This window comes from Leucoraja erinacea, chromosome 5 (genome assembly GCF_028641065.1).
Source record: "Leucoraja erinacea ecotype New England chromosome 5, Leri_hhj_1, whole genome shotgun sequence".
Taxonomy (NCBI): Eukaryota; Metazoa; Chordata; class Chondrichthyes; order Rajiformes; family Rajidae; genus Leucoraja; species Leucoraja erinaceus.
In genome coordinates, this window is record NC_073381.1 from 33,767,368 (window position 1) to 34,055,725 (window position 288,358).

The 288,358-nt window shown below is 42.3% G+C and overlaps 1 protein-coding gene across 5 annotated transcripts; it reads right to left on the reverse strand.

The window, feature by feature from the left end:
• Window positions 1-19,584: 19,584 nt before the first annotated feature.
• On the reverse strand, window positions 19,585-199,228 carry LOC129697109 (CYFIP-related Rac1 interactor A). Of its 5 annotated transcripts, none has more exons than XM_055635336.1 (14): window positions 198,961-199,228; window positions 93,046-93,099; window positions 72,594-72,691; window positions 67,708-67,806; window positions 39,174-39,252; window positions 36,341-36,462; window positions 35,740-35,845; window positions 34,726-34,862; window positions 34,561-34,638; window positions 34,353-34,469; window positions 28,280-28,359; window positions 27,399-27,525; window positions 24,995-25,065; window positions 19,585-22,683 (listed from the first exon to the last, which is right to left on the reverse strand). In XM_055635336.1, the coding sequence occupies exons 5-14, from the start codon at window positions 39,241-39,243 to the stop codon at window positions 22,614-22,616; spliced, it is 978 nt and encodes a 325-aa protein (XP_055491311.1). In that variant the 5' UTR covers window positions 39,244-39,252; window positions 67,708-67,806; window positions 72,594-72,691; window positions 93,046-93,099; window positions 198,961-199,228; the 3' UTR covers window positions 19,585-22,613. The 5 variants fall into 5 exon arrangements, with proteins under 5 accessions (XP_055491311.1, XP_055491310.1, XP_055491312.1 ...); XM_055635335.1 differs by having other exon boundaries at window positions 72,605-72,691; window positions 198,961-199,227; XM_055635337.1 differs by lacking the exon at window positions 39,174-39,252 and having other exon boundaries at window positions 72,605-72,691; window positions 198,961-199,227.
• Window positions 199,229-288,358: the final 89,130 nt, after the last annotated feature.

Genomic DNA, 288,358 nt, shown 5'->3' on the forward strand with positions numbered 1-288,358 from the left:
TAGTGCTTTGGTATAAAGAAGTAATGCTATTAGTGCAATAGGTGTCAGCCTCATTTGACCCAAGCTTGATGATAATTTTTCTCATATTCACATGATCCTTGACATATGTCACTTGGCATGCATGGTCAGGTGGCTGAGCACTAATTCATGAATTTCAATGGACTTTGGAACCTGATCAGCTTTTGAACCTCACTCTTTTGATCATATACAGACGTGAAGAAAATCATCAGCTCATCTTCCACAAATTATATCTCTACTGGTGGAAGAATACAGTGCCCAGAGATTTACGAGAATGTTGTCAGGACTTGTGTCGCTGAGCTATAGGGAGAAGTTCGGCAGGCTAGGGTTCTATTCCTTGGATGGCAGGAGGATGAGGGGTGATCTTATAGAAGTGTAAAAAATCATGAGGGAAATTGATAAGGTAAAACTATAGTCTTTTACCCAGGGTAGGGGGAATCAAAAATTAGAGGAACCTAAGGGGCAACTTTTCTATTCAGAGGGTTGCAGATATATAGAATGAGCTGCCAGAGGTAGTTGAGGATGTTACAATAACATTTTAAAAATACTTGGACAGGTACATGGAGAGCAGGCACGTGCCATGAGTAATTACTCAGGGTAGGCAGTCAGTCATCTTTTAAAAATCTTAAAAAGCGCGCAGGCGCAGATTGGTCTCCTCTCCGGTAGGCAGTCGACTTTTATAAAGTAATTTGTCTTCAAAAGCCTTATCTCTTAATAAAATATTTTGAAACATATAGCGCAAAGAAATTTACTTACCATATTATTTGTACACAAACTTAAGATAATAACAATCCATGTTTGAAAAACCCGCCAAGAAAACAGGCGGACAATGAACACATGTGCAGCACACGTGCACGCAGTCCACGGTGCAAAGGCAGAATTTCAGCTGCCTTAATTGTCCGTTATAAGTGAAGGCTTGAAGCAGCGTCCACGGAACGCGAGTTCCAGTTTCGCGTATGACGTACTGCGGATGAAAGGCATGGGAGATTTATGCCTACCTAAGATATCGATGAAATCATGAACATAATAACCATTTAATAAATTATGCATGTTATTTTGTGCATTAAGTTGCTAATAGTAAATGAATTGGAAATCTTTACTATTCATATTTAATAATTACTTTTTTATAATTTTAGTCAGGGTTGGCACTGCCTACCTTACCTACCCTGACGGCATGTGCCTAATGGAGAGGAAAGGTTTAGAGGGATAGAGACTAAATGCGGGCATATAGGACTAGCTTAGATGCAGCGTCTTGGTTGACATGGATGAATTGGGCAGAAGAGTCTATTTTCATGTTCTGGCTCTATGGTGACACAAGGAACTGCAGATGCTGGAATCTTGAGCAAAACAAAAGGTGCTGGAAGAACTCAGCGGGTCAGGAGGCATATATGGAGGGGATGAACAGATGATGTTTCGGGTTGGGACCCCGTCTGAAGAAGAGCCCTGATCTGAAATGTTGCCACTCCATTTCCCTCCATGGATGCTGCCTGGCCTGTTGAGTTCCTCCTGCACTCTGTGTTTTGCCCATATCATGATTGGGTATCAATTAATCAAGTGTTAAGAGTCAAGAGTGTTTTATTGTCAAATGTCCTAGATAGAACAATGAAATCCCTACATGCTGCAGCACAACAGAATATGTAAACATAGTACACTGTAAATAATCTAATAAATGTGAAGAAAAAAAGTTCAGTGTGTATACATACTCACAAATATACATATGTATGAAGAAGGGTCTCGACCCAAAACGTCGCCCATTCCTTCTCTCCAGAGATGCTGCCTCACCCGCTGAGTCACTCCAGCATTTTGTGTCAACCTTTGATTTAAACCGGCATCTGCATTCTTTCTTACACGCTTTATACACACACACACTCATATATATATACACACAAAAAAAACAAATAATAGGAGTGCAATAATAATGTCTATAAGTTCAGAGCTCATTTGAGGTTGTAGTGTATAATAGCCTGATGACGGTATGGAAGAAGCTGTTCCTGAACCTGGATGTTAGTTTTCAGGTTCCTGTACCTTCTTCCCGATGGCAGGCTTGAATTGAGTGTATGGCCAGGATGGTGTGGGTCTCTGATGATGCTGGCTGCCTTTTTAAGGCAGCATATCCGATAAATTCCTTTGATGGTGGGGAGGTCAGAGTCGGTAATGGTCTGGGCAGTGTTCACACCTTTTTGCAGTCTTTTTCGCTCCTAGGCATTCAAGTTGCCGAACCATGCCATGATGCAACCAGTCGATATGCTCTCTATTGTACACCTGTAGAAGTTCATGAGAATCCTCTCTGACATATCGAATCTCTGTAATCGTCTCAGGAAGTAGAGGCGTTAATCTGCTTTATTTATAATTGTATTAGTGTGCTGGGTCCAGGAAAGATCTTTGGAAATATGGACGCCCAGGAATGTGAAGTTTGAAGGATTGTGGGACCTTGTCCTTCCTCTTCCAAAGTCCACAATCAGTTAATTTGTTTTACTGATATTGAGAGCCAGGGTGTTGTGCTAGCACCATTTGGTCAATCAGTGGTCGATCTCACTTCTATACTCTGACTCAAAGTTCACTTCAAGTTCAAGTTACATTTATTATCACATGCACAAATTGGTACAATGAGATTTGAGTAACCATACAGCCATACGAATAAAAGGAACACAATACACGATAGAATTTAACATGAACATACCCGCACAGCAGAATCTATGTTTTCCACTGTGAGGGTTCAGTCATCTTCCTCTATAACCATCACCATCTGTAATTCGTCCAACAACGGTGGTGTCGTCGGCGAACTTGAAGATGGAGTTCATACTGTGTGCGGCTACACAGTCATGAGTAGAGAGTAGAGCAGGGGGCTGAGCATGCAGTCTTGAGGTGCTCCCGTACTGATTGTTAATGAGGAAGAAGTATTTCTGCTAATTTGAACAGACTGTGGTCTGTGGATGAGGAAGTCGAGGATCTAATTATAGACGGATGCGCAGAGACCCTGAGCTTGGTAACCAGCTTTCCCCCTCCCCCATTTTTTTGTATCAAAAATAATTTATTTAATTACGAACACGATACAAAAACCAACAAAACCAAAACCGTGGTAACACACCCACCACCATAGTACAAAATTACCAAATTATCTAAATTTTCAAACACCTATGTTACAATCCTTACAAATATACTAAATAACTACAATACAACTATGTCTCTCTCTATCACCACCGAGGTGCGGACATACCCCCGGGAAAGGGGCATGCATCTGGCTCGGGCAAAGCCATCTTCCGCCTGGCACAGACTCGTGGATGGCCAGCTTGGCCAGGCCTAGGAACAACCCAACTAGGACATCTTCGGTCCTGTCTACTCCCTAGATCCCGTCACCAGTCGTTCGGTCGCTGACAGCAGAGCCGCTCCTCCTCCTACGGACCCTAGGTGGAGTGGCGGTGCACCTTGCCCTCCTGACCCTGGCTACAAGGGACGCTCTACTGGTCCCTCTACCCTCAACAGGAACAACGCTGCTCTTGGTCTTGGCATCCTTCTCCAGGGTCGTCCAAGAAGGACCTGAGCTGACGCCGGTCGTTCCCCTTCACCCCCTTGCCCTTCCCTCTCCTTTTGAGGATGAGGTTCAGCGAGCTGGTGAGCCCGTGTAAGTTTGGCCACCGGTGGGAGGCCCGTCTGGGCCGATGTTGGGCTCCTTCAGTGGCCTGGATGAATGCGCGGATTTCTTCCACTGGAATGATTGGAGTGGCATCTGGGGGAGCGAGAACATCCATTGACTCGTTGTCCGAGGTGTCCCCTTCCGCCCGCTCACTGCAGATGGAGTCACCATCTCCATATCCAGACACACCCTTAGTTCTCGAGTCTCCTGCCACACCCTGTGCACGGTTGCTTCTGCCCCACCCACTGGTCTCTCCTCCACCTTGGTCCCAACCCTGGGGCCAGTGGCAGAGGGGACTTCCCTCTCCCAGTTAGGCCCAGTGTGGACACTGGTGCACCAGACTTAGGGAGCCCCTCTGGAGCCAGGTCCTGAGGGAGAGACGGCTGGTTTCACCTACCCCCTCCCCGCCTACAGTCTCTACCTTCAGAGGCATGCTCTATGCCTCGTCCTGGGTGGGTTGCTCCAGGGCTTCCACAGATGCATGATGCAGGACTCCCTCCCCAACAGGAATCTCTCCCTGCTCCATAACACCCGAGTGGTCCCCATCGCCACCCTCCCCAGAATCCCCTCCAGAACATGGAACCGGGGACCGAACCAGAAGTCGGGAGTCTTCCTCCACCACAGTATTCCCCTCCCCCCTGGAGGACTCCCGTCTGTCCCCCTTCCACTCCTCCGTAAAGATATTCCTCCTACTCTCTTTCGATGGGGAGGAGCTCACAGATTCTGGGGTCGCCTGAGCAATCTTCGTCTGCAGCACCCCGTCCTCCCGCCCGATCCCCTCCACCCTCGGTTGGAATATGGGGATTGCAGACTTCCTAACGGTATGGGTGGAATGTTCTTGTCTCCGGGGGTATTGTTCCCCATGTGTTTCATCTTCTTAGCCACCTTGCCCCCATTCTTTTGACCCTCCCCACCCCCACCCACGCTCTGCGCAACCCCAGGCTACCCTGACTCAACTACAGGGGGGGGTGGGACCCGTCAACTACCCCCTCCCGGTCCAGCAACATCGTCAGCTGGCGCCGGAGGGAAAGAACGTGCCGCAGCTCCTTCCTGCTGAACCCCTGGGATATCGGGGTAGTGTCCGTGGGAACCTTCCCCAGGGTGTTAAGGTGGGGAAGGAGGACTTGATTTGTAATGCAGGGCGGGACATTGGACAGGATCACCCACTGTGCAGTGGTCACCAATGGCTCGACCTGCAGGAATGTCCCGCCCCCCCCCACTGAGATCCCTTTATGCACGACCATGTTCACCCCCTCAACGGACTCGAGGAAGAACACGGCCTTCCCATACATCCTGCCTATGTACAGGATGCCTGTGGGCCTTTCTGCCATGGCCACCGAACAGTCCTCCATGTTCATCTGTGGGGGGCAAGTAGCACCTTATCCCATGCTCGAAAGGCAGGTTCCTCATGAGGAACCGGGCCCCAAGAGGAACAACTGAGACAGCTGAAGCAGTCGCCTTTGCATAGCTCCCCGAAGGTTCTGCTCCCCCAGAACACTGACTCTGCATGGTATCAGGTGCAACAATTTAAGCAAAGCACTTAAACCAAGTGCAGACATGCACAGACAGTCCAAATGGCATGAGGCCAAGACCACACATAAAAATCAAATGGAACATTTGGAGGGAGGCAAGTAGTGTTGCCTCAAATGTCGATGATTGCGGCCCTTCGTCACCACCTCTATGCCCGGCTATCTCGGTTCTCCTGTGTTCCCTGGCGAGCTGCTGACCTTCTCAGACAATCCCAGCTGGTCTTCGCTGCTCCTGCAGCAACAAAAGGGAATTACCTGCAGTCATTGTTGTTGGAAGCCGCATATCTCCGGCGATCTTGCCGAGAGATTGGAGGCTTCGTCAGCTCCAGGTTCCAAGGCCGCAGAAAGTCGAGACGGTGCAGAAATCTTCCCAAGCCGCACGAAAGCCAGACCGGTCCAGGCAGTAATGACGAGGCAGTAATGGAGGGAAGGGGAGGTCCGTAACGACTGTGGCAAATTCATTCAGGTCCATTGCCGAGTCCTTGAACATTGCCCAGTCTACTGACTCCAAGCAATCCCGTTGTTGTTCCTCTGCCACCCCAGACCAGCTCTGCAGTTTTCACCTGTGGGGGTGCTCTCTTCAGTTGCCGCCTGTATGCAGGAAGCAGCAGCACCGTTGCATGGTCGGATTTCCCAAGGTGAGGGCGAAGGATGGAGCGATAGGCATCTCTGATAATCGTATAGCTGTGGTCAAGGGTGTTTAATCCTCTGGTGCTGCAGGAGACATGTTGGTGGTAGTTTGGGTGATCTTTTTTCTTTTTGTACAAAACATTAAATTTGAATGCATATACTGTGTAAATGATACACATTTATATAATTTTCCAACTGAGAGTGGAAATTTCTCAGTTGCTACTTATTCACTCGTAATGCTGTTGTTAAGATGCATTTGGGAACTATTTTTCTGTGCTGGAGAAATACGAAACATACGTGAAGCACAAAGAGGAAATAATATAACTTATATACTTAGTTTAGAACAATGAGAGGTCAGCTAAAAAAAGTTTACCTTCACATTTACCATAAATTCCTTTCCCTCTTTTGAGAAGAAAAGGTCACATAAAGTTTCATGGGATTTTTAAAATTAATTAAACATATTCCAAAACTCATTTTTTAATTATGGGTTAATAATAGCAAAAAAACTCATACTGAAATTTTGGAAAAATACAACTATACCAACGCTCAAAATGTGGATCATAAATATGTTGGACACAGCACACCTGGAAGAAATGAGACTCCTAATAGATAAACAAGACCAATTCTTAACGAGTTGGTCTCCGTTTATTGATTTCTTGGATTCATGTGGTGCAACTATCGTAAAAAGCTATTGTTTCAGGTCTGGGTGAAAGATGATCAACAATATAAAAACTCACCTCCTATCGTCTATTTGTTAATCTCTCTCCTGCTCTCTCTTCTTTCTTTTCCTCACTATCTTTCTTGTTTTATACACACTACACGTTTTTCTACTATCTCTTTCTTTCTTATTTCTCTCTTTAAAAAAAAAAAAAAATAAAGTTGTACAGAGAATGTATCATGTTGCCATATATTTGGCACCTGAAAAAAGGTACTACTGTATTGTACTTATTTCTAATAAATTAAAAAAATAAAAATAAATAAATAATTATGAATTGAGTTTGGCTTAGGTGGCGAGGATAACATGGCTAAATTTGTAAGATGCAAAATACTTCTTTGGTGATGATAATGCAAAGTGCTGGAGAATCTCAGTCAGGCATCATCTGTGGATGGAATGGATAGGTGATGTTTCGCGTTTCGGTTTGGGACTTCAGATAAGATGAAGCAAAACTTAAGCCTGTCATCATATTCTTTATTGATGTACATAAAGACATTTAAATACTTATTTCAGGGTCTCGAATGATTTGTTAAAGTGTCAAGGTGGGTGCCAAAAAAACTTACCAGAACGGCACAGTGGCACAGTAGTCTAGTTGGCGCCTCACAGTGCCAGAGACCCGGGTTCGATCCCGACTACAGGTGCTGCCTATATGGAGTTTGTATTGTCGCCCCGTGACCTTGTAAATTTTCTCCGAGTGCTCCGGTTTCCTGCCACATTCCAAAGATGTACAGGTTTGTAGATTAAATGGCTTTGGTAAAGATTGTAAATGGTCCATAGTGTGTAGAATAGTGCTAGTGTATGCGGTGATCACTGGTGTGCGCAGACTCAGTGAGCTGAAGGGTCTGTTTCTCTCTATAAACTATTAAGGTGTGAGGGAATTCAATCATGTGGAAAGATATAAAATGCTCAGAATGACAACTATCGTTCAAAATTATTGGAAGTGTTGCTGAAAGTAAATGAGAGGAAATTGCTTTCGCTGTTAAAAAGATTGGCAACTGGGGAACACAAATTTGAGGTATTTGGCACAATAACCAGGATGGTTATGGGTGATGAACAAAACTGGAAGAGACTTGTACAGGACATTATTATCCTTTTAACCTGCTATGCAAAGTGGGTATAAACCCAAAATGCTGAATGAACTCAGTGGGTCAGACAACATTTGTGGAGGGATTAGATATGCAATAGTTGGAGTTGGGATTCTCCTTGATCCAGTGACCTCCAGCAAGTTGCGTTTTACTCAAATTTCCAGCATCTGCAGTTTGTTGTATCTCCAAGCAGAGTAGGTTGTTGTAAACAGGACTGCAATGTCTGAGAGGACAAAATGAAATAACAATAACAAAAAGGATCTGGGTGAACACTAGGAAAAATATGCAGGGCTATGGAGATAGAGCAAGGAAAAGGATGAGTCAAATTATTAGATTAGATTCTATAATTCAACAAACTGTACAGCAGGAATGCCTCATGTTACTTTAGTTTAGTTTAGAGACAATGCTTGGAAACAAGGTCTACGGCCCACACAGCCATGCCAGCCATTGATCACCCATACATTAGTTCTGTCCCACACGCTAGGCTCAATTTACAGAAATCAATTAACCTAACCTATAAACCAGCACTCCTTGGGAATGCGGGAGAAAACTGAAGCACCCGGAGGAAACCCAAGTGGTCACAGGGAGAAGATACAAACTCCATACATACAGTACCCATTGTTAGGATTGGAACGGGGTCTCTGATGCTGGAAGGCAAATGTCAACATCAATGCTGATTTTACCGTCTCGCCCTAGTGAATGTTAGAAATTCACAAATTTGTCACAGAAACAACTCACCTCAACAACTTTTATGTGAAGTAGCCATTGACAATTTCAGGGAAACTATTGAGTCAGATCAAATGTGGTGTTAATGACATATTGGAAAAGAATATCAACTATTCGTCAGTCTGAAGAAGGATCCCCACGCAAAACATCACCTACCTATTGGGTCTATCTTAACTGCCCATTTACTCCGTTTTCAGAGTGCAAAATAGAAATCAAACTTTAAAAAAAGTCTTGGTTTATGTATATCAAATGACAGGATGAGAATTTGAAAAGCTCAAGTAAAATGATCCACAATTTTGATCCTTTTTTCTTTCAGCTTGTGGACATCCTGCAAGAGGCATTATCACACCCAGAACATACCAAGGCTGGTGTTTAGAATTTGAAAACTGTCACTTTAGGTGGACAGGACAAGATTGTTTTCATGAGATTTGGGCCAACTCAGCTGATGGAAATATTGCCCCATTACTCTGTCTGGATTACTGTCTAACAATGTTGGACTGTGGAAAAAAAAAAACTTCAAAGGGAACAAAGCATATTATATTTGCAGAAGACTCAGTTTCAATTAACAAACTGACACCTTAAAAATGCCCAACATGTGTTCTCAGTAACTACAGAATGGATGGTGTAAAAAAAACCTTAAAAATTGCCGTAGGAGAGAATTCCTTGCTGATTATATTGCAAGAATTTTTTTTTAAAAGGACATATGAAACAGTTTAGTCAACTTACCTTGAGGCTCAAAACAACATCTGTGAGACAGCCTAAATTCTTAAGGTTTCCATTCTTTTGCACAGCGAAATTCGAACCCAGTGATTCTCCAGCACAAAAGTGTAAAGCAATTTCAATTTTTTTTATCTTGTGAATATTGTCAATTTAGTAAGATGCAAATAAAAAAAACGCGCACAATGGCAAGACTGCCACGTTGTTAACTGATGTTGGAAACTGGTCAAAGGTAACATCTGCTGGCGTTTCACTGCTTGCTGTACCATTGTTTTCTAGTCTGGTTTGCCAGCACGTTATTGGTATAAATGTAAAGTAAAATGAACAAAATATGGTCTTACCACAAACTATCAGTCACCTACAACGCCACCTAATTTTGGAAGGGAATCAGATTATCTTGTAATGTGTGATCAATGCCATGCTTGATCCTTCTCAGTGGCTTCTCTACAATTGTTAAACCCTACTTCTCCACCTTGACTCACATTCTGACAAAATGTGTAGGAAGGAACTGCAGAAGCTGGTTTACGCCAAAGATAGACACAAAAAGCTGTAGTAACTCAGCGGGTCAGGCAGCATCTCTGGTGAAAAGGCGTAGGTAATGTTTCGGGTCGCGACCCTTCTTCAGACCGATAGTCAGGGGAGAGGGAAACTAGACATATGAAAAGGTACAAAGAACAAATCAAAGGTATGTAAAGAACAAATCAAAGCCAGCAACGATACACATTCAGACACCATGTATTAAAATACTATTGACAGCAAACATATATTTTCAACTGGAAGCAGACTATAATGGGTCGAAACTGTGCCATTACATGCAGCATTGAACTTATTGCTGAAGTATGATGAACAGAAAAAAACCAATGCGTAATCCTCACGAGACTGGCATCGTTGCCCATTACAAAGAGAGAGCAGTGGTGGTCAAGGAAATTACACCAATGTGTAGGGCCAGATTGTTTAAATCTACCAGCAAGAGTTCAGGAGAGTTGGAAAAACTGAATAAAATGTTGACTAAAATGCTCTCTATTTCAAAGTGCTGCAGTAACATCGGGTCTGGCAACATCTCTGGAGAATATGGATCGATGATGTATCTGGTCAGTAAACATCACTTATCCATGCATCTGAAAGGGGGTACCGAACCAAAAAGTTACCTATCCATCTTCTAGAGATGCTGCACGACCTGCTAGTTACTCCAGCACTGTGTGTCTCTTTTTGTAAATCAGCATGTACAGTTCCTTCTACCTCATATGCTTCCTGACTGTTGCTTCCATTTAGAATGTTATATAAGTTCTAAACAGAGGTGGGAGAAGGATAGTGTGGTCTACTGATGCCTTACTGAATAAGAAAGCGATCTATCTCAATGTAAGCAAAATGTTTCTCATACACAGCATATATCAGTACTGATAATAACCTATAAATAGCTTGTCATGTAAAGAGAACGAAACTACTGCCGCTGTACCAGATTACAGTACTGATAGCTGTATGTAAATAGATCTGAGTGTAAGAATGTCTCGCATTCTAGTTATCATCAACACAGGGTGTAACATTAGGTTTGTGAGATGCATCAATAAACACTCAAGCAAATGGTTGTGAAGCCTTGTGTGCAGCTTCAGTTGTCATCTATAAGGTATTCAATCAAATGTTATGATTGGATACCATGCATTCCAGGATAATACTTGCTGGAAAACTGTGGATTTAGTTTGCTCAAATGAAATGCAGGAACAAACAAAAATCAACTTCCACTTAATTTGGTCATAAAATAATATCAGCCTAGAAACATAAAATCTGTTTTATATTGTTTCCATCAATAAGGCAAATTATGTACCATGATAAATTATAGGCACTAAATCATATATATTCCTACACTTTGTTTATGAGTATTATTATGTATTTAGCCACTGTAATATATATTAGAGAGAACTCAAGGATGCCCAGTGATGTGGACTTTGGGACGTAAACAAAAGGAATCTCGACTAAATTAATTTTCTCCAAATGAAGGTTATGGATCCTACAAGATCTGGGTCAGACTGCAACTGGGAATGCTGAGGTGTCTATCCCACAGAGCACCAGTTTTGTTTTGAAATGCCATCGGCCCTGTTAACAAGCCAATTGCCTTTGGAATATTACGTCAGTGCCTATGAGGGGTAAATCCAGGGCAGCCATGTGTTATTGAACTAGAAAAAGTGTAAACAAGATTTAGAAGAATGTTGTAGAACTGAAGAAGGGTCTTGACCTGAAACATCACCCATTCCTTCTCTCCAAAGATGCTGCCTGTCCCGCTGAGTTAATCCAGCATTTTGTGTTATTTATAAGGATGTTACTTGGTCTGGGGGATTTGAGGTGTCAGGCTAGTTTGTTTTTCCCCCTGAAACATAAGAGACTGAGGGGTAAAGAGGTTCATACATTCATGAGGGACATAGATGAAGTAAATAGCCAAAGGGTAGGGAGGTCTAAAACTAGAGGGCAAAGGTTTGAGGTGAATGGGACCTTGTGAGGCAACTTTTCACAGAGAGTGGTGCATATATGGTATGAGCTGTCAGAAAGTGGAAATTACATTTAAAAGACACGTGTTGAACAGTAACAGTTGGGAGGGATATGGGCCAGATGCAGGCCAGTGTGACTAGCTCAGTCAGCCAATTTGGTTGGCATGGACAAGTTGGGCCAATGGGCCTGTTTCCATGCTGAATAGCTCCACAACACTAATTAATTCAGACCAAGGACAACATGTAGGTGATTTCTAAAAGAACAGCACCCTAGCAGTGGAGGATCATGAAACCACAGCATCTATTACATGAGCTCCAGCCTGCAACACATCCAGCAATGTCAATGAAAATAAAAGGGAGACGGCAAGGTTTAAACATCTAGATTCAGGTGTCCTCCCAAATTCCCAAGGTATGCAGGTTTGTAGATTAATTGGTTTCTGTAAATTGTCATGAGTATGTAGGACAGAACTAATGCATGGGCGATCACTGGTTGGCGTGGACTCAGTGGGATCAAGGGCATGTTCCACGCTGTATCAAATTAAACTAAACTAAGCTACATGGTCTGAAGACAGATTTTGACCTGAAACGTCACCCATTCCTTCTCTTCAGAGATACTCCCTGTCCTGCCGAGTTACTCCAGCTTTTTGTGTCTATCTAAGCTACATGAAAGGCTGGGATATAGTTCAACGTCTCAAAGCATGAATAAGATCGCACCTGGAGAATTGTGTGGAGTCCTCGTTGCCACACTATTGGAGGGATGTGATTGGGCTGGAAAAAATGTAGATAAGATTCACCAGCAAGAAGCATGGAACATTATAGTTATGAGACTTCTTAGGCTGGATTTAGGCTGTTTTTCTGAGGAGTAAAGATGGCTGCGAGAGTACTCAGTACTGGGGAATAGTTGAGGTGAACAATATATATACTTTTCTCCAAGTTGGGGGAGTCTAAGGCAGGAAGGGTGGATTTAAGAGTTGGAGATAGAGGATTTGGAGGAGACCTGAAGAAGTGGTGGAGGAAGATAGCCTCACAACTTTTAAGAAGCATCAATATAAGTACTTGTTTAAGGAAGAACTGCAGATGCTGGAAAAATCGAAGGTAGGCAAACATGCTGGAGAAACTCAGAGGGTGAGGCAGCATCTATGGAGCGAAGGAATAGGTGACGTTTCGAGTCGAGACCCTAAGATAAGTACTTGAATTACCAAGGCGTAGAAGGCTACATATCTAATGTGAGTAAATGGGATTAGTGTATAGATGCAGTGGGCAGCATGCACATGGTAGGTTGAAGAGCATGTTTTTGTGTTGTTTGACTATTTATACTGATTTTCTGTAATACCACACCAACTTTCAAACTATAGGATCCTGATTGTCAAATGATATTTTTGGCATACATGTCTGGCAAATTCATAGTTTTTGAAGAGTTTTAGCCTCAAAGAATATTAAGATGCTGAAAAAACAGTGACTTTGTAAAATCAAAGTGAAACCTGCATTTTCTGTGATCCTCTTGGTAGCCTAGTGGGAAGTGGCATTTTGAAGAAGTTAAAGTGGCTTCGATCTTTTGGTAGCGTATTAGCTCATTTGGTTGTTCTGTATTAGCAGTTGCAATGAATTTCAATTTTGATGGATGCATTTCCACCTTCTCCCATCTGATTTGTTGTTCAATTTCCAGCCATTCAATAAGCTACGATGTCAATGTGAAACAAGAACAAGCACTCCATTCATTTGCAGCAATGTTATTGCCAAACTACTGTAAATCACTAAATAACCATTGATTTTTCTCTGCGTGAAGTAATTTAGTCAATCAATTGACAGTGGTCATAACAATAAATGTGGGCACTTTTCATTTCCAGTTTATTGATAACAGATTAATAATACAAGCATAACATTTATCACCAATTTTAGTGGTTATTAATAATGCTATATATTTTTTTAAATCTCAGCATTTTAAAAACAACAGGTGAATGTGATTTTGCTTATTCTGCAATGGCAAGCTTCAGATGTGACCAACTGAATTCAATTCCTTCCTTCCTCTAATCTATATTATTATTAAAGCCAGGATGTTTAGGCATTAAAAAATCTCTGAAATAGATAGGCAAATAGGCATAATAAAATTACAAAAAAGGCATTTATTTCCACCACCAAAATATGGTTAAAAATGATAACATAAATATTCTACATTAAAAGGCCAAAGTTGCCTGTTTGCACATAATTACTAGCATTTTTATCAAATTATCTGGTGTTAAACTATGCCGTCTGTCAGACAGAATATGCTTCAGTTGTGAAAAACTTCTTCCTACCCCAGCTGAGGTCACTGGTGCATTCCCGAAACAAGCTACACTCTATATTTATGTCGCTAACTTGTGCATTACAACTACCTTTGAGAACTTTAGCTATGTTTTGTATTTCTTCAAGATTTTTGTTAACTAAAATCACTCTCTCACATTTTCCTTGTATGTCTTTACCTACATCGCCAGGAACTTTACGAATATCGTCAGTTACTTTGTTGAAAACCTGCATGTTATTCACTAACGTTTCGCCACGTTTCTCAAGGGAAGTGATAGCTTGTGGGAAGTTTGCAAAATTGAAAGCAATAAACACAAGATCGCGGTGGAGGGACTTTTTTTGCATGATTTCACTGACGATCCTGACTGTAGCAGATTCTTCTTCGTCAAAACAGTTGCCGATTTCTTTTATCTTTTCAACATTTGCAGCAAACTAGAGTACAGCAGAGAGCCATGTACCCCACCTAGTCAAAACGGGCTGAGGAGGTAGCGGAATCGCGGGTGCCATTTCCTTGAACAGCTACACATGTGATGGTGCTTTGAGGAAGATTTTCTTGACATTGGAAACTAGGCGATCGACATTTGGAAACAAGCTACATATGTGATTGGCAATTCTATGAAGGCCTTGAGCTAAGCATGTCAAATGCAACATTTTGGGGAATAAAACTTTAAGAGCACGAGCAGCTTTTTTCATGTACAGAGTTGCATCAGTCACAAACAGAGAACATTCTCATGTTTTATACCTTCTGGCCAAAGTACAGCAAGTGAAGATGTAAACAACTGAGTAATAGTTGAGCTATTTGACCTCCAATATTTTCGGTCAACAAATACTCCTTTGATGGTTGACCTGCCTCCAGTTTACCGATGACCACATTGGCAACATATCTCCCCACATCATCGGTTATCTTGTCTATTGAGATTGATATTTTGTTGCATGCAACTTCATCTCTAATTTTCTGCACAACAATGTTGAAGTTGCTGTCAACATTATTTTTCAATAATGATGACTCGCTTGGTATATGTTCCTCTGTGTATTTCTCTAAAAAACCTCTGAGATTTGTTTTCCAATTTCCACAGTGGAATTCCAGCATCAATGAATGCCTTGCACAGATCACTCGAAAACTCAGATTTGCGACTGGAGCCATCAGTAAATGTAGTGAAGAGACAAGCTTGGGTATTTCGCTTGGGTAGTCTACACCCCAGCTGTATCACCATTGACTTCTCTAATTTTAGATAGCCCTTATCTTCTCCCTCCTCCCCCTTCCCAGCTCTCCTTCTAGTCCTACTGTCTCTGCCTCTTTCTTTCTTTTTCCTGCCCCCCCACCAACATCAGTCTGAAGGGTCTCGATCCAAAACGTCGCCAATTCCTTCGCTCCATAGATGCTGCCTCACTCGCTGAGTTTCTCCAGCATTTTTTGTCCACCTTCGATTTTTTCAGCATCTGCAGTTCCTTCTTAAATAGATCTTGGAGAAGCCTGAATCAGTGGGCAGCGGCATGAATGAATTAACAACCGACGGTAGCCCCCCCCGGTGGTGGAAATTTTCTTGTAACATGTTAATAATAACATTAATATTAACGTGTTAACATAGAAAACGTCATTGTAATCATGGTACAACTAGAGAAAATAGCACAACCTTTTAGCAAAAAAAGACTGATTTAGGCACTCGATCATGAAAAAGGCATAATCTTGGTGAAATCATCAAAAAAGGCATGAAAAGGCACATGGCATTTATGGCAAAATCCTGGCTAACTATTATTATTATTATTATCATCATATTACTAAAACTCTCATCTTGTTTGTTTGCAGGTTTGTGTTTGTACCTTTATTCGCGCAAAAACAGTATACGATAGCGCTACAATTATTGGCCCACCTTACTCACCATTGTCCTGTGATGTAAATAAAACAAGTTTTGTTGAGATTGATGGTATATTTTAAAAGTTATTAACGTTTAAAACTTAAACAAAACAGCGACCTCAACCGCGCATGCGCAGTTGGGGGAGGGTTCCCGTGCACGTTTTTACTGGCATCACAAAGGGCATCCTACACAGATGGGGCCTTTCCAGAATTTCATTTCATATTGCCATCTTTTTTTCTCCCTCATCACAGCGGCGAACCAACTTCTTCACGGGTAAGTTTCCTTCTATTTTAATTTCTGCCGCCCCGGCCCCGGGTTCCCTGCCTTAAGCCCTCCCCATTCCTCCCCCACTCCCCCTGCCTCAAGCCCCCCACCTCCCCCCCCAACAGCCCTCACCTCAAGTCCTCCCCCGGCTCAGGCCTGCAGCCTCCAAAAGTCACTGACTGACTTTCAGTTATTTTAAAATGCCACACCTGTGGTGCCCGCCCGGAGCAGCAGCCCCTGGACCCCGCACCAGCTCGAACCACAGCCCAGGGCCCTGAGCTGGACAAAGACATGGACACAATAAGGAATCGGCCCGGAGCCGCGCACCTCCTTCCCCCTCTCGCAGCTCCAGACCGGAATATTGCGTTGGGGAACGAAGCTCAACAGGTCCCACTTGTGGTAGGGAGGGGCGAGGGGTTATGGACAATGTTAACAAAGACAGGACTCCCCGTCCAATGAGAGATTTGTAACATTGTTGTAAGGAGAGGGACGGAGTGGGGTATGATACGAGGAGAGGAATGTTGTTTAATAGAGGGAGGGGGGGGGGTAGGGAGGGGAGAGGAGTTACGGAAGAAGTGAGTGACTGAGGACATGGGAAAGCAGAGGGAAGGAGAGGTGAAGGAGAGAGTGGGGACGGGGAGGAGGAGAGAGGAAAGAGGGAGGGTGAAGAGGGGGAGGGAGTGCTGGGGGATGAGGGGAAATGAGCTGCGCCTGTGCAGTTGGGGGCTATCAGTACTTGGTAGAATATTGCGTTGGGGAACGGGTGAGTGGTGGAATATTGCGTTGTAGGAGCGGGGCCCAACGGGTCCCACTTGGTCTAGTAATAACTAAAAATCAGCGATGAGCATTAAAGCATCACATTTCAAAGGCAAACAATAGATTTCATAATATGCACTGATAAAACTTTACTATTATGCCCATTAGGACAAAAAAAATCTTAACAAGTGCACTTTTATCAAAAATCCGGTGATTTAATGATTCAGCAGGAGCGCCAATTCCAATTTAACTGAATGACGCACCACCCCTTCTCCTCTATAATGTTAAAAAGCCAAATAGCTCCTTCAAAATTATATAAAATCAAGGATCACACCTATTACACAAAATAGTTGAAAGAATGTAACCTACAAATTCTAATTATCTGCAGAAACTGCTCACTTAGCATCCTCACCTCTGAAACTGCTGCTTCCCAATTAATTATTCAATCACTAGTTGCGACTTATTTTTTGGCACAGCGAAGATTTTGCAAAGATACATCTGAATTATTTAACTGAAATGTGATTACATCTAATTATTCAGGAAGTGAGATTTTCAAAAGTGGCACCTGAAAGTAAATGAACACCATTAACATTTAAAAAAAGATTCAAGCATGTTAACAAATACATTGAGAGTAACTATCAAAGTTTTAAAACATTCTGACATTCTATATCGCAATATTATTTTGGTGCTTCTTTACAGCGGATGCGAGGTTAATAAGAGTTCAACAACTACCAAACTTCTCTATTCCAAGAAGTGCATGTATATTCAATTCACAGGTTGCTGTGTGGAAATTCTACTTGAGTCTGGGAGCTGTTTATTGTCATTTTTTCAGTGGCACTATTGTAGTCATTAATCAAAACTAAAGCACAAGATAACACATATTTCTGATGATCTTTTGGGACAAAAGTTCTTAAAAGCAGCGTATGTACATAGGAAATCAGAGCAGGAACAGGCCAATACACTTAGTCTCTTCATCTAAACATAAGTTAATAATTGAGGTTCTAGCGCTGATTCTTGTTGCATCCCACTTGTTGCAGCTTGCCTTTGAATCCTTTAGCGCTCTCGTGTGGCCAATCCTCTCTCCACGTTAATGTACTACCTATATATCATGGATATTGCCTGCAGCATGGGCCCTAATAACAGCATTGCAACAAAGGCCAACGTTGATTCATACAAGCAGTGCACATTAACGTCCAAAGGAATGACAGCATGACTAGCATTGTAGAATTGGTAAAGGAAAAAGATCCAGTGCTCAAATATGCAAACTGGACTTTTATAATGGCTGCAGACAGATCTCCACCTGCTGTTCTTTGTTTTAACAATGGAAGGTATCTTCAGTGTGAACCATTAAAGGACTCATCTCCTTAAGGACTATGCAGTGGTCAATCAATCACTGTCATAGATGAATGCATCTAATAGAGGTAGAGTGGTGAGCAAAATAACAATTGGGAATTTTTTCCTTGATTACTCAGTACTTCACCCAGAGAGTTGTGAATTTGTGGAATTCCCTGCCACAGAGGGCAGTGGAGGCCAAGTCACTGGATGGATTTAAGAGAGTTAGATAGAGCTCTAGGGGAAAGTAGAATCAAGGGATATGGGGAGAAGGCAGGCACGGGTTATTGATTGGGAACGATCAGCCGTGATCACAATGAATGGCGGTGCTGGCTCGAAGGGCCGAATGGCCTCCTCCTGCACCTATTTTCTATGTTTCTATATCCACGGAGGGCATTGGGGGAGTCTGGTAAGGCGGCAGATATTAGGAGTAAGGCCATGTCAGGCTGCACCTCAACTATATAGTAGTAGTATACCACCACTCCATTCTGCATAATTTTAGTTCTATCTCCAGATGTTAGTGAGGGGTATTTTGCAGTGCAAGTGGTCTTCATCAGATCCAAATCTGGTCCCTTCATTATGTTCAAAATGAATGTTAAGATTGCATACCAGTTATTCATCCTTTCCTACTTGTTCATTTTTGTATCAATCACAAATTTTAAGTTTTAGTTTTAAAGATACAGAGTGGAAACAGACCCGCCGACCAATGATCCCCATACACTAGCACTATCCTACACGCGAAGGGACAATTTATAATCTTTACTGAAACCAATTAACCTACAAACATGTATGTCCTTGGAGTGTGGGAGAAAACCGGAGCACCCAGAGAAAGCCCACAAGGTCACAGGGTGGAACATACAAACAACGTAAAACTCCATACAGGCAACACTCATAGGCAGGTCTCTGGTGTTCTACTGCTGTGCCACCGTGCTGCCATTGTTTAAACAGGTAGAACAATGCCTGGTTTTTAGTGCGGAAAACCTAAACTATATCAGTATTGTCCCGCACTCCTTCTTGTGGGTTCAATTTCCGACTGCTCAGGTAAGGGACCTACTGCCTGCTTCAGGCAAACAATGTAAATGTTTGGCAACTTCCAGCGTGTTGACAAGCAGTGGGTTGTCAATGTGCTGATGTGGGTTCCCTGCCGCTGTTCAGATGTGTATCACTGTTTACACAAATTAACCATCATTCTGCACATTTTACATCTTAAAATTAATGCAACAATGAGCAATTTCTATTCTTATACAAAGCTCCAAATTTAGCTCAATTCGTATTCATCCACATTTGCCACAAATATATTCTTTGCCTTTCATTCGGTTATTGTTCATTTCAAGCATTCCTGTTTTACATTGTAGATTCGCAAGTAATTGAAAATCTCTCAGATTACAACTGGGATTGGTCACCAGCAAACAAACTTTCTTTAGTCACACACTGAATCTTTAGTTGATTCAGAATACAAATACACTAAATAATTATATTTTCACCACACTTACACACTGTATAAAACAAAGCAAATAGTTAGCTTCAACTAGAATATATAATTGCAAAAGTAAAAAATAAAATCTATGGGTAGATATATTTTTTAATGCAGTTAGTCAAAGCAGTATTTCAAAGGTCAGTTCAATTCTGAATTATCAGATATCATGCCCAATATTGAAGTTTAAAAGCAGAATCTTCAATTAAGTGGTTCTTATACCAATGCTGCTTTAAGCAAGAACAATAGTAGTACTGACAAACCAAATGACTTTTCATTATTTTTTAATCTGTTTTAAATTAGAATTCAAAATACAGATCAATATACAATGTCTCACAAACAATATCAAAGCTTTTATTACTCTTATTAAACTGCAACAATAAATCATAGAGGAATAAAATAGCAAATCTCACGTAGAATGAACACTGTTTTAGTACTATGGAATTGAAATGTCTTGCCACCATTCAACAAGCCTAGCTTCAGCCTAATAGCCCAAGTTTATACATATTTTAAAGTGACTGTAACACTCATTTAAGGAATGTGTTTAGGCCACATTTTCATTTTTTTCGGTGCATTCAACATATCATTAAGGGATTTGCACAAAAACTCCTCAGGAACAAATTTAATGCTATAACGCACTGATCGTAAACGCACAATGGATGCTGAATTTCTAACTGTGCAATTTTATGAATGGCTGGACCACTAAAGTTTGTATTAATCTTATTTGGCTACTACTGGAATTGGAACTATACCAGCTTACAGGTAAAACATAGGTATGCCTAAAAAGGGACTCGCATAAATACGACTTCACGATAAAACCTGCATCAATGTACTTCTATGACACAATATCCTTAGCCTTTTTTACATTGTTTTCTGCAGTAGCAGATTAACAGCTCAAACTAGTTTAAAGTGTTAAACCAAAGCAAAATTTGGCCATTTTGTCATTAAATTCTGTCAGCTATTTATACAAGTGTTTACTTGTACCAGAGTATTCATATAATTCTTACACAGGTGGCAAACACTAACTGTAAGGACTGGAATTACTAATCTACCAATGTTGGTTGAGTAAACACTATGCCATTATACTCTCAACAATAAGTCTTTATGGGCAGGGAGATAAGTAAACATTTCATAGATTTGCAATTCAGTACTATACTTGTGTTTTTAAAGAAATATACACCTTTAAAGTCACAATTCTAAACTAAATCCAACAAAATATACACTTTGAAAGTTACCCTATTTGTAATGGAAAGGTTTCAAATGCAAATGCTATTTTTCACAATATTAGAACTTGAATATTCAAGTCCTCAATTCTCAATTAACAAAAAATCAGATCTGTGAGCTTGGCCTATGCTTTAAAGACATATTTAGAAGGACGAGGGATCAATGAGTTTGAATAAGACATTGTCTATATCAAGCACACAATATATGCTTGCAGTGGGGTATTTGTAGAAGCCCCCAACTGTTTTTAGCAGCTCATTTTGATAACTTGCCACCTTTAAGAAATAGAGCCAGTTTAAGTGACCAAATAGGCAGCCTTAGAAATCCTCACCATCATTTAAATCCAAATAAGTATAGATATACTTTAAAAAAAATGGTATACCTGTGGTATAAATAGAAAAAAAACATTGGCACACATGTATCAGAATTGGCATCTTCACACTTAATGCTGATCATTCTTGACTTCATTAACTATGACTTATCTACTCTGACTTATTAATGGAAACAATTACTACCAGATGGATTGTTGTGACATATCCTGTATTTGTGGGGCAGAGGTATGATAAACTTTGTTACAGTTCTTTTTTTTTAAATTGCATTTTTGTATGTGCACTTCATTCATAGAATGCAACACGTGAACTTTTATTGCTTGTATAAAAAAATACATTGAAATAGAAATATAGGCTTGTATCTGTGAAGGAATTAAAGAAATAGACCTTTGTTCGAAAGACCTATATCATTATAATTAAAGATATTTGTTCTTCCTTCCCTATATTTTGATCCTTCCTTCATTAGCTGCTATTCAGGAGATGTTACTGTTTATTCCAGAATTTTCTTTTAAATCCTTCAACCATTAAAGTTAAATATTTTGCAATGTAATACTATTTTATAGAGCAAAACTTGGTCAGATGATTGATTGATCAGTGCCTGGTGTTTACTAGTGTGCGGTATTTATCAGTGTGTAGTTCATATTTGGCAAAAAACTGAAATTACATTCATCCATGAGTACATAACTTTGTGACGTGGTTGTTGGGTGCTTATTAAATAAATTTATTTTTTTGTATGCGTTTTGCATTAACCTTTCTTTTACCTGAAAGTGCACATAATGGGGAATGCACAATTTAACACGTATAATGCCCATTAAGTCTTCACCAGACTTACAATTTCATTAATTCCTTGTGCAGTTCTGAAAATAAAATAATCTATTCTACTTTAAAGGTCTGATTTCTGATGGCAAGCTCAAAAGTGATGTAGTTAAAATGTTATAGCATTTCAATATTATGGCCTTACTGTTCTGAGATTTTAAAAAAGTATAGATAATCTAAGGTGTAAATGGTAATTCTTAAATTCTATGCTATCGGGCATTGAGAGAGAGTTGTTATCTCAAAGCCCCAAAGAATCTTCCCAACATGAAAGGTGCATTTGACGATGACCAAATTTCAACGATTCCTTCAAACTACAGCCGATTGGAAGTGAAAGACAATTCAAGAAATCTGCCAACTTGTGAGTGGGGTTTGTTTTACAATAAGAATTGCTTCCCTGAATGCAAAGACACCAAGATGCTAGCAAATTTACAATGACATTTGCAGGTGTACCAGGACTTACAGTTTTATATAGATTCTTACTGGAGCAATACAGCATTGTATATCAATTCTGGCAAAAAACAAACTGCACTTTGCAACATCAAATATAAGGCTGCAGGTATGCTTCATATGCTATGTAAAAATAAAAAAGCCATTCATCAGTTCTATTATAAAGGTCTTTTTTTCATACGTTAAATGATGAAGGGAATGGTTATGGTAAATAAGACAAATAAGTATTAACACCAACTTGTATTAAATTATGTAAACATGTACATCTTCTGAGGTCAGGACAGGGATCCTCTTGCCCAAGGAGTTACTGAACCTGAAGCATGGTTCGAATCTGTTTAGATGCCGACTCGTCATTCAGGTGTCTTGTGGTGTACCTGTGAAACAGAAATATGTTTGTACCTTTGAATAAAATGACTGTCTAGTTTGCCAAGATTTGCAGTTGTTACTTCTCTGAACATTCTTACATATCTTTGTGATGGAGTCAAAAATAATATTTATTTTTAAATGTAACTCTACTTTTAATAATATTAAATAACTGTTAATAATATTGACTATTCGTCAAATATTAGCCCACAGTAGTGCAAATGTGCATTGGATTTTTCTTTAATCTGCTTAGATTGTGGCGGCTTAATTTTCATCTTTGCCAGTTTTTCCACGTGCAAGAGAATTTTAAAAAACAATCTATAAAAACCTCCTCTGACAGTTAGATCTTGGATATAAATGCATACACAAGATAAAAAATTCTAATTATATGTACCTTGAAGAGTTTGGGCAATTCTCTACTAAAACCAGATGGTTTGGAGTTGGCCAACATGTCTTGAACTGGACTGATTGCACCTCCTTCCAGCTTTGTGTGAGGCTGATGAAGAAACAGGCAGCCAACTGCTGCTGGATGAGGGCTAGTGAGATGGCTCTCTTGCTTTTGATTTTTATTGAAAGCATCGGTGATTGTTTCTCCCACATGTGTGAACATGCCAGGAGACAAGAAACATGAAGGGCAAAGCCTGTGAGATAAGGCAACCTCAGGAGGAGCAGGTGCATTGTCTTTAGGTTCAACAAGATACCCTGGCTACCAGGCTAACGTTGAAAGGCAAACTCACCCTCCCCATCTACTTCCTCGGTCTGCAATCAGTCAGTGGCATGGATCTCACTTACAGGATCCCATGAGCTATTTTCTTCTGTAACTCAAGGGAAATCTCTCTAGGTATTTCCTGAGGTCTGCACAACATTCCCACTCTTCCCCATCTCCTGCCAACCTTCCTGCTCAAAATACACCTCCCGGCTAAAATCCAAGCAATGCCGACATAATTGGTTGCACAAACGATTTTCAACTTTTACTTCTTTGAAGATGTGGAATATTTTTCCCTGCAGAAGTACATTCTCAATAAATAAACCTTTGGCATTTCATAATGTTATCAAATTCTCAGTTTTTCTTCTCGGCTTCAAGTCAAGATCGGGTATCTGGACTATGAACACCTTAAATATGTCTTTGATTTTATTCAATCCAGTTCTAATATGCACAGAACACAACACAAGTCTATTTATTCATATGGATGGAATACCACAGGAACATTGTTTAGGAAAATGATAGTGCATAATGCAGGGCAGTGAAGCAGTGAGATCAGGCTATAGAGCAAGAATAGTAGGAGCATTCTCTAGCTGCTCCTGCCATACCCTTGGATTGCCACCACACTTTAACACACCTTTGTTCTATAGACCTCTATAAACCTCTCAACGAACAAAAAGTAATCTTATTAAATATCCTCATCTGTCAATTGCCCCTCATCTCACTTTGCCAAAAATAGGATAGAGCAAGCAAAGGAAGGCTGCTACATTGGAGCTAGGAATTTTTCAATGTGCTTCACAGGTAATCCTTGCCCTGGGAGAATTTACAGTAGAAAGTTATTTCATTTTCATGAGAAAATAATGTTACGCAAATGACTAAGCGCTCACTATGCACTTCGTGGACAAACCCCAATAAAGTCCATAAACTTTGCACTTTAATACCTCAATGGTTGTCCACTGCTTTTATCAATGAACAGCAGAGGCCTTATCTGAACTTTTCAGACGAGTTCAAGCCGTGGTAATGTAACTACTTGTTTGAGCTAAATATCTCATAGCAAATACCAACTCTGACCTTTTAAACCTCTCAAGTATCAAGACATCTGTGTGATATTTATTGGTTCTCTGATAATGGCATTCCTTTTTAAATTGAAAGGAGCTCCTTAAAATAACCCCACCAAGATACCCAAGGTGCAAAGTTAAGTCAGCATTTCTAACCATGGAAATTCTGCAAGACTAGCCATCTGAAACAGTGTTCAGTCACAATACAACAAGCTAGAAAACCTCTTGACTGATTTTAAATAAGTGCTCAAAGCCAAGTTCAGTTACAAAAAGAGATTTCTACTATGTGCAATATTTTGGACTGAACACTTTGCTTATAAGTAGACTTGAGACCTATAGTGTGAACATTGTAGGGAATTTTCCATATGTTGGAAAAATAGAGGCTTGGGGTAGGAAATAGTATTGAGCTGATTGGGTGCTAGAAAGAAGCTGTGAAGCGACCAAAGATAACCAAACTACACGCGTGTCAGCAAGAAATTATATGTGCAAGCCATGAAGTGGATTATGTGCAAAACATTTTGAGATCATCCTAAATTAATTTGGTGTTTAAATACATCCTACCTGAGTGCATTCAGAAGACCTTCCACATTGTTTGGTGGCTGATCTTTCAAAACCTTTATACATCCTTTCATCTGAAATGGAATAAAAGCAATAAAGGATGACGTGGATTATGCTACAGTTTACAGATTAGGTTATTGTCATATATATCAAGTGCAATGAAATTCCTTGATGACATGAAGCTCGCAGTATAAACTACACGGAATCACAATACCCTCGGCATCGTCTGGATTTTCACTTAATAAAAAATAAAATCTACAAGAAAGCCTTGCTATAAATTTGGTAGATCATCATTCAAGTTCTGGACCAGAAATCTATTGGCAAATGGTGCCTTATGGACATATAATATTGGATGGCTCAATGACACTAACACGATAAATAACTGCTAAACTGCAGAAATGTCTGGAAAAACACAGAGAATTGCCTCATAAGGTCTACATCCACTTTTAATGAATGAAATTAATTAATTAGATCTCTGGTTCAGAGTTTTGTTGCCGATTATATGAGTGGGACACACAATTACAGTGTGACAGACCAACAAATGTTTGGTTCACGGGCATGCCAATAGCACAGTAGCACAAAAGGTCTGAATGGAGGAAATACGGTCAGGTCTGGGGGATTGTAAGCATCAGGTTCAGCAATGGTAGCAGGGGGTCAGTTAAATGGGTAAGCAGGGCTTTGTGGTGGTGGTGGTGGCTGGCTGGGGCATGGTTACTGGTTTGGAAATGAGATAGGGCAGGATGGTCATTGGCTGGATTACGTTGATGCGTGGCGACATAGTTTGAGAATTCAGAGCTGGGAGGAGGAAGGGTGCAATGGAAGACCCAAAAGAGAGGATGTAAAGTATTAACACAAGTGTATCTATTCTAGATTCATAAAGTGCAGGAGTAACTCAGCTGGTCAGGCAGCATCTCTGGAGAAAACGATGGGTGATGTTTCGGGTCGGGACCCTTCTTCAGCCGCCTCTTTCTGCACCCATACCTACTTTAACTGGGTTCCCAATATCAGCCTGTGATCTTCTCAGAGGGGCATTCCTGCAAGGTGCATAGAAGGAGACTTGGTAGGCAAGTTTGGAGCCTGCCTCTGCAGGAGTGACCTGGGACAGCATGCATTATTCAAACATGCATGGTGCCGCCAACCTTCATAACTTCTTTTTTAATACAAAAGACATTAATTGAGTAGTGCACAATAACATGCTCCTACCTGATCCGATTTCTCTGCAACACTTATTCTCCTCCCCCACCCACCAAAAAACAATCCAGGTGTCAGCTGTCCCACCAAAGCACCCTTTCAGATCATATTTCTTTAATATCGAACGCACCACAGGTGTTACTGCATAGTTAGAAGTTGATGCTTGTACCGTTGGCTCATCTTCAAACACCATTTATTTTGATTCACCTTTTTTATACAATCCACAATGAAGTCTACTGCAACATGATATAGTGCAGCCCAGCACTAGTGTTGATTTAGAAAAAAGAACATTAAGAACTAAATTAAAGAAAGAGATAGCATCTTATCCTAAAATAAATTTGGCTGCCATTGATTTGTTCCATGGATCTGAAAGTCCTGTTTCCAGGATTCTGGCAATCTTGAAATGGCTTTCCTAGCAGGCAACATAAAAATAAGAAAATTGCATTGTCCCAACTCGTCAAAATAACACCATTATTGTAACAGGAAAGGTTTCTATCCAGTTTACAAAATATGAACACTCCTTTTTGTTTTGTTTTCGATCCCGATAAGACTTGTAAAAATTGTAAAGCAAATCAGTGAGTTGCATAATACAAGGAAGCTCTGCAAGCCCACAATGTCACTGGGTGAACATTCTTCTAGAATGTCCTCCATTTTTATACGAACCACTGAGTTTTGGATCAATGTCAGATGCTGGAAGTGATCAGGGGTGACAGAATGTAACACAGAAATTTGGTAAATATGCTGAAACCAATCAAAATTATTAGTTACTGTGAACCTGACAGGTTGCAAACCATATTTTCCAATTTGCTATATTAACTGGAAGCAAAGGCTACTGCAGGTGTTATGTAAAAATCAATACAATATCAGTGTGCAGGAAGAAACTGCAAATGTTGGTTTAAACCCAAGATAGACACCAAACGCTGGAGTAACTCAGCGGGTCAGACAGCACCTCTGCAGAAAAGGAATAGGTGACGATCATTAAACACCCTTCTTTGGTCCGAAGAAGTGTCTCGAACCGAAACATCAACTATTCCTTTTCTCCTGAGATGCTGTCTGACCCATTGAGTTACTCCAGATTTTTGTGCCTATATACAGAATATTAGTGTGTATTTTAAGATTTAAAAATATGATATAATCTTGTGCAGCATTCCTACTTCTTCTAGTCAGTCGGCAGAACAATAGTCCAGATTATTTTCCCCTACATGTATTTCCTTACATCAATTTTTGATGTCTTTGCAAACGCTCCCACAGGATGCACATGATCGTAAAGTATGATGACGCCCACCATAACTCTCATACAGAACAGCAGAGTTTCATCATTAGTGAATCGGCTCTTGTACTCCCTAGGCAAAAAAATAATGAAAACAGAACTTTAAACTGCTATTAAAAATGCTTAAAAAATTTTAAATAATAAATTGCATTATGGCATTTCTCTATTATTATCAATACAATTGAATTACTGGTAGTTGTTCAATTACATTTCTTTGGTCTTCTAACTTGGGACTAGAATCAGCAATCTTTCACTGATCACGGTTAAGTCCCCAGGACTCCCTACCTAACAGCACAAGGAGGAGTTGCAACGTAAGGACTGCAGCAGTTCAAGATGATGGCTCTCTGTCTAGAGTTCCTTACTCCCATGTGACTTGCCCTTCACTCTAACAGGGACATGCATACCTTGCAAGTGCTTGTCCAATACCATCAAGTTGGCCTTGTCCCCAATTTAGAACTTTAACTTATGGACCGCATCTGTCCTTTTCCACAGATATTTTAAAACTACTGGAACTGTGGTCATTAGCTGCAAAGTGTCTGCCCACTGAAATCTCAATTATTTGCCCATCAATTCAGTCTACCGAACAAACGCATCTAAAAAGGAAAAACATCTAACTGCACCTCAGTTCCCTTTACAAGACCACTTCAGGTAGAGATAAAAAACGATGTCAGTAGAGACTGATATTTCCATAGATTTTCTAATCGAGACAGGTACAGGCTGTGTATTCAATAGGTCTCAAATGTAGTTATTAAATGATCCATTATTATTATTAACAGATGGCACAATTCATGAATATAAAATACTAACAACCTCAAGATCATACTTACGGTGTTTCGAGCATGACTTTGCATATGCTCGCCATAGTGCTTAAACAGTCAGTTGTATTTTCAATGGGCAGAGTCTTGTTCTGAAATACATAAGAACAATTATATTTCAAGGCATATCCACAACCCTGAGTATTGTGCAACGTTGTAAGAATGACCTTTCAGGATTATGCTCCCTCTAACAAGTATGGTGTTGGATTATTATAAATGACATGTAAACCAGTAAACAGTCAAACTGAATCATAATTTGCTATCCACCAATTTTCCAATTATTTATTTTGATCCACAAAAGTGTAGCTTTGTCTGGTCGACTATACAAGTGCACATATTGAGCAGCTAAACCACAAATTCTTAATAATTTTCAATGCTAATACCAATATCTTAATTAATTAAATTATATAGATCATTTTGTTCACAGTTTTAATTTTTGGGCTATAAATTTTGTTTAAATATATTTATTTCTCTTTCCAATAAAGACAGGCGCATAATTAAACTTGTAAGGGAGAGTTATGGCCCTGTCCCACTGTACGAGCTCATTCAAACTCGTGGAAGCATGTAGAATGTACATAGCGGGTACGTCGGAGCTCAGGACTTCTCTTAGCAGCTCGTAACTCTAACGGCAGGTACTCGGGAAACGTGGTAAGGTCGGGAAGACTCGTGAAGATTTTTTCAACATGTTGAAACATGTCCACAAGAGCCCTGAGTACCAAGGAGCGGCCATTATCGTAAATCTCCGAGCAAATCAGGGCAAACTCGGGAGAACTCATGAATGAATTTGTGCAGTGGGACAGGGCCATTAAGAGTAGGAGTATGTGACAGCACCTCTGGGAATGAGATGTGAAAGCTGAGATTGGTTCAGGAATTGGATTGCAGTGGCATGTTTGGGCATCCAAATTTTTCAAGTTCCTGCATCTTCTCCCAGATGTAGAAGAGCGAATAGGGCACGGCCATGACGCTAGGCATCCTTGACAATGCTTCTAGCTTTCCTGATGCAATGTACAGTGAAGGAGAAAGCAAGTGATGAGCCTATGATGGATTGGCCTGTGTTCTTCACTCTCTGCAAGTTTAGGCGGTCAAGAACATTCGCCCATCAGGTTGAGATGTATCCCGACAGAATACTTTCTACAGCGTATCTGTAGACGTTCAAGAGAATCCTCGTGGATATGCCGAATCTTCGCAGATGCCAATACACAGATGTGCTTTCTTGATCGTGACATCAGTGTGGAGGGACCAGGTTTGATTGCTGATGATTTAGATGCCAAGGAACCTGAAGCTGTTGACCATCTCTACAGGATGTTAGGGTTGTGTTCAACCCCTCGCTTCCTTTGGTCAACAACCAAATAATTTGTCTGACTGATGTTAAGGGCTAGATTATTATCTTGACACCAAGTTCCTGATCTCTTTCCCATACAGTATTTCATCATTTTTGAAGATCTGACTAACAACAAAGATTGAGTTGGCATTGTTCTTGGCTACAGTCACAGGAATACAGGGAGGAGAGCAAGGGACTGAGCACACAACTCCACGGGGACCAGTGTTCAACGTCACGGCAGAGGAATTGCTCTGACCATTTCTAACCAACTGAGGTCTGCCAATCAAGAGGTGAGTTTTAGATATAGGCCCAATGCCAAGATCCAGATCGGCAAGGTGGCGCAGCGGTAGAGTTGCTGACTCACAGCGCTAGAAACCCGGGTTCGATCCTGACTACGAGTGCCTGACTGGATGGAGTTTGTACGTTCTCCCCGTGACCTACATGGGTTTTCTCCGGATTCCTCCCACACTCCAAAGACATACAGGGTTGTGGGTTAATTGGCTTCGGTAAAGTTGTAAATTGTCTCTAGTGTGTGAAGGATAGTGCTGGTATGCAGGGATTGCTGGTCGGCGCAGACTCGGAGGGCCGAAGGGCCTATTTCTGCACTGTATCTTCAAAAAACAAAAACTAAAGTTTAGGGATCAATTTATTTGGAATTATGTTGTTTAAGGCGAGCTGTGGTCAAAAGGTAGCATCCTGACGTGGGTGCTCATTTGTCAAGGTGATCCATGGCTGCATGTAGTGCGTCTTTCATAGATCTATTTTTCCTGTATGCAGACTGCAGGCGGCTACATTATCTGGAAGACTGGTGTAGATGTGTTGACACATCTAATCCTTCAAATCACCTAATTGGGGTCAATGTTAAATCAACTGAGAAAGATCATGTTATTTTTTGGGGGGGGACTGGAATGATGGAGGTTTCCTTGAAGCAGTTTGGGACAGAAGACTTGGGAAGTAAGAGGTTGAAGATGTTGGCAATGACTCTGGCCAGTTAATTGGAGCATGATTTCCATGACTCCATCCAGGGCCTCCCACCAGGGTTGCTTCATGGAGTTTACCCTCGTGAATGCAGATCTGACATGTCTGACAGACTGATTCCTGGGATGGCAGGACTTTCACATGAAGAAAGACTGGATAGACTCGGCTTGTACTCGCTAGAATTTAGAAGATTGAGAGGGGATCTCATAGAAACTTACCAAATTCTTAAGGGGTTGGACAGGCCAGATGCAGGATAATTGTTCCCGATGCTGGGGTAGTCCAGAACAAGGGCTCACAGTTTAAGGATAAGGGGGTAGTCTTTTAGGACCGAGATGAGAATTTTTTTGTTCACACAGAGAGTGGTGAGTCTGTGGAATTCTCTGCCACAAAAAGCAGTTGAGGCCAGTTCATTGGCTATATTTAAGAGGGAGTTAGATGTGGCCCTTGTGGCTAAAGGGATCAGGGGGTATGGAGAGAAGGCAGGTATGGGATACCGAGTTGGATCATATTGAATGGCGGTGCAGGCTCGAAGGGCTGAATGGCCCACTCCTGCACCTATTTTCTATGTTTCTATGTCACTAAGTATGGGATAGAGCCAGCAAGGATGGTATCATGTTCCAAGGTGGAGCCTTGTTTGCCTGTTCAAAACAGGTGCAAAAAGACATTAAGCTCATATAGCAGAGATGCGTTGTTGCCAGAGATTAGCCCCAAACTTCGGCTTATGAGGATATTCAAGCCTTGCCACAGTCACCTGGCAGCCATTTGATTAAGTTGACCCTCCAGTTTGTTTTCATAAGGAATAGGATTAGAATTAAGCCATTCGGCCCATCAAGTCTACTCCACCATTCTATGGCTGATCTATCTCTCCCTCCTAACCAATCTCCTGCCTTCTCCCCATAACCTCTGACACCTGTACTAATCAAGAATCTATCTGTCTCTGCCTTAAAAATATCCACTGACGGCCTCCACAGTCTTCTGTGGCAAAGAATTCCACAGATTCACCACCCTCTGACTAAAGAAATCTCTCCTCAGCTTTCTAAAAGAAAGTCTTTGATTCTGAAGGACTTAGTATTTAATCCTTTGAAGGACTCGTGATGTTCTTGATGACCTTGTGTAGATCATACTTGCAATGCAGAAGCATGTCTGAAAATGGGGATTACTTGATCATACAAACCTTTTGGCAGTGCCCAATGCAGTATTTACATGCATCATTTTAAACTTATTTTTATATAGGGAGAGAGAAAATGCACACATTAATAACTCATTAGTTACTTCATTAATAATTTTGAATGTTTAAGTACATTTGATGGCCCCGACTTTACAGTTCCAGTTAAAGAATGCTGCTCTGTTTAATAGTTTCATTTCTCCACAGACTTTGTGGGCTTCTGTTCTCGTGATTTGCGGCAATTAAGAATGCAAACAAGAAAACCACTTTCAACAATGGATTTAAGTCTGTGGGAACAGGCATGAAATGTCAAGCTTACTCAATGAATCAGCATGAAAGTCAAAATCAGGAACAAAGTTACTGGCATTAAATACATAAAAAAATATGAATATGACAAAGAGCAAGATAAAAATAGAAAATGTTTATAATAGTAAATGTATTGATAATTACATGTTTGCCTTAAATTCTATAAGACATAAAGTACCATTGTGTAAAATGTACATTTTCAGCAGCAGTGGTGTTGCCTGGCAATAGTTAAAGACTTCATACATTGGTAAGCATACACTTAAGACGGGAATATTCAAGTCCCAAATTGTTCTTCCTGGTTTAAGCCGTCAGTTAGCTACATACCATCATTGTAACAGCTGGGTCTCTCTTGAGATATTGGTAAAGTGAAGCCATCCATTAGCAGGGAAACAGGGAGGGTAACATCCAGATTTATACATTTAACTAAAACATAAACTGTTGTTAAAACTCAGTGGGTCGGGCAGCATCTGTTGAATGAATGGATAGGTAACCTTTTGGGTCAGACCCCTTCTTCAGACTTAACTGGCCATGTGTGGAAGGAGGAAGTTGACAGATTGATTTACTGCTCAGTAGTGGTGAATGTGCAACCATTATTGTTCAAGTTCAAGTTGAATGCAGAACCTAGCGGAGCAAGAGTCTTTCCTAAACTGGATTTGTCTCACGCTTACGCCCAACTCAATGTCGATAAGGAAAGTCAGCAGCACTTGACTATCAACACACATAAGGGCTTGTATTCATATACAAAGCTGCCCTATGGTGTGAAATCAAATATTACAAGGCATCCCGCACTGTGTGTGCAACCAGGATGACTTACTGATATTCACAGAAGGCATGGTAGAACATTTGGAAATCCTCGAGCAAGTTCCCACACGACTGAACTGCCACAATGTTAAACTGCGTCAAAGTAAATGTGCATTTGCACAGTCAGAGGTGGTCTACCGTGGACTCAAAGTAGACGCCAACGGACTTCGCCCTTTGAAGGCGAAAGTTGAAGCAATAGTGAATGCTCCAAAACCCAACAATGTGTCAGAGCTACGATCATTCCTTGGGATGGTGCAGTTCTATGCACGATTCCTTCCAGATTTAGCAACTGTGCTAAAGCCACTTCATCATCTGCTACAAAAAGATGTGAAATGGACGTGGGGAAAGGAACAGCAACGTGCATTTGACATCTGCAAGGAAAACTTGACAAGTGACAAACTTCTTGTTCACTATGATACGACACGCGAGATGAAACTTGCTTGTGATGCTTCAAGTTATGGTGTAGGTGCAGTGATCTCCCATGTAATGAATGACAGACAGGAAAAGCCTATTGCTTTTGCATCCCACACCCCGTCATCGAGTGAACGCAAGTATGTGCAGATAGAAAAGGAAGCACTCAGCATCATGTTCGGAATCAAGAAATTCCACCAGTTTCTTCTCGGCAGACCATTCACCCTAGTGACTGATCACAAACCACTACTAGTGATACTTGGTCCCAAGTCAGCTCTACCTTCCATGGCGGCATCAATGATGCAGCACTGGGCAATTTTACAGTCCCAGTATGACTACAAGGTGGAGTACAGAAGCTCCAAGTGCAACCCAGTTGCAGATGCATTGTCCCTGTTGCCCCATAAGAACTCTGATGTGGGAAGTGAGAACTCAATCTACACACTGCAAGTTGTAGATGGAGACTTTCTAGTGACTGCAACAGAAATTGCAGCAGAAACAAAGAAAGACAATGTGCTGAAGTGGATTTATGAACAGACATTGAACAGATGGACTGAAATCGATAGTAGATTGAACTCAGTTCTGAACTCAGAGCTGAAGCCTTTCCATAATCGACGCCATGAATTATCATGTGAGCAGGGATGCATTAAGTGGGGTTACAGACTGGTTGTACCAGAGCCTTTGAGAAACAAAATTATGAACGAACTTCATGCCAAACATCCTGGCATGGTACATTTAAGACATACTTAAAATAAATAAAAACAGAGAAGGGACTCGGCAGACTGTTGGCGAGGCAGCCATTACGAGCGCCACCCGGAAGCCACCCGTTCATTCAAAGTCCAGGCTCACCTTCCTCCTGCCCCCTCAGCATTGCAGATTTAACTTGGGCAAAGTAGACAAATTAAGGTATTCTCAATCTCTGCTTGCTGGCAACTCAGCATTTTATCTGCAACTTTTATTGTTTCAGGACTTCTTTAAAATCCCAAGTCTGAGGATGGCAATTCAACTTTGTTTTTCCATGTTTAAACAAGGTACTATTACAATTCTGACTAAGATTATCATTAGTAAATCACAACATAACGCAGAAACTAATTTAGCTTTTATACCTCTGATACAAACTTGGTTGTGGCATCACTTAGTGTTTTTAGCATTGGGGTTGCTTCCGCATAAAATAAAGACATTCTGTTGGCCATTTCATTGTTTACTTCATTCTCAGAATCGAACTGTGGAATAAAGCAAGAACATCAATTAAACTTAAAGCCCCAAAATCGAATTGGCTGATTACATAATGTCCAATAAAATACTTCCACTCACATGCATATTGTTAATTCTGTTACGACTAATTGTGCGTCTGTAGTAACTAAAGTCATTCTGGATGGCTGGATTTTTCATCTAGGGCAGAAACAAAATGAGGTTCCATATCTGCATTGTGTTTTATTTTAAAAAAATACCCGTTTGAGTTTCTCAATGTTTCCTGACCTTGAGTTCATCAAAGCGGAGAGTAAAATGTAGAATCTCTGCAAATTGTTTGGCTAGAGCCTGCTCCCTTTCCAGATGCTGAGTTGGTGTGTAGGGTGGAAATGTCAAAGTCTCCAAAAGGCTTTGTAATGCTTTTTCTATATTGGAAATATCACAAAAAAAGCAAACAGATTTCAAGTATGCATTAACTACTAACTAACACGACCCCAAATTAAAATTAAATGACCTTCAGGAATTGTAATGTAAAGAAAACACAAATTATCAATATCTCCTCATGGGTAAACTAAGTATCAAGAAGAGCTACACGAACACCAGCTCGTGGTCTGAGTTCACCAAAGCAGCATTAAATCAGGTGCACCTTCGTGCAGAACATCTAATTTTTGTTACAACCTTTCCTGCTTTCAGGAACAAGTCTTGCACAATCCAACACTGTGATAGTTGACAGTCAGCTTGTAGAGAGGAATGGTGAGGTTTGCCTGAAAACCTGTGCCAATTTCTCCTTTGTCACTGCAGGTATCTGGTACAGAGGAGTATAGATGTGGTGGGCAAGAGGGCCTGCCTGTGTGCTGTATGGCTCCAAGATAGATTTCTGACAGAAGTTTGGGTATATCTAATCTCACCAGTGTTAGTTGGTATGGTCTACAAGGCACCATTCTAAGCAGAAGGAAACAAAGTGATGGAGTAAATCAATGGGCAGGTGGCATCTCTGGGGAACATGGATAGGTAATGGTTCAGGTTGCTGCGACCAGAAGGGACCTGACCCGAAATGACACCTATCCATGTTCTTCAGAGATGCTCTCTGACTCGTTGAGTTACTCCAGCACTTTTATCCGGTGTCCTTTTGTGTAAACCAGCGTCTGCAGTTCCTTGTTTCTGCCAGCTTTTATTATTGAAGGCATCTGCAATGTAAATGTGAGATTCTAGGTAACATCCGAAAAACAAGGGAGCAAAGCAGGGGTTCTCCCCTCTCCTAACTGATATAGAGATGGAAAAAAAAAACAAACAAATGTTTACCCAATCTCATGGAGAATTCATAGAACCTCTTAAGTCTCCCAACCAGTGGACATACTGAATTCCATGCTCTGTCCTGCAGCTGATCATCGCCTGAGTTTTGAATTGCCTGGGGAGATAAAAAATCACACAGCACCACAGGGATACACCCACTTTACACATTTTTATTTTTAAGTTCCATTTAAAATTTCAAATAAAATTCAAGATGCGATCCTAATAATTCCTATAATTCATTATAAAGTATTTGACTAAACCTTAAACGCCTGAAATGACCATTGTTACTTTAATATATGTGAACACCTTCCAAGAGAAGTATATTACTGACACATAATTCCAATCACTTTGCTCAGTGGACAGATGGAAACAGTTTAATTAATAAGAAACTGCAAAGAAGAGTATTTTTAATGTTTTTAAAATAGATCATGAAAGTTTGCAAGTTCCCAAATAAAACCAGCTTCATTCTAAAAGGTTTCTGCAGAAATACAATCCTAATCAGTAAGCGAATGAAGGATCTAATCTTTGCAAACTCAAAAAAAAAAAAATCATTTGTATTAGCACCCTTAGAGTTAAATCACCACTTTATAAATCAATGTTGCTGGCATACATCTCTTATTTCTTGCCCAGCCCCTTTATAAGCCTGTAGCTCGGTTAGAATGCTCTCAGAATCCTGCAGCACTGCATTCACTTGGTTCCAAATCTCTCTCTCTCCATCCGTGGGCTGTGCATCTATATATGACAAAGATTGACCGTCAAATAAAGCATGTTTTGTAGCATGTTAAAATCAAGACTCAAATACATATATTACAAATCTAATTGAGATTTCAGTAAGAATGCTTCAGTAATTTTTGAATTAAATTTGTGCTCAACTATGAATGAATTCAATAAAAGGGAATGCCCAAGTAGCCTGTATTATGCAAGGTTGTTATCAAAATTGATACACTTCCAATGTTTGCATTTGGATAACAAATGTAAACTGGTCTCCGGAGATTATGTAAAATTTTCAGTAGATCTATATTAATACTTATATCTACACTTATTGATTACCACTCAGCACCATCAAAATCGGAAACAGGTGTTGATGGACGCTTGACCTTTCATATTTTAATTCAATAGATGAATAAATCCTCCTGGTCTGGATTATTGACACATTTGTTCAGTGAAATAACACCAATAAATTAAAACCACATTTTGTCACAAGAACCTGTAGATGCTTGTGACAAAATCACAGTTTGTCCACAGTAACTCACAGCATAGAGCCTGGAAGAAGAAAAGACCACTGCAGTAATTCAGCTGGGCAGGCAGCATCTGTGGAGGCAGAGGGATGGTCGGGATATTTGGGTTGGGATCCTGGCTTCAAGACTGCTGAGCCTCTGAGTTTCTCTAGCAGTTTATATTTTTGCACTGTATCAAAGATATCCAATTCACTAATGCTATGAACTAATGCTTGATTATCAATCACCCTGTCAAGGCTTCAGGGCTGTGTCGATTTATATCTTAAACCCAGTTTATTTTTGTTAATTTGTACAATTTTTAAGCTAATTTTAGGTCAAGATCATTAGAAATCCATTGCAACTCAGCAGATATTAGCAATGATATTTATTGAATAATTAAATGCTAACTTGACAAAGTTTGAAAGAATTTGTACTAAGCCAATCAAAATAAGGCCAAAAAAGTGTCCTGCCAATATCGAAACTGTTTCCTAATTTTGCCAGTCATTCCAGGGGCATGCAAGGAACTAAGTACAGCCATCACTAATTAAACAATCTTTATATTTGCTTTAGTCTGTTATAATCCAATTAACCATTATCCAGTTGATGAATTTCATTGACTTGTGAATGCATACGATAATTCTTACCATTAAAATCTTCACACTAAACCAAAATGACCACAACATTCATAAAAGGTAGACAATAATGCTGGGGAAACTCAGCGGGTGAGGCAGCATCTATGGAGCGAAGGAATAGGTGACCTTTCAGGTTGAGGCCCTTCTTCAGAATTCATCAACATTCATAAATGTCATTGCTGGATTATTAACCATAACTAACTTCCATATAAACCATATAAACATATAACAATTACAGCACGGAAACAGGCCATCTCGACCCTTCTAGTCCGTGCCGAACACGTATTCTCCCCTAGTCCCATATACCTGCGCTCAGACCATAACCCTCCATTCCTTTCCCGTCCATATAACTATCCAATTTATTTTTAAATGATAAAACGAACCTGCCTCCACCACCTTCACTGGAAGCTCATTCCACACAGCCACCACTCTCTGAGTAAAGAGGTCCCCCTCATGTTACCCCTAAACTTCTGTCCCTTAATTCTCAAGTCATGTCCCCTTGTTTGAATCTTCCCTACTCTCAGTGGAAAAAGCTTATCCACATCAACTCTGTCTATCCATCTCATCATTTTAAATACCTCTATCAAGTCCCCCCTTAACCTTCTGCACTCCAAAGAATAAAGCCCTAACTTGTTCAACCTTTCTCTGTAACTTAGTTCCACTTAGAAAAGGAACCTAATTATGTCTAAATATGTCAAAATTACTGTTGATTGCACATTCAATGGTTAATAAAGTAAAACCCATCAACTGTTCCTAATCACACATTAAATCATTGGACAAACCACTGTTTATTTTCAAAAAAGCATTTTAATTGAAAAGAAGCCCAATTCCAAGTTTTTAGTTTGGTAGTTTAGTAAAACTAAGTTAAATTAAATTCCTCGCACATCAGTCGCATCGATCGATACAAAACTTGGCATTTTGAATGTAGACACAAAATGCTGGAGTAACTCAGCGGGACAGGCAGCATCTCTGGAGCGGAGGAATGGGTGACGTTTCGAGTCGAGACCCTGGCAATTTCTTTCTTTAAAATTACAAATAATTACAAATAATATTGTTTCCACGAGAAAATATATGTAGGAAAGGTTCAATGTTATGAACACCAACATCATAGTAGTTCTTCTCACACCCCAGTGTCTGCAGAATAGTTTAATTAAAAAGCCGAGCAAGAGACCATTCGTATTTTCAAAAACTGGGGAAAAAAATGGCCCCTGATCAAACTCTATGCAAGGGAGTTTAAAATAGCGGAGTCAGGGGATATGGGGAGAAGGCAGGAATGGGGTACTGATTGGGGATGATCAGCCATGATCACATTAAATGGCCGTGCTGGCTTGAAGGGCCGAATGGCCTACTCCTGCACCTATTGTCTATTGTGAGTTTCTAGAAAATTCCCCATTTGCTTTCTGAAAGAGAAGCGAAGAGAAAGATGCGGTGAATATTAAAGGGTTTTGATAGGAAATATACCATCAGCTTTGTTATGTTGTGAGAAGTGATCGATTTCAAGAAGTGCTTTGTCCCTTAACATTTTGTGCAACGCATTTATTGTGAGAACTGAAACTAGGCTCAGAGCACAGTGATATGTGGCAGTACAACTTACTTTCAAAATCCAGGAAAAAATGCGGATAGTTTTCAATCTCCCTGGATAGGACCTTAAGCAGATTACCCATCCCAGCAACCTGATTAAAATGGAACAAATATTTTAAAACATTAAATGATGTTGGTCAATTAATACTGCTTTAAATTAATTATATTTAGAAATTAGAATATAGTAAAAATAAAACATTTGTTAAAACACAGAAATTAAAATTTGATACCAGCAGCTTTCAATGACCAGGTTTTATAGCACACAGTTCCCATAACATTTCCACAACTAACTCCAATTATATCACAATAATACTTTATTAGCCAAGAATGTTTTGCAACATACAAGGAATTTCATTTGCCAAGTCAGCATACAAGTAAAAAGCAATGGAACACACATTTTTTTTTAAACATAAACATCTATCACCAGAGACTCCTCCACATTCCTCTACGTGATGGAAGGCAAAAAAAAAATCAATCTCTTCCCTTTGCTCTCCCGCGGTCGGGGACCTCGAGCCCTCCATTGACAAGATGATCTTGACTCCCGTAGCCGGCGGCAGGCCCTCTGCGTTGAGTCCTGCATCTGCACCTGCATCAGGGGGATGTCAGCTCCCCCGCCGCGCCGGACAATCGAACCTCGCGTCGGGTCTGGTCGAACCTTTCCGCGACATTGGAGCTCCCGATGTAAAGACTGTAGCGGTTGGAGTGATCCCAGGTAAGGGATCGGCTCCGATGTAAGTCCACGCCTCGCGGTGGGGCCCAAGGCCAGTGCGAGGAGGCCTCCAGGTCCATCGATAGTAGGCTGCAGAGCGACTGGAGAATGCAATCCAAAAATGAAAATCCATCTCCGGCAATGTAAGAAACTGAAAAAAAAGTTCCGCCAACGGGGCTGCAAATCATACGGAGCCCCTGGCAGTATGCCCCATCTACATAATTAAAAGTCTCATCTTCACCACTTCCTGTCTGCGCTATATATTGATTTTAGAAAAAACGCGACCCTGTATCACTGTGATTTTTGATCATCTTACTCACAGTCCTCCTCCGTGAACCAGTCCCAAGGATTTTTCCCACCGATGAAAAATAAAAAAGTTATGAATGTTTAAAAAACCTTGAGATTAGCTGTCATCTCACCTGTCAATAACCGCGATGAAGGTAATGCCCCTTCCGGGGAGGGCAGGACTATAAAACCCCGGATGCCTGGACGTGTCAGTGACTCTGCAAGATCGCGAGGGAAAGGCCACAACTGTCATTCTAAGCTGTGAATCAACTAAACTGTGAGTCTGCAATGTACTTGCAATAAATGATTTGTTAGCCCTTAATGACAATGCCATGAGTTGTTTGGCCTGCTGCCCTGCCTGTGCTTGAAAGTGCAATGCTTAATTGGAAATTAAATGACAATGCCATGAGTTGTTTGGCCTGCTGCCCTGCCTGTGCTTGAAACTGCAATGCTTTATCAGGTCCGACTGTGTTTGGAAGGAATAAATAATTTATTAAGTCCGACTGCGTTTGGAAGGAATAAATGCTTTATTAGGTCCGACTGCGTTTGGAAGGAATAAATGCTTTATTAGCATGACTTCCGCTTAGTGGTCGCGCTGATTGCGTAATTTCCGGTGAGTACAGAGGTCGCGCTGATTGTGTAATTTCCGGTAAGTGCAGAGGCCATGCTGATTGTGGAAGTGTTGCTGACTGCGGAAGCCCCACAGTGGGGCTTTTCAACATTCAAAAAAAGTTTGAAACCTTTCTTCAGACCCAACACATTGTCTGTCCATTCCCTCCACTGATGCTGCCTGACCCGCCAAGTTCTTCTTGCATGTGTTTTTGCTCAAGATTCCAGCATCTGCAGTTCCTTGTGCGTTATAATTTGGAATCAATGCTTGACATAGAAAGTGCAAGTGAATGCATACCAAGCAATTCATTTTTAATTAAATTCATTGTATGCAAATACCAATCTCGAAAATGTGGGAAACTAAACCAGATTATAGAAACAAAATTTGGTTCTAAATCAAAGTCCTAATTATAATCACTACGACATATAGAATCTTACATTTTTTGTGGTTAGAATATCATGGGCATCATGCTTTAATACTCATCTATAGTCACTGTTGTGAAGTAGGAAATGGTGCACATTCCACAAACAGCAATGAGATAAAGATGGGCAACTTGCTGTAAGAAGAATAAATATCTAGGAAGGAACTGCAGATGCTGGTTTAAAGCGAAGATAGACACAAAAAGCTGGATTAACCCAGCGGATCAGACAACATCTCTGGAGAAAAGGAATAGGTGACTTTTTGGGTCGAAACCCTTCTTCAGGTCTTCTCAACCAGAAACGTAACCTATTCCTTTTCTCCAGTGATGCTGTCTGACCTGCTGAGATACTCCAGTTTTTTGTGTCTAAAGATAGATATCTGCAGCTTATTTGGGTAATTCGTTGAAGAAGTGCAGTGAGATATTTTACATCAACCTGAGAGGACAGTTGAGCATTTAACATCTCAATTGGATGATGATACCTCTGGAAATGCAGCATATCCACAGCAGTGCTCTGAAAATAACTACATGAGCTAAATCCCTTTAACCACGCTGGATTTCATACTTTTACTTTATTTATTTTAGACCACAATCCTAATGATTCTGCATCTCTGCCTGTAAAATTATGCTTTGCAGTCACTTTGTGCCTTAATATTCCTCACTCTCCCCACCACTACTCACAAAATCCTTCAAATTGATTTTGATGAATAATGAGTTTAAGATGGTAGGTAAGCCTGGACAGGTCAAAAACTATAATGGGCAGCACATATTTATAGGTTAAGAAGGACATATTTCTTCCATACTTCCAAAGCTAACCCGGGGAAGAGTTTAAGATTCAAAAAAGGAAGAATACTTGTCACCATGAGATGAGGTCAGACATAAGTTGGATGTCTCTTTCAAATTGTCCTTTCCACCATTTTTAACATCCTAACTGAGATCAAAACGGAGCAATATTGTGGCAGTAAGCTTAGGCTGAAACAGAATTTAATAAAAAGGCGCAGCAAATGAATGATACAAAACTGTAATTTATGACTGAATTTTATCCACTCCCTAGACAACTGCCATCACATTCCTTAGAAGGAATTGTGTTATCCTCGGTTCAATGTGTATTACTGGGTTTTATTAAGCGAGGTTGATGGTATCATTCTGCCAAATCAAGACTGCATTTTGCGAATAATTCAGTATTTCCTGCAGACAGAGATCCCATCAGTAAAGGGAAAACATGCAGCATTCGCCTATTCCCCGCAGACAACTCTGGGGAATTTTTTATTTTTATATTTTTTTTTTAAATGGCTATAATGAAAGGTTGATGTCGAAAATGCAAATTGCTCTCTTCTGGGCCAGCTTTGATTGTCAGTGCAATATGGCCAAGTTGCTAAATATCTGTGATAAGTTTAACATTCAGCACAAATATCTTAATTAGCTGTGATTTTAGTAAAAGTCCATGATTTTGCGATAGGCTTCTCACCCTTCTTGGAGGATAATAAAGTATTGCAGGTTACCCCTTCTCTGAAGGCAAAAGACATTACCCATGTTTGGTTGGGTGATCATGGTCGTTAAACTGTATAAATGCAAGGATCCATAACTCAGGTTACCTATAGAAGAAAGATGGGTAGCTTCCTATTTCCACTTTTCCACTCTGCATTACTTTGATGTATCATGTAATGAACATGAAGCATCTGTGAATTATGGAAATTAATAACCTCCCCTCAGCCAGTCAGGTCAAAGCCAAAAGATGTAGACTGTGAAAACTTTTATCCTGGCTGCACACATCAATGTTTTACTGTACTACTCATGCCCTTTTCATTTGCGACTCAGTACCAATTTCTGTTTTACATTGCTCCAATTAAGTTTTATTTATGCCTAATATTTAAAGCTCGGTGGATTTACCTGGCTCTGCATTAAACATAAGCGTCATCCTTTTTTTTGGCTGTGGCTTGCAGCCAGAATTTTCTCGTCAGTGAGCCAAGTGAAAATGGGGAAAAAAAACATAAAGAGGAGGAAAGAGTAAATCCTGGGAATCTGCATTAAAGAGCCTTAAACTGTTTCATCTTTGCTTTAGTTAGTTCTGGGGCCACTCTGCAAAGCCTCAGTTCTGGTCTAGTCCCAGTAGCCCTAGAAGCATTAGTGGTTGCTGCAAGGCAGGAGTCAGGAATCATTCGTATTCCATGTCAGACAGACCACGCGCATCTCTCTCCCCTGCAATGCATCAGAGAATACTTGGGTTTTTTGACAAGCCAATTTTTCTGTAGGCAAGACATGGTAAAAGGATAAATAACATTTGGAGAAATGAGCAAAAATTGTTCACCAAAAAATAATTCAGTTCACATGATAAGTTAATTTGAGAGCTGACAAAAATTCTAAGCGAATTGGCTGGGCTGCAAGGTAATGTACATCTCATGAAAAATGTGGTAATTAGGTCACCAACTGCAGATGCTGCAAGTCTAAAAAAATCTGGAAATAGATGGAAATCAGGAGGTCAGGATATGTGTGGGAACAGAAACAACATGAATGTTTCAGGTTAAAGACCCTCTAATAAATCACAACCGGGGTGAGAATGGGGATAATCGTCCTACTACCCTGTTCCAGCTTCCGTCTCTTTCTTCCCCCCTGAAACCGATTCAGGCCATCTCATAACAATTGCCAATGAACTAAATCCTTTTCCAAAATAACCATAGTTAGGCTATCAAGGAATATGGCTGTTACATCATGCATAGCAATAAAGTAATGACTTCTTGTAGTATTAGCTTCAGGATAAAATTGTCTTGGAGAAGGCCCTTGCTTTTTTTGTTTATGGGCATGGGATGTTTTAGAGTACACTGGATATGGTCTCCTTTCATTGATTCATTACAAGGATAGTATGGTGCAACACAACTTGGGAATTAAACCGATTTACAGACAGGGTGATGGGTGTGGTGAGAAATGAAGCCGGTATATCAACATGTTTTGGTCTTTTTTAAAATTATTTTTCGTTTGTCTTCTTATTTTTTTTAAAGTTTTTACTTATTCACTCTGTGACTACGCTCTTCGGTAGTTTAGGGGTTTACACATTCACTATCACTTTCACTTTCTCTCTTTCTTGCTCTTTCTCTATTTTTATATTTCATTTTTGTCAAATTTTAAATGAAGATGTACAATAAATGTATTTTGTCATATGCCGTGGTTTATACTACTGTACACTGCTTCTAATAAAAATATTAATTAAAAAAAAGAGTACACGGGACTACCTGTGGACCCATTGGACGCCAGAGATTCCCGTTGTGACACAAGTCAAGTACAACCCGTTCAGTTATTTCAAATTCCGTCAACTACACACACGCGGATATCGGGCCTGGCAACCCTCCACCAACTGCACAGGCGCGCAAGTTCACAGCAAAAGGTAAATTAATGTTTATAAAGGGGATTACTTTGGGGTTTATAAAGGGGATTACAAAACCTGATACTGCACATCGCAGGTGAATGGTAAGGCGCTATTGTGTACCATTTTTACTGTATTTCGGGAACATACATACACACATATATACAAGATAAGACTTTTGGCTAGAAACTAGACCAAGTGGGACCCATTGGGTCCCTGTCACACGGGAGGCCTGGTCCCCCAAAGCAACCCGTTCATCCAATGCAATATTTGACCACTCGCCCATAGCCCCCACGGGAGGCCTGGTTCCCAAATGCAACCCATTCTCGAAGGCAATATTCCAAGACTCACCCGTTCCATCAACGCTATATTCCACCACTCACCCATAGCCCCCAACTGTGCAGGGGCTGCTCATTTCCCCTTATTCACCCTCCATAATATTAAACTTTTAAAAAAAATGCAATTGCACTTGCTATGGCTGGCAGGACTCAGTGTCCTGGGATTGCAACATTGTAGCGGGCAGGGCTATAATCCCATTGTGATGTCATAGCTGTAACTGCCAGTGCAGAGGGAAAACATTTTTCAAAAATTGGGATTTTTGGAAAGTTAAAAATGTGAATAACATGTAAAATATAAATCAATCTGAATAAAACTTGATACACCACACCATACGACAATGGTGAGTAAGGTGGTCCAAAAATTGTGTACCTTTTTGACGTAGTTCAGGCCATGAAAAGCACGTGCACAAACAAACACGTAAACTCACTTTAGTTTTAGGAATATATATATATTTAGATAGATTGGAGGGCAGAAAAGTTAACAGTGTACTGAAGTAATGGTCTACACTATACATTATTGCTTTTGGAACAGTGATTTAACCCAGAACTCCAATCCAAAAGAAAGGCTTGTACTGCTGAGCCATGGCTGTTGAGTTCACTTGTGCAAAGGCAAACGTTTCTCCAGTTTTCGCCTCGAGTTCATCAATCAGGAAACATCAATGCAAGCAAACGAGCTGAAGCACGAAACGCATCTTCAAAAGGATCATTTGAAACATGCATTGACAAAATCAAGACAAAGTTTATTGAATTCTCTGATTTGTTTCCATTGAGGCTGTTAACGTCTGACTACAAAATGAATCCCCAGGGTAAAGGAGAGAGGGGATTACCAGTGTTGAGCTATATTAACTGATGAAAGAGAAGGGATGATTTGTTTTGTTGGTTTTTTTTTAAAGGAGTAATTCCACTAACTCCTTTACTCTCATGAAACAAAGTAACTCAGTCAGTTTGTTTTCCCATTGCATGCAGGTTTATAATTCCCATTTCTTTTGTACACATTTTAATACAAAACAGCCAGTCATCTACTGAGCAAATTACAAATGTTGTAAGACAAAGTTTATAGATATGCAGGTTGCATAGTAACACGGTTTCCATGGACAACAAGATTCCAGTCATTACCCTTCACTGCCATCATTGTGCTTAGACACATTTACCAAGTGGAGTTTACCATCCGTCCAAGATCATTTCTAAATGCATCAACTGATTTTCAGGATCATCAAAAAGATCTCTATTTATAATAAAACTCAGTGATTAGACAACTAATACATGTTTACAGCTAATTCAGCAGGATCAATAGTCTACAACTGCAAATTGGAAGTCAGACTTATTTGTGCACAAAAGTGGTTTAAATCGCAGTAGATCACAATAGCAATTACTTCCGTGTGCACCTGGGCCAATGTTAAATTGTTCCCGACACTTGCTAGTGTCAGTCTGTCATGATAACCCAGCGTCACAGTGCAGCAAATGACGTTGTGTGTTGCGGTCACACACAATTTCTCCGCTGTTAACAGCAATCTGAGCTCTATGGAGAAACCTATAACCTTTGCTGCTGACTCACAGGATGCGCAGGGTTCAAGAACAAGGTGTATTTAAAGAGTCCTGTCAACCCAAGCGCTCAGCATCTCTCAAGCTCACTTTGAAATGGAGCAAAGTTCACTCATCACAGGCATTGTTGAGATCACTTCAAAAGTGTAGTCGGCTATCAATTGATCAGCTCGCAGCTCACAGATGCTAATTCTAACAGCAGAGGAAGCATAAATACAATTATCCATTAATTTCCATTAATTTCAGGTAGTTGAACATTGACCTCTAATTTCAGATAGTCCCTGCTTTCTCCTCCCCTTCTCAGCTTTCCCTCAGCCCACTTTCTCCGCCTCTTCCTTTCTTCTTCCCGCCCCCCCCTTCCCCCCACCCTCACATTAGTCTGAAGTGTCTCGATCCGAAATGTTACCTATTTCCATAGGTACTGCCTCACCTGCTGAGTTTCTCCAGCATTTTTGTCTAATACAATTATCCATGATGCACAATGGACGAAATAGCACAATGAATTCATTAAACATGTTATTTTTTCTAAAAAGTGGTTGATTGCTTGGTAATACTTTGAGTCACATATAATCAGGTTTTCAGGTATTGACAAATATCCTACCCAGCAAAGCATTGTCGGTGTCTCTGCCGATCAGCACCGTGCAGTGCTCTGGCTCTACAGGCACAGCAGGTCACCAGCACCTTGCCCAACTTCCTGAATGAAAGTGAAAAGACACATTCTACAGCAGCTACTTCTCACTGGTACTTTCACCACATCACTGCCATGGTTCAGTTCAAAAAAGTCTACAACCTATCCAAGAGTTGCAGTGTTATCTTCTTGAATTAATGGTTTTCATCAGACATATTTACCCCGCGTCTCATAATAAATATTTTACTTTAACTTTAGAGATACAGCTCACAGTGCCTCAGCCATGATCATATTGAATGGCGGTGCAGGCTCGAAAGGCCAAATGGCCTACTCCTGCACCTATTTTCTATGTTTCTATGTTTCAATGGCAAGGCCAGCAGCATAATCAAGGAAGTCCACCCTGGACACTCCCTCTTCTCCCTTTTCCCATCAGGCAAAAGGTACAGAAGTGTGAAAATGCACACCTCCAAATTTAGGGACAGTTTTTTCCCCAGCTCTTATCAGGCAACTGAATCATCCCACCGCAACCAGCGAGCAGTCCTGAGCTATTATCTACCTCATCAGTGACCCTCAGAATATTTCGGACTTTGCTGGCTCTACCGTGCACTAAACGTTATTCCCTTATCATGTATCTATACACTGTAAATAACTCGATTGTAATCATGTATTGTTTTTCCGCTGTCTGGATAGCAAGCATTTTGTATTTATCTTCGGTATAAATCAGCATCTGCAGATCCTCCTCACACAGGATTTTTCATTAATTTGGAACCATTATTTCGGAACTAAGTTCACTAGGTCAAGGAAATGGTACGACTAGTTTTGAACAGATGTGTTCCGAATCCATAGAAGTATTAACACTACTTGATTAACTAAAATCATCAAAGGGGCTTAAACTTACACAAATTATTTGATGCCCATGCTTTGTCTTTCCGCAATTCAACAAGTCAAATCAAAAAAGGGAATAGATTCCATTGTCAGCTTGCTTAAGGATATCTGACCAAAGTGCAAGATTAGGTGAAGAGATAAGTCTTCAAATTATTGTGCAGGAATGCAGTTAGAGGATTACTGTATTCCAATTTAACAGCTTCAGAGTTACCTCTACTGTGTAAAGCCATTTCAACACCTTGATAATAAAAGACTGCACATTAATAAACAAAAGGCCTTCCAGATTTACTGTGGTGAATGCTAACCCGTGCTAAGATATGGTTACACAGAGCTGGCACCCTCTCTCACTTCATCCATGGCTATGCTCCAGGTGAAACAAAGGCTTACAAGGCTATAGCGTTTTCTTTACAGTGTTTAACTGATAATAAAATAAATGCCTCTAATAAAAGAAATACCTACTTAGTTTTTTTCCCCAAAACCCTTGTGATGGAAACATGTTTTTTTGGTCAGCCATGTGTGTTGCTTTCAGAAGAAAAAAAATGACCAGGGTAAATAGTGAAGAAAGTTAGAACAGGAAAAGCATACAAGTTAGTGGGCACTGATTCATTGTCCTCACCAATTTAGGTGCAATTTATTAAGTGCACCAAACGCTGGCTGATTCATTTGCCAGATTTTTTTTACATACCGAACTACAGCAAACAATAATAACTAACAATAATAAGGAACAAGTACCAGATCTAAAAATTAATAAAGATTCAAGTCCTATTATAAAGTATTATTATATGGTTATTATAAAGTATTATTAGAAGTTTATTGAACCTCCAACATCTCCAGTGAACAGCTTCCTCCAGCATGGTTATCAACTCACTCAACCTACACTGATCATTTTACAATAATCCCTAAATTCTGCTGCTCACCTACACACACTTGGGACGAATATAGTCGCCAATTAATTAATCAACCCGCTTGTGTTTGTGGAAGTTGGAGGCAACTGAAGCAGCTGGTAGAAAGGCATGCGGTCACAGAGAAACTGTACAAACTCCACAAAGCACCAGGGGTCAGGATCAAACCCGGGTCTCTGTGATATAAGGCAGCATTTCAAAGAGTGGCACTGTTGTACTGCCCAGTCCTACAGTTTCCCATAAACATGGAAACAGCATCGCTAGCAAGTGAGGCCAGTTAGTCGTGACAACTCCAAGCTTTGTTTTGCTTGCAACTACAATTCTCCAGCCCTGTCACACTCTATTATAGTCTGTGGCTTATTTTGTGATAACATAACCCAATGCTTGAGTAATCGCACCTCACTAAACTACACTTCATTTCTGTATGGACACATTGCGGCCTTTCCAACTCACTATCAAATGTATTGACTTCAAGCAAGTCATTGTCTGTATCGGAATTGGCCACTTCTCTTCACATTGTGTTTTTGATTTTTTGTATTTGGACTGAATTCTGTCTTTAATTTGTGTTTCTGTGACGTCTTTATTATTTATTTTATTCTGATTATATGTTTTTTATTCCTGTTAATCTTTGTAAGGTGTCCTTGAGATGTCTGAAAGGCGCCCAAAAAATAAAATGTATTATTATTATTACTTCTGAACTAAGTCAACGGTCGGTCTGTGTTACTGGCACATTTTCTCTCTCTACATTAACGCACACCAACCTGCTGTCCCCTGGCTCTGCTATTTATGAAACCCGTTTATCATGGACCCGTTTCTTGGAGGACTCCTACAACTTATTCCCCATGACCCTGGCCTCACCCCGTCATTGACATTTCCTTTGCCCTGCCTTCATCTTCCCGCCACATTAAAATAACTATTTCCCCCTCTATTTAGCTATTTTACTGTGTCTTTGACCTGAAGCATTAACTGTTTCTCTTTCCACCGATGCTGCCTGACTCGCTGAATGTTCCCAGCATTTTTTAGTTTCAGTTCATTTGCTTTTCACCCAATGGATCAATTTTTCCTGTTTGCTTCTATATTCACATATATCTTACTGTTGGTTCTGCCATGATCGGCCCCCCAAGACGAAAGAGAGTTTCCACGTAGCTACTGTAACAGCTGCTTCAACAGTCAGCATGCAATGTGCTCAACAAAGCTTGATTTCAAATTCAAAACAGCAAGTTGAACTTAGCTGGAATTGTGCATGAACTGTAACCAATGAGATAGACAAAACCTTTCAACTTTAAACAGTGGGTATTCAAGTAGAATAACACCATTTCCAAACTTTAGACATTAAAACATGTAATTACTAAAATGGCAGGCCATTTAAACAGAAGTTAATGGGGCTCGTACAAGAACAGATTTAGTTTCAAAAGCCTCACTGTTACCAGTGTAGGTCGCACTGCCAAGGACATAAAACCAAATCAAGACTTGAAAATAGATATTGAGCTGGCGTGTTTTAGTTGCGACTCAGTAGACTCCTGCCGTAGTCCTCCTCAGTAGACTCACATTTCAGACATTTGTTCACAATTGCAACTGCTTGTTCCAGGACGCTTGCCGTTGATCAAGCTGTTCAGTTAACACACACACTGTCAAACAGTGCCACCTGCTGGATGTCATCCGCACAGCTCCCCCGGCATTCAGCTGTTCCACAACAGTCCACTACTCTGAGCTTCATTCTACGCCAAATCCACGCCCTCAACAAACAGCTCATCACCTAGCTGGACTCTAGTAAGAATCACCAGCTTGCCTGCTTCCACCGACACTCCTCCACTTGACTATCGCAATACTCTGAAACAAAGACAGCTTTCCATATTCACACAGCCCATTGCAACCTCTGCAGCAGAATCAGTAGGTGGAAACTTGTGTGCCTCAGAAACAACTTCCTCCCCTCTGTTATCATGCTTTGGAATGGTCCTTATATAAACTGAGGTATGGTCTGATTGACTTCTTGCCCATGTGTGACATTGGACTTTGTCTATGAAACTGATGTGCTACAATGCTGAGATCTATATTTTACACTCTGAATCTTTCCCTTTATAACCATATAATAACCATATAACAATTACAGCACGGAAACAAGTTATATAGGCCCTTCTAGTCCGTGCTGAACACTTACCCCCACCTAGTCCCATCTACCTGCACTCAGACCATAACCCTCCATTCCTTTCTCATCCATATACCTATCCAATTTATTTTTAAATGATAAAATCGAACCTGCCTCCACCACTTCCACTGGAAGGTCATTCTACACAGCTACCACTCTCTGAGTAAAGAAGTTCCCCCCTCATGTTACCCCTAAACTTTTGTCCCTTCATTCTCAAATCATGTCCTCTTGTTTGAATCTTCCCTACTCTCAATGGGAAAAGCTTATCCACGTCAACTCTGTCTATCCCTTTCATAATTAAAAAAACCTCTAACAAGTCCCCCCTTAGCCTTCTGCACTCCAAAGAACAAAGACCTAACTTGTTCAACCTTTCTCTGTAACTTAGGTGCTGAAACCCAGGCAACATTCTAGTAAATCTCCTCAGTACTCTCTCTATTTTGTTGACATCTTTCCTATAATTTGGCGACCAAAATTGTACACCATACTCCAGAATTGGCCTCACCAATGCCTTGTACAATTTTAATATTACATCCCAACTTCTATACTCAATGCTCTGATTTATAAAGGCCAGCACGCCAAAAGCTTTCTTTACCATCCTATCTACATGAGATTCCACCTTCAGGGAACTATGCAGTTATTCCTAGATCCCTCTGTTCAACTGCATTCCTCAATTCGCTACCATTTACCATGTACGTCCTATTTTGATTTGTCCTGCCAAGATGTAGCACCTCACACTTACCAGCATTAACTCCATCTGCCATCTTTCAGCCCACTCTTCCAAATGGCCTAAATCTCTCTGTAAACTTAAAAAATCTACTTCATTATCCACAACACCACCTATCTTAGTATGATCTGCATACTTACTAATCCAATTTACCACGCCATCATCCAGATCATTGATGTATATGACAAACAACAGTGGACGCAACACAGATCCCCGAGGCGCCCCACTAGTCACCGGCTTCCAACCTGACAAACAGTTATCCACCATTACACTCTGGTATCTCCCATTCAGCCACTGTTGAATCCATCTTGCTACTCCACTATTAATACCTAACAATTGAACCGTCTTAGCCAACCTTCCATGTGGAACCTTGTCAAAGGCCTTACTGAAGTCCATATAGACAACATTCACCTCTTTACCCTCATCAATTTCCCTAGTAACCTCTTCAAAAAATTCAAGAAGATTAGTCAAACATGACCTTCCAGGCACAAATCCATGATGACTGTTCCTAATCAGGCCCTGTTTATCCAGATGATTATATATATTATCTCTAAGTATCCTTTCCATTAATTTGCCCAGCACTGACGTCAAACTAACAGGTCTATAATTGCTAGGTTTACTCTTAGAACCCTTTTTAAACAATGGAACAACATGCGCAGTACGCCAATCCTCTGGCACCATTCCCATTTATGGCATTTGAAATATTTCTGTCATAGCCCCTGCTATTTCTACACTAACGTCCCTCAATGTCCTAGGGAATATCCTGTCAAGACCTGGAGACTTATCCACTTTTATATTTTTCAAAAGTGTCAGTACTTCCTCTTCTTTGATCCTCATAGTTTCCATAGCTATTCTTGTTTCCCTTACCTCACATAATTCAATATCCTTCTCCTTGGTGAATACCGAAGAAAATAAATTGTTCAATATCCCCCCCATCTCTTTTGGCTCTGCAGATAGCTATCCACTCTGACTCTCTAATGGACCAATTATATCCCTTGTTAACCATTTGCTATTAATATAGCTGTAGAAACCCTTTGGATTTACTTTCACCTTACTTGCCAAAGCAAACTCATATCTTCTTTTAGCTTTTCTAATTTATTTCTTTAGATTCTTTTTACATTCTTTATACTCCTCAAGCACCTCATTTACTCCATGCTGCCTATAATTATTGTAGATCTCTCTCTTTTTCCGAACCAAGTGTCCAATTGCCCTTGAAAACCATGGCTCTTTCCAATTTTTACCCTTCCCTTTCAACCGAACAGGGACATAAAGATTCTGTACTCTTAAAATTTCACCTTTAAATGTCCTCCCTTTCTCTTCTACATCCTTCCCATAAAACAAAATGTCCCAATTCACTTATTTTAAATCCTTTCACATCTCCTCAAAGTTAGCCTTTCTCCAATCAAAAATCTCAACACTTGGTCCAGTAGGTCACCTTCTTGGTCACCTTCTCCATAATTATATTGAAACTAATGGTATTGTGATCACTGGACCAACACATACCTCTGCCACCTGACCCGTCTCATTTCCTAACAGGAGGTCCAGCACTGCCCCTGCTCTAGTAGGTACCTCTATGAATTGCTGCAAAAAACTATCCTGCACACATTGTACAAACTCCAAACCATCCAGCCCTTTTACAGAGTGTGTTTCCCATGTGTGGAAAATTGAAATCTCCCACAATCACTACCTTGTGCTTACTACTAATATCTGCTATCTCCTTACAAATTTGCTCTTCCAATTCTCGCTTCCCATTAGGTGGTCTATAATACACCCCTATAAGTGTTGCTACAGCTTTCCCATTTCTCAGTTTCACCCAAATAACCTCCCTAGACGACCCCTCTAATCTATCCTGCCAAAGCACTGCTGTAATATCTTTCCTGAAAAGCAATGCAACACCTCCACCTCATGCCCCTCCAATTCTATCACATCTGAAGCAACAAAATCCAGGAATATTTAGTTTCCAATCACAGCCCTCCTGCAACCATGTTTCACTGATCGCCACAACATCATACTTCCAGGTGTCAATCCAGGCTCTAAGCTCATCCACCTTTCTTACAATGCTCCAACACATTTAAGAAACCCACCACCTCTTCTTCTGTTTATTATCTTTTTCTTCTTTCTCCCCTACATGTTGGGTCTGAGTGCTTCCCTTCTCTGCCTCCTGCCTCACACTGTCTACTAGCTTTCTCTATTTGAGTCCCTCCCCCCAACCGTTCTAGTTTAAAGTCTCCCCAGTAGCCTTTGCAAATCTCCCCGCCAGGATATTGGTCCCCCTCGGGTTCAAGTGCAACCCGTCCTTTTTGTACAGGTCACACCTTCCCCAAAAGAGGTCCCAATGATCCAGAAACTTGAATCCCTGCCCTCTGCACAGTCCTTCAGCCACGCATTTATCCTCCACCTCACTCCATTCCCATTCTCACTGTCGCGTAGCACAGGCAGTAAACTTGAGATTGTTACTTTATCTAATGTGCTCGCGTATGATTGTATTTATGCACAGTCTATCTGATCTGTTTGGAGAGCATGTAAAACAAAGCTTTTCATTGTACCTGGACACGCGACAATAATAAACCTAACACATGAAGCAATGGACAGGGTTCGTGGCGACCAATGCACGTTGGGAAAAATCTGATTCAGAAATTCATGAGGTTCGATGACTTGTTCTCATACAGGAAGATGCTTCAGAAGTGCTTCATGTTGAAAGAAAGGGATGCAGTGCATGACAAACACTCGGAAAAGTAGACACAAATAGAGTCCAGACAAGGGAATATGAAGGCACATTCAAAGATACCACATTAAAAAATATATATTTTGGGGCAGCAGCAAACAAGGAATCAATGAGCAGGTGCCAAGAATAAGATGAGGCAACAATGGCCCTCACATTTTTTATTGAGCATGAGCACAACTCAAGTTGGAAACAAACAACCCCACCTTAAGAGTTACCATTTCAGTCACAAAGTGCAAGCGATGTCTTTACCCAACATTTCTTCCTTATAGACACAAAATGCTGGTATAACTCAGCGGGTCAGGCAACATCCATGGAGAAAAGGAGTAGGTGACGTTTCAGGTCGGAACCCTTCTTAAAACCTTGAAGATAATTTGATCTTCCTAGAAGGAAGGAAGCTCTTCCTTGAGGCTAATTTGCAGTGTGGCTTTCTTGAAGGGAGACATGGAAATTTAAAGACAGTTTGAAATCATTGCAAACAGATATCGAGGTGCTTCTCAGTGTGATTAGCTGCCTGGGATATAGAGGACTGCCATTTTAATTCTCTGTTCCCTTCTTCCCCTAGATCCCCATCTCACACTGACCTCAAGATCCTCCACCAACTTGGCTTTTGACTTCCTGGAGCTGGCAATTAGCTCTGCAATTCCAAGTAATAGTCCTCTTTTTTTTGTCATTTTACTCCTCCTCTAATCCATCCTTCATTTAAAGAAGTACGGATGAGGAACAAGCCCTTGGGCCTACAATGTCCGTGCCAACCCTCCCTTTGGAACTCCCGTCCGCACTCGAGTACCCCCCCCCCCCCCCCCCCGCGGGTGTCCAGAGAGGTCGGCATCAAAGATCCTCCTCTATAGGGTCTTTGGTCGGCAGTCAGACAGGCCAGCGCAGAAAAACAGCGCTAAACCCAGCTAACTCTGCCTGTCCCGCCAGGTGAGCTTACAACCCTCCTGGACTTGCGGGAAATATGGCCAGCGTGGAGAAGCAGCGCTGGTGTCCCGTCGGTCCAGGCAGGGCTGTAGTTAACCCAGCGAGACAGGCACATTGGAGCTGCATTTAGCGCTGGATTGAGCCTCCGAATCCTCGCACGTGTGTGTGTGCGCATGCGCTCGTGGCCGCTAAAAAAATTGTGTCCCCCGTCCCCTCCATGTTTTGATACCGAGTTCCACTCTTGGAACTACGCCTATGACAATGGAGCTATACACAGCTCCAATGCCATCTTTAAATTCATCGACGATACCACCGTTGCTGGATAAATAATTGGTAATGACAAGTCAGAGTACAGGAGTGGGATTGATAATTTGATTGAGCGATGCCAGGACCACAATCTTGCTCTCAGCATTAGCAAGACCAAATAAATTATTGTTGATTTCAAGATGGAAAAGTCAAGTGTCCATGAACCAGCCTTTATTGGTGGGTTGGCAATGGAGAAAGTCGATAGTTTCAAGTTCCTGGGTGTGGATGTCTCTGAACATCTGTTGTGGGTCCAGCATATTGATGCAATCACCAAGAAAGCATATTGCCTCTACTCCTACATTACCACATCAAACTTCTACACATATATGGTAAAGAGCACACTGACTTATTGTCACATAGCCTTGTTCAGTAACTCTAAAAACCAATAATGAAAGCTACAGAGAATAAACAATGCCGTTGCCCATCAGGGGTAATGATCTCCCCACCATCGATGGGATCTCTTGGAAGAACTACCTCAGAAAAACAAATATAAGGAAAGACCCACAAGAGGCTGGCCACACTCATAACTTGTTGCTCTCATCGGGAAGGTGGTACAAGAGCCTGAGAACCATTAGCTCCTGGTTCAAGAATAGCATCTCCCCATCAAGTCTTGAAACTACTCTCCACAACCCTAACCAAAGTCCTACCTCATGACCAAACTACTATGGATTTTGTACACGGTTGCACCAAGTATTTTAGCTTGCACTATTATGGTCTTGTTACCTAGTATAATTGATAAATTACTGCTTCATTGTTTATTATACATTTATTTGTTTTGTTGTGTTGATGTGCCAGTAAATAAGAATTTTACAGTTAAACACTCTTGACCTGTTCAAGTACAAAACATAAAATAAAAACCTACAGGAATATTGGTCTTTATCTCAGGAGGCTGCAATACAAGGGATGAACATTATATTGCAGCTGCATATAATTTGTTTGGACTTCACTTGGAGTACAATGTTCTGTAGTGCACACCATGTTTCAGTATGAAGACATCACTTAGAAAGGGTTCAGCACATTCACCACAGCAAAACTGGTGCTAAAAGGGTTAAATCCTGAACGCACAGATTACATAAGCTAGGGTTATTTTCTTGAATGTGCAGTTTAACTGACAGGTTTACAATGACTGAATAATGGCAGCGGGGGCACGTAGAAGTTATTTTCCTTGTACATCTTCATACAATGGGAGGTGAAATCTGTACTATCTCTCCTCTCTTGCATCCACCCACTGCAACACTCACCCACACTCACACCCAATAACTGCTGAGGGAGATCTACTGCAAAAAGTTATCAATATATCTTTTGTGAAGTAATATTATTAAGGATTACAAATAGTACAGTGTTACAGAATCAAAGCAGGTACATAAACCCAAATTACATCAGTTGTTTTCTAATTTAATGGCAGCACAGACCAAGCAACTATTTATATTCTATGTTCCCACATTTCATTTAAATGAAAGTCAATTTCACAGTTCCGTTTTAGCATCTTGAGATACTGCATGTAATAAGCAGCGGGAATTATCCATCCTCTTACTGTCTGACATAAATAAGCCTATGGCAGGTATTGATGTATAAAAGAAAGGTAATGCCTGATGTTGTTAAATTAAAGACAGGCAGACACACGGCTCAAATCTTCCATTATTATATGCGGCAAATTTACTGAAAGCTGCGAGAGCTCATGTAAAGCTATGGCACAGGGTAAGGACGGATCATTTCCTTATTTCAACACAAAATCTTTTGCAGAAAACCTTTTCAAAACATTTTCATTGATAATTCTCAGACTGAACAGATTTCAATCAGTCTTTTTTTTGAAAGGTGAAATAATTTAGAAGGTATGATCACAATTTTTTAGATAACTGATGTTATGACTATTATAGGAATCAGTACTTTCCATGCAATAATTTTAATGCTGTTGTCAAGTTACCTGGCACATCAGGTTTGTACTGACAAATTCACTTAAAATAATAATGCATTCTTTATAATGCTTTTAAATTTAAGTGGTCGTGACACAGATAGTGTTAGAACAAAGACTGCATTTATCAGGACATTGAACTTGTACAATGATCATATTACCTTGGTCTCTGATTTTCAATGTCAGCCTTTTTCTGGGAATACACATCCTTTAAGTTGATAGGATTTTCCTTCTGTATAATTAACACTAGGTATCACCTCACTAGTATATGATTAGTATCATGTTACAATATTTTTATTTTGCCAAGTTTTCTTTTGCAATGTCAATGCTGCTTTCTTTTCCTGCAGTTCCCCAGGAAAGTTGTTGGAGTTCCTCTATAAAGGAAGCTTTAGGAACACATATTCTAATTCAAACTTGGAACTCCTGATCAAAAATGAAAGGACAGTAAAATGCTCTAAATAATGGCAGGCTAAGATACAAGTTAGTCACAGCCCAACCCCCAAAAAAATCTGGTCTAGTGGCATTTAGTGGGAAATATTGTATCTTACTTTTACATTCTAAATCCATTATGTATGTACATTTGCAGACAATCAGCAACATCTTTACACTGTTTAACTTTTAAACTGTTTTCCCTAATGCTGCCTACCGCAAACCAGCAGATCTTGAAGTTATTTTACTCAATCTACAGTAAGGGACCACGGAGAAATCACTATAACTTCCCTTTCATTCAATGGGTGACTGAATACTGTTACTTGGGTATCTTATCACATGCACAGAATGTTACTAATGAAGCATTCAGAAAATATGTTGATGCAGAGATATATAGGTGTGTGTGGGGACTATTGTTGATGTTTATCTTTTCCCTCATTGTGTTGCTATCACACAACATTACATTTCTCAGCCAACAAGCTGTGATATCTTCATTTGTCATATTTGACTATAAAAAAAGATACCATGTGCTGGGGTATCTCAGCGGGTCAGGGAACATCTCCGATTGGCTGAGTTATTTCAGCACTTTGTCTTTTTTTAAATATATAAACTGGCATCAGCAGTTCCTTGTTTCTCCAAATTTACTCTAAGCTTTGTTTATTTTATTTTCAATAGTGAAATGGTAAAACAAGAAACTGATAGATCAGAATTCTAAACGTTTTACTATGAGTGTAATGAACAAAAATACAAAACTAGCTACATTTTCTGTAACAAAGTAGTGGTTTTGAAAACTGTTTATTTCACATCAACACTGAAAACTAAAGCCGATTAAGCTCCACCTCATAATTTGACATTGAAATAGTTTGACCCAAGTATCAACAGAATAAACTGCTTGATTGGATTGAGGGTCACAGACGGCCCTCAAAGTGAGCTTCTAATCAAGTAACTTGACGAATAAATAAAAGATTGGTAGAGCTGCAGGCATAGTAGGTCCAGGCTTATTATGGAAACATGTCAGGGATGATTGAACAGTCAAGAAGAGAAAGCAAAGGTCAACTTGTTCACAGTATGATACAAAAGGCACATAACTCAACAATTTATTTTCAACTACGAACAGATAAAAACTGGATGTGGAAATGGAGAGGGTGAATTACCTTCAAAATAACTTCTGTTAACTTGTTAACTGTTTCTTACAAAACAAAGTAAAAATAAACAATAAACAACTCTTGACCTATAGCAATTAGGCAATTCAGAGTAATCATAAAGTAATAAAAAAGACCATTCAATATCAAATCCCATGCTCAGTGGGCAGGTCAGGAGGGTAGCACATTGCACTTAAATAAATCTTTGATTAATGGAGTGGAACCTTCACATTTTCAATCGTTTTTTTCTTCACAGATGCTTCAAGGCCATTGACTGGCCTGCCTTAAAACCACGACCAACCCTGCTCTTTGGACCGCTGCCAAATGCTCGCTACAGCTTGCTAATGAAGACATATACTCGCTTCTTTGCCTCCTGCAAGAAACAGCTCAACTCCATTTTGCAGCTCCCTGCCCAAGCAGCTCCCAATGATAACCAAGTGCAGCAGGCCTTCTAGCACCCAATATTGGATGGCAAGCAAACAGTTGTTACGACAAGTCTACCACTGAGCGACAGACTTTGAAATCAGGCAATTACTTACCGGTATACCTTATAGTGATGATTACCACTCTTCAGGAAGAAAGGCAATTAATTCAATGCAGGGTGCATTCCAAATGCACCCAAACCTGATGCAAGGTCTGGACCCGGAATGCTAACCAAACATTTGCCTCCACAGATGCTGTCTGACCCACTGAGTTCCTCCAGTAGTTTGTTGTTTGCATCCAGTTTCTACGACATTGTTTAGCGCAGAGAAGCAGCGCTAAACCCAGCTCAACTGTGCCTGTCCCACTGGGTTAACCTACAGCCCTGCCTGGACTTACGGGAAATATGTCATCAGTCCAGGCATGACCAGGTGAGACAGCATTTAGCGCTGGATTGAGCCTCCGATGCCTCGCGTGTGAGTGTGCGCATGCGTGCGCGGCCGCCAAGATATTGTGTCCCCCGGTGCCCTCCATATTTTGATTGCGATTTCCGTGCCTGACAGGTGTTGTCCGAGGAGCCCTGACCTTCCTTCCAACCTCCTCTGCCCCTTCCTCTCTCTCTCTCTCTCTCTAGATACGCCCCCCTCCAGCCCCCTTATCCTGAGACCCTTCCTCTCCATCCCGCACTGATCCCCATTCCTGCCTCTATTCAGTACTCACTGACATCCCGTGTCCTCCCCTCCTCACCTACTACCCCCCCTCCCCCATCTATTCATCCTGCACTGATCTCCCTATCCACCTCGCATTGATTCTCCTGCCACTCCCCATCAATCCTACACTGGTCCCCCAATTCATCCTGCACTGCTCTGCCCCTTCATCCTGCACTGCTCCCCCATCCATCCTGCACAGATCCCCACTCCCCTGCACAGATCCCCCCTCCCATTCAACCCCAGTTATCCCCCGCGCTCTCCCCTCACAATTTTACCTACTCCAACCAACACGCACTAATTCCCCTGCCTCAATCCTGTCATTCCGCACCGATTGCCTTCTCAACCCCTCCCCACACCCCACTGCCGTCTATCCATCTTGCACTGATTCACACACACCCCCTTCCTCCACCGACCCTATTATGCTGGAAATGTCTTCAGAGCGAACATTGTCTAGGGTTGATAACGGAATGCAATCAAATGTGTTTTAATTCCCAATGTTATTATTTGTTTTAATCCATAAAGATGGATTAATTAAATTGTGAACACGTGAAACATTAAAACCGCAGTGTTCGATTGTCACTGCTACTGTTGACACGTTATTACAGAATTCATTTTAACGGCAAATCAATGCTCTTAATATGGAGTATCAGTACTGTAGTTATTTAATGAGCAACATTCAAAACTATACGTTGGATTTATCCAGGTTTTACTTCTACAGTCAGTCATATAGATCACAAATTTGTTCAGGAGATATTTCAGTTGAAATTTTAACGTTAATTCTGAAGTGAGAATGATGGAAAAAGCGTTTATCAACAATTTTTTTTTAATTTGTCGCGTACAAACTGGGTATCTTCATTGCTGTTCACAACACATACATCTAATCAGAATGTCCGGTAATGTGGCGTCTTGACACCTTTAAATATATTACCAAAAGAACATTTGCTGCATTTATGTCCTTTGGCCATCTCTTGTTAGTTAGTGTAATGTTTAACCTGCCAGATGGGTATAGTCAGTTTTAACAGCTATTATCATAAAATGCCTTTAGCAAATTCCTTGCAACCTGTATATTTTGTTGTGGATAAATTATGTGGGAAGCGAGAGTGTTTCTGTACCAATAGCAATAACGACCCATGCTATGGCCATGTCATGATAATTTTCGGTCCTTCACAGAAAACATGCTTGCATCATTCTGTAGTGTGCATGGTTAAGCATATATGTTACCATGGTTCAGGATTTATTGACACAAGTTGATCATACACTGAATAATCCAACCACATTTTTGTTTGGAAGTGGAAAGAAATAATAAAAATTGCATTAATTGCAATGTGTAAAAAGAGTTGAGATACTGTATTATAAATTTGCTGCATGTCATTGTGGGATATATCATGTCTTGATTGGTGAATATGTTTAGTTTGCGACTTCATTTGAAGCAGAAGTAATATGTGAATGTTTCATTGAGCATAATTCCGACTGGTAACTACGCACTTCGTCCGAGCACATTATCGCACGCGTCATGCAAGCCATCTTAAATGACCACCTAAACTGTCATTTGGCAACCTAAAAAGCTGCCACGGTTGCCCGGCTGGCAACAGGGAAAAAAAACTTAAGCGAGAGCCCTGTACACGTGACAATAAAAGACCTTTGAAACTTTTAACACTGTTAGTTGTCAGAATTTCTCATCCCACGTTATTGTTGCTGGGGAAATGTTCTTATAAGATGTGCCATACCTTGCAACAGACTGTAAACCAAAGTCCCTTCCAAACCCACTTTCTCGGGATGAGCGTAAGATGGTTTTTTGATGCACAGATGTCAATTTTCCTCAGTTAACAGCAACTGATGAAAAACATCCAATGTTTTTTTTTATTTGCTGTTTGTATTATTAGTGAAGAGGAAGGGACAAGCACACAGCAAAATCCAGTAGACCATGATTTTAAAAAAACAGATCCTCTGGATCAAATCATTTGAATTCCATGATTTTAACGGGAGAATGCAATAGCACTGCAGATGCTCAAGATAATCACGGTTCCTTTGATCTAGAAACAGTTCCCTTAGATTGGACATTTATGCATATGACAGGTCCTCCCCAGCTTACAAACATCCGACATGTACACCCAGTAAATAGGAACAAGCATTTAGATGCAGCAGAATTAGTTCAAGTTCAAGTTCAAGTGAGTTTATTGTCATGTGTCCCTGTATAGGAAAATGAAATTCTTGCTTTGCTTAAGCACACAGAAAATAGTATTACAGTAATCTTCTGCCTAAAGGAAGCACGGTTTGTAACTGCATTTCCGTCTTGGGTTACGAACAGTTTATGGGAATGGAGCCTCGCAGTCACCTGTGGAGGATTTATACTCTGCTTTTTAATAACGAGTGAGTGAGAAAATAAATCCTTGGAATATTTAGCAGCAGTTTAACATCTATCACCAGAAATTATTAGAGATTTCCATCTCCAAGGAGAGTTAAACCTTATTTTTTGTTAATTGATAGGAAGCAAGCACAATTTGTAAACAGCGAGTAGGTTAATCTGTTTGAAGAAGTACATGAAATAATTGCGAAGAAATGTGGAGAAATGCCAGAGAATGAATTTGATAATGCTTGCCATTGGCATATTATTTTTTGTTGATTTAACTATTGTACCGACTGGTCAACAAGATTAGAGTTAATATATTGATCAATAATAGACAATAGACAATAGCTGCACGAGTAGGCCATTCGGCCCTTCGAGCCAGCACCACCATTCACTGTGATCACGCTGATCATCCACAATCAGTACCCCGTTCCTGCCTCCCCATATCCCTTGACTCCGCTATCTTTAAGAGCTCCATCTAACTCTCTCTTGAAAGCATCCAGAGAATCAGCCTCCACTGCCTTCAAGGGCAGAGAATTCCACAGATTCACAACTCTCTGGGTGAAAAAGTTTTTCCTCATCTCGGTTCAAAATAGCCTACCCTGTATTCTTAAACTGTGGCCCCTGGTTCTGGACTCCCCCAACATCGGGAACATGTTTCCTGCCTCTAGCGTGTCCAATCCCTTAATAATCTTATATGTTTCAATATATTGAACTGAAATGGTTATCAGACAAAAGAAAAGAATAAGAATAATTAGTTTTTCTCAGGCTGACAGACTGTGACAAGTGGATAACACTGGGATCAGTGCTTATGTCCCAGCTAATCACAATCTAAATCATTGATTTCACTCACGGGACAAAATGTTGTATTTCATATCTTGTTGATTACACAAAACTGATTGGGAATAAATGTAGGGAGCAGATGTAGAGAAGATTCAAGGGGTACAGGCAAACCTGCTGGAGGGCAAGACCATTTGCAGGCACAGCGTATTTTAGAAAATATATGGTTAGTCGTTTCTCTGTGTAACCAAAATGCACAACATTTGTTAAATGGTAAGAGATGGCATGGTGTTGATGTTCAAACTCCCCGAACTTCACAACTCCCTGAAGGTTAGCATGCAGTGAGTGGGAAGACAAAATGTATTGCCTCTATTATTAGAAGATCTGATTAAAGCTATCTTAGTGAAATTGTATCGGGTTTATGAAATCATGCACAGAGCATTGTATACAGTTTTAGTCTCCTTCTCCAAAAGTGGAAGTGCAGCAAAGATTCACAAGAATCTCTTGTTCCAGAGATATCAGGTTTCGCAAGTTATGAGAAGAGATAAAGTAGACTGGGCAAGCATTCTCTGAGGTTTAAAAATATGAGAGGTGATCACATTGAAACTTACAAAATTATTACAGGATAAGAATGATTGGTTGGATGCAGTTGTTTGCCCTGTTACGGGGTCTGGAAGCAGAGGCTAAGGTCTCAGAATATGTGATAGGATGGGGATAAGGAGGTGAATCGTTGAAATTCTCAATGTTTAAAGAGCAGTAAAGATTCAGGCAACAAGTTCAACCAAAGCATAGATTGGTTGATTTTGGCAGATTATGTGAATCATAGGATATCTGAATGGCAAAGGCAAGAACGTTGATGTAAAGATCAGGACCAGATAACCTACTCCAGCTACTATCTCTCTGTTTCTTATGACGTGATTGGAAATTAGCTGAGTGCCAGGAGTCACAAAGAAGGGATAGGCTGCAGACACACAATCTGTCAGCAAAAGCCTCATGGCATTTTAATAATTCAAAGTATTTGGATTGGGAGTAGGGGATAGAGTAAAGACTCTATCCCCTACGCCCAATTCCTCCATCTACACCACATCTGCGCCCAGGACGAGGTTTTTCATACCAGGGCATTGGACATGTCCTCATTCTTTAGGGAACAGGGGTTCCCCTCTTCCATTATAGATGAGGCTCTCACGCAGGAGATGCAACACCTGTTTCTTTACCTCTCCCCTCGACTCCATCCAAGGTCCCAAACAGTCTTTCCAGGTGAGGCAGAGGTTTACTTGTATCTCCTTCAACCTCATCTACTGCATCCGCTGTTCCATGTGTCAACTTCTCTACATCGGCGAGACCAAGCGCAAGCTCGGCGACCGTTTCGCTGAACACCTCCGCTCAGTCCATCTTAACCAAGCTGATCTTCCAGTAGCCCAGCACTTCAACTTCCCCTCCCATTCCCAATCTGACCTTTCTCTCCTAGGCCTCCTCCATTGCCAGAGTGAGGCCCAGTGCAAATTGGAGGAACAGCACCTCATATTTCGCTTGGGTAGTTTACACTCCAGCGGTAAGAACGTTGACCTCAAACTTCAGGTAGCCCTTGCTCTCTCTCTTCATCCCTCCCCCCCCCACCTTTCCACTTCTCCTACTAGTCCCACTGTCTCCGCATACATTCTTTGTTTGTCCTGCCCCCTCCCCTGACATCAGTCTGACGAAGGGTCTCGACCCAAAAACATTGCCAATTCCTTCTCTCCTTAGATGCTGCCTCACCCGTTGAGTTTCTCCAGCATTTTTTTGTCTACGTTTACCAGCATCTGCAGTTCTTTCTTAAACATATTCTCAATTGAAATTAGATACCATAAATTATATCAGCAATCTTATGGGAACAGAATGACACAGATAGTCACTAGCTGAGAGAAAGATATTGTATGTTTATTAATAGGTGCAGGAATAGTTTTAAATATAGAGCAACATTACCAAGAGGAAATAGGCCTCTCTGGAATTGGCTAAATTTAGGTCATTTGATTTCTTGAACACTTCAGAGAAAGTTGATCTTGCTTTATTATCTCATTACTTTATCCTATTTCGCAACTCTAGGGAAATAAAAGGATATGGGCATTTGGCTGGAAAAGTTGTCATTACATGGCTGATTAGAATTTATCGGCCTGATGGGAAAACAGGTTCAATGGACCTTATAACATGCTCTTGTACCTCCGAAATTTGAAAATACAGAACACTTATTTTTGCATTCAATGGTGAAAAAAGTGACACTTTTCCCAGTTTTTGAATATAATGGTATAATTTAACCTTTGAAAAGAAGAATCTGCCATGTATTCTTGATTTTTAATGAAATAAATTGCAAATTTTAAAAAATTCATATGATTTGCAACTAAATGCAAGGTTAAATTGCAGTCATCTCAGTTATATACTCTCTGCTAGCACGTGTCCTGTTTAAGTGCTAGGAGCTCAAAAGTTTTAACTCTCCTCTATCCACAGAAACTAGGGGACCTATTTTATAATGACAGCTGCAATAGCGATTGGATTAAAGGAAGAAGCTGACTAGCTTAGAACAGTTGTAAAATGCATGGCAGATGCACCGTTTCACTCAGACTGTAATGGGCCTGTCCCACTTACTCAACTTTTTTGGCGACTGCCGGCATCCGTCATAGGTCATTGCAGCTCGCTGAAAATGTTCAACATGTTGAAAATCCAGCGGTGACCAGAACAAGGTATGACCTGCAACCACCTATGACAGGTACTGGCAGTCACCGAAAAAGTTGCGTAAGTGGGACCGGCCCACAAGTCGTTCATTGTGCTGGATCACACCAATGGCAAAGAAAAGGAGGCTTGTGGCAGCAGGAGAGGCATGACAACTTAATAGAGGACTACAGTTTACTATTCCATTTAGTTACAAATATCCATGCATTTTTCACATAATGTTATGTTAAACACTTTGCACTTCATTTCATTAAAAAATAATAATAGACTACTTATACAAATGGTATAAAAAGTAACATTCTACAACACAATGTTACAATCAATTTGGAAGCTAATAAGTAGTTGGGAAGTTAAACAAGGGCAGGATATACACAGCGAAGAGCAGGGCCCTGGGGAGTCTTACTCAACAGGGGAACATGGATGACAAGTATAGTTCCCTGAAATTGGGAACACTGGCAGACACGGCAGTGAGGCAGGTTTGCCTTCATTGACTGAGGCATCGGGTATAAGAGTCAGGATGACTTGTTTCAGTTGTACGAAGAAACGTTGGTTAAACTACACTTGGAGTATTATGTGCAGTTCTGGTCACCATACTATATATAACAAGAATATGATTAAGCTAGCGGGAGAGCAGAAAAGTTTCACAAGCATGTTGCCCAGATTGAAGAGCTTGAATTAGGAGAGATTGGACAAGATGGGCCTGTTTTCCTTGAAATGGAGGTGGCCAAGAGGTGACATACAAGAAGCATATGTAGGCTAGATAGCTAGTGTCTATTTTCCATGATAGGGGTGTCTAAACTTGGAGGGGGAAGTTTTAAGATGAGAGGGAGGATGTTTAAAGGGGAGTAAATTGGTCACACAAAGGGTAGTCGGTATCTGGAATGAGAGAGGAGGTGGCGCAGACAGGAACTAACAGCATTTAAGAGACATCTGGACACGTACTTGAATGAGTGATACATAGAAGATATGGAATTAATACAGGAAAGTGGTATTAGCATAGGAAGGAATGATGGTCAGCATAGGCAGTGAACTGAAGGGCCTGTTTCTATGCTGTATAACTCCTGGACTCGAAATAGCACACAATAAACACCAACTTTGAAATGGGTTTAAGGCTTGAATACAATCCAGGATAATTCTCACACTTGACTCCTGAAATTTACAATGTTGGAATGTTAAATATATTTGTATTCTGTAATTCACTCTGCTTCTCGTCCCCTCCTAATAGCATTAGAATTGTAAACAACTTTTTTTCCCAATTAGAGCACATAATTGAGAAAATCATTACATCTGGCAGGTTGAGAGATAATGCAAAGTGGCTACACCATCAATGATTTAAGGTTGTCTTCGAACATGAAGCAAACATTTCTATTTGGTTTGATGGAATGTTAAGCTTGAGAATAAAGACTAACTTGGCATTTTGGCAAATTTACAAAATAATATGATACATCACAAATAGATTTTCAGAAATGTTTTAATAAAGAGTAGCTTATTTTTATTTTCAACAAGGCAGCACCCCTGAGCATACAAAATAGAATGCAAGTTTGCAGCACTAGTGACAGTATTACATTGAATTTCTGATATATCATTATGATCATTCATTTACTTACCCGAAGCTGGTCACAGCAATAGCGGTGACAGAATGGGTAAAACTTCTTTGGTTGCTGAACTTCAGTGAAATGGGTCCGTGGATAGAAAGATAACAGGAACTAAGAGAAAAAATAAGCAGAACAATTCAAGTAAAGTGTACAATTTGTGTGAAATGTCATGGAAAATAGTACATTTTAAAAATTGGTGTGCTGAAAGAAACATCAATTTTAGCTGCAACAGGTTCTGTGTAAAATAAGTGATTCACATTCAACTTGATCTCCAAAATGTTTCTGCAACAGGCTGTGGTACCAGACTTGACTACCAGAGGTCAGTATAGATTTGTGTATTAGTTCTTGGTTAACAATGTCTGATATTTTTCTGGAGGACTTTTACTAAGAGAACAGTCAATTCATTTTGAGAATTTTACCAAGCACGCAATTTAATAGAAAATACATTACCAAGCACGCAATTTAATAGAAAATACATATAAATTACACATCTTTTACACATCCAGCATTTTGTGTCCATCTTCAGTGCAAACCAGCATCTGCAGTTCCATCCTACACATACTTTTGCATCTTAATATCTTGGAAAATGTGATCTGTTCAGAAATCATTTTGCATACACACATTAACTGGATTTTAAACTAATCTCCAGAGTTGTTCTATTGGTAAAGAGAAATCAGTTTGATATACAGTTGCAATTTTTTCACCATCAGTATACAGAAGTAATGATGGGTGCTTGACTAGGGGTTCCAATTGATTACTGGATTAATAGCTAAAGATACAGAGATCAACTTTTCAGGGTATTAGCATCATATACTTAATCCTGAACTGGTCTCAGGTTTCCAGAGTTGAAGTTGAAACAAAAATTGCTTCAACTCCAGCTCCAGGTTTCTGAAAATCTTGAAATGAATACATATTGCCCTCATGTGAGGGCATGTGAGTAAAACACACTGAAGCACAAACCAAAGTCCTAGTTGTGCAAAGGTTACTTTTCAATACAGAAGAGCAACTTCCTCTAAAGCAAAATGGGAATTCAGGAACAGGGGCAAGTGGATAAAATTGGCAGGAAATAACACAGTGTACATAACTGTGGAAATTTTAAATTTCCAATCAAAACATTCACAGTATAAAATAAGGCAGATTTCAAGTCAAGTCAAGAGTTTATTGTCATGTGTCCCAGATAGGACAATGAAATTCTTGCTTTGCTGCAGCACAACAGAATATTGTAGGCATAAATACAGAACAGATCAGTCCATATACCATAATATATATATATACACACCTAAATAAAGAGATAAAGTGCAATATGCTGTTGTGGTTCAGAGTTTGTTTGAAGTTGTGTTTAATAGTCTGATGACTGTGGGGAAGCAGCTGTTCCTGAACCTGGATGTTCCAGATTTCAGGCTGCTGTAACTTCTACCTGATGGCAGCAGAGAGATGAGTGGGTAGCCAGGATGGTGTAGGTCCTTGATGATGTTGGCAGCCTTTTTGAGGCAGTGACTGCGATAGATCCACTCGATGGTAGGGAGGTCAGAGCCGATGATGGACAGGGCAGTGTTTACAACTTTTTGCAGCCTTTTCCACTCCTGGACGCTCAAGTTGCTGAACCAAGCCACGATGCAACCGGTCGGCATGCTCTCCACTGTGCACCTGTAGAGGTTCGAGAGAGTCCTCCTTGACATACCGACTCTCCATAATCCTCTCAGGAAGTAGAGGCGCTGATGTGCTTTCTTTATAAATGCATCAGTGTTCTGGGACCAGGAGAGATCTTTGGAAATATGCACGCCCAGGAATTTAACCATATAACCATATAACAATTACAGCACGGAAACAGGCCATCTCGGCCCTACAAGTCCGTGCCGAACAATTTTTTTTTTCCCCTTAGTCCCACCTGCCTGCACTCATACCATAACCCTCCATTCCCTTCTCATCCATATGCCTATCCAATTTATTTTTAAATGATACCAATGAACCTGCCTCCACCACTTCCACTGGAAGCTCATTCCACACCGCTACCACTCTCTGAGTAAAGAAGTTCCCCCTCATATTACCCCTAAACTTCTGTCCCTTAATTCTGAAGTCATGTCCTCTTGTTTGAATCTTCCCTATTCTCAAAGGGAAAAGCTTGTCCACATCAACTCTGTCTATCCCTCTCATCATTTTAAAGACCTCTATCAGGTCCCCCCTTAACCTTCTGCGCTCCAGAGAATAAAGACCTAACTTATTCAACCTATCTCTCGGTAACTTAGTTGTTGAAACCCAGGCAACCCAGAATTTGAAGTTCTTGGCCCTTTCCACTATCGACCTGTTGATATAAACGGGACTGTGGGTCCCCATCCTACCCCTTCCAAAGTCCACAATCAGTTCCTTGGTTTTGCTGGTGTTGAGAGCCAGGTTATTGTGCTGGCACCATTTGGTCAATCGGTCGATCTCACTTCTATACTCTGACTCGTCCCCATCAGTGATACGTCCCACAACGCAGAGACCCAGATCTGAGAGCTTGGTAACCAGCTTGGAGGGGATGATGGTATTAATTGCCGAGCTGTAGTCAATGAATAACAGCCTGACATATGAGTTTTTGTTGTCCAAGTGGTCCGGAGCAGAGTAGAAAGCCAGTGAGATTGCATCTGTTGTGGCGCTAAGCAAACTGCAGTGGGTCCAGGTTTTGGTCGAGGTACGAGTTGATTTGTGCCATGATCAGCCTCTCAAAGCACTTCATCACCACAGACATTAGTGCCACTGGTCGATAGTCATGAGGCACGTCACCTTGCTATTCTTGGGCACCGGTATTAAATGCAGGTTTTTTGAAGCAGGTGGGAACCTCAGACCTCAGAAGTGAGAGGTTGAAAATGTCCATAAACACTCCAGCCAGTTGGCCCGCACAGGTTTTTTAAACACGCCCGGGTATCAGGTCCAGGCGCTTTCCGAGGGTTCACCCCTCTGAAGGATCTTCTGAGGTCGGCCTCCGTGACTGTGACCGAAATACCATCACAGCGAATAGGGGCTCAGGAAGGCACTGAGCATATGGAGAGGCTGAATAATAATGCAATTACCAAGAAAACAAGAAATAAATTGCTTATTACAGAAAATAAAATAAGGGATGATAGGCAAAGGGACAGCAAAGGAAGGAAATGTTTTTTTAGAATTTTTTTCAAATGAGTGTAGCATTTAAAATCATCAAATGACAAACAATTGGTCCATTCAACACAATTATGTTGATTCTTCAATTAGAGCCAAAACATTCTAATCTCAATTCTGCAATTCCTTTCACATCTCTTCTTTTAAAAACTCTAGCCAATTTTCTCTTAGGTAGCTTCGTGGCCTCCTTGTTAATCCCTATTTGTGTAAAACTTTTCTACCACAATTTCCTGGGTTTTACTGGTAAATATGCTGAGCCCAAACAGTCTTGATATGGTCTGTCAGACCATCACAATGCAGAAGGGTCTCGTCCCGAAACGTCACCCATTCCTTCTCTCCACAGATGTTGCCTGTCCCGCTGAGTTACTCCCGTTTTTGTGTCTCTCACCACAATGTATTATTGCTTGCACTCTGAAGTTTTAGAAACCCATCATTTGGCCTCTTTTAACATTCTCTTTTCATTAGAAAAAATCCTGAGTCTTCTCTCATAACTACAACTTAAACATTTGTGATGTGTCTCCATCCTTTTCATAGGTCAGTTATAAATATGTATAATCCATAATTTTAGCCATCTAAAGTAAAGTAGAGACTAGCCATGCTAAATAGTGCAATGATCAAAGACCAATCATAGTCTTCAAAAGGATTCTTAGTTGCCTGCTGAAGAGGAGGAAACTTTAAAAAAAATTGTTTGATGAAAGCTTATGTAAACTGATGTTGCATCCGGTCATACAAGGACGATTGTACACTATAGGACAAATTGCTTGGTTCCATTTTCTGCTAACATACAATGTGAATGTTTCCCACTTCAATGCCTGCAGTTCAGATGTAGTTGCAGTACCCATGCAACAAGAAAGAACGTGTGCTGTTTGTACAGAATAAACACACACATCAACTGTGCTTTGCAAGCATTCTTCTTTGTAAATTCACACCTAAGAATCCTTTGAGAATAGGGAAGATTCAAACAAGAGGACATGACTTCAGAATTAAGGGACAGAAGTTTAAGGGTAATATGAGGGGGAACTTCTTTACTCAGAGAGTGGTAGCGGTGTGGAATGAGCTTCCAGTGGAAGTGGTGGAGGCAGGTTCATTGGTATCATTTAAAAATAAATTGGATAGGCATATGGATGAGAAGGGAATGGAGGGTTATGGTACGAGTGCAGGCAGGTGGGACTAAGGGGAAAAAAAAATTTGTTCGGCACGGACTTGTAGGGCCGAGATGGCCTGTTTCCGTGCTGTAATTGTTATATGGTTATATGTTATATGGTTATAAGAGATGTTGAATAATTGTCCAGCTCCCTCCACAAATAAAATTAAACATTGTAGAAAACAGATGCTTTACTGAAAGAAATTATGTTTGTGCATCACAGACTGCCGAATGTGCAAATTAGTGGCATTCGCAGAAAGACAATCCTTGGAACAAAAGCGAAGCCTTTTAAAAACAAAATCTCTTTTCGACGGTTTAAACGTGCGTATTTACTCAGCCATCAATTGAGATAATAGTTGGAGATAACAGTCGGGATTCACAAATGGGTAAGCAGGTGGCAAGGGTATCATAGCCTGCTGCACACATATTCGAGTGCAAGATCGGGGGCGAGTTGGTAATTATGTACATAGCATGCCAGATAGGCATCTGTCGTTCCACGCAACAGAGTATCCTGTAAAATCATGCTTCAGATACAGATATCCAGTGTGGCCAGGTGGAAAACAGTAAGATCCAAATGCAGCTTTACACTAACAGCTTACACACACACAAAAAAACATACATTTCACCTACCCTCCCACAGCTCTGGAGAAAGCAGCTTCTTTCTGTTACCCAGTTATGTCGTGCTGCTTTAGTGCATCAGAACCTCACAGTGGTGTCCTATTAATACAATCGAAAATAAAGTGCTGTTAGACACGGGTAAACAATGTTCTCAAATTCTGCAAAACAAAATCCTTTGGTTATACAAGATTCCAACCACTCTTCATGTAACAACAAAAACTGATACTTTTGTCAGTGTCATTTAATGAATTGGGCTATTTAATTTATACTCTAACCATCAAGTAGAGACTCGATTCCTCTCCTTGGCAATACTCTGAAACGGAACCAGATCTTATGCAACCACTGTGTCATATTTGAACCAAATAGCTTGTTAACTCAAATCCATGCCACAAGCTTCCATCTTTTTAAAATCAAGGCCAATGTGATTCCCTTGGTTAAAACAGAAGGTGGAGAACTATAGGCCAGTTAGTTTAACATGTAAGATGCTAGAGTCAACAATCAATGAGGTAATAACCAATAATATAGGAGAGTTGAATATGGTCAAACCTAGTCGACATGGGTTTGTGAAATCTGACAAATTTGCTACAATTTGTTGAGGATACGACAGGGACAGTGATATAGAGCGGTACCTGTAGGTGCAGCGTATTTAGGTTTCCATAAGGTATATGACAAGTTGATAGCTAAATATTTAAAAGATAGAAAAATTTAGGGTAATGGGGAATTGGCATCAGAGGAGGCTGGCATATATCGGCCATTATCGTATTTAATGGCAGAGAGAGGCCTGCTCCTGAGATCCTCATCCATGCCTTTGCTACTTCAAGACTTGTCTATCTTACACACTCCTCGTAGCCTCCCATGCTCCTTTCAGCCTACAGTTGAGGTAATCCAAAACTTTGTTGCCTTCACGCTAGTCTTTTTTCCAGAAATGCACTCTGTTTACTCAGCATCCTTCTGTTTTCCAACCTACAATGGTTTCTGGTTAAGCATGGCCGTGTTTAAAAATGCATACCAATAACTTTAAATTACAGAGCTGGTCGGGGGGGGGGGGGGGGGGGGGGGGGAGGAACAACTCCAGAACTGTTTGGAGTCTGTAGACTGGGAAATGTTCAAGAACTCGGCAACGGACTTGAACGAATACGCCACAGTCGTTACAGACTTCATTAAGAAATGTGTGGAGGACTGCATCCCCATCAAAACCTTCCGAGTGTTTCCCAATCAGAAACCTTGGATGAACTTTGGGATCCGCACTCTTCTGAAGACCAGACACCGGGCATTCATGTCCGATGATACAGTGGTCTACAAGAAGTCCAGATACGACCTTGGTAAGGCCATCAAAAAGGCTAAAAGGGACTTCTGCTCCAAGCTGGTGGATGAGACAGATGTTCGGCAGCTGTGGCGGGGCCTGAATGCAATCACCTCCTACAAGGCGAAACCAGGAGGCAGCTCGAATGTCTGCGAAACATCACTCCCTGATGAGCTCAATGCGTTTTACGCACGCTTTGATAGGGAGAATACAGATGTGCCTTCCCGAGCCCCCATTCGCTGTGACAGTATCTCAGTCTCAGTCACAGAGGCCGACATCAGGAAATTCTTTAGAGGGGTGAACCCCCGAAAAGCACCTGGACCTGATGTTATACCTGGTCGTGTTCTAAAAACCTGTGCGGAACAACTGGCTGGAGATTTTACGGACATTTTCAACCTGTCACTTCTGAGGTCTGAGGTTCCCACCTGCTTCAAAAGGGCATCAATTATTCCAGTGCCCAAGAATAGTAAGGTGACATGCCTCAATGACTATCGACCAGTGGCACTAACGCCTGTGGTGATGAAGTACTTTGAGAGGTTGATCATGGCGAAAATCAACTCCTACCTCGACAAAAACCTGGACCCACTGCAGTTTGCTTACTGCCACAACAGATCAACGGTGGATGCAATCTCGCTGGCCCTCCACTCCGCTCTGGACCACTTGGACAACAAAAACTCATATGTCAAGCTGTCATTGATTACAGCTCGGCATTTAACACTATCATCCCCTCCAAGCTGGTTACCAAACTCGCAGAACTGGGTCTCTGCGCATCTCTCTGCAATTGGATCCTCAACTTCCTCATCCACAGATCACAGTCTGTTCGTATTGGTGGAAATGTGTCAGACACAAAAAAGCTCTTCAGCGCCTCTACTTCCCGAGAAGATTACGGAGAGTCGGATTGTCAAGGAAGACTCTCTCTAACTTCTACAGGTGCACAGTCGTGAGCATACTGACCGGTTGCATCGTGGCTTGGTTCGGCAACTTGAGTGCCCTGGAGAGGAAGAGACTACAAAAAGTTGTAAACACTGCCCAGTCCATCATCGGCTCTGACCTTCCTTCCATCGAGGGGATGTATCGAAGTCGCTGCCTCAAAAAGGCTGGCAGTATCATCAAAGACCCACACCATCCTGGCCGTACACTCATCTCCCTGCTACCTTCAGGTAGAAGGTACAGGAGCCTGAAGACTGCAACGACCAGGTTCAGGAATAGCTACTTCCCCACAGCCACCAGGCTATTAAACCTGGATCGGACAAAACTCTGAACATTAATAACCCATTATCTGTCTTTTTGCACTTTATCAGTTTATTTATTCATGTGTTTTGTAGTCAATGCCTATTATGTTCTGTGTGCTGAAGCAAAGCAAGAGTTTCATTGTCCTATCAGGGACACATGACAATAAACGTGAACTTGAACTAAATCCTTCCATGATTCCCCATTTCTGTACTCCTCTTCAATCTAATAATCCTCCTTGACACTCCTTGAATTATGGCCTCTTGCTAATCTTTGAATTATTTCTCTGCATGATCAATTGTTGAGGTTTCAGTTGCCATATTTCTAACCTCCAGGACATTTCTGTCTTTATTTGTGCATTTTCCTTACTTTTCTCTTTGACTAGACCTTTGGCCATCCTGCTTAATATCCTATGTACACATCTCAAAGAACTGTCATCATGCAGCAAACCTTAACAATAAGACAGCACTAGTTGATGACAAATAAGTTAAGCCATGCCATTCAAATACTAATTTACTATTAGCCGAGTAGTGATTATCACTCTAGGTATAAATGAGACCAAAAACAATTAGCTAAGCTTAGTTTTATGAATGTCCATTGAAGGAATAAATGGCATTTTCCCTTATTTATTCAAACTGGCAGCAGATGTTAAATTTGTTATTTTCTGCCATGAAAAGTAGTCTGTCCTTCGCTCCACCTGTCCAAAGTGGCTGTTTGCAATTAGAAAATGCCTCTAAATCTTTAATTATGTTGTTATGCACAACATAGGAACAGCACAAATGTTAATTTCCAGCTCTTTTATCAGACCCAGTTTTGGCAACGGTGAACCAACTATTTAATTATTTTAAGTATTGAATAAAATTGCTCCTCATTACACAATTTTCATTAGTTTGAGGTTAAGGGCTCAGTGTTTTGCATGCAGGTCATCTGTAAACCTTTCTTAATGAATGTCTAATTGTAGATGTATTTGACATATCAAAAGCCTCTCCAGTATTAAGAGGGCAGAGCTCATTACTGCCCTCATTTCCAGCCCAGCTGGAAAATGTTTTTTGAGACATTTGTAATCCACCTGAACTTTTTAAAATAGACCAAAATATCCAATGCCAAATGTAAGTACTACAAGGAGGCACACAAGACTGTCAAGGCTGGAATCTGAAAAAAGAGAGAGCTGCTGGAAGATCTCAGTGGGTCAGGCAACATCTGTAGAAAGAAATGGACAGTCAACATTATGGGTCTTGCCCTTCACCTGAACACACTTCGCCTATCTGTCCCATAGAGATCCACCAGCAGCTCTCCGTGTATTCAACATTCAACATGCCCATTTATTCCAGAAATCAAGTTGCCATCACAGTCAGTCCATATTAGCTTCAAATAAGTTTACCTGGGGCAGCTATACCAAAATTAAATCCTCTGAATTCAAATTTTTGGTGGGAAAAAAATGCAATTATGCTGTTGTACCTCTGAGTTGTCATGCACAAAATGGACAATAAAGCAGATGCTGATTTCCAGTGGTTTCATCAGACCCATTCCTCCAAACCTTAACAAACATGCTAACTGTTACTTTAGTATACCCATCATATGCAGAGGTCTACCTGCAGAAAGCTAGTAAGACTGACAAAAAATAGTTTTCTCAATATTTGTACACTCTGGAGTTCAGAAGGATGAGAGGATATCTCATTGAAACATATAAGATTATTAAGGGCTTGGACACGCTAGAGGCAGGAAACATGTTCCCGATGTTGGCGGAGTCCAGAACCAGGGGCCACAGTTTAAGAATAAGGAGTAAACCATTTAGAACGGAGATGAGGAAACACTTTTTTTCACAGAGAGTGGTGAGTCTGTGGAATTCTCTGCCTCAGAGGGCAGCGGAGGCAGGTTCTGTGGATGCTTTCAAGAGAGAGCTAGATAGGGCTCTTAAAAATAGCGGAGTCAGGGGATATGGGGAGAAGGCAGGAACGGGGTACTGATTGGGGATGATCTGCCATGATCACATTGAATGGCGGTGCTGGCTCGAAGGGCCAAATGGCCTACTCCTGCATCTATTGTCTATTGTCAACTTAGACTGTCATCCTGACATGGATCATCAAAGATTTTCCTCCTACACTGAATCTAACATGCCACTCTCCAAGGAGAAACACCAACATTGCCCACCAACATATGACAAGAGTGGTGCTATTAATTAATGACTCTAGCCAAATTATACCTTACCAAGGTTGAACCCCAGTTCTCCATCTCACACCTCTCTTTGAACTGTCATTTCCCCCTAGAATATTAGATCATCGTTTCCCAGGCCGACCTTTGGAGATCTTCCCTCCACAGCTTCTAACGTCTGTCCCCATAATGTCCCTATGTATGATCACTTTAACCTTCAAAGTGGTTAGACATACTTGGGTTGTGCTACAGTTGTACAAGATATTGGTGAAGCCACTTTAGAGTACAGCGTTCAGTATTGGTCATCCTGTTATAGATAAGATGTTGCGAAGCTGGCAAGAGAAGATTTACGAGGATATTGCCAGGACTCGAGGGCCTGAGTTTAAGGGAGCGGTTGAGCAGGCTGGGACTTTATTCCTTAGAGGACGAGGGAAGATCTTATAGAGATGTATAAGATGAGAGGAATAGATAGGATAAGTGCACAGAGTCTTTTACTCAGAGTAGGGGAAATTGACAACCAGAGAACATGGATTTAAGGTGGAGAAGATTTAAAAGGAAGCTAATGAGCAACTTTTTTAAAAAACATAGATGGTGGTAGATATATGGAACAGCTGCCAGAGGAAGTAGTTGGCAGGTACTATCACATTTAAAACACATTTGGGCAGATATATGAATAGGATGACCAGAGTCTCTTGCCCAGTGTAGGGGAATCGAGGACCAGAGGTTCAAGGTGAAGGGGAAAAGATTTAATAGGAATCTGAGGGGCAACTTTTTCACACAAAGGGTGGTGGATGTATGGAACAAGCTGCCAGAGGAGGTAGCTGAGGCTCGGACTATCCCAATAGTTTAAGAAACAGTTAGACAGATACATGGATAGGATAGGTTTGGAGGGATATGGACCAAGCGTAGGCAAGTGAGACCAGTGTACTGTAGCTGGGACATTGTTGGCTGGTGTGGGCAAGTTGGGCCGAAGGGTCTGTTTCCACACTGTATCACTCTATGACAGGTTTAGAGGAATATGGGACAAATGCAGGCAGATGGCACCAGTCTTGATGGGACATGTTGGTTGGCTTCAGCAGAATGGGCCGAAGGGACCTCTTCCACATCGTAGGACTTTATAACTTTAGAAAGGGTAGAAGCCAGAACCTTTGGCCCCAGGTTGCAAATTTCAAGGAGTAGAGGCATTTATGGTGAGAGGGACAAAGTTCAAAGGAGGTACGTTTTTTTTTAAACACACCAAGCGATTGGTACGTAGAACACTCTGCTCGGTGTGGTGGTGGAGGCAGATATACGGCCGTGGTATTTAAGAGGCTTTCAGATGGGCACATGGATAAGCAGAGAATGGAGGGATATGGATCACATGCAGGCAAAGGAGATCAGTTTAACTTGGCATTATGTTCGCAGGGTCTGTTCCTGTGCTGTACTGTGCTATGTTGCGTAAATCATTGACACGCCACTCACTTTAAAGTATTTCAGCATTCAGACTTCCCTAAACTTTAAGCATTGCTCTCAGTATTGGCACACACCCATTGGTTTAAAACTGTTAATACCATACATCTGTCTAAACAGCTGACATATGTCTGTTCAGATTCCTAACTAAATCAATGTTTCAGTCATGAAATCTCAAATCTGTGGTCAATTAGTCTATCAAACCTTGTTAAATCAGGACCTTTAACCAAGAATTTGCTGCATTGGGTTTTGCTATGCATTTAAATCAAGCACATAACCAAACCAAGTTACGATATTCTTATTCTGACTTACTCAGCTCAGTTGTAACCTAATATAACAGTTCATGTAAATGATACACATTGCAGTACCAACAAAACTAAAAAGTTTTTTTTCTGCAGCATTTTATGCTGCGTCCTGAAATATGTTTCTATTCTGAAATAGAATAGTTTGGTCCATAAGTTAATCTTCAAATATGTTTTAAGAAATGGTTCATCAGCATACTTGGTAGCATGCTACAAATTTCTGCATGGCTATTTATTTTCGTCTTTGGGAGTCCTTTGAGATTAAAGATGACTCTGTCCAATCTGGTTCTCTGAGCCACCGTGTGAAAGAGGAAATTGCAAATTCTTCCAGAGAAGGAGCACTTGATAAACAAAAAGGTGGGTGAAGATCGAGGTGATGCACTCCTTCCACAGATATGTACAACCTTGCGCACTGTACAATTTATAGTTGTCTGTGGATTAGAATTATCCAATAGGCCACAGTTCTGAATTTGAATTGCAGATTTAGAGAATGTCTTATTTAAGGAAAGATACCAATTTCAGATAGGCATTAAATATCACAATGAGGCCAGGTTACAGTTATAGTCTGTAAAAATCTAATAGCATAGTTGGAATTCACAGCAATCTTTTCGTTTAATGGCAAAAATTAACATAAATACTGGAAAAAAGATGATTCAATATTCATTCATAAATCAAGTAATACTTTGTAACATAATTCCTAATACAAATGCATATCGGATATTACTTTGATAAATCATTAGCATGTAACAGTTGGCAGAGAATACCGCTAAATATCAGGCACGGATCACATCAGCAATTTTTGCTGCAGTAATATGTTACTGTGCTAATATAATTACACAATGATGTATTTGTCATCGCTGTCCAAAATCCTTATCATGAAATGCAAGAAAATGTTTTAAATGGAAATTATAGAATGTTAGCAATGGAGATCTTTGATAAATAAAATTATCTCTGGACATTAACAAACTTTTAATATCTGTTCAATTTTAAGTGAGTTTATCTTAGCCTAAAAAAAGATTTCATTCTCTTCAGATCTTCAAATCATGTGTTGCTTACCAAGGAACAATAATTTGATTTGTGTCCTGGATGGCAAAGGGTTGCATTGTAACTTTTCCATTTCTGTGACCGGAGACTAAATTTGACTTGGCTCAAGGAATTTAAGTACATTTCTCATACTGATAGTTGAAAAGACCTTTGTGTTCAGATGGTGAAGGCAGTGATCACCAGAGAGATCAAGATCAGTAAGTTCACAGATCACGCTAAGATTTGTGTTGCTGTTGACAGTGTAGAGGGTAATCTTAGGCTGCAGAGAGAGTGGATGTGTTGGTGAAATAGACTGAAAAATGGTAGGAGGAGTTTAATCCAGACAAATGTGAAATGATTTACTTGTTGGTACTTTTAACCTAGGATTACACCATGATTGTAAGGTCCAAGGAAGTATTGAGGAACAGAGTGTCTTTCCATGTGCAAGCTCACAGATCACGAAGATTTGTGTTGTGGTTGACATATTCGTAGAGGGTAATCCTCAAGGAGAGTGGAAGAAGGGTGAAATAAGACTGAAACAGTTAAGGGGTAATCTTAGGCTGCAGGAGTGTTTCTGATGGTAGCCAGACAAATGTGAAATGATTTACTTGTTGGTACTTTTAACCTAGGATTACACCATGATTGTAAGGTCCAAGGAAGTATTGAGGAACAGAGTGTCTTTCATGTGCAAGCTCAAAGATCCTAAGAAGGTGGCAGGGCAGTTAAATATTGTGGTTAAGGCAGCATATTCGAAACAGGCCTTCAAGGCATTGAGTCCAAAAACAAGGAAGTTATGCTCCTACTTTATATATCACTGATCTGTGCTCAGCTACAGTACCGTGTGCAATTCTGGTCACTACACCGCAGGAAGGATGTCAAATCAAGTGTCAAGAGTGTCAGACTGGAACAAGGAAATGTCTTACTTGCTGCAGTTTTGCAGGCACATTAATGCTCAATACAGAAAAATAAATGTACAATGTGCAAGAATAATAAATAAATTATCAGTTAGTCACTGAATCATACAGCACGAAAACCGGCTCTTCGACTTAACCCGTCCATGCCGACATAGACACCTCACCTAAGCTAGTCCCATTTGCCTGTACTATGCCCATATTCCTCTAACTGTTGTTTTCTACCTGCCTCACCTACTTCCTCTTGCCACTCACTCAATTTACCAACCACCTTGTGTGAAAAAATTGCCCCAGGGTTCCTTTTAAATGTTTCCCCTTTCACCATAAACTTATGCCCTCCAGTTCCCAAACCCCCTATCCTTGGGAAAAATAAAAAACATTCTCAATCTGAAACACTAACTGCTTCTTTCTCAACAAATACTGCCTCAAATGTAATACGGACTGTTCTCAAGACATCTCCATTAACCTTAAGTTCTCCAGATTCCATGTCTTTCCTTGCAGTAAAAAACTAGGAGAAATATTCATAGTGGACCTTGTCCATGTCATTGCTCCAAGCATAGATGACCACTCTGGTTTCTGGTAGCAGTAAGATGAAAATCTGGTCAGAATGACATGCATCTTTGATGATATTAGCTGCTTCTTGAGGTAGTGCTTACAGTAAATCCCTTAAATGGTAGGTAGTTCAATATCTATAGTGGGCCTGGCACCGTCCACTGTTTACTGCGGCCCCCTTTGTATTTGGACGTTCAAGTAACTGAACCAGGCCATGATGCAACCAGTATGCTCTCCACCATACACCTGTAGATGTTCAATTGAGCACTAAGCTTCATGGTGAACCTGTTCAAACTTCTGTGGACATAGGAGAGTGATGGCTCTGGAAATTCATTAGGACATTACCTGAGATGAGCATTTCAGTTATGAGGAGAGAAGGGAGAGAGGCCAGGTCCGTTTTTCCTGAAGTGGAGGTGGTTGAGCAGACATAATTGAAGTATTATGAGGTATAGAAAGGGTAGACTACAGGAAACCTTTCTCCTTCTCAGAGGTTAATAAAACAAGAGGAGAGATTTAAAGGGATCAGATTTAGAGGGGGACAATTTTCCTACTGGGAGTAGGGTTCAAGCTGAGCTAGTTTTGTTTTCAAGGAAGTGTTAGACTTAGCTCTTAGGGCTAAAGAAATCAAGGGATATGGGGAAAAGTAGGAACAGGGTACTGACTTGGGATGATCAGCCATGATCATATTGAATATTGAAAGGCTGAATGGCCTACTCCTGCACCTATTTTCTATGTTTCTATGTAACTATGCTACCTGAGAGTTCTGGAAGGAGAGTCGCTGATAGCCTTTAACTCTTTGGACGAGAACTTAAACCGCATGGACCAAGAACTGGAAATTGAGATCAATGCAGATGGGTTCTCATTGGTTAGAGAGCTGAATGGCCTGTTTCCAGGCCATTTGAGGAGCACTGAGCTTGCTAATGTCAGAAGGATTCCTGTTGAGATGTTAGTGAGCTTACCGAGGTAGATAATTGAGTTTGGTTAAAATTATCGCTCTTAGAAATGCGTGCAACAAAGGTAAAACAGTTATAATGGGTGACTTCAATCTACATATAGATTGGGTGAATCAAATTGGCAACGGTGCTGAGGAATAGGATTTCTTGGAATGTATGCGGGATAGTTTTCTAAACCAACATGTAGAGGAACCAACGAGAGAGCAGGCTATTCTAGACTGGGTATTGAGTAATGTGGAAGGGTTAGTTAGCAGTCTTGTTGTGCGTGGCCCCTTGGGCAAGAGTGACCATAATATGGTTGAGTTCTTCATTAGGATGGAGAGTGACATCGTTAATTCAGAAACAAGGGTCCTGAACTTAAAGAAAGGTAACTTTGAGGGTATGAGACGTGAATTGGCCAAGATAGACTGGCGATTGATTCTTAATGGGTTGACGGTGGATATGCAATGGAAGGCATTTAAAGACTACATGGATGAACTACAACAATTGTTCATCCCAGTTTGGCAAAAAAATTAATCAGGGAAGGTAGGGCATCCGTGGATAACAAGGGAAATCAGGAATAGTATCAAAACAAAAGATGAAGCATACAAATTAGCCAGAAAAAGCAGCCTACCAGAGGACTGGGAGAAATTCAGAGACCAGCAGAGGACGACAAAGGGCTTAATTAGGAAAGGGAAAATAGATTATGAAAGGAAACTGCAGGGAACATAAAAACTGACTGCAAAAGCTTTTATAGATATGTGAAGAGAAAAAGATTAGTTAAAACAAATGTAGGTCCCTTGCAATCAGAAACGGGTGAATTGATCATGGGGAACAAGGACATGGCAGACCAATTGAATAACTACTTTGGTTCTGTCTTCACTAAGGAAGACATAAATAATCTGCCGGAAATAGCAGGGGACCGGGGGTCAAATGAGATGGAGGAACTGAGTGAAATCCAGGTTAGCCGGGAAGTGGTGTTAGGTAAATTGAATGGATTAAAGGCCAATAAATCCCCAGGGCCAGATAGGCTGCATCCCAGAGTACTTAAGGAAGTAGCCCCAGAAATAGTGGATGCATTAGTGATAATTTTTCAAAACTCTTTAGATTCTGGAGTAGTTCCTGAGAATTGGAGGGTAGCTAATGTAACACCACTTTTTAAAAAGGGAGGGAGAGAGAAAACAGGGAATTACAGACCAGTTAGTCTAACATCGGTAGTGGGGAAACTGCTAGAATCAGTTATTAAAGATGGGATAGCAGCACATTTGGAAAGTGGTGAAATCATTGGACAAAGTCAGCATGGATTTATGAAGGGTAAATTATGTCTGACGAATCTTGTAGAATTTTTCTAGGATGTAACTAGTAGAGTGGATAAGGGAAAACCAGTGGATGTGTTATATCTGGACTTTCAGAAGGCTTTTGACAAGGTCCCACATAAGAGATTAGTATACAAACTTAAAGCACATGGTATTGGGGGTTCAGTATTGATGTGGATAGAGAACTGGCTGGCAGACAGGAAGCAAAGAGTAGTAGTAAACGGGTCCTTTCCACAATGGCAGGCAGTGACTAGTGGGGTACCGCAAGGCTCAGTGCTGGGACCCCAGCTATTTACGATATATATTAATGATTTGGACGAGGGAATTGAATGCAACATCTCCAAGTTTGCAGGTGACACGAAGCTGGGGGGCAGTGTTAGCTGTGAGGAGGATGCTAGGAGGCTGCAAGGTGACTTGGATAGGCTGGGTGAGTGGGCAAATGCATGGCAGATGCAGTATAATGTGGATAAAGGTGAGGTTATCCACTTTGGTGTTAAAAACAGGAAAGTAGATTATTATCTGAATGGTGGCCGATTAGGAAAGGGGGAGATGCAACGAGACCTGGGTGTCATGGTACACCAGTCATTAAAAGTAGGCATGCAGGTGCAGCAGGCAGTGAAGAAGGCGAATGGTATGTTAGCATTCATAGCAAAAGGATTTGAGTGTAGGAGCAGGGAGGTTCTACTGCAGTTGTGCAGGGTCTTGGTGAGACCACACGGAGTATTGTGTACAGTTTTGGTCTCCTAATCTGAGGAAAGACATTCTTGCCATAGAGGGAGTACAGAGAAGGTTCACCAGACTGATTTCTGGGATGTCAGGACTTTCATATGAAGAAAGACTGGATAGGCTTGGTTTGTACTCGCTAGAATTTAGAAGATTGAGGGGGGATCTTATAGAAACTTACAAAATTCTTAAGGGGTTGGACAGGCTAGATGCAGGAAGATTGTTCCCGATGTTGGGGAAGTCCAGAACAAGGGGTCACAGTTTAAGACTAAGGGGGAAATCTTTTAGGACCGAAATGAGGAAAACATTTTTCACACAGAGAGTGGTGAATCTCTGGAATTCTCTCCCGCAGAAGGTAGTTGAGGCCAGTTCATTGACTATATTTAAAAGGGAGTTAGATGTGGCCCTTGTGGCCAAAGGGATCAGGGGGTATGGAGAGAAGGCAGGTACAGGATACCGAGTTGGATGATCAGCCATGATCATATTGAATGGCGGTGCAGGCTCGAAGGGCCGAATGGCCTACTCCTGCACCTATTTTCTATGTTTCTATGTAAGATGTGGCCAGTGGTGGGATCCCGTTGGTAGACAAAGCTGGAGAAAATCAGTGGGTGAGGCAGCATCTATGGAACGAAGGAATAGGCAACGCTTCTGGTCGAGACCCTTCTTCAGACTGATGTCGGGAGTGGTGGTGGGCGGGAAAAAGAAAGGAAGAGGCGGAGACAGTAGGCTGTGGGAGAGCTGGGAATGGGAGGGGAAGGAGGGAGAAAGCAAGGACTACCTGAAATTGGAAAACCCAATGTTCATACCGCTGGGGTGTAAACTACCCAAGCAAAATATGAGGTGCTGTTCCTCCAATTTGCGGTGGGCCTCACTCTAGCCATGGAGGAGGCCCAGGACAGAAAGGTCAGATTCGGAATGGGAGGGGGAGTTGAAGTGCTGAGCCACCGGGAGATCAGGCTGGCTATTGCGAACTGAGTGGTGTTGTGCGAAGCGATCGCCAAGCCTGCACTTGAGCTCACTGAGGTTGATCATACGCTGAATAACCCAACAGCATTTTTGCAACGTGTAAAAAGAGTTGAGATGCTGTATTACAATTTTACTGCATGTTATTGTAGTATATATCATGTCTTGATTGGTGAATATGTTTAGTTTGCGACTTTATTTGAAGCAGAAATAATATGTGAATGCTTCGTTGACCATAATTCCCACTGGCAACCTAAAAAGCTGCCGAGGTTGCCCGGCTGGCAACAGGGAAAAAAAGTTAAGTGAGAGTCCTGATGGGGAATACAATATTAAGGAAAAAACAGAATAGAAACAAATAAAATGCTAGGCTTTTCTTAATGCAGCTCACAAACAGTTATGATCCCTCTTCACTGAACTGGTGTACATTTTCAGTTTATGGGCTGGATTTTCTGGTTATGGGGCTCCACTGGAGACTCTATAGCAATATAGATGTGAACCGTATGCTGATTTTTTTTGTTGGTGCAATGTGCTTGATCTAGTTCTGGGATGATGGAAGTGAAAAAATAATTTGCTGACATCCTTCAGCTTAATGAATGCATGCACAGGCACGCATGAGAGAACGACATTACTTCCATTTGCTGTCCAGATACTCAGCTGGAATTGTGTTGCGATCTATTTATGAATGTATCAACGGTTAAACATTTACAGCACTTTTTAACCGCCCATTATGTTGCTGATCAAGTTGAGCAGCAGGCTGTGAACTGCGGCGAAACTGCTCTCGTTTTGTTTACCACAGAAGCAGTAGCCGCATATTGTAAAATAAAACAAAGAATTAATGACCGATGGACCCTGCTTGTGCCAGACCATGTGTTTCTCACATAAGGATTGCACAATAGGAATCCCTTTCCACAGCTTAAGAGCCAAAATAATTGAGATAACTACCCAGAAAAGCAGAGACATGTGAGAGCAATCAATTGTCTCAAGCCGATGGTAACTATTAGACATTTGCACGTTTAGAGGACAATTAATATTTCCCAAAGATAATACTCCTTTTCAGATTAAATTCTGTTTAATCTACTTTCCAATAATTAAGGAAAATGAAGGTCATGTGTGGATTTACTGTCAGAATCCATCCCAGAGATTTTCAAGCGCTTCTAATCTTCCAAGGATTTATATAGATTGAGACACAGAGTACATTGGCGTAGAACCAATCTTTTGTCTTCTGTGGGTAATCTTAAAACAGAGCAACACAAAACATATTCAATTTCACCCAGAGTTTAACTTGTGCAATTCCATTTCTCCCTTTCCCAGCTGTGCATTTATTTTGGCACATCATCTGGCCAACTGCTATCCAGAGATTGAAAAGATATACAAAACTGCAGGTGCTGAAAATCAGACATGAAAAATGTTCTCAATCTGAAACAGTAACTCTCCTTTTCTCTCCACGGATATTGCCTGACCAGGCTAGTGTTCCCAGCATCTCTGCTCTCCAGAGCTCCTTTCTGTTTGTCTCCATCCACTATACACTTGGCAATTAACCCAACATAGTTTAATTGCGTTTGAAATGCACTCCTCACTTTGCCATCAGTAGACGCCTTTAAAAAATAAAAAATCCAACTCGATCGCTTCATGCGGGTATGTGGTTGTTTGATTGGTTTGCTGTGTTAATTTGTGTAGGTGAACACCGTGACTGTTTAACATATCGACCGCATCAGTTCAAGGTGATTCACTTCCATCTTCGAGGACAGCAACAAGTAAACATGGCACTGACTTATGCAGTATGACCTAAAGGAGATTGTAAACAAATATAGAGGCAAAAACTATTCAATCCTTATGTGCTTTATTGATGCTTCCAAAGCCTTTGACGGTATTGAACAATCTCTATAGCCGACGAAAAATGTCAGATGGAATTTTCGCACTGTGTACACATTGTATATATTTATTACTTGTACACGGGCCACAGAGTGGCACAGGTGGGGGACAGGTTTGGTGAAATTTGACAAATGTAAAAATATTGTACTGGAAAAATTTGTATAGTCTCCGAAAATATCGGATGAATTTTGTTTGTTCGAATGGTTCATGAATTGTATATATTTATCAATTGAATAAACTCTATTTTGAAATTTAAAAAAAAAAAAAAAGTGTTAATCACAGAAAGCTGTTTGGTAAAATGAGTCAAAGAGGGGTGCCTGAATACATTGTTAGAATTCTGGCCTACTGGTATGCCCACCAGACTATGCAAATAAAATGGGGCAATAGGGTCTCAACCCCATTTGGGGTTAGCAATGGTGTTAGACAAGGGGGAATTTTGTCCCCAGTCCTTTTTAATCTATATATTGATGATCTGTCTAAACAATTGAAAGCCTGTAACACAGGCTGCGTGATTGGTAATATTTTAGTGAACCATATTATGTATGCAGATGATCTTGTGGTCTTTAGTCCATCTAGTATTGGTCTCCAGCAGCTCCTTACTATATGTTCTGTGTATGGTGTGGAACATGACATTAAATATAATGCTAGTAAGAGTGGTGCTATGATCTGTAGAACCAAAGAGGATAAATGTCTAAAATTTCCTGATTTTAAATTGTCTGACAACAATCTTAGTGTCTGTAATAAGGTAAAATATCTAGGGCATATTATTACAGAACAAATGACAGATGATGAGGATATTTATAGGCAACGACGCATGCTGTATGTACAGGCGAATATTCACTTGCATAAATTTGGTGCGTGCAGATGTGGTGAAGATGTCGCTATTTAGAGCATACGGCACACCACTCTACACTGCGCACCTGTGATCGAACTATGGAAAGACAAGTTTGCAGAGACTAAAGGTAGCATATAACAATGCCATGAGAACACTGCTAAAGAAACCTAGATGGTGTAGTGCCAGTAATATGTTTGTGGCTACAGGAGTCAGTACTTTAGAAACTTTCCAAAGACATCACATATATAAATTCTTTTGCAGGATAAATGACTCTAAAAATGTAATTATTGTGGTGTCAAACATAGGGGTTAGCACTACATGCTACGAATCCCAGCTGTGGAGACACTGGTATCGTTGTCTCGTTGTAGGACATTGATCATTCTTTTAATCTGGATTTTTAACTTGTATTGTGTTTTTTTTTTTAAATATATATAATTTATGATGCTTTTATAAGTGATATACTAAGATTTTATATGTACTTTATGATATTTAATATGGAATGCATTTTTTTTAATGTAATGTTGCCCCTTGTCTGGACCTCGAGTCCGTAATAAAGTTTATTATTATTATTATTATCATTAATGAATAAATAAGGTTCATGCACACTATAAGTGTTATACTCCAAATTATTACAGTGATCCAGTGAGTCAGGAGTGGTTCCAGATGATGGGAAAATTGCCAATATTACCCCGTTGCACAAGAAGGGAGCAATGCAGAATAGTAGGAACTATAGTCCAGTTAGTCTGACTTGGTAAGATTTTAGAGTCCACTAGACCAAGTGCAGACCCGTTGGGTCTACTCCCCCAATGCAAGATTCCACCACTGACTCATTCCCCCAACGCAATATTGCACCACTCATGCATAGCACCCAACTGCACAGGAGATTGTTGGCTCATTTCAAAGCCCTCTTGAATGATGCTGTTCCTCCTCGGCTGTTTAAGGAGGTGTTTAACACTGTAGGACCATCTGTTATCGCTGTCGTTAATAGCCAGTTTGTCCGCGGGTGTTGTTCCTGCACTTTTTAAACTCCCCTGATTAAGAAAACCTGCTCTTGACCCTGCAGTTCTTGGGAATTGCAGGCAAGTTGCCTTGTTCCAAACTGCCTTTTTATGCAAAAGTCCACTGGGGAGAGATCGCCAGGATCGTGCACAGGCAATTGATGGCTTTTTGGGGAGGAACATGACGTTTGGAGGTTTTCCAGTCCGGTTTTAAGTCCCGGCACAGCACAGAATCGGCCCTTTTGAGGGTTTTTATGATATTTTTTTGGCTACTGATCAAGGTGACTGTGTTGTCCTCGTGCTTTTAGATTTGTCAGCTGCCTTGACACAGTGGATCATGAAATTTTGATCTCACCGTTGGAGCAGTGGTGGGGTATCAGGGGCATAGCACTGGAGTGGTTCAGGTCGTACTTGGCTGATCGAACTTTTTGTGTCAGCCTTGGGGACTCTGTATCCTCCTCTGCTCCTCTGTCGTGTGGGGTCCCACAGGGCTCAGTTCTTGGCCCTCTCCTCTTTTCACTCTATTTGCTCCCACTCGGTTCCATCCTTAGGAAGCACGGGATTATTCCATTTTATGCTGATGAGTCAGCTTTATGTGCCTCTGGGAAAGGGGGTGTACACTCTGTTGCCTCTTGCTTGAGTGTCTCAGTGACGTAAAGGCCTGGATGTCAGAACTTTTTAAAATTTAATGATGACAAGACAGAGGTAATGATCTTTGGTGGCACCTCTGGGGCCCCCCCTGTTGATCTAGGCTCTTTGTCTGCATATCTCAAACCTAACATCACGAACCTGGGTGGTGACTGTCCAGGTAAGGGCTGTTGTTAAATCTGGTTTTTTCCATCTGAGGCAGCTGGCAAAAATAAAGCCGATTTTGTCAAGAAGCACTTTGAGACGGTAATCCATGCCTTTGTTACCACCCGGCTGGATTACTGCAATGCACTTTATGGGGGTTAGTCGGTCCTCCATTTTTCTCCAGATGGTACAGAATGCAATGTTGCCCCTCTGTCAGGACACGAAAGCATCCGTTTCTCTCATAAAGCCTCTCTCCACTGGCTGCCTATTCATTATAGGATTCGTTTAAAATAATGAATTTTAAATAAGGTCTCAAGTCCTACTATAAGAGTTCTTCACCCTCCAAACGCCCTCCCGCTTCTACAGTGATCCAGTGAGTCAGGAGTGGTTCCAGATTGAGGGAAAAATTGCCAATATTACCCGGAGAAGGGAGCAATGCAGAATAGTAGGAAGATAGTCCAGTTAGTCCGACTTCGGTGGGTGGTAAGATGGGAGTCCACTAGACCAAGTGCAGACCCGTTGGGTCTACTCCCCCCAAGATTCCTCCAGGTCGATGCAAGACTGTCCACCACTGAGAAATCACTCTGAAGACATATCTATTCTCCTGGCCTTTGTAGACCAGTGAGGTGTCGAATTGTTTAATTTGCGCAATGCGTGGTTGCACTTGTGTCATGCTAGCAATTTATGCGCCAACTTCTGCACAGGAGCACTTTGGTCAGCTTTTCTCCTCTTCCCCCAGCATTATCCTCCTCCCCTTCAACTCTTTCAGGATAAATCCGTAAAAATGTAATTAGGGGGGGACAGGGGGTTAGTAGAGCTAGGGAGCTGTGGTGGTATCGTTGGGGGATCAGGTAAACTAGAATAATATATAGAATAAATAGGTGCAGGAGTAGGCCATTTGGCCCTTCGAGACTGCACCGCCATAAAGTCAATATTTATGATCATGGCTGCATCATATAAGTGTTAACTCCAAAATTCCTATCCAGTACCTGCCTTCTCTCCATGATGACCTGAAAACCTTTAGCCACAAGGGCCACATAGTAGGAACTAACTCCCTTTTAAGATAGAGCCAAGACCAAGTGCAGAACTGGCCTCAATGCTACCTTCTTTGGCCAAGAGAGGGAGATGGGGGGCGGAGCGGCTCAGGGGGGGGTCCCCCAGCACAGAGGGGGGGGGCAGAGAGAGGGGGAGGGGGGGTAGAGAGGGAGAGAGATGGGGGTAAACATAGGAAAATAGGTGCAGGAGGGAGACTGCACCGGGGGGGGCTGATCATCCAACTCAGTAGAGGGGGGGGGGGCAGAGAGGGAGAGGGGGCAGAGAGGGAGGGGGCAGAGAGAGAGGGTAGCAGAGAGGGGGCGGGGAGGGGGGGGGGGAGCAGAAAGGGAGGGGGCAGAGAGGGGGGGGGAGGATAGGGAGAGGGGGCAGAGAGGGGAGAGGGTGAGGGGAGAGGGGGATGAGGAGGGGGAGGGAGAGGGTAGGAGGAGGGGGAGGGGGGAGAGGGGGGAGGGGGCAGAGGGAGAAGAGGGAGGGGGTAGAGGGGGAGAGAGAGGGGGGGGGGGTAGAGAGGGGAAAGAGGGGGGAGAGAGGGAGAGGAGAGAGGGGGTAGAGGGAGGGGAAGAGGGGGGTAGAGAGGGAGAAGAGGGGGCGAAATAGGGGTAGAGAGGGAGAGGGAAGGGGAGGGGGAGAAAGAGGGGTAGAGGAAGGAGGGGTAGGAGGGGAAGTGGGTAGAGAGAGGGAGGGAAGGGGGTAGAGAGGGAGGGGGGAGGGGGGTAGAGGGGAGGGGGGGTAGAGAGGATAGGGGGAGAGGGGGAATCTCCTAGGGAGGGTGCATCTCCCTCCTCCACCCCCTCCCCATCTCCCTCCTTCCCCCCCCCCCCCCCCCCCCATCTCCTTCTACCACCCCACTCCCTACCCCATCCTCCTCATTTCCCTCATCCTTCTCCCCTCACTCCCATTCCCTGCCCAGGGACCTACCCAGGTTGTAGAGCAGTACCAGGTCTCGACCCGGCCCTGTCTGTAGACCCAAGCTAGTCCTTGGTTCCAGCGGCAGCCTCCAGCCGTCAGCTCGGCCACCACCTGGGCTCCAGTGCAGGTTCCAACTTCACTGTCCCTGACCCTGGACCAAGGCTCGCCTTGGTTCCACCAGTGTCTTCTTTATTGGTCACGGCCCCATCCCAAGCCCCGGGCTCGGCTCTCACTCCAGCTCCAGGCTAGGCCCCAGCCCAGGCCTAGTCGCCGGGCTCGGCCCGCGGCAGCAGCCTCCCCACCAGGCAGCCGGCAGCCGTCGCCACTCCTCGTTCAACGCGAGTGCTGGAGTGCCTCTCCATCCCGGAGAGGATGTTTCCACTAGTGGGAGAGTCTAGGACTAAAGGTCATAGGCTCTTAATTAAAGGACATTACTTTAGCAAGATGAGGAGGAATTTCTTTAGAGGGTGGTGAATCTGTGTAATTCTTTGCCACAGTAGACTGTAGGGGCAAAGTCAGTGGATATATTTAAGGCAGAAATAGATAGATTCTTGATTAGTAGGGGTGTCAGAGGTTATGAGGAGAAGGTAGGAAAATGGGGTTAGGAGGGAGAGATAGATCAGCCATGATTGAATGGCGGAGTAGACTTGATGGGCTGAATGGTCTAATTCTGCTCCTATCACTTTTGACCTTCCAATCCTTTCCACAATGTAGTTAAAAGCTAAAATGTTATGGTTAAGTTTCTTTGAATATATAGTATTATTCTCCAAAGTAACACAGCATCCCAGATTCCACAATATCATAACTTAATTTTTGGGCATACATGAAATAAAAATACTTACACTTTTACAAATGAAAAACACATTTTTCTCTGGCCAGTTGTTCAAAATTATGAAATCAGCAGTACTACTATTGAGAAACTAGCCACCTTTCAAAAACAGAAGCTTGGGTATAGTTTCAGATCAATGAAGGAAAGATAGATGAGCAGTTTGCACAAATGAAAATTCAACTCTCAGGCACAGATTCCTCAACCAGCTGATCATTTACTTCATAATCAGCAAAACATCAGTAAAATTTTAAAAAAACTTTCATCCTGTTGCAGAAAATAATGACAATATCTACAAAATAAATTCTACCTTTTAACTTCAATACGAAGGATTTCAGAAGAAACAGCAAAATCTGGATGAAATCTGCAAAGAGAAAGACAAATTATTAACAACCACATTTAAACTGCTGTTGAGAAAGTTTTCAACTGCAATATGTGTCTTTTAAAGGCATCTCACAGGAAATTGTATTATGCTGCAATTTACACAGGGTAAAATGCATCCATGGTGTGCCTCCGAGATCAACGCTGGGCCTATTGCTGATCATCAGATATATCAATGATTTGGCTGAGAATGTGCAAGACATGATTAGTAAATTTGCAGATGACACTAAAATAGACGGTATCGTAGACAGCAGCTGAGCAAGTGGGCCAAGAAATGGCAAATGGAATTTAATTCTGATAAGTGTGAGGTGTGGGATTTTGGGACGCCGAACCAGAGCAGGACGTTCTGTGAATGGTAGTGCCCTGCTGTTGTTGTAGGGCAGTGGGATAGAGGAGTACAAGTTCATGACTCTCGAAAAGTGGTGTCGCAGGCAGAGGGGGTGACGATGGCTTGGCCTTCAATAGTCAAGGAATTGAGTAGAGAAGCTGGGATATGTTACAGTTGCTTAACACGATGGTGAAGCCACATTTGGAGTATTGTGTTCAGTTTTGGTCACCCTATTTTAAGAAAGGGTGAATAACGTGAAAAGAGTCGAGAGAAGATTTACGAGGATGTTGCTCAGACTCGAGAGCCTGAGTGATAGGGAGAGGTGGGCAAGCTAGGACTTTATTCCTGTGATATTACAGAGGTGCATAAAATCATGCGAGGAATAGATATGGTGAATGCATTATTTGGAGAGGAATCAAGAACAAGGGGGCACATGTTTAAGGAGAAAGGGGAATGATTTAATATAAACCTGAGGGGCAACTTTCTCCAGAGACTGGTGGGTATTTGGAAAGAGCTACCAGAGAAAGTAGTTGAGGAACCTACATTAATAACATTTAATAGACATTTGGACAGCTACACAGGCAGAAAAGGTTTAGAGGGATATAGGGCAAATGCAAATTCCTTAGATGGGACAGCTTGGTCAGTATGGATGAGTTGGGCCAAAGAATACAGATGTATTTAAAAGAAGAAACAGCAGTTCCAAAATCAATGGCACCTTACACAGATGAAGTGGAGAAGTCTGCCTGAAGAACTCGCTGCTCGATGTACTAATTACAGCCACATCCCAAAGGACAATTCATTCATTACTTTCATCTAATACAATCTGTACCTAATTGCACACTGAAGCCAAACCACTTTTACGAGCAATACATAATTTAAAGGACTTCTTCGCAAGGATGCATTCCAAATTAAGTGCAACATGCAAAATGTTAGGATGGTTTAGGTTTCTTATTGTCACATGTACTGAGGCACAGAGAAGAACTTTGTTTTGTATGCTATCCACTCTCATCAGATAATTACCGGTAGATAATAGATAAATCAAGTCAAACTCAAGTAGACCAGATTGAAGATACAGAGTGCAGAATTTTGTTCTCAGCAATGTAGCGCATCAGTTCCATAGACATATCCAATGTCCACAAAGAGGTTGAAGTGAATCGGACAGTACCCTAGCTAATGGAAAGATTGCTCAGAAGCCTGTAAGAGGCTCTTCCCCGAGTCTGGTGGTGCACACTTTAAAAAAATACCCAAGGTCTGACTACTTCCAAACAAATACATTTCCTCTGCCCTCGGCTATAAATCCAGTCAAGCCCAATCATGCCTGCACTATACATGCACACTTCCAAGGAGGAGAGGCTGAGTAGCCAGCAGAATTCAATCACTGCATAATGAATCCCCTCCACGTCCCGGGATCACAAAATTAACTGCCTCACTGGTGCAGCTGAGCTCCTTAAAGTCAATGAATGCACCCCGCCACCTTCCTGATCTGTCAGGCTGATACTGCAAAATGTCATACATTTCCTGAGCCATCAATCACCACTGACCTCTGCTTCCCGCAATCCTTCCTTCAAATGGAAAGCGCGTTATTCAGACTTAAAGGAGGTAAAAATGTGCTGTTCCTCTTGGGCCAGAATTGGGAGCATGATCACTCATGATTCACATGAATGTCTTGGACTGAAGCTTAGGTAGTGGTGTATCAAAATTTGCTGATGATACCAAACTGGGAGAATAATTAAACCCCGAGGAAGAATGTGACATTAGAACATTCACCACCTGGGAGGTTACAAAGAGCTTTACCAGATAAATCTGCGGTGATACAAATTGGTTAGTAACACAGGAACAAATCGAATGTATAATTTTTTTTAAATGGATGGAAAAGCAAACGAGGTTGGAGTACTGGTGATCGATTCATTAGAAATAATGATGAAAGTCTGCAAAGCATTGAAAAATGCTAACAAAGCACTGGGATTTATTTCCACTGAAATGGAGCTCGGAATTATGCAATGGAGACGATGACATACTGCACTTTAAAGTACAATGAAGGAATTCCAACTTATCGAACATGCAACTGCGACAACACGCAGAAGACGTAAAGACATTTTTTGAGAGCCGTACCAAATCTGAGAACACAGCTGACAGAAAACATTGAAAGCTGCAGAATTACTGAATCATAATGGTCCCAGTTTTGATCCGTGGAACACCACACTTCACCTTCTTTCAGTCTGAATAACCCTTTCCAGTTGTCCTCTTCCACCCATATACCCCCCCAGGCATTCAATTGTACTCCTCCTCTTCTCTCCTTTTCTGACACCCTTTTGTCTGCTTTTCATCTCTAGCCTTCATCTAAACATCTGCCAACCCCACCACCTGCCTCACTTGTATTCCCTTTCACTTGCCAGGCTTTGTTCCCTCGCACTTTTCCGCTTTCTTTCCAGCATCTGCAATCAGTCTAAAGGGTCTTGATCCAAAATGTCACCTAACCATTCCTTCTGGAATTGCTGCCTGACCCACTGATTTCCTTCAGCACTTAAAAAAATTCCCGTCTGAAGAAGGGTTTCGGCCCGAAACGTTGCCTATTTCCTTCGCTCCATAGATGCTGCTGCACCCGCTGAGTTTCTCCAGCTTTTCTGTGTAACCTTAATGTTTTACACGTTGGTTTCTTTTTTACCTTTATCCTCAGTTAGTCCACCAATCTTCCCCATCGCCCATATCAACAAAATTTGACAGGCTTTACCCTGCCCTCACCCCTCTTTTCCAGTTTCTCCCCCCTACTCCAATCACTCTGAAGAAGGCTCCCAACTTGAAACATGGCTCGAAGGGCCAAATGGCATACTCCTGCACCTATTTTCTATGTTTCTATGATCTGGAGTTTATTCTCACTGTATTTCCAGTGCAATTCACCCCAAATTGGCAAAGCCAAATCAAGTTTCTCCAGTTAAGAAACATCACACAAGAAGACTACCATGCCAACAGTATGTCCATACTGCCATGTGGGTTGCACTAACTATGCATCTGTAAATCTCTGGAGAACCCTTTCAGATTAAGATTGTGTTGGTGTAAAGCCATCAGTAAGCAGCATAGATCTTGATTTACTTAGAAACTCAGTATTGTGCACCAATATAACCAATACAGCAAAACACTGATAACCATTATCTGACTATTCGGAAATCCCAACGGTTCAGCATCTGGCTGATCGGATGTTGATTCCAGTGCACCCTTCCCGCTCACCGGGATCACAGTTACCAAGCTCTCATTCCACCATGAACATAACATTGACAAAAATTGAAAATTTGAAAGTCATTGAAATAAGTGTTGAAATATTAATGGAAGTAACATCCAATAGTCTGGAAAGTTTGCCTTCCTCGCACCACCCAGATCCTGAGTGTACAGGTTATTGGAATTTTACTAAATGATCTTATATTATTTTTTTTTAAAGTAATTTGTAGTTTTGCTAAAAATTGGATTACTGGCTGGTATCAGACAAGATTAATTGCCAATGATTATTATGATGATAAATCTATTTCAGCTGCATTAATAGAACAGATACAGCTTAGCACTGCAATATATTAAAGAACATATTAATGCAATAAATTAGTTTGTAAACAAATTATAGTGTTCAGATTTAGTTGGAGAAATCCAATTGAGTTCAACTGGAAAATATGAGCAAAATAAGTTGCTTCACAAAACTAATTGCAATCTGCACCAAAAGTAGTAATTTTGCACAAAGGAGAAACACCTGGTCAAGCTCTCTGCAGAACTTTAGTCTGTCCTAAGAATGTAAATGCATTTAAACTTTGTTGTTCTGCCTTAGTTTATCGCCCTTCTCCACAAAGATTTTCCTTCATCAAATACATTTTGGATGAACCCCGTTTCTGATAGTCATACAGCACGGAAACAGACCCTTCGATCCAGCTTGCCCATGGTTTCCCATCCACACTGGTCCCGCGTGCCTGCCTTTGGCCCATATCGTTCTCAACCTTTCCTATCCATGTACCTGTCAAAAATGTATTTTAAATGTTGTTATAGTTTCTGTCTCAACGACCTCCTCCAGCGGCTCATGCCATATAGCCCCCACACTATACGTGAAAACGCTGCCCCTTCGATTCCTATTAAACCTTCCCCTCTTACATTAAACCAATGCTATCTGGTTCTTGATTCCATACTTTGGATAAAAGACTGTATCTGCCCTATCTATTCCCCTCATGATCTTTTACATCTCTGAGATTACCTCACATCTTCCTACGCTCCAAGAAACATAGTCCCTGTCCAACCTCTCCCTCTGGCAACATCCTTGTAAAACTCCTCAGCACTCTTTCCAGGGTAACATCTGTCCCATAGCAGGGTGACCAAAGCTGAACACAATACTCCAACTGCAGCCTCACCAGCACCTTGTACAACTGAGGGTAGTGAATCTGTGGAATTATTTGAAACAGATGGCTGTGGAGGCCGTCAATTAATATTTTTAAAGCAGAGATAGATAGATTCTTGATCAGTACAGGTGTCAGGGGTTATGGGGAGAAGGCAGGAGAATGGGGTTGAGAGAGAGATAGATTAAATGGCGGAGCAGACTTGATGGGCCAAATGGCCTAATTCTGCTCCTATTACTTATGGCCTTATGAACATAACATCATGTTTAGAGATGCAATAAGGAAACGGTTCCTTCGGCCCACCGAGTTCACACTGACCATCGATCACCCATTCATACTAGTTCTATGTCATTCAACTTTCTCATCTACTCTCTGCACTAGGGGCAATTTACAGAGGCCAATTAACCTACAAACCCACATATCTTTGGGACGTGATAGGAAACCAATCACCTGGAGAAAATCTACGCAATCACAGGGAGAATGTGCAAATTCCACACACAGCACCTGTGGTCAGGATCGAACTTGGACCTCTCACGCTGTGAGACAGCAGCTTTACCAGCTGCGCCACTGTGCTGCCCTTTACCAGACTGATTCCTGGGATGTCAGGACTGTCATGAAGAAAGACTGGATAGACTTGGTTTATACTCTCTAGAATTTAGGAGATTGAGAGGGGATCTTATAGAAACTTACAAAATTCTTAAGGGGTTGGACAGGCTAGATGCAGGAAGATTGTTCCCGATGTTAGGGAAGTCCAGGACAAGGGGTCACAGCTTAAGGATAAGGTGGAAATCCTTTAAAACCGAGATGAGAAGAACTTTTTTCACAATGAGTGGTGAATCTCTGGAACTCTCTGCCACAGAGGGTAGTTGAGGCCAGTTCATTGGCTATATTTAAGAGGGAGTTAGATGTGGCCCTTGTGGCTAAGGGGACCAGAGGGTATGGAGAGAAGGCAGGTACGGGATACTGAGTTGGATGATCAGCCATGATCATATTGAATGGCGGTGCAGGCTCGAAGGGCCGAATGGCCTACTCCTGCACCTAATTTCTATGTTTCTATGTTTCATGACATTCACTTCATATTCTAGAGTATAGGAACAAAGATTTGCAGATGCTGGTTTACAAAAGAAGAGAAGCGAAGTGCTGGAGTAATTCAGTGAGTCAGGCTGCATCTTTGGGGAACATGGATAGGTGACGTCTTGGGTTGGGACTCCTCTTCAGACATTCATATTCTAGTTCATTGCAGTGCAATTACTTTAGTGTTCTGGTCTTTCAAAAGCAGTCCCTACTGGCCACCCTTGTTTCTCCTGCCTGATCCACTGAGTATTCCTTCCCCGATGTGGCACGCTCATCTTCCAGGCTAAAAGTATGCAATGAAAAATAAGTTTATAATCTCTGCTTAAAGATGCTGTTGTGCACGCACAACATTAAGACGATGGATAGTGTATTTAACCGTTGTATATTTGAGCAGTTAACCACTGTGAAGAAAGTTAATATCTTCTTAAACAAAGGAACAGCTCAATTTTTAAGTGAATTGATTCTTTTTTCAGTATTAAACTCACGATAAAATATAGTGAAAGATCAACTGAAGGAATCTGCCATTTGCAAAGTTATTATTTCATACTCGTTTGATGGTTGGTCTGTAGGACCTTGGCGTGCCACTTGTTAAAATCACTCATTCCAATGTGTAAAGCACTGACGTGGTTGCTTAGTGCAACAAAGTTTTCAAAAGAATCTGATCTCTGCGCATTCCTTCAGCTCTCATGTGAAGAGGAAACAGAAGGTACATCTCTTCGACCCATTTTATTTTATGGCCAATGGAACTAAAATGTTACAGACCCCATTAATTAAAAACTGAAGTTTGGACATTGCAACACACAACGCAAAATGGAAGAAATGCAAAACTGGGAAAATTACAACAAAGAGATTAATATTTTTTATAAGTGAAGGGAAGGGGAAAATTGGGCTCAAGGACTTGCAATAACAAAGGAGAGAGTTATAAACTGACAGTATCCCTAATCTGCAGATAAGAGCTCAACAATTGATAAAACATAGCATTAGCAGTTGGTATTTCACTGAATTTTTATGGCTTGCATCCAACTTTAGCAATGAGTAGAAAGCTTCACATAGACCATCAATATCTCAGGCATTATGTTTTTCATTTACAACATTGGATTTTTCTCTTCCCTTCTGTAAACAATCAGTGTGGTGTAGGGGAGAGGATTTCTTAATGCGTATTTAAATAAATGAAATTAATTAGGGAGCACAAAGTCATCAAACTCCGCCCATGATGCTGATGTAAGAATGTGTCTGGAGTATAACAGTAGGTAATGGTTCATTTATTAATAATCAGGGATCCTCTTCGCAGTACATTTACACAATGCACACATTCAGAACTTGCATTGCGTGTAGGCGCCTAATCCAACATGGAATAGCTGTCAGTGCAGAAATCCTGGAAACAATTAGAAATGGGGGATAAAACTAAGATGCAAAATAGATTGTTGGCAAACTCCTGAAAATATTACCAAAAAACTCAAAATGATAAAGTAACAACAGGCAGCATCTCTGGAGAACATGGATTGGACACGTTTCTGGTTGGGGCCCTTCTTCAGACTGAGAAAATGTTAGCATATTTCCAGAGAAACTACTTCATCCTATTAAATTGTGCATTACTGCCACTCGAGTTCTGAGCATTCAGGTTTAGATGAAGAGGCCAACATGAAATCCACAACTCTGCTGCAACTGGGCAGGAAATCCAAGTGATGATGGCATAGGAGATAACGTACTCTTTGCCCTGTTTTTGGTGGGCTTTGGTGTGTTCCTCAAGAGGCACGTGGTCCTCAGGGTCATCCCAGATTGACTTCTCACAGACTAGTCATTCCCACGTCAAAGACATTACCTGTTATCTTACAAAGAGGCTCTGTAACAGGATAGCGGTTGCAGGCTCCTGGTATATCATGAATTTTGTGTGGGGATTTAGAGGTGATCTTTAAACACTTCTCCTCAGAGAGCTGCCGAGACACCAAAGGCACCGGCAAATTTCATCATTGATGTCCATCTTCACTTAAGATGCCTGGCTAAATAATGGAAGAGGTTCACCCTCTGTGGAGTGTTGTTATGGACTTTAAGCATTGGCAAGAAGTGTTTTGCAGTATGTGCAGGTTGGTAGGAAACATTTTGCGTTGGGGATTTTTAATATAAGATCTATTCTCTCATACATTTCAGCGAGCGTTAATTATTCTGAATATACATATAGTATAGTTTACATACTGCAGCTCGATGGAGTGGAGATGACAGGTTGAATAGTGGGAGGTGGAATATTGCGAGATGAACAATTGAGAAGAGAATTGATTAGAGCTATGATGCAGATTTACTTAATGCCAGTGTGCATTAAGATTAATGAACACTGGTGGATCCAGCGCAAAATTCACCTTTGCTTCAAAAACGACTGTCACCCACAGGACGGCATGGTGGTGCAGTGGTAGAGTTGCTGCTGAACAGTGCCAGAGATCCAGGTTTGATGTAGACCATGGGTGCTATCTGAACGGAATGTGTACGTTCTCCCCGTGATCTGCGTGGGTTTTCCGCGGATGTTCCGGATTCCTTCCGCACTCAAAAGATGTACAGATTTGTAGGTTTTTTATAAATGTAAATTCAAAGTGTAGTTTGCTATGCTGGTCGCAAGCTTCAAGGGAGTTTCCGCATGTATCTTTAAATGCAATTTCGTTGTCTCTGTACTGTTAGATTGCTAGTTGCCACAATGCGCTGTTCTCTAAACAATTAACTTAATGAAACTCTATAGGTGCAGAATCTAAAAATTATTGGTATGCAGCAGCAGAAATTAGGTCATAGTAAGTCAAAGAGAAGAAAATAAAAAAGAACACAACATTTAAGGCATTGTATTTGCCAAGCTGTTATGAAGAACAACATTTCATGGGCCCTCTTGAATACCTGGTATATAATAATAAAACTTTATTGTCACTAGTAAGAGTAAAGTGCTGATATTACTACTAGTGACAAAAAATTATTAACGTAAGAGAGTAAGCATAAAATAAAAATATTGAAGAGAAAGGCTCAGTATTCTAGATTGAATTCATTACTTTTACGTTATGCAGTGTGAAACATGACAATTAATGACATGATTGCTTGATGTTACTCTCCCAAAGGACAATGCCCATAGAGCTAGATATAACAAATATTAGCCACACAATATAATGAATGAGAGGTACTAACCTGAAATGTGTTATATACAATCATCCCTAGCCTGTTAGCATAGTACTTTCATTTACAAATTGTATAACCTTTACTTCACAAAAGCATGGAAGGTTTTTCCAATTCAACCCACTTCTGATGGCTCAAGATTTCAATTTCAAGCAAATCTTGCAGCAATGCTCTTGTTAAATATTTATTGTATGTCATAGTTAGAGCATGGCAACCGGCCCTTAGACCCATTCATGTAGACAAATATGCCCCATTTAAGCTAATCCAATTTGCAGCATACCCCTCTAAACCTTTCTTATACATGTACCTGTTCAAATGTATTTTAAATATTGCTATTGTACTTCTCTCAACTGCTTCCTCCAGTAGCTCTTCAATACACACCACCCGCTGTAAAAACAGTTGCCCTTCAGGTTCCTTTTAATTATTTCCTCTTACCTTAAATTTACTTGTTTTTGATTCCCTCTCCTTGAGAAAAAGACTGTATACATTCATCTAATCTATAAACCTCTATTTTATGCATCTCTAAAAGGTCACCCTTTGGTCTCCGACCTTCCAAAAAATGACATCCTAGCTGTTCCAATCTCTCCCTGTCTTCTTTCCCTGGCATAATTCTAGTAACTCTTCTTTGGCACTCATTCCAAATGGTGTATTTCCTAAAACAAGCTAACTAAACCTTTACACAATACTTAAAGTGCAACTTCACCAATGTCCTACAACTGTCAATTCAAATAATATCTTAACACCCATACTCACCCCCCTGACTGACGAAGGCCAACATGCCAAATGCCTTCTTCACTACCCTGTCTTCTTGTGACTGCATTTTCAGGGAACTAAGTATTGCATTACTAGTTCCTTTTTCTACAACACTCCCCAGGGCACTGTGTTTCACTGTGAAAGTCCTACCTGATTTGTCTTCCCAAAATTCAACACCTCACACTTAATTGAATTGAATGTCATTTGCCATTCATCAGCCCACTTACCCAGCTAATCAAAGTCCTGCTGTAATAGTTGATAACTTGCCAAATTGGTAGAGGAAAATAGAAAAGGTGCTAATTTACTCTAATCACTCGTCATTTTTCTCTAATGACGAGTGATTGAAAAGTGCTAGCGTTCAGAGGGACTAAAAATAAATATAATGTTTCAAGCAAATGGCAAAAGGTATGTCATCCTTAAATGCATAAGGATGTGAGTATAAGCCAGGTGTACTCACATTTATACGTGAGTAAAAGCATGGTGATTCCACCTGTAAAATTGGCTGCGTTTTGGGGGAATTTGGATGTTCCCTATGCACTTGGATAGGGAATCATTGCATATGGTTTCCCTATCGAAGAAAGGGCATACTCTCAATGTATAAAATGCAGACCAGGCTTCTGCCTAGGCATAGTATTGTGAGACAAGATTAAACACAGCCGGTACTTGAGTTTAGAAGAGTGAGAGCTGACGCCATTGAAATGTCCAATTCTTTCTCTTTTACAAGTATTAATATGTTAGATGAATTCTGAAGTTTCACTAGAGCATCCAGTCTTAAAATAACTCAGAACTGAAATAAAAATTTTTGACAGCAAAAGATACAACAACCTACCAGTCCTGAAACATTGTGTGGCATTTCCCTCCACAGATGCTGCCTGATGTGCTGAGTTCCTCCAGAAGTTGTATTTTACTGCAGTCTTGTCTCTCTAATAATTTTCTTTACATTGGAGACTGATGAATCTTTTGACTTCTCAGCGCAAGAAGGCTGTGAAGGCTCAGTTGCTAAATCTAATCAAGGAAGAGACCAATAGATTTTTGGATATTAAGGACAAGCTAGTTGAGCAGAAACTGTGTTCTATGTTTCTAAATACGGCCCTAAGATAGAAGATCAACCAGGATTGCACTGAGTGGCAGACCAGGCATGGCCTACTCCTGCATTTACTTCTTATGACCTAGTACTTTGTGTAGAGCAGACACGATTTAAGAAAAGTTGGAATTATTCACAGGCTAAGGAACCAAATAAAATACAATCAATACAGTTATGGCGAGTCAATCGATAAATCACCATCTCTCCGGAATGTAACACTACAATGCTGCAAACTATATTCTGCATTATGACGTTTTCTCTTTCCACTAGTAGTTGGTTTGATTGTACTCGTGAATAGTATAATCTGATTTAATTGAAAAACACGGAAACAAAAGCTTTTCACTGTATATACAAGATAGATACAAGATACAATTTATTTGTCATTTGGACCCCTTGAGGTCCAAACGAAATGACGTTTCTGCAGCCATACATTACAAACAAATAGACCCAAGACACAACATAATTTACATAAACATCCATCACATTGCTGTGATGGAAGGCCAAACAAACTTATCTCTCCACTGCACTCCCCCCCCCCACCCCCGATGTCAGAGTCAAAGTCAAAGCCCCCGGCTGGCAATGGCGATTGTCCCGCGGCCATTAAAGCCACGCCGGGTGATGCAAGGTCGCACACCGGGTTCTTGATGTTAGAGCCCCCGGCGTGCGCTCGCAGAGTCCCGCGTCCATTCCAAGCCGCGCGGGGCGGTGCTGTAAGGCCCCGCTCCAGGAGCTCTTCGACCCCGCAACTCGGGCGGGAGAAGTTGCCGTTGCGGGAGCCCTGAAAAGCGGTCTCCCTCCAGGGACCAGCGGGCTCCCGGTGCCGCCGTCCGCCAGACCCGCAGTTGCAGCCTCCGAATCTCCGGAGGTCGGGCCGCAGCAGCGCTCCACCACCGCTCCACCCACTCTGGACTCGGCCAGCTCCGCGACGGTGAGGTGAGTAGTCGGCACCAGAGCCCCCGGTCTTCCTGTTGGAGGCCGCTCCTCGTTGCAGCCCCAACGACAACGGAGACCCGACAAAGAAAAGGTCGGGTCTCCCGTGCAGGGAGAGATTAAAAGTTACCCCCTCCCTCCCTCCCTCCCACCCCACCCCCACCCCCACACCCCAACAAAAAATAACAAAAACTACATAAAAACAGACAAAAAATAATAAAAACGCAGACGGGCTGCAGAGGCCGCTGCTGACGAGAGTCGCGCCGCCTACCGTTTTGACTTTACGTGACAATGATAAAACCAAACAATATCTAAAAGTTCAACAGCGGCTTCAACTATTTCCTTAGCTGTTTGTACTGCATCATAGTATAATGTATCCGACGTCACAGTTTATTTCTTCTTATATTATTTATCTGGGGCTCCAGTTAATTGGAAGCAACTCAATGCTTCAAACCTTCTGGAGACATTTTTATGACATCCCACTTGAAAAACTCTGGAAGGGACAGCCTTGGTTACTACATGGCCCAATGCCACAAAAAGACATAAAACTTGCATAATTATTTGGTCCTAAAACAAATTTCCTTATTAGTAATTATATTACATGACTAACATAAGATTTCTTACCATATTTATCACAAAACGCATGTGGCTTCAATGAAAACCGAATGACTGAAAAGCACACATTCCCACAAAAGGAGAAAACTGTATCTCGAAACTGAAGCGTTTGGTAGTTCCAGCATTATCAATTTCAGGAAAATTACTGCAGTTAAAAAAGTGCTGTATGCAGAATAATTCTACCGTAGTTATTTGGGTCACCAAGGTGACACATTTCAGAACTGCAGCATTTTACCTTAAAATAGATCGGTGACGCGGATTGAGTTTCTCAGATGCTAAAGACTGCGGAAATCATTTACTTTCACAACAAACTCTAATGCACACACATTTCCAGATCTCTCATTCTTGATTTTCTAAAGGAAGCTCCTTGCTTTTTATTGATGTACTCTTCTTAAGATTAAAAGAAAGCCGGTTATCCCCCAAATAGACACACATTTTTAATCTAGAGACATTATTGAGTGGTCAAATTTTAACTTGAAGAAAATCTGAGAATTTACCTCAAAAATCATCGTTCAACCAAGCACGCGTTTAATGACAACATTCTTGGTCAATGTTCCATCCTTCAGGAAAACGTTGACATTTTCCTTCATCTTTCCTCAGCTAAGAGCCACATATAGTTGTCCATGCTGAAATACCGGTTTCTCAAGGTATATCAATGCTTTCTCCATGGTTTGTCCTTGCGCTTTATGGATCGTCATAGCAAAACTTGACTGAATGGGGAATTGGGTCCGCTGAAGGGGAATGTCTTTGCCTTCTGTTAAATTGAACGTTATCCTAGGAATGAGAACAATGTCATCTTTGAATGCCCCCATGTTGATTCTTGCAACTATCAGATTATTGTGTAGCTCTTCCACAATCATCCTCGTTCCATTGCATAGCTTTGGGGGTTCCACGTCTCTCATTAACATTGGAGATCCTTTTTTCAACTCCAATTTGTGTGGTGGTAATCTCAAGTGAATCGAGGAATTCTGTTGGGAAGCGAGTAGCATTAGTTCCCTCAGTGACAGCATTTAAAGAAAAGTATTCTCTAATGATTCCAGGTAAGCGTGTGATACAAGTCGAATTGTTCCTTCTCATCGTATGGTTGTGCGGAACCAAGATACAATTGTCGGATAATAATTCTGCAGGATTGAAATGAATACAATCCTCCAGTGTTTTTGCTGACATGGCCTACTGTTGCGGTGGCCCTTCAGCTGCCAATCCCCACCGGCTTCAGGAGGGGGCCGATGGGGAGCATCCTGCAGCTGGGGACAAGAACGGCTTCAGGCGGAGGACGGTGGGGGAAGCGTTCTGTCGAGAAATTTACTTTTCTTGGGCTATACCTGAAGCTGGGGACGGGGTGGGGGCTTCAGGTGGGGGCCGGAGGGAGCGTTCTGTAGCCAGGGGAGGGGGACAGCTTCAGGCAGGGGGCGGCGGGGAGGGGGGAGCGTTGCCATGGCCTACTGCAGCCGTGGCCTGCCGCTGAGGGGGGTGTGCCAGGGGAAGGGGATGGGGTGTTTGGGGCCGGGCTGCTGTGCCTAAACAGAGCCCGGCCCCGCCGGAGCCCGGCCCTCTCAATCCCCCCCACTCTCACTCCTCACTTCCCCAGCATCTCGAGGTTGCAGAAGTTGCAGTCGCAGTCGTCCAGGCTCCGCACATTGGGCCGGCTTCTGGACTCACTCACGGCTTCTGAACACACTTACTGACTCACGGTTCCTGGACTCACTCACTGACTCAGGGCTTCTGGACTCACCACTCACGGCTTCTGGACTCACTTCTCACTGACTCACGGCTTCTGGACTCACTACTCATTGACTCACGGCTTCTGGACTCACTACTCACGGCTTCTGGACTCACTACTCACTGACTCACGGCTTCTGGACTCACTATTCATTGACTCACGGCTTCTGGACTCACTACTCGCTGACTCACGACTTCTGGACTCACTACTTAACGATGTTACAAAACTTACCTTCATCGGCGCTGCAGTTCTGGCACTGGCCATGTGCGCGACTTTGGCGCCTTTGAGGGGGGAGGCGGGATTAAAATGCCGTTTTCTCCTGCCTGTCGGAGTCGGATTTCCTCATGTAGTGTCTTACCTTTTTGTGCTGCATTGGCAAGTCAAATTTCACGACACCATTTGGTGTATGTGATAATAAATGTCTTTGTATCCTTTGTATATTTGTATACGAAATATCAGTTTTAGTCCCATGTATTGATTATATTGAGTGGATGTTTCTAGATTAATTTATGGGAATTAAACATCAAATTCCTTCCACCAGGCATACGAATTCATGACAGTGAGATTTAACAATCATGTTATATTGTGAATTCTTGTGTGAATGGGATTGGTTTGTTATTTGGATACTCAGGCTATTTTAAAAATATATCCTTTTCTTAAGAAATGGAATCTACAGGACATTCTTAATGGGAAAGTAGTGGGCAGAAAGGCATGTCATGCGTGGTTTGAAGAGCAAAAACTTGTAGTTTACAATGCCAAAATTGAAAAGTTGAGGAAAAACAAGGTGTACAGAGTTGCTTATTGCTTACAATCTGAGGAGTATAATGATGCTACTGATTATGATATGCCAATGTACCAGCTAGCAACTGATCTTCTCCATAAAGACTTGGTCTATTGCTAGAAATTGTAATTTATTTACCTATCTGTTACGGACTTACAGCATATAATACAATAATATTAAAGTTCTGATCTTGAGAATATCACATTTTTGAATTTTCAAGGCAGTCTGGGTGTTTATTACTATTTCCGTCACAACAGCCAATTTTGTAATTGACTACAATTAGGTAATTAACTAATTATATGCTTTAATTTCAGGTCATCCAAGTAAAATGTTTTATATTTGTTTCAGAATGCTTCAATCTATAATAACTGAAAATTTCATTCAGTTCTCTTAATTTTTAAGAAAGTTATGGGCATATGACTGTCCTCGATCACAGCTTTTGTGTCAAGTCAATGCAAAAGCAATAGGGAACAAGATGCTAATTTCCGAGTATAAAAATGGCCATAACTTTTTTTAATACTGAAGATATGAAAGTGAATTAGGTGTCAAATTAAACTTCTTTTTATGCTTTATCTGATGGGATAAATTGTAGTCTTGATTTTTAAAATCACAAAATTTTGTAACATTGCTGCACTACTCACTGACTCACAGCTTCTGGACTCACTACTCACGGCATCTGGGCTCGCTACTCACTGCTTCTGGACTCACTACTCATTGACTCAGGGCTTCTGGATTCATTACTCACTGACACAGCTTCTGGACTCGCTGACACGACTTCTGGACTCACTATTGACTGACTCACGGCTTCTGAACTCACTACTCTGATTCACGGCTTCCAGACTTACTACTCACTGACTCCTGGCTTCTGGTCTCACTACTCACTGACTCCCGGCTTCTGGATTCACTACTCACGGCTTCTGGACTCAGCCCGACCTCCGGGGCTTTATTCTCCTCGCCCGGTGATTGACAGTGGGTGCCGGAAGGGGCGATGCCTTACTGGCGACAGACAGGAGAGAAGACCAATCTGCTGATCTTACGATTTTTAAACCTTCATAACTTTTGTAATATTCCACCGAACGGAACAAAACTTGATGCGCTTGGAGCACAGGAGAACGGTGAGCAAGGTGGCTAAAAATAGTTGCGCTATCATATTTGCGCAAATTTTAAAACAATGCAAACCGGAAGAGGTCAAGATGAGAGTTTTAGTTAAGTATAGATAGATAAGGTATTGGGATAGTAAATGGTTCCAAAAATTATTTTAATCTTGCTGCAATCGGACGGTTTCAGGTGGACTCGAGACTCCGAGGGTTGCTAGGTGGTACTAGTCATAGAGTGCTAAAGTGATGAGTGGAAACAGGCCCTTCAGCCCAACTTGCCCACACCCGGCAACATTTCCCAGCTACATTAGTCCCACCTGCCCGTGTATGGTCCATATCCCTCCAAACCTGTCCTATCCATGTACTACTTTCAGCTTGTGACAGGTTCAACCTGCGTGAGGCAAGACAGCAAAATAAAACGCCTCGTATATTAGAAACACAGAAAATAGGTGCAGAAGGAGGCCATCTGGCCCTTCGAGCCTGCACCACCATTCATTATAATCATGGCTGATCATTAGAACCAGGATGTTTAGGCACTAGCAAACACTGATATAGGCAGGCAAAAAGGCATAATAAAATTACAAAAGGCATTTATTGACAAAAGGCATAAAAAGCCATTTATTTCCACCACCAAAATATGGTTAAAAATGATAATATAATGGTATACTTCATTAAATGACCAAAGTTGCCTGGTTACACAAAATTACTAGCATTTTTTTTTCAAATCTGGTGTTCAACTATGCCGTCTGTCAGACAGAACATGCTTCAGTTGTGAAAAACTTCTACTTCAGCTGAGGTCACTGGTGCATATCCGAAACAAGCTACAGACTTATATTCATGTCAATATCTTGTGCATTACAACTGCCTTTGAGAACTTTAGCTATGTTTTCTATTTCTTCAAGATCTTTGTTAGCTAAAATCGCTCTCACATTTTCCTTGTATGTCTTTACCTACATCGCCAGGAACTTTACGAATATCATCAGTTACTTTGTTGAAAACCTGCAAGTTATTCACTAATGTTTCTCCAGGGAAGTGATGGCTTGTGGGAAGTTTGCATAATTGGAAGCAATAAACACGAGATCGTGGTGGATGGACTTTTTCTGCATGATTTCATTGACGATCCTGACAGCAGTAGATTCTTCTTCTTCAAAACTGTTGACGATTTATTTTATCTTTTCAAAATTTGCAGCGCAGTTGAGTACAGCAGAGATTCATGTACCCTACCTAGTCAAAACGGGCTGAGGAGGTAGCGGAATCTTGGGTGTCATTTCCTTGAACAACTGCACACGTGTTGGTGCTTTGAGGAAGATTTTCTTGACATTGGAAACTAGGCGATCGACATTTGGAAACAGGCTACATATGTGATTGGCAATTTTATGAAGTCCTTGAGCTATGCATGTCAAATGCAACATTTTGGGGAATAAAACGTTGTCACAAACAAGAACATTCTTGTGTTTTATACCTTCTAGCCAAAGTACAGCAAGTGAACATGTAAACAACTGAGCAATAGTTGAGCTGTTTGACTTCTCCAATACTTTGAATGTCAACAAATACTCCTTTGATTGTTGACCTGCCTCCAGTATATCGATGACCATATTGGCAACATATCTCCCACAGCATCGGCTGTCTCGTCTATTGAGATCCATATTTTGTTGCATGCTACTTCATCTCTAATTTTCTGCACAACAATGTTGAAGTTGCTGTCAACATAATTTTCCTGTAATGATGACTTGCTTATTATATGTTCCTCTGTGTATTTCTCTAAAAAACCTCTGAGAGATTTGTTTTCCAATTTCCACAGTGGAATTCCAGCATCAATGAATGCCTTCCACAGATCAATCCAACTTAGATTTGAGACTGAAGCCAGCAGTACATGGAGTGAGGAGACAACCTTGGGTAGTCCACACCCCAGCAGTATCAACATTGACTTCTATAATTTTAGATAGCCCTTGTCTTCTCCCTCCTCCCCATCCTCAGCTCTCCTCCTAGTCCTTCTGTCTCCGACTCTTCCTTTCTTTTTACCGCCCCGTCCCCCCACATCACTCTGAAGAAGTGACTCGACCCGAAACGTCACCTATTCCTTTTCTCCATAGATGCTGCCTCACCCGCTGAGTTTCTCCAGCATTTTTTTGTCTACCTTCAATTTTTCCAGCATCTGCAGTTCTTTCTTAAATAGATCTTGGAGAAGACTGAACCAGCAGGCAGCGGCACGAACGAATGAATGACCAACGATGGCACCCCCGGTTTCGCCCCGGTGGTGGAAGTTTTCTTGTAAGTTATACCAAGTTAACATGTTAATAATAACATTAATATTAACGTGTTAACATAGGAAATGTCATTGTAATCACGGTACAACTAGTGGAAATAGCAGAACCTTTTAGCATATCAGCAAAAAAAGGCTGATTTAGGTACTCGATCGTGAAAAAGCCATTATCCTGGTGAAATCATCAAAAAGGCATGAAAACGCTTTTATGGCATTTATGGCAAAATCCTGGCTATGGTGATCATCCACAATCAGTAACCCGTGCCCGCCTTCTTCCCACATCCCTTTAATCCACTAGCCCCTAGAGCTCTAACTGACTCTTTTAAATTCATCCAGTGAATTGGCCTCTACTGATACAAGATACAAGATACATTTAATTGTCATTTGGACCCCTTGAGGTCCAAACGAAATGCCGTTTCTGCAGCCATACATTACAAACAAATAGACCCAAGACACAACAACACAACATAATTTACATAAACATCCATCACATCATTGTGATGGAAGGCCAAAAACACTTATCTCTCCACTGCACTCTCCCCCCCCCCCCGATGTCAGAGTAAGAGTCAAAGGCCCCGGCTGGCGATGGCGAGTGTCCCGCGGCCATTAAAGCCACGCCGGGTGGTGCGAGGGCGCACACCGGGTCTTGCTGTTAGAGCCCCCGGCGTGCGCTCGCAGAGTCCCGCGGCCATTCCAAGCCCGCGCGGGGCAGTGATATTAGGCCCCGCTCCAGGAGCTCTTCAACCCCGCAACTTGGGCGGGAGAAGTCGCCGTTGCAGGAGCCCTGAAAAGCGGTCTCCCTCCAGGGAGCCGCAGGCTCCCGGTGCCGCCGTCCACAGACCTGCCGTTGGAGCCTCCGACTCTCCGGTAGCAGCAGCAGCAGCAGCAGCATCAGCGCTCCTCCACCGCTCCACCCGCTCCGGACTCGGCCAGCCCCGCGACGGCGACGGTGAGTCGTAGCACCAGAGTCCCCGGCTTCTTACTGTTGGAGGCCGCTCCTCGTTGCGGCCCCAACGAAACGGAAACGGAAACCGACGAGAAAAAGGTCGGGTCTCCAGTGCAGGGAGAGATTTAAAAAGTTTCCCCCCCCTCCCACCACACCCCCATACATTAAAACACAAATACTGCCTTCTGTGGCAGAGAATTCCACAAATTCACAACTCTTGAGTGAAAAAGTTTTTTCTCATCTCAGTTTTAAACAGCCTCCCCTTTATTCTTAGACTGTGGCCCCTGGTTCTGGGCTCCGCCATCATTGGGAAAAAAATTCCTGCATCTAGCTTGTCCAGTCCTTTTATAAATTTCCATAAGATCCCTCTCATCCTTCTAAATTCCAGTGAAAACAAGCCCACTCTTTCTAATCTTTCCTTTTAAGATGCAGTCCCACCATCCTGGGGATTAACTTCAAGAACCTACGTTGCACCGCCTCAATAGCAAGGATGTCCTTCCTCAAATTAGGAGACCAACACTGCAAACAATACTCCAGTTGTGGTCTCACCAGGACCATGTACAACTGCAGAAGGACCTCTTTACTCCTATACTCAAATCCTCTCGTTATGTTTACTTTCAGTGACTGGTGTACAAGGACACCCAGGTCTCGTTGCATTTCCCTTTTTCCTAATCTGACACCAATGAGATAATAATCTACCTCCTTGTTCTTGCCGTCAAAGTGGATAACCTCACATTTATCTACATTATACTGCATCTGCCCACTAACTTAACCTGTCCAAGTCACCCTGCAACCTCCTAGCATCCTCTTCGCAGTTCACACTGCCACCCACCTTTGTATCATCTACAAATTTGATCGGTTACTTTTAATCCCATCATCTAAATCATTAATATATATTGTAAATAGTTGCGGCCCCAGCACTGAGCCTTGCGGCACTCCATTCGCCACTGCCTGCCATACTGACAGGGGCCCTTTTATTCCTACTCTTTGTTTCCTGTCTGCCAACCAATTTTCTATCCAATACCATGTGTTCTAATTTTGCCCACTAACCTCCTGTGTGGGACCTTATCAAAGGCTTTCTGAAAATCCAGATACACTACATCCACTGGCTCTCCTTCATCCATTTTACTTGTCACATCCTCAAACCATTCCAGAAGATTGGTCAAGCAGGATTTCCCCTTCATAAATCCAAGCTGACTTGGACCAATCCTTTTACTGCTATCCAAATGTGCCGTTATTACTTCTTAAATAATTGACTCCAGCATCTTCCCCACCACCAATGTCAGGCTAACTGGCCTATAATTTCCTGTTTTCTCTCTTGCTCCTTTCTTGAAAAGTGGGATTGCATTAGCTATCCTCCAATCCACAGGAACTGATCCTGAATCTATAGAACATTGGAAAACGATCACCAATGCGTCCACAATTTCTAGAGCCACCTCCTTGAATACCCTGGGATGCAGACCATCAGGCCCTGGGGAATTATCAGCCTTCAGTCCCATCAGTTTAACCAATACTATTTCTCGCCTAATGCAACTTTCTTTCAGTTCCTCTGCCTCCCTAGATCCCTCTGTCCCCCAGTACATCTGGGCGAATGTTTGGGGCTTCCTTAGTGAAGATAGAACCAAAGTACCTGTTCAATTCTTCTGCCATTTCCTTGTTCCCCATAATAATCTGACCTGTTTTCTGCCTTCAAGGGACCCACATTTGTCTTTACTAATCTTTTTCTCTTAACATACCATATTACCACCGACACTTGCTAATCCGACAAGTTCTGCCATCTCAAGCTTTTCCAGGCTTGCTATATAAGTTATAGTGATAGTTGATGTCTCTTTATGTAGTGATGAAACCAAAGAGATGATATTCACGGGATGCATAACATAGTACTGCTAAAGGGCCGAGCTGCCAAAGGAAACGGTGGGTACAATTACAATATTTAAAAGACATTTAGAAAGGTTTAGAAGGACGTGGACCAGAGACAGGCAAGTGGGACTAGCTCGGTTAGACAACTTGGTTGACATGGATGAGTTGGGTCGAAATGCCTGTTTCTGCACTCTATGACCTTCTATACAAGAGCAGAGGTCTCGTCACAAGATAATCGCGTGGCCTTTACCAGACATTCAAATCTACCTCCTGCTTGAAGGCTTCCCCAGCATTTTGCCCTTGTCCGTGCCTCCTCACTTCCCATTTCACCAGATTCCTTACTATTGCTGCTCAATTGTAGCTATGACAGTGCCGCCCACCAACCTCGGAAAACCTGTACCCTTTATGGTAAGAATCCCACCACATTTGATATTGATTTCCTTTGTACACCAAGCTATCAGAGTCATTCAACATGGGGAAGTGGCCCTTCAGCCAACCGAGTCTGTGCTGATCATTAAGCACCCTCTTACACTGATCATATACTGATTTCATTTTATTCTCCCCACATTCCCAATAACCCCTCCTCTGACACTCACCTACACACAAGGGATAATTTAGTGACTAATTAACCCACCAACCCATTTTGGAATGTGGAAGTAAAGCAGATCCCACACGGTCTAGAGGGTGAACATGCAAACTCCAGGCAGCCAGCAGACATCAGGATCGAACCTGGATCGCTGGAGCTGTTAGGCAGCAGCTCAACCTACTTTGGCACTTTGTCGCCTCTCAGAGGGAAGACTTCTCACAGACAGCAAACAAGTTAATTTTCAACCAATTTTAAGATTTTTATTTTACAGAGAAATAAAGATTGGGAGATTCACAATAAACCAAAATAAGCCAAATTGGCAAGCTGTACAAAATCACAACATTTTAAAATATTTATCGGAGGAACTGCACTGTGGACACAAATTAGCTTTTCAGGGTAGAAATGATGTTCACCATTAATTGTGGCTTACTATTGCATTTAGAAAGTCAAATTGCATTTCATTAAACAAGACATAACGTTTTCAAACTCACAAATGATGGAAGTTCCCACAAACTCGGCAATTCCAAAATCTAATTGGAGGATTTTAATCAGCATAGGAGCAGGACATTGTACCAGCAACTTCTGAATTTCCTGATATAACTGAATGTTCCATTCCACAAGTTTTAAATCACTTTTACACTGCGAAGAAGCCAATCATTTGCCATCACTGCAATTGTAAAACCAGGGCCCACATTTCAGCCACTACCTCCCTTGTCTGCAGGACTACCCCACCCCCTGCCCCACCCATCCATTCTTTTGAACACAACCTTCCACAACTAATAGTCCCCTAAAATCATCCTTCTCGGATTCTTCTTCCACCTCCATTTCTTTCCCTAATCACTGCCGGTTCGGCCATATTTTCTTTTCCCCTCCATGGTCCACATTAAATATAAAATATAATTTGCAACACCACTCATATCTGCAGTCGATTTCTTTTCAAATCATATATTGGATTATCCACATTGGCAATACATTCCAAATATGAATGCTTCAACAAACTGTATATCATAAAGGGAAGTTAAATTGAACAAGGAGTCATCCATCTCAATCCATCTCCGAGATAGCTGAGATTACAATCACTCCTTTAATTGCAGCCCTGTGCCTTGGCACGCTTCAAGTCACTCAATAAGGAGTGTAGCTGCGGATAAAGTCATTTTCATTCCTATTATACTGCTGTGAATCATTGGCAATAAATGTAAGGACCAAGGTTCCTGTTCCTGATTGTTAACCAGTGATCCCTAGTGCAAGAACGCATATGCGGACAGAATTATTTTCTGCTCCGATGTCCTCCCTGAGGTGTACAGCCCATCAACACTCAACGTCAGGGAAAACATTAGAAGAATGGAACTTGAGCACTGTACTGGTGAGCCTCGATGAATTTGTAACCAAGTAAAGAGCTGATGTCCACAGTTCAAACAGAGATGACATTTGATGAGATATTATTCATTCCTCAGCATATTGCGCAGAATCAGAGCTACAGAAAACAGTTATAGTTGACAGGAATGGGGCTCTTGAGATGTACAATAAACAACAATGGTGTCTTCAAGTACATCACACTGTCAAACACAAAATGCAAGATAACAAAACGGCAGCTGTTTATATTATAGAGGTCTCAATTACTCGCGTCTATGCTTCCCTTCCATTCATATTTCCTTGCAATGGAGAGGGAGGCCATTCAGCCCATTGAATATTTTTTTGTTTACAGAGTAATCCCATTCCCCAGCTCTTGTTACCTGGACCCACATCTTCGAGATTCCACATCCCACCGACACCAGGGACAAGTCGGTGTGCAGTGAACCCGTGTGGGAGGAACTGAAAAACATCTGGGAGGAATATACGAATATACACTCAAGCACCATGGATCAGGATTGAAGCTGGTTCACTGGAGTGTGAGGCGCCAGCTCTGCTAACTGCATCACAGATCAGAAAACTTCCTATTCAGAGCTCTTATCTTCAAAATCCAATCATCATCTATTGCCATCAGTGGTTTCAGTAGTTTTTTATGTAATTGTGCTTCATTTGCAAGGAAGGAGGTCAGTTTATCACATTATAATTTCACTATCAAATGGGGCTAATTTAATTACAATCAAATTTTCCAGGAATGCTTGGAATGCAATTTTAAAAGGATTATTATTATTATTTAACCCCAGGATGGTAATGATCCATGAATGATTACAAAAAAAGACAATTGCTTTCATATAGCACTATTCATATCAGGACAACCGAAAGTGCTTTACAATTCAATTAATCACTTTTAGAAATGTAGTTACTGCTGCAAAGTGGGAAATGTAACAAGCAATTTTTTTAAATGTATAGCAACCTCCCACAGACACATTGCAAAAATGATCACCTTTCTTGCAGGGTTGAGGAAGACCAAAGCAAGGTGACAGGTTCCTGCAGGTGTAGGCAGGTGTCAGCTGACAAACAAATAATGTTACTAAAGAGCCGCAACAGATGCACTGTAAAATATGTCTATTTGTACAAGAACACTTAGGAAAGAAGCTTAGGAAAACAGTGCACTACCTACTTAGAAATAAATACACAGGCATGTACACTGTAATAAAAACACGCTTCAGAATGGGATTTATAAACACAGATGGAAAATAAAATCTCTTCTTGTAGGCTTCGGCTTGCTTATTAAAAAATTATACATTGTACATTAAGGGAAAATATGAGACGTATTTGGTCTGTGGGCAGTCGTCTGGTAGTCACGAGAGATCTGGAAATATTAATATTAAAAAAAATTGTACAGCAGCAATCAACATTGCAAAGGCACGAGGAGAAAATAAGTACCTGGCATGGCTGGAAATAAATGAGACCAGAGTATTAGATGCTCGTTTAACTCAAATCTATCAAAAAATACCAACTTCTTCCAAAATAAGCAGCATTACATATTTCAATGAACTAACAAAATATTATTACGTACTCGCTATGAGATGGCAAATTACACAATACTAATCAATATAATAGAACAATATTTTATTTTAGATGTGCAGTTTCAGTTACTCCTTATAAAGTCCTTAAAGGATATTAATATATTGGAACTGACAAGAGCAAATAGTTATTAAATGGTCCATATGTCCCTCTGACTGACTCAGACTCCAAGCACAATGACCAAATTTTACATATACAAGCACATCAATTCATTGCGTAGGAAATAATTACAGATGCCAGTTTTTATCAAAGATAGACACAACGTGCTGGAGCAACTCAGTGGGTCAGGCCGCATCTCTGGAGAAAAGAAGCAGGTGGCGTTTTGGATCGGAATGTTCCTCCTGCTCCACAACCATGTTTTAATCTGGACTCACTACTACAGCCATGCAAGTCTGAAGCAGGGTTCAGACCAGAAATGTCACCTGTTCCTTTTCTCCAGAGATGCGATCTCACCTCAATTCATTATTTGCTAAGAAGCATTAGCTTAGTCCCGAAGTTGAGCAAACAAATGTTCAAAGGAGCTGGCAGATGCTTCCATAGGTTCCTCCCTGCAACTGATCAGACATCCAGTACAATACCCCTGTAGAAGGAAAGCAAGGAGCTCTACTTGCTTGTCCCTCTTTGGTCTGAAGTGAACCAACAATACGTAACTAAAACAGACTCACATATATATAGTCTCAGTTCAGTTTAGTTTTTTGACACATTTTTAGTTTTTAAACACGTACAGTGAAAAGGTTTTGCTGTGTGCCAACCAGCCAGCAGAAAGACAATACATGATTGCAATCAAGCCATTTACAGTGTATAGATCAGGGGTGTCAAACTAATTAAGTCATGGGCCGGATTGAGCAGAATGCGACATCATGCGGGCCAGGTCAGTTGTGCCTGCGCGTGCTCCCACAGCTTCCGTTGCCTTCGTTTTTTCAACCTGCTCTCATGTGTCTCAGTCTGCCAATATTTAAGAGAGAGTTAGATCGAGCTCTAGGGACTAGTGGAGTCAAGGGATATGGGGAGAAGGCAGGCACGGGCTATTGATAGGGAACGATCAGCCATGATCACAATGAATGGCGGTGCTGGCTCGAAGGGTCGAATGGCCTCCTCCTGCACCTATTTTCTATGTTTCTATATTTCTATGATATGGGCTTCAAATTTACAGCAACGTTCCAATCGATCACATTCCAGAAACACCCACTCGCAAGATTATTAAAATTCTCTTTTTTTTGGACAATCATGTCATAAGAGCATCTAAATCGTCTATATTTTGTGTTATTGTCTATCCATAATCAATATTTTAACACTAAATATCCACAGCAGTTTTAGTCACATGTATTGTGCAAAAAAGAATAATTTTGATTATATTGAGAGTGGATGTTTCTAGATTAATTTATGGGAATTATACATTAAATTCCTTCCATTTGGCATATGTTCATGACAATGAGATTTAAAAATCATGTTATATTGTGAATTATTTTTCTGAATGGGATCAGTTTGTTATTTGGATACTTAGGCTATTTTAAATGTTTTGCCTTTTAAGAAATGGACAGATGTTTAGATCTAGTAATTGAATTTAGATGAATTTAATTGATTAGATGAATTTAATTGATTTGATGAATATGAATTTTTTGTTGGGTATTTACTATTTGTTTTAGCGTTTAACTTTATCATTTCTACCTTTTTTCTAAAACTGCAAATAATAACTTGTTTCTGTTAATGCTGTTCAGTGTTTTTTTTCCTTTACATTTTAAACAGATGTCTCCGAAGAAGAAATGCAAAATTGTCAATCCAAATGCGCAGCAAAAGAGACTGATTTAGACAGCATTCACAGAGATTATCCAAATTTGGACTACTCCAAATGTGATGATCTACAGGGCATTCTTAATGGGAAAGTAGTTGGCAGAAAGGCATGTCATGCGTGGCTTGAAGAGCAAAAACCTGCAGTTTACAATGCCAAAATTGAAAAGTTGAGGAAAAACAAGGTGTACAGAGTTGCTTATTGGTTACAATCTGAGGAGTATGATGATGCTACTGATTATGATATGCCAATGTACCAGCTAGCAACTGATCTTCTCCATAAGGACTTGGTCTATTGCTAGAAATTGTAATTTATTTACTAGAAATTGTAATTTATTTACCTATCTGTTACAGACTTACAGCATATAATACAATAATACTAAAGTTCTGATCTTGAGAAAATCACATTTTTGAATTTTCAAGGCAGTCTGGGTGTTTATTACTACAGGTGCACAACCTTTTATCCGAAAGCCTTGGGACCAGACACTTTTCGTAATTCGGAATTTTTCGGCTTTCGGATTGGAAGATTTTTAGCGTAGATTTTAACAGCTGGCTCAGTGGTAGAGTGCTCAGCTCATATCCACAAGGTCGCGAATTTACGCCTCGATCCTGGCAGTTACTCGATCGCGAGTTTGAGTCTTCAATGTAGTTTTTTCTTGCAGAATAGGAGAGAATAGGGAGGGTTAGGCTGGGATCATTCTCTGCGAGATAATCTTAGTGCGGGAGACAAGTGTAGGAGAGGTGTACTGACTGTGTGGGCAGAACTTTGGAAGTGATTGCCCACCATTCTCAAAAGCCGCTGTGTCTCCCTGACCCTCCAACTCCAGAGGAATCCGCTCCCCGATGGGCCGCTACGGCGACAAGTGGCAGTTCGCCCACAGCCCGAGCTGCGCCACCCCAAGAACAAGACGTACCTTGCACACCATCAGCTTCTGCCCCTACGGGGAGCGTGTTTCTCTGGAGTTGGAGCGGGGCTGGGCTGGAGTTGCTGATCTGGGATCTCCGTGCTTGCAGTGGGCCTGGGGGTCGGTATCCCCGATGAGGGGGCGCAGCTCGGGCTGTGGGCGAACTGGCACTTGTCGCCGTAGCGGCCCATCGGGGAGCGGCTTCTGGTGCTCCTGACGTCTCCGGCCACCCCCCTCTGTACAGGAGCTGAGATTGGGAACTGTACCGCCCCTTGCACGTGAGCAGGAGAGCGGGGTTGTTTGCAGTTGCAGAGGGAGGGGGCAAGGGCAGTACAGTTCCCAGTCTCAGCTCCTGTCCAGGGGGGTGGCCGGAGACGTCAGGACCAACAGGATCCCACTCCCCGATGGGCCGCTACAGCGACAAATGTGGCAGTTCGCCCACAGCCCGAGTTGCGCCCCCTCATCTGCAACCCGGGTTCCTCTGGAGTTGGAACGGGGCTGGGCTAGAGTTGCTGCTGGCGGTGAGTCTCTGGAATCGCCGTGCTTGCAGTCGGTGTCCCGTTGGTCCTGACATCTCCGGCCACCCCCCTGGACAGGAGCTGAGACTGTGAACTGTACCGCCCTTGCCTCCTCCCTCTGCAACTGCAAACAACCCCACTCTCCTGCTCACCTGCAAGGGCGGTACAGTTCCCAGTCTCAGCTCCTGTACAGGGGGGTGGCCGGAGACGTCACAGCCCGAGCTGCACCCCCTCATCTGCAACCCCAATAACAAGACGTACCTTGCTCACCATCAGCTTTTGGCCCTACGGGAAGCGTGTTCCTCTGGAGTTGGAACGGGGCTGGGCTGCTGCTGGCTGTGGGTCTCTGGGATCTCCGTGCTTGCGGTGGGCCTGGGGGCTGGTGTCCCATTGGTCCTGACGTCTCCGGTGACTGGCACTGACCTGTTGACATCGCCGACGTGAAGACAGTGCAAAGCCCCCGCGCCGGTGCAATGGGCGGGGAACTGGAGAGGGGAGGGAAGGGGTCACACACATGGCCGGGAAGCAGAGTGGTGTAGGTGGGGTGAAACTGAAGGGAGCGACAATCTGCTGCTGCCTGCCCGCTGAGTTAAAGCGTTCCCACGCAAGACTCACGATACACTGTGTATCGTGAGTCTACCGTGGGAACTTTTTAACTCAGCTGGCAGGCAGCAGCAGATTGTCAATTATTAACCCTCCCACGCAATATACCCTCGCCTCTTTTATGAATGGGGATTTAGTTCCACTTTCTTCGAGGACCGTCCGGAGGTTCCGCTGTCACCTCTGCGGGCCGCCGTCGGTGAACGTCTTCAAGGACCTTTTTTCAAGGACTGAAAAAATGTCCGCTATTCGGAGCTTTTCGTTATTTGGATCTTCGGATAAAAGGTTGTGCACCTGTATTGCTGTCACAACGGTCAATTTTGTAATTAGCTACAATTAGGTAACTAACTAATTATATGCTTTGATTTCAGGTCATCCAAGATGTTTTATATTTGTTTCAGAATGCTTCAATCTATAATAACTGAAAATTTCATTCAGTTCTCTTAATTTTTAAGAAAGTTATGGACTTTTGACTGTCCTCGATCACAGCTTTTTTGTTAAGTCAATGGAAAAGCAATAGGGAACAAGATGATAATTTCCGGGTATGAAAATTACTTTTTTTTTGTCCATAACCATTTCAATGCTGAAGATATGAAAGTGAATTAGCTGTCAAATTAAAGTTATTTTTATGCTTTATCTGAAGGGACAAATTACAGGCTTGATTTTTTTCATCTCAAAATTTTGTAACATTCCTACATAATAAATGGTCGTGGATATACTTTTTTTTCCCCCAAATCATCCAGTGGGCTGGATTGGACCCCTTTGCAGGCCGCTTGCGGCCTGCAAAGGGGTAGTATGATGTCCCTTGGTATGATAAAGGAATATACAGCACTTTCACATACATTGAACAACTTTGATCAGCAGTAACCTACTTTTGAACTCGCTAAAGCTGAATTTTCGTGTCTGACAGACTGCCTTTTTAAATATTTGCATTTGTATAAACAAACCCTCAGCCTGTTAACGGACTATTTTTAATAAGCCACATCTGGTTTGGTGCAGTTCCAGCTGTGTGCACTCGCACACTTGCTTCACACGAGGCACATTTCAGTAGGACTCCCACACAACTATTGCTTCCGAGTCAGAAATCTGCGGATTCAAACTGCATCGAGACTCAAGGACGTAATCTAGCGTGACATTTCAGCTCAGAAGTGACAGAGTGCCATAATGCCTTGATAAAGATTTCATGTGATATTTGAAGAACAGAATTAACCTTGCAAACTCAGTCAACAATGCTGCCTCAACCAATTGCCATCAGAAACCTTGAAACTGGACATTTTTGTTCATTGTTGCTTATAGGATTTGCAAAACATTTCACAACTGAACAAAGGTCTAGCTGTAAAATAGTTAATGGTAAGCTTTCTTTTAGTTTAGTTTAGAGATACAGCGTGGAAACAGGCCCTTTGCCCCACCAAGTCTGCGCCGACCAACGATCCCCGGTCCTATACACACCAGGGACGATTTCCAATTATGCCAAGCCAATTAACATACAAACTACACGTTTTTGGAGTGAGGAAGGGAACAGGAGATTCCAGCAAAACCCACACAGGTCACAGGGAGAAGGCTCAAACGCCATAGTGACAGCACCCATAGTCAGGATCGAACCAGGGCCTCTGGTGCTTTAAGGCAGCAGCTTTAACGCAGCTGCACCATTGTGCCGTCCCAAATTGATAAGTGTAAAAAGATGCTAGTTCAATTCTAGCCTCTGAGAACAACTTGAACTGGTGCAAATAAGCCACAATGCTATTTAAGGTAGATTATAAATATACACGAGAGTGAAACTAATAAATAGTTTGGGTCAGTGATGTCAAGAACGTGTTCTAGACCCAAAATCCTAAATGAAACAAATCTAGTGGTGTTGATGCTTGTGGCACCCTAATAATTATTGATAGCCAATCCCCAATCCAATATATTACCCCTAACACCATGCAACCTTCTCATGCTGCTCTGAAATGGCATTTTAATGAAGACCTTCTGGAAATCCAAATACTTTACATCTAATGGCTCCCCTTTCTTCAACCACTCCATTTATTACATCCTCAACCTCCAGCAAATCTGCCAGACAAGATTGTTCATAAAACCATGTTTACGCTGCTTAATTGTCATAATTTTCTGAATGTTGCACCAGTAGATCCTGGCATTTTCCCCCATGAGAGGTTAGGCTGAACAATGTATGTTTTTCCCTTTTTGTGAGAAGTGGCATTAAATTCAAGTTTAGAATCTGCAGATTTGGAAATCTGTAGCTTTGATCGTATTCGATTGAGAATATATGTATGCTGTATTGTAAACTTGCAGTTTTCTGGGCAAGGGATCGTTCACAGGATAACCAAGGGAGTGTAATACACATCCGTATAGGCTATCTATGGGTGCAATTTAAAACCGTATTAATTGAATTTGTTACCTTTTTGTTGCATTTATGAAGATGAAACACATTATTCCCTCTCACCCTTCGGATATCAGGCCAGATTATGGTTTAATTCACTGGAAGGCATTCTCTGTGTGAAACTCAATGTGTTCTTTGTGGATTAGCTTACATGTGGTCATAATAAGATGACTGTTTCTACAAAGCAATACAAGATTTTACTGGCTCAAGCAGACAAGAGACATGATTAGGTGCAGATGTGCAACACTGGTTTTACTACATCAGTTCAACTCACCAGAGTTTATTCAGAGCTCTACAACACAGACTCATTGGCCCACCTTGCCCATGCCAACAAAGTTGGCATACTGAGTAAATTCCATTTGCCTGTATTTGGCTCATAACCCTTTAAACCCTTCCTAGTCATTTCTGTCCAAAAATCCTTTAAAAGTCAAAATTGTATCTGCTACTATCGCCTTCTCTAGCAGCTCATTTCAGATACTGACTACCTTCCGAGTGAAAATGTTGCCTGCAGTCCCTCTTCAGTCCTTCCCCTCTCATCATAATCCTATGCCCTCTAGTTTTAGAGTTCTTTCCCCTGGGAAAAAGACTGTGTGTATGTGTTCATTTTATTCATGTTCCTCACGATCTTGTACACTTTAATAAGGTCACACCACTGCCTCCTACGCGCCAATGAAAAATGCCTCAGCCTATCCAACCTCTCCCCAAGCTCAAACGCACAGACCCAGTTAAAATCATGATGAATCTTTTGTGCACTCCTAATTAAACAACATCCTCTCTGTATCTGGGCAACCAGAACAGCACACAGTACCAAGTGTGGTCTCTCCAACAACTTGTATAGCTGCATTAAGATGACCCCAACATTTGTACTCAATATCCTTCCCAAAGAAGGTAAGCAGGCCAATGGCCTTCTTCACCATATTGTCCACTTTCAGAGAACTATGCACCAGTACTCCCAGATCTCTCTGGTCTGCAACACACTCTACCATTTATTGTGTAAGTTCTGCCCCGATTTGGCATACCAAAGTGTGATGCCTCACACTTGGCCCACCTTCCCAATTGATCAAGATCCTATTGTAAATTTAGGCACCATTCTTCACTGTCCACTAGACCTCCAATTTTGGTGTAATCTGCAAATGTATTAACAATGTTAACCACATTGTCATCCAAATTAAACAAACAACATGGACCCAGCACCAATCCCTGTGGTACCCCACTGGTTATTGGTTTCACATCAGGAAAAAACCTTCACAGCTATCCTTTGACTCTTTCCTCCAAGCCAATTTTGAGTCCAATTGGATAGTTCACCTGTGATTCTGTATGCTCTAACCTTCCTGCCCAGTCTCTTAGTCTTCGACTTAAACCTGAACATCCTCAAGCTCCAAAACAAGGTCGAACATCAACATGTACCATCGTGATGATTTATGTACTTTACAAATGGACCTCAAACTAGTCAATAAAAATATTTTTGGCAGAAAAAGTCTACTATTCAAAGTCTATAACAATACAATTGTTTTCAAACATTTCCTATGAACATGACTGAGCATTTAAATGCTATTCTTGTTCCCCTCAGACACTTTTTTTGTGTAGGAAAGAACTGCAGTTGCTGGTTTAAATCAATATGGCAGTAACTCAGCAGGACAGGCAGCATCTCTCGAGAGAAGGAATGGGTGACATTTCGAGTCGAGCCCTTTCTTCAGACTGATGTCAGGGGAGTTGGCGTGACAGCTTACACCTCAGCAGTATGAACATTGACCTCTCTAACTTCAAGTAGCCATTGCTTTCCCTCTCTCTCCATCCCCTCCCCCTTCCCACTTCTCTCACTAGTCTTACTGTCTTCTACATTCTAACTCTGTCCCGCCCACTCCCCTGGCATCAGTCTGAAGAAGGGTCTCGACCCAAAACGCCACCCATTCCTTCTCTCCAGAGTGCTGCCTCTCAGCTTCTCGCTGAGTTACTGCAGCATCTTATGTCTATCTACACTTTTTGAGTGGCTGCTGCTTGCCACCTTTCTCCCTTACTCCACTTTTACACAAGGCAACATGAAACTCAAGAGTAAAAACTTATTTGCAGGCTTATTTGGCAAAATGTTGTAGATTTCTCCAATGGTGCTTCAAATGCCAGTATTCCTTTCAAAAATCTCCCTAAATTGTTTTACCCTTTTTAGAAATATAACATGGAAACAGGCCCTTCGGCTCATCAAGTCCATGCTGACCATCGGTCACCCGTCCACAGTAGTTCTATGCTATCCCACTCTCTCATCAATTCCCTACACATTTGGAGCAATTAACCTACAAACAAACCTTCACGGGATGTGGGAGGAAACCAGAGCACCAGGAAGAAACCCCCGTGGTCACAGGAGAATGTGCAAACTCCATGCAAACGGCACCTGAGGTCAGGATCAAACCCGGGTCTCTGGCGCTGTGAGGCAGCAGCTCTAACCACTGTGCTGCCTTGGTAAATATTATTTTAAACATCAAATACATTTTATCCACTTCACAGTTTCCATGAGGTTTAATTTGAAATTGTGGGAAGTACTTGTTCAAATTTCCAGAATGGTGTCCGAGAGAAGAGTCTCCCCATCAGAAATGCAAGGTTGAAATGTTTCCTTGTGGTACAATTAATTCTTGCAAGCATGTGTAAACACATTAAATTTGTCAAATTCTCCCATACAAGTAACATTGCATGAGGTGGAGTGTGGTGTAAAGCAGAGAAAAGCAGAGGGGTGGAAGAGGATTTTGAACTACATTATCAATTGGCGTGATTTGCAGCAAACTCAACATAAATTACATAGCGAGGGCCCTTATGCAGAACTATCAACATCAGAAACAAAGGACAGCAATGAACACATCAAATGAAAGCAACAAATTGAATAATTGTCATGGTCAGATAGATGCAAAAATTTGTTTATATCAGTAATTGATGTTAGAAATATATATAGGAAAGAACTGTAGATGCCGGCTTAAATCGAAGGTAGGCACAAAATGCTGGAGTATCTCAGCGGGACAGGCAGCATCTCTGGAGAGAAAGAATGTGTGACGTTTCGGGTCGAGATCCTTCTTCAGTCTGAAGAAGGGTCTCGACCCAAAAAGTCACCCATTCCTTCTCTCCAGAGATGCTGCCTGTCCTGCTGAGTTACTGCAGCATTTTGTGTCTACCAGCAAGTGTATATATAGTTTGTACAATTGTTAAAATCATGCTGTCAAAATTCACAAAGCTCAGGGAATAGTCAGAAATTTGCAACAGATTTTAAAAAACACACCTTTGATCAGAGCTTTTCTCATGCTGCCAAAAGTACAGAAACAACATTTCAAAGCAATAAGAGCAAAGACTTTCATCTCCTACATCCAGCAGTTGGATCAAAGCCGAGTTCTCCAGTGGGATGGTTCTTCTCAAACTGACCAAAGACAAGATATTTAATGAGATGTAATCAGCTTCTTGAGAATTGAGGATGTCTTTAATTACTTCTCTGCAGACTGAAAGGAAGTTAAAAAAATAAACATCTGGCCTATACCTTGTGAATGAATTTTCCTTGTTTTACTGTCGATACCAGTATCATCACCCCACTAGAATAGCTCCCCCCCCCCCCCCCCCCCCCCCCCCCCCCCCCCCCCCCCCCCCCCCCACCCCCCCCCCCCCCCCCCCCCCCCCCCCCCCCCCCCCCCCCCCCCCACTGGTTAGCTCAGGACTTTATTATCACTCCCTGAACCAGAAAGGGAAGGCACACAGGGTCTGAAGAAGGGTCTCAACCCGAAACGTCACCCATTCCTTCTCTCCAGAGATGCTGCCTTTCCCGATGAGTTACTCCAGCATTTTGTGTCTATCTTCGTGGTATAGAAAGCTGGTTCAGTAAGGTACCGTTGAACTTTATTGAAAATTGTAATATCAAGATGGTCAAGCTGGAGCAGGGCAGTAGGCACTGTGGTGAAGTGTGAACAGAACTTGGTACAAGTTAGGACTTGACGTGCAGAGTATTAGATGGCGTACTAAGTGTAGTGTTCTTGATATGGTTGTTAAAGGCTTTACTTTATGGGGGCAGAAGGAAAATGGACCAGATGAAATGGTCAACCTGTAGGTAACAATTTGGGCAATTGGTCAGCATGGATTGGTTGGGCCACAGGGCGTGTTTCCATGCTGCAGGACTCTATTCCTCTACAACAAAATATGAATGGAAGGATCTTACAGTAGATTAAGCAAATTATGGCTGATGAGATGATGCAATAATGTCGATGGCATATTGGAACAGATAATATGATTTGAAAGGACAAAATATTACAACCCAAGATATTTAAGCACTTCCATGCCTTGTCCTCAAAAATGAATCATGCCTGATGTTTAATTTTAAAAATGCTCTACTGTAAAGCATCAGGAATGAAACCAAATGAAGACCCAATCAGCACCATGCGCTCCATTTTCCTGTAACTTTCCATAATGGTAGTTTGTACATCAAGCTTCAATTTACGTTGCACAGGGGTTGGCATTCCACTACAACTGATTCCAGTAGGTGCACATCTATACACTACATATCCTACACACTAAGTCAGTCTGAAGAATGGTCTCGACCTGAAACGTCACCCATACCTTCTCTCCTGAGATGCTGCCTGTCCCGCTGAGTTACTCCAGCATTTTGTGTCTACCTACACACTCACATGTGCCCGGTCCAATTTTGGGATTGGATTCTCTGAGAAATGATTTCCAATGAGACTCACTATTGGTAAAATAACTTTTTGATTGAATGGCACTAAACTAAACAGCGTTGTGCATTCCAATTTCTAGGCACCTACTTCAGATACATTACTAATCGCTGATCTTTCAATCTAGTTGATTATTAAGGAAACCCATTTAAAAAATCTACAGAGTCAATAGAAGTGAGCACAAAAGGTCTCTGTGGATCTCTGTCCTCTGTGGAGCACGCAAGACCATTACAATAGTCACCAAACTGGAGCAGAAGATAAAAGACAACATTTCATAGCCTCAGACTTCATCTGAAAGAGGTCCACAACCCTGCTGCCACAGAATGAAATATGATAGCCTAAAAAGGAAAATCTGATCTGCAAAGTCAAATCTCTGGGGGGTTCGGACATGAAGTTGGTTGCCATGGTATTTAATTTTCGACAAGTGTTGCTCTGTCATAAAGAGCGAAAATAAAAGGAAAATGTAATAAATGCTTTATTAATATAAATTGCAAACATTTAAAAGGGAATAAAAGATCAACAGGGCATCAATTCTGCAAAATATATATATTTTTTATATTCTTTAAAACTCATAATTTTTCAAAGCTGCAACCCAAATTGGAACCTTGGCTTTCTCATGTTTGACAACGACTTTATGCATCCAAGCTGATTCATGTTACACTTGACTGTGTAAAATGCCGATAGTAATAAAATACATGACAGATATTGACTAGAAATCTACTTGCATTTACGACTGGATAATTTTCTGTGATTATTATCAAGTATTTACAAGGAACAGAGACCTTTTCTACTTTGATAATATTCAAAAAAAGTCAACACATGCACAATGCAGCAAAAACAAAAGTACTGGACATGGTTAAGAGATCCCATAACTGAAAGGATTAGATCAGATATTTGCCAACTTCCCACATATATCTGAAGAAGGGTCTCGACCAGAAACAACACTCATTCCCTCTCTCCAGAGATGCTCCCTGTCCCGCTATGTTATTCCAGCCTTTTGAGTCTATCTTTGTTTTAAACCAGCATCTGCAATTCTTTCCTACACATTCAGTCAAAACGTATGGTGGACAAACTGTTGAATGGAAAGAAGTGGGATGATGATATGTTAGAGGGGTCAGCATGAGTACTATTGACAAGACTGAAATATTCACAACCATCAGACATGGGCTGATGTGGCGGACAACATTTATAGAACTAACTAAAAAGCCAACAATGAGCATTTCCATCAAGGGAGAGTCTAACCACCCATCATTGCCAGTCATTGGTATTATAATGACTGTTTCATCACTGGGGAATCACATTGACCACAATCTGAACTGGATCAGTCACACCATTGTGGCTACAAGAGTGGTTTACCTTTCCGGTGGCAAGCGACTCACTTTCTGACACCATGAAACCATTCTATAATCAATAAGGCATATCAAGAGCATGATGGAAAACTCTCCACTGGATGAATGCAACACCAATATTTGAGCACCTCAACACTCCCCATGACAATGCACACATCCATCACCCTAAATAACTGCAATCACTAAACGCGACCAATGACAAATATAGAATTTCTTCTGAATTTTACCACAATGTAAAGGGCATGCAGTGTGGAAAATACTTTGCACAGAAATTATAATAGAGATATGTGCTATTTAGTCAAAGGATCTATGTTGATGCTTAACCAACACTGAAGTTACAATCCCAATACCAAACTATTTTGCTTTCAAGCATCTCTAACATATCTGTACATATCATTATATCCACATCATTTCTCTTGAGTACAGTTTGTTTTAAACAGTTTGTCATAAAGGAAGTGCAGAATGTCATTTTTGAGTAAAATTAACCACTTTGTTATGTTGCAGCTAATTCTGCCATTTGTGACCCATTAATGATTACATAGAGAGTGATTTAGGCCATTTGGAAAAATGGGCTGAAAGATGGCAGATGGAGTTTAATGCTGATAAATGTGAGGTGCTACACCTTGGCAGGACAAATCAAAATAGGACGTACATGGTAAATGGTAGGGAATTGAAGAATACAGTTGAACAGAGGGATCTGGGAATAACCGTGCATAGTTCCTTGAAGGTGGAATCTCATATAGATAGGGTGGTAAAGAAAGCTTTTGGTATGCTAGCCTTTATATATCAGAGCATTGAGTATAGAAGCTGGGATGTAATGTTAAAATTGTACAAGGCATTGGTGAGACCATATCTGGAGTATGGTGTACAATTTTGGTCGCGAAATTATAGGAAGGATGTCAACAAAATAGAGAGAGTACAGAGGAGATTTACTAGAATGTTGCCTGGGTTTCAACAGCTAAGTTACAGAGATAGGTTGAATAAGTTAGGTCTTTATTCTCTGGAGCGCAGAAGGTTAAGGGGGGACTTGATAGAGGTCTTTAAAATGATGAGAGGGAAAGACAGAGTTGATGTGGACAAGCTTTTCCCTTTGAGAATAGGGAAGATTCAAACAAGAGGACATGACTTCAGAATTAAGGGACAGAAGTTTAGGGGTAAAATGAGGGGGAACTTCTTTACTCGGAGAGTGGTAGCGGTGTGGAATGAGCTTCCAGTGGAAGTGGTGGAGGCGGGTTCGTTGGTATCATTTAAAAATAAATTGGATAGGCATATGGATGAGAAGGGAATGGAGGGTTATGGTATGAGTGCAGGCAGGTGGGACTAAGGGAAAAAAAGTTGTTCGGCATGGACTTGTAGGGCCGAGATGGCCTGTTTCCGTGCTGTAATTTTATATGGTTATTATATGGTTAGATGATTCTTGCACTTCCCAAACCAGCAGTGCGAAGGTATGTGGGAGGTGGTTCAAAATTTGATTTGGATTATTCAGAGTCCTGGATACATTCCGCACCTCCACTGGATTTAACCCAGCATATCTGGCACATGCAAGACTACAATGCATGGTAAGAAAATTTGGATTAAGAATTATTCAAATATTTTAGCCAAATACAAAACAGTAGCACTCGGCATCTGTCATATATTTCAATGTAATTAATCCATTCTAATCCACCCACAATGCCTCACATTTAAAGTAATCTATCAAGAAACCTCTTATGCTGCTTAACAGTGAAGTTAATTTGAATTTCATGAGTTGGCATCTGCAAGATGTAGTCTTCAGCAGTAATCATCCTTTCCAATATAACAGCTATTACTGCCATGGATATTAAAGTATCAACTCCCAAGCTGTCTTGTTTTATTATGGCGAATATAATGAAGATGTAGAGACCTTTTATCATACTTAAATCACCACTTAGTTTTATTTACAGCTTCAATACTCATTACTCTTGGATGGAAAATTACCTTTGCCATTCAAATTATTAAAATTTTAACTCATTAAATTAAAAATTTTATAGGCAGAAATGTTGCCAGGAAAGTTGACACCATCATCCGTTTTACAGTAGGTCAATTCCCCCAGACTAACAAATGGATGACAACGCAAGCTAGGACTATTCATTTTTATTTTGTTTGGGTGGGACTGCTTACAATTTATGGTTTAATGCAATAGAAAGTAGTATCTGAAACGAGGGATCAGATATCTGGCAGATTAACAAATCCTAAACTTGTCCTCAAGGATTCATGATTAATTTCACTCAGATTAATGAACCTCAGCCTCTCCCCATCTCTCATTTTTCTCCCTCTCTCTCATTCCCCTGTGACCACCAAAATTAAAATTTGAAATGAATTTGGCTTGCCTCATGTTGTAGGGTCGAGACCCCAGCTATAAAATTGCCCCTAATTTGGTAATTACGTAGCAATCTCACCTGTCAATTCACAAGAATAGCTGATATAACAAAGGCTGTTCTGTTAACGTATCGTCATTGAGCTTGATGCGAGACAAAGCAGAGCCGTGCAGTTAGTCCATCTTGTCCTATAATTGAAGTCACTACATTTGCTGTGGTTTCCAACTCTAATATCAATATATCATGCATTGTAGTTGGCAAAGATTCCCTTTCACTTTAGTGCAATTTTACCTCCATGGTTCTAAGAATTCATCTCAATCACCCTTTCGATCACATTTTCTCTCAGTGGTGTTGAGGCTCCTGGTGGGCAATGAATCAGATTCATTGATGTCAATCCAACTTTTCCTTTGGTTCACTGTTAATTTTCTCTTTCATGCGCGGGTGGACTCTTTTGCAGAATTACCAAAAATGCACTCTGCCCACGTCATTAAGGTGCACAGCCAGCAGAGATTCTCTTGGGTGACATTCCATGATGTCTAATGGCTGGAGAGTACAAGATTGAGTGGAGGCCGAGATGCATGTTGGAACATTAATATCACACAAGCTGTTATCACAAATTTAGTTGTCCTCTGGGACAAATCACGGTTCCTATCCTCTCCAGTATGAATTATAGGAAATAGTTAATATTCAGCACTGGGCTGTTAAAACGGAACAAAACGTTTGCTTGGTGTAATGAGGTGATTTTTGACTTTGAAATATCAGAGGCTATTTAGACCAGGTATATTTACTGATGTCTTTTGTTATCCCTTTTAACTGTTTCTATGCTGTAATGTTCTAATTTATCAGGACGACTATTAATCGGGCTATACATCAAAACATTCACTTTGCACAAAAAGTTGGGGGGGTTTTTTCCAATTCCGGGCGGACGTTTAATGGCAGCACAGTGACTGGTATGGTAGAGCTACTGCATCACTGCGCCAGAGACCTGGGTTCAATCCTGCACTTGGGTGCCGTCTTTGTGAAGTTAGCATGTTCTCCCTGTGACCACGTGGGTTTCCTTCGGCTGCTCCTATTTCCTGCCACATCGTAAAGACGTGCGAGTTTGTAGGTTAATTGATCCTGTAAATTACTCCTAGTGCGTAGGGAGTGGATGAGTAAGTGGGCTAACATTGAACTGGTGTGAACAAGTGATCGATGTTTGGAGTGGACTCGCTGGGCCAATAGGGCTGTTTCCATGCTGTATCTCTGAAAAATAAAGGTGGGCTTGCTGACAAAATATCAACAGGGAGAACTAGGCGACAGCCCAAATTGTAACATGATTAATTCTGCTGCATGGTGCCAAATCATCTCACTGTTCCAGGATCATCCTGGAATCTAGAATAATCCCTTCTACTGTTCACAATGTAGACACAAGGAATTGCAAGTACTGGAGTGACTCTGCAGATCAGGCAGCTTCGGTGGAGAAACTGGATAGACAACATTACGGGTTGTGGCACTTCTTCAGACTAATTGTAGTAGGGAGGAGAAAGCTGGAAAAGAGTGGGGTGGGTCAAACCCTGGCAAGTGCTATGTGGATAGGTGATGGCAAATGGGTGGACAAAGGTCAAAGATCTAAAGGAGACAAAAGGGTGTCATATCAGGAGGGTTGTGAAATGTAAAAGCAGAGGGAGATTCCTCTAGTTTGCATGCACCCTCACTCTGGCTATGCAGGAGGCCCAGTCAGAAAGATCAGCATGGAAATGGGAAGGAGAATTAAACTGGTTAGCAATCCGAGAGATCGAGCAGGCCGAGGGAGACCAAGCACGTCTTCGGCAAAACACTTGCTTAATCTATGCTTGGTCTCACCAATATAAAGGATGCCAAATCAGGACCATCGAATGCAGTAGAGGAGGTGCAGGTGAACCTCTGTCTCACCAGGAAGGGCCGCTGGGGTTCGATGGAGGCAAGGAAGGTGGCGTAGAGACAGGTGTCGCAGTTACAGGGGAATGTATCTGGGGAGGGGGTGGTTTGGGTGGGAAGGGATGAGTGAACCAAGAACTTGCAGTGGGAGTGATCTCTACGGAAAGTGGAAGGGATGTGAAGATGTGACTGGGGATGGGATCGCATTGAAGGTGGTGAAAATGTCAGAGATGACGATGTGTTGGATGTGAAGACTGGTGGGGTGAAACGCAAGGATCAGAGAAACTCTATCCATATTCTGTCTAGGGAGAGGGGGAGCGAGAGGAGAACTGCAGGATACAAAGGAGAAAGAGGACATCCGAGACATAAACGTGGTTTCGACCTGCTGTTGTGGATGGATCCCTCACCTGTATCACCTCTGCGTCCTGCTGTTCTACTCTCACGAGGTTTCAGACAAACATCCATTCCCGCCACCACTAGTACACAATTCTGCAGTTACATATCTGGAGTACTCCAACTGTACTTGTCAAACCCATGATCTCGGCTACCAAGAACATGACTGAAAGCTTGGCTCACAACAGACAACAGTCTTACATTGCAGGTGTTACATTGGAGGAACTGGTGCTGGTTTCAACCAAAGACAGACACAAAAGGTTGGAGTAACTCAGCGGGCTAGCAGCATCTCTGAGATGCTGCCTGACCTGCTGAGTAATGGGACTGTTCCAATTACCCGACTTTTTCGGCGACTGCCGGTACCCATCATCGGTCGTTCCAGGTCGCCGAAAATTTTCACGTCGCTGGGTGAAATCTGTATGCTCGTGAGTAGTCGCCCAAAGAGTCGTACCTTGTTCTGGTTGCCGATGGATTTTTAACATGTTTAACAAAGGATAAAGTTAGAATACCATTGATGGTTTTTAATAGCTACAATTAGAATTTGGCTGCAAGTTAACTAAGAGAGATCATAATACCAAATAATACCAAAATAAAACAAGATTAAAACAACTAAATTGGTTGCCCCAACCAGCACAAAAATGGTATGTTAATGCAGGGATAGTGAACATAATCTGAGATCACAAGAAGTCCCACAATGTATTTTGAGAAATGGAAAAACTTTAGCTAGATGAATGGGAAAGTTACAATACAGTGCATCGCAACACAAATAGATCAAGATGCTACCACTTCCTGGCTCACGATGCAGTCTGTGACTCGCAAAATAAAGACCTTCTCACACATAGCATGAAGTACAAAATAAATCGGCTTACCCTTCATGCACCCTCACTGCCACACCAAAACAAATTAAAAAAGCTGTATTCTGCAAAATCTGGAAGCTCTGTCAGGTTTTTTTTATCAAAGCCCACTTTAAATGAATAAAACAATGATTCATTTCAGCTGACCTTTTTCACATTGTGTCCTAAAGGTATTAAATAAACTGGGACATCAGCTGTGGCAGCAAACACAACTAGTCCCAATACATACCGGGCGGGGTGTGGCAGCCTAGGTCGAGAGGATCGAGAGGCTTTGCCACCATGATGTGAACCGTGGAAACTCTAATTTTTTGCCCAGCTTGATTAATTATACTGGCATATTATTCCCCAATCTGAGGAAATCCGAGGAGCCAGTCCTGAGGGTTCAGTGTCACACTGCATGGTGTACATACTGATTGATGCATCTTTCCAAATGTATGCTGATTCCATATTCTGTGCTGCACCAGCAATTCATACTGAGCAAAGCACTTCAAAATCCCAATTCACACAGGTGTCTGATAGTTAGCCCAAAGCATGATGATGTGCCTTTAAAACAGAATCCTCCCTGTCTCTTGTCCCAGTTACTTGCTTGCACTACTAATGAACATAAATATTCAAGCATTGGGCACTATATACCCCAATATGTATGGATGTCATGTCATGCTTTGTCTTGCAGGGTTCCTACATAACTAGAAGTACAAGATTTAAAAGGATTTTACATTTTCTAATATTTCATTCTCATTTCTGTTATTTAGAGGTCTGTTATAGAGCATTTAACAATTGCAGTGCGCTAAGTGTCCAGCTGGTGCTAAAATATTTGACAACCAGTCATGTTTATTTTCTGCTTTAGATAACAGCAATGCCTGGCTTTTATAAGCACGATTCCATTATTCCAAAGGATTCAGCAGCACTAGAACAAAATCAGTTAGAGAAATAACACAGTTGCTAATATATTATCTAAGAAACAAAACCACAATCCATAAAAGATCCATTTGTGAGCAGGATTTGTCAAAATATGTTTTCCTGACTTTTGTCATTCACATAGATCACTAGTGACAGAGGGAAAACAAAATGATGACAGAAACAAAAGACTTGCATGTATATTGTGCCTTTCACCAACTTAGGATACCTCAAAACCTTTTTACAAGTAATATAACATTATTGAAGTGCTGTCACTATAGCAATGTGAGAAACCCATCAGTCAGTTTGTGCATAAGCAGCTCCTCGTTCAGATATTGCTTTGGTAATTTTGAGGATCGCTTGTTGATCTTCTTTTACTTCATTGTGATCTTTTATTTCCATTAAAAGTACAAAGGCAACTTCTGCTTAATATCTCATGCAAAGGAGATACCTCAGATAGCAACACACTTTCAGAATAGTACTTGGATGTTGGTAGAGCAGGCGAGCAGGGCACAGAGCACAGAGAACTGTTGCAAGAAGCAGTGGATGGAGTGCAGGTACCTGAAATCCTGGTTAGGCCCAAACTGGGAGGCCTAGAACCAGAGATGGAAGCCACAAGGCACAAGATGGCTACCATGAGGGGCATGTTTATCTTTGCACAGCAAATTTGAACACAACTTTCCGACTCCGTTGCAAACTGAGGCATGGCTGACATTAGTAAATTTGCTGATGACACAGAGGTTAGTGGTGTTGTGGATAGCGGGAAACGGTATCTCAGTCTATCGTAGGTTGTAGATCAGATTGAAAGTTGGGCAGAGTGTTGGCAGATGCAGTTTAATCACGACAAGTCAAAGGTAATGTGATTTAGTAAGTCAAACAGGGGTAGGACATATACAGTAAATTGTAGGGCACAAGGAAAGTTGACGAATGGAGGGACCTGGCATTTCAAGTCCATAGTTTCCTGAAAGTGATAATAAGAGTAGATGAGGTGGTGAAGAAGGCGTATGGCATGTTTGCTTCATGGGTAAACGGTTCATGCCATTCTGGTCACCAAAGGAAGGATGTGGTTATGTTACAGAGTGCAGAGGAGGGTCATCAAAAAGTTGCCTGGATTGGAGGAGTTCAGATTGGATAGGCTGAGCAGGTTTACCCTGGAGTGAAGGTCGTAGAGGGATGATCTCATCGAAGTATAGAAGATGATGTTGGGTAGTTATGGATAATCAGAATCTCCCCCCCCCCATAGTAGGAGTATCAAAAACAAGAGGAAATAGATTTAAGGTGAGAGGAAGGAGTTGAAAGGGAATTTGGGGTAATTATTGTTTTTTTATATACAAAGTAAGTGGGTGATATCTGGCACTTGCTGCTGGAGGTGGTCATAAGATAAGTGATAAGAGCAGAATTAGGCTATTTGGCCCTGTCTACTTTGCCATTCAATCATAGCTGATCTATCTCTCCCTCCTAACCCCATTCTCCCGCCTTCTCCCCATAACTTCTGACACCCATATTAATCAAGAAGGTGGTGGTGAAGCCAAATACAATTACTAAGTTTTCAGAGACATTTGGATAGGCACTTAAATAGACGAGGCATAACAGGTGTTAGTGCGAGTAATGGGATTAGTGTAGATGAACAACAAGGTTGGTATGGACGGTGAACAGGGCTCGAAATTAACAGTTGCCCGGGTGCCACTGACCACTCAAAGTGCCGCCGGGCAACCTAAACGCCGAGTCATTTTGCCCGGCTTGGCAACTTGGTTTATAGCGAAGATATACCGTGGGAAAGATGCTAAATGTGGCGTGTCGGAGGGTCGGAGCGAATGACACAGCCCCGCACAGCAGCAGCTCCATCTCCTCCTCCTCCCGCACCCCGCCCGGCCTGATAACACTATAGGATCTTTGCTGTTAGCGGCCGCTGCTGCTCTCCGCCAACGGCGCTTTCTAAACAAACCCTTGGAGGAGGGAGGTGTTGGTCAGAGGCGGAAGTTGGGGGGGAGGGGGGGTGGGGGCTGAGGATAGAGCGCGGTGATTGGAGGAGGGAGACGTGCCAAAACACTCTCGGCAGCCCTGTCACTATAGGATCTTTGGCCAGGACCGATCCCAGTCTCCGGCGTTGCAATTGCTGCCGAACCACCACTAGACCATCCCCGTCCCCACCCTAGAGCACCCCCCCCCACACCCGAGGGTGGCCAGAGACGTCGGGAGTGAGACGGGCGCAGGCCCTCAGGCCCACAGCCAGCGCAGGGAAGCAGCGCTGCTCAACTCTGCCTGTCCCTGTCTGGATTGAGATAGGGCTGTAGGCAAGACAGGCTTTGTTGAGCTGCATTTAGTGCTGGATTGAGCTAAAATTACCGTTCACGGGGCCTCCGAAGCCTCGCGTGTGAGTGTGCGCATGCGCGTTCGCGGCCGCCAAGATATTCTGTCCCCCGGTCTCCTCCATATTTTCATAGTGATTTGAGCAATGATGCCAGTGTTGTCCGAGGAGCGCTGACCTTCCTTCCCACCTCCTCAGTCCCTTCCTCTCTCTCTTGTACGCCTCCTCCTCTCCCCTTATCCTGAGACCCCTCCTCTCCATCCCGCACTGATCACCATTTCTGCCTCTATTCAGTCCTCACTGACATCTACCTGTGCTCCCCTCCTCATCTACCCCATCTATTCATCCTGCACTGATCTCCCTATCCACCTCGCATTGATTCTCTTGCCACTTACCAATCAATCCTACACTGGTCCCCCAATTCATCCGGTACTGACCCCTCTACCCATTCATCCTGTACTGACCCCTCTTCCCATCCATCTTGCCTGCTCCGCCCCTTCATCCTGCACTGCGCCTCCCTTCCATCCTGCACAGATCCCCCCCATTCAACCCACTGTCATCCCCCGCGTTCTCCCCTCACTATTTTACCTACTCCAACCAACACGCACTTATTCCCTGCCTCAATCCATCCATTCCGCACCGATTGCCTTCTCAAACCCCCCCCAACCCTATTGTGCTGGAAATGTCTTCAGAGCGAACATTGACTATGTTTGATCACGGAATGCAATCAAATAGGTTTTAATTCCCAATGTTATTTGTTTTAATCCATAAAGATGGATTAATTAAATTGTGAACACGTGAAACATTAAAACCGCAGTGTTCGATTGTCACTGCTACCGTTGACACGTTATTACAGAATTCATTTTAAGGGCAAATCAATGCTCTTAATATGGAGTATCAGTACTGTAGTTATTTAATGAGCGACATTCACAACTATACGTTGGATTTAACCAGGTTTTACTTCTACAGTCGATCATATACATCACAAATTTGGTCAGGAGATATTTCAGTTGAACTTTTAACGTTAATTCTGAAGTGGGAATGATAGAAAAAGTGTTTAACAACATTTTTTTTTAAATTTGGTCCTTACAAACTGGGTATCTTCATTGCTGTTCACAACACATACATCTAATTTGGATGTCCGGTAATGTGGCATCTTGACACCTTTAAATATATTACCAAAAGAACATTTGCTGCATTTATGTCTTTTGGCCATCTCTTGTTAGTTGTGCAATGTTTACCCTGTCAGATGGGTATAGTCAGTTTTCTCAACTATAATCATAAAATGCCTTTAGAAAATTCCTTGCAACCTGTATATTTTGTTGTGGATAAATTATGTGGGAAGCGTTTCTGTACCAATAGCAATAACGACCCATGCTATGGCCATGTCATGATATTTTCTGTCCTTCACAGAAAACATGCTTGCATCAATCTGTAGTGTGCATCGTTAAGCATATATGTTACCATGGTCCACGATTTATTGACACAAGTTGATCATACACTGAATAATCCAACCACATTTTTGTTTGGAAGTGGAAAGAAATAATAAAAATTGTATTCATTGCAATGTGTAACAAGAGTTGAGATACTGTATTATAATTTTGCTGCATGTCATTGTGGTATATATCATGTCTTGATTGGTGCATATGTTTAGTTTGTGACTTTATTTGAAGCAGAAATAACATGTGAATGCTTCATTGAGCATAATTCCGACTGGTACATTATTCAGAGCACATTATCGCACGCGTCATGCAAGCCGTCTTAAACGACCACCTAAACTGTCATTTGACAACCTAAAAAGTTGCCAAGGTTGCCCGGCTGACAACAGGGGAAATAAAAGTTAAGCGAGAGCCCTGGTGAACCATAGGGGCCATTTCTGTGGTGTACAACACTAGAAGTTTATAATACTTACGAGCTCCATGTGTAACCTTACTTTAAAATTGTCAATCTCTGCAAATAATTAACAATTATTTGAAGTGATTCATTAAAAAGTTAATCACCAGCACAATGCTTTTGTTAAAGAAAGTTAATTTAATCAAACCTTATAAGACTGTAATTGTAATCTTGTGGGCAGTGGGAAGACCTAAAAAAAAAAACTCCCTTCAAATAACAAGTGTTCTCTATGTAATTTTCAATCAGGTGCCAATTCGAGCATCAGAGCAGTGCTGCAATGTTATGACTTGCTCAGCTGATTGGAGAAGTCTGATAGACACAAATTAGGAAGGAAAATAAAAATCTAATGTTTTAATAGTCAATTCATTGTTTCCACATTGGCCACTTCAGAAAAACTGTAACATATGTTTATGAAGGAACAGAATAAAAGTGATACCAGCTATATATTAACTATAGGGGGTGTGCACGTAAGGTCACGGGGTCATGTGGCTTGACGCATGGAGCTGCTCAATCCATCTGGAGGACATCCGTAACTTCCGGCATATGTTATTAATGCAAGAAATGCGTCCTTTCCTACCTGTTAAAAACCACCAAAATGTTAAATATTTGTGCTGTAAAAAATTGTGGAAGTCAGGGTAAGCGTGAGAGACATGTGCCCAACTTCAGAATTCCAAAAGTGAAGCAAAATGAAGGTCAAGAGAAGCGAGAGCGAGGGAGCTGCTAAAGGGACAACAACAGCTAAAATTGTGCTTGGGAAACATTGCGTTTGCTCACTGCATTTCATCAACAGTAAGGCATTATTTGCGGTTTTTCTCGATTCCTTTGGTATCTAAAAAGTCTCAGAAGTGATAGATCTGGCTGTAAATTTTGCTTCAGAGGCGTTTTCTTTTTGTATGTAAAAACCCACTTGAGAACCATGGGCAATTTTAAAATTTTACAGCCTGGTTTATCACTTCTGAAACTTTTTAGATGACAAAGGAAACAAGAAAAAACACAAATAATACCCGATGATGAAATGCAGTGAGCAAACGGCCAATGTTCGCCAAGCACTTTGCTGTTGTCGTCCCTTCAGCTCTCGTTTCTATCTACCGTCATTTCTCTTCACTTTTGGATTTCTGAAGTCTCTCACGCTTATCCCGATTTCCATAATTATTTAGAGCGCAAAAATTGACAATTTTGGCGGGTTTTAACGGGCCCGCTACGCTGGAAACAATGGTAAGTGCCTACCTACAGTTCATCGCGTGTACTCCAGTTGGCGTAGCGTAGCAACAGTACGGGTCATGGGTCGTGACCCGGCTGCCGTGAAACCTCCCTATAAGTGTACATCCTGAAGGATGCCATCAGAATTCTTGCATTACGATGAAAAATGTCAATAACTGTACTGGCGTGATCAACCCAAATGCCTACCAAATAGTAGGCCCAATTCTGGCTCAAGTTGCATCTTTGCAATTGAATATTTTTTGCTTTTTTCTGACACATTTCTTGGGTGGCAACAGACTGATTATAATGGTCATCAATTCATTTTGAAATTTCATTCATTCACAGTATCCTTTGATATTTTCCAATTAGACACATATTTAGGATTTAACGTCAAGGTTTTCCTCAAGTGTGCTGAGAACATCAAGTACCGAAACCTCAATTTTTCCTCTGTCATATCTACTTCTGAGCACTAGCTTAGAGCAATTAAGGTGGCACAGGGGCGCAGCAGTAGAGTTGTTGCCTTACAGCGACAGAGACCCTGGTTCGATCCTGACTACAGCTACCGTCTACAGAATTTGTACATTATCCCTGTCACCACATGGCTTTCCTCCCACACTTTAAATAAGTACAGGTTTGTAGGTTAATTGGCTTCGGTAAAATTGTAAATTATCCCTCGTGTGTACAATAGTGCCAGGGTGATCACTGTGGTGGGCGAAAGTTCAATTTCCCCTCTGTATCTCTAAAGTCTTAAGCTCGACAGGCAGCAGTTCCCCTCCTTCAATTCCAATTCAGATCTAAAGAAGGGCCCTGACTCAAGATGTGTCATCTTATCACTTTCTCCAGAGATGCTGTCTCACCTGCTGAGTTAATATAGTACATCTTTTTTTTAGTAAATCAGCATCTGCAGTTCCTTGTATCCCCATTCTTCTACTGATGGGCTTTCTAGTAAGAACAGCAAAAAGGTGGGACAGTTAGTAAGTCTGCAGACGGCACAAAATTCGATGGTATAGTCAAGTGGACTGTGAAGAAGACTATCTAAGATTACAATGGGATCTTGATCAATTGGGCCAGTGGGCCGAGGAATGCCAGTTGGAGTTTAAATTCAAATTAATGCAGGATGCTGGCAAGAAAAACCAAGGCAGGACTTGCTGAGTAAATAATTGGGCACTGGGAAGTGTTGAAGAACAGAGACACCTCAGGGTGCAGGTACATAAATCCATGAAAGCAGTGACACGGGTAAATAAATTGATGAAGATGACATCTGGCACGCTTTCCCTCATCGTTAGAGTAATTAGTAAAGAAGTTGGAACGTGATGTTACAACTGTCTAAGAAGTCGCTATAGTCTTATTTGTAGTACTGTAAAGGGACGCATAAAGGAAGCATTTAACCAATTATTCACCAATTATCTCACAATTATCTCAGTAGGTCATTGTACCTCTTTCTCACCAAGCCAAGCTTCACCAACTGCTCCAAAATTCTGATATCAATGTTACGAATGTCAGGACCAAGTACCAGAGAGAAGTGACAGATTCCTGGCGAAAGGCAGGATATCTAACATACCTTTAAAGTCAACTTGGAGTCCTACTCCAAAGGCAACTTCAAGATATAAAGGATATTACAGAATCATCCGACTATATTTCTGAGCACTTCTGGCCATCGATAGTACAACCTACAGTTTAAATATTCAGAAACCCTTAGCAACAATAATAGATTTACCATACAAGGACTGAGTTATAGGGAAACTGCCATAGCGGCTAATCATTTCCTTTTCGGCAGACTGAATTAAGGTTTGTGCATTTGCACCTATTTCCAAAAATAGTTAAAATACATTTTAAAAATAAATCCTTTTCAAATACCTGCTGAAATACAAGTTTCCATGACAACCCACTGGAGTGAAATATACTCTACGTGTGCTGTGTGGGTGTGGAAGCGGGGGGCATGAGGGGGCTGAGAAAGGAAGAGGCCTTTCAATTTGTCAGCTGAAAGCTTTCTTAAAAAATATTACCAACCATGAATACTCTAATGAGGCATTCTATCGAGGACATTTTACACAACGTATGGATGTAAAGCATGCATACCATTAATTGCTTGCTATTCGTGTCATTCTGTTGTGTTGATATTATTCTGTATTTCAATATACGCCTCCTGTATATCAACCATTTAAATGCCAACTCTGCTCGACATTACCTGCACAATTCTGGCTCATCTTCGTACTTTCCTTGGAGTACTCCATTCAATTACAACATAAAGCGGTTTGCTGATAACATCCCCAAAATAGCGAAACTAAATGTTGAACAGTTTAGTTTATTGTCATGTGTACTGAGGTACAGTTAAAAGCTTTAGTTGTGTGCTATCAGCCAATGGAAAGACAATACATGATTACAATCGAGCAATTTACAGTGTGCAGATACATGGTAAGGAAATAACATTTAGTGCAAGCTAAAACCAGCAAAGTCCGATGAAGGATAGTCCAAGGGTCTCCAATTAGGTTGATAGTAGTCCACACTGCTCTCTGGTTGTCGTAGGATGATTCAGTTGCCTGATAACAGCTGAGAAGAAATTGTCTCTGAATCTGGAGGTGTGCGTTTCAACACTTTAATACCATTTGCCTGATGGGGGAGGGGAGAAGAGGGAGGAAATGCCAACTGAATTACTCAAGTAATCACCATTAAAGGAATGGAGTTCTCCTGAAATATGGCGTTTAAAAATAAAATTCTACCTTGCATTAAAAAAAAATGTAACATTTACAGAGACTCAAACCCATGGAAAGATCACCTACAATTTCCCAATTCAGTAAAAACACAGTGACTTCTCAACCTAAATCTTACTTCTGCCTTTGGAAAATGACATTTAAAAAAATCATAATTTAACTACCTCAGTAAAAGTAACATACATCATGCAAAATATTACCCTCCACGTGACTGTGTAATGTTATATTCTGTTTGTTCTTAGACTCAAACTAGCTCAATGAATACCACCTCAGCACAATAATGATTATAATGCCCCCAACCAAATGGGAACATTGACATTGCCGGCTTGCTGGGCATTGAACATACAAACAGACGATGCTGCATACTGGGGTGGAGCAGCTACTGTCCTCTCGTACTCCCTGCATTCAACACAATGCCTGATCTACCCCAGGACTACTCCTTTTCTCTGCCAGCTCCAAAGATATCAGAAGACTAAACAGTAATGCTTAAGCAGAATTCTTTGGATAAGATGACAAGGTCATGTAGCAACTGTGTTCCAAAGCGCCAGTAATGTTTTATAACCCAGCAAGCACGTATGCAGGCAGCTTGGCTACATCAAGCTAATCCTAGATCACAAGGTCCCGAAGGTCATGTTGCATCCTGGACTTAAACGAGCGAGAGCAAGGGCATAATCCTTTGTGGATATTGGGAAAGAAATAAAGAATCTTGCAAGTTTGCCGTTAAGGCACAAGGCTGAGATATTCATGGTAATAAACTATTGCACGAAACATTGCTTGCTAATTTTAAAATGCAGTGAGATTAGCAATGTTTAGTTTCTATCTAGAAAGTTATAGAATAATATAGCGCTGAAACATGCCCTTTGGCCCAATTCGCCTATGCTAATCAAGATGCCCATCTAAACTATTCCCATCTGTCCACATTTGGCCCATATACAGTGCCCTCCACAATGTTTGGGACAAAGACTCATCATTTATTGCTGCCTGATGACTATTGGCTACTAATTGTCACTGATTTGTTATAGTCATAAAGTGTGGCAACTGGCCCTTCGGCCCGACTTGTCACACCGACCAACATGTCCCATCTACACTGGTCCCACTTGCCTGCCTTTGTTAATGTAACTATAGTTCAAGTAGTGCCTTCACTGCAAGGCAGCTAGACTCACTCTCTGCGCGTAAATTTTGAATCTTCGTTAATGTTAAATATGACAAAGTGCCTGGTTTTCGATCCTTTAGAGATGGACCAGCTGGAGAGGCCAGTATTATTACACGAGCAAAGAAGAATTGAATAAAATTCAATTGACCCCTCCGCAACAGTTAAATCTGCATTCCCTTCAATAAACCCTTCCTTCCACCCATTCATTTCTCTGCATTTCTCCACAGACATCTATACAATACACCAGAAACAACATTTAGTCTGCCCACATTTGTTCATCTGATACTTTCAGCTACAGTGCCCTCCATAATGTTTGGGACAAAGACCTGTCATTTATTTATTTGCCTCTGTACTCCACAATTTAAAATTTGTAATAGAAAAAAAAAAAAATCACATGTGGTTAAAGTGCACATTGTCAGATTTTAATAAGGGGATTTGTATACATTTCAGGTTTCACCATGTATAATTACAGCAATGCCATGCGATGACTGCTTGAAGTCTGCGATTCATGGACATCACCAGTTGCTGGGTATACAAAAATGCTGGAGAAACTCAGCGGGTGCAGCAGCATCTATGGAGCGAAAGAAATAGGCAACGTTTCGGCCCTCAATAGGCCCCAATCACGGGTGAACTGAGGAAGAGGACTGAACTTTGGTGCCTTCACTCACAGTGGGAAACGTTGATTCCGCTGTGGGGGGGGGGGTGTTTATGTTTTATGGTAAATTCTAAAGTATTATGTTTATTTTATTTGTATGCTGCATGGTAACATTATCAAAACGTATATGTATGAGGGGCCATATGAAGTTTATTCATGAATTACATATTCATGACTAAATGTGGCAGTGTTTTTAATGTTACATTTTTGGTGTCCAAATTGGTGATAAAACGATGAAGATGTGTCTGTCATGACTTTCGGTCATGAAGTTATCTAATTTATATCAGTTATTTATAAGGTTTTACATGATGGGTAGATTTTTGTTAAGAACAGTGTATTGGTGTAAAAAACTGAACAATAATTTTGTTCCTCAAAATCTCTCCAATATTGTAAAAAGACACATATGCAAGAAAATACTAAACATGACTACTTGCATTTACATGACATTGCTGTGTCCCAAACATTATGGTGCCCTGAAATGGGGGTACTATGTAGAAACACTGCTGTAATCTCTACTTGGTGAAACCTAAATGTATAAAAATGGCCTTTATTAAAATCTGACAATGTGCACTTGAACCACGTGTGATTTTTTTCTATTACAAATCTCAAATTGTGTACAGAGGCAAATAAATAAATGACAGGTCTTTGTCCCAAACATTATGGAGGGCACTGTACCTCTAGACCCTTACTATTCATGCAGCTGCCTTTTAAATGTTATATTGTACCTACCTTCCTCTGCCAGTTCGTTCTGTGTATACAGCACCCTCTGTGTGAAGAAGTTGCCTCTCAGGTCCCTTTACAGGCTGCTAATACAGAAACCTCCCCGTGGTGCAGCCAGGTAAACACTGAATGGTATAATCTGATATTATTACCACCAGTAGGCCAATATCTGTATATTTACCCAAGCAATCTACTAGATGACAATGCCGAAGCGCCACAGACACTCGCCCTCCTCGGGGCCTGCACTGTCAATCGCCTCAATCAATATTGAAGGCTTCTCCAGATGCAAGGCAGACATACTAGCGACAGCGGGCAAACGCTTCGACATAGTGTGCATGCAGGAAACCCACATCGGCCCTACACAGCACCGACCAGCCATCCCTGGAATGAAGCTGGTGGCCGAGATCCGACACAGACAGTATGGGTCAGCTGTATTCAGCAGACCAAACCTCGCGATCGAAGAGGTCTGCACCCACACCACCAAAGGGCAAATGGAAACCATCACAGTTGCCCTCCCAAACATCTCTGTCACGTCAGTGTATAAACCCCCCCAAAGTCCGTTCCTCCACTCTGAACTGCCAGACAGATGCAAGAGGAAATACCACATTAGCATTGGGGACTTCAATGCCCATAGCTCATCGTGGGGCTATGAAGTGAACAATCAAGATGGAGATGAAGTCAAAACCTGGCTCGAGTCGAAACACCTGACCCTGATCCATGACGCCAAACTGCCAAAATCTTTCCACAGTGCCAGATGGAAACGAGGATATAACCCAGACCTTGTTTGTGTGAGCAGCGAACTATCATCCAGAGCTGTGAAAGAGGTCCTGGACCCTATCCCCCCATACGCAACACCGGCCAATCACCATAACCATCCGATCCGCTCTCCAAGCAACAACCGTCCCCTTCCGCAGAAGGTTCAATCTGAGGAAGGCTGACTGGCTGTCATTCCAATAGGAGATCGAAGACTCCATCCCCAGTATTCCATCACACCCCAACAATTATACCATGTTCACAGAACTGCTGAAAAGGTCAGCCAGGCGACATATACCAAGAGGATGCCAGACCGAGTACATCCCCGGGCTGTCGGAAACATCCAGCGATCTACTGAAAGCCTACCACAGGGCATATCACGAGGACCCTTTCTCCTCCACCACCATGGAACTCGGAGATATCCTGTTGAACACAGTCGGGGAGGACCGAAGGCAAGTCTGGAAGGAGTTGATAGAAAACACCAACATGACCAATAACAGCAGGAAGTCATGGGCCACAATCCGCCGCCTCGGTGAAGACCATACCACACCGCCCACGCTCACAACAGTCACAGCAAACTCAGTTGCAGCACAGCTGGTGGCAAACGGTCGTAGCCAAAATCGGCACAGACCCACAGGAGAATACCGCCGGACAGCGGTAACAGACCGCCTACAACCAGCCAGCGCCCTCACCAAGCCCTTCGACCTAGAAGAACTCGAAGCTGCAATGAGCATGCTGAAACCTGGGAAAGCAGCAGGAATCGATGATGTACTGACGGAAATGATACAGCACCTTGGACCTAAAGCAAAGACCTGGTTCCTAGCAATGCTGAACTCATGCATGGCACAGAAAACAACCCCACCTGTATGGAGAAAGGCCAAGACTGTCGCAATTCCCAAACCTGGAAAGGACCCATCATCCCCAAAGAGCTACAGACCCATTTCCCTCCTCTGCATCACCTACAAGCTCTACGAGAGGTTACTTCTCCAACGCCTTATGCCACTTATAAACTCCAAGCTTACTAAAGATCAAGCTGGCTTCTGCCCTGGCCGCTCCTGTGCCGAGCAGCTACTGAACCTCACCCAAAACATTGAGGACGGTTTTGAGTGCAAACTCATCACCGGAGCAGCTTTCATAGATCTCACTGCTGCCTACGACACTGTCCAGCACCGCACCATGATCAGGAAACTGTTTGACATGACTGGTGACCTCGACCTGTGCCAAGTCATCAAAAGCCGTCTCAACAACAGGCGCTTCTTCGTCCAACTAAACGACAAGAAGAGCAAATGGAAAGCCCAAAGGAATGGCCTACCACAAGGCAGCGTACTGGCCCCCCTCCTCTTCAACATCTACACCAACGACCAACCACTTCCCCCACAATGCCGCCGCTTCATCTATGCTGATGACCTCTGCATCACCACCCAACAGGAGAACTTCCAGAAGATCGAGTGTGTCCCGGAAAGCGCCCTCCAAGAGATGACAACCTACTACAATAACAACCACCTGAAACCCAACCCATCAAAAACCCAACTATGCAGCTTCCATCTTAAAAATCGAGATGCAGGAAAACAACTGAGCGTCTCATGGGATGGCCACAAACTCTCCAACCACATCCACCCCGTGTACCTCGGAGTCACACTCGACAGGACACTCTCTTTCAAAACCCACCATCAGAACACCGAAGCCAAGGTCAACACTCGCAACAACATCCTGCGCAAACTGGTAAACTCAAAGTGGGGCGCTGATCCACCAACCACCCGTCCAACTGCCCTAGCCCTGTACTTCTCCACAGCTGAATACGCGTGCTCAAACTGGAGCCGCTCCCACCACACCAAACTGGTTGACACAGCCCTCAACAACACCTGCCGCATTATCACGGGATGCATAAAGACAACGCCAGTCCCGTGCCTCTATGCCCTAGCTGGTAATGCCCCCTACCCCATATCAGACGATCCATCGTCACCCAAGACGAGCGGAGAGCACAGGAGACCGATACCAGGCACCCCCTGCATGGACACACAGCACCTCCACCCCGACTGAAATCTAGAGCCAGTTTCTTGCAGACAGTCCCACCTCTCCAGACAACCAAAGAAACAGCAAGGACCAACATCTGGAAAGATGAATGGAACCAGCTCAACACACGAGCCCACGACTGGATGGAGAGAGGAATCACTCCGACTGAATGCCTCGCCAGCGGGCACGACCTCCCATGGCCAACCTGGAAGACCCTCAACAGATTACGAGTGGAGCAGGGGAGGTGCAAAGCACTTATGAAAGCATGGAACTACCAGGCAGAAGACACATGCAGCTGTGGAGCAGTACAGACAATGTCCTTCCTACTGGAGTGTGACGACACCCCCCAGTGCAGCCCCCAGGACCTGGCTGAACCGACCCGACCAGCTGTGACCTGCGCCAGATACTGGCAGAACGACATCTGAGATTGCAACGGACTCGAAGAAGAAGGTCCCTTTTAAATCTTTCCCCTCTCACCTTAAGCTTATGCCCCCCCCCCGGTTCTTAATTCACTTCTCTGGAGTCCTGTTAACATGCACAAAAATCTTCTTTATACTCTTTCCAGGTCAATGATGTCTTTCATGGTTATGCCCGTCCCACTTAGGAAACCTGAACGGAAATCTCTGGAGACCTTGCGCCCCACCCAAGGATTCCGCGAGGTTCCCGGAGGTTTTGGTCACTCTCCCCTAATGGTCAAAAGTGGTTTCCGCGTAGTCAAGGCTTCTTCTATGTTCCTGCGATTATTTCAACAAAACCAAAACCAACCTCGATTAAAAATTGGTTTCCATTTGGTCAAAGCCAGTGGAATGGGGTTGCTATTTACTCACAGACAGTCGAAGGCCATCTCCTTCACTGACTGGCCATTTTGATTGGCTCATTGGAGTTTTCAGCAAAGATCCTGTACGATCTTTGGTTTTCAGGACCTAGAAGATTCGCCGGAAGGTAAAATGCCCACTAACTTTATTATACTTCTTAAAACTGTCTCCACTCCTTCTCTCTCCCCTTTTCTCACCTGCGCCCAGGGCACCACCGTTCATTGTGAAGGACCTACCTTGCTTTGACTCCCCAAAACACAACACCTCACACTTACCCCTCAGGTCATAGAAGGTCATTTGCCATTCTTCTGCCCACTTACCCAGTTGATCAAGCTCCCACTGCAATTGGTGATAACCTTTTTTACTTTCTATGAAACCACCCATTTTGGAGTCATCTGCAAACTGACTAACCATGCCTTGTATAGTCTTATCCAAATTTTTATATAAATAACTAACAGCAAATGAGCCCAAAACTGATCCCTGTGACACATCACTAGCCACAGGCTTCTTGTCTGAAAAACAATCTTTCACCATGATTCTCTGCTTACCATCAAGATAGTTATATATCCCATTAGCTGGCTCGTGCTGGATCCCATATGATCAGACCTTCTAGAGCTTACAATACAGGACCTCAGTAAAGGCAATGCTTAAGTCCATATGAACAATATGCATCATGCTGCCCTCATCAATACTCTTGACTGCCTCTTCAAAAGAAAAACTAAAAGATTTGTGAGATATTCATATTTGAAGACATGTAGTAGACATTGGAGAAGTTGGCTTGTCTAAGAATATATAACAGTTAAAAAAAGTATCTATTTAGTCTAATATTGTACGGCAAAAGTGGACACATTACAGTGAGTAATTGGAGCACTTGCTTCAATGCCTACAATTGCAGTTGTTTTGAGAACACTCGGATCGTACTACTTTATTTATTTTATTATTTCTTCTCATCGCTTATTTCTATAAATAGCAATAAAGTAGAATAAAGAGGAACTAGAAATGAAAACAGAAGCTTGCTTAGTTCAGGTTTTCCCTTCAGCATCTGAGGCAGCAAATCCTGGATATTCCCCGGCAGCAGTGGAACAGCTGACACTGCCTTGCTCACATCTGCTTTCAGTATTCATCAGATTCCACTGGCACGGCATTTAATAAGGTGGGAAATAAATCTGAGACACAGCAATCATATTTGTAATGAAGACTGTTTTCAAATGTTCCAACTCAAGGGTCCGTTAAAGGCAACATTTGAAGGAAACAGCTACTCCCTCTACTCAATCCCAGCAGCACATCAGAAACAACCCTGCTTTTCAATCTAGCCGAAGCTAAAGGCAACATTTAATTCGGACCATTCTTCTGTTGTTAAAACCAACAAACTGAAACACCATACCAATGAACCTTATCTGCTCTAGGAGACATTTTTGCATGTACGTTTTGCCGCGATGTCAAATTTCAAACATTAGGCACAATGACTTTGCAAATATAAGTATTTAATCTTTAATTTTTCAAGATGTAGGATATAATTTGAACAAAGCTGAATTAAAACTGTCAGCTATCACCACTACCGGCAAGCTCTGCAGAATGGACAGTGTTTGGCCTTTGTGCCAAAATGAAAATTTAATTTCAAAATAAATTAAAATGGTAATGTATAGGAGGTCGTCCAGTCTCTGACACTACTATCATTGTTTGACTGATCTCCAAAACAACTCAAGTATTGAATGTTTGTGAATTCTCCCAGAGTTAACAAACTAAGCTCGTGCCAGTCAATAGTGGGCCTTATTATTAAGCTGATGTCATGCACATTCCTTGTTACCAAGATAATGGGATCACAAAGGCTACTTCAACACATCTGCCTGAGTGGGGAGGATACACAATCTCCCCAAAACATCCAACATAAGGTGCCCACTTCTTGTGTTGAATGATGTACATTGCCCTTTCACTATTAATGTCACTTCCCATATTTTAAAACTAGAAGCATCTACGCTTGTTACGCAAACTACAAGCATCTATGCATCTAAGCTCAGATTTCATTCAATAACAAGGTGTAGGAACTACCTGCTAACCACTGGATTATCTTTCTCGAAACATTTCAGAAACACAAGACCACCTGTCCAAAAATGTGAAACTGCAAGGATTTAATGTCCATGAAGCCCACTTGTTAATGCAAGAGCTGGACAAAGTTCAAGCAGTGGGAGGATGATGAATTGACATCTTTCTTTGTGAGCTATGTAGTCTAATCCCTCCGTTCACTCACCATATTCTTCAAACTTCCCACTTTTATCCCCTCTCTCCCAGTAGCACGGCGAACGCATTTTTTTCAAACTGTCTGATTCTCCGCCACACAAGCCTTGAATTTTCCTTCTACATAGATCCTGAATGTTGATCCACAAGTTGCCCTTTCACAAATTTAAAAAATAAAATAAAACAGCAAGATGTGTTTGCTCAGTAATTTAGAGTTACAGTGCAGAAACTGGCCCTTCAGCCCACCGAGACCGCACCGAGCAGCAATCCCCGTACACTAGCACTATCCTACACACTGGGGGCAATTTCACAATTTTACCGGACAATTGACCTATAAACTTGTACGTCTTGGGAATGTGGGTTGAAACCGGATCACCCGGAGAAAACCCACGTGGTCATGTGGAGAACGTACCAACTCCGTACAGACAGCACACGTGGTCATGATCGAACCGGGGTCTCTGGGGCTATAAGGCAGCAACTCTACCAATGCACCACCATGCCGTCCTCTTATTCCTCTTTAAAGTTCTGGCCCTCCCTTCTCACTCAGGCCCCCACCACAGCAGAAAGCAGGCTGACTTCCCTTCAGTCAATCTACAGATGGGCACCATCTCACAGTAACACTCACAGCTGTCAATAACAAATACATCTTGACGCTTGCATAATGTATGCCAAAATACTCAAGCTTAATATAATCTGTGATGTTACCATTTGTAGTTAATAAATTTGAAATAACCCATAGCCTTTTCAAATGGCCTTTTTAAGTTTTGAAAGATGCCAGTCAATTCAGAACAGATTATCAGAGTTCATTCAGTACATTAAAAATGTGTATTCAGTACATTAAAAAAAATAACATGAAGGAAAACGGCATATCTTGCTTCCAATTTACTGTTCTGTCATTTACCATGAACGGTCCCACGGTCTCTGTTCATTTAGCAAATGATTAAAACACAAGCTCATAGCTGCAGCTTCTACTTTATTAATAAACACAACTAAAATATTTATAATCACAAATGCAGCGAAGAGCAAAATGTAAATCCTGCAATACAGACCCTGGGAGTACTGAATATAACAAACCAGTAGAGTGCATGGTCTTTTGCGTGGTTCATGCAAAAGGAATCAGGATATACTGCACAAAAAACTGCAATGATACGTTAGAGATGGTATTAAACTGCAGTGTTACAGAGATTATCTTTTGTGCCCATCTGCTCCGTTTACTACTATAATCAAACTAATCTTACCATTCCTCCACTTAAGAAGGGTCTCGACCCGAAATGTCACCTATTCCTTCGCTCCACAGATGCTGCCCCACCCGCTGAGTTTCTCCAGCATTGGCTGATCTATCTCTCCCTCCTAACGCCATTCTCCTGCCTTCTCCCCATAACCTCTAACACCTGTACTAATCAAGAATCTATCTATCTCTGCCTTAACAATATCCACTGACTTCGCCTCTACAGCCTTCTGTGGCAAAGAATTCCACAGATTCACCACCGTTTGGCTGAAGAAAATTCTCTTCTCTTATCACTCGTTTCTTTGATCAATCAACTCCATCCCATACCCTTGGTTCTTGACCCTTCCACCAGTCTGCAACAGTATCTCGGACATTGTCATAACTTAGCAGGCCTCAATGCTTGGATCGAGGGTGATACTGAGGGGGGTGCCACATGTTTATTTGACACAGTACTGGTTACGACAAGCCGGTGCTCCAAGCAATGTGTCAAGAGGACGCCTCTAATAGATTTGTCTTCCCTTCATGGTTATCGGATTTGCTTTGGAGTTGATGATGAATCAACTTCCCAGAATGGCCCTGCCACTTTGAATGCACAGCCTTTTTCCCAGGGTAGCAGAATCAAAATCTCGAATGCATAGGTTTAAGAAAGAAGTCAAAGATATAATAGGAATCTGAGGGGCACCTTTTTCCACATAGAGGATGGTGGGTATGTGGAATGACATACTAGAGGAAGTAGTTGAGGCAGGTGCAATAACTACATTTAAAGGACACTGTACCAAGTGTGGACCCGTTGGGTCCCTTTCCCCCAACGCAATATTTCACCAAACTGCGCATGTGCAGCTGACGGACCCGCACTGTGCAGGCGTGACTGCCGCATTCAAGGTTGTGCCGTTGACGGCAGAAATTAAGTTAATATTAATAAAGTGAAGAGAGGACCCATGGAGGCGTTTGTAAAATGGAAGGAAACTTAGCCGTGGAGCCATTGGGTCCCCGTTGTGAGGCCAGGCAAGTACAGATGCCAGAGATCCCCATTGTGACACACACAGGAACCCTCCCCCAACTGCGCAGGAATGACCGGCAAATGGGGACGCTGCTTTAAGTAAATGTAAGTTTTAAATGTCAATAACTTGTAAAATATAACATCAATCTGAACAAATCTTGGCTAATGCACACCACAGGACAATGGTGATTAAGGTGGGCCAAAATTGTTGCGCTATCGTGTACCGTTTTGGCAGAGTTTCGGGAACACACGGCATGGCAAGTGGAAAAGTGATTTTTAAAAGATTAAAAACCGGTCCAATCGGCGGGTGGAAGTTGCCCCCTGCAACTTTTTTTAAATTTCTCTCAATATTTACACCGATTCATCCCATAATTTACCACTCACCTATAGGACTCACCTATACACGAGGCGATGTTCAGTCAAAATGGCGACCCCGGCTCGGCAACCATCCCCCAACTGTGCAGGCATGGCTGACGGGTCCTTTTTGCAATGTATCCTGTAGTTGCATTGTCTACATTTATTCATTACAAATTTCCTTGTCCATAATTGTAATAGAAATTGTCTTGGTGAAATCTCAAAACTTCAGGGTGAATTGGTTCTTTACAGTAGGTTACATTATTCAGATGTTGCCACTGAAAGTTGATTGTCCTGTGGCAAGATGCCAAAAATGGTCATGGGATCAAATCGGTTTTAATTATTTGGGTTGAGAGTTAAATCGGGTTCAGAACACTGTGGAGGACACCCCGATTCTTCAGATGATGCCATAGAACTTGAAAATTTAAAGGACCTGTCCCACTTGGGCATTATTTGAGCGTCATTTACGCGACATCATTTACGTGTCACGACGCAACAATATTAACGCTTCACGCGCATGGCGTGCATTACGTGCGCATGGCGCGTGATGAGACGTGGTGGCGCAGGCAGTGATGCGCGGTCGCGCACCTGCGTGACGCGCAAATGACGCCCAAGTGGGACAGGCCCTTTGGTGTCTGAGTTTAATGTTGCAACCAAAAGACATTCCCTTTGACAGAATAGTGCTTTTTATGATGTTTAAGAGTCTGCCTAAAATAAGTGCTCAGCGTGTGAAATGTGGCTAGAGTTTGCAACCATCTTACTCTGAATGAATTGTAACCACTTGCAACTTGTCATGCTGTGGTTACAGCATCAGTGATGTTGAGGCACCAGATGTGAATCCTGTAAACTATATTTCCTAATTTCCAGTTAGTAGTTATTTTTTGTTTTCAATCAATCAGATTACTGAAATCTAAATGAGGTCTGTGAGAAGTCCAACTTCAGCCTAGCAGCTCATCAGCAAAATGGTTCCTTGTACAACTTTTGGAAACTTCAGAGATTGAAGATTTTTCAGTTCATAGGTCACTGTGTGTTAAAATATGTGACTGAAGAGAGGAACCGATGGCTGTGGGCTAGTTTTGTTGGCTGACGGGTCCCCGTTGTGACACCAGAGATCACCATTGTGACGCGAGTCAAAATGGCAATTTCAAGATGGCGGCAGGCCAACAGCGCAGGCGCAGCTGACGATTTCAAAACGGCGGCGGGCCCGGCAACCTCCAATTGCGCACACGCTGGTAGTGAGCCCCGCAACCCTCCCCAACTACACAGGCACGGATCTGGTGGCCATCTTACCGTTGTGATGCAAGATGAACATGCAAGTATTAGACCAACGGCATAGGCGCAGACCGATTGAGGTTTCAAGATGGCGGCAGGCCAACTGCACAGGCGCCGATGCAGCGGCCATCTTACCGTTGTGATGTGTTGCGTTCCCATTGTGACGTCGAACATGGCTGACAGACAGTGCAATTGAAAAAGTGTTTTTTTTTTAAAGATTAAAATGTCAATAACTTAATAAAAGGCGATTAGATAATCAGCAAATGCCCCAACTGCGCATGCGCGGATACCGGGTCCATTGCGCACGTGCGGGGAGACTGCTTCATTCTGCATCACCGAGAGCAATCTTTTTTTTCCAATTGGCATGACGCGGCTGAACCATTTGAATGGAGTCCCCCCCCCCCCCCCCCCCTCAACTGCGCAAGCGTGGCTGGCAAGTGGGGGCGCTGTTTTAATTTAATTTAAGTTTAAAATGCCAATAACTTGAAACATATACCATCAATCTGAACGAAACTTGGCTAAGGCACATCACAGGACAATGGTGAGTAAGGTGGGCCTAAAATTGTAGCTCTATCGTGTACTGTTTTTGCAGAGTTTCGGGAACACACACGCTTATGTACAAACAAACAAGATGAGAGTTTTAGTAATACATATAACTTTGGACAGGTACATAGACAGAAAAGGTCGAGGGGGATGTGGACCACGCATGCGAATTGGACTAGTCGAGATGGGGCATCTTGGTCGGCATGGATGAATTTGGCCACGGGGCTTGTTTCTGTGCTGCATGGCTCTATAAGTATGACAATTGACAATTAATATACAATTATGGATTATACACCAGGCTGCAGTATCAGTTAGTCTAATAATTCCTACCAATCTTCAGTTTCATATACCCTTTACTCCAAAGCTCTGATCACCACATTCTAATTCCAAGCCAAGTCCGATATTTAATGGTCAGGCATCAGAAACGTATTTTCCTGTATTCTCCTGCTTTCTGCCCAACAGGCAAATTGTGACAGCATTTTCCGGTGCTTTCTGTGCCTGCGATCTCTGCCCTTGCCAGGTCTTCGTGAATGGGGAGACATGACAGGATCAGGCTGCTCCTCTGCCAGTGGTTTTGTGATAGTGCCGATCAGCTACAGCACTCACCCCATGCTTCAGTGTCAGTACCCTGCAGTGTGGAAGGCAGGGACCTGCCAGAGGTCAATCACAGCAACATCTGATCTCCTGGTTCACTACTCAGCTTATTGAATCCAGGGGCTACACAAACACCTCATGCTGAGGGGAGAGTCATTGCAGAGATGGCTGGCATGAGGTACATGACCTTAACCATTTGAATGGAGTCATCTCCTGGTTCGCTGCTCAGCTCATCGAGTCCAGGGGCTGAACAAATACCTCAGGCTTAGGGGTGTTGAGTCATTCCTGAGATAGTTGGCATGAGGAGCGCGACTTTAACCACTCGAGTGGAGTCGCCAACTGCGCAAGAGTTTTGCTTTCTCTCTTTTTATTTAAATTCAGAGTTACACAGTGTGGTAACAGGCCCTTCGGCTCAACTTGCCCCCACCTATCAACGTGCCCCATCTACACGAATTTCACCTGCCTGCGTTTGGTCCATATCTCTCTAAACCTGTCCTGTCCATGCACATATCTGAATGTTTCTTAAACATTGCGATAGTACATACCCCATAGGACATTGTAAGTGCGCAGGGATCGCTGGTCGGTTTACCCCTCAGCCATTAATTTTTAGGGTCGGGGCTCGCGACTTCGGGGATCAGTGCGGCTCACGGACTCAGCCCGGCTCCGGGGCTTTATTCTCCTCGCCCCAGTGACTAACAGGGGGTGCCGAAAGGGACGTTGCCGTCCCACCGACTGACAGGAGAGAAGACCAATCTGCTGATCTTACGATTTTTAAAACTTAATGACCTGTAATATTCCACCGATCGGAACAAAACTTGGTGCGCTTGCAGCACAAGAGAACGGTGAGTAAGATGGCGAAAAATCATAGCGCTATCGGGTACCGTTTTTGCGCAAATGTAAAAACGCAAACCGGAAGGGGTGGCGGTGCTGGCTCAAAGGGCCGAATTACCTACTCCTACACCTATTGTCTATTGTCTCGGACAAGATGAGAGTTTTATTTAAGTATAGATTTACAATCAGTCTGGTGTCCTTGAACAAGATTCAAGATTCAATAGAGTTTATTGTCATGTGTCCCTGATAGGACAATGAAATTCTTGCTTTGCTTCAGCACAACAGACCATAGTAGGCATTACGACAGAACAGATCAGTGTGTCCATATACCATTATATAAATATATACACACATGAATAAATAAACTGATAAAGTGCAAATAACAGATAATGGGTATTAATGTTCAGAGATTTGTCAGAGCCAAGTTTAATAGCCTGATGGCCGTGGGGAAGTAGCTATTCCTGAACCTGGTTGTTGCAGTCTTCAGGCTCCTGTACCTTCTACCTGAAGGTAGCTTGGACATGAGTGTGTGGCCAGGATGGTGTGGGCCCTTGATGATACTGCCAGCCTTTGAGGCAGCGACTGCGATAGATCCCCTCGATGCAAGGGAGTTCAGCACCGATGATGGACTGGGCAGTGTTTACTACTTTTTGTAGTCTTTTCCTCTCCAGGGCGCTCAAGTTGCCGAACCAAGCCACGATGCAACCGGTCAGCATGCTCTCTACTGTGCACCTATAGATGTTGGAGAGAGTTCTCCTTGACAAACCGACTCTCTGTAATCTTCTCAGGAAGTAGAGGCGCTGATGTGCTTTCTTAATAATTGCATCAGTGTTTTCAGACAGGGAAAGCTCTTCAGAGAAGTGCACACCCAGGAATTTGAAGCTCTTGACCCTTTCAACCATCGACCCGTTGATATAAACGGGACTGTGGGTCCCCATCCTACTCCTTCCACAATCAGTTTCTTGGTTTTGCTGGCACCATATGGACAGTCGCTCGATCTCTCTTCTATACTCTGACTCATCCCCATCAGTGATATGTCCCACAACAGTGGTGTCTTCAGCGAACTTGATGATGGAGTTCGCACTATGACCGACTACGCAGTAATAAGTATAGAGCGAGTACAGCAGGGGGCTGAGCACGCAGCCTTGAGGTGCTCCCGTGCTGATTGTTATTGAGGCTGACACATTTCCACCAATACGAACAGGCTGTGGTCTGTGAATGAGGAAGTCGAGGATCCAATTGCAGAGGGATGTGCAGAGACCCAGTTCTGCGAGTTTGGTAACCAGCTCGGAGGGGATGATTGTGTTACATGCCGAGCTGTAATCAATGAATAACAGCCTGGCATTGGAGTTTTTGTTGTCCAAGTGGTCCAGAGCGGAGTGGAGGGCCAGCAAGATCGCATCCACCATTAATCTGCTGTGGCGGTAAGCGAACTGCAGTGGGTCCAGGTTTTTGTCGAGGTACGAGTTGATTTGCTCCATGACCAACCTCTCAGAGCACTTCATCACCACAGGCGTTAGTGCCACTGGTCGATAGTCATTAAGGCACGTCACCTTACTCTTCTTGGGCACTGGTATAATTGATGCCCATTTAAAGCAGGTATTACAGCAGTATGTTATCCATGGGGTGGTTCCAAGGGTGGGACCTCCGCATCCCACCCAAGGCCAGGTCATCACGAACAGCATGACCACAATAATCATGTCCCAATCACAACAGAATAGGAATTTGGCCCAATAAGGATCCCAATGGCAAGGATTCAAGACACGGGCTCTGAACGAGAACTTCCAACTTCACTTTTGCTTTGATATGCTTTAAATAGACGTGACATTCCTAGGGAGAAGACAATGAGAATCACTGGTGGGAACCAAGCATCATGCTCGTGGTATAGATGCAAAATGTTTGTGTAACGCAGCGGGTCAGGCAGCATCTCTGGAGAAAATGGACAAGTGACATTTCTTCAGACCTTACCCAAAACATCACTTATCCATGTTCTCCAGAGATGCTGCCTGATCTGCTGAGTTATTCCAGCATCTTTGGCATAAACCAGCATCTGTAGTTCCTTAGGTACACAAAAATGCTGGAGAAACTCAGCGGGTTCAACGTTCATGCCTCCGCTCAGTCCGCAATAACCTACCTGAACTCCCGGTGGCTCAGCACTTCAACTCTCCCTCCCATTCCCAATCCGACCTCTCTGTCCTGGGTCTCCTCCATTGCCAGAGTGAGCAACACCGGAAATTGGAGGAACAGCACCTCATATTCCGCCTGGGTTGCTTGGGTCCGGATGGCATGAACGTTGAATTCTCCCAGTTTTGCTAGCCCTTGCTGTCTCCTCCCCTTCCTCAACCCTCGAGCTGTCTCCTCCCCTCGGGCTCCTCCTCCTCCCTTTTTCCTTCCTTCTCCCCCACACCAGTCTGAAGAAGGGTTTCGGCCCGAAACGTCACCCATTTCCTTCGCCCCATAGATGCTGCTGCACCCGCTGAGTTTCTCCAGCATTTTTGTGTACCTTCGATCTTCCAGCATCTGCAGTTCGTTCTTGAAAACTGTGTAGTTCCTTTATATTACATCATGCTTGTGGAACAGTCTGTACCTGGGCTACTGTACCAAGTGTGCTATTTTGCTACAATCTGCTCCACTTCAGCTCCGATTGTTTTCTTTAGTGACCTCTTTCATCATCTACCTTCTGCAACTACTGAAAAGTTGCAAATGTATTTTATTCGTTGACTGCTCCTCCTATTCTCACATCAACCATCCTCAGATTCCCACTTAAGCACTTTACAAGACATTTGATTTAGTTTGTATTTAGTTTGGGAAGAGCATCTGTCACTGTTCTGTACATTTTAGTGGAAATGTTTACACAGAACGAGATCAGGAGCTCTATCGCTCAGTCCGAGAAGGGTTCCGACCCAAAACATCACCCATTCTTTTTCTCCAGAGATGCTGCTTGTCCCGCTGAGTTACTCCAGCATTGGTTTGTCTATCTTTGAGATCATGGTCAAAATGTGTAGGAAGGAACTGCTCCAGAGATGCTGCCTGGCCCACTGAGCTACTCCAGCATTTTGTGTCTATCATCAGGATCATAATGCTGTGCAGTAATCTCACAATTAAACAGACCACACATGGAGAATGAATTTTCATTAGGCAGGGAAGAATACTTACGAGGAAATAAATACAGATACAGATGCTTGGAGTTTGTGACATTCGCCCTGTAACCACCTGTGTTTCTGCTGTGCGCATCTCCTCCAGCTGCTTTGGTTTCCTCCCGCATCTCAACGACCTACGGATTTTTTTAGGTTAATCGACCACTAATTTGCCCCTGGTGTGTACAGAGTAGATGAGAAAGTGGGATAACAGAACTGGTGTGAATGGGCGATCGATCGTTGGCGTGGACTCAGTGGGACAAAGGACCTGTTTCCATGTTGTATCTCTAAACTAAACTCGACTAGGAACATTCTGAACATAGAAAAATGGAACTCTGGAACGGGTCCTTCTGCCAACAATGTCCAAACACGATGCTGGGTTAAACAAATCACCTCTGTCTGCACGTGATCCATATCCCTCCTGTGTCCGCATGTCCATGTGCCTATCCAAAAACTTTCTAAAAACCATTATCATATATGCCTGCACCACCAACCCCACAGCGCTTCCAGGCACCTACTACTCTTGTAAAAGACCTGCCCCACATTCCCTTTAAGCTTAGCCCAACTCATCGCTCCTAAAGTACAGGTGTTTCAACATTGATGTGCTATTTGTTCCCTCTGCTCCCGATTCTCTTTCAAAGCAACTTCCCCTTCGAACTCTGACAGAGGAAAGTAATGAAGTATAACTAACCGCACACCAATATCGGGCTTGATAACAAAATTAAAGCCCATGCTGTTAAAAGGGCTGTGAAAGCATGATAGAAACCTGAACAAACCTGGTGCAAAATGATGGTGAACATGGCACATTTTAGTGAGAACATGGAAGAGAAGCAATGTATACTAAAAGGAAGAACATTAAAAGGGAGGGGAGCAGGGGGGGGGGGGGGGGGGGGGGGGGGGGGGGGGACAGACAGAGAGAGAGCAATTGTCCTTACAGAACAGACATTAGTGTTTGAATAGATGGAGGAAGCAAATTCAATCAGGTCAAGTATTTAACTAATTCCTCTTTCGATTTTAAAAAAGTGCTCTGGGAGAGCAAGATCACAGGACTGAGATGAATTAAAACAGCCAGCAAGGCATGGTGGGCTTTCGGTATCAGTCCGTGCTTCTATATTTATTTAAAACCCGTGTAAACCAGCGCAATTAATCAGAACGTAGACAAAAAAGCTGTAGAAACTCAGCAGGTGAGGCAGCATCTATGGAGCAAAGGAATAGGCGACGTTTCGGGTCGAGACCCTTCTTCAGGCTCACTTGTTAATCAGAACAGTTTTCCATTGTTTTTCCTGAAGCAGGAATAATCCTCATCGTACACATTTCAAACCTGTTATACAAGTCCCAAAGCATGTACAGACTTGATAATTTATCCAAAATACTAAATATTAGTTTGAACAAAAAACACATTTGTTTTAGACACAACAGTGCTGGTCATTTTGAGGCGAAGAGCTCCTGGGAATCATGACTTCACATTCAAAACAACCAAATAAGATGGGGGAGTACATATTTTGGCTTGATCTTTAAACAAGACTGGTGCATCCATGCTACACCCAGAGCAAGAGGCAACATTTTAAAATTAAAACATAAATTACAGATGGTTTACATTAGTCATAGAGTTGGACCAGTGGACTATTCACCAAAGGAATGGTCTTTGCTGGAGTAACTCAGCGGATCAGGCAGCATCTTTGGAGAACGTGAATAAGTGATGTTTTTGGTCGGGACCCTTCTTCAAACTTAAAGGGGGTGGGGGGTTGAGAGAAGAGAAAGAAAGCTGGAAGAGAGGAGAGGCAGGACAAAACATTCAATAGGTGGACACAAGCGAGAGGGGTTTCTCCGGTGGGCGGCGCGGCTCTGGCCAGCAGCGGCCTCTGCAGTCTGTCCGCGTTTTTTTATTTTCTGTCTGTGTTTTAATGTAGTTTTTGTTTTTTTTTGTTGGGGTGTGCGTGTGGGGGGTGGGGGTGGGGTGGGAAACTTTTTAAATCTCTCCCTGCACTGGAGACCCGACCTTTTCTCTTCGGTTTCCGTTGTCGTTGGGGCCGCAACGAGGAGCGGCCTACAACAGGAAGAAGCCGGGGACTCTGGTGCTACAACTCACCGTCGCCGTCGCGGGGCTGGCCGAGTCCGGAGCGGGTGGAGCGGTGGGAGGAGCGCTGCTGCTGCTGCGGCCCGACCGGAGAGTCGGAGGCTCCAACGACAGGTCTGTGGACGGTGGCACCGGGAGCCCGCGGGTCCCTGGAGGGAGACCGCTTTTCAGGGCTCTCGCAACGGCGACTTCCCCCCGCCCGAGTTGCGGGGTTGAAGAGCTCCTGGAGCGGGGCCTACATCACTGCCCCGCGCGGCTTGGAATGGCCGCGGGACTCTGCGAGCGCATGCCGGGGGCTCTAACACCAAGACCCGGTGTGCGACCTCGCACCACCCGGCGTGGCTTTAATGGCCGCGGGTCAATCGCCATCGCCAGCCGGGGGCTTTGACTTTGACATCGGGAGGGGGGAGAGTGCAGTGGAGAAATAAGTTTATTTGGCCTTCCATCACAGCGATTTGATGGATGTTTATGTAAATTATGTTGCGTCTTGGGTCTATGTGTTTGTATGTATGGCTGCCGAAACGGCATTTCGTTTGGACCTCAAGGGGTCCAAATGACAATAAATGTATCTTATCTTATCTTATCTTTCTAATGGGCAGATGATTGGGAGAAAGGCCAGAGATTAAAGCAGGAGGTGAGAGACATACTGATTGAAGAGTTGCAATCTTTCCCACACCAATCACTATACTTATCATAACCTTCTATGCCTTGGTGATTCAAGTGTTTAGTTTAGAGATAGTGTGGAAACAGTCCCTTCAGAGCAACAAGTCCGCACCAACCAATGATCACTTGTACACCAGTTCCCAGTTTTACATCTTACATAAAAAGGAAGATTAGACTTTTTTGCCTTTCATCACAGTGAGGAATGTAGGGAATCTGCTGTGGTGGATGTTTATGTTAACTTTTATGTAGTTGTGTGGCTTGTTGCTTTATGGCTGTAAGGCAATATGAATATCACTGTACCTTAATTGGTACATGTGACAATAAAAGTCATTTGAAACCTTTGAAACGCATTAGGGGCAATTTACAGAAGCCAATGAACCTACTAACCTGCACGTTTTTGAGATGTGGGAGGAAACCGGAGCACCCGGAGAAAATCCACCCAGGTGGAAAACGGACAAACTTTGTACAAACAACACCCGTAGTCAGGATCGAACCCAGGTCTCTGACGCTGTCAGGTAGCAACTCTACCGCTACGCCACCGAGCTTATCTAGATGATTATCTAGACGTTTCTTCAATGTAATGAGTGTGTCGGCTTCACCTCCTTCTTGGGCAACTAACAAATTCAAATGCAAAATGGGGCAGTTATTAACTCCAGCTTCCAATTCAAGGATCGTCTCACACTGTTACAAATGTTGAATCCAGAGCTCCCATCTTAATGTGTAAAATACAACAAAAGCAAAAATGCATTGTACCAAAATCACAATAGCTAAATATTGCAAAGAAACTCAGTAAGGTTAGTCACAAAATACTGGAGGAACTCAGCGGGACAGGGAGCATCTCTGGAGAGAAGGAATGGGTGACGTTTCAGATCGAGACCCTTCTTCAGACTGATGTTAGGGGAGGGGGTGGGACAGGGATAGAATGTAGTCGGAGACAGTAAGACTGGTGGGAGAACTGGGAATGGGATGGCGAGATGGGGAAAGCAAGGGCTATTTAAAGTTAGCGGTCAATGTTCATACCACTGGAGTGTAAGCTGCCCAAGCAAAATATGGGGTGCTGTTCCTCCAATATGGACTGGTCCTCACTCTGACAATGGACAAGGCCCAGGACAGAAAGGTCAGATTGGGAATGGGAGGGGGAGTTAAAGTGCTGAGCCACCGGGAGATCAGGCAGGGTACAGCAGACTGAGCGGTGGTGTTCAGCAAAACGATCGCTCAGCCAGCGCTTGGTCTCGCCGATGTACAGAATTTGACACCTAGAACATCGGATGAGGTTGCAGGAGGTGCAAGTGAACCTCTGCCTCACCTGAAAAGACTCTTGGGTTCCTTGTATGGAGTCGGGGGGGGTGTAGGTAAAGGGACGGGCGTTCCACTTACTGCAGTTGCAGGGGAAAGTATCTGGGGAGGGGGTGGTTTGAGTGGGAAGGGAAGAGTTGACCAGGGAGTTGCGAAGGGAACGGTCTCTGCGGAAAGCAGAAAGCGGTGGAGCTGGGAAGATGTGGCCAGTAGTGGGATCCCGTTGGAGGTGGCGAAAGTGTTGGAAGATTATATGCTGTATGCGATGACAGGTGGGGTGGAAGGTGAGGACAAGGGGGGTTCTGTCCCTATTACGTCTGGGGGGGAGGGGGAGCAAGAGCCGAGCTGCGGGATATCGAGGAGATCCTAGTGAAAGCCTCATCTATAATAGAAGAGGGGAATCCCCGTTTTCCAAAGAATGAGGATCTCATCAACGTTCTTTAGGATCAACGGAGATGTCCACATTCGTCAGGATCATCGGAGATGTTCTCATTCTTTAGGAAACGGGGGTTTCCTTCTTCTATTATAGATGAGGCTCTCACTAGGGTTTCCTCGATATCCTATAGCTCCACTCTTGCTCCACCTCCCACCCCATTCGCAACAAGGACAGAGTCCCTCTTGTCCTCAGCATCTCTGGATTGAGGGAATGGGTGACATCTTTAGACTTGACCCAAAATGTCAACCATTCCTTCTATCCAGAGATGTTGCATGCTGAGTTATTCCAGCATTGTGTCTATCTTTGGGGTAAACCAGCATTTGCAGTTCTTTCCTACACATCATGTTCGTTGTGGGCCGAAGGGCCTGTTCCTGTGCTGTACTGCTCTAACATTCTTATTGCATATACAAGACTGCCGTTTTCACATCCATGCTAAGTGGTTTTAGTTACAGATCAATTCCAAGGTAATAAGAGAACAATGACAACTTGTACTTAAGTGGCTTTAAGAGTGAATGTCCCAGCGCACTTCTTGGAGGAGCACCAGATAAGTTGGGGGGGTGATGTCAGAAAGCACAAGCATAACACGGGGTTTGAGTTAGCTGATGGTGAATTAAAAAGATGGCTCAGAGCAGTACAGAGAGCTGGACAGAGAACACTCTGGAAAGAGTACCGTCAAGGAAGTGGTGTCCATGTTTTGACACGCTGCAGTGAGAATTCAAAATAACACAAGAAGAACTAAATTGTCACCATTTGGCAGTTAAAACCATTAATCATTATTGGAAAACAAGTGCTGACTAGAAAATGGCCCTGAATTTGTCAGCCATTGCGTTAGCAATGATACCCAGCAGCAGTAGGTTCACACTCTGTGTACTACTGCTTACTACCTTTATTACTATTTCATAATACAAAGGCACTTGTCTGAAGGCGATGATTATAGGCCTCGGAAAGCTTTCTGTTGCTTTACAGTTGCAACAAAAGATGTGGTTGCTAAGCACTGCCTTTGGTTAACCCCTAGAGCTAGTTTACCCTCTGAGGTAGTTTTTATACATAGCACAGCACTGCTGCTCAGACACTCACAGATCGTTTAGTCCAACAATTGTTTTGATCGACAATTTTAAACAATATTAGAATCTATCAACCTGTTTCAAACAGGATATTTACGGCTCTTGCCCAAGAAAGCTAAAACTCTTGATTCAAGGACAAGCAGAAGCTGGAATCTTGAATAAAACAAAGCGCTGGAGTAACTCAGTGGGTCAGGCAGCAACTATGGAGGGAATGGATAGGTAACGCTTCAGGTTGAGACTTCTTCAGACAAAAATATTTTTGTTTTAAAACACTACCCATTTTAAACATACTTCTCACTGTACAGCAATTAAACAGTAATTGAGGAATAGGAGTCATATATAATATTTTTCCTTCACAATGTTTCTGTAACCTCAAATGATTTTCTCAATTATTATACAGATCACATTCAACAAGTCAAATCGTATCTTTGAATTGCAGACATTTTTTTTTATTGTTGAAACTGTCCATGGTATGAAATGACCCAAGTCAACATCTGACATGGAGACACAAGAAATCACTGTTGTGTGATGAATAAATACTGCTCCAGATGCGTAGTTAACTAGTGTCACAGAGCATACAGGGTGGAGAGTCAAATAAAATTCAATTAAAGGCAGTTCAAATGATGTAGATTGTAGGTCTGGACAGCACTCTAGTTAGCGAGAGGACAGTTCAGTTTCCTGGTAACAATTAGGAAGAAACTGTCCCCAAATCTGGAGATGTGCGTTTTCAAACATCTGTACCTTTTGCCAGGTGGGAGAGAGGAGAGGAGGGAGTGGTCGAGGTGAGACTGGTCCTTGATTATGCTGGTGGCCTTTCCAAGGCAGCATGAAGTATAGAAGGAGTGAGTGGGAGGTTGGTTTGTGTTATGGTCTGGGAAATGGATAATGGTAATGGAGAATTATCCACTAAATACCAATCATTCAATTATTTTCTCACTGAAATGTTCATTTGGCATTAGCCCACCAGACAGTAAAGGGAATTCATCAGAAACACAGGAATTATGATAGGCAGCCACTGCAGTGAGGATGTGAGTCAGAGGTTGAAAAGATCAAATGTACTGTAAACCCTCGTTACATGCTTCTGGCTGCGGTGGCGACTTTAAATCTTGACCGCCGGCCTGCGGCCTACAACAACTTAAAGCCGCGGTCTCCGGTGAGGAAGAGCCGATCCTGGACTGACTCTGGACTCTGGTCCTGTCCACGGGGGGGAAATGGAGGAGGACTGGCCAAATTTTGTGCCTTCCACCACAGTGATGAATGCTGTGGTGGATGTTTGTGTTACAGTTTTATTGTGGTTGTGTGTTCTTTATTATTGTACTGCTGCTGACAACCCAAATTTCCACCGACCCTGGTTGTGTGGCAATAAATTATATCTAAATTATATCTATATCTACTGCACGGACCACGGGGGTGGGGGGAAATGGTGTCGTTAGTGCCTATAATCCGCTATAACAGAGTACACTTTATCATTGTATGTAATTGAAACAAAGAGCTACAGATGATAGTTAATACACAGTAGCATCTCTGGAGAACATGCATTGGTGATGTCGGAACCCTTCTTCAGACTAATTCAGCCTGCTGAGCTACTCCAGCATTTGTGTCGATTTGCCATAAAAATAGGCGCTGATGCCACTGATCCACACCGGCGAGCCCTCCTTCACCGGTTGAAGCGGCTGTTGTTGTGGCTCACCTCGCAGCCCCCAACAGGATGCGCTTGGTCACAGTGGAGCTCCTTCACCTCTCACCAGCTGCCCTTCTTCCTGTCAGCCGTCGCTTTGTCCGCTCCCTGCTCCCAAGGTGGAGAATGTCAGTGTGCTGTTTGGGTGGAAGAGGTTGGGGCGGGGTACAGGCCTGGTGGTCAGGAGGAGAAGGAGAAGGAGGAGAGGATTGGGAGGGGGCAGGGAACTAGCCGAGTGGTCAAAGCAATGACAGAAAGAAGCGGTAGCTGGTGGGAGGAGAGGGAGCCCACGGTGATTGAGTGTGTCCTGTTAGTGGCAGCAGCCCGAGGAAAGCGCTGTACCCAAGGGCTACCGTGTCAACCGGACTGTCCTACGAGTGTAGAGCACTCTGGTGCAACTTGCGAGCTAGGGTGGCGTAGGCAGGTTCGGCCACTGTAACCAAAATTTACTGTAAAAGGGTCTGTTAAAACGAGGGTTTACTGTATTTTGTTTCTGTCTGAAATGGCAAGGTGGTGATCAGGGCTGATGATGAAGGGTTTCGACCCGAAACATCACCCATTCCTTCTCTCCAGAGATGCTGAGTTACTCCAGCATTTTGGGTTTACCCGATTATGATGACTTCAGTCTTCACATTTTTAGATGGAAGAATTGATAACACATGCCAAGCTGTGCATTGGGTAAACAATCTATTAGCACAGAGGAACAGGAGGGTTGAGGGATATGGTGGACAGCCAGAAATTATTGCATTCAGAGCACACATTTAAGTTGATATTCTGACAGTGTAGTTCAACATTATGCAAATGAGGTACAACAGAAGGCCAAGGATAGTACCTTGGAACCCAGGGCTAATAGCACCAGATTAAAAGTATAGGAAGGAACTCCAGATGCCGTTTTAAACCGAAAAAGGGTCTCGACTCAAAACGTCACACATTCCTTCTCTCCAAAGATGCTGCCTGTCCCGCTGAGTTACTCCAGCTTTTTGTGTCTATCAACAGATTAAAAGACAGCGATGGAAAGATTCTGGGTGCAGTTAAAGATGGCAAGCTTGGGTCCCGACCCAAAAGTCACCCCATCCTTTATCTCCAGAGATGCTGCCTGACCCGCTGAATCACTCGAGTACCTTATATTTGCTTGAATAAAGAGAATATAGCACAGAACTGGACAATAACAGAAAAGTGCTGATAATTTAATAGGAATTAATGCTGCAGGGTGGTCAAAGAGCGTAACAATGGGCAGTGCATCAGAGCTGCAAAAAAACATTAATCAATATTCAGCAAAATAACTTTTTGCTGCAAACACATTATACGCTTATCATCAGGTTCACCGAATACCCATTACAATCTCATCACAATAGTTATTGATTCGGGTTTAAATACAGCATGCAAACATGCCCTTCAGTCCAGTAAGTATTAATTGTTGCATGTCCATGCTAAAAAATTAAAAACTCCAAATAATTTTACAAAAGGCATCCTTCATTCACCAGTCCATTTTATATTAATCAATCCATCAAATTTGGGCAGCACAGTGGTGCAGCAGCAGAGCTATTGCTCTACCGCACCAGAGACCCGGCTTCAATCCTGACTACTTGTGCTTGTCTGTACGGAGTTTGTGCTTTCTTCTCGTGGCCTGCATGGGTTCTCTCAGAGATCTTCGGTTTCCTCCCACACTCTAGACGTACAGGTTTGTAGGCTAATTGGCTTGGTATGAATGTAAAATTGTCCCTAGTGTGTGTAAGATAGTGTTAATGTGTGGGGATCACTGGACGGTGTGCATTCAGTGGGGTGAAGGGCCTGTTTCCGCACTGTATCTCTAAACTAATAATAAACTAAGCAAAATAATGCTGCAGTACAACGCTGATCAAACACTACAGAAGTGAAGATTGCACTTTGCTGCCAAAAACTGTTACCCAACAAAAACAATTAAATATCGGGGGTGGCATTATGTTTACGTTGAATGTTACTTAGAATTACACCTTTTTTGGTTGCAGCTTGGCTGCGGTTATTTGGCTAGCTATTCAGATGAACAAACACAATACAGAATTAGAGGAGCAATTCAATCGATTTATAGTGGCTTATCAGCAGCCACATCTATATGCAAGATTTAACATAGAAAACTGCCTCAAGGAAATTCAGAGAAATAATCAGAAAATAATGTTTTGAGAGAGAGAAAGCTGAAAATGTGAGATCTGGGGTAGGGATTCCAATGTATGGAAACTTTAGCGGCTAAAGTTTTGAATCCTGATCATGGGTCAAATAGGAGGGTGGAATGCACAACGGGCTCTGAACATAAAGTAGTCATTGGGTTTTGAAACTGTCCTGGGTGAAGCTGTTGAGAAAGGAGCCAGGATACATCATCCTGGACTGCAGAGACAGGTGAATTGGGTCAAAGTAAGGTGAGGGGGTACAATTTGGAGGTTGATGGATGGGCATACAAGAAAATGTTCAAGGCAATTTCAACCTTACTGTATGTCTGCAGCAATTAAGCTGACAAGTAAATTTGCTTGGTTTCTTCATGTGCTTCAGTCCCCCTGTGTCTACTTCACAATTAAATTAGATCACGGCTGATCTATTTTTATCTCTTATCTACCCGGCATTGCTCTTTATCCCTATCGCTCTCTAACCTTGCTGATTGAAATCCGTGCCAGATTTGAAGTTTTCATTTGGGACAAAGTCACAGCGGATTCACCCAGAGCAAAGTGGAAGAGGGGGAGGTAGGAAGGAGGGAGTGTGTCAGTTTACAGGAGCTCCGCATTTCCACTTACTCCATAGGAGTTCTCCGATATCATCTCCCCAGCTTTAACATTTAAGGCCCTGCGCCCAACCCTTCCCTCTCACTACCCTGTCCACCCACCCCCCACCACCTCACCCCACCCTCTAGTTTCTCTCGCCAAAATTCTCTCCATGAAACCTCTCAAATCCTTTAATCATCTTAAAGACCTCAATTACACAATTTTGTAATCTCCTGTCTTCTATGCCATCTGTTCTATGGCCCAAATATGCTAATGAACCTGCCCTTCATTCTTAACAAGTTTTGGCAAGACTCCAAGTGGCTCCAAGCAGCGCTCAGCACAGGTGTGGCCTTTCCATCCATCTGCCTCAGCAACCTTGGAGGGAAAGAGCACTGTTTTTTTTTATATTAGCCTTTTTTTTTTTTAATTACCCTTTGTACACAATTCATATGTTATAGGAGCATAATTGGCCATTCGGCCCATCATGTCTACTCCACCATTCTATCATGGCCGATCGATCTTTCTCTCTTAACCCAATTCTCCTGCTTTCTCCCCATAACCCATATCTGCTAATCTTTGGTGTCTTCGGCATCCAGTTCCCTAAATCTCTTTGGACTTTGTAGCTTCACAACAGTGCTAATCGTTTGGGGAATACTTTGGTTGTTCTATCCACATTTCTGGCATTTAGTTATCAAACATGATAAACAGATCATTCAACAAAGTCAATTATGACTAGTGTGAAAAGCTGTACATCCCTGGTGACTTTGGACAGGAGTAGGAGGGGGACCCACAGCCCCGTTTATATCAATGGGTCGATGGTTTAAAGGGTCAAGAGCTTCAAATTCCTGGGCATGCACATCTCTGAAGATCTTTCCTGGTCCGAGAACACTAATGCAATTATCAAGAAAGCTCATCAGCGCCTCTACTTCCTGGGAAGATTACGGAGAGTCGGTTTGACAAGGAGGACTCTAACTTCTACAGGTGCACAGTAGAGAGCATGCTGACCCGTTGCATCGTGGCTTGGTTCGGCAATTTGAGCGCCCTGGAGAGGAAAAGACTACAAAAAGTAGTAAACACTGCCCAGTCCATCATCGGCTCTGACCTTCCTTCCATCGATGGGATTTATCGCAGTCGCTGCCTCAAAAAGGCTGGCAGTATCATCAAAGACCCACACCATCCTGGCCACACACTCATCTCCCTGCTACCTTCAGGTAGAAGGTACAGGAGCCTGAAGACTGCAACAACCAGGTTCAGGAATAGCTACTTCCCCACAGCCATCAGGCTATTAAACCTGGCTCGGACAAAACTCTGATTATTAATAATCCATTATCTGTTATTTGCACTTTATCAGTTTATTTATTCATGTGTGTATATATTTATATAATGGTATATGGACACACTGATCTGTTTTGTAGTAAATGCCTACTATGTCCTGGGTGCTGAAGCAAAGCAAGAATTTCATTGTCCTATCAGGGACACATGACAATAAACTCACTTGAACTTGAACATTACTGATCACGGTATGCCAATTTCAGTATATCTATGCTCTGCCTCCCTTTCTCCTAATCAATTCCCAACCAAAGCCAATAAACTAACTCCAATCCCATGTGGAAGTCACAAGACTTAAATCGGAGACGATGCCTTGCCTGGGATCGCTCCAAACGCAGCGTGCGGTCTTTGCATCGGGAGAGGCCGTAGATGTCGGGAGCTCCAATGTCATTGAAGGTTCGACCGGCCCCGGCACGGGGTTCGATCGGCGCGGGGGAGCTGACATCACCCCGATGCAGGAGCAGATCACCTTGACAAGGAGGGCACGCTGCTGGCTACGGGAGTCAAAATCATCACGTCAACGGAGGGCTCGAGGCCACCGACCGCGGGAGAACAAAGAGAAGTACGTTTTGCAACATACGAGGAATTTCATTTGCCAAGTCAGTCATACAAATAAAAAGCAACGGAACACACAAAACACATTAACATAAACGTTCCATCACAGTGAGGAATCTGGAGGAATCACTGTGATGGATGTTTATGTTAAAATGTGCTTTGTGTGTTCCATTGCTTTTTATTTGTATGACTGACTTGGCAAATGAGATTCCTCGTATGTTGCAAAACATACTTGGCTAATAAAGTATTATTGTGATTGTGATTAAAAAGAAACAGGTGCTTCTTTACGTTTCAGGTCAGGGACCCTTCATCAGAACTGTATTTAAGGTACAAGATCTCAGGGAAAGTGCAGGCAGAAACAACAGTCTCACCGGACCATCCTGCTCATGGATCAGGAGGTAGAAGCGAGTTGTGAGAAGCAAATGGGATCAGTGATTGTACACACAAGGAACTGCAGATACTGGATCATTAAATTCTACAATTTCAGGTAACATACCACCCATTCTTTTTTATCTCTCCCCCCACCACTTTCCTGACCCAAGTGAATATCCATTCACGCACAATGACATCTGAAAGGCACCTGAAAACGGATGATTTGTTTCTGCGAGGTAGTGGTCAGGCAGAACATATCACCACCACTCATGTTGGCTGGTTCGATAACTATATCAGGTTTAATGAGTGAAGTGTTGGAGTTCAGCAGGCAGTGGAACAGAACGAATGAGGGGAACTGGCATGTTAACTGCTTCTCTTGCCCCAGGTGCTGCCTGACCTGCTGAGTTTATCCAGCATTTTCTGTTTTTATTTCCAAATCTGTGTGTCCCATTTAAGTTAAAAGTCTTGTATTCAAATCAAAGCCTATCAAAAGTCTTTAAGGATCACTCAATAATACTACACACTCTCATGTTGCTCATTTCCTGGAATAATTCAGCTGGATCGGTGATGTAATTTCCTGACACATTTTGATCAAAATAAACTTTCTGGAGAACAAAAAAACCCACATCACAGCACCAACCATTGATGTTTACGATTTGAAATTAAGTAGTAATTTTGGCAAGAAAATCCACGTAATGACAGTCCTGTAGAAACACTTTTAAGTTCTGTAAACCGCAAGTTAGGAATGACAGAACTGTTGTGTATGTTTAGCCGACTGCAACTTATAGCTATGATCTAACAGTGAAGAGGAGGCGCTCCCTGTGGATTAACAGGGCTCAACTTCTTGTCTCAATAATAGAACCAAGAGTTCAGCTAGTTTTCGGAACGGACTATCTGCCTCGGTAATGTCCATCAGGAAAGAGAATCTGCTGCCCTTTCCCAATCTGGCCTACCTCCAACGTGGACCACTCACACTTCCTCTTAAATTCAAGGCAATTCCAATAAATTCCATATTCACATCCTACAAATTAAAGCTTCAAAATCTACAACTTCAAAAATTAAAAATTAAATCTAAAAATAACCAGAATGTACTGTATTCATTAGTCTACAGATGCAGACTGTAACAGAAGATTACATGTGGCCTTACGCTTAGAGGCGGTCAGGATTTTCCTCAGTGAAGGCTACCTAAAATGAGTTAAGCCCTTGTCCCACTTCCCCCGAGTTACTCACAAATTCTCCCGAGTTTTCCCCTTGATTCAAACTCGGAGAATGTCCGTAGCGAGTCCGTAGGAGGCCGTAGATATTTTGTAGCGGCTCGTTTTGCCAGCCGTAGGTACTCGGGGCATCAGGTAAATCGGGACGTTTTTTCAACATGTTGAAAAATGTCCACGAGTAAATAAAATAGCCCCGAGTACCTGCGAATGGCTGGCATCTCCGAGTTTGAATCAAGGGGACAACTCGGGAGAATTTGTGAGTAACTCGGGGAAATGGAACATGGGCTTTATTTGGCGAGGGCTCCAAACGTGGCCTTCCTTCCATCGGTGAGACCAAGCGTAGACGAGGTGACCGTTTCACAGAACATCTGCGTCCAATCTGCCCAGGACTGCGGAATCTCCTGTCAGCTAGATATTTTAATTCCCATCCTGATCTTTCTGTTCTGTGTTGTCTTGTCCGACTCCACCTCCTATCCAGCTTTCTCCTCCATACTATAATCAGTCTGAAAAAGAGTTCTAAGATGAAACATTGTTTGTCCATTCCCACCACAGATGGTGACACAAGAAACTATAGATGTTGATTTACAAAAAAAGGCAAACTGCTGGAGTAACTCAGGTTAGGCAGCACCCGCGGAGAACATGGATACGTGACATTTCAAGTCGGCACCATTCTTCAGACTGGTGGTGATGGGGGGGGGGGGAAGGGAAGGGGGAGCGGGAAAGCTGGAAGAGTGATGAAAATCTGTGAATACAGGTTGAAAATGAGGGGGAAGATTTAATATGAACCCGAGGGGTAACTTTTTTCACACAGAGGGTGGTGGGTATATAGAACGAGCTGCCACAGGAAGTGGTTTAGGCAGGTGACAACAAGAACATTAAATATACATTTGGATAGGTACATGGATAGATAAAGTTGAGAAGGATATGGGCCAACCGTTTCTAGTTTAGATGGGCATCTTGATGGTCATGGACATGTTTAGATAAAGAGTCTGTTTCTGCATTGTATGACTAAGGGAGCGAGCATTTGCAGTCTCTACATTGTGAGCACACAGAGACAAAGTGGGCAGAACAGTCAAAGCAGTGCACAATTAACACCCCGCCCAGTCATTTTAGCACCTGCCCTTTATGCAGCAGAGTCTGTGGAACACACTGGCCCCATCCGCCACCTCAGAACCCACAGGAATGAGCAACAAGTTATCCAGACCCTGGAGGGCCTTGAAGAAACAATTAGAAACACTCACATCACCAAAGTCAACCAGATGAACACTAAGCTATTATTGCATGAATAGTCAGAATAATACTGTCATTCAATAATTCAACTTCAATTTGCCTAAATTTGCTCTGAAGAGAGAAAAAGATTGTTTACTAAATGTTAACAGACAAGCGACATATTAAATGAAACGATACAAGCCAAGGCGCTTTCTGACTGATCTGTTTCTTGTACATAGCAATACTCCCCATTGTTCACACCACCACCACCACCACAAAAGGCACCACCCATTTTCAGATGTTAATGGCCTGTTCATTGCAAGCATTTGCTATTTTTATTTCCAAATATGCCTCTCTCAGATTCCACAGACCAATTAACAAATCAAACACCAGAGCACCATCACTGGTATCTATTTTGGGCAATTTTCAAAATAAATTCTATACTTTGGTATCAGAAGGAATGGAAAACTTACCAATAAAATTACTTAATGAACACATTTTTTGTTTCTCTAAAGTGTGAGAGATTGTTGATCATATTTTAGCTAGAGCAAACATTTAGCTAGTTTGAACATTATTATCTTGGCTTTAAGAAAAAATATTGCTTTTCAAATAATTTGGAATATCATGGAACCTACAGGTGGGACAGGTGGTGTTTGGCCGAGCAAGGGGGAGGGGGTTAGATAGATTGTAAGATGGTGTGTTTCTTCTACTATTTGCGCTTGGCTTCTATGTGCTGCAAACACATGGATCTCTAAAACCCCCCCAAATGCTCCTTCAACATTTTGAATGATCACGAGTCAAAGATTCCAGTCAGTTGGGTTATTTGAGAACATCGTGATTCACTTCCTTTGTCCATCTGGCAGAATCTTGCGTGAGAGATTTCAGAATAGAGCACCTGTTTGGGGAGTCTGGTATTGAATGGACACAAGAAATGGCCCCTCCTTTCAACCATTGGAGTGTAATAGGCACCTCAACACTGGGAATGCTATCCGAAGAGAGTTCACTGACATTGGTTTACACATCTTGCCAATGAATTGTGAAGACTGCACAAAGGCAGCATCGATCTCATCATTCTAATTAAGATCACACTTAGACTGCTGTCCAGAACCAGATGCAATACGAGGACATATTTCTGTAAGCAGACAAATCCGAGAAGAGTGCTGCATGATACTGATATTACTCAAATGAGACTCAAAACATTTTGCAGAGTCGAGAGGAGGCCAAACGTTGCAGTTGGTTTTGCTCCCTGCATTTCTCTTGGAGTTTTCACATGTTGCAGATCACATCCTTTATGACTAGATTGGCAAATATGCATTGCAATTCAAGGAGCACTGGGTAAGGACACTGGAAGAAGGACCCTGGTGATGATATTCCTGATAGCACTGCAGACACACACCTCTACAATTATCAGAGTCAGTTTTGCCTTTCTTCAACGGTCACAATTATGACTTTCTTAAAGCTCTCTGCCATATCATTCTCTCCCCAGAAATAAGAGACAAACTTGTGGCTGACATTTTTCTGCTGCCAAGCTTTGGAACTTGAGCAGGGATATCGTCTGCTGCCAGGGGACTGCGGTTTTACAGCTAGCACATGACCCCAGCGACCTTGACTATCAGGGCTGATGCTGGAGCTGGACCTGATAGTTTATTGTGAAACCATGTCAAGGGCGGTCACAGCAAGAAGTTCTTCAGAGCATGCTGCGTTAATAAATGCCCTTTGTTTTCCCTCTCAGTGGGAGTATTTCCTTGGGTGTTTGGTGCTTGAATGATCTTGCCGGCACAGATGAATCTTTACTTGTAATAGGTTTCAGTGAATCACTTGACCTCTTGTATTCATGTTCTATGGGTCACGAGTTCTCTGTTGGACCTTAGGTTTTGGTGGCTGCAGAGACCTGTTCCTTTTCCTTTGAGGCATGTTGGACTTTCCAAATCATGAACGCCTTCCATTTGCAGTTAAACAGTTCGTAGGTCTCCTAGTCTTTCTCAAACTAGTACATATCTTCTCTGATTGAGGTGCTAAGAATCTCTACTGACACCAATTATGGTGGATGTCAGTGCAGTCAAAATACTGTTGGTACTCTAGCTACAGCTGGGGGACAACAGGATGTCTGCAAGCACTATTTGAAAAATAGGTGTCTATTTAGACTTCTTACAAAGTGTACTGCGTGTCATTATATAGCATGCAGTCTATTGTAGATAATACAATAGGTTAAAGTGCAATACCTGGCATGGCACAGATGAGAATGTAGACTAACAGGTGTCGACGCCTAGCCCCAAGGTTGGGATTTCCCTGTACATGTGCATCTTGTATATGTCCCTCTGGCAAAATATGATGTTAATTAGTACAAGACCTTGCTCCAAGCATTTTGTCAGGAAGAAGCCTTCACTAGAGTTAGTTGCCCCTTTTCTTTCTTTGCCAATCATGCCTTCTCAGACAATTGGATTTTTCCAAGCCTAGCATTAAAAACTTCCCACAATCTCTCTGCAATACAGGTCATTTGCTTCTCTAGAGTAGAAGTTCTCTTGAAACATCCATAGCTTCTGGATTATGACATTTGTACATATGCTCATGCGTGTTGAAGTGCCTCATTCCCGAGTCTCACCTGTTGAAGACAGTGTTCCTCTTCTAGACTGCCATTCCAAAAGGAGCACTCTCCACCTTATTCCCCACGCTGGACATCACATGACCATTGTAGATGGTGATGTCAAGGTTAAAGTGTGCAGGTTTTCACCCTATGATAGCAGAGTGATGTTCACGTCTGTCGCTGTTGTGCAATCTGTAAAATTATTGACATTCCAGGTCCCAAGCTTCAAGCTGAGGAGTAGAGGTTGCCCATCAGCAATATCCTTCAACATGGCCGGCATGGTGGCACAGTCGTAGAGTTGCTGCCTTACAACTCCAGAGACCTGGATTCGATCCCGACTATGGGTGCTATCTGTACAGAATTTGCACGTTCTCCCTGTGGTCGCGTGGGATTTCTCTGGGTACTCTGGCTTCCTCCCACACTCCAAATACGTGTGGGTTTGTAGGTTAATTGGCTTCCGTAAATTGTCCCAGGTGTGTAGGATAGAACTAGTGTATGCGGTAATTGTTGGTCAGCGCAGACTCAGTCAGTCGAAGGGCTCATTTCCACATTGTATCTCAAAACTAAACGTGATGTCACTACAGATTTGGCAAAATATGTGGTTGACCCACTGGCAGGGGAGAGTCTACTTTATGAGTATTAGCACACCACACACACAGGCACAAGGTTCAAGAACGGATGCCCTTGCATCCTGCCTCATATTTGCTTCCCCCACCCCCCCCCCCCCCCCCCCCCCCCCCTCCCTCCACAATGCCCATGACATTCCTTAGCACCCCCTAACACACCATAATCTTTTTTACCTTTGATCCCCTAGTCCCAGCTTTTCTTCTCCTTCTGAACTCCCATCTGCCCCTCAACTCCTCCCACCCTTCCCAGGCCCTCTCGCTCCAACCCTAACACCCACCCAAAGAAGAAAAACAAAACTCTTTGTCTAGTTATTATCAGATGCTTTTTTTGAGGGACATTTTTTTGTTGGCAAATTATCTGCTGCATTTCCTACATTACAATGGCAACTTGACAGGCTACAGTGCACATTAGGACTTGAGATAATGAAATGAGCTTTTAAATGTTTAACTCTTTTGGCCTTTTCTTCAAAGCTGGAATATTTTTATTTTTATAATGCAAACAATTTTCCAAATTTGTATAATTTATCTAAATGATACTTTCACCTCAAAAGCATCAAAATCTGTATTCCAACTACAAAGCACCTTTGTTTTTTTTAAACTAGTGAGAATACAGGCCATCTTTCAGTCATCAGACAAGGAAGTAACACATATATACCCATAACAGGCTAGGGTAGCTAGCTCAGGCAAAGGCACTGTGAAAGAAGAAACGCCAAAACACAAAGAATATAATCAAACACTTTCATTACATAAAGGAAATCAGTCAAGGAACTGACACGGGTTCAGATTTAACATTTCCTTTTTATTTGAAAAATAAAGTTCAGTACATATGTGTTGACAACTGCTGAATCGTTACCAAATGAATCCAAATCAGAAAGGAAACGGACAGTAATACTTGGACCGAATGCAAGCTTGCAGAGAAACTAGCCATCACCCTCTAAGCTGCCTTCATACTAAAGCCCAGCCCATAACAGTGGAAAAAATCCAGCATTTACCAGAGTGCTCACATCAAAACAAATTTGCAAACAGACTACAGACGCCTGAAGCCACTCACACTGTGGCTGCCTTTCAAGTACACCAGGCCTTGAAACTTGGGGGACAAAAACACCTTTTCCAGTCTTTAAATGTTCCCAGGAAAAACTGGAGCATAGCCTTGTACCCATTTACAAGAGCTTATTTATTGGTCATTTACGATTTCACTGCACAAACATAACATTGAAAGATCAGTGCCAATTCAGCTAAAATGTTTTAAGTACAGACTATAAAACCCTTTTCGTTAGTCCAGTTACTTAACCAGAATCTTACCATGTCCCTATTGTCCCAACTACCTTCATCAGACCCAGGACTCAATTATGCCTCCATCTACCTATTATGTTGATAGCGAGCAACTTTCCCCAATATGCCACTGACTAGACATTTTTCTCAATGCTAAACAAAATATTCCTGTCATTCATTATATTGCCTGGAGCCTTTCCAGGAGATTCTTACAAAGAAGCTTACAGTAAAATGGAGAAAGCCCAATGGCAAAGCACAGGCGAGATCTGCGTGACCACAGAAAGCAAGTGTGCCGTTCTTGATCCAGTCATATCAAAGACACACCCATGACCAACAAGACTATGAAATTGGAGATGCTAACTGGAGTCCACATCAAATCAGGTACTGAAAGCTGGTGTGGAGAAAGGGGGAAATACAAAGTTAAGCAACTGAGATAAAAGAAAGGAGCAACAAAAGCAAAATTAATTAAAGTACATAATTTTTGTAAATCTCCGATAATTAAATGTTAAAAAAAAACCTGACATTTCATTTATAGAAATTTCAAGACCAATGTTATTCGGCACTAATGCTTACAGTACTGCTGCAAATGTACAGAGACTGAAATTGACATACATTTTCTGGCAAATTCAGTCCATATGTCTGAGCCAAAGACAGCAATTTTACACAGTTCAATTATGTCAAACGGTCAGTCAAAAGTTGGTATACATGATGGTATTCTAGAGGGCTTTTTGGGAAGCAAGCCATCTCAGATAATGATAACCTGTTTTCCAGAGTCAATTGTGCAAGTCTGGGAGACCCGCATCCACGTGAATAACTTTGCAGAGAAGCAGAATTAACGCTTCGGGTGAATAATTTCTACTGACACATCTGCACCACGCTATCCACAGCTGCACTACTCACTTGCTACAAACAATTTCTTGCCACTTCATGCAGTTCACCTCGATTCTCCACATCCCCGAATATTAGCCATGCCACTTCCCCTCCTCGTGCGGGTAGCATTACAACGTTAATTCAAATCAAGGCCTTTCTTCTACTTTCTCAAGCGCTCTAATTGAGCCCACAATTTCAAAACAAGCACATACAGAAATGCAAGTCAGTTATAAATTTAGTTTTCAACTATTCATGTAATACTTCCTGCAATTCTGACAGTTGCAATGTTATACTACAGAATAAAATAGTTCAAAAAAATACAGCAACCTTTCACTTTCCTGTCTAATAAAATATTGTTTCCACACCACTACCAACTCAGTTGTAAACCAGCTCATCAAACAATGCAGACCTGGCCATCTTTTGATTTCCACCAGGCATGAATGCCAAAATACTACAATTATCAATATTAATAAGACTGAAGTTTGCATTCCATTTTGTAAAATGTGATGCCCCACCCATTTGAAACACTGCATACAATTGATACAATCAGATAAAACTTTATTCATCCCCGGAGGGAAATTGGTCTGCCGACAGTCACAACACACAAGCTACACAAAAACTTGAAATTAAAAGTGAAAACAAAAAAAGACAAACGACTGTTGGCTGGCTGCCGTGTGCACAGCGCCTTCACCAGAACAAATACAGACTGATCCCCTGGGCAGAGGATTCTGAACTAGAGTGCCTCCTCCCCCATACCGGGTCCCCCTTTGTTCTATCACCATGCCGCAAGGCGCCCCCCCACGCCCGGTCTCCATTGTCTTCCCCGCCTCTCCCCACGCTCATCGACCGCGAGGCCCCACCGATGCCCACGCTACCACCACCAAGACCCCACTGCAACTGAGGCCCACGCTGCCTCCACTGAGTCTCCCATCACCGCCACCCCTGAGGCTCCTTTAGCCCAGTGAGGCCTCGCCGTCCGGCTTCACCACATCCCGGTCTTCGACAGTGCAGTTGTTCGGCGGGTGGATCGAGCACCCGTGGCTCCCCAGGACACTCCCGCCACGCACGCACCTCCCCAACACTCCCACCACGCATGCGGCTCCTCGGGATAATCTTACCACAAAATATCATAATATAATTATGGAAGCCTTCCGTCACATTTTAGCCAACCCATCAATCACGGATGCCCAATTCTCTGATAATCCTGCGCTTAGTCTACTTTTTTGTTTATTAGCACAGGACTGGTGAGCTGGATGCTCTCAGCTAATGGACAAATGGCAGAGTAAAACTGGCAGAGTAAAAAGAGCAGGCATCCACTCCTTTTTGGGTAGGTCACCGGCCATCCAAGACACTCTGGTCAGACCCACTATTTGGACATAGTCTAAAAATAACTAAGAATTGTAAAAAATAAATAAAAATTAAAAAAAAGTCATTAAGGTAATACCAAATAATTAAAAATAATAAAATGAGTGGATCAAATCCTTCTGTCCAATGGGTCAATAATCCTTGTTAAGTTGCTACTCACGTGCCTGGACTATCCTTTATCGGACTTTGCTGGCGTAACCTTGCACTAAACGTTATTCCCTTATCATCTATCGATACACTGTAATGGCTCGATTGTATTCGTGTATTGTTTTTCCGTTGACGGGATAGCAGGCGACAAAAGCCTTTCGCTGTACCTTGGTACTTGTGACAATAAATTAAACTGTACTGAACTGGCGAGATGCTGAGAGCCAGGTGTAAAGTTTCACTTTCTCGCCCTCAATGAGTCACTACTGCACTGCCAGACCAAAGCACATATGGAAGTCCAAAACGTGCGGGGATACCGACAGCTGATCACTGTGTTTCCTACCAGGATTGTTGATCGTCAGTCAAAGTGATCTTGCCCAATGGTACTTAAAAGATGCCAAAACCCACTGCTTCGCTATCCTGTGTAGAAGTGCAATTTTTCATACTGGTAACAATTTGAGAGAATGTTTCTGAAGTCAGCCCTAAATTTGAAGTTGGATTTTTGTGCAGGGAGACAGAAAGCAGGAAATGTTAGGTTAGTTAGTTAGCCTGGGGAGTGAGAAAATATTGAAGTTCATTATTAAGGAAGCAGCAGCAGCAGCAGGGAATTGAAATAATCAATCACAATATGCTAAAGTGAAGTCAACGTGGTTTGATAAAAGGAAAATGGTGTTTGACAAACATATTTGTTCATTGAGGATACAATAAGCAGGGTTGGTAAAGGGGAAGCAGCAGATAAATAGCAATTGCATTTCCCTAAAGCATTTATAAAAAGCACCAAATAAAAAGTATTGGGTTAATACATTAGCACGTTTAATGGGCAAGCCAACCAACAGAAAACAGAGGGTCAGGATAAATGAGTAATTTTCAGTCTGACAAGCTGTAACTAATGGGATACCACAGGGACCAAAGCTGGGGCCTCAACTACTTACAACCTACATTAACGTTATGCATGGAAGGACTGCGTGCATTGTTGTCAAAATTTCCTGACAAGTTGTGAGGAAGCAAAAGGGACATAGGCTGCTTGAGCAAAAATTGGCAGCTGGTGTACAATATGGGGAAGTTTGAAGTTATTCACTTTGGTAGAGAGAATAGAAAAGCAACAATATTTTTTAAATGGAGAACCTGGAGCACATGGCAGTGCAGCGATATCCAAGTGCTCTCATACACTGACTAGAAAGTTAAGGGCCTGTCCCACTGTACGAGGTAATTCAAGAGTTCTCCTGAGTTCTCCCCTGATGCGAGCTTGTGTAATGTACGTAGCGGGTACGTAGGATCTCGTGGATGTCACGTAGCGGCACATACGAGTAACGGTAGGTACTCGGGAAATCCGGTAAACTCGTGACATTTTTTCAACACTGAAAAATGTCCACGAGTAAAAAAAAATACTTGTGATGAAAAAATGTTTTACTTTTTACTCGTACGAGCCCCTGCGTACCCGCTACGTACATTACACGTGCTCGAATCAGGGGAGAACTCGGGAGAACTCTTGAATTACCTCGTACAGTGGGTCAGGCCCTTTAACATGCAGGTACAGCCAGTAATTATGAAGGCAAATGGAATGTGAACAAGATGCTCATTTAATGCAGAGAACCTTTTAATGATAAAGGTACAATTAAGAGTTTTGCAGAATGCATTTGGGATAGCAGTTTTTCTAAGAAGTTGGGATAGCAGTTTTTCTAAGAAGTCTGAGCAACTAGACAGACCATCTTTTCCATTTGCAATCATGCGAACTGCTTTTTAATAGCCTGGGCAAATTAACCTTAAATTTACAAAGGAATCAATTTAAATATTTGACAGTGTTGAAGGAAAATGAATTGGTCTGATATTGTCCACAGCTGCTTCACTGATCTTCACATTCACATTAGGCAGGAAATGGTGTTGGGAAGACTGATGGGAATGAAGGCTGATAAATCCCCAGGGCCTGATGGTCTGCATCCCAGGGTACTTAAGGAAAAGTATAAAAGATGAGATAGCCGAACGTTTGGATAGCAGTAACAGGATCGGTCCGAGTCAGCATGGATTTGCGAAGGGGAAATCATGCTTGACTAATCTACTGGAATTTTTTGAAGATGTAACTAGGAAAATGGGCAAGGGAGAGCCAGTGCATGTAGTATACCTGGACTTTCAGAAAGCATTTGATAAGGTCCCACATAGGAGATTAGTGGGCAAAATTAGGGCACATAGTATTGGGCATAGAGTGCTGACATGGATAGAGAAGTGGTTGGCAGACAGGAAACAAAGAGTAGGGATTAACGGGTCCCTTTCAGAATGTCTGGCAGTGACTGATGGGGTACCGCAAGGCTCAGTGCTGGGACTGCAGCTATTTACAATATACATCAATGATTTGGATGGATGAAGGGATTCAAAGTAACATTAGCAAATTTGCAGATGACACAAAGCTGGGTGTGAACTGTGAGGAGGATGCAATGAGAATGCAGGGTGACTTGGACAGGTTGGGGGAGTGGGCAGATGCATGGCAGATTAAGTTTAATGTGGATAAATGTGAAGTTATCCACTTTGGTAGCAAAAACAGGAAGGCAGATTACTATCTAAATGGCGTCAAGTTGGGAAAAGGGGAAGTACAACGGGATCTGGGGGTCCTTGTACATCAGTCTGAATTATGTAACTATGAAAGTAAGCATGCAGGTACAGCAGGCAGTGAAGAAAGCGAATGGCATGTTGGCCTTTATAACAAGAAGAATCGAATATAGGAGCAAAGAGGTCCTTCTGCAGTTGTACAGAGCCCTAGTGAGACCACACCTGCAGTATTGTGTGCAGTTTTGGTCCCCTAATTTGAGGAATGACATTCTTGCTATTGAGGGAGTGCAGCATAGGTTTACACGGTTAATTCCCGGGATGGCTGGACTGTCATATGCTGTGAGAATGGAGCAGCTGGGCTTGTGCACTCTGGAGTTTAGAAGGATGAGAAGGAATCTCATTGAAACATATGATTGTTAAGGGTCTGGACACGCTAGAGGCAGGAAACATGTTCACAATGTTGGGAGAGTCCAAAACCATGGGCCACAGTTTAAGAATAAGGAGTAAGCCATTTAGAACGGAGACGAGGAAACACTTTTTCTCACAGAGAGTGGCGAGTCTGTGGAATTCTCTGCTTCAGAGGGCGGTGGAGGCAGGTTCTCTGGATGCTTTCAAGAGAGAGCTAGACAGGGCTCTTAAAAATAGCGGAGTCAAGGGATATCAGGAGAAGACAGGAACGTGGTACTGATTGGGGATGATCAGCCATGATCACATTGAATGGCGGTGCTGGCTCGAAGGGCCGAATGGCCTACTCCTGCACCTATTGTCTATTGGCTCTAGAAATCGTGGACGCATTGGTGATCATTTTCCAATGTTCTATAGATTCTGGATCAGTTCCTGTGGATTATAGGGTAGCTAACGTTATCCCACTTTTTAAGAAAGGAGGGAGAGAAAACAGGGAATTATAGACCAGTTAGCCTGACATCAGTGGTGGGGAAGATGCTGGAGTCAATTATAAAAGATGAAATAGCAGCACATTTGGGTAGCAGTAACAGGATCGGTCTGAGTCAGCATGGATTTACGAAAGGGAAATCATGCTCGACTAATCTTCTGGAATTTATACTTCATAATGGCATCAATGTCTCAAACAAAAAAAATAACAACACTGAAAAAAATGTTCATTCGCAGAGGGAAAAAAAAGAATGCCAAAGGAAAATGCAGTAGATGCAGGCAACAGAAAATATAAACCAGTGTTGAAAAAACATTGTGGAGAGAAAAACATTTTACATTTCAGGTTGACCTCTCTATTAACATAATGCAACCAAATAGAAAGTTAAAATATATCAAACATATGTAATAGGTGTACATACGTCCCGCCAATATATTCCATATTTGATTGTTTTTTGACTCATAGATATAATGGAGTCTATAGGTCAGAACAAGCTATATTAAAGTTCTTCACCCACGCCATTCTTGTAGATTGGCTGCCTTGCCTAATGGTGGCATCGTGCAAATTTTCTATTAAACAAAAGTACAGAAATATCTTCGATGAACTTCAAAATTGGACAAAAGTGAGTGCAATAGGTTGAACTATTCTTCTGCCATTGTGATTACAATTTCTCGGGACTGTCCACTTGCAAAATAAGCGATAGTCTTCAATAGAGAAAAAAAAATTACAAAGCAAGGTCTACGCACAAGAAACATATTTTGTTTTAACAGTACATACAGATATTTATAGTCAAATTAAAAGAGGCAAATGCTGGAGGCCAAGACCTTCCACTTGCAAGCCCCTTGTTGCTCCACTCAACAATACCAGACCTTCACCCACCAACACTTCACCCATGATGTTCTAATGTGGAAGGTCTGCACCTCCAATATACACTAGTGTTAGACATAATTACAGCCACACACACGGTACTGTGTTCTAGTTATGGTGGCAATAGACCCATGCCCACCAGTATTGTCCCTGTTATACAGATGCCCATTAGTCATGTAACCTATTGTTACACAATAATACACCAGTGCCCCAATTTGAATATAGCTATGGACTTGGGTTCACAAGTAATGTACCCCAGTGTCAGTGCAACATAGTGACAGAACCTTGACCACCAGTACTGTAGTTGTGTTATATATTGATAGACCAATGCCAACAAGTACTCCACCTAATGTTGTGCAGCGATAGACCCATGCCTATCAGCACTGGATGCCAGTTTTGAGCAGTGCACCATAGTGTACTCAAGTGATCGTGACAGAACATTGACAACCAAGACAGTACCCTAATGTTGAACAAAGATAGACCCATGCCCATCAGTACTGTAGCATACTATTATAGCCCAGCAGTATTGTACTCTGGTATTATGCAGTGACAGACCAGTACTCAACCCCAGTGTTATGCAGTGATCACTAGTTCTGTACCATAGTATTAAACAGTGAGAGACCCAGGCCTGTTAGTACTGTATCCTAGTATTATAGATAGACCCCTGCAAATGAGTACTGTACCCTTGTCATACAGCGATAGACCCATGACGACCATCTAATGTGGTACAGACATTGACACATGCCCAGTGCAGTGTAAAACAGTGGTAGAGCTGTGCCCATCAGTAGTGTACTCATTGTACAGTGATGGTCACATATCCACCAGAACTATCTATCTATCTATAGATAGATACATAGATAGATATATCTATATTTATATATATAGCTTATTGCTCTTCAGTGAGAGACTTGGGCCCATGAGTGTAGCCCAGTGTCAGCCAGTGATAAACCTGTGCCCACCAGTATTGTACCCATGATCGATCTGCGCCCATCAGTGAAGTACCCCAGTGTCACACAGTAAAAGACCAAATCGCACTAGTACTGTATCCTAATGTTATATAGCAGTAGACCCTTGCCTACCTTGTATACAGTGATAAACCCATGTCTGCCTGTACCATACTCCAGTCTTATACAAAGACAGACCTATGCCCACCAGTACTGTAACCCAATCATATACATATATCAGACCCATCTTCACCACCACTACACCTTAATGTTACATGGCGTCAGAACTATTTCAGTACTGTACTTCATCTAATACAGCAATAGGCCTGTGCCCGTCAGTGCTGCACCCCAGTCTTGTACAGAGATAGTCCTGTACTGGATTTGTACCCGTGTTATATAATGATAGACCTACACCCACCAGTACTGAACCCTGGTATTTTAATGATAGATGCATGCCCATCAGCTCAGTGCCCCTATGTTACACAGTGATAGACCTGTGCTGACCAGCTCTGTACCCCATTGTTTCAATGCTAGATTTGTGCACACTACCACTATATCCATTATTAAATGACACACCTGTGCCCACCAGCACCGTTCCCCTGTGATAGTGTCAGACCTGTGGCCACTTGTTCTACACCCTAGTGTTTCACTGATAGACCCATACCCACTAGTACTATGTCCATCATCAAATGACACACCTGTGCCCACCAGCACCGTTCCCCTGTGATAGTGTCAGACCTGTGCCCACTGTTTCTGCACCCTAGTGTTTCAGCTATATACCCTTTTCCAGAAGAACTATATCCGTTATCAAATGACAGACCTGTGTTCACCAGCGCTGTACCCCAATGTTATTCTGTGATTGACCCATGTGTTACTGTGGTCCAAGTGCTATAGCACACAATAAATTGACAGTTCTGTACCCACCAATACAGCACCATCTTTCTGCAGTAGTTCTATACACATAGCTCAGTATACCTGGGTCTGGAACTGGATAAACACCTACATATTTATGCAAGATCAGACATTTGAACCATATTCAACATGGTCCCTGGTCCTCGACACTATGAGTTCAAACATAGGGACTGGTGTTAGGTGCATGCCAGGGTTGGGGCAGATGCGGGGGGGGGGGGGGGGGGGGGGGGGGGGGGGGGGGGGGTGGACAGTCGATCGTGCCTCGTGTTACAGCTGCTGCCTCCGCAGTGCTCCTCCTCGTCCCAGCACTTCCTCTATTGATGTTGTAAGCTGCTTCGTTAAATGAGTTGGGTCTCTCTCAGGAATTCCCCTGGATTGATGGCTAACCCACAGCAAGAACATCTGGTGTGGTGAACAGCCAGTCCAGACAGAAGGGGTTGCACGCACCCACCCCCAGACCGGTTGTGGCCAGATCTAGCTTTTCACTCCAAGTACAGTCAGGACAAAATTAACAGCCAGGCTCAGAGATTATGATGTGTTTCAAGGCCATTTTATTAGACGCATTCTTAATACGAATGACTACCAAACTACGGCATTGTAATTTCAAGGATAATTAGTGATCATTCACAAATGCCGACCTTGCCAGCAAGGCTCAAATTTCAAAATATGAATTTTCAAAGTTGAAAGTACCACTAATTAACAAACATGCAACATGGAAAATTCAATGATACTTGAACAAGTTACACGTAGCATGTTAATAACACTGGAAACATTCAGCTTGAGCAACAAGGGCAAACACAAATGTCTTAGATGGTTCAAAATGTTAATGCAATGATCTGCCAAACCATAAAATCCTTGTAAGACCCCCAAGACGATCTCTGGTTGTGCCAAGTTAATTGAACCTAGTTGGTGGAGCAATCATGGCTATACAATTCCACCATCTCAGAAATTGAGGGAAAGATCAAATTCAGCAACCTTTGCTGCAGGTTACAGAAATGGAAGTTGAATTCAGAAAGGTTTGTAGTTATCTGTGATGCAGGGCTCGAAATTAGCGGTTGCCCGGGTGCCACTGACCACCCAAAGTGCTGCCGGGCAACCTAAACGCCGACTCATTTTGCCCAGCTTGGCACGCAGATTCTGGTTTATACGGAAGATAGTCACAAAAAACTGGAGTAACTCAGCAGGTCAGGCAGCATATCTGGAGAAAAGGAACGTGACGTTTTGTCTCGGCGACGGCTGTAATGCGTGGGAAAGATGCAAAGTGTGGCGTGACGGAGGGTTGCAGCGAATGACGGGCAGCGTCAGCAACGGCAGGTCCATCTCCTCCTCCTCCCTCCGCCCCCCCCCCCCCCCCCCAACCGCCATCTATCCATCCTGCACTGATTCACATCCCCCTCCCGACCCTATTGTGCTAGAAATGTCTTCAGAGCCAACATTGACTATGTTTGATAACGGAATGCAATCAAATATGTTTTAATTCCCAATGTTATTATTTGTTTTAATCCACAAAGATGGATTAATTAAATTGTGAACACGTGGCAGCAGCCTCTACGTACAGCCTGTCTGTTATTTCTATCTTTTATTTTTATTTTTAGTTAGTCCAAAGTCTGTTTTAGGGGGAAACTTTAACTTTTCTATGTGGGGGAGGGGGGCAGGGTAAGGGGGGAACCGTTTCCCAGTCTCTTCCTGGCTGGGACGCGACTATTTCTCCGAGTCGCGTCCTCGCCCCCCCCCCCACCTCACGGCCTACCAGCTGGATCGGAGCGGCCTTTCCTGCCGGGGACCGGGAACCGGACCAGGGCTGCTACAGCGGCGGCGCAGCGCTGGAGTCACCGCGGAGCGGGCGATGCCTACCTGGGTTGCCGTTTGGAGCTCCGGAGCGTTGGGCCATTGCTCCAACATCGTGGAGCTCTGGTGCGGAGAGCTTCCAATGCGGGCGGCGCTGAACAACATTGTGGAGTCCTGGGGCGCCTTGTAGAGGGTCTCCAGCAGCAGTCTCCACCCGGCGCGGCCTGCAAACTTTGGAAGCCGCCGACTCCGGTAGGAGGGGGCCGACTCTGGTGTCCACGCCGCTGAGGACGTCCCGCAGCCCCGACGTCGAACTTACAACACCCCGGCGAGCGGTCCTGAACATCGGGCCGCCCGTAGTGGCAACTGCGGAAGGCACGGGGAGGCCCTGACCACGGGGAACAATGGAGGAAGAGACTGACTTTGGTGCCTTCCCACACAGTGGGAAACTTTGATTCTGCTGTGTGGGGATGTTTTATGTCAAACCCTATAGTGTGTTGTGTCCCTTTTTTTTAAATTGCATGGGAATTTCATTTCACTGTGCCATCTGGCACATGTGATGAATAAATCTATCTTGTATCTTATTACAGAATTCATTTTAACGGCAAATCAATGCTCTTAATATGGAGTATCAGTACAGGTGCACAACCTTTTATCCGAAAGCCTTGGGACCAGACACTTGTCGGATTTCCGAATGGAAGATTTTTAGCGTAGATTAGGTAGGTAGCGCGGGCGGCTGGAGTCTGGAGCCGCTGCCTCCTCCCCGGAGACCGGGGAATCATTGTAAATTATTGCATAAATGTTAGTCAGTTAGTTTGGAGGAATTTTATGTGGGGGGTGAAGGGGGAAACTTTAATTCTTAGTCCCCTACCTGGTCGGAGAGGCGGGGAGCGGGCAATGCCTTACCGGGTCGCCGTGCAGCAAGCTCCGCAGCGCTGTGGCTGCCAACTCCCAGCTGGGGCTGCGGGCAGCGCCGGTTGGAGCTCCGACCCCGGCAACTCTACTCCTGGCTGTGCGGCGCACCAAAACCAGCACCGCCCGGCCCGCAGCCCCAGCTCCGTGATGTTGGGAGTCGGCGGCGTCGCAGCGCTGGGATACCAGCGGGGAGCGGGCTATGCCTTACCGGGTCGCCGTGCGGTAAGCTCCGGAGCGCTGTGGCCGCCAACACACAACATCACGGAGCTGGGGCTGCGGGCTTCCGGCCGCGCTGGATTTGGAGCGCCGCGCAGCCAGGAGTAGAGTTGCCGGGGTCGGAGCTCCAACCGGCGCCGCCCGCGGCCGGACGCCCGCAGCCCCAGCTGGGAGTTGGCGGCCACAGCGCTGCGGAGCTTACTGCACGGCGTCCTGGTAAGGCATTGACCGCTCCCCGCCTCTCCGACCAGATAGGGGACTAAGAATTAAAGTTTCCCCCTTCACCCCCCCCCCCCCCCCCCCCCCATCACATAAAAGCCCTCGAAAATAACTGACTAACATTTAAGCAATGATTTACAGATGTTTAAGTGTCTCCCCAATCTCCGGGGAGAGGCAGCCGCTACAGTAATACAGACCTGGGTTGACCATGGGTCGTTTCGGGTCAAGTTTGGCGCCAAACGCGAGCTTTGGTGTGCAGACGACATCCTGGTAAAAATCAAAGATCTTTGGTAAAAATGGCCGGTTTTCGGAGTTTTTCGGTTTGCGGAACTCCGGATAAAAGGTTGTGCACCTGTACTGTTATTTTGATGAGCAACATTCACAACTACACGTTGGATTTATCCAGATTTTACCTCTACGGTCGGTCATATACATCACAAATTTAGTCAGGAGATATTTCAGTTGAAATTTTAACGTTAATTCTGGTGGGAATGATTGAAAAAGCATTTATCAACAATTTTTTTTTAATTTGGTGCTTACAAACTGGGTATCTTCATTGCTGTTCACAACACATACATCTAATCTGAATGTCCAGTAATGTGGCGTCTTGACACCTTTAAATATATTACCAAAAGAATATTTGCCGCATTTATGTCCTTTGGCCATTTCTTGTTAGTTACTGTAATGTTTAACCTGTCAGATGGGTAGTCAGTTTTAACAGCTATTATCATAAAATGCCTTGCAACCTGTATATCTTGTTGTGGATAAATTATGTGGGAAGCGAGAGTGTTTCTGTACCAATAGCAATAACGACACATGCTATGGCCATGTCATGGTAATTTTCAGTCCTTCACAGAAAACATGCTTCCATCATCAGCAAAATTATAATACAGTATCTCAACTCTTTTTTACATATTGCAATTAATGCAATTTCTATTATTTCTTTCCACTTTCAAACAAAAACGTGGTTGGATTATTCAGCGTATGATCAACGTGTCAATAAATCTGCAGTGTGCGTATGTTACCATGGTCCAAGATTTATTGACACAAGTTGATCATACGCTGAATAATCCAACCACTTTTTTGTTTGAAAGTGGAAAGAAATAATAGAAATTGCATTAATTGCAGTGTGTAAAAAAGAGTTGAGATACTGTATTATAATTTTGCTGCATGTCATTGTGGTATATATCATGTCTTGATTGGTGAATTTGTTTAGTTTGCGACTTCATTTGAAGCAGAAATAATATGTGAATGTTTCATTGAGCATAATTCCGACTGGTAACTACGCATTTCGTCCGAGCAGATTATCGCACACGTCATGCAAGTCATCTTAAAAGATCACCTAAACTGTCATTTGGCAACCTAAAAAGCTGCAAAGGTTGCCCGGGCTGGCAACAGGGGAAAAAAGTTAAGCGAGAGCCCTGTGATGACCTTCGCAGTCAAGTAGACAGTCCTCACATCGGAACAAAGACAACTTGAAAGGTGTTCAAGGCACTATACACAATATAAGACATTAAGGGATTGATACCTTCAATGCATGACCAAAACCAAGCATAAATAAACAGCCAGTTAATAAGTTGTAGGAGCAGAAGTAGACAATTCGACCCATCAGTTTCTACTCCACCATTCAATCACAGCTTATTTATCTCTCCCTCTCAACTCCATTGCCCCGCCTTTTCCCCATAACCCCCGACACCCGTACCAATCAAGAATCTATCTATCTTTGCCTTAAAAATATACATTGATTTGGCCTCCATAGCTTTCTGTAACAATGAATTCCAAACTCATCTCACTCCGACTAAAGAAATTCCTCCTCATCTCCTTCCTAAAGGTACGTCCTTTCATTCTGAGGCTATGGTCTCTGGTCCGAGACTCTCCCTCTAGTGGAAACGTCCTTGCCACATCCACTCTATCCAGGCCTTTCACCATTCGGTAAGTTTCAACGAGGTCCCCCCTCATTCTTCTAAACTGTAGTGAGTACAGGCCCAGTGCAGTTAAACGCTTATCATATGTTAACCCAATCATCCCTGGGATCATTCTCATAAACCTCCTCTGGGCTCTCTCCAATGCCAGCACATCCTTCCTCAGATATAAACTTCCATATAATGAACAGCGAGAACAGAATGAAATTATCAAAACTGGAAAATGACCAAACATAAAGAAGGAAATAATGTTAACTTGCACTGCTAGCTCAAAACTAAAAATAAAGTTTCAAACAAAATAAGGAGAGCAAAGGGAAAGGAAAAATGTAATGGAAATGCTGACTTTTATTTATATCATTCCACACATGAAGCTCACATACTGATGATTATGGAGCATTTTATGTTCTTTATTTCAGGTTTCCAGTATCAACTTTCTGAGATTAGGATATTTCATGTTCACAGCATTATAATCCAGAGGAAATGCTGGATAATGTATTAAACGCTCTGCCACCAGCTTTTTAAGAGACTAGATTTTAACAACTGATCAGTCATGATCAGTTGTTAAAAGGACATTCTTGCCATAGAGTGAGTACAGAGAAGGTTCACCAGACTGATTCCTGGGGTGTCAGGACTTTCATATGAAGAAAGACTGGATAGACTCAGTTTGTGCTCGCTAGAATTTAGAAGATTGAGGGGGGATCTTATAGAAACGTACAAAATTCTTAAGGGGTTGGACAGGCTAGATGCAGGAAGATTGTTCCCGATGTTGGGGAAGTCCAGAACAAGGGGTCATAGTTTAAGGATAAGGGGGAAATCTTTTAGGACCGAGATGAGGAAAACATTTTTCACACAGAGAGTGGTGAATCTCTGGAACTCTCTGCCACAGAAGGTAGTTGAGGCCAGTTCATTGGCTATATTTAAGAGGGAGTTAGATGTGGCCCTTGTGGCTAAAGGGATCAGGGGGTATGGAGAGAAGGCAGGTACAGGATACCGAGTTGGATGATCAGCCATGATCATATTGAATGGCGGTGCAGGCTCGAAGGGCCGAATGGCCCACTCCTGCACCTATTTTCTATGTTTCTATGATCACATTGAATGGCGGTGCAGGCTCGAAGGGCCGAATGGCCCACTCCTGCACCTATTTTCTATGTTTCTATGATCACATTGAATGGCGGTGCTGGCTCGAAGGGCCAAAACTCCTGCACCGATTGTCTATTGATCAGTAGATTCTTGAAATGAAAGATTATGTGGAACATGATGCTTCCTAACATGGGATAGTTTTATAAAATCTTATATCAAGAACCAAGTATCAAGGTTGACTCAAGGTAGATTGGGATATTATGTACATTACCTGATTTACTACTGAGGGGCAAAGGAAATCCTTTATTCCACCAACACTCATTCAATTATGAATCCAGTACTGTGAACTTGGACTGTGGTAGGAATTGGTTCAAAGCATTAAAACTTCATCCTCAGTTTTTCTTTACATATCTACTCAGACCCCAGGATATGCCTGAACTTTTTTAAATCAATTACTTTTATTCAAACACTTACTTGATCTGGGAAGATAGAGACAGTAAGCTGACACCGTTTGTGGTTCGAGCGGATGGTTCGATAATGAGAGAAATGAGTTACGCAGCAATGTGGAATAAGTTAAATAATATGAATTTTAGTTTAAGAAAATCACTAAAAACATGTAAAATTCCAGAATAGCTTCAAAAATTATCAGTGCAGTTGATAATTTCTCTAACCTGCTTCATTGTTTCCACTATCCATATGAACACAATGGCAACATGCATTGTACTGCGGCTTGGAAACTAATGTTACGGCAAAAAGAAAGATGTTTGAATTAACTTCCGGCTCACTGACTGACGATGCAGTCGAGATAAATAGTCACCATGAGGCAAATATCTGCTGGAAATGTGTCAAAATGAAAATATGAAGGTCATTTTTCTCTTAAAATTTTAACGTGTTACAGACTTCACAGAATATTTATTAACAACATGAACTGGTCCAATCCATTCACTTTAATACATTTCCTGAAATTAAATATGTAATCCAAAACTACCACTATAAAAATGAACCATACAATTAGCACGCACTGCATACTTCAACAACATAATCTGGTTTAAACGCATGTCCATTGCTTACATAATATATACTTTTCAGTGCAGGGACAGAGGATTTAATATCCTATCACCAGCAAATAGGATGTTGTAGAATCAAGCAGCAAGCTCAGATTTACTGCACCTGAAAGATATTTTTTTTTTTTGGTGTATTATTACATAAGTTAATTATTCAAGTTAAACTTTAAATATTGCAGCACTGTATGTTGATGTATATGCCAACATTTTAATTATTTTAACAAGTAATAAAAAAGATGTAAGATGCTGGACATTTTTACGAGTATAATACAAACAAGAAAATCCACATATATTTATAGGAAGCAATTTCTCATGTATCTCACATTGATGTCATTATAAGAACCCAACCGAACTAGGAGTGATGGTTTATCTCCATGAATCATTAGTACGCAAATAATATTTTCAGCTAAACAAACAAAGCTCCCAATATGTACCAAGAAACTACAACAACAACAACGTTTATTTACATAATGTATTTGTGGTTAGATAGACCAAAGCATATCACAGGGGTATCATTAAACAAAACTTGACACCTACACACATAATTGGTCAATGAATGAGACATATTTACTCCATACACACAAGGGACTGTTTACAGTTCAACCAAGCAACAGATCTACACATTTTTGGGATGTGGAAGAACACCTAGAGGAAACCTATGCAGTCACAGGGAGAAGGTGAAAACTCCATACAGACAGCACCGGAGGTCAGGATCAAACCCAGGTCTCTGGCACTGTGAGGCAGCAACTCTACTAGCTACACCACTATGTCACCCATCTTCTCCATCTTAAAAGATGGAGAATTAGGTTACCTTGCTGGACCATGTTACCGAGAGATTTTTTTTTTAAAAACAAGGAATTAAAGCAGTTCATAAAAAAAGCTTTAAGCAGTCAGTGGGAGTTGGTGTAAAATCGGATTGAGACGGCTGAGTAGAAGATTAAAGTTAAAACAATATTACAAAAATAGTCTACAGATAACCAACAGGTTGAGGTATATAATCTTGGTACATGAATTACATGACATGACCAAGTGATAATTCGGTCATCTGCTTCTTGGTCAACCTTATTCTCGATGGCTTTCATTCAGTACAGTAGAGAGTGCAGGGATCATGAAAATTACTGATGAGCTAGCACAATGTATTTTGCATAAATGTTAAAGGCCAACATTTAAAAAATAATGGAAAGGGAATTAAAGAAAAAAAAGATTTAGACATACAGATAATAATAGATGGGTTTGACATTATGCGTCAGTTAGATTGCAGGAATGTCCACAGCTTAAATATGGATAAATGAATAAAGATAAAATAAGCTAAAATGTATTTGAAGTGTTCACGTAATAAAAGTTGATATGCGATGGGGTAATTTACAAGAGTTACAATAAGAGATTTCAGTAAACATTTGGACGCAGCAATTGAATAAATGAAAGTGTTGTCAAGGCAGCGTTCTTTCACAATACCAAATTAGTATTAAATCTACATAGATATTAGTGGAAATCTATGAACAATGCATTAAAAACTAAACACTGAAATAAACTTTTAGTAAGGGTGGATGGCTTACAACAGACTACTATCTGTGGAAATACAACAGCTGAAACCTGCAATTAACCAAAATGGAAATGCCATCTCCACCTCCTCTCCTCACCAAGTAACTGAATATTTTTGCTTGCAATTACATTTCCATGCGTAGCTCGGTAACACTGACCAAAACGCAATTATAACTTCTCCACAGAACTGAAGATCCTATGTATATACCCACGGGCTCAATAACATCACAATTATTTGGCAATCAAGGCAATTCCAATCAGATTACAGTCAAATATATCTGCAAATTTCCTCAAATGATAACATCTGCAAAGCAATGGCAAGTGTTTCAACGCAACTATATTTGCCCAGATATTTGAGCCATCAGTAGCCCATTTGCAGATCCGTTTATTGTAATGTCACTGCAGGATCCGTGTACCCATAAAACAACACTGGAAACCAGCTTTGATCTATTCTGCTCATCTTCAGGCAACAAGAAATGCCACTGTGGCAAACCAAGATCAACACACTGCCATCTCTCTCTCTCTCTGCCAAGATCTACAGCATCGCCAGTGTCTTGCAGACCATAACTGCGCCCTGAATTAAATCACACTGCGCCCTGAATTAAATCACACTGTTCGGATTTCAAACCCAGAAGAAATGGGCAGAAGTTAATGTTATGTAAACTTAGGTAAAGGCTCGAGTCATGGGAGGGGGTGGGGAAAAAAGGGTGCATAATACCACGCAGCTACACTGGGTAACTGGCACGAAGCCATCTCTTCTTCTGCAAGCCAAAAAGCCTACTTAATGTACTTTCCCCGGAGTAATTTCTGCAATAAATTTTCCGCCAGCGAGCCTCAAAAAAAAAGCGGCTTACACCGGTTCTTCACACACAAACACAACGCCTTATAATCACCACTTTCATTCCCACTCCAGGGATGGAGCAGAGGAATAGGGAGAGACGAGAGGGAAACCCCTTACCTGCATCTGTTGTATTTCTCCCTGAAGTCTCCGGTGGAATCCAGAGGTGTGCCGTGCACTTAGTCGGCTATATGTTGGCGTGCCCCATGCATTAGTTTCCCTCGGGGGGGGTGGCGGCGGTGACGGCTAACGGTGCAGCGCTCCAGCTCCGGCTCCGGCTCAGCTCCCAAGTCGCTAAAACACCACAAGCTGAAGCTGTGCGCGAACCCGCTCCCGGGACCCGCCTCGCCTTGCCTTGCCCGCGCCGCTGATTGACAGCCCGGAGCGGTCCCGGGAACTGTAGTCCAATGGCAATGTGCAAAGCGAGTCCGAAACTACACCCCTCCCTCCCCGCTCTCCCTCCCCTTACTTCAGGAGGCGTAGTGAGGGATGCACCAAACAGTGCCCCTCCTCCCCTCGCCTTTTTCCTGGTTTTCGGATGTTCCGCTGCAACCCACTAGGTCAGAAACTAGACATGTTAAAAGGCAACACTGACATTTTGTGGAAGTGTTTTTCATTTTGCAAAGTGCAAAGATCCTGCTCAGGGTAACTGCCCAACAAGGGCTGACTCATTGGCAGCACCATCTTGTGGCAACAGCCTGCACGAGCAGTAATGACATTTCTTCAGGATGATTTAGGTTCGCAGTATTTATTGTTCTCAATCTGCATTTAATTGGCTTATGAATAATACTAAGACTGTCGTTTAAAAAAAAAGACGAACAAATCAAACATTTCCGATTAAATGACACAGAGCTGAAATTTTAGCGTAATCATTTTGCAATCTGCAGCTGCGGTCCTGCTGAATGTTTACAGCATTTTATTTTTTATACTTATCTCCTGCATTGTTTTTTTTTTAACAAGTTAAACACTTCTCCACCGAAGATACAGTATAAGAAACCCCTTTTACTCAAAATGGGATTGCTATTGTAAACTTTATGTATTACCGCTGCAGGGTTGAAACAATAAATACAGTACACGTGCATAAAATACAATCAATATTGTTAAGCAAAGTGCTAATCTCAAGCAAAAGAAAAATCGCTGAATTATATCAAAGCAGTTTAAACATTATCTTCTTTACAGAGTAATACTATTACCTGTATCTCTGATTTGTACCTTAGTTTCATACACCCACTCCGAAGCGAATAGAGTTTTAATTATCAAATGCCCCATATGTGCAATGTACTGGAGCCACATTAATCATCTCTCTGGTACATAGCTGTGGGTTTCATCCCTGATGCTGAAGCTGATTAGAGCAGTACATCTGGGTCGGCTTTGCTCTATGTATCCTGGACTAGACCGTAGACCTGATTCCATTTTAGCTTTGTTCTATTTGATGTGTCTTTTAGTTCTGCCTTCATGCCTATCCTTCCAGCTAGTCTGGCTGTAATTTGTTGATGAAATAAGGTAATAGTTGCAGGTTTCTGTCTCTGCTTTCTGGTGATTGCAGTTTCAAATCAAATATTATTTTCTGCTTGCTGGAATTCAGTTGCATCTTAACTTGTTCAGAACTTTTTGTAGATGTTTAAATCTCCTGTGATAATACAGAATACTTTGTGCAAATTTGTCAATTCAAAAACCATTATCTCGGCCATTGTTTTTATTGAATTAGTTTATGAGCTTTGGCATTCCACCAAAATAACTTTTCATCTGTATAAAAAGATGAGTGCTCTGTGATATCTCTATCTATCTATCTTTCTTCTATCTTCTTCTATCTATCTACACATACACACACACACAAATATATATATATATACACACACACACACACACACATATATATATATATATATATATATATATATATATATACACACACATATATATATACACACATACACACACATATATATACACACACACACACATATATATATATACACACACACATATATATATATATATATATATATATATATATATATATATATATACACATTATACATGCATACATAAATATACATTACTAAAACTCTGATCTTGTTATCTTCCGGTTTGTGCGGTCTTTCTATTTGCACAAAAACGGTTTGAGATAGCGCTATGATTATTCGCCAGTTCACTCACCATTCTCCTATGCTGCGATTCCACCATGTTTCATTCCGATTGGTTGAATGTCATAAAAGTTAGCGAGGTTTAAAAAAATCTTTAAAACCGCGCGGATTAGTCTCTTCCCCTGTCACTCACCGGGATGGTCCGCCCCTTCCTGCGCGATCACGTCTTTACTGGAGCTGAGGATGGCTGGCGGAGCTTTTCAACCGAACAATTTTCGGAGGGACCCGAAGCAGCCCAACGCCGGAGACTCCTCCGCCAGGATCAGAGTCCCCGCTTTGTTTAAGAAGGAACTACAGATGCTGGAAAATTGAAGGTAGACAAAAATACTGGAGAAACTCAGCGGGTGCAGCAGCATCTATGGAGCAAAGGAAATAGGCAACGTTTCGGGCTGAAACCCTTCTTCAGACTCTGAAGAAAGGTTTTGGCCCGAAACGTAGCCTATTTCCTTTGCTTCGATTTTCCAGCATCTGCAGTTCCTTCTTAAACAAAGCGGAGATTCTGATCCTGGCGGAGGAGAACGACCAGCGAACTGCGCCCGCTGTGAGTCCCCATCGCACCGCCAATTCCAGCCACTACCCCTCTGGTCCCCCTCGATGTCTCCTCCGCCCTCCCCCGTGGCACCCCCCTATCTCCCATGGCTCTTACCCCGTCTTCTCCGAGCTCACCCCCCTCCCCCCCCAGCCCACACACCACCTCTCCCCCCCCATAATTCCCCCCCACCCCCCCCCCCCCCACATCCCCCCTCCCCCCACACACCCTCCTCCCTGCCACACATCCCCATCCGACACACTCCCCCCCCACGATTTCCCTCCCATCCTACACCTCCCCGTCCACACACACCCCTCCTAGCCCACAGCCCTCCTCCCCTCGCACCCAACAGCCCTCCTCCCCTCCCACCCCACACCCCTCTCCCCGCCACACATCCCACTTCCCTCCCCTCTCACATGAAGAGGTGGGGGAGGGAGTGCTCGGGGATGAGGGGAAATGAGCCGCACCTGCGCAGTTAGGGGCTATGGGCGAGTTGTGGAATATTGCGTTGGGGGATGGTTTGCATTGGGGGAACAGGCGAGTGGTGGAATATTGCGTTGGGGAATGTGTTGCGTTGGGGGACCAGGCCTCCCGTGTGACTGGGACCCATCAGGTCCCATTTAGTCTAGTTATTAATCAAAAATAAAACAAATGCAAAAAGTTGTGAATATTGCCCAGTCCATCACAGGTACTGACCTTTCCACCATCAATGGGGTTTACAGGAGTCGCTGCCTCCAAAAGGCAGCCAGCATCATCAGAGACCCACACCACCCTGGCCACACACTCACTTTACGCCTGCAATCGAGAAGATGGAGGAGCCTGAAAACTATAACATCCAAGCTCAGAAAGAGCTTCTTCCCAACAGCCCATCAGGCTATTAAATACTACAACCACCAAATATGCTCTGAACTACGTATATTTAGGGGCATTGGTTTTGACTTTTTAGCACTATTATTGTTTGGTAATTTTCATGTGTGAACTGAACTTTTTTTTCCATTTATTACATTGTTTACATAGTAGTCTACATATTCTGTTGTGCCACTGCAAGTTAAGAGGGAGTTAGATGTTGCCCTTGTGGCTAAGGGGATCAGGGGGTATGGAGAGAAGGCAGGTACGGGATACTGAGTTGGATGACCCATGGTACTTGCAAAATACTGTATCATCTCCAGTCTTCCGACAGTCACAGTCGATCTGCCATTTTTCACAACAGTTTCTAAAAAATACTTCAGATAGCCCTTGCTTTCTCTCTCCCCATCCCCTTCCCCTTCCCAGTTCTCCCACTAGTCTTACTGTCTCCACCTACATTCTATCTTTGTCCCACCCCCTCTCCTGACATCAGTCTGAAGAAGTCACGACCTGAAACGTCACCCATTCCTTCTCTCCAGAGATGCTGCCAGCATTTTGTGTCTATCTCCAGTCTTCCTTGTGCCTTCTCCCAACATTGTTCCTCGTCATGTCATACAAAAGTACAGACAGAAAGCTGCCAATATTATCTTACTTCATATTGGAAACTCCTTGAAACTGTACTAGATATCTATTGCATAAATTGACCAGACCACATATCCATGCTACCATCAAACTACTTATTTCTACTTTGATAATATTGCCTGACACCTCTTTCTTCATAACTCTAACTCATCTGCAAGTGGAACTTTCTCGGCTTGCCTTTCTATCTGTCTTCCTGGTAGCACTCTATAAATTGTATCATCTGAAATTCTGGTTGCCCATGTCGTAACTTGTTAGCCTCATGCTTGCCCACATATATTGCATCACAATAAGTAAATTTCAATTATTAAAAATTTGTTTCAAATCCCTTTCATATTTAAAATCCCTTCATTATCTCAGCCCTCACTTACTGTCAACTTGCATTTCTATAATACTGAGATCTCTTCAATTCATAAGTTAATGAATTATAGGAATTGAATTAGGTCATTCGGTCCATCAAGTCTACTCTGCCATTCAATTATGGCTATCTATCTCTTTCTCCAAACCCCATTCTCCTACCTTCTCCCCATGACCTCTGCCATCCTTACTAATCAAGAATCTGCACCTTAAAAATACCCAATGACTTGGCCTCCACAAATTCACCACTCTGACTAAAGAAATTCCTCCTCATCTCCTTTCTAAAGTTACATCCTTTTTATTCTGATTGGTCCTAGCCTCCCCAAATAGTGGAAACATCCTCTCCACATCCACCCTATCCTGGTCTTGCACTATTCGGTAAGTTCCAATGAGGTCTCCCCTCATCCTTCTAAACTCCAGCTAGTACAGGCCCAGTGCTGTCAAACGTCTATGATATGTTAACCCCATCAATCCCTGGGATAATTCTCATAAACAGGTCTCACTGCTACTCGCTTTCAAGCTCTTGACATCTCAGTATCTAATCACTTTATTGTTGGTGAATACCTTCAGCTGCCAACTTGTTGAGGTCTAGTATCCCTCTATGTGTGTGTGTGTATGTTATTTTAACCATCATAATATACCTATCTATCTATTTATCTATCTATCTATATACTAAAAGTCTTGTGTTGTATGTGTGTGTGTGGTATGTATGTTTTGTATCTTCCTCAAAACGCTACCCGCTAGCACTTAACCTTTTACATATTCGAACTCACATTTTCCCCTGCACGCCGTACTGAGGTTCACTTAAGATTTCATCCTATATTTCACGTTATTCATGATTAAAGTTAAAAAAAACCCTCCAAAACAGCTTCTCACAGAGAGCCTTTTTCCAGTAGCTTCCAGTGATGATGTCACAATGCCATCTCACAGACATCCAATCACAATGGATCTCATTTACAAATGATATCACAATGGGATGTTGCCAACGGTAACCGCAGCTTTTCACAGAGTGTTTTTCCAGCAGCTTCCATGATGATGTCACAATGCCCTTAACAGTGTATCAATCACAATGGGCTCTCAAGCTGCCGATCGCCACAATTACATCACAATCGGACGTTGCGAATGGAAACCACAGCTTCTTACAGATAAACGTTTTCCAGGAGCTTCAATTGATGATGCTATATTTCACGTTGTTGATGATTAAAGCTTTAAAATACAAACTGTAACAAGATTTGTACTCTTATGCCCCGTCCCACTTAGGAAACCTGAACGGAAACCTCTGGAGACTTTGTGCCCCACCCAAGGTTTCCATGCGGTTCCCGGAGGTCTTTGTCAGTCTCCCTGCCTGCTTCCATTACCTGCAACCTCCAGCAACCACCTGCAACCTCCAGGGAACCGCACGGAAACCTTGGATGGGGCGCAAAGTCTCCAGAGGTTTCCGTTCAGGTTTCCTAAGTGGGAAGGGGCATTAAAATCCATCCTGCCAGCTTCCAACACACTTCGATACTGTTAGGCGCTCCCCCTGGTGAATGCTATGTACTTACCTTTCTCTGTTTCTCTCCCGAGTACAGGCCTCGTGGCTGTGAGTGGAATCAAGGGGTTAAACGCTCCTGTTCCCGATTGGCCAAGCTGCATCATGTGACTTATCTGAAGCTTAAATACCAGAGTTTCCCAGGATTCTCTCTCTTCTTCGTAGACCCTGACTTGTGAGCAGCCTGCTGGTGTGAGCCGAGGAAGGCCTGGCCACATGGCATAGAACTTTGTGTACTTTCACCATTACTTGTTAACAAATATTGAATTGGGACGGATAAGGGCTGACCTTAGTTTTTTCGGGTATTTTGTTTCAGGGTTATATTTCTTTAGGCAAGTTTTAGAGTCTCCGGTACGACGGCCCATTACATGGCTGGCTGGAGCACTGTTTAATTGTTTGTTAGTCCATCCATATTCCTGACTGGGTTGTTTGAATCAGGTTTGGGTTTTGTGTTCCATTGAAAAATTAAATTTATTTTTGAACTTGAACCTGGTTTTTGAATTATGTTACGCGGCTCTAAAGTACATGCATTCGGGAGTCGTAACAGATACAAAGTTGCAAGCCATGATCACATTCAATGGTGGTGCTGGCTTGAAGGGCCGAATGGCCTACTCCTGCCCCTATTGTCTATTGTCTGTTGAAGTTTTCACCTCAATGGGATATCACAGCAAGAGCTTCAACAGGAGGGGGAGGGCAAATTGGTATTGCATTTGGAACTGCTACGGCAGGCAGGGAAATGCAACTGGATTTTTTTTTACGTCCAGTGCTGAGGGAGGCAGGGGAGAGCTGGAATCTTACGTTCGGGAATGACTTCAGTTCGGGGACAACACCTCCACCTACGGGTTAGTGGTGCAATATTGGGTTGAGGAATAGGTTGTGTTGGGGGACCAGGCCTCCCCCAACACGTGTGACAGATGCTCGCTGGGCTCAGTCCGGGTTGTGTTGGGGGAACAGGTGATGGGGGTGATTGGCTCCGGAGGGTGTCTGTTTCCCGGGTGAGTGCCGACGCCGCGTTCGGGGACCAGCCATTCAGTGTGATTCACAGACCACTTCCAAGAAATAGGAGGTACAGAATAAAAGTTTGCTCTTACCAAAATCTATGTGAATTAGTAAATAAATAAACACAACCTGCTTTTTGAGGTCTGCACAGATGATGCAGCTATTGCATTACCAAAAATTGTTTTAATGACTGTTTTATATGAATGCAACTCACCACCCACAAACACACCTTAGAAGCAAGGACAGGCTAGCTGACCCCTCAATATGAAAACAACTGATCAGTTCTTAATCCCAACTGTGCACTCCTGGCTACTCTTAGTAACCATTCACCACCTTACATTATCAAGAATTGATCTATTATTACCTTACAACTATTCAAAGACTGCTTCCACTGTCCTTTCAGGACCATTTAAGATTTTATTTTTGCCTTACTTGTCTCAAATTATTTTTAAATAATTGCCTCTAGTTTCACATTTCACACGTGCAAGAATTATATTTTCTCTTAATATAGATGATGCCCATGCTAAGGGGGTTTGCATTCCTAGAAATCTGTCTTTTTCACAATTTTCCATAATGCAAAACTGCATCATCTACACAAGCTGATTGACCCGTCTGTTTTTTTCACATTTTTCCCAAATGACATTCCATTTGTCAATCCTTTGCCCATTCACTTAACCTACGTCTACTCCTCTGTGGACACCTACCTTCTCTTCACAGCCTACTTTCATATCCATCCGTGTGCCAACAGCAAATTTAGCGATTGTACATCCAAAATCATTTATGTAAGTTGCAAAAAGATGATCAGCACTAATCCATATGACACACAGCTTGTTACATTCTGCAACCAGAAAAAAAATCATTGCATCTACCCTGTTTCTTGTTAGGCAGGCAGTTTTCTATCCATGTCAATGTGTTTCCTCCTATACCATGACCATTTTCCTTACCAACCTTTGATGTGACACCTTGTCAATTGCCTTCTCGAAATCCAAGCGCAGCACATCCATCCACCAGCTTTGCTTTATTCAAAGCACATGTTACTTCTTCAAAGAACTCCAATTAATTGGTCAAACATGATTTCCATTTCACAAAACCTTGCTGACATTAGCTGATTATCATGTGAAGGTTCTAATAATAGCATCCAATGTTTCCTATGACATGTTAAACTAGCTGGACTGTTTAATGTCATCCTTACTTTTTCCAATCAAGGACTTCCATTTACTGATTTTCAATCGAGGTTTAGGTTTGTTATTGTCACTGTACCAAGGTACAGTACAAACTTTTATTTGTTTGCTATCCAAATGGATCAGATATGCCAAATATAAATGCAATCAAGTCAAACTCAAGTACAATCAACAGAGCAAAAGGGAAGATATAGAGTGCCGAATATTGTTCTCAATATTGCAGTGCTCTATTTACAGATAGCAGAAATACTTGAAAGAGCAGAACAATTGTACCAGTTGATAATGGACCCTTCTCTGGGAAGAGCACACATTCACGTGTGCACTCCACGCATTCACTATAATAATACTTTCTCCAAAACTAGAAAAATTATAAACAGCCCATCAATCAAGTGAAAGACTCAAGACAGGACAACGAGGGTGGGTGGGGTTGCATTCACTCAAGCAAATGCAAAGAATTCCATAACTAGTTGATGACTTTGAGGTTTGAGGGATTTAGTGGTGTGACAGATGTTTTAAACTCTACGCCTCTAACTTGCTTTATAAACAAAAGCAACCTATTGTTTCTGATAAGTAATGCACCCCACAATGCTGTTAAAAGAGATTACAGTTGCATTGCTCAAGAGAAAGTAGTTAGATTTTCCCTTGATGGGCCCTGTTGCGTGTCATCTGCGGCCTGTACGATGATTGGTATGTTTGGGGAACAATTGCTGCATCAGCTGCGGAATCGGGAATGGAACCCAATATATCTGAATGTACAGTATATGATAGCCAAAAGACCATTGATCAAGAAACGTCAAGCATTTTTGTGAATGTGTCTCCAACTTGAAACTTGTACATGTTGTCTTGAAGTTCAGATGGTTGGCCTCTGACAAGGACAACTTTTTTTCCTTTGTGTAACCAGTGATGTGTTTAACCATGCTGCCTGATGACTTTTGGCTACTAACTGTCACTGACTTGTTATATAGTCATAAAGACATACAGTGTGGAAACTGGCCCTTCGGCCCGACTTGCCACAACCGACCAACATGTCCCATCTACACTGGTCCCACTTGCCTGCCTTTGTTAATGTAACTATAGTTCAAGTAGTGGCTTCACTGCAAGGCAGCTAGACTCACTATTTGCGCGTAAATTCGGAATCTTTGTTAATGTTAAATGTGACAAGGTGCCTGGTTTTCAATCCTTAAGAAATGGACCAGCTGGAGAGGCCAGTATTATTACTTTATGAGCAAAGAATTTAATAAAATTCAATTAAGACCCCTCCGCAACAGTTAAATCTGCATTCCCTTCAATACAACCTTCCACCCATTCATTTCTCTGCATTTCTCCACAGACATCTATACAATACACCAGAAACAACATTTAGTCTGCCCACATTTGTTCATCTGATACTTTCAGCTAGCGCCCTCCATAATGTTTGGGACAAAGACCTATCATTTACAAACACATGTGAAACCATGTGTCCCAAACATTATAGTGTCCTGAAATGGGGGAACTATGTAGAAACACTGCTGTAATTTCTACATGGTGAAATCAAAATAGCCTTTATTAAAATCTGATAATGTGCACTTTAACCACATGTGATTTTTTTCTATTACAAATCTCACATTGTGGAGTACAGAGGCAAATAAATAAATGATGGGTCTTTGTCCCAAACGTTATGGAGGGCACTGTACACAATTATGGAATCTCCCACCCACACATCTTTGCATCTATTCAGTCAATTACACAAAATCGCCCACAGTCATACATTTGAAATGCAAATGATAGTCACAGAAATACTATTATACATTTAATTATAATCTATGCATGAAGATGAATCTTGATACAAAGTTATGCCATAAATCATGGATCATATTCATTAACATTTTGTACTCAAAGAAAATCAGTACACTTTCATTCCCATGCCTTATAATTGTTTCAAACATAGACAGCAAAGTTTATCTGCAATGGTAAACATTTGTCAGTATATATTAGCCATTGAGAGCCCATTGTGATTGGTACACTGTTAGTGGCATTGTGACATCATCATTGGAAGCTGCTGGAAAAAGGCTCTCTGTGAAAAGCTGCGGTTACCGTTGGCAACATCCCATTGTGATGTCATTTGTAAATGAGATCCATTGTGATTGGATGTCTGCGAGATGGCATTGTGACATCATCACTGGAAGTTACTGGAAAAGGCTCTCCGTGAGAAGCTGTTTTTGGCTTTTTTTTTTAAACTTTAATCATGAATAACGTGAAATATAGGATGAAATCTTGTGAACCTGAGTACGGCGTGCAGGGGAAATGTGAGTTAGGTTCTGGAGTGCTAGTATGGGTGTTGTGGGCTGAAGGGACTGGTTTCCAGAGGGCTAGTAAGGACATCGTGGGCCGAAGGGATTCTTAAGCTGGCTGCTCAGTCACTCAAGCCTGTTGTGCAGGATGTTGACTCACGGCTATTCCTTGAAATTCCATTTCAAGCAGGGTGCAAGGCCACCAAATTCAAGTGCAGTTTCTTACCACTTCAAGCAGGGTGCAAGTCCACTAAAGACAGCGAGTTGTGACCTCTACTCCTCCATCTTGCAGAGACTGAGCCACGCCCACACCTCTGGGTTTTATAGTCCCTCCTCCCTCCCACCAGAAGGTCGTGGCCTTCATGGCGTGATTGACAGGAGAGAGAATCTCAACATTGTTAAACACTAATATCTCTTTTATTTTTTATCGATGGGAAAAATCCTCAGCACCTGATGAGCAGAGGGGGACTCTGAGTAAGATGGCCAAAAATCACAGCCATACGTGGTTGCGTTTGTTCTAAAATCAATATAAAGTGCAAACAGGAAGTGGTCAAGATTAAACTTTTAATTATATAGAAGACAAGGCAACTTTAATTAGGCAAGGCAACTTTAAATAGGCAAGGCAATTTTAATTGGGCAAGGCAACTTTAATTAGGCAAAACAGCTTTAGCATTTCCAAACCAAAGGCAACACAGCTTTCGCATTTCCAAACCAAAGGCAACACAGCTTTAGCATTTCCAAACCAAAGGCAACACAGCTTTAGCATTTCTGAACCAAAGGCAATACAGCTTTAGCATTTTCAATCCAAAGGCAACACAGCTGTAGCATTTCCAAACCAGAGGCAACACAGCATTTCCAAACCAAAGGCAACACAGCTTTGGCATTTCTAAACTATATTTTCAATCCACATTAAGGGCACTGACAGGTCAGTAAAACCACACAGTTTAGTAGACATGTGTTCAGTGTTAGTCACAGCTCAGACTAAGAGACGTGACCCTCTCGCTCCCCTATCTTGCAGAGACTGAGGCACTCGACATGTCCGGGTTTTATAGTCCCTCCGGAAGGGGACTGGCCTTCAGGAGAGGGAATCTCAACATTTTTTCAACACTAATAACTATTTAATTTTTCATTGATGGGCCAAATCCTCTTGTCCTGTGCAGCGGAGGGGGACTCTGAGTAAGATGGCCAAAAAATCACAGCCGTAAGTGGCAGTGTTTTGTCTAAAATCAATATACAGAACAACAGGAAGTGGTCAAGATCAGACTTTTAGTAATATAGATTTAGAATGTTACAGTCAGCAAACATGTTATATATCGACTAATCATCACACTTATAACGATGTCGCCAAGTTTAACTTCCACAAGAAGAAGGATCCTGACCCAAAACGCCACCTATCCATTTTCTCCAGAGAATCTGTCTGACCGCAGGAAAATGGGATTAGGAGTCAGAGATCACCATGATTGAACGGCAGAGTAGGCTGGATGACTTCATTCTACTCCTATAACTTATAAACTTGTGACCCGCTGAGTTACTCCAGCAATTTGTGTCTATCTTTGACTTCCACATTCCTGATTTGATAAGCTGAAAATAGTTAAAAATGGAACATTTGCAGATCATGAAATAGTGACACAAAACTGCAGATGCAAAAACCTTTAGTAAAACATAAAATAATAGAGAAACAGTGGGTCAGGTAGCATCTGTGTGGGAAATGGACAGACAACGTTTTGGGTCAGGACCTTTCTTCAGAATCATAACATTTCAATCTTAAAATGTTGTTCTGTGGCCAAATGGAGAGCTGGATATAAGCATGGCAGCAACAAATAAACATGGCACTAATGTGTTCTTTTTGTCCTAATCAATGAGTTGGCAGTCATTCAATCCCAGCGCCAGAGACTTGCGCTCGATCCTGACTACGGGTGCTGTCTGCACAGAGGTTTCTACATTCTCCCCGTGTTCTGGTGAGTTTCCACCGGGAAGCTCCGGTTTCCTCCCACACTCCAAAGATGCACTGGTTTGTAGTCTAATTGACAACTTTCATATAAATCAAGCGAAAAAAACCTTTGATAAACTAAAAGAGACAGGACAGATAAGTTAGCCATGGTAGATGTTCTTTACTATCTACGGACAGAGGATAGAAGGGATTTGATCCCCACTGTTAGTTATTATGAGAAAGAAACGGTGCATGTAACAAACACCATTTTTCAACCTGAAGTTTGAAAAACACCAAAGTAACCATAAATAATTATTGACTCGACAGTTTTACCTTCAACCCCAGAGATATAATGACATTGATATTCAAGTGTAAATTTGAAGAAAATATTCAAATACTGTATTGTTAACTGGTAAACAAGTATAGATTCTGTGCCATTGGGATCTTCACAACTTCCCTGAAGAAATAAGTAACCTGGCATCTTCCCATAAATTGCCAATTGGTATCTGGTGTATCCTTTTCATTTTGGATTGTAATGTTATCCAGTGGCAATTTGAAGTCCACATGAATATAACAGATTTAAATATTTGTTAGTAATGATCGGAATTTATCTTGTCTATATGTTGATTAGCCGAGGCTTTATCTGGGTTGAAATCTAATTTAACTCATTTTTACAAAATACCTCTTTGGCTCATTTATGAGATTATTATCTAACAGTTAATCTTCCTAACTATTGAACTTCTACAGGTACACAGTAGAGAGCATGCTGACCAGTTGGATCATGGCTTGGTTCGGCAATTTGAGCGCCCTGGAGAGGAAAAGACTACATAAAGTAGTAAACACTGCCCAGTCCATCATCCGCTCTGACCTTTCTTCCATCGAGGGGATTTATCACAGTCGCTGCCTCAAAAAGGCTGGCAGTATCATCAAAGACCCACACCATCCTGGCCACACACTCATCTCCCTGCTACCTTCAGGTAGAAGGTACAGGAGCCTGAAGACTGCGACAACCAGGTTCAGGAATAGCTACTTCCCCACAGCCATCAGGATATTAAACCTGACTCGGACAAAACTCTGATTATTAATAACCCATTATCTGTTATTTGCACTTTATCAGTTTATTTATTCATGTGTGTATACACTTATATTATGGTATATGGACACACTGATCTGTTTTGTAGTAAATGCCTATTATGTTCTGTGTGCTGAAGCAAAGCAAGAATGTCATTGTCCTATCCAGGGCCACATGACAATAAACTCACTTGAACTTGAACTTGAACTTGAATAGTAACAAATCTTCCACAATTATCAATTAAATATATTATTTTTAATTCTTTGATGTCAAATAAACAGCAACTTGATGTCAATCGGACAAACTTATCCAACGCTCATCTGACCTTTTATGTTCACAGCTAACATTGATTCCTTTGTGTTGTTTTTAATCAATTAAGCATGGGTACCACTGATAGACAAAGCTAGCATATTACTATGGTTTGGAGGGTTTGAGGTTGTAGTGCATGCAATTTTGGTTGTGAACAATGATTGTTACTCCAGAATCTCCTTTAAAGCCTTTCATGTGTGAGACTGCTCTCTGGGTTACTGCAATGTTTTGTACAAGCTTCGTGAGGCAGTTTGTGAAGAGCCTTTGAAGAATTACACACATTTTGTTTGAGCTTTGCATATTTTATCTTTGAAGTCGACCCCAGTTTACGTAGTCCAACTTAGGATGTCTGTAAAATCGGTACCTGGTCAGGGGCAGCTTATATTTCACAATGGGCTTAGCACACAGCGTCTATACTTTCCATTGGCAATGAGAATAGTGAAGAATCTCACCTTTAAGAGCCACAAAGAGGACATTGATTGACTTTGTCGCTATATTTGTCATGAATCCGTGCATCTCAGGATTAATCACAAGTCTGAGGAGCAGGCTTGAGTAAAAGAAAGAGAGAAAGGTAGCACATGCAAAATTGAGTGCAGATAATAGAGTCAAGCAAATGGGAGGTAATTCTCAACTCAGAAATAGAGCAGTAGTTAAAAAATCATATTCAGGTGTGAGATTAATGAGAATGCTCTGAGAGGCAGCATGGAACAAATGGCTTCTTCCTATGTTGTGAGAAATATAGGATCTGGTGATCTAAAATTTTCCAAGCAACATAAGATGATGCAAGAGATCCAGCATAGTTTGGATAATTTATTTGCAATAGCTGTGGAGGAAGAACATTCTTAGGTACTTGAGGAAGTGTTTGAGCGATATCACCAATCTGCTAAACATTATTAAAGCAGCAGCATCTATGGAGCGAAGGAAATAGGCAACGTTTCGGGCCGAAACCCTTTTTAAAGTTGGATTAGTTCTAGGTATGATCCAGTATTATGCTAGTATTCAATTTGACCACGTTACAATGTTTACACCACTTCAGGGGGTAAAGCCTGCCAAAATGATGGGATAAAGGCCAACAAAAACTATAATTGGTGCAAAAGCCTCACGCGACTCATTATTAACTCTCCGTCTAATCCCACGTTGACCTGTCTGACCTCGGCCTCTTGATTGTTAAGGAGACCCGAAGCAGAAATCAGAAGAACAAAATCTCATATTCCGTTGGGGTAGCTACAAATCAATGTTAGAATCATTGAACTTCCCATTTTTAGGTAACCCACAGCCTCGGTGTTCTCCACACGCATTCTTCTTTTCAAGTAGGTTTCTTCTCCCTCTGTTCAGCCTTTCTATCCCCACACCTTCCCCACTTGGTTTTAACTGCCCACCATTTACGAACTTCCATCCCTCATCTGCTTCCTCCTATCACCTACCAGTCTCTGCCCCAACTGGCTATGTAAATGCAACCCTTCCTCTTCCCTATCAGTCCTGATACTGGAAACATTGACTGATTCCTTTTGCCTGCAGAGATGCTGCTTGACCTGCTGAGTTCTCCATTACCCTTTTTTTTTACGTTACTGCAGATTAATTAGATCGAACATCAGCATGAAATGCCCAGTAGCAACATTTTTGCTCAGATGTAGAACACTGCACTCCTAAACAGAATTGACTCCTGTTGAAATGCTAAGGATTAAACGTTTCACTAATTGTTTGAGACGAGTCCAACCAAATTTGGAAAAGTAGGAGAATGGATTACAACAGGGAATACAGTCTGAAGGAGGAGAGATCTGGCAGACCTTGTGTACTATAATCTCCTGATGGTTCAGATGTGGGACATTGACAAAATAGTAGAACTGTATCCATTAGGGAAATTGGAAAAAATGCTTGAAGCCCAGTTGATGATCTAATCCTGGCAAACAACGTCAGGAAGGATAGCAAAGACCGACCGAGTAAAACAATTGACGAAGAGACAAAATGTGATGTTTCTGATGAGCACAAAGGAGAGACATTAGGTCCAGAGATGATACTCCAACAAAACTTGAAGAATCTAGAATTTCACCACGTAACACCAAAACTGTTATGAATTGTATAGAGAGTGGGGTAAAATATCAGGTTATAATTTTGTTTAAAAAAGGGAAAGCAGTTTGTACACATAATTGGTGGTAAATAATGATTGCTACTTTATAGTTACCATTTTAGGAAGAATATCATGTGACTAACTTGTCTGGATTGTAACAATATTTTCTGGAAGCTTCCACTGCCTGACTTGAAAAAACATGCACACTTTACATTCCATATGCCTTGTGTATATAATGGAATAAATTAGAAGTTGAGAACCCACTGAACAAACACCGAACGGAGGCCTGAGGGTTTTTTTTTTCAGAGGATGGAGAGTTGAATAGGATAAGTCACAGAATTGTGCATATTGTTGTACCTTAAACCCTTGTAATGTTAATTCATGCTCATCAAATCATTTCACCATTTTATTTAAGATCACTAACTTGCAGTCTGACAAAGACCAGAACAAAGTAATTTGTTTTATTTAACCTTTTGAAATCACATTTTTTACTCCCAGGCACCTGATCAGTTTGCTAATAATACCGTAAAAGCCATTTAAACCTCAATAGAAACTTTATTCTTGCATTCCTAATTTTAATTTGCAAGTTTGAGGCTTCTCACCAGATAAACCTCTGCCAACTTCTTATCAATGAATGCAGAGGAGAAAATAATGTAGAGAATTTGATAAATCATTAATAATTGGGGAAAAAAAGAACCACAAATGCTGGTATACACAGCATATCTGGAGAAAAGGAATAGGTGATTTCAGGTTGAGACTGAAGGGTTCTTATTCCTTTTCTCCAGAGATGCTGTCTGGTCCGCTGAGTTACTCCAGCTTTTTGTGTCTTTTATATCTTCAGTTTAAACTGGCATCTGCAGTTCCTTCCTACACATTCAGATTTCTAGAAATTATATAAAAATATGTTAAGGCTCTACCTCAAAATGAAAAGTGTTCACCGAAACTAAAATTGCAAAGCAGCAGAAAATCAAAATGCTTCTGAAATATTGCTTCATCAGTAAAGTTTTCGTTGCTGGGGTGACTCATCACAGGGGTTACTTTATGGTCCTTCTTAATGGATGTCTCAGAAATACTACAGCAAATCTTTTAGAATGCAATTTGACATCACTTTGTGAAATGTCAGGATACTATTTCTGAGGACTAATCAATTCCATCAGCTCTGGGACTAACAAAGATCTACAATGATCACTGCTGTAAAAACACATGAGGATCTTTCTCATTTTAGTTTTTGTATTTATTCTTTTATAATTGGTGATTTTATACCCAAATACTTGGAATAGTGTTTGTACCAAAACCATGTGTTATTTTTAGATTTTGTTTAGAATTTTTATAAAGTCCGAGAGCAAATTTAAATTAACTTAATTTAACAACAAAAAATGTTAAAAGACATAAATATCCTGCAGGTCTATATTGACTTTTGAAATCTGTCCCATCAAATATAAATCAGACCCAAAATATTAACTCAGATAAGTTGCCCTGCAGTGGTAATATTTGTGGTGGTATTTAACTCTTTGTTCTATTTTCACTCTCAAAGTGGAGTCAAGCAAGCATGAAGTACTACCCTTGGCGAGTCTTCATCTGATCTCAGGTGATTCGTCTGATGCTCTTGGCAACCTTGACTGAGATTTGCATCCTGACAAGCATTCAGGTATGGAAAATTCCAAAGGAGGAATTTATTTAATTGATGCTGAATGGCTTTCTACAATTGGACCCAGATAAAAATTATAGTGATATTTTTTCATCAAATTTTAAATGTATTCAGTGCAAAGAGGAATCTGGATAGCAAATGATAACTCGTAGCTTGCTCTTAAAGAGAAGTAAGTTGTATCTCACACGCCCATCAGATTGAAGTATAATTTAAGTCACAGACACTAGTGATTGAAGTATAATTTAAGTCCCAGACACTAGTGATTGAAGAAGTGCACTGTACACTAAGATAAAAGGAGCTTCACTAATCAAGCATTTGTGAAATTGCAATGCTTGTCTAATTAAAAGAAGAACGAGAAAATATAGTACACAAACAATCCTCTACCAACACGGTCGTACCATAGTCTTGTAGATGCAGTGGGATTTAACTGGCAATCATCTCCTGTAATTTTGTGTGGGCGAGTGCATATGTGTATGACTCACAAGTTAACACATCAACATGAGAAACCAGATTCACAATTTGTACATGGGCGTCAAAGGCTGATTGCGTGCCTTGGAATAGAAAAAGACTGTATTCTCAATGGTTGGAGTGTGCAGCCAGTCTAAGAGCTATGTGTGTGGTTGTAGAAAATATAAATGCAAGTGTACTTCTACAAACGTTATATGCCATGTGGTATGAATTTTTAAATATCGTAATCCCTGTTGTTAGGTGAGTATTCACTTTCAAATAGTGATGTTTTGTTGGTAGTTCTGTCCTTGTTACTTGCCTTCGTGAGCAGCTGATAGACACAACAGTATGCAGCCGATGATTATCAGTAGTTTTGGAAATCGTATGGTTTGCAAATGTATTAGGCTGGAAGTTGCCAGCTAATCCCAGAGGTTGAGAGTGTAACCACTGCCATTTACCTGTTCAAGCAGGAACAGCCTCCTACATGCTGTCAATCATAATTCTTGGATGGACTGATGGACAAAGAAGTTTGAATCCTTCAGTGCTAATACATGGAGTCCGATAACTGAAGATAGACACAAAAAGCTGGAGTAAATCAGCGGAACAAGCAGCATCTGGAGAGAAGGAACGGGTGATGTTTCAGATCGAGACCCTTCTTCAGACAGCAGATTCCAGCATTAAAATGTGGTTAATTGCTTCTCAGATCCTACTTGGGGTTAAAATATTTTTTCCTTGCCGCTGAGGCTGAATAAAATCTGTCACTAACTTGTACCGGGTCATCAACCTGAAATGTTCGTTTTGTTTTCCTCGCTACACTTGACAGCCAGACCCATTAATTATTTCCAGCTGTTTCTATTTCAAATTTTCGACAGCTGTAATATTTTTCTCTTTTGTTTTTAATTTTGTTGCTGAGCTTACAGCTGCAGGCACCCCCATGGCTCTCACTCATACAGACATTGTTGCTTCTCTCTCTTTACCATCTCTCCTCATGACCTCACTGCCAATGGATCAACTAGTAGAGTTGCTGCCTCACAGCGCCAGAGACCTGTGTGGATCCTGTGGAGTTTGTATGTTTTACCCATGTCTGTATATGTTCCTCCAGCTGTACTGGTTTACTCAAACATTCCAAAGACGTGTGGGTTTGTAGGTTAATAGGTTCCGTAAAATTTGGCGCTAACATGTAGAGATGAGAGAGTGGGATAAAAAAAGAACTAGTGTGAATGGGTGATCAATTATCATTGTGGACTCAGTAGGCCAAAGGGCCTGTTTGCATGCTGTATCTCTAAAATAAACTAAACTAAACTGCTTTACTCTTCTTTTGTGATTATCACCACCCTCTGAGCGTTGTTTGGTACTGTGGAGAGTGTCAACGTGAATGCAGGCCTGAATCAACTTTAGAGCACAGCTCAATCCCTTGCTATTTATGATTTCTTCAACAAAAAATGCTTTGAAATTCATCCCTGATCCGTGGCTCTGTGATGGAATCAGCATATTGTACTCTGACTTTTAAATTAATTTAATGTTTAGCACCACTAAGTCTATTTCTTCCACCAGTTTACAATTGACTCAGTTTGGCACTGAGCAGAATGTTTTTTAGCTATCCAATGTCTATTCAGCTATAAATTGTGAAATATGACATGTCCTCTGCACCAGACCGGAAGGAGGCTGAGATAAAGAAGCTTGCGATTACCTTAACAATTTCTGGCAGTGTTTTCCTGCCTTGCTGCAATTGTGCGTGTAACATCTGCCAAATCTCAGTCACCCCAGCTTAATGAAGCTGAGCTTTCCCAAACATTACTCTTTACTGACAGATACATAAGAGAGCTGCTTTCTGAATACAATAGTGGATATGGGCATGTGATGTGGCTCCTGAAGCACTCTTCCTCTTTAGTTGGCCTCTATCGTGTTGAGGGCTTAGTTTAGTTCAGTTTAGTTTAGTTTAGTTTATTGTCACGTGTACTGAGATACATTGAAAATAGACTCAAAAGGCTGGAGTAACTTAGCGAGTCAGATAGCATCACTGGGGAAAAGGAATAGGTGACGTTTCAGGTCGAGACCCTTCTTCAGACTGCTAAAGCTTTTGTTGCATGCTGACCAGTCAACTAAAAGACAATACATGATAACAATCGAGCCATCCACAGTGTACCTGATAAAGGGAATAACATGAATAGCGTTTAGTGCAAGATAAAGTCCAGTTAAGTCCTATAAAAGATAGTCCGAAGGTCTCCAATTAGGTAGATAGTAACTCAGAACTGCTCTAGTTGTTGGTAGGATGGTTCAGTTGCCTGATAACACCTGGGAAGAAACTGTCCCTGAATCTGGAAGTGTGCATTCTATAATGGCCTCAACTTCTATAGTTGAGACCATCACTGCTACCATATCAAACAACAGGATCACAGAGCTAAAGTTGCTAGTTGCAAGTGTTAACAAGTCTTCAGGCATTCCATTTTACTTCGAAGTCACGTGAGTGACTACGTGAAGAGCCCGCCTGCCCACATGCGCGTCAATACGTCGACGCATGGCACGGGAATCGGAGCAGTTTGAAACTGCTCAGACAGGTAAGGGGAAAAAATGTCTTTCAGGAACGTGCCGCTGCTCCGAAAATTGGGGCAGCGGGCCCGGAGAAGCTGGCACAGCTTGTGCAGCTGCCGCCGTGGTAGCTCCGTGGAGCTGGCGGGATAAAAATAGCAGCTGCCGGCGCGGCCGGGACAGCGAATGCTGTGGAGGCTCCACAGGAGCTGCCGTTTTTAAAAATAGCAGCTGCCGGCTAAGGCCGGGACAGCGAACACTGCAGAGGCTCAGTAGGAGCTGATGGCTATAAATAGCGGCTGCCGGCTAAGACAGGGACAGCGAACACCGTGGCAGAATGGGGCTCCACTGGAGCAGGCGGCTGTTCGGAGCATCTGACGGGCAATGCCTGTATAGATTGGAGCTCCGAAAGGATTATGTTAAAGCACAATTGACACTGCTTGTGCTGCTTTGTCATTCTCTATAGTACCATACGTGGGACAATAAATGATTGGTTATTCACCCGCTAACGTTATGCAAGGTATCTTTTATATGACCGCTCTAAAAGCTTAGACTCATAGTAGTGTGGAATGTATATCAGTAAATTATTATGCAAATATTAATCTACTGTATTCCTAATGGGAGCAGTAGCTTTTAAGTTGGTTATGCTTTTAGCAACTGATTTCAGCACAAAGAACATAGTCTTTACTCAACCTCTGGCTCACTCTGGGTCATAACTGACAAGAGGGTAGCTTGTTATGGGAATGATCTCATAAAGCAAAACGGGCATGGTTGCGTACATTTGGAGTTGACAGCATACCCACCAGATCAGAGATTGGGGGTGTTATTATGTATACCGGTACACTGAGCTTGCTAGTACATATGAGATGAAGGATAGTTTCTTCATTGGTATTTAATAGTTTTCTCAAGAGATTGCTGGTGGCTCATTAGCAGCCAATAGAATCGATATTCCCATTTGATCATCTTCTTACAACAGCAGGAGGCTTACATAGTACGCTTTCAGAAGTTATAAAATTTGGTTGAATATGCCTGGATGATTGCAGATAGAATTCTGAACAGTGTAGCATGAGTTATTGTCTAACTCAAAGCCAATTGGTACTATGGTCCGATTAAGAGCAATGGCCATGTATGCAAGTTGGCATCATGTTGTTAATAACCCATGTCTTTTCTACCATTTATGGTTTATCTGTTTAAGTGTTTCACACACAGATTGGATTACTGCATGAAACCACAGAGCTTTGAAGGCTTCATGTAGTCACTCATGTGACTTCGAAATAAAATAGAAAGATTAAACGAAAACTTACCGCTTGAAGTTTGATCTTTATTTTATGAGCAGTTGAAGTGAGGGATTATGTGCCCTCCACTCCCAACCCTGAATCTCATAATGATCATTCGATAACTCAACGGTTATTAATCTTTCTATAGTTTAAGTTTGTGCAAGTGGTCTGTGGTTCATACAGTTGCTCTGAAGAGCGACGCACATGCGGGCTGGCGGGCTCTTCACGTAATCCCTCACTTCAACTTCTCATAAAATAAAGATCAAACGGTAAGTTTTTGTTTAATCCTTCTATTAAATGTAATGGGTAGGAAAACGGCTTAAAACCAGCTTGATAGCATTTTGCAAAATCAGGTTTGGACAAGATCAGCCAACTCTCCCCATTAGAAATGGTACATGTGTTGCCATCACAACCGATTTTTCAGATATAGTGACCGATAAGCCAATCTGTTAAACGTTTCAATCATATTACGGTACATTTATTTTTTTAATAGAAATAAATAAATGCAACATAATATATCATGTGCACTCATTGTATTAAATGAGATTAGAATAGATGGCCACTTAATGTCAGCATGGGCATGGTGGGCCAAAGGGCCTGTTTCTGTGCTCAATGATTCTATGATTATTTGTTGGGATTCAAAGCTGCTAACATGGGAATTGCCAGTGTGTCTGAACTATATGCCAGAAGAAGTAGTTGAGGCAGATACTATATAAGCATTTAAAAGACACTTGGACAAGTACATGGATAAGAAATGTTTGAGGTATATATCCCAATTCATTCATCATCGTTGAAAACATTAGCGACACAGTGTTGCTGATTTCTAACCGGAACGGTGACGGACGCACCACACATCTCTGTCCTCCAGTTCCTGTGGACATCCGCCGCTAGACTTTGAGCTTTATCATCATTCCTTACAATGCTATGTACAACAATGATTGCAACTTCTATTGTATTGTGGATGGCCGTTGGCTCATTAGAAGCTCATCCGCCATTTGACAGGTCTCGTTTTTGGTCCTGCTGGGGGTCCACAGCCCCCTCCTCACCTGGCAAACCTGGTGGGGGAGACGGTTTAGTCGCCGACTATCCGACCATGGAGCAGGTAGCACGGGATTACATGGTACCCGTGGCGGGGTGAACTCCCCCCGACCTGACCTGAGATGAGCCAAACACAGCCAAATGGGACGATCTTATATTTGGCATTTTAGTCAGCATGGATGAGTTGGGCCTAAGGGCCTGTTTCCATGCTGTGTGACTCTACCACTCTATGACATTAGTTCAAAAATGACTGCTGGTTTTATTTTTCAGATTGATTTTGCTATTGACCTCAGAAATTTAACCATTCATTTCAAAGACAAGGGTTCTAATCAGATTAATTTTGAGACAGGATCTTGCTATGATGTTGTTCATAGTTCATGCACTCCGTATTTTTTATTTCCATTTGGCAATCTGTCAGAATGCATGCCTGGGTCGAGTTGTTAAATAAAAGTGAAGTGGCTAAAGCAATGTAATTGATTCCATGAGTGGAATTAACTGAATTGGGTGCACATGCCAATTTACACAAGGAACCCATCTAACAGAACCACAGCTGTCAGTCAGAAACACTGAACAGCTGCAAAGCTTAGGAGAGCTGACTTTTACAACCCAGCAGTAGTTTTCATGTGCCTTGCGATCTCTGCAAGTCGAGGCAGAGAAAGATTTCAGAAGAACAAAGGAACACTCTTTGTCCACTACACCAAAGCCCACTGAATGCAGTTCTCAAGTGGACTTTGAAATCATGGCCCCCGATCCTGCCTGAAGCCTTATTTCAGTTTCAAGTTGGAGTACGACATGGGCTTTAGGACTGAGGATATTTTCATGAACATTGGTGCCCTGCCATGCTCTATGTCCTTAATCTCGTGGGTAAATACCCACCTAAAAAACATCAAGTGCTTTGTGCAAACCCCTCTCCTCTCTTCTCCTGCGTGTTGGGACCCTGGTTCTAACCTCTGCACTCACTGTTGCTGCTGCGCTCTGCAGGTTTAGTTTAGTTTAGAGATACAGAGCGGAAACAAGCCCTTCGGCCCACCGAGCCCGCGCCGACCAGCGATCCCTGCACACTAATGCAACCCTACACACACTTCGGACAATTTTACACATACCAAGCCAATTAGCCTACATACCTGTACGTCTTTGGAGTCTTTGGTATGGAACCCTGACCGCACTTGCCCACATACGGCACAGTGGCCAGGGACCCGAGTTCGTTTGTGACCTCAAGTGTTGTCTTGTGGAGTTTGCACGCTCTCTCTGTGACCTCGATGCTTTCCTCCAGGTGCTCTGGTTTCTTTGCAAACTCAGGAGATGTGTGGGTTTATAGTTTAATTGGCCTCTGCAAATTGCCCATAGTGTGTAGGGAGTGGATGAACATAAAATCAGTGCAAACTGGCTGAGGGATTTGGTGGGCCGAAGCACCTGTTTCCATGGTGTATCTTTAAATCAGTTCAATCAATCAACCCCCCCCACCCCCCCCTCCGCTGCCCTCCGCTGCCCTCCGCTGCTGACAAAGAATGCCCACGGCTTGATGGAGGGAGATGATCTGTGAAGTTTGGCTGGGGTGATTGGTACTTGGGACTGGACCCTGGCTGGCGTGGTGAAACCAGGCACTGCTGGAGACCCAGGTGATTTAGGCTGGTGAAATTATTACTTATTGCCAAATTTCATACACACGTCAAAGGAGTGCTGTGGGTTTAAGTTCAGGTACTTGAGAGCAAGGGTCAGAGGGTCAACAAGATCTGCCCCACCATGATTGGCAAATGTTGGTGTTGGGAAATCCTTGATTGTGATGGAGGCATAATGAGTAAAGGAAAGGAAGGGACAATAGAAAGCAATGGACTATATTACGTGTGTTATAATGATCTTTACACTGACGATATATAATGGCGAGTAATTTCAACTTTACTCATAGATTGATTACAGTTTCCAATATTTTTGGATCTGTAGTACATAAAATAACTATTTATTCTCTGTCGTCCCAAATGGGCAGGAGGGTCCAAAAGGCGGTCATAGTTCTTTATTTTATTCAATGCACTGTTGTCTCAGTCCTTTGAATAATTTCCAGCTTTCTGAAAAATCATTTTATAATGTTATTTAGTAAGACATGTAACAAGTTTGTAGTTTCCAACCAAACATTTTTTTGAAGGGGGAACATGTGGCTAAGGGGATCAGGGGGTATGGAGAGAAGGCAGGAACAGGATACTGAGTTGAATGATCACCCATGATCATATTGAATGGCGGTGCAGGCTCGAAGGGCCGAATGGCCTACTCCTGCACCTATTTTCTATGTTTCTATGTCTCAACTAACAACAGTGGATAATAAAACTTTGTATCAAATGTCATAACATAGTGTACACACAGTTCTTAAAAGTTCATCCACTGTTAACATGTGGATAAATATTGAAGAGCTGGGTGTTTAATATATGCTTCCATTTTATACATGACTTGCACCATTTGCTGCGGGATTTTGCAAGATAATGAAAATTCCCTTTTATACCTGGGTATGGTAACATTTTGGTGTGCTCATTACTCCTAAACTAATTAATGTAGGGATGAATAATTTAACACTAGAGATAACATAATACAGAATATCTGATTGCATGCAAGGTTATTGACCTGAAATGTTAACTGTGCATTTTCCTCTTACCCCCTCCCTCATCCCCCTCCCTCCCCCCTCTCTATCCCCCCTCTCTCTCTCCCCTTTCTCTCTCCCTCTCCTTTTTTGACTTTCATCTCCATTTTGGGTGGCACGGTGGTCGAGTTGCTGCCTTACAGCGCCAGAGACCTGGGATCGATCCTGAATACTGGCCCTGTCTGTACAGAGTTTGCAGGTTCTCCCTGTGACCACGTTGATTTTCTCCTACACTCCAAAAATCCAAAGTTTTGTCAGTTCATTGGCTTCCGTAAATTATAAATTGTCTCTTATGTTGGAAAAGTGTGAATGTACAGGGTGATTGCTGGTCGGCACGAACTTGGTGGGCCAAAGGCCTACTTCAATGCTGTATCTTGAATGTTTAAAGTTTAAAGTCTACATCTCAATGCTTTGTAGTTTCTTCATCAGTCCCATTACCATTCCCATTCCATCTTTCATCAAAGGTTGCCCATTATCCACCCTCTCACAGAGCTTCTCGTTGGTGCTTTCCCCCTTTTACCACCTCCTTTACTTTACTTGTTTAACACCTGCTGTATCACTAATTTCTACTAACTCTGCTGAAAGGATATTAATGTGAAATGTTAGCTTTACTATCCTTTCTACAGATGACAGCCAAACCCATTGATCATTTCCAGCAGTTTGTGTTTGGATTTTCAGCAGCTGGAATATTTTCCTCTTTTTAATCTTGTTGCCGAGCAGTTGAACTTTACAGTGGGAGGTTCCCTGGTGGCTCTCATGCCAAGAGCCTTTGCTGCTTCTTCCTCTTTACCACCTCTGCCGTGTAGAACAATTGAGAGCCCACTTCAGAGCAAGGCTCAATATCGTGCTATTTATGATTTCTTTAAAGAATATTGCCTTGAAATTAATTCCCAGTTGGTAGCTAAGTCGTGGAATCAGCATATTATATTCTGTCTCTGAAATTCATTTCATGAATAACACGTTTAGTGCCACCAAGAGAGTTTAATTTCTGGGAAAAATCTTTTCTTCTGGCTATATACAGTACATGTGACCTAACTTTGAGCAAGAGGGATAACCATGAATATCTTTTCACAGACTGAATTGAATTGAAAAGAGAGTCAAGAGCAAAGAGTATTTAATTGTCATGTACCAGGACCGGAACAATGACACTTTTACCTGCTACAGCTTTAACACATTTGGCACAACAACACAACCAATAAATATACAATAAATGACCAGTTCTCCTGGATAAACCTCACCATGAAGGGCCTGTCTCACGAGCATGCGATTGCATGCGGCAAGCGCGACCTAACATGGTCGCTTGAGCCGTACGGCCTCGCGGGGCCGGTCCCACTTCGATCGCCGGAGCCTTATGGAATAGTGCGTAGCTAGTCCCGACATCGTGCGGGGCTCCGAAAAACTGACAGTCCAAAAAAGCAGGGACCCGCAGCCGCATTGAGGCTGTACGCACCGCCTCGACGGGCGTGCGCAGCGTCTCGACACCGTATGCAGCGTCTTGACGCCATACGCAGCGTCTTGACGGTGTACGCCTTCGCTCAAACTTCATGTCAACTCGTACGGGATAACTCGATATCCGCGTGGCCCCCGCTTCCGGTATGGTCGCGCTTGCCACATGCAGTTGCATGCTCATGGGACAGGCCCTGTACAGGGATCACTCGACCTCCGCGCGGCCCCCGCTCCCGGTTTGGTCGCGCTTGCCACATGCAGTCGCATGCTCATGGGACACGCCCTTAATAGTGCAAAAACCAAAGTACTTAGTGCAACCTTAGTCGTGCAAAGTTCTTTGTGGTTCGGTGCTGAAGTAGGGTTGTAGTGAAGGTTGTGCTGGGTAGTTCAAGAGCCAGATAGTTATTAGGAATATGCTGTTCTTATATCCGGAGGCAACAATTCTTGGACTCTTGTATCACCTTCCCAATGGTAGCAGTGGGATGAGAGTATGGTCCGAGTGGTGTAGGTCTTTGATAATATTAACTGCCTTTTTGAGGCGGCATTTCTTGCAGATCCCTTCGATGGTGGAGGGGTGAATACATAGAGTCATAGAGTCTTACAGCATGGAAACAGGCCCTTCAGCCCAACTTGCCCACACATGTGACAGACTGGGTAATATCCACTAATTTCTGCAGCCTTCTTCATTCCTGAGCATTCAACTTTCCAAAACCAAGCCATGATGCAACAGGTCAGTATGCTCTGCACCATACACCTGTAGAAGTCGAAGGACAAAGGACAACGGACGGAATTGGTGCAGTGAAATTTGAGTTGCCATTGCAGCACACAAATAAAATAAACACAACATTACAGAATTTAACATTAAATATAAAAAACATCCCCCCACAGCAGGATCAACGTTTCCCATTGTGAGAGAAGGCAGCAAAGTTCAGAGTACCACTGTTTAAGAGCAGCTTGTCAACAGTAATAAAAGTGACGAGCAAGGTAAAATAGGGAACTGCAGAACGTCTATCTTCATACCGCTGAGTTACTCCAGCTTTTTGTCTCTATCTTCGTATGACTTCAGTTTTCCAAGCCCCGGCTCCCTCTTCTTTACTCCTTCAGTCACGCTACACCTCCATCCCCCACCAGGAAGGCCTTAAAGTTCCCTCCATTTCTTCCTTGACCGTAGAACCATCCAATTTGCCTCTACTAACACTTTACTCCGCCTAGCGGAGCTGGTCCTCACCCTCAACAACTTCTCATTTGACTCCTCCCACTTCCTCCAAATCCAAGGCATACCTATGGGCACCCGCATGGGCCCCAGCTATGCCTGCCTCTTTGTAGGGTGCATTGAACAATCCCTGTTCCAGGCATACACTGGCCCTATTCCCAAACTCTATCTCCGTTACATTGATGACTGCATCGGTGCTAACTCCTGCACCCATGCAGAAATCATGGACTTCATCAACTTCCCCACCAATTTTCATCCTGCACTCAAATTTACATGGACCATCTCTGACACCTCCCTCCCCTATCTCGATCTCACAGTCTCCATCACAGGAAATAGACTATTGGCTGACGTCTATTACAAACCCACTGACTCCCACAACTATCTCAACTATACTTCTTCCCACCCTGCTTCCTGCAAAGACTCTATCCCCTACTCCTAATTTCTCCGTCAACGCCACATCTGCGCCCAAGATGAGGTGTTCCATATTAGAACATCCGAGATGTCCTCATTCTTTAGGGAACGGGGGTTCCCCTCTCCCATCATAGATGAGGCCCTCACTCATGTCTCCTTGATAGCCAGTAGCTCCACCCTTGCTCCCCCTCCCCAACAGGGACAAAGTCAACCTACTTCTTAACTTCCACCCCATCAGCCATCGCTTACAACAGATAATCCTCCACAAAATTTCCGCCGACTACAACGGGATCCCACCACTAGTTACATTTTCCCATCTCCACCTCTTTCCACCTCCTGCAGAAACCATTCCCTCCGCAACTCCATGGTTAACTCATTCCTTCCCACCCAAACCACCCCCTCCCCTGGTACCTTCAGCTGCATCCGCAGAAGATGTAACACCTGTCGCTATACCTCCTCCCTCGATTCTGTCCATGGACCCCGACAGTCCTTTCAGGCAGAGGTTCACCTGCACCTTCTGTAACCTCATCTACCGCAAGAACAGGAGTACGGAGGATGCCATCTCAACGGCACTTCACTCCGCCCTCTCCCACCTCGACAACAGAGACACTTACGTAAGAATGCTGTTCATCGATTACAGCTCAGCATTCAACACCATTATTCCATCAAAACTGATCACCAAACTCGGGAACCTGGGCATCGACCCCTCCCTCTGCAACTGGATACTGGACTTTCTAACCAACAGACCCCAGTCTGTGAGGTTAGACAAGCACACCTCTTCAACCCTCACCCTGAACACCAGCGTTCCTCAGGGCTGTGTGCTGAGCCCCCTCCTCCTCTACTCCCTCTTCACCTATGACTGCACACCTGTACATGGTACTAACACCATCATCAAGTATGCAGATGATACAACGGTGATTGGCCTCATCAGCAACAACGATGAGCTGGCCTACAGGGAGGAGGTCCAGCACTTAGCAGCATGGTGCGCTGACAACAACCTGGCCCTTAACTCCAAGAAGACCAAGGAGCTCATTGTAGACTTCAGGAAGTCCAGAGGCGGCACGCACACCCCCATCCACATTAACGGGACGGAGGTGGAACGTGTTTCTAGCTTCAGGTTCCTGGGAGTCAACATCTCCGATGACCTCTCTTGGACCCACAATACCTCTACTCTGATCAAGAAGGCTCATCAGCGTCTCTTCTTCCTGAGGAGACTGAAGAAGGTCCATCTGTCTCCTCAGATCCTGGTGAACTTCTACCGCTGCACCATCGAGAGCATCCTTACCAACTGCATCACAGTATGGTATGGCAACTGCTCTGTCTCCGACCGGAAGGCATTGCAGAGGGTGGTGAAAATTGCCCAACGCATCACCGGTTCCTCCCTCCCCTCCATTGAGTCTGTCCAAAGCAAGCGCTGTCTGCGGAGGGCGCTCAGCATCGCCAAGGACTGCTGTCACCCCAACCATGGACTGTTTACCCTCCTACCATCCGGGAGGCGCTACAGGTCTCTCCGTTGCCGAACCAGCAGGTCGAGGAACAGCTTCTTTCCGGCGGCTGTCACTCTACTCAACAACGTACCTCGGTGACTGTCAATCACCCACCAACCCCCCCCCCCCCCCCCCCCCCCCCCCCCCCCCCCGTACACTTATTTTTTAATTCAAATCGTTTGCTATGTCGCTCTTCAAGGGAGATGCTAAATGCATTTCGTTGTCTCTGTACTGTACACTGACAATGACAATTAAAATTGAATCTGAATCTGAATCTGTACTGTACCTGTTGTTCAAGATGTGGACTGTTATATATCGGCGAGACCAAACGCAGACTGGGCGATGGTTTCGCGGAACACCTTCACTCAGCCCGCCTGAACCTACCCGACCTCCCGGTTGCTGGACACTTTAGTTCTCCTTCCTATTCCTACACTGACCTTTCTGTCCTCGGTCTCCTCCATTGTCGGAGTGAGGCTAAACGCAAATTGGAGGAACAGAATCTCATATTTCGCTTGGGCAGCTTTCAGCCCAGTGGTATGAATATTGATTTATCTCACTTCAGGTAGCCCCGGCATTCCCTCTCTCTCTATCCCTCCCCCACCCAAGTCGTACTAACTTCTCATTTTCAACCTACAAACAGCTTACAATGGCCTGTTTACTTTATCATCGTTACATTTTTGTATATCTTTCATTCATTGTTCTTTATCTCTCCACATCGCCGTCCATATCTCTTGTTTCACTCATCCCTAACCAGTCTGAAGAAGGGTCTCGACCCAAAATGTCACCCATTCCTTCTCTCCAGAGTTGCTGCCTGTCCCGCTTACTCCAGCTTTTTGTGTCCATCTAAAGTAAAATAGGGTCTTGGTTCCAGAAATAAAAATGTAAAATGCGAGAAATACATGTCATGCAGGATTTGTGGAGAGTGGGTCAGTTTACATTGAAGATCCTCTACCTGCTAAATTTTTGTGTCCTTGAGACTCTTGAAAGGTGCCCATAAATAAAATGTATTATTATTATTATTATTATTATTATTATTATTAAGATCAATAATCTTTCATCAGAACAATTACCTTTTATCATTAACATTTGTTACCTTTATCTCCCCTCAGTTCTGACCCGAAACATTAACCGTGTTTTCTCCACAACTGTTCCCTGATCCACTGATCTTTATCCAACATTTTTTGTTCCTTTTGCAGATATCCATCATTTAGAGTATTTTGCTTTCTTATTAAAAGTTACAGATTAGACTGACAATAATGATAGGGGCAAGAAGATGGATTGTAATCTTCAGGTAGATTGTGATGATATTAGTGAATGGAAGGTGAATGTCAAGGATCACATGTCCGGGGGATTACCTGCTTTCACATAAATGCAAGACATTTCTCTCCACGGCCTTGTTCACTGATTTTACTAGAGTGGTGTCTGGCCATTGGGGTTGTGGAAAAGAGGGAGGAGGGAACATTGAAGGTTGTGGGGAAAAGGGAGGGAAAGTTACAGAATATCTCCCATCACTTTAAGGGAGGCAAGCCTGGCTTTAATTATCAATAGATAATTTGAACTGCTACTATCCACAGCCAAAATAGAGCTCCACGTGATCCCAGCCAGAGCAAAGTTACCTAGCAACTGTAATCAAATTAATCAGATCGCAGCAACAATTGTATGTGCTGTGTCAGTGGCTGGGATTAATCAAACATCACAATTCTGGAGGCAATTTTTCAGCACCATCCAATATTAGTCTCTGGTGCATTTCAGTGAATTTCAATTTACGTTGTGTGGCAAAGTCCCTGCCCCACTCCCTGTTCCAGCTCCTTCCTTCACTCTGATTTTGTCATCTGAAGTGTAAAAGATCTGCAATACTGAAACCAGAAATATGCATCGACTCAAAAAAATCTGGCAACATTTCTGACAAATAATTGAGCAGAAAGCATGAATATTGACCTGGAGTATGCAGGTGCACGGTCCTGTTCCTCAGGATGCTGGTCCATTACTTTGTTGTTCTATCTCTCACACCCATGGACAAATTATATTGATGAGTAGATCCCTCTTTCCTTCACTGTCGCCTGTCATTAAGTTCTTTGTTATATTCACCATTTCTGTTAAATTCCCTCCCTTGTTCCAAATAAGTTCCAGTTATAACAGTTTGCACAGCCTTGTCCTGAAATCCCCACACTGCCAACATTGCAACATTCCTAAACAGTCAAGGATGGATTTAGGGTCCGAGGTGATGGTTTAGTTCTCTGTGGCTCAGTATCAAATGGGAGGCAGTCAACCACACTTGTCTTGGCTGCATATAACTGCAGAAGCAGTTTAATTCCCAAAGCTGGTTCCTCATCCTGTGCAGAGTGGAGCTGTTTTATGCAAGCCGTGCGCCTAGGTTTACTTTAACATCCAGTAAAACTATGCCCTCAGGTTTAATGGCCATCAAAATATTTTGGATATTTGCTAATGACAAATTTCCCAAGTTTAAAAAAATTAATCATATGAATTTTTTTTTAAATTGCACTATTGGCAAATTAAAAACATTTCAAACAATTAAAATATCTAAAATAATTTTGAATTCCTAGAAAATACTTTGAAATTAAATATATTTACGTTAACACTTAAATGCATTTAAATAATTTTCTCTCAGAGACTGTATATTAATAATAATAATACAAGGCCGCGCCGGTTTGGAGCTCCCAGGCTCCCGATGTTGAAGTCTATTGTATATTGCTTGAAACCTAACCATCTCTCCTGGAACTCTCTATCAACATTCATGGAGCTTCTGAAACTGATTCTCATGATACCAGCTGGGAAATGACAGAAACTTGACATTTACTGCTTGAATCAATAAGGATTCCAATGTCAGAGTGTGGTGGGAACGACAGTGGGGAGGGCAATTAAATAGGTGCAGGGTGTCTGTATTCATGTGGGCGACCCTTAGGATTGCCAGTCTGACCTTTAGACTTTACTTTAGACTTTAGAGGTACAGCATGGAAACATGCCCATGGGCCCACCAATTCCATGTCAACCAGCGATCATCCCATTCACCAGCACTATTCTACACACGAGGGACAATCTACTACTTACAGAAGCCAATTAACTTACAAAACTGTATGTCTTTGGAGTATGGGAGGAAACCGGAGCACCAGGAGATAATTCACGCAGTCACAGGAAGAATGTACAAACTCCGTACAGACAGCATCTGTAGTCAAGATCAAACCCAGGTCTATGGGGCTGTAAGGCAGCAACTCTACTGTTGTGCCACTGTGCTGCCCTCACTGTGTCTATTCCTCAATAAACTTGTGCATCACTAACACAATATCTTTCAACTTTTACAACCTTACGTAACATAATCTTGGCTTACATTGAGATCAAGATTCCAGAATAATTTCAGTGCAAAAGCAGGATGCAGGAGGAACTCAGAGGATCACACCGCATCTGTAGAGGCAAAAAGCATATTTCCTAGCTTGGGGGGGGAGGGTCAGAGGTTTGTAGGTAGGGATGATAAGCAGATGGAATTAGGTGGGGAAGGGGATGGGAAAGGTAAACAAATGGAGAAAAAAACTAGTGGACAGGTTAGTGTGTTGGGAGGAGAACATCAGTGGCCATGGTTACCTGAAACTGGAAAATTTAATGTTCACACCATAGGTTTGTAAGCTACCCAAGTGGAACATGAGAGGCTAATTTCAGTACAATTTTGTAAAGGCATTGTCTTGACTTCATTTGTGGAAAATAGGTTGAGAGAAGAGCAAAGTTGTACAATTCAAGTAAAAAATATCAGGGACATTTATTTGAATGCTATGTCTAAGATTAAGGATCCATTTTCGGTACTGCAGGCTATGTTACACAGAACTCTAACTTCTTTAATTATGTTTCAATTTATAGTAGCATCATATTAAAATGGTGGAATGGATGTAAATAGAGTTAAGGGGCTGTCCCACTTGGGCAACCTAATCCACGAGTTCTGGCGAGTTTGCCTTCGAGTCATACTCACAGCATGGTCGACACGAGGTCCTAGGAGGTCTAACTCTCATTCATGCTCGAGAGTAGTCCCCACATACTCGAGGCCTCAGCTAGGTCGCGGCGTATTTTTCAACGTTGAAAAATGCACGCGAGTAAAGAAAGGTCGCTGTGGAAAAGAATCGATACTTTATTTACTCATAGATTTAGTCGTAGTAAGTCGTAGTAGTAGAGGAAGGTAAAACGGCTGCACAGTGATGGTAAATCCTTTAGAGAGTGCGGGGGGGTAGGGGAGAGAAAAGGGGAGAGAAGGTGAGAGAAGAGAAGGGAAGAGAAGTGGAGAGAAGGGGGAGAAGGAGGGAGGGGAAGGGGTGGAGAAGGAGTGGAGACACTTTTAAGAAGTTTTATAAAGTTTAGCGGGCATTTTAGTCCTGAAAACTCCAATGAGCCAATCAAAATGTCAGCAAATAAGATTGCCTATGGCTGCCCTCGACTGCCTGTAACCAAATAGCGGCCCCACTCCACCGCACTATGAGTTAAAAAGAGTCATGCCGCCCAAATGTTACCCAAGGAAAGTTTTGCAAAATGCTGAAAAATTTTCTGCGACCCCTAACTCACTGAACCCTCAACTCACTGTACCCTTAACCTGAAAGCAGAAATGCAAACCTGGGGTTGCTCCCAATCAGCTGCTTCCTCTGGTCTGCTTCCACCAATCAGCGGCTTCCACCAGACCACTTCCCTAGAAGTGAGATGGAACGCTGCAGAGTGGGTACTCCTCCTCTCGCTCCAATGGCTCCCGGGCCTCTGTGAAAGCAAGCCCCGCGCTTGATTTATAACTCACCGCCCAGGAAACTCCTCCTCTCGCTCCAACCACACACACACATACACTAACACATCGCAACGGCGGGGGTTAGGAAAGCGAGGGAGCGCTGTCTGAAATTCACACCCATGATGTGGCAAGTTCAACAGTCTGCAAAAAACTCTGATTCCAAATTATGTGGACCAACTTCATTGTCCCTTTTCAGGCCAATATTGACGGCTCTAAAACCATTTTTACCCTCTGTCACTCCATTAGTGAGGGCTTCATTTGACATGCTCCCAACTAGTCTCCCAAAACAGCTACACGACTCCAAGCTCTGTCATAGCAAGGGACAGAGGATAAGATAGCTACATAGGATCATTCTGAATGTCTACCTCTTAGTTCCTTTGCTGTCCATGACATGAGACAGGCGGTGGTTGTAGGTATGATCAAGGCAATTACTAAGAAAGAACTTAATGTAAAAACCACCAAGGCTGCCAGTAAAATAATAAAAAAGAAATGAATATTACCACCAGCCACTAAGATCCAGCAAAGCCTGAGACTGACACCAACAAAATGTTTTCCAAGTTTCTTTGAGCAAGTGTAGCTCCTGCCCCAACACTGTTAAAATCCGCGGTACCAATGTTGAGCCTCATCAACTGCCATAGATCCCACAAAATGAGTGGAAGCAATACATCTTCAACCTGGGGAGAATACCTATGAGGTATTAAGGATAAAGGGGAAATCCTTTAAAACCGAGATGAGAAGAACTTTTTTCACGCAGAGAGTGGTGAATCTCTGGAACTCTCTGCCACAGAGGGTAGTTGAGGCCACTTCATTGGCTATATTTAAGAGGGAGTTAGATGTGGCCCTTGTGGCTAAGGGGATCAGGGGGTATGGAGAGAAGGCAGGTACGGGATACTGAGTTGGATGATCAGCCATGATCATATTGAATGGCAGTGCAGGCTCGAAGGGCCGAATGGCCTACTCCTGCACCTAATTTCTATGTTTCTATGTTTCTAAGAGAAATGTACTGTGACAGGAATGCAGATGTATATCAACTTTATTAGGCACAAATTATTTCTCCACAGATTACCTTGTTGCTATGGTTGTTTCTATGGTGCTCCTGCAGGTTGTGCTGCATGTGAATGCTACGGCAAAGGATAAAGCAGGTCAGTGAAGACACTAGAGAGTGGAGAATCGCTCATTACATGTTCTTCAGCCCCTGAGAATCTACAGGAAACCACAAAACCTCCAACCTTCCAAATGGCAGAGGCTAGATTTTCAAAGTCCGTGACCAAGATTAACAATCCTGTGCAATGGCTAGTTTTCACGGGGCGACTTGACGCAAGATGTAGCCAGAGTGGAGTGGTCGTGGTCTAGCACGATATCACACGATATAACGGGGGTAGAGTAAAGAGTTCCCACGGTACTCGGCAATTCTGTCATTTGTGCGAGTGACTTGTCCGTCTCCCGATCTTTCCCGAATGAACATCGTGGACTGTAGTGTAGTTAATCACGTGGCACAAATGATGTTACTTTGTTGTCACACACTCTATTCGTTTTTTTCACCCGAGCTCTTTAATGAGCTGAAGAATAATCTGTTTTTTTAGACAAATGTTGTTTGGTGTGATGCACCTTCTCTCAATATGTGCAAGAAGTCGTCTTTTTATTTTGTCAAATATGAATAAAGACTGTATCTCACATTGACCGTGATTATTGTGTTATTTTATGATCTACTGAGAGGTGAAACTTTCAGTCTGAAGAAACTTTCAGCCCGAAACGCCACCCGTTCCTTCTCTCCAGAGATGCTGCCTGTCCCGCTGAGTTGCTCCAAGCAACTGGTGTCTATCTTCAAAGGACTGACCAGGACCTCTCTCTCGCTCTCTCTCTCTCGCTCTCTCTCTCTCTCTCTCTCTCTCTCTCTCTCTCTCTCTCTCTCTCTCTCCCTCTCTCTCTCTCTCACACAGGCATGAATGGATGAACTCCGCGGGCCAGGCAGCATCTACGGAGAGAAATGGACAGCGACCCATTCTTCAGGCTGCCTTATGTCTCTCTCCCCCCCCCTCCCCCTCACCCCAACTCCCACACACACACGAATGCTGGAGAAACTCAGCGGGTGCAGCGGGGCCGAAACGTTGTCTATTTCCTTCGTTCCATAGATGCTGCTGCACCCGCTGAGTTTCTCCAGCATTCGCATGTGTGGGTGGGAGTTGGGGGTGAGGGGGGGGGGGGGGGGAGAGAGGGAGGGAGAGAGAGAGAGAGAGAGGGGGGGGGAGAGAGAGATGGGGAGGGCCCGCGGAGTTCCTCCAGTCATGCCTGTGTGAGAGGGAGGGAGAGAGAGAGAGAGAGAGAGAGGCAGTCCTGGTCAGTCCTTTGAAGATAGACACCAGTTGCTTGGAGCAACTCAGCGGGACAGGCAGCATCTCTGGAGAGAAGGAACGGGTGGCGTTTCGGGTCGAGAGCCTTCTTCACACTCTCCCTCCCTCACTCTCACACAGGCATGAATGGAGGAACTCCGCGGGCCAGGCAGCATTTACGTTCCTTCTCTCCAGAGATGCTGCCTGTCCCGCTGAGTTGCTCCAAGCAACTGGTGTCTATCTTCAAAGGACTGACCAGGACTGCCTCGCTCTCTCTCTCTCTCTCTCTCTCTCTCTCTCTCTCTCTCCCCTCTCTCTCCGTAAATGCTGTCTGCCCCGCGGAGTTCCTACATTCACGCCTGTGTGAGAGGGAGGGAGAGAGAGAGAGAGACGCACACACAAGGTGGATGCGAAATCTTACCTGCCTGTTTCAGTGACAGACACCCACCGCCAGTAAATGAAGACACCCCCATCTTTCAGACAAAAAGAGACACACTGACATTAATGAAATGCTTAGCTAGTTTTATTAGATTTGTATGTAAATAGCAAACTGGCTGGATTCACTCTATCCAACTTCCGGGTTCACCGTTGGCAGGAGTTCCCACGGTGACCGCAAGAGTTACTACCGATATCGCACGGGACACTTCGCTCATAAAATGTTGCAATGCTCAACCACAAGTGCACAAGACACTCTTGGACAAATTCAAACATGTTTGAATTTTCTCCCGAGTACCCAAGGTACACGATTACATGCCGTTAGCGCCACGGTGGTCCACGAATGCCGTATTGTTCCCGCACGAGGTTCCCACGATGTCAAACTCTGGTTACCTCTTGCGTCAAGTCGCACCGTGAAAAGGGGGTTTAAGACTGACTATAATTCATGCTTGGGCGACACTTCCTTGAAGCCCACTTTCATATTGGGCTGTTTAGTCACCAGCACATTCCAGGTGACTACAGCAGATCTGTGCCACGCTGTAGATTGTTGGTGCACTCATGCTATTGCTAAGGTTCTCCACATAGGAAAAGAGCACTTTGTCATTTTCCTTAATAGAGACCTTCAGTCGCAGACGGTACCTGGTTTTCCAAGCTTCGTGACTTCCCAAAGATCCAGGAAATGATAGCCCACATACACATAGTGCTCCAAGCTGCTGGTGATCATGGCCTTCTATAAAGCATAAGGTCCGACACTCCCTGAATGTCCAGCTCACTGCAGTGCACCCAGGTGTAGGTTGACTTATTACTGACAGTTTCCTCTCAGAATATCTCCTCCCACTGGCCTTCTCGTTCTGTTGGGGGTTGGGTGGGGGTGCAGGGAATGGGTTGGACTGGTTCTACTCTCTCCATGGGTATGAAGACGATCCAGTCCCCCCCCTCCCCCTCCCAAAGTCATCTACTGTGAAATTGATGTTGCTACTAATAAATCTGGGAGCTTGCTCCCTGTTCAGATGAAGCTTCCATGTATCTAGGGTGCTCCAGTTCCGGCTGTGGTGCACTTTACTATCCAGATCCCCTTTAAGGGTTGGAGCCCTTTCATCAATGAGTTCAGGAATAATTTCACAAGGATGTTCCATTAATAAATCTTTGTTGTAAAACACATATTGATTCTGAAATCACAGGTGCAAAGGGACTTGGAAGTGCTGGTGCAGGATTCCCAAAGGTTAACTTGTAGGTTGAGTTGGTGGTAGGAAGACAATAGAAATGCTAGCAATCATTTCAAGGGAACCAGAATATAAAAACAAGGATGTAATGCTGAGGCTTTGTAAGTGCATGTTTGAGGTCAGATTTTGAATATTGTGAGCAATTTTTGCCCCTATATCTGAGGAAGGATGTGCCTTCAGATGAAGAAAGGGTCCAAAGGAGACTTACAATAATTTTACGAGAAAAGTTTGCAATGAGTACTCCCTGAGATTATAGAGCAAATATCCATAATGCTGATCTCTTTACCTTTTTCCTATTGACTTTCAGTGACAAGATTCACATAACGAGCACATGGTCCATACTATTAATTGATATCAGTCCAATGCTGTGGCCTCACAGCAATACTGAGCTTTGGTTGTTTCCGTAAATGTTTTATAATACAACTGCTCTAACAGTGACTAGTTTCACCTGATTTTGTACCTGTAATTTACAGTGCCAGACAAACTTCCAGTGAGCTTTCAAAGAACAGTTGAAGTATTACTCCAAATGATGGTGGAGGAATTGTCTGCTGAAATTGAGTTCAACAGAGCAGTGTCAACTACCTGCACCATCTCATCTTTAAGTTTAGATTTATTATTGTCATGTGTACTTAAGTGCTGTGAAAAGTTTTGTTTTGCATGCTATCCAAACGGATGAAATATACTATACCAAAATACAATCAGAAATCAGAGGTTCAATGGGACTTTTGAGTGCTGGTGCAGAATTCACAAAAAATAAATAAAAAATTACAAGTCGAATCGGTAGTAAGGAAGGCAAATGCAAGGTTCAGAAGACCTTGCATTTATTTTGAGAAGACTAGAAAATAAAAACAATGATTTAATGCTGAGGCTTTATAAGGCACTGGTCAGACCATATCTGGAGTATGTGAGCAGTTTTGGGCCCCATATCTGAGGAAGGATGTGCTGGCATTGGAGAGTGTCCAGATGATGATTGTGTTAATGTATGATAAGCATTTGAAGGCACTGTCCCTGTGCTTGCTGGAGTTTAGAAGGATGAGGGGCCACATCATTGAAACTTACCGAACATGAAAGGCCTGGATCGAATGAACGTGGAGAGGATGCTTCCACTAGTGTGAGTCCAGGAACAGAGGTCATAGCCTCAGAATAAAAGGACATACTTTTAGAAAGGAGATGTGGACGAATTTATTTCATCAGAGGATGCTGAATCTGTGGAATTCATTGCCATTATTGGGTATTTTTAACACGCAGATTGAAAGATTCTTGATTAGTAAGGATTTCAAGCATTATGGGGAAATGACAAGTGAATGGGGTTGAGAGGGAAAGATAGATCAGCTATGACTGAATGACACAGTCGACTGGATGGGCCAAATGGCCTAATTCTTCTACTATGATTTATGAACCTACGATGTTAAACTCAAGTACAATAGACAGAGCAAAGTGGAAGATCCAGAGTGCAGAATATAGTTCTCAGCATCGTAGTGCACCACTTCCATAGACCAAGTCCACTGTCCACAATGGGATTGAGGTGAATCAGAGAGTACCCAAGTTTATGGTAGGATCATTCAAAAATTGTATGAGCAGCAGTAGTGATGCTGCAGCTGAGATTCAGATGGGGTGGAGTGTTCTTTACCTCGATCAAATTTCTTGCCATAATCTTTCAGGGGTCAGGAAAAGGCTATCCTCTGGAATTCAAATAAAATTTGAAATAAGTGGGCATAAGATTCTTTGCAGCTGCCACAGTATAATCTGCATGAGCCTCTTGTTGGAGTTTAACCAGTCCCCCAATAAATAATACACAAAAAGCACCACAAGTGACCTGCCACGATGATAAAGCATAAATCACATAATTGATGGGAACCAGTTCTAAAACCTAAACTAAGTTCCTTATATACTGAGTTAAATCAAACTAAGCTGCCTTGAAGTTGTTTTAATTTTTTTTTAAATGGTATAAATATGCCCTTCCCCCCCCCATTGCCCCCCCCACCCCAGTGCCCACCCATTTCCCCCCCCTCCAGTCCCCACCCCCGTCTTTCATACATTCATCTCCCATCACCCCGTCTGCCCATCTCCCTTTTATCACCCTCTTTACCACCCCCCCCCCCCCCCATGTCCCCCCCCCATCCACCCCTCCTCCTATCTTTTCCCATTCCCACCTCTCTTTTCCAGCTTTCTTACCCCTGCCCTACTGCTGTCAGTCTAAAGGTGGTTTATGACCCACAATGTTGTCTGCTTATTCCCTCCCCAAATGTTGCCTGACTCGATAAATTCAACCAGCACTTTGTGTTCTGCTCAGGATTCCAGTATATATTGTTTATTGTGTCTGCATATAAATCTTAGATATGTTTCTAAAGTTTCAGCAAAAATTGTTACATTTGTATTGAAATAAAAAGAATCCTGGAGAAGGTGATTCTGAAAAGACAGTTTGAGCTCAAACAATTAATGTTGCAAAGATTGGGCTCATGTCTTTTAATTCTACATCTATGCACCATGCTGAGTATTGCTCATCGAGTAACAAGTAACCAGCAGATGGCACTCACTACCAGATGAAAAGATGATCTGAGAGGAGAATGTCAGAGATTGAGAAATTCTCCTTTCATTACAGCCTGCAATCTGCAGTGTGGGAATAATGGATTCATTCAATATGAGAGAAGAATTTTTTATTTTGACGGATGGGAAGATGTGCATTTATTTCTGATGTCAGGAAAAAGCAATTTGAATTTTTTGCAATCCGTTTTACTATAGTGTAATTGAAAGTTGCAAATTGACTGTGATTTATGGAAAAAGCAAAAAAATGGTTAATTCTTTCAAGGAACGTCCAAAATCCATGTTCTGTGGAGCCTGCTTTTGGGGATTGAATGAAAAATGAAGGCAGCTTCATGGGTAAGACAGAAATCCAGTTTTGATGTGTGAAAGACCTGCGGCAGTGAAAGACCTACAGCAGTGAAGCCAGTGCACTCCATTGTACCAACTGAGTTTGGCTTCAGGGTTTAGAGTCTCTAGGCTAAGTGATAGAGTCTGATTTCCACACAAATGGCACTATCGTTTTTGATAATTTACTTTATTATCTCGTGTTCTGAGATACAGTGAAGGGCATTTGTTCCATGCTAACCAGTCAGCGGAAAGACTATACATGATTACAATCGAGCCATCAGCAGTGTACAGATACATGATAGGGGGAATAATATGTAAAGGGACAGTGCACAAATGGAAATGCAGTGAGATGAAGAGCAGTTTCCTGATTCACCAAAGCATCACTGGCTCTGACTCTAGATCAAGAGAGGCCATTGGGGGGGGGGGGTCATCCCATCCCAAATGCAAATGCATTACCGGGTTTATTACTAAATGCAGAGGAGCACGAGGAACATATTGTTCCCAACTATGAGAGGAGAAAGCTGAGTTAGTATGTTGGAAGGTGAGGAAGTGGCCAGGTCTTTCATGCAACATAAGAAATTATTTAAGGTCCGACAAGAACAAGTAAAGTGAGTGTATTTGATGATTCAATAACACTCTGTGGTGTAAAGTGTTGACTGCCCCTCTTTAATTTTTATTAACTCTTTTCTCTGTCATATCACTCCTCCCATCCACTCAGTTCTCACACCTGTTTAACTCCTAAGCTTTAATTTCTATACGTCGTCATTTATGCAAACAGTGTTGACACTGTCCCTGTGCGGTGCCAATGCATTTGTGTTGTTCTTACTCTTGCTGCATGCACTGCTTCTGGCACATGAACATGTCACTTTCTCCCACTCACAGGAGCCGTGTAGGAGAAGATATCATAAATAAGGAAGAGGACAAGGCAAGGCTACAGATGCAGAGGAGGATGCTCAAGAGATACGTATCAATTATACATCCTTAGAATTATATATAGGTGAGGTGTGGGAAGACTGGAGGGTGGCAAATGATGAAACGTTGACAACTTTATTTTCATTATATAAAATGTAATCACATACAGTATTTCCCTTTTCATTCAGAATTTGATGTATAGCAGTTTATATAAAACAGTACCTTGCACCAATTATAAAGATTAATCAATTATATTTAATTATAATGTTACATTTAAATTTAACAAAATCAACATATTTTGTGTTTTTCTCAATATCCTCTGGGTTTAATATGATGATGTAAAAGTATTTTTTTAATCTTTACACAAACTGTTAGTATAGCATTACCCACACTGCATGAATGGTGAGATATAGTAAATGTACAGATTAATGCGTGTTGACTAACATTCCATTTAAACAAATGACTGCAGAACAAATTGACATTATTAGAGCAATTTAAAACAATATTCAGATTATATCGCCAGACATTTTGATGAATAATCAATAAATTAATCAATTTCATTGCACCCAATTTATAAATGCTAAAGTTCCTATATGATAGGCAATTTGTATCACAAGTGCAGTTTCAGACATGATCCAGTTACAAGGTCAATCATCCTTTTATAATTTTTTATAATTCTAAAATCAGTACTTAATATACATGTATTTTGGATACGGAGCTTCGAGCAAGTGATTTAGCAGAGTTCTTACTTCTATTCTTTGAAAGCATATTAATAACAGGTAAAATTTATGATCATCTTGTTAATGGTGCGCTAATGGCAATTCAAGTTTTGATTGTTTGATCTTTGTACATGCTTTTATTATTATGTTTTATATACCACATTCCAATTTAAAATCACTTAATTAGATTCTGAATATATATCATCCTGATATAATGAAAATATTAATCGCATTTGTCCTTTTGCTAAATATCATATTGAGATAATTTGTCAGTGTGGGCTTAAAGCAGGAGTACCAAGGCAACAACATAATTTTATCTGGTAGTAAATTAATTTCAGTCTCTTGTATTTAGATTCCCTGTCTATGATTGTTACTAGATTAAGCTTAATAACAAGTCTTTTCAGTGGAGAATGAAATGCTTTTCAATGCTGTCCTGTTTCGGTGTACAATAGGTAGCACAATAGCCTACGGCAAACAACATTCTGAATGTGCTTCTGAAGCTTTACATTTCATTGTCAACGAGCTTATTTAATTATTTTGTGAAAATATTTATCTTTGTACTCTGAAAGAGGCGGCATCATCTGGGAAAAGTAGATCGACTTTTATTTTTGTCTGCATGTGAATTGATCACTTTTATTACAATACCACATTTGATGCAGGTATAATAGTGACATTAAAAGACATTCGGACAGGTAGGTGGATAGGAAAGGTTCAAAGGTATATGGGACAAACAAACATGGATGGGGCTAGCTTAGATGGGGTATCTTGGTTAGCATGGATGAGTTGGGCTGAATGCCCTGTATGTTTGGAAGCTAAGGAAAATTTGTTTGCTGAATCTTTTCACAAATTGTGTGACACAAAAGCGCACAACAGTATACATTCATCATGACATTGCCATTTCCACTTAGCTAATTCAAAATGAATGAACTTGTTTTTCTTTCCTATCATAGGGAAATAATCCACGCAATAGTAAAAAGGCAATATGGAACTTAACACTCAAGCAAATTACAGTTTTTTTATATAGTACCGGTGTCAGCAATGCTAGCAAACTGCTGCTTACATCCCAACGTTGACGCAGGTTGTTGTGTGTGATTCCCCACATTGCAATTACTGTAAATGATCTCTACTGTGCTTGTGATGTGAGCTGCTAAGGGGAGTCTCGCTGATTTCTGACATGAAAGAGGGAGATAAAGAAGAGAATTGTTTGTAAGATATATATGGTAACACATCAAGCCTCACGAGCCTCAAAACTTCAAATGTCACATTGCAATGATAGCTACAATGCTGCCTTCAAATGATAATGCATAGTGTTTTTATTTGGCTCTCTGTAACTTAGGGCAAATTGCATCTATATTCTACTTCCTATCAATTGGGAAATTGCTCCTGTTGTGAACCATCCACAAGACTGACTCACAACAAGACCAAGTGGTCGGATTCTGCATCAGGAACAATGGAATTATTCCATTCCCCATACAATGTTCCCTTATAGAGAAATGCAAGGGAACTTGGGTCACAATGTTCTGGGAGTACTTGTCATAAGATACTCGTGGGATAACATGGACTTATGTCTGTAAAGCTGATTCAGTAGCCCTGCAGGAATGTGAAAAACATCTTAATTCTCGGGCCTGCCCGAGAGCACATGCCCCAATCAGGATCAATGGTGCCAAAGTAGAAATGTTTGGAAGTTTCAAGTTCCTTGGCTTAAATATCGCTAATTTGTCCTAGACCAACCACAAAATAGCACAACAACCTCTCTACTTTCTTAGGCTATGGAGGAAGCTTGGTATGTTTCCAACAACTCTTACTAACTTCTGCAGATGCACCATAGAAACTATGACCTAGTTTCATCACAGCATGATTTGGCTACAGGTCTGCCCAAGAAATTGCAAAGAGTTATGCATGTAACCCAGTCCATCATACAGGCCAGCCTCCCCACCGTTGCCTCCATCTACACTTTACACTGCCTTGGGACCTTTTATCCCCTCGTCATCCCCTCTTCTACTCTCTCATTGGACAGAAGATACAAACCAGAAGATACGTACCATCAGATTCCAGAACAACTTCTTCCCCACTGTTATCAAACTATTGATTAGTCCTCAGATGAATTAAGATCTAGTTCCAATCTTAACTCATTGAGAACTTTGGACCTATACTCTAGAGTGTGTAACAATATAATGCTGAAAAACTATATTCAGAACTCTGGTTGTTTTCTCTTTACATTACCTGTTGTACTTGTGTATAGTTTGATTATACTCATGTATTATAAGATTTGTTTTGATTGGATGGCAGCCAAAGAAAAGGTTTTCACTGTATCTTGGTACATTCAACAATAATAAAGTAATACCAATACCAATGGCAGGCCAATGTTCTCTTATCCTCCTCACTGTAAACACAGAACTATTTATCCCTCCATCCCCAGTTCTAAAAGACGGCGGCGGATGAAACCAGAACTGTCATTCCTGGTTAGCACATGAAAGGCCAGCTCGATACTACCCAGCTCTTAAGTAAAGACCCACACAAGCTCACAGCTGACTTCCCAATCCCAGTTTTAGACAACAATGTAGCGTCATATTTTCAATCACAGGAATGTGCATCACACAGTAACCACAACGAATGGGCCTGTCCCACTTAAGCGTTTTTTTAGTATATTGCCGGCGACTGTCAAGTCGCCTGAAAAACCAACAACTGGAACAGCAACTGTCAGAGAGAGAGAGAGACACACACAGACACGCGCACGCATGCACGCGTACACACACACACACACACACACACACACACACCTTCCTTCACCAGCCCGTTATGCAGGTGGGGGCAGGGAAAATGGGGGGGGGGGGGAAGCAGCGCTGTCTAAAAACTTCACACTGTGCAAAGCCTATGTTGTCAAATTGAGACAATGACAATGATACAGACACACAACGCGATGAACAGGAAGGTTGATGCTGTAATTAAGATGGCTAAAGCACAGTGTACGTTAAGTCCTTTGAAAGAGGGGGGGCAGGGGAGAGAAGGAGTGGAGACAACATTTAAGAAACCAGAGATATACGGCTGTGAAGCTCGGCGGACATTTAACATTATTGGTCGGTTATCCTTGGTTCTGAAAACTACTGCTTACCTTTTTTTCCCAATGAGCCAATGAAATTCACTGGTTAGTACTGGCTACAACCTACGAGAACCTCTGACCTCCTGGAAACCTGTTAGGACCTCCTGGCAACCCACCTACGGCACGAGAATTCTTGCTACTCTCCATGGCGGCTTCATTCTAGTCAATGCTAAATTTTAAACATGATGAAAAATTTGCAGTGACCAAAATGAGGCTGCGACTAGTTCCCAGAATGCGGGAACTCCTCACAACCATGAAGGCGACTCCCCGGCATCTATTTGCGAACGTGGCCACCATGTGGCAACTGCATAGACTCCTGCAGTCACCTAAAAAGTCGCCTAAGTGGGACAGGCCCATTACGATTGCTTTTCCATTGCATTATTGGCCATACTGGTGCAATGTGTCCAGATGGATTGTGACGTGATGGTGTTACGAGGGAACAGGTTCAAGGATCTGACTAGTAAAACAGAACAAGACTTACTCGTCTGTTAGTTACAAATCAGTTTTATTGGCAAGAGAGAAAACAATAATTGTCTCAGTCAGCGCGGGGTCCAGTTATACAGCAGCACACACCTCTCTCTCTCTGTCTCTCTCTTTCTCTGCCTCCATCCACGGTGCTGATCATGACTCAGCCCGTCGGTGAACCCCTCTCGTACATGAGCTTGAACTACCTTCTGGCTTACTGGCACCTAAGAATTCAGGTGTTGAAATAACTGCTGGTTAGTCCTGGTCATTAGCGCTGCTCCCAAATTTAAACTGCACATAATGGCAGGGGACTGCATCCCAGCAAGCTCCCCCCCCTCCCTTTGGAAACAAAGTGCTATCAGTTGCAGACTGGCACATATAGCAATACATACATCAATACAGACTTTGGTAAAGGCAATATACACAGTGCTTACAGACTTGGCTCATAAACGAATACACACAACAATACAGACGGGGTAAAGGCGATATACACAGCTCTACCGGTTTATCGTGCATTGGTTTAAACATAGCGCTGTTGGCTTAGTGTGTGGGAATTTAAACAAAGCGCTACTGGCCACAGTGCTATGGGCTTGGTCAAGTTGGCCACCTGTTAGTCACGGCGCCAGGCGGAAGAGGGCTTTGCCCGAGCCAGATGCTTGCCCCGGTACCGGGGTTGTATAGTAGTTATTAGAATATTTGTAAAATTGTTTGATGATTTTGTAACATGGTGTTGGGTATGTCACCACTGTTTGGTTTTGTTTTGGTTTTTATATCGTGTTGAAATTAAATAAATCATTTTTTGATAAAATATCTTAAATAAAAATAAATAAACAAATAAATAAAGACTGTGCTATGGGCTTTAAACATAGCGCTATGACAACAGCTCTATGAGTCACAGACTGTTTGGACAATATTCTCGTAACAGATGGGGAATTTGATTCATGAATGCCAAACCATTTTTAACATGGTATGTGCAGTCCTATATACGTGACCAGTGCCCATCAGTGAAAAGCAATAATGAACCTGAAAAAAAAGATTAATTCTCAAAATAATTATGAAAGACACAGTGAAGCCAAAAATGAAATGAACATGGTGTCAGGGTAGAAACATAGAAAATAGGTGCGGGAGGAGGCCATTCGGCCCTTCGAGGGTGTGCCTGAAGGACAATTGACTGCATGACAGAGCATGCTATTTTGCCCTTGTTAAAAGCTTCATGTAGAATACTGCACATGTTTCTGTGTCTTCACAATGTGGATGGCATTAACATGTCAGAATGGATGCAGACTAGCCCAGAACATACAGCTCCCAGAAAAAAAATATTCTTAATAATCAATATTGTTTGAAAGTTGTGAGTCTCCATATTTTAGAGAAGCACAGAGAGGAACAATCTGATCAAGGCTTGGATATGTTCAATGTGATAAAGGAAGAGATGGTGTTCCAGTTGTCAGTGTTGTTCTAAGGGTAAGAAGAGCCAGGTAATATATAAATATATAAGACCACAACTGAATGCCAAGTGATGGTTAATATGGATACTATGGATCACTATGGATATCAAACTGGCTCAACTGTGGTTCACAATCTGTTAAATGATTTCAAATAAAAACTGCAAATTGTCCAGTACCAGCACAGATAGAACCAGACAAAAGTTTGTCACACTTGGATTAGATTTCATGGAACAGAGGTATTCTGCAAAGTTTTCACCAATCCGCATTTGGCTTCTACGATGTGGAGCAAAACACAAGGAGCCCTGAATGCATTTAACTGAACAGGAAGGTGCGTTCGGGTCCCTGTATGATGGGAAGGGAAGAGCAGATGATGTATCTTCAGAGGTTTTATTGGAAGGTGTTGTGAGAGGAATGGTCATTATTGATGGAGATGGTAAAGTGAATCATAGTGTCCTGGGGGAATGAGTCACTCTGGAATGTTGAAAGTGGAGGTAGGGAGATGGTAAATCTTGCAGAGGCATATTGGAAACTGGAAATTATGGACGATGGCCTGTCGGGTCCCTTCCTCAGACTGCTTGTAAAGACCGAGAGGAAAGCTGGCAGATAATAGGTTGTACAAGTGAGGTGGGACCATGTGGACCCACCAAGGGTGATGCTGAGAAGGAGTGAAGAGGGATGTGAGGTTATGAAGAAGCTATGGGAATAGAAATACTGACAGACTAAATGGGCCAAATGGTTTACGTGCACTAGAGCTCTGTGCAACGTGATTATCATAACTATAACAGTGTTCAACAAGATCGGTGACAGGTAATAATTAAACAATTTTTTTATTTGAGCCGCATCTCTTATTTTGTTGACATGCTGCAGTTTGTGTGCTTGGCTAATTGCCAGCAGTGGCAGTAGATTGTAATGGGCCATCAAACATCTCTGCATATATCTCTGGAAACATATCCACCTGCATGTTGGTGAGGTTTTTTTTACCAAGTTGACTTGATGTTTTGAGGGTAGTTTTGCTGAGTCACAATTGCATGCTTCAGTCTAGAACAGGGACTTCCAACCCTTTGGGCTTGGAGAGCCACTTTACATCAGGCTGAAATTGCTGCCGTGCACACAAAGCCAACTTAGGTCACTGCATCATGAGTCTGGTATAACCACTGGTCTCCATATACCACCACTTTTAAAAGTGCATGAAAAAGTTTAGGGGAGTCCGATCAGTATTAATCAAACAAAAAAGTACAGGCAGAAAATCTGAACAAAAATTAAAAAAATGCTGGAAGCACTCAGCAGGTTAGACAGCCTCTGTAGGAGAGAGAAACAAGGGTTAATAAGAGGTTCAAGACCCTTCATCAGAACTAGGAAAGAGAGGAAACAAGTTACTTTTATATGATGTAATACATTTAATATAATTACCAATCAAAGAATATACAAAAAGACATTGTGAACAGGTGATACAGTATACCCTGCGCAATTAATTTGAAAATAATGACCACGATGCATGTCCAAAGAGAGAAAGATCAAGCGGGCTGAATAATTTTCTTTCCTTCCTCGTAGCTGGCTTACAATATTGGTAGAAGGTAAAATCAGTCCCACATTAAAATGATCCCACCCCACATATCTTTCCACCAGTGGATTACAGTGGATTGGGTTTTCTCCATGTTATAGATTAGCTGTCGACAGAGATACCTGTAATGAATAATGAATGAGCTAGTCGCATCAATCAGTTTAATTTGATCAGAGATTATTAGCTGGTCTGGCTCCATCAATGCTCAGGATATTTCTGCTCATACACAGCCTCAACGTTACCTGCTGTCTAATCAGTCTGATTTCACTCTGGTTCTTCATGCTTTTGGATCCATTTAAAGACATAATAAGAGAGGTTAGCCAAGTCACTTGAAACTGAAAACCCCCCCAAAAAAACTGTAGATGATAGAAAGCGCAAGTAAAAATAACATGTAGGAAACATTCAGCAGGTCAGGCAACATTTGTGGAAAAGAAACGAAGACTGATCGGCTGAATATGTTCTGTTTTTCTTGTGGCTCCTTGAAATTGTCCTGCCATTGAACCTGTAACCTATCTTCATCCTGCTGTTGCTCAATGCTCCTTGGCTTGCATGAATCTACCAATCTGTCACTATTTAAATTATTGTCCTCTTTGTACTTGCAAGTCCCAAGTCTCTCGTACTTATCCCATGAACGTAGTTCCATGAACGTAGTTAACCTTTTGCAGTTGCAATAAGCTCGAAATCCCTCTGAGGCTGGTCATGTCAGGAGACAGAGCAGTCCCAGAGTGCTAACTGGTCATAAGGAACAATTCGAAACAGATGAAATGAAAGACAAAAAAAAAAATTACATTGAAAACAATCAAGAGTAAATAATAAATGTAGCTAAATTCTATTAAACTATTCAGAGTAAAATAAAAACATGAATACGTCATGGGAAAAAAAAGAAACAATCAAACAATTTATTTGTTTATCTTTCTAAATAATGGTTTATGACCCAGTAGGAGCTGCACTAGATGTGCCAGTTGTGAGGTGAAAGGTGAATTCAAATGGAACTCTATATAACCATATAACAATTATAGCACGGAAACAGGCCACCTCGGCCCTTCTAGTCCGTGCCGAACACTTACTCTCACCTAGTCCCATCTACCTGCACTCAGACCATAACCCTCCATTCCTTTCCCGTACATATACCTATGCAATTTATTTTTTAATGATAAAATCGAACCTGCCTCCACCAGTTCCACTGGAAGCTCATTCCATACAGCTACCACTCTGAGTAAAGAAGTTCCCCCTCATGTTACCGCTAAACTTTTGTCCCTTAATTCTGAAGTCATGTCCTCTTGTTTGAATCTTCCCTACTCTCAATGGAAAAAGCTTATCCACGTCAACTCTGTCTATCCCTCTCATAATTTTAAAGACCTCTATCAAGTCCCCCCTTAACCTTCTGCGCTCCAAAGAATAAAGACCTAACTTGTTCAACCTTTCTCTGAAACTTCGGTGCTGAAACACAGGCAACATTCTAGTAAAACTCCTCTGTACTCTCTCTATTTTGTTGACATCTTTCCTATAATTTGGTGATCAAAATTGTACACCATATTCCATAATTGGCCTCACCAATGCCTTGTGCAATTTTAACATTACATCCCAACTTCTATACTCAATGCTCTGATTTATAAAGGCCAGCACACCAAAAGTTTTCTTTACCACCCTATCTACATGAGATTCCACCTTCAGGGAACTATGCACAGTTATTCCTAGATCCCTCTGTTCAACTGCATTCCTCAATTCGCTATCAATTACTATGTACGTCCTATTTTGATTTGTCCTACCAAGATGTAGCACCTCGCACTTATCAGCATTAAACTCTATCTGCCAACTTTCAGCCCACTCTTCCAAATGGCCTAAATCTCTCTGTAGACTTTGAAAATCTCGTTCATTATCCACAACACCACTTATCTTAGTATCATCTGCATACTTACTAATCCAATTTACCACACCATCATCCAGATCATTGATGTATATGACAAACAACAGTGGACTCAACACAGATCACTGAGGCACTCCACTAGTCACCGGCCTCCAACCTGACAAACAGTTATCCACCATTACACTCTGGTATCTCCCATTCAGCCACTGTTGAATCCATCTTGCTACTACACCATTAATACCCAACAGTTGAACCTTTTTAACCAACCTTCCATGTGGAACCTTGTCAAAGGCCTTACTGAAGTCCATATAGACAACATTCACCTCTTTACCCTCATCAATTTCCCTCGTAACCTCTGCACAAAATTCAAGAAGATTAGCCAAACATGACCTTCCAGGCACAAATCCATGTTGACTGTTCCTAATCAGACTCTGTTTATCCAGATGATTATATATATTATCTCTAAGTATCCTTTCCATTAATTTTCCCACCACTGACGTCAAACTAACAGGTCTATAGTTGCTAGGTTTACTCTTAGAACCCTTTTTAAACAATGGAACAACATGCGCAGTACGCCAATCCTCCGGCCCCATTCCCGTTTCTAACGACATTTGAAATATTTCTGTCATAGCCCCTGCTATTTCTACACTAACTTCCCTCAATGTCCTAGGGAATATCCTATCAGGACCTGGAGACATCCACTTTCAAAATGTCCTCCATTTCTCTTTTACATCCTTCCCATAAAACAAAATGTCCCATTCACTCCTTTTAAATCCTTTCACATCTCCTCAAAGTTAGCCTTTCTCCAATCAAAAATCTCAACCCTTGGTCCAGTTCTGACCTTCTCCATAATTATATTGAAACTAATGGTATTGTGATCACTGGACCCGAAGTGCTCCCCAACAGATACCTCCGCAACCTGACCTGTCTCATTTCCTAACAGGAGGTCCAGCACTGGCCCTTCTCTAGTAGGTACCTCTATGTATTACTGCAAAAAACTATCCTGCACACATTTTACAAACTCCAAACCATCCAGCCCATTTACAGAATGTGTTTCCCAGTCTATGTGTGGAAAACTGAAATTTCCCACAATCATTACCTTGTGCTTACTACTAATATCTGCTATCTCCTTACATATTTGCTTTTCCAATTCTCGCTCCCCATTAGGCGGTCTATAATACACCCCTATAAATGTTGCTACACCTTTCCCCATTCTCAGTTCCACCCAAATAGCCTCTCTAGAGACGAGCCCTCTAATCTATTCTGCCAAAGCACTGCTGTAATATCTTCCCTGACAAGCAATGCAACACCTCCACCTCTTGCCCCTCCAATTCTATCACACCTGAAGCAACAAAATCCTGGAATATTTAGTTTCCAATCACAGCCATCCTGCAAACATGTTTCACTAATCGCCACAACATCATACTTCCAGGTATCAATCCAGGCTCTAAGCTGATCCACCTTTCTTACAATGCTCCTAGCATTAAAATATACACATTTAAGAAACCCACCACCTCTTATTCTCTGTTTATTATCTTTTTCTTCTTTCTCCCCTACATGTTGGGTCTGAGTGCTTCCCTTCTCTGCCTCCTTCCTCACACACGGTCTACTAGCTTTCGCTATTTGAGTCCCTCCCCCCAACCATTCTAGTTCAAAGTCTCTCCAGTAGCCTTTGCAAATCTCCCCGCCAGGATATTGGTCCCCCTCTGGTTCAAGTGTAACCCATCCTTTTTGTACAGGTCACACCTTCCCCAAAAGAGGTCCCAATGATCCAGAAACTTGAATCCCTGCCCTCTGCACCAGTCCCTCAGCCACGCATTTATCCTTTCCCTGCTCTGGGCGGAAGAAGAATAGGTGAGAACAGAACTGTGGGAAATGCAGTATTCACAGTTGAAACATGGCTGTGTATTATCTCTAGCGAGGAGGAGCCATCTTGGGGAACGGCTGCTAACCAGCAGCCGTCCGTTTAATTCACTTTTTTTTGTAGTTTTAGTGAGTCCTGTGCTTTGTTTGTTGGAGAAATAGACTTTTTAATGTGGAGGGAACGGGGTAACTATATTTCTAGGTCCCTACCTGGTCGGTGAGGCAACTTTTTCTCCGGGCTGCCCCGTCGACCCATCCTCGTGGCCTACCAGCGGGCGTGGAGCGCCGTTTCCTGGCGGGGACCGCCCAGCACCTCGGCTTCGGTGGCGGCACAGAGCTGGAGCGCTATCGCGGACCGGAGCGGGCGATGCCTTGCCTGGGTCGCCGCGCTGGATCGACGCGCTGGAGCTCCGGTGAGCTGTGACCGCCGAGTTCATCACCTCTGGGCTGCGGGTCTGCGGAGCGGAGCGGGCGGCGCCGACAATCTGGCTCTGAACACCAGGAAAACAAAAGAGCTCATTGTCGACTTCAGGAGGCACAGCACGTCTTTGTCCCCCTACACATCAACGGCGAGTGTGTGGAGAGGGTCAACACCTTCCGGTTTCTCTACGTCCATATCGCTGCTGATATGTCCTGGACAGACAACACGACAGCGGTCATCAAGAAGGCTCAGCAGCGGCTGCACTTCCTGAGGGTCCTCAGGAAGCACAACCTGGACTCTAACCTACCGCTCGTCCATCGAGAGCCTGCTGACATACTGCATTACAGCATGGTATGGCAGCTGCACCATGGCAGACAGGGAGAGGCTTCAGAGGGTAACTAGGACAGCGCAGAAGATCATTGGTTGCCCTCTCCCCTCCCTGATGGATATCTACACCTCCCACTGCCTTAGCAGGGCAAAGAAGATCATCGAAGACAGCTCCCATCCTGCGTTTGGACTGTTCGACCTGCTGCCCTCTGGAAGGCGCTATAGGTGCATCAAATCCAGGACATTTAGACTCAGAAATAGTTGCTTTCCGAAAATTATAACTACTCTTAATTCAAATTCACACATGCACTGACTTCACAGCCCAACACCCGGACTTCCATCTGTATATATGTATATAGCGCCGCAAAATTGTGCACCTATCCCCCCCCCCCCCCTTCTCCCTTCTGTTTTTTGTTTTTCTGTTTCTTGTTTTTTGTACTAAATTATATGTATGCACTGAGTACGAGCAGCTTTCAATTTCACTGTACATGTATAGTGACAATAAATGGCATATCTATATCTATCTTCATCATCGGGAGCCTGGGAGCTCCAAACTGGCGCGGCCTTGTCGGCTTCGGAAGCCGCGGTCTCCAGTTAGGAAGCGGCTGTTCCAGGTGACCCAGCCGCTGAGAGGACTCTCCCGACGCCGGGGCAACAGCACCCGGCCAGAACGGCCAGGAACATCGGGCCTCCGTAGAGGCAATAGCGGAGGCCTCAATAGGCCTGACTTTGGCAGAACTGGGAATGGGGACTGGACATTGTGCCTTCCCCCACAGTGGTAACCATTGTGGGGGGATGATTTTGATGTGTAAGTGAATATTTTAGTTTGTGTCCAAGATGGATGTCGGAAGGGAGAGTGTACGCTGGCGCAGTTTAGCTGCCGCTGCTCTCTCTTCACATTGCGTTTTTTGATTTTTTGTCTTTGGATCGAATTCTGTCTTTAATTTGTGTATTGGTGATGTCTTTATTATTTATTTTATTCCAATTATATGTTTTTTTACTCTTGTTAATTTCTGTAAGGTGTCCTTGAGACTTTTGAAAGGCGCACACAAATAAAATGTATTATTGTTATTATTATTATTATTATTATTATCTATATAACTAAAAGTCTCATCTTGACCACTTCCTGTCTGCACTGCATATTGATTTTAGAAAAAATGAAAAAAAAAAAGTTAGGAGTGTTTAAAAAATCTTGAGATCAGCTGATTGGTCCTCAAGCCTGTCAATCATGATGATGAAGGAAATGCCCCTTCCGGGGAGGTCAGGACTATAAAACCTCGGATGCCTGGATGTGATTCAGTCACTCTGGACTAGCGCGAGGGAGAGGCCACAACTCTAATTCTAAGCTGTGAATCAACTGAACTGTGAGTCTGCAATGTACTTGCAATAAATGATTTGTTAGCCATTAATGAAAATGCAATGAGGTGTTTGGCCTGCCCTGTGCCTGAAACTGCAAAGAAATGGAAATTAAATGAAAATGCAATAAGCTGTTTGGCCTGTCCTGTGCCTGAAACTGCAATGAAAATTAAATGAAATGAAAATGCTGCATACTGCAATGGAAATGGAAATCAAATGAAAATGCAATGAGCTATTTGGCCTGCCCTGTGCCTGAAATTGCAATGGAAATGTAAATGCAATGAGCTGTTTGGCCTGCCCTGTGCCTGAAACTGCAATGGAAATGCAAATGAAATGAAAATGCAATGAGCTGTTTGGCCTGTCCTGTGTATGAAACTGCAATGGAAATGGAAATGAAATGAAAATGCAATGAGCTGTTTGGCCTACCGTGTGCCTGAAACCGCCATGGAAATGGGAATTAAATGAAATTAGTTGTTTGGCCTGTTTGAAACCACTCATTTTGCCCCACAAGGCCCCTATTAGCAGAGAAACCAGTCCCATTTGCCCAAAATACCAGCATTTGACCAGGATGAGCATTTTGGCCCAAAATGCCTGTACCATGCCCCGATAAGTCCAGAAAAAGTGCCTTTCACTGAGATTTCTAATTTTTTTTTTTAAAGAGCCATCAGGCCTGCGCTAGCCCAGGAGGAGTCCCTTTGGCCCTTCAGTAAGTATTCCTCCTGCAAGTATTAATCCTCACCCCTGTATTTATCTCCCTCCATTCATTAGCTCCCTGTGAGATCCAGGCCAGGATAGACTTTCCTCCTCCATTGCTGTGATTTTCAGAAAAAGATGAAAAATGTCTAAAATTGATTCTCCACCCTCTCCCCTCACTGAGTCTCTCACTTGTTTTGGGCAGACATTCTGTCAGTTTCTGAGCTGCCAGGCCTGAGTGGCTGAGCTGCCAGGCCTAAGTGAGTGACTGAGCCTGGAGAGGCGGGATATTGTATTGGGGGATCAGCCCTTACAACGAGTCCCACTTAGTCTAGTTCTGAATATTACTTTCATTAAAGTCAATGGAGTGGAGGATTGCACATGCAATGGCTGGTAAAAGATATGTTCAGTCATCAGCTCTTAATAGATTTAGCCCCTCAGTTTCTTAATAATAAATAAAGTTAAAGTATACATGTTAATAAAGGGTTGCATTAATCTTTGAAATTTTATAACTTTTGGAAAGAGATTGCAATTTTAGCAAGCATTTGGTTAGTATTATGTTACTTTTGAGCTTGTATAACATCTATGACTGAAAAATGTTCTACATCACCACATGTGTTTTGTATCTCAGTTGATGGATTGATTAAGAGGTCTGTATGGGATTCACACAGTAAAAGCAATTTTTTTATTCAAATGATTCTCGTTTTTGTAATCAAACATCGCGTGAGAAGAGATCAGAAACACAATCATTGAACCTTTTAGTTTACCATAACATGTGTTGCGAGAACATTGAGTTTGATAGCTTTTTATCAACTAATTAATCATAAATCTGTTGAAATAATTTAATTGCAATCCCAGGCAAAGTTTCCCCATAGATAGTGAATTACCATTGTACTACAGAATGTTTATATTCTGATTCTTCGAAACACATGGCTTGTTTATTTAGATTCTGTGCTTTATTTTCTTGATGCATGTTAAAAACAGAGTTGACAGAGAAACAATTTCACTTTGAAGTCAGATCTGAAAGAGTTTGTTCAAATCTTGAAGCTTCAAAGAGATAGGAAAATAAGCCAAACTTTTAAAAACGTGACAGACACCATTAATCAGAGCTAGTTTCAGAGAGCTCTCGTGTCTATCAGAGATCAGGGGAGATCTTGACTACAATGAATCCCACACTTGTGGCCTTATTTTTTAACTAAACATCAATAAAAGTGACCTGAAGAAATCCTGGAAATTCAGGGAAAGCCTTTTTCATATTTTGCTAACCCATATGGAGAATTCAAAATAACATCAGTATTCAAATTTATAAGAATTAATAGAAAATGATATAATCAGACAAAATACCAAGTTCTGGATGAACTTAATGAATCAGACAGTCTCTGTGGAGGGAAAAGACTAGCGCTATTTTGGGTCGGGACCCTTTTTCAGACTGTCTTTCTCTACCACTTTGTGTTTTACTCAAGATTCCAGCACCTGCATTTCCTTGTGTATCCTGATAACATTGGATAGAATGCTTTGGAAGAATATATACATTTTGGAGCAGGAAGGCTGAGAGTTGATCTAGTGTTCCATTAACTTTATTTGTTACATTAATTTTTGTTCACATGTTCCCTTTCTCATTGTGCCTTTTAAAGAGACTCAACCAAGTGATATTATTTCTTAAAACAAATAGCTTGCATCTTGCTGAAGAGGAGCCTCAATGTAATTATGACTTAGATTTTACTTTGCAGCATTTCGGGAAGGATTGGGTGGGAAGTTGGTGGAAGGAGAAGAGCCAAATGGGGGCCTATGGGACTAATCTAGAAGGGACACCAGGTTGGCCATGGATGAGAAGGGCTGAAGGGCTTGTTTCTAAACTGTACAAAACTATGACACTATTTTGCTGGAATTGCAAACGTCTAATGGTGGAGGGAGGATATGGAAATGTTACATTCAACAGATATGCTTATTTGCTTGACAGGTTGTGAGATTAGGAAGAGAATTAAAATTATTCCCTTCTCTTCATGCCAAATTAAGGCATATAATTCTATTAAATAAAATATGTTACCGCATTGTAGAATTCCCAATGTAATGTATGTTATGTTTGCTGCTTTTGCCTAATATGGAGATCATACTGTTTTTGTCAGTGCACGGTGCAGATATCAGTTCTAGAAATATTTTCAACATTACTCATCATTTGGCATGTTTTTTGATTTCATTTAATATCTTGCTCTCCAAGATCTAGTTACCAACTGCTGATCACCACACATTAAACCTGTAGTGGCAAAAAAAATAACTGGTAAAAGTGTAAAGCTGGTTGTTAAGTTATGGCAGAACAACAATAATCATGAATAATTTAACATGAAGACAGACACAAAATGCGAGTCAGACAGCATCTCTGGAAAGAAGGAATGGGTGATGTTTCGTGTCGAGACCCTTCTTCAGACATAATCGTACAAAGGTTGTCAGTTAGCTGGTAAATGTTTCTGTAGCTTTGCTCACTGGAGACTGAAATTAGTGACAAGAGATTTTTCATTTGCTTAAGACATATACAGTAAACGTACATCATTGATTAATCATAGTCATACAAGATGGCGCAGAAATGTTCAACAGAATTTAAGTTAATGTCATTGCAAATAATGAGATGCTGTTGAGGATGTGACAAAGTCAATTTTCACATACCTGATTAAGTCAGTTTCAATGTAAGAGAAATCTTTCCAAAAATAAATGTGCTGCTAGCACATAATTCTTTTGATTAAATGCCCATGCGTTATTATGCACAACTCCCTGGCAACACGAATAAATATTTCTGTGTTGCTGAAACAGAGCTGTGGACGGTTCAATGGGAAATGGCAGCGTGAGAAGGCAATTTTTTATACTCAATATGCAGTTCAATCCTTTGACAATTCTTTCCGTTCTGGCATGCTAAGATCGGAATGTTAGAAATTTGGGTAAAACACCTCAGTTGCTGGAAATCCAAACAAATAGGGAAAGCATTCAGCAGGTCATGAGAGCTCAGCAGGTAGTACCACTTGCCTACTTCTCCAGGACTGACTCAGCCCTATTCTCCAGTGCAACCTGTGTGGAGTGAGACACACTGAAGCTTGATGCTGCCAGTGGAAGGCTCTGTGGGGGAGAACCACAGTTTAGTTCCTTCTGCTGCTGGACATTGAGAGGATGAGTCCAGTGTAGTCGCCCCTCAAACAAGATGAGGGGTATCACTTCAGGGGAGGCAATGCGAACATTACTGGGTATGGCTCTATTGAATGTTTAGACACTGAGAAAGTATGAAGAGTTTTTGCACAGTTTTTGTTTTGTTCAGTTTATTTATTCTGAATTAATTTCATTTTGAAAACAAAGTATGTTTTCCTTGATGCCCGATGGGTTTTGCCTGGGACTCCAATGTCCTAAAGGTGTGTTGGCTAGTAGGTTACTTGGCTACTAAATTATCCTTGGATAAAGAATCAGGTTATGGTTGATGGACCTGTGATAGAGATAGGTCACCAGTACACGTGGGTGGATGGGATGTCTCTGAGAGACGCCTTGGACTCGATGGACAGAGTGGCCTCTTTCTATGCTCTATAAGAATACAAGATCAAACAGCATCTAAGGGGAAGGAAACAGTTGACATTTCAAGACCAACGACCCTTCATCAGAGCGGTGAAATTAAGATACAGACATGTATTGAGTTACAGAAAAGGGGAGGTGGGAGAGAATAGGGGCAATATCTGTGAGAGGGTGGGAGCAAAGTTGTCAAGAATGCAATTATTTTACAAACATGTTCTTTATATTTCCATCACAGATAAGATTGTAGCTTCTAGTTATCAGTTTAGTTCTTGTGTTTCTCTTCTGCCTCTAAAATGATTGTTACCTTGTCAACTTCACTCTCTAACCCATCAAAGATATTGTGTCATTTCTTTCCACACCCATGTTATCTCAGAAAGTTCCAACATGCTCACTATTCAGGTGTGATGAAAAGTCTACGATCTAGCCATTTTTCTCTTTTTCTCCACTGCCCGCCCACCCCTCCTGTTGATTGACCCGAGTGCTCCTAGAATGTTCTGCTTTAATCAGTAATTTGATCTCGGATACTTTGCTAAACATTGATTGGAGTAGGTATGTGCTGTGCAATATCTTTCCCTTGTGAAATTCAATTTCATTGACAATCCAGGTGATGGTGACCTTTAATCACATTGGCCTGCTGTTTCCAAAATAGTGCTGCCAAAAACATAAAATAAGGAAAATGCATTTATTTATCCAACATCATGCATGGCTGGTCAGGTTTAAGTTAGTTTAGTTTAGATATACAGCACAGAAACAGGCCTTTCGTCCCAACGAGTCTGCACCGACCAGTGATCCCCGCACATTAACACAATCTAACACGCACTAGGGAAAATGTACACTTATACCAAGCCACTTAACCTACAAACCTGTACGTCTTTGGAGTGTGGGAGGAAACCGAAGATATCTAAGAAAACCCACGCAGTCACGGGGAAAATGTCCAAACTCCGTACAGACAGCACCCATAGTCAGGATCTAACCTGGATCTCTGGCATTGCAAGTGCTGTGAGGCAGCAACTCTACAGCTGTGCCACTGTGCTGCCGGTAATTCCAAATAGGAAGCAAAACACAACATGCTGGAGGAACTCAGCGGTCAGGTAGCATCTGCAGAGGGAATGGACAGTTACATTTCGGGTCGGGTGACTTCTTCAGACTTTGAAAATGAAATAGGGTGCTGACCTGCAACAATGTCTGCCTATTCCCTCCACAGAAGTTGCAATGACCCACTATGAGTGAGTTCCTCCACTAATTTGTGTTTTGCTCAAGAATCCAGCACCTGCAGCTCCTTGTGTATCCAAATAGGAAGGTTATTTGTGTGACAGGTCTTCTCCCTCGAGTTTCATTGAGATCGAGCCCCCTTGCTGCATCATTCTGTTAAAGTGAGGCAGCTTTGTCATCGTGGTGGATGGGATGGGTAGATGCAAAGTGTGAATTATTATCATCAATCTTGACAATCTTGAAAAGACAAAAGTGTGTCAGATAAGGAGAGAAGAGGAAGATACAAATGTAAGGCGAGTGGGAAGGATATAGGTGGAAGGCGACAAGGTGTTCCTGACCTTCAGTGTTCCCAACCACCAATCTCTGGTTGCATAACCAGGCGGCATTCTCGACATCAGGCCCGCCCTCCAGATAGCCAGCGCACTCTTCGGACTAATGAGTGTGCACGATGCCAATCCACTGGGATTGCTGAATGATGAAGGGTCTTGACCCGAAACGTCCCCTATTCCTTTTCCCCAGAGGTGCTGCCTGACCTGCTGAGTTACTCCTGCATTTTGTCTATCTTTGGGATTGTTGTATAACCGTGTGATGGCATGTTAGAATTTTGCTGCAATAAAAAAATTACCTCTCAAGTACCTTCCCACTGGGGGATAATGACAATGATAAGCTTGACTAGTGAATAGATTTGAGGGGGCATTTTAATTCAATAGAAGCTCAGTCTTTGAACAAAAAAAATGCATTGAAATTACAAGAACCAGTAATTCAGTTTGTTCAGTATTGACTGATCTTGGTATTGAGTTCATCTCTGGATTCCATGAAGCATTCATTCTCACCTCAGTATTAATACCATAATCATAGGGAAGTCTTTGTGGGATGATTAGTTTATTTAATTGCCAGTTTTATGGGCCCATTTTGCTTTGAGGAACTGATGTTGCGTAAATTAAATGGCTAGAATGTAACCAGTTTCAAACACAAGCCATTGCAGACTAAAGAAAGCAAATGCAGTCCATGCATTTTTGGAAAGATACATAGATTGTTGCATATTTAGTTTTCATGTTAAATCAATTGAAACCTAAGAATGCACTATACTTTATTATTATATAAAAAAATCAAACCATGTATTTCCAAAATAAAATTAAATTACGTATTCTTTCATTTTTTTTAAAAATTTAAACCCATAAACAGCTTTGTAAAGGATAAATCATCAACAATTGTAAACGGTTTCACTAGTAGTCAGTGAAAGCTAAACTTAATAAAAAAAATTAAGTAATCAGTTTTATTAAGTTTATAAAATATGACCTTGAATTTCAATTAGGTGGTTGTGCCCAAGAATGGTAGGTGGGAACATTTTCCACTGAGAACATGCTTTCCACTTGATTGGAGCAGGCAAATAAAATGTGGCCTGTACCCAACTGTGAAGCAGACATTAGGTGTGAAAAAAAATCCTTGAATTCTTACCTGAGGAAAAGCATTGGATGGTTTAGTTTCGAAATACAACATGAAAACAGGCCTTTCAGCCAACCATTGATCATTCTCTAACCATTGATCATTCATTCGTTCTATATCATCCCACTTTCTCATTCACACAACTGTAGGAACAATTTTATAGAGGCCAATTAACCTAAACATCTGCATATCTTTGGCATGTGGGAGGAACCCTACGTGGTGACAGAGAGCTCCTCACAGACAGCACCCGAGGTCAGCGCCACCAACTGCGCCTCTTGTGCTGTCATTGTCAAGTCAAGTGAAGAGAGTTTATTGTCATATGTCCCAAATAGGACAATGAAATTCTTGCTTGCTGCAGCACAACATGGATAATTTAGTTTACACAACATGGTGCAATGGATAATTTGCTTTACAGATGCAATGTGGAAGCAGGCTATTCAGCCCATCAAATCCAGGCTGATCATTGATTTCCCATTCACATTGACTTAGACTTAGACTTAGATCCTTTATTTGTCATTCAGACCTTTTGGTCTGAACGAAATGTCGATATTGGTTCTGTATTCCAATTTTCCATCAACTCCTTATATATTAGGGGCAATTTACTGAGGCCAATTAGCCTGCAAACCTATACATCTTTGGCATGTGGTAGGAAACCAGGAGGAAGCCCACGTAATCACAGGGTAAATGTACAAGCTCCACACATATAGCACGCAAGCTGAGGGTTCCAACCGGTTCTCTGGCACTGAGAGGCAGCAGCTCTACCAGTTGTACCTTGGTGCCACTGACTGATAGTATGCATCACAATTGGCCAGAGCCATCTGATGCCCATTTAAATCTGAAAACTTTCAGGGCCCATGCTCAATATCATGATTTCAGACTCGCACACCCATAAACCTATGCCCTCAATCCAATACCAATTAGTCATACAGTCATAGTGTCTTCCAGTCATAGTGGAAATTGGTCCTTCAGCCCAACTTGCCCATACCGGCCAACATGCCCCAGCTACACTAGTCCTACGTACCAATGTTTGGACCATATCTGTCCAAACCTGTCCTGTCCATGTACCTGTCTAACTGTTTCTTAAATGTTAGGATAATCCCTGGCTCAAATACCTCCTCTGGCAGATCGTTCCACTCACCCACCACCCTTTGTGTGAAAAAGTTACCCCTCAGATTCCTATGAAGTCTTTTTTCCCTTTCACCTAAATTCCAAGTCCGTCTCTAATTATGACCCACCAGTCCTGAGTTGCCTTCTTTACAATAGGATCATTGATCCATTCAATGGGGGCTGCAAACCATGGACTCAAGTTATTCACTCTTCTCTCCAATCCACCCATCAAAGGTCCTGCAGGAGAGTTCACACAATATAAATTGTATGCTGTACCAACAGTGAAAGCCATTCACTGGGTAAATGAGAAACGAGAACATCAGTACACGTGACTTTAAACTTAATTCAAACTCAATTCAAATCCTTTTTAAGAAACAGCACGAGCAAATCAGATAAATTGAAGCAATATACACTAGCTAAAATGGTGGCAAAGTCCAGCAGCTCTATTTCCATAAGTAGAATAGGTGCAATTAAAGTAAGCATTTGTGAGATGAGGCAGATTAATATTTTCAATTAACATGCCTAAATTGGAAGGATAAACGATCAAGGCCACACTGTAATTAAGGAATTCTGCTCAATTTTCCAAGGTTCCAACATCTGACTGCATTCACAATAGTCCCAGGAACATTATTCACTGATTTTATTAAAATAAAATAACTCCTTGTTTGGGGAATATAAAGTCATTGTAAGATTGCATGGATTGATTATAAAACAATGATTCCCATTTCAGCCTGGAGCAAAATCAAACATTTATATCGAGGAAGTCACCGAGATACTGACAGTATAAACAATATTTTATAGATTTGGTCCTAAGAATGTCACTACAGACACTGAATACTGATGTGGGAGAGGCATGTGGGAGGACTTGGATTACTGCACTGTGGAGCTGCAAGCTGAAGGCTTTTGAATAAGTGCCCATCCTTCAGACTGCTGCATTGTGCATTGGTGAATGAAGGAAGGCTGAATCAAGGAAAGTAAAAAGTGGATGTCATAAATTGTGAAAATGTCAAAGAAACCTTTTTCGAAACCTGAAGTACAATTTAGAACAATTTGCATAGTTCACCCGGGGCAGGTGCTTAGCATTTTGTGAAATGGGTGCAATGACAATGTGATGTGGTGGGGAAGCCAGTCTGATTTCAAACTGCACTCGGGTCTCTCAGTAGCTTCGATATCGTCTTAAAATAAAATTTTTAACTACTTCTGTTAATAACGATTCTTGCAGATTTTGCTTAAAATGTGTGCACATATAAACAAGACTTGATCCATTGTATCTGGCTCTTTCTCAGAACTGATTGAAGGTGGTTACATTTTGTGTCACTGATTCGTAGCTGTCCGTGCCTCTGTAAGTAGGGCTGCCACTATGAATAACAGAGGGGTTTGTTTTTCTGAGTTCACTTGATACATGGACACAACATGGAACCAAAATTGGAACTTTGTCAACCTACAAACTTCATTGCTGCTACTGATTGGCAGCTGGTCAATGGGAGGTCGGGAATAGTACAGAAATATTTAAGCTGCTTGTCCTAAGGAATGCGAGCAGCAGAAGCTCCCGGCGAGCCAAGGCCTCAACAGCAGGACAGGCTCATCCACTGTGGAACAACGAGAGGGAACCTGCCAAGCCCAGACCCTGCTCACTCCCTGGAGAGGAGGTGGAGGGAGTCGGCGACAGCGGAGGATGCTGAAGAAGAACTGGGGGTTCCGCACCATCCAGGTCGACTGTAGGGGACGCCCCCGGAGCATGAAGGTTGAGGATAGCTGGGCAAAGAGAGGGATGATGGTTCTCAGGACGACCAGATGGAGGTGATGGCTGCAACAGACTTTTATGACCAGCTGCAGTAAAATGGCACCAAAACCTGGTGACTTTTTCAAGTAGACTCAGTGGGCTGCTTCTATACAATATATACTTAACCGGGGATTGTACTTGCGTATGGCAATAATCGTATCGATCTATATACAATAAAATAATCTCACTGTACCTGATACAAATGACAATAAAGGAATCATTGAACCATTCTAGCAAAAGCTGCAATTTGAAGAAACAAGGAACTGGCTTTGACGCCAGTGCAGCAGGGAGAGGGGATCAGAAAAGGCTCTAATCATCACCTTTTGAACAAACCCGGCAATACCTTGCTGCATTGATCCAAATGTCATACCTGGCTCCCGATATTCCCCTCACTAGTCCAAATACTAGACTGTGCTCCTGACTAGTCCTAATGCCAGATTATGCTCTGAATCTCTCTTCATCCTCACTGGTCCTAATTGGTTAGAATTGGTAGCCATCAGTTAGCATGGGTAGACAGAAAGAGTGAAAGTGTTTGAAACGAGTAACTCATAAGAGAGAGCAAAGAATACCATTTTCCAGCTTCTATCCATGAGTGACACCTTTCAGATCAAAAACTGCATGACACAGTGTTACAGGAAGGCATGATATTGGTCTTTATTAACATTGAGTGCTGCATTGGGAATCTGCTCTCTTTTCACTTTCATTTCATGGGGGGGAAACCAATCTCCCATAATGGATTTACAGTGATTCGGAGGTTGCACAGATCATTTGCTTACGAAGCTATCTTCTAGAAAATAGATATTACATATCACCTGCAGACTACCCCACTGTGCATTAATTTGTTATAAAGGCTACTCTTCAGACAAAGTAAGACATCCTTATTAAGTTCTCATAGGATTGCTTGCCTCCCACTGTTTTCTCTTCTTAAATTTCAAATGGAACAGCTTTGAATCACCAGAATACTTTTTATTGAACCTCAACATAATTCTTCTTATTCTGAAAACAATCTTCAATGAATATTTTGCTGACATAATTATATAGGTCTATCTGTGTTATTGGTGCTTGTGCTATTCCAGCTTTTGCAGACATCTATCTTCAACCATTAACCACTGTTAGAATATAGCAGAGTACAGCACAAGAACAGGCCCTTCGGCCCACGATGTCTGTGCCGAAAATAATGCCATGACCACCCCTTATCTACCATTTGTCGAACAGCTAATGGGAATATCATGGTTATCAATGGTTAATCATTAATTTTCCATTGATTTAATCCTTTTGCCTTTTTTTATTCATATAATTCCTAATGCTAATGGAATGTTGGCCTTCATAACAAGAGGATTTCAGTATCGGAGTAAAGAGATTCTTCTGCAGTTGTATAGGGCTCTGGTGAGACCACATCTAGAGTATTGTGTACAGTTTTGATCTCCTAATTTGAGGAAGGACATCCTTGTGCTTGAGGCAGTGCAGCGTAGGTTCACGAGATTGATCCCTGGGATGGCGGGACTGTCATATGAGGAATGATTGAAAAGACTAGGCTTGTATTCACTGGAGTTCAGAAGGATGAGGGGGGATCTTATAGAAACATATAAAATTGTAAAAGGACTGGACAAGCTAGATGCAGGAATAATGTTCCCAATGTTGGGCGAGTCCAGAACCAGTGGCCACAGTCTTAGAATAAAGGGGAGGTCATTGAAGACTTAGGTGAGAAAATACTTTTTCACCCAGAGAGTTGTAAATTTATGGAATTCCCTGCCACTGAGGGCAGTGGAGGCCAAGCCACTGGATGGATTTAAGAGAGAGTTAGATAGAGCTCTAGCGGCTAGTGGAGTCAAGGGATATGGGGAGAAGGCAGGCACAGATAGGGGATGATCAGCCATGATCACATGGGGAGAAGGCAGGCACAGATAGGGGATGATCAGCCATGATCACAAAGAATGTCGGTGCTGGCTCGAAGGGCCGAATGGCCTCCTCCTGCACCTATTTTCTATGTTTCTAATTGGGAAATATTTTGAAATTAAAACTTTCTTTCTCTTTCATGCTTTAAACTTACCTCCATGCAACCTTTCCATGTGTGACTCCAGCTGGATGGATCAGTTCATTATGGTCAGTGGATCCTCAGTGAGCCGTACATTTCCATTACTTCACGCAAGTGACCACTCTTCCCATGCAAGATTAGGCAGTGAGCATCAAGATGTTGTCTCACATTGATGAGTCTCACGTCCTGTCTGCAGCACGCCAGAAACACTTGAATAATTTTTCACTGAGAACCTTTCCTGGAATCGTTTCTCTTCCCTTGTCTTGGCTGGGATTCACAAACTCAGTGAAAATTCAGGTCTGAAGTTGGGATCTGCAAAGTGTCATGAAGCACAGAAACAGACCCTTCAGCCCACCAAATCCACACCAACCATCTACTTTTATTCATCCTACACACATTCTCACCAACTCTGCCACATTCTACTACTCACCTAAATGCACGGGGGATTTTACAGTGGCCGGTTGACCTACCACCCACATCCCTTTGGCACATGGGGAGACCTGAAAAATACCCATGTGGTCACAGGCAGAACTGATACACTGAACACTGGCCACAAGAACTGTGATATAGCACTACTACTATCTGTGCCACACAATGTAAGAGTACAATGTATAAATCAATGGCAGATTCCATTGGGGATTTGCTGTTTAAATCAACAGTTGCTTGCACATTGCTTTTTCCCAACTACATCATATTCTGCACAGACATTGTGAGCTGATGGGCTTGTTCCTGTGATGTATTGTTCTATGTACCTATCATATTTGAATTGGCAAGTTTAGATCATCTGCTCGCTACTGCACTGCATATTTAGTTTGGTGACATTGATGTGTTTGCGTCCCTATCAATGAGTGTCAAGTGGCTTTATTGGATTGAAGAAGGAGATGTATGTGGCGTGAAATGTTCTCCCTGGAGGCAGAAAGTCTAAGGAGAGAAGTTTCAATAGGTGAGAATGTAAGCAGGGTCATTGATTGAATATAATTACAAGGGAGGAGGTGAGATTATTAATTTATTGCAGTGAATTGTTATGATCTGGAATCCCTTGCTGAGAAAATGAGTGGAAGGATATTCAATTAAAACTTAAATTAGGAAATTGGAGAGATATTTCAAAAGGGAAGAAACTATGTGTAATTATAGGGGCTGAATAGGATACTGGGACATTCGGTAATATCTGTTAAAAAACAGACACAGGTAGAATGACCTGAACGGGTTTCTTCTTCATGTAAGTGTTAAATGTAAAGTTTCATAATGTTTTAATTGTCTTATTGACTCCTGCATTTGTCTTCCTCACCATTGTGGGAATGTACTTTGGGCATATTTTCTTAGGCTTCCTAAAAATGTTCCGTGGAAAACATGAGCAACAAATATATCATAGAGATAGGAAGGTTAAATCAACATATGAAAACCAACTCAAATCAATATACAATCTATCTACAAACTCCTTCACTCATGCTAATGCACACTTTACCAGAAAAACCTCAGTGTGTGGATTTTGAAAGCACAGATAGATATTAAAAGTAATCATGAATCTGGAGGAAATTGAAATAGAAAAATAATTTCATACAGATATATTGAATGTGTACATTAATTTGATGTCAGTATAGATTGAAGTTTAATTGATAAATGTACTTAGTCTTTAATACAAAAGTGTTTAAAGGCATGAAGAGACAATGCAAGCTTTTATTTTAACTACAGTTTAAAAAAAATCCTGGCTTTTAGTCAGATCAGACTGAATGGGAAAATACAATATTTGGATGAAAAGTATAAAGAGTTGAATACTTTGAGGTACAAACCATTTCATTAAAAATAAAATTTTGATCAGGTAGAACTCCACACACTATTAAGCTTTGACTTGAAAAAGCAATAATGGTAACTAATAAGGAATGGAAGAAGTGCCAAGGTCCAAAGAGATTTTAGTTCAAGTTCGCATAAATCGGCAGATGACGGCTGGGGATAATTTTCTAACTCCACAGGAAATATTAATATAATATTGCTTTCCTGGCCTACTATTAAACTGAAGAAATAAGGAATTGCTGTGTCACCAATTCAATTACCGAAGCTTGATAAATGTGGCACTGATTGTCATCGGACCACAGGATAGGTCAGTTATGCTACGATTGTTGCCATGGTTTACTGTAATGAGAAGGTCTCATGAAGGAGAGAATTAATTACGTGAAGATGAGAGATAGTTCCTCTTTTGGCCAAATAATAAAATCATTCTACAGTGTAAACTAACTTGATATTAGCATGATATTGTGCTAACAATACTGATTAAACCTCTACACATGTTTTTATAATAATTACTCAAAACAAATGATTAAAGGTAGGAACATTTTATTTGTAAAATGTTTTTTCAGGTTAGAAACTTCCTTTATTTTTTTAAATGAACCATAAAGTAGCAGCAAATCCTGATTTAAATAAATTGGTCAGTATTTTCTACTACATTAAACCCGATACAAGGTTTTATTAGAGCGATATACATTTTTCAATGTATCCCAAACCAAATCCTGAAAATATCAGCAGCTTTATAGGTTTCCATTAAATTCGTAATTTGTGAGATTTAGCATCTGAAAACTATGCGAGCTGGTTTCCAGTAGTTTAATGTTCATGTATAAGCATTATGACTCAAAGCGAGTACTAATATTTCTAAACGATTAAGTTACAGATATTCAGTGGCTTTCATTAACTCTAATCACTTTTGCAGACATATTCATCAAGAGATGCCCTGTGAGGTACTATTACACATTATATCCTGTGTGCTAAAGTGAGTGTTTGGGTGTTAATTTAACGAAGGCGGCATGATGTGTGAAATGGCAATGAAGATTAGTTCCTCTGGCAATCTTTGTGTAATGTTAATCTGATATGTGTTGAACAAGCAATGGCAAGACAGGCTTGAGAAATTGTAATAGCAGAGATATCCTTTGTGTCAGGCCAGTCTCAGAAGTCGACTGGTCCATGCAATGCATTAATTTAATTCCAGTAATAGCATCAGGAATAAAATCCAGAAATAAATAACAGTTACTTTTATTCTTTATCAAACACCTTAAGCATTAATATCACTTCCTCAGTCTAATAAAAATTGCTTTGGACAGCAGTAAATAATTTATTTTTCTGGGGAACTGCCAAGTTCTAGATAAATAATTAGAGTACCATTACATGAAGTACTTTATTTCTTTCAGATATTGTTTTTAATGCTAATACAGCTGGTTAATCAGCTCAGTTTGAAATTTTAACACAACAGCATATGCAGGCTCACAAAATAACAGTACTACTTGTTCCATATCCTACAATAATATTATACACTATTAGAAAATTGAAACATAGAAAAATAGGTGCAGGAGTAGGCCATTAAGCCCTTTGAGCCAGCACCGTCATTCAATATGATTATGGCTGATCATCTAAAATCAGTACCCCGTTCCTGCTTTTTTCCCCCATATCCCTTGATACCTTTAGCCCAAGAGCTAAATCTAACTCCCTCTTGAAAACATCCAGTGAATTGGCCTCCACTGCCTTCTGTGCAAGACAATTGCACAGATTCACAACTCACTGGGTGAAGATGTTTTTCCTCATCTCAGTCCTAAATAGCCTACCCCTTATATTTAAACTGTGACCCCCTGGTTCTGGACTCCCCTAACATCGGGAAATTTTTTCCTGCATCTAGGCTGTCCAATCATTTAAGAATTTTGTATGTTTCTATAAGATATCCTCTCATCCTTCTAAATTCCAGTGAATACAAGCCCAGTTCACCCATTCTTTCATCATGTCAGTCCTGCCATCCCGGGAATTAACCTGGTGAACCTACACTGCACTTCCTCAATAGCAAGAATGTCCTTTCTTAAATTAGGGGACCAAAATTGCACACTATACTACAGGTGCGGTCTCACTAGGGCCCTGTACAACTGCAGTAGGACCTCCTTGCTCCTAAACTCAAATCTCTTGCAATGAAAGCCAACATGCCATTAGCTTTCTTCATTGCCTGCTTAACCTGCATGCTTACTTTCAGTGATTGATGTACAAGCACACCCAGGTCTCGTTGCCTCCCCTTTTCCTAATCTGACACCATTCAGATAATAATCTGCCTTCCTGTTCTTGCCACTAAAGTGAATAGACTCATATTTATCTACATTAGACTGCATCTGCCATGCATCTGCCCACTCACACAACCTACCTAACTCACCCTGCAGCCTCATAGCATCCTCATTGCAGCTCACACTGCCACCCAGCTTTGTGTCATCTGCAAACTTGGAGATGTCACGTTTAATTCCCTCCTCCAAATCGTTGATATATATTGTAAATAACTGGGGTCCCAGCACCAAGCCTTGTGGCACCCCTCTAGTCACTACCTGCCATTCTGAAAAGGACCCATTAATTCTGCCAAACAGTTCTCTATCCATGTCAATACCCTACCCCCAATACCATGCGTTCCAATTTTGCACACTAATCTCTTGTGTGGGACCTTGTCAAAGGTTTTTGAAAGTCCAGATACACCACATCCACTGGCTCTCCCTTATCCATACTATTTGTTACATCCTCAAAAAATTCCAGAAGATTAGTCAAGCATGATTTCCCCTTAGTAATCCATGCTGACTCGGACTGATCCTGTCACTGCTTTCCAAATGCGCTGCTATAACATCTTTAACAATCGACTCAGACATCTTCCCCACCACCGATGTAAGGCTAATTGATCTATAATTCCCTGGTTTCACACTACCTCATTTCTTAAAAAGTGGAGTTACATTGGCTACCCTCCAGTCCACAGGAACGGATCCAGAGTCACGAGAACATTGTAAAATAATCACCAATGCATCCACAATTTCTTGGGCCACCTCCTTGAGTACTCTGGGATGCAGACCATTGGGCCCAGAGGATTTATCTGCCTTCAGTCCCCACAGTTTACCTAACACCAATTCCTGACTAACGTGGATTCCCTTCAATTCCTCCCTCCCACTAAATCCTCTGTCCCTTAGTATTTCTGGGAGATTGTTTCTGTCTTCCTTAGTGAAGACAGCACCAAAGTATTTGTTTAACTGTTCTGCCATTTCCTTGTTTCCCCATTATAAATTCACCCATCTCTGATTGTAAAGGACTTACATTTGTCTGCACTACTCGTTTCCTTTTTACATATCAAAAGAAGCTTTTAGAGTCAGTTTTTATATTCCCCATATGTTTTCGTTCATGCTCTTTTTGCCACGTCTTAATTAACTCCTTTGTCCTCCTCTGTTGAGTTCCAAATTTCTCCCAGTCCTCTGCTTTGCTGCTTCCTCTGGCCAACTTATATGCCTTTGCCTTGGATTTAACACTGTCCTTGATTTCCCTCATTAGTCAATGTTGAGCTGCCTTCCCAGTTTTATTTTTTCACCAGACAGGGATAAACAAATTTAGTAGTTAATCTATACAGTCCTTAAATCTTTTCCTTCAATGTTTCCTTTCTTTAAGTTCAGGACCTTAATCTCTGAATTAGCCATGTCACTTTCCATCTTAATGCAGAATTCCACCATATTATGGTCACTGTTGCCCAAGGGGCTTAACACAGCAAGATCTCTAACTAATCCTCCCTCATTATACAATACCCTGTCTATGATGGCCTATCCTTTAGTCGGTTCTTCTACATTAAAAAACCATCCCGTAGACATTCCAGGAAATCCTCCTCCTCAGCGCTGCTACCAATTGGGTTGACCCAATCTATATGTAGATTAAAGTCACCCATGATAACTGTTGTACCTTTGCTAAATGCACCGCTAATTTCTGTGTATACAACTCTAACAAGCGTTTTCTGCCCTTGGATATTTCACAGTTCTACCCGTACCAATTTTACAGCATCCAAGCTAATGTGTCTCCTTGCTATTGCATTAATCTCCTCTTTAACCAGTAATTCCACCCCACTTCCTCTTCCTATCCGTCTATTCTTCCTGAATATCAAATACCCCTGCATGTTTAGTTCCCAGCCTTGGTTACCCTGGAACCATGTCTCCATAATACCAACTATATCATATTCCTTAATTACTAACTGCACATTCAATTCATCCATCTTATTACAAATGCTCCTCGCAATAAGGCACAAAGCTTTCAGGTTGTTTTTCTTATCTTCGTTCTACCTTTTGCTTCTGTCCTCCTTTTATGTCCCTGTCTCCTTGCATTGATTCCCAACCCCCCTGCTCTGCTAGTTTAAACGTGACCTTTCCTACACTCCATTTACAGTTAACTGCATGCATACGCTTCCAAGTTGTTGACTCCACCACCCCACACCGTTTAGTTTAGTTTTGTTTAGAGATACAGTGAGGAAACAGACCCTTTGTCCCACCGGGTTCGTGCCTGCCAGCGATCCTCGCATATTAACATTATTCCACTACGGACAATTTTTACGTGTACCAAGCCAATTAACCTACAAATCAGTACGTCTTTGGAGTGTGGGAGGAAACCGAAGATCTCGGAGAAAACCCACGCAAGTCACGGGGCGAAAGTACAAACTCTGTACAGACAGCACCCGTCTCCGGCACTGCATTCGCTGTAAGGCAGCAACTCTACCGCTGCGCCACTGTGACCGCCCTAAACCATGATTGCTACATGAGTGGGTTTAGTTTAAACCTGCAAACCTGCCTGCCAGAATGTCGGTCCCCCTCCAATTAAGGTGCAACCCATCCCTTTTGTACAGGTCACCCCTGCCCCAGAAACGATCCCAATGATCCAGAGATTTATATCCCTGCCCCCTGCACTAACTCCTCAGCCACACATTCAGATCCCCCATCTCCCTGTTCCTACCCTCACTAGCATGAGGCACTGGAAGCAACCCAGAGATAACCACCCTAGAAGTCCTGCTTTTCAGCCTCCTACCTAGAATAGAATAGAATGCCTTTTATTGTCATTCAAACAGCTTGGTTTGAACAAAATTGCATTTTGTACAGTCTTAACAATTACAAAAAAAACCAAGACGCACACTTAACACACTTTACACAAACATCCATCACAGTGAATCTCCAACACCTCCTCTCTGCACTCATGTTGCAGAACCTCCTTACCCACGTCATTTGTGCCTACATGTACCAATACTTCCGGCAGTTCACCTTCCCTCATGAGGATGTTCTTAAGTCGGTCTGAGACATCTTGGACCATGGCACCAGGGAGGCAACACACCTTCCTCGAGTCTCGCATGTTGCCACAGAATCTCCTGTACACACCTGTCACATTGGAGTCACCCACCACTATATCTCTGCCCGATGTCGGTCTTGCCGGTCGAGCCGCAGCAGCAGGTTGAGTCACAGACCTGTCCAGCGCTCGGACTGGAAGCATCATCTGCTCCGACAGCTCCCAAGAGGGTGCCATATTTCAAAAGGTACCATATTTCCTGGCCATGAAGATATTATTTTTTTACCCTAAAATAAGGCCCGTAAATTTACCTGCGTTTTGGAGGCCGAAGGTTAGATTGTTAGCCAAGAAAGATAGACTTAGCTATCCCTCAGTACATAGAAACATAGAAATTAGGTGCAGTAGTAGGCCATTCGGCCCTTCGAGCCTGCACCGCCATTCAATACGATCATGGCTGATCATCCAACTCAGTATCCCATACCTGCCTTCTCTCCATACCGTCTGATCCCATTAGCCACAAGGGCCACATCTAACTCCCTCTTAAATATAGCCAATGAACTGGCCTCAACTACTCTCTGTGGCAGAGAGTTCCAGAGATTCAGAGGACAGCACTGCCGGGGGGGGGGGGGGGGGGGGGGGGGGAGTCTGGCCCAGGTTAGCACAGCTGGGCCGCCAGGGGTAAAGTTGTAGGGAGGGAGAGCGTTGAGAAGGTGGGGTTCGGGGATCATGCCAGCAACTCGCGCAGTAGCTCGGGTGTCTGCGACCAGCCGCCGGGATCGGAAAGCAAAACTGCAGCTAGACTCGGGTACGCGAGGGATCTGGGAACTGCAGCTAATCCCGGGGCTTGCCGGCACCCTGGGCGCTACAGCCAGTCCCAGGGCAGGCGACCTTGGAACTGCTGCTAGACCCAGGGCACACAGGCAACCTGTGAACTACAGCTAGTCCCAGGTATGCGAGTGATCTGGGAACAGCAGCCAGTCCCGGGGACGCGAGGGTTCTGGGAACAGCAGCCAGTCCCGGGGCACACAGGCAATCTGAAAACTGCAGATCGCCATCTGCTCACAAACATGGGCCCTGGCCCCTACGCAAAAAAGATTGCTGACCTCTGGATTAAACCAAACCCTTGATCCTGGCCCACCAGCCTTTTTTCAAAATTTAGTAACTCAAAATGGTGTCATCATTGCTTGGATATACAGTACTTCCACCAAGGTCTCCTGCACTAGTTTCATCCCCTTCCTTTCCATCTCTAGCCATCACCACTCTTGTACTTTTGGAGTGACGATCTGATTGTAGGTCCTGTCCAGGAAGTGTTCATCTTCCCAGATGGACCGCAGGTCATCCAGTTGCTGCTCCAGTTCTCTAACTCAGTCCTTGAGGAGCTGCATCTGGATACAGTTCCCACAGGTGTAGTGGTCAGTGACACCAGTGGTGCCCCTGACTTCCCACATCCTGCAACAAATGCACTGCAGTAATATTCCTGTCATTACGCCAATAAGTTAAAATATTTAAATTAAATACACAACCGAATAAAAGTAGCTTCCTCGCCAAAGACTCACACATTACTTCCCAAGGCACTGCACCTCAACAAGGCAACTTCACAAAAACCCCGAGGAGGAACGTTGAGGGAATACATGAAGAAGCCCGCTTACAGCGCATGCGTGTCATCCTTCAAAGCAGCGGTGTGAGGTCACAGATACCCTATATTGACCTAAAATAGCAAGATTATTAAAGAGATACCAGTTTAAGATATGACCCTATGAGGGTGGGAGCGGAGGGCATGTATTCCCTCAACGTTCCTCCTCATAAAATACAGATCAAACTTCAAACTGGTAAGTTCTCGTTTAATCTTACTATTTTACTTCGGAGTCACGTGAGGGACTCCATGAAGATTTCAAAGCTCTGTGACCTCACGCCGTGGAAAACGAGTCCATGCTTCACAACTGCCTTGGTAGTTAGAGAGAAATTGTTAATTATATTCAAAACATTCATACCAATTATTTAATGGAAATGATAAATAATATCGAATTAATTCAAATCATAACCCTGTATTCTTCAGGGATAAATTATCATACAGAACTTAAAATTGTTCCCCGAAAAACGTTCCCATACTGCTAACTGTTTTGTTATAACATTTCTGAAACGTTTTCTCCGACAACCATCCTGCAATCCTGAGGATTTGGTCCATGGATACATCAAGGCGTTTTGCTGCAGATGTAGCTGCAGCCCTGGTGGAGTGATAATTAAATATGTTATTGTCCACTCCCGCCTATCATAACCCATATTTCAGCCACCGCGAAATGGTCTGAGTTACACTCTATGGTACAGTATCTTATAGCTGATTAAACGCCAATTCCTTGCCTCTGATAGCCTTTTTACTTTCACTGTATAACAAACCCGTACTTTACTATACAGAGGCGTTTGTCCTCCGGGTAGGCCATCAATTCTATGACCTGCCCCGCTGATCCTGGCCTATTTTGTTTAATAATACGGTCCTGGATCACAAACCCCAAACTTCGTGCCGCAATAGCGAAGCCATCCAGTCTTACTTTTAGCAATAACTGGAGCTTATGCACTGTGACTAGCGCTATCAGCATTACCATTTCTAGTTAGTTATCCAGATTAATGCTGTAGCCGGCGACCAATTCCTTAGCAAGATCAAAGCCACACTTATATTCCAAATATAGTTGTATCTTTTTTATTTATTTATTTATTTTTTTATTTTTATTTTTTATTTTTACCTGCCAGAGGATGTGATCCCACAGACTGTCTTACTGTTTCTTGCCATCAATAACTTGCCAATACACTTTTGGCACTATTCACAGTGCTGAAACTCAGTCCTCCATATTGCAGGCTGGTGAGCAACTGTAGCACCGCCGGAACATCCTTATTTCTGTGGTCCAGAAAGTTATCATGGCAGTAATTAGTCCATTTTAATATGACCTAAATACTGTTATTGAGTAGACCTTCTTCGTGCTGCTGTGATCATGTCCACAGTTCTTTTGATAGCCCCATGTCCCGTAGCGGTGTTTTAGAGTCTACAACCTACTAAATCAATATTTTCTATGACATGGATAGCTATCCTCAGTTACTGGATGCACCAGCAACTTAGGACTACGTCTTACCGTTATACATGGTTCCAGCACCATGTCCTGTACCCCCGAAAACCATAGTTGGGTAAGCCAATCAGGTACCAAGACATCCCCTATGCCGATTCCTGTTGAATGTCCCTTAGTACCCCAAATTTATAAAGTAGAAAAAAGGAGGTAATACATAAATGAAAACCCTCCCCTAGTGCAGTGAAACAGCATCTGTAGCTTCTGCCTCAGGATCTGGTACCAATGATACATACCTCGGTAACTGGTGATTTAACCCCGGATGCAATTCTAATATCCGGCCTTACATACTTTACTGATTTTAGCAAATACCGTCTATCCAACATCCATTCAGTACTTCCAATAATTTTTCGTGGCCTGGTGTCTGCCACTGAATTAGTATCCCTGGTAGATACGTAGCCCATAACCAAATATTCCTTTGGACACACCATTGCCAAGTTTAATTTGCCAATTCATCACAAGCTGGTGATATCTTTCCACCCATATGACTTATATATGCCATCACCGAGGTATTATCTATCTACCATCTACCATGCTGCAGTTTCATTCCTGAGCAATAAGATTTTAGCCCATGAAATGCACTTAACATTTCTAACCCTTAGTGTTATGTAGGTTAGCTTCTTATATATTCCATCTCCCCCATAGCTCGAGATGGTATCAGTTGTACCGTAACCAATTGCACTGGCATCTGTTTGTAATAGCACAGCCGGGTTGACCTCTGTGGCTTTCCATCTTCGTAAGTCATTAACATATTAAATGTGTTAATGGTGTCAATTTTGACTTAAGTGGATGGACAATGAATCCCAGCTGTTCAAACAATTGATTAGTGGCAACCACTGCCTAACATGCCGATTCCTAAGTTATTCCCACAATAAGGATATCATCCAACTATACCATTATTCTATGATTTTGGTGTTGCAGCAGTCCCAACACTGGTTTAAAATTTTCCCCTGTTGGATATTGAATAGCAAGGATCTTAAATTAATACTTGCCATAGACTAGCCTGCTGCACACTAAGTCTTTAGCACTGCTAAACATATCCATTTTTTAAAATGAATATATTGCACAACATTGTGAAGTATTGATAATCCATAATAATACGGCATCCCCCATCTTTCTTATTTCTAATAAAGATGTTTGAGACAAATCCTGGTGTTCAGGTTTGGTTTATTCCATTACCAGCATGTATATCTGTCCGGTTTATGTACTGGAGGGTTTTGTTCGTGTAGAACTCTATCAGATATCCCTTAAAACTGCTAAGGATATATCTGTCCATAGATATATTACACCAAGCTTCAACATGAAGTTGCAATGTCCCCCCAACTTCCGTGCTCCCTATTAATGCTGGAGCCCCAAATTCACCTACCTCCATGGTTATTGGTGGTAACCAAGTTATTTTCTTGGTTTCATATGCGGTTGTGGAGAGCCTAAAGGTTAATGTTACTTTGCATCTCCACAGTGGTCGTCCCGGCCAAACCCTAAACAGGACGCTGCTGCTGGGTACCTCTGCCCAATTCTTTGTAGTATAATTACAAAAAACACACTACCTCTCTTAGGATGCACATGAGGTTAATGTCTTCCCCAGAAATCCTTTGGATGCTTTAATCAGCCCCAAAGTCAAGCCTCCACGCCAATTCTTTACCTGTTTAGACAGGTCTCCCCCCCCCCCCCAAATAACGGGGTCTATAGCCCTTTGCTTACATAGTATAGCGAACTAGGGTCTAGAGCTGGCTGAATGGCCCTTCAAACTGCACATTTCAAAAAATAGTGCTAATGGCATCCTTATGGTCACTAATTTTGTACACCTTTTTTAACATGCGGCCCAAAGCTGTTATGCCCGCCATGAGACCTTTCAGAGTATTACGGATTTTCCCAACTCCTAACGGCCTTCCCAACACGTCTGCAAATGCACCTGTAACAATGGCTACATTAAGAGCACCACAATATTCCCGGGGTATAGAACCCTTGCCAACACTTCAGCAAAATATTAGCTTGAAGTTAATGGGTGGACTCACAGTCCTACAATACTCACAGCCATCCTTCTCGAGATCATTCTCCGTGAGTTCTGCTGGCAGTACTGCTCATCATGTTCAGCAGGTTGTTTTTCCCCCCCTTCAATAGGGGACAGTGGCTCCATCACCTGCTCAGGTTTTACCCCGTCAGACCTTCCATACCCTCCTCAGAGGCGTCTGACATTTCATGCAGCCCATATGGGAAACTGCTGTGGGACTTATATTTATTTGCCCACTGTGGCTATCCTCCAATCCCGGAGCCTGCCACTGTGGAGAAATTTACTCCAGCAAACCGCTCCAACCGACTTACATGCTCTCGGGCACTAGTCGTCGCGGGTGCTTAATATATGGGACCGCTCCTGCCGACCTTGGTGCTCTCGGGCACTAGTCGCACGCGGTATTTCCCACAGCCCGTCCCCATGCCTACGGGCACTGGTCGTTCCCCATGGTCCTGGTACTCACGGGCACCTCTACCCATTTAGGGTGAAGTTTTGGCACTCGCTCCCTTCTGGGAGATGCTGGTGCCGACATTTATTGCTGCCTGCTGCTTGTCATTAAACAACAGCAAACTCTGTGTTGGCAGCCCTTCAGCTCTCTATACTGACATCAGTAGCTGGCTGCCTGCTGTTCAGCAACACACCAGTAAGTCTGTGGCTCTGCCCTGACGTCCTTAGCTGGCTGCCTGCTGCTCTTCAAAATACAACAGCCACGTCTGGAAAAAAGCACCAAAAAAGGTAAGGGAAATTTGTTCTTACCTGTACTGGTTTTCAGGCTGCCGTTTGGGAGGAAACGTCCTTCCTCCCGCAGCCCCACGGACCCCGTAGCGCAGGTCCATGGGCTGCTGTCCCCGATGTCAGCTCTCTCTCTCTTCCGGGTGGTGCAGCCGCTTCAATCAGCTCCGGAGCCCCTAGCGACTGCATCTAAAAATAGACCCGACTTGGTCTGGAAACCCCCGGGACGTGTAGCTTTGCTTCCCGCCCAGCAGCAGTCAATCTTGCCGGTGCGGGGAGCGACGTCGGGCAGAGCTGTTCTGTGCTAAAAATAGCTCCATCTTCTTGTATTTCCTACCTGCAAGGTAAGTGGAAATATTTTTGCAGTCTCTTACCTGCTCTTTGCATTTCCCTCTAGGGAGACGTCGTCTCCCACGTCTGACTCGTTCAATGCGTGTATGCGATATGACACGCATGCGCTGTAAGCGGGCTTCTTCATGGAGTCCCTCACGTGACTCCGAAGTAAAATCCACAATCTCCTGCTTCTCGTTGAGGGTATTAGGTTAACATGGTAAATTCAAGGGCAGCCTCCTTAATATTTTTGTTTGTACTCTTTTAGTACAACTTTTCCAATTTATCCTCTCAAATAATTTCATTGGAACTAATACAATTTAAGGAGTGTTTGTTAAAACCCAAAGGTACAGAGCAGATTCCAAGTTAAATCATTCCCTCAGACTTAAAATACATTAACTTACTCCTAATCTGCAGTGTGCAAGTTGCATGCATCACTGATAGATAAAAAGTTACCAGCATGAAATGCGACCTGTGTTTCTCTCTTCATAGTAGTCTGACCTGCTGAATATTTCCACCATTTTCTGTTCTTATCACAGGCGGTTCTTATTTTTAAGCAGATTTGGAAGCAAACAGTTGCTCATGTAATTCTAAGAGCCAGCAACTATCTGAAAGCACATTACTGTATAGAAGTGCCAAATCTGTACCTCACACCTTCAGGCAACAGCAATCAATGCAAAAGGCAGAAGAGCCAGATATGGGAAGTGTTTTTTATTTTCAATGTCGTGATTCCTTATAATCTGGAAAGCAGTGCATAAAAGGTTAGCGGAAGCCAGTTCAATAATAACCTACAAAGGAGAACAAGTACTCACTTGAAAGAGTAAAATGGCAGAACTGGGTGAAGTGGTTGGGAGTGGGAATATGTGGATAGCTCTTTTGCAGAGCAGCCTCTTTCGATGCATCATATATGCAAGACTGCTCCATATGCTGATGACACAGAGACTAGGGTGGTGGGAACTGATGTATGAGATGGAGTAATGATTCAGTGATACACTTCCTCCCGACATGGTACACTGCACCATCAAAGGCAGCATCAGGAAATACAGTTTCATTATTTGCGTATAAGCCACCAGCTTATACGCAAATTAAATATTAAAATCAACTATTTTAGAACGTACATTTTACAGTGGGTTAAATCCAAATGTGTTTACTTAACATGCTCCATTGGTGTTTTCTGGATGACTTGTGTGGTGGGCAAGAAGAAGTACCCTGTGAAGTGATAATGTGTATCCAATGGGACATTGGTGGAGTGGACTGGCAGATCTTCCCAATGATTGGATGTTATTTTCTATTAATACCCAAACATACTTCTAATTAATTTTATTTTAGATGCACATAAATATCTCAGTGAACCACGTTCAAAGGTAGTGTGGGAACCTCGGGCCGGGTGAGTGGGAAGGGAACATGGTAAACATTATCAGGTGAGTAGGACCATTGAGATTTCCCAACAGCCAGAGAGTGGATTGCCGGAGTTTCATGTAGTTTCACTACTAGGGTGCCACCTTTGATGAGTTATGAACTTGGACGCCAATATCCTTCTGTTCATAAATTCTGTTAAGGGTCTTGTCATTAACTGTATACTCTCGCCTTACATTCAACCTATCAAAGTGCAACATCTTGCACTTGCTCGGGTTAAACTCCATCTGCCATTTCTTGCACATTTCTGCAGATGATCTATATCTTGTTTCTGACAGCCTGCTTCACTGTAACCCAACCAATTTTGGTGTTGTCTTACTCACCAACCCATCTAATTCATTGATATATATCACAAACACCAGAGGTCCCAGCACAGATCCCTGAGGAACTCCACTGGTCCTAGATCTCCAGCCAGTATAGCTATTGTCCACCACAACCCTCTTGTCTTCTATGACAATGCCAGTTGACAAATGGCAATGCCAATGCCAAAAGTAGTAAACACTGCCCAGTCCATCATCAGCTCTGACCTTCCTTCCATCGAGGGGATTTATTGCAGTCGCTGCCTCAAAAAGGCTGGCAGTATCATCAAAGTCCCACACCATCCTGGCCACACACTCATCTCCCTGCTACCTTCAGGTAGAAGGTACAGGAGCCTGAAGACTGCAACAACCTAGTTAACTTCCCCACAGCCATCAGGCTATTAAACCTGGCTCGGACAAAACTCTGATTATTAATAACCCATTATCTGTTATTTGCACTTTATCAGTTTATTTATTCATGTGTGTATATATTTATATTATGGTATATGGACACACTTATCTGTTTTGTAGTAAATGCCTACTATTTTCTGTGTGCTGAAGCAAAGCAAGAATTCCATTGCCCTATACAGGGACACATGACAATAAACTCACTTGAACTTGAACTTGAACTTCTGAATCCGTACGACAAAGACAGTGTATCCCATTCATCTGCATCTTCTGAATCAGACTACCATAAGGGACCTTATCAAAAGCCTTACTAAAATCGATATATACAATGTCCACCACCCTACCCTCATTAATCTCCTTTATCACCTCCTCAAAACCGCCTCAAACATTGTGGGTCAAAGGTGTCTGATCTTATGCTGTACTATGTTTAAATTGCGTGCAACTTAATACCTCCACTCATTAGGCTTGATGGAAAGGGGACAAGGAACATTGAAGATAATGTATAAATGATTTGTGCAGACAGTCCCCTGTGCTTCCCCAGCATCTTATTGGAATGAAGTCTACTCTTCACAATACGACTAATTTCATCCTCCATCGAGCTATGTACCACAGAATACTTGTAATGTTGTGCACATGTGATGCTACAAATTTCTCTCTGGTCTCATAAACATGGGACAATACTTGGTTGGAGAAATTCACTGGGTACCTCGGAAACTAGCAGATCTCTTTTTGTGTCTTAAAAAATTGGAGCCTTCGACTGCCATTTTACTCTTTGTATGTTTACAGAAGGCTACTGAACCTTTTTATGTTCATTGCTGTGGATTCTCATAACCTCCCTCACTGCTAGTGTTTGTTCCTTTTTGCAATCTCTGTACTTTTAATGCTCATTTGGAAGTGTCATGCATTTAGACTTACGAGAGTCATTTATCATGATCATTATTGTCAGTAAAACCCAATGACATTAAAGGGAATTGTAGCTACTGAAATGGCATAATGTAAATGCATTAGTTTAGTGAAGAACAAAAAGGATATAGTTATGATGGGAGCTTTGCGTTCACTAGGAGATAAAAGGATCGAAGCAATAGCAAGCTCATATTTACAAAAGATTTGAGAACATTAAATTACAATTTTTTTTCCAATGACTGTCAGATCTCACTAGGGCCCTAATGTTATCCCACTTTTTAAGAAAGGAAGGGGAGATAAAACTGAATTATAGACCAGTTATGCTGACATCGGTGGTGGGGAAGATACTGGAGTCAATTTTAAAAGATGAAATATCGGCGCATTTGGATAGCAGTAACAAGATCGGCCTGAGTCAGCATGGATTTACGAAGGGGAAATAATGCTTGACTAATCTTCTGGAATTTTTTGAGGATGTAACTAGGAAAATGGACAATGGAGAACCAGTGGATGTAGTGTATCTGGACTTTCAGAAAGCTTTTGATAAGGTCCCACATAGGAGATTAGTGGGCAAAATTAGAGCACATGGTATTGGGAGTAGAGTGCTGACATGGATAGAATACAAAGAGTAGGGATTACCGGGTCCCTTTCAGAATGACAGGCAGTGACTAGTGGGATACCGCAAGGCTCGGCGCTGGGACCGCAGCTATTTACAATATACATTAATGATTTAGATGAAGAGATTAAAAGTAACACTAGAACATTTTCAGATGACACAAAGCTGGGAGGTAGTGTGAAAATATTTGGCACAGACATCATGGGCATTATATATTAATATTCTGGCTGAATAACATTTTGTGATCTGAAAAAATGTATTTCTGTTGTAACCACGGCAACAGTTACCAGATCTCGCCTGATGTCCGTTAACATGGATAAGATTCTTATAGATTTTGCAGTTTAGCAGATAGGATCAATGAAGGATTTATAGTTATTTAAAGTTAACATTCATGGTTAGCATTTATGTTCTAATCCAAAAGTCATCAAAAAAAAGATTCCCCAGAAAAGTAAGAATATATAGCCTTGGCAAAGTCTGCACTGCATTTCTGGCATTAAAGCAGTTTTGTCAATCTTTTTAATGCTATTTCAATGAGATAAAAACAGAAGATTTAATGTCATTCTGCTTCAGGACCAGACTGCCTTTGATGTCCAATATCTTGTGTTGAGGGCCTGTCGTGTCCTTGGCACGCAAATTACATGACCTTGTGGTCGTGTTGAGCCGCAACGGTCCCGCAAAGGTCGGGCGCGATTACAAGCGTACGCAGAGCCGTCTGGAGCGCGTGACGTCATTTGAAGATGGGCACAAAGCTGGAGTAACTCAGCGGGACCGGCAGCATCTCTGGAGAGAAGCAATGGATGACGTTTCGTGTTGAGACTCTTCTTCAGTCTGAAAAGAAGGGTCTTGCCTGAAAAGTCACCCATTGCTTCTCTCCAGAGATGCTGCCGGTCCCACTGAGTAACTCCTGCATTTTGTGTCTATCTTCAATTTACTTGGCCCTGCTCTGGGAGTAGGTGGGGGCGGATCCGGACCACAACGGCCATGAGCTCCAGGCCGAGTTTGGCGATCGTTTGCCTGCTTCTGCTGCTGTTGAAGGTGAGACATTGCGTCGCGCCAGGGTCTTGGGCCTGTCCCACTTTGGCTGTCAGTTCTGCGACAGGCCGTTGGTGTGGGAAGATTTCGCTCACTACAAAACCTTCGGAGCCCCGCGCGATATCGCGCACAACTACATACCCCTCCGCGCTTCTAAGTGGGACCGACCTCGCGTGGCCAAATGATGCCCATACGCCTCAACGCGGCCACGAGGTCGCGTAATTTGTGTGCCAAGGACACGTAAGTGGGACAGGCCCTTTGGTAAAACATTCCCAAACAATTCTGACCGCACTTACTGTACATTCCACTGTATAGCTCATGAACCTCTGGGACAAGATCTATCGTGCAACATGCAGATAAATCCCTGGGAAATAGGACTTGTCTTTTAATCTTCCCATTCTTCCATTTTATTTCTTGTTAAAGTTTGGTTACTGGAAGATAATGGCACTATGACATAAGTATCACACTTATGAGATTTTCCTCTGTGTTATGGACGCCTCACACTTATAGTTTATAATGTTATTAAATATTGTGCTTCGGACAGTGTGACAGTTATCCGAATGATTGATTCTTCTGTTTCCGTTCACTTGATAAACTGCTGACACCATCTGGTATTCTTTTTAATGCTTACTTTCTGAGGAACAGCACCAGAATTCTACATCTAAGGAAGGGTGTCTCTGGCTAGATGTTTCCTGATCCTTTTCTACAACCATCTTCGTTGAACTTTCCAGTTTATACATGCTCTGTGGTCTAACAGTGCAGTCTTCTCCATCTGCTTGTATCCATTGGTAAATTTATGCAAGGTACACAAAAATGCTGGAGAAACTCAGCGGGTGCAGCAGCATCTATGAAACGAAGGAGATAGGCAACGTTTCGGGCCGAAACCCTTCTTCAGACATCCAGGTTGCCATATTTTTGGCCCACAGTGGTAGGGTGGCACAATGGCACAGCTGGTAGAGTTGCTGCCTTGTAGCGCCGAGACCCAGTTTCAATCCTAAATCATAGAGTACTGTCTATGTGGAGTTTCTATATTCTCTCTGTAATTGCATGGGTTTCATCTGCATGCTCTGCTTTCCTCACCCATCCCAATGACATGTAGGTTTGTAGGTTAATTGGTTTCTGTAAATTGCCCCTAGAGTGCCGGGAATGGATGAAAAAGTGGGAACATAGATCTACTGTGAGTGGGTGATAGATGGTCGGCGTGGACTCTATAGGTTGAAGAGTCTTGTTTCCACGCTATATCTTTCAATCTTTTGATTAAAAAACCTGGGCACATTATGTTTGTATTTGGAGGGCTAACAAACGATATTATCGATACATTTTTGAACAATGACAACAGGTTGAAAGGTATTTCTATAATCTACAAAATACTATTTTCAGACAATTAAAACAATGAATGTAGTGGAAATATATTTATCTGGCATAAATAAGACAAAAACTTTGCAGGCGACCCTGGTGTTACAGTGGGGTTGCATTTATAGAAACACTGTCCGTGTTGTGATTTCCGTAATGCAAAACCGTATTTCCCATGGGATTCCATTTTATAAGCATTGTGACGGAGTAGTTTTCTCTTAACAGTGCTGCAGTTGCTGGCTCACAGTGGGGATTGCCTTGTCAGTTTCCAAGTCAAATCTCTTAATGGGCAGCGATTGTGTTTGGAGACACAAACAACTTCAAATGTTGTTTACTGGGGCAGAAAACTATCTGAAGATTGGAAAGTGATATGCCCAGATAGATGAGGAGTGAAGAATAAAGAAGGAAGATGGAGTCAGGTGGATGGAGGAGATGCTTGGGGTAGGTGGTAGTCTCTTGTGTCTTGTTTGTTTGAATAGAGACAGGGCAGCACAGTGGCACAGCAGTAGAGTTGCTGCCTTACAACGCTTACAGCACCGGAGATCCGGGTTCGATCCCAACTATGGTTACTGTCGGTACGGAGTATGTATGTTCTCCCCGTGGCTCTGTGGGTTTTCTCCGAGATCTTCGGTTTCCTCACACACTCTAAAGATGTACAGTTTTGTGGGTTAATTACATGGTATAAAATTGTCCCTAGTGTGTGTAGAATAGTATTAATATGCGGGGATCACTGCTTGGTGCGGACTCAGACATCCGAAATGTATCTCTAAACTAAACTAAACTTAATTCACTTTTAACTTGTACCTGCGCTTAACATCTCTGGTAAGACTTATATTTGTTGCCCATCCCTAATAGTCCTTGAGAAAGTAATGGTGGGTCACCTTTCTGACTTTCTGATGAAGGTTCTCCTATAGTGCAATGAGGCAGGGAGATCCAGGATTTAGAATCATTGATAAATCTGAAGGTCATGAGAGTGTATGTGTGAGAGACAGTCTACATTAAGCTGCATTTGACCTTCTTGACTGGAAGTTACAGTTTGGGTTGTGCTGTAGAAATGCAGATAAATAACTGTAATAAATATTGTAGCTGGCACACTGTGAAATGGTGAAGGAAATTAATGTTTAAAGTGATTAATGGACTACAAATCAAGCTGTCAATTGTGACACAAGGAACTGCAGATACTGGTTTACAAAAAAAAAGTCAGGCAGCATCTCTGGAGGACATGGGCAGGTGATATTTTGGGTTAGGTCGGAGTCTGAACAAGGGTCCCAACCCAAAATGTCACCTATCCTTGTCCTTCAGAGATGCTGCCTGACTTGCTAAATTACTCCAGCACCTTGTGTCCTTTTGTTTGTTCTGATGGTGTTGGCTTTTTGAGAGTTGCTGGAAGTGCACATGCAGGCAATCGGAAAATTGCATGAAGCTCCTGAATTGTGCCTTATGGAAAGATTTTGCGATGTTAAGAGGTGAGTCACCTGCAACCTCTGAGCTGTTCCTGCAGCCATGGCATTGATCTGACTGATGGACAATAGAAAATAGCCAATAGGTACAGGAGCAGGCCATTCGGCCCTTCGAGCCAGCACCGCCATTCAATGTGATCATGGCTGATCATCCCCAATCAGTACCCCGTACCTGCCTTCTCCCCATATCCCCTGACTCCACTATCTTTAAGAGCCCTATCTAGCTCTCTCTTGAAAGCATCCAGAGAACCTGCCTCCACCATCCTCTGAGGCAGAGAATTCCACAGACTCACAACTCTCTGTGAGAAAAAGTGTTTCCTCATCTCTGTTCTAAATGACTTACCCCTTATTCATAAACTGCGGCCCTTGGTTCTGGAGTCCCCCAACATCGGGAACATGTTTCCTGCCTCTAGCATGTCCAAACTCTTAACAATCTTATATGTTTCAATAAGATCTCGTTCAGCTCTTGGTCATTGGTGACCCCAGAAATGTCATGGTGGGGAACTCATTTAGAGTACTGCCATTGATTAACAAGGGTAGATGGCCATTACCTTGGTATGAATCTTACATCCCAGAGATCAGCCCATTCAATCATGCCACATGCAGGTAAGGACTCTCTTGTCTTCTGCGGTGCAGTGGATGGTATTGGACATTGTGTAAACATCAGTCGCTGAAATTGGTTTGGCCCAAAACACTGATTCTGAAGAATTAGAGCTGTAATGTTCCATAGATTATTAATTTCATTTCTGTGTGGAATATGACCTTCCTCCCTCACCCCAATCAATATTTGATGAAATTTGGTTTGGTTTACCATGTGTACCAAGACTACATTCCATTGCATTTTGGCATGAAGCTAAATACATTTGTTTGGCCTAGAAATACAGCTGTGTGGTATTTGGGTGCTTTCAGATGTGTGTAAATGGGGAGTAGCATCCTTATATTATGTACTACATTGCTTTCCCCTCTATTCCAACATACTGCTATTTTGTTACAGGTGCTACCATGTGTTATTTTGAAATTAATTTGTTTCATAAGGGAAATCAATTATTGATAAATTAATTGGGACTGACAAACATGGTATGTTACAGCAATTGCAGCTACTAAAATGTGGAGCATGTGCTGTGCACACTCTGTGTATCAGGTATTGTTGATCCTTGCAATGTTCCTTCAGGAGATGGGTGAAAGACATCTTTAGTAAATCAATTTGTTTTTCAACACACCTGATTGTAGCAGGGCAAAGAAAGTTGGCAAAGAGATGGAGGCAGCACAAAACCTGACAA

Coding starts and splice junctions, on each gene's coding strand:
- LOC129697109 (XM_055635336.1), bottom strand. CDS start 39,243: ATGGGTAATCTGCTTAAGGTCCTATCCAGGGAGATTGAAAACTATCCG. Junction 28,360..34,352: donor CAACCAAGTTTGTATCAGAG/GTATAAAAGCTA, acceptor TATGTATTTCAG/AACAAGACTCTGCCCATTGA. Junction 25,066..27,398: donor CAAAGACATCAAAAATTGAT/GTAAGGAAATAC, acceptor ATTCCATTTCAG/ATGAAAGGATGTATAAAGGT.